Consider the following 288,358-nt stretch of genomic DNA (forward strand, 5'->3'; position numbering starts at 1 on the left):
ACCTCCTCCCCATCAAATTTTCTCTCCCCAAGTCTCCAACTAACCTCTGTCTCACATTATTGAAATGAAGCTTAGCACTGCTTCAAGGTTACCAGGCAATAAACTTTTTTTTCTTTTTAAGATTTGAAGTTTTTTTTTGTTTTTGTTTTTTTGGTTTTTTTTGGGGTTTTTTTTGGTTTTTTAGGGTTTTTTAAGCCATTGAATATTTACTGACAACACTATTTCTTTTTGTTCTACTGTTTATACAAATATGTGGCTTTCCACCAGTTATTACCCAGTTTGTCCTGATGAATAAATAGCTCAGTAGTAGAACATGCCACTGGGAGAATTGTAGCATAAAGAGACAAAGGCAAAAATGACCTGCATAGTGGATCTTGATGATAATGATGATGATTATGATGATGATAATGTCAGGCATAAAGGAACAAAACTCATTCATGGATACAAGAATATATTTTAGTGTAGCTTTTTTAAATGCTAATACACCTGCCATAATCTGAGAGGTGAATATTAATCATATGATAATGAGTTCCTGATGGAACAGAGTGCCACCAGCTTCCTACTCTTGCATACCTTCTCTCTCTAGGTACCGTGGTGTCAGTGGAGAGGGTCTCGGTTTTCATGGGTAAACCTGGGGTTAAAGCTGACCTTTCTCTTTAAACCCAACTACTGTTATAGGTACATATTGCATACAAGTATTTATTTGAGGCTTTGTAATTGTGTGTACAATCCTTACTGGCTCCTAAAGTCATGATGAAAGACAGGGGACTGAAGAAGTTAACAGCAGCATTTGGCATGCACATTGGTTGGGACACACTGGTGCTGGCTAGGGAAAAAATGTCTTGACGGCCAGATTTTTCTCTAGATCAGAATATTCTGTTAAGGAAGATTTTTATGAAGTGTGGAAAAGCAATTTTCCTTCCTGCTGGGGTTGTGTTGCTGCAGTCAGGTCTCAGAGGTTTGGGTCATGGGTGAATGACTTTCAAAGAGCTAATCATTGTTCATAGGTAGGAGAAAGAGATATAGATTGACACTTTGTTCTCTCACAAGAGGTCCTGCACAAACACTTTTTACTGACTTTAGTCCACCACAGAGAACGAGACAGGGTAGACAGGGGAAGATGGGTTATAATAAGTTATATAACTGTAACAGCTAAGGATATACAAAGAAGCAAACACCATTACCCCACAGTACTCCATTTGGTTCTGCTCTAGGTATGTTGCCCATATTAAAATAAGCAGGATTGCTTTATTACTTAAATGCTTTGTGGGAAATGCTGTGGGTAACACTAGACAGAAAACAAAGGCAAAAAAAAGAGTGGTCCAAAATAAAGCAATACCCTGCAACCATCATTTGGTGCTTCTGTTGGTAACAGATCTACTCACACTGAGGCTGCAGTTTCTTTTGAAGAAATGAGGGGTTTGAATGACAAACACTCGTGAGGATCAACTGAAATCATAACTGTATGGACAAAACAACATAACATTTGACATTAAAATGTCTTCTAAGGTTTGAGGATGTTTTGTTTTTGTAGGTTAGCTTGCTGCTAACATCCTGATGTTTACTTGAATGGTTGAAACAGATCTGTCACCAGCAAAAGCTGTAAGTGGCATGAAAATGGTAAAGAGATATGGAAAGACAGCTGAACTGCTGCAGATGTGAACTTCAAACATGACAAGATTTTTGACTGACAGAAAAGTGGAACAGAGGCAGAATTCTCCAAGGTCTGTTATCTTTGCACTTCTCTCTCTCTTTGTGTTCCTCTGTATCTTGGTACCTTTTATCATTCTATTGCTTTGCAACTGTACTGTAGTGTCCAGTTTTACAGCTTTTCATTCCCACAATTTCATCTGGTTTTCTGTCCTTTCAGAATATTTTCTCTCAGTTTTATTGGAGAAATCAGAATAAAAAGATATTATATTGTTATTTTATATTTATAGACAGATACAATAGGCATGGTAAGAACTAGAGATTGTATTGAGAAAGAGGAAGCAAAAAACCAGTATGTTGAAAAAGACTGTTTTAATGGATGTTCCATGGTTCTTTTAGTTTATTTTGTGTAATTCAAATATTTAAAAATTTAAGAGCATTTGAAAAATTAAATACTGTGACCAAATTTCTTTCAATCTGATCTATTTAAATCAATGGAAATAGAGTGCGGCATTTGTCATGATTGTAAATAATAAATGTAAAATGCTGGAATATTACTGAAAAAAATAATTAAATTATTATGTCACAAATTTTAATGTAATCAGTATGTTCCCAGAAAGTTTTTCACTGTAGTTAAGCCAACAATTTCTAAAATAATAGGTTGGGAGGAGACCTAATAAAAACTTTCAAAATGCTTTAGTACAAAGCAGTTTTATAGAAATTTCATGAGACAAATTAGATTGAAGTAATTGTTTACCAGGAAATAAGCACAAATCTGAACAGAGTTTCTCAAATGACAGTTTTCTGTACAGATGCTATAGAGAAAATGAAATTGCAGACATGGAGCCTACGCAACATGCAGTCACATTCCTGCTTTTTATAGGAATCCCAACATTTTTGTGTTGGAAACTAGATGTAGACTGTTGCAGAATATTCTCTGAGTTCCTGTTATATACATTTAGATAAAGCTACGCATTTCTGGCTTTCCTAGTTTAATTTCTACACGTCCTGTTACATCTCCATCAGATATTCTGGCTGCTGCCCCAGTCAGCAAAGGAAATAAACACACACAGATACAGATACTCCTGGTCAGCTTAGGCCAGCTAAGAAATGAGGCTAACCCTAGGCCTCTCTTTTTTATCTTTTTTTTAAAAGAGGTCTAGAAACACAGAAATTCTAGAAATAGGAGGAAAATAGTGCTATGCATAAAATGGGAGCTTAATGTGCACACCATATTTTATCTGATTGCCTGTAGACTGAACAACCACATATTACCCAGCTGCAAACCCATTTTAATTCTGTTATTTTTATATAATTTGTCAGACTGTGCATTATTTGATAGTAAAGAGGCTTAGGTCTTAGTGGATGGTCTTCTGGAGTCAACTGGAGTACTTACTAGTGAGCTAGGAATGAGGGAGTCTGCAGTTGCCATAATTCTTTTGCAAAAAATGTTTTAATGTGTCTGCCTTAGTACTGGCTTATTGTAACTTATCTGTTGCCTCATGAAAACTCACTTGGACTTTTTTTTTATTCCTGAAATCTTACACCAAAATACAATTTAAGTTTAGAATTACCAGATATTTCAACTAAGTATTTATTTTCTTCAGTTCAGCCTTCAGCACAGATTTTAATAAGATTTACACTTTCTTCTTTTAATTTGTATTGTATTCTACCAGCTTATTGCTCTCTGCTTCCTGATTGCGCTGCTGTTTGCTGGACAGTCAGTTTACAGTTTGGGATAACTGAGTTTTAACCCTGGAGTGGCTGTCTTCTTATGGGCCAGTGGAATTTAATGTTGCTAGCTTTTGTTAGAGACAATAACACTAACACTGATTGTTCAGGATTCCAAGGATTGCATTTCTCTCTAATTGATACTGAAGTCCATAAGTCATAAGAAGTCTGCAATTTCAAAGGAATAGATTCCTAGAATGCTAAGGATAGGATCTTGGTGAAAACCTAGAAAAAAAGCCCAAGATTTTTATTTTCCCCTGATCTTCAGCATGAAGAAAACCTATAATTCCCTCCACACTTCCAGGAAATCTAAGCAAAAATCGGGCTTTTAGAAGCATCTCAATGTGTTCTTCAAAAGGAGTCAGTTCAGATCCAGAGGTGATTTTCCTTGCTATTTTATTCACACCCCCCTGCCCTTTCTCAGAATAACACCAGGATCTAGGACACTAGCAGCTTCTATTGGTCTGCAAGGTTGTCTGTTCCCTCCTGTGACAAGACGTGGAGTCGAATACAGCTTTGATGTGAAATGCTTCAGGCTTTCATCTTATAATGAGCTCCCCCAAAAGATCCAAATAATTCTAGGCTAAAAGAAGCTAAACTTTATTTAAATAAATAGTTGAATTTCAACTTTTTTTATAAAAAGAAAACTTAAGGCAACTTGAGGTGACACACACAGGAAAAGGATTTATGCATTGTTCTCTTCTTGTCCACTATCACTGCAGACAGACCCTAGGTTTCAGCTGCTGGGTACCCAAAATTCCTGTGTAGTCCTGTTTGCAATTTCTTTCCAGACTGTTCTTTCTTGTGAATGTCTTGTCTATTCTTTCTTGTGGTGCCCTCTGGTTTTCTCTCCCTTGGCCATGCTGAGTTATCTCCTGTTACATGGAGCAGGCTTCCTTCTCAACCAGTCTTTTCAAAGGAACAGAACACATAACTGAGAACACACAAATTAAACAAACACTGCATTATTGTATAGCTATGGACAATGGCAGAGAGAATGATAATCCAAAGATATTAATATGTATTAAATTAATTTCTAATAGTTTGTGTGTCCTGTGTGTGTACATCCATGGGCATTGGTTTATGATTCTTACCAATAGTTGCCAACTCCTTGCATTGGTTTTCCTGTTAAGAATTAATCAAAGTAAAACTCTGAGTTTGCTCAGCCTTTCCATAGTCTTCCTTACCAAAAATAACAACTGCAAGTAACAATGATGATAAAGGAAATTCTCCTGTTTATGGTAAAATTTATAATTGATTACAAGTGATATTTAAAACCTATCAACTGCATCATGGTAGTTTCAAATTTCAGCAGAGCTACTTTTTCATGCCTCTGTGAGCTTGCAAAATCTAAGTCCAGGGTCTTTGGGTGGGTTCACAAAGTCAATGCAGGCAGCATCCAAAGCAATTCCAGTTTCACCATCAGGCTTTTCATAGTCTATTCCTGGCCACCTGAAGTGCTTAAAAAACGTCCCTTTCAGAATGTGCCATTGTTCAAAATTAGTTTTGCAGAAAACATTTTATATTAATCTTCTTTACACCTGTGATTTTCATCCACTTTGTTTTTATCTGTCCAGAGCACGTTCTCTTAGACCTTACATTAAGGACAGTGTAGCAAGTCATTCATACACATTCCTGATATTCCAGCAGGCTTTCTTTCATTATCTATCTGCACCTCTAATATGTGGAATGAATGTCAGGAAAATAATTTAATCTCCTTCCTCCCTCCTATCTTCCTACAATTATTCTCACAGGTGTTATTGGTGGAGTTACTAATAGTAATCCAGTGGGTACTTTTGTAAAACAAAATTTCATCATCATCCAATGGGACAAGTAAGTTGCTTCAGTGTCTTCACTTACCATCTACACTTCAAGATAATCTATTTAAAATGTATGATATAGTAAAGTTCAAAGCTATCCAGCAAAACCCCATGTTACCAAATTAGGTGTTTTCTTAGGATCAGGTGTCGACTAGCAATCACAGCAATTGTCACTTGGTGGAGCCAGATTACTCTGCAAGAGAATGTGCTTTACAAATAGTTTGCAGAAAAGCTACCAAAGACAGAATTTATAAATAGTACTTTGGAGGAAGATAATAAAAAAACTGTGGGATTTCCATACATCCTTTTTAGGAATTAGAAGCTTTTTGACTTTGTTTTTAATTACTCTAGCACAGAAAAAGTATCAGACTTGCTGGCCAAAGCAAAGGCTATCTCCTTTTGCTGGAATAAAATGGAAATACAGTATATTGGTATATTTGATAACATACGTGTAAACCTGCAAGGATGAAGCCATAGCTGTCAATCTTGGTACAATTTTTAAAAGATTCAGGATGTTAATGTTTTTAGATGTTTTTACATTATTTTCCCATGAATATCTTAAATTTATTCCATACTTGTGTCTCTCTTCTAAATGTTCTTCATAAAATCTGGAAAGACACCTAATTTCTTTCTTGTGTAGAGAACAGATTATACTTGGAGGAAAAAAGGAGGGGATACCACACTGTAAACACCTTCCCTATACTCTGCTACGTATGAAGAACTCTCAGTAACTTTTCCTCACAACTTGTTTCTTTTCTATCCATATGAACGGGACACTATTTAAAGAAATGTCAACAGCAGGAGCACCTACTCATTGTTATTTTGCACTGTGCTGTGCACACTGTAACAAAGAACTTGGGGAATTTATGGCTCTCTCTGCCATTGTGATACTCAGTGATCAGAGGTTATTACTGGGAGTGTCTGTATTTTCTTGTGGTTTTGTGTGTGTTATTTTTTCCCCCTATTATTCTCATTTTTTTAGTGTTTTTAGCATGCACTGAATTCCTCTGAGATAGATAAGGATAGGTATTTTTGAGGAGTTGTTCTGACTACCATGTGAATAAAATCTTACACTTTCAATACATTCTTTAGACTTGTCAGATCTCATTTACCAGGAATAGACTGTCATTTCAGCTCAAGCTCCACATTTTATTGTGTGTTACATTGAGCACAGGGCACTTTCCTGTTTGGTGACCCCCTGTGCCAAAAAGAGCCTGTTCTTCCAATCAGCCATCTGCTGGCAGATATATCTGGCAACCAGGGGTATAGAACAGGAGAGAAGCCACAACACTGGGGAGAGGAGCTTAAGATTGGCCAGCTAGAGGGGTTTATGCTCTGAAATCCAAGTTAAAAGACAAAATTCTCAGTGACATGATGGCATCACAGTCCCACACATTGTATGTCTTTGCTCCCAGCTCCCGTGTGTGTTTTTAGAAGTACATCTGCTTCTGTGACCTGTCGAGTCAGATGACGGTTGAGATTTTCAAGCCTTCGAGATACTGGCAAACCTGGCACAGAGTGTTCTCATGACTCTCCTATCCTAGTATAAAAATGTGAGAAACTTCTGTACATGCAAAGTCATACCAGGGACATTATTCAGAACTACTTCGATTTTCTAAATAATTCTATTTCCTCAATTATTTTTGCATACAACACATTCTTTCTCAGTGAATAAAAATATGCATCACGGAAACAAGCTATATTTCTAGAACATCTTAATTTATAACTGTGGGCAGCAACAAGATATATGTTAAAGAGAATTAAAAATGACTGTATTTCTCCCCTGCAAGAGAGGAGGAAAAAAAAGGATATTAAACCTTCATGTAAAGAACAGATCACATTTTATAGAAAGACAGCAATGACATTACTGGTGAAAAAGAGGAAAGGTCAAACAGAAGAAAAACTTGAAATACAGAAGTGACTTTCCCATCTACAGAAGGGCAGGATGTGCTCTGTTAATGCTGGAAGATGGAATGGGGGCAGGATAGATGTGGGGCATTGGTTTTGCACATCCAGAATATCTGGAAAGAGCCCTTGTGGTGGCCTCTTTCTGGATCACTGTCCAGAGCTTCTATTCAGGCAAAATGATGACAAGTGTTAAATTTTGCAGTGCTTTTCCAGATGAGGAAGTCTGTGGAGGTTTGGGGAATTTTTTTTTTTTTGTTTGTTTCTAACTGGATAGCTCTATTTCTCTTTTATACTTTTGGTTGCACCTTGGCAATTTGCATTTGGTTTCTCTGCCTTTTCTTAGGATATGTAGTACTTATTACAAGTTAGACAGGGTTTTTGACATCCTTGAGCATTGAAGAACATTTTTGAAATTTCTTTCTTTTTCTGATTTTCTGCTTTTCTTCTGTGATACCATTTGAACAGCTGTATCGAGCTCTGCCAACAAGGGAGAGATGTTCTCAGCTGAAGGGTTTTAAAAGTTCATTAATTTAATTTATTCTGCCTCTCCAAAGGAGATTTGCATTGTCATAGGAATAGTAGCTCTTATCTGTTTTTTTTCCCCTCTTCCTTCCTCCCCAGTTGAATTCAAGATTTACAAACAAAATCCCTGATTTCATGCATTTTCTAACTGGTATGTCTAGTTTCATTCCTTTTATATAAACTACTTGATTTTATGCTCTTATTTTCATTCAGTTTATTGCTCTTTTCTTTTTTTTTATTCTCCCTGTGGTTTTGTATCATCAGGAAATTTCACTTCTTCCTGAACACATCTTCATCCAGGTTAAAAGGGAGAGACAGTCAATCAGTCAGTAAATCCCTACTCTCTGAAAACACAGTCAGCACCAGCTGTAGCTCAATTAAAATCAACACTTGAATAGTTCACAAGAGAACCCACACTTGTATACACACATTAATCAAATAAATCCATTTTAACCTGTAGTCATATTCCAAACTTTCAGTTAATAGCTTGGACAGTAAAGTGTGGGCTGGAGATACATGATGCAAGTAGCAGATAATTAAACCTTCTCAGCATAATGTTTAAACTTACGATGTCCTGCATGCACACTAAACAAGGTATGTTAAGGGAACCTAAAATATATGGAGTTTACATCCTAAATGTTGATGAACATTTCTCCTGAGCAATACAAGCAACTCAGCTGTTCAGAACAGCTTGACATCTTTCTAGTTTGAAAATAGAGAAAAATATTTTAGGTTTTACTTTTTGTTTCCTAGGATTGTGGCTGCAACAGTTTGTAGAAAGACTATTTCTATACATGCTCTGAAGTCAACTTAAAAAACGTTGTGAATAAAGTTATGCTTGTGTTATTGAGACAGAATGTCTGTCTGCATTTCTTAATTCTGCAGATATTAAGAATAATTCCCAAGGATTAATGATTTCATAATCCATATTTAGAACAACTTGTATGTAACAATATGTGCTTAAATCATGCTGACTCCATGTTGATGACCCATACTGCCTTGACCATGGGACTGTGCTTTTCAGCCAGAAGACCCCTAGCAAAGGGCACTCCAGCTAAAAAGCACCCCAGTCTGTGGAGAATACAGGCCACGTCAGACTCTATTCTAGCTTTCTAGTCTCATTAATTAAATGTCTTCTGAACAGATTTCAGACAAGGTCAGGCTGGCCGTGCTGATTGCTATTTAGAATGTGTTCCAAAAGGAGCATTACTGCCACTGGTTGGGAATATTTTACTGAAATGACTTTTGTCATTAAATGACTGGTTGTCAAACTGAAGTATATTTAGCTTAGTTTGGAACAGCTATCTCGACCTCATGCTGGAAAGAGATAAAAATGGACAAGCAGTTGTCCCAAACCACAACAATCAAGTTCACAAACTCTATTGGGAACAAATCCTGGCTGCAGTAAAATGTTTGAGTGTTTATAGATAACATATATATGCAACAGTTCCACCACAAGAAAACCTGGTCCTCAGCCTGTGTTAGAAAAAGGCTTAACCTTACACCCCTTGTTTCGACCAGGTTGTACACCATGGTGAATCTGATCTGGAATTGTCAGGGAAAGCATGCTTTCTCTTGGTGAAAACCTTCAAGAAGCTTATTTGCATACTGATGTGGAGTGAAAAATGTTTGAAATGTGGAATTACATGAAAAAAATACTTTTTTTCACAGCTGTATTTAAAATCCCCTTTTCTTTATAGTGATGGGGAACATTTTTTGGTGATAGACTAGTAGACATAGCTGTGAAAATGTTTTGCTTGTCACAGACCATCAGCAGTGATCCTCCCTTGGGCTGACAGCAGTGATACAGACAGATCACTTCCCACACCCTCTGCAGTAATTGAGTTGGATTGCTTGAAATGAAGTCATGTGTTCTTTGGCTGGCTGTTTCACCTTGCACCCAAACATTCCCAGTTCCAAGCAGAAAAAGCCCTAACCTGGAAACCTGGGAAGTTATTAGAGACACCCTGTGAAAATTGTACCACTGTTCCTTCTTTTGCCTCGTGGTCTGTGTTCTGACACTGAGAGACACTGAAGTTAGCTCCAGAGCTTGCTTAAATCAGTGGGATCCTTTGGATTGTCTTTGGTGTTTATGGATCAAGTCCCGGCAGAACTCTGAAAATAAAACTCCAGCACTTTACAAAATATTATTAATTTAGTGGTGAAAAGATTTGCTATATAATTTATAAGCAATAGGAAATTTTCCAACCTTATCTTAAAATCTTTACCTCACTGACACTTTCTAGCTCCAAAATAGTTTTTATAGAGGATTATAGTAGTGCCCTAGGTTCTGAAATCACTGGTGTATTCTTTCAGACGCTCCTAGGTATCTGCTTGCATTTGAAAGGCACAGACAATTCTGAACTTTGATTAAGGCATGGTTTATGGTATGAAAAACTTGAACCTCTTTTGGTAAAAGGAAAAAAGAAACCCTGGCTTCAAAAGCTGCTCCAGTTCTGAAATTTTAATAGATATTTTACCCATTTTAATTCAGTATAATTTTAAATAGAAACTCTGAAAACAGTGCCATAGGCTGGCTACATGGTGGCACAGCTTTAAGGTGGCAAGTGAAGTAACTTGTGCATATTTAGAAGTGCTCAACAAAGCAGAAATTACAACAAGAATTGGAAGACAGGAACTCATATGCCTACAAATAACTGAATGTTTCCCTAGGGCATAAACATTAATGACTTTAATTAGATTATAATTGCTCGTGGAAGCATAGTCTTGCACAAGATAAAAATACCTGACATTGCATTTGCAGCTAGGCAACTGCATGAGAAGTAGAAGGAGGTTTAATGTTAAACAGAAGTTATTTACTAAGTATAAGGTGGTGCACAGTATATGCCTTATTCTCAGGATATACTCATATGTTTTTCAGATGGCAGCACTGCTTCATATATTTGGCACTGAGTTGTAGCTGTTGGAGTTAGAGATTGTATTAACTGAAAGGATAACAGATGGCAACAGTGTTTGTTTAACTGAGGGTCTTTAGGGCCCTGTTTATTTTACTTTCATCAGTACACTTGCAAAAATATGCCTCAGTGACAATGCTTGGAATACCCTATCCTGTGTTGAGTGAAGATCTAGATATTCCCCCAATATTTATAACTCCACAAATTAAAATCCTGATGTAGGTCCATCAATGCTGAACTGCATTTCAGCTAAAATAGTCCTGTAGTCCTGTCATATTTCAGGAGATTTGTTACACCAGGTTATCAGACATGTGTACAACATGGCCACATGATGACTAAGTCCTTTTGCCCATTCTGGAAGTCTGCTGGTTGCCAGCCTGTAAAAGTCACAATAGGGAAGTACAGTTGATTTTAAAAAGTGAATTTAATCTCAGTATGGGAACTGAGAAGCTTTAACCCAGCTACAATCTTGCTGAAACATTGCCTCTCATGGAATCTTTGTTCTCTTGGCTATATGGCAGTGTAACCACACCAGGAAGAGTGCAGATAATCTTCTGCCCTCTTAGAATCAAGTGATTAAGTTTCCTGTCAAAATAAGTTTCAAATCACTGAGGTAAAAGAAAAATGAGTTCTACTCTCTTCCACACTTTTTAAATCTACTGGCCACTAAGCAATTATGGATAGAAGAAAAGGGCCACAACGAAAACACTTAGACTGAAAAGATGCAGCTGCTGCAGATTGGTTCAAAATCCCGTGCAAATCAGAGAATCCCTGCTGTCTTAGCATGGGGCAGATGCGTATCAGGTGTCCTACTGCTAGTTTCTCATATGGATGGATCATCTGTCCAGTAATGTCTGCTCTGTCAGAGGTAGAAGGATCACCGTTACTGGCATCTGTTCACACTATTAACAAGATGAAAGCTTTTTTTTTTTTGTTATTGCTTTTCACAGGAAGTGGTTACATGAGGACTTAACAATTATGAAATGTGAGAGAATCAAAATGGTTAAAATATAGGAATCTCTCAATTATGTTTTTATGTTGGTGTTAAAAACTTTCAAGAAGAGTTTAAAAATGTAATACAAATATATAAGACATAAAACCTAACACTGGATCTGACTTCAATCTGAAACATAGCCTGAGGTAGCAGGCATTTTCTCATTGAGAGCGTTTGATCATTGACTAACATCAAGGTGTTAGCTCTGCCACAGACTCAATTCATGACTGAGATCAACTATTACATGGACTGTTTCAAAAGCATTTAGTCACTGTCTGGGGAAGAGAGCCTGTGCTCTGATCAGATCCAGCAGACCTGTGAACAAACCTGTGTGGACACTGCCTGCAGTGTAAACTTGGAACAGTGTACACTTGTATATTTGGCATAGTTGAACATATGCAACCCCACTAAAATGAAATTTAAAGGAATAAATGTAGATGAAAAAGCACCACGGAAGGTAGTGATCCCATTATGTTGATTTTACAGCTGAATCATTATTTAAAAGGTATTAGGTATGCTAAAATATTGTAGGGTGGTGGGAGGGGGGTGGTGGTGGTGGTTTTTTTTTTTTTTTTTTTTTTTTTTTTTTTTTTTTTTTTTTTTTTTTTAATTCCTTATCTTTAAAACCAGCACGATTATTTAACTGACAAGGTCATTACTTTCATATCATTGCTTCCCAGGTTAGGTTAGTGTCATTGACCATGGGGTCTCAGGAATAGCTGCAGGTATTCTCAACTAGCACAAACACTGCTACAATTAATTTACTTCTGCAAGACTTTGACCTTGCTCCTATAGCAAATAAAGTGTTTCAAACAATTGTAAGAACATTAGTTACTCCTAATGAGAACACTATTGACTAAGATTACACAGATGCTTTACCTTTCTAACATAAAGCTGTAGCTTGTTAGTGATGAAAAATAGGTCAGGTGAAAATACTAGAGGCCTAACTCTGAAATCCTTATTTTCTTTTTATGCACTTTTTTCTCCTTTTTATTCTAGATGGATCAAACTTTTGACAGAGAGATCAATGAGGAAATTGGGAGAGAAAAATAGTCTTTAGCTCAATACTCTTCACTGATTTACATTTAGGTGGTGGTATTTCCTTAAAGGATTGTAGGTCTTTTAATCTTCTCATATGCTCTGCACTATAGCTCCTTTCATTTGCTTCATCTCAGTATTTTTACCCTACTTTCTTCTTTTATACTTCTTTGACTGTTTTAACCCTATATCTGCCATAATTCTGGACTTTACATCCATGGCCATCAAATACAATAAATGCAAGATGACAGTTACTGTCATACCTGTAATGATCACTGACATATTATCTCACTTTCCCTAGCCCTCAATTAACTTCAAAGCTGAAAGCTTTTAAGTATGATTTGTCTCCCTCCATTTGACTCTATGGAGTCCCAAGGGAATTTTGGCTCCTGCACTGTATGCGCGAATGCCAGTGTAGTGGGGTGGGGTCCAAAAGCTCAAAGCTTCTTCCCCTTTTCTCTGTAAGCAGTGACTCACAAGCTTGGTGTACCCCTACTTGTAGGTAATATGATTGTGTTGACTGCACAGCCTATTATTCCTCCCTCCCTCCCTACTGGCTGGAGCTGTCCCTATCCCAACCCGTGACACATGACCACTGGCATAATTTTGTTGTTTTAGCCACTGTATTCTTTCTGTATATTGTATGCAAGACAACAGTTTAAATAACGAAAAAATAGGTCATCAAGATTCACACAGTGCAGAAAAGTCACTGTAAGTACTGAGTGTTTTGAATATGGTAGAGTCGATTCTGGAGGAATCACATATTTCCGGGAATATCTTAGAATCCTAGATCTTGATTCATGAATGTCATATCTTTGTCATTTATTGTATTTTTTTTTTTTTAAAAAAAAGATACTTAAAAATATGATACAGTCACACTTATTGTTTACTAAAACAGACTTAAAGCAAGGGACGAAATTGATAATTGATTAGATTTAAAGTTGAGCATCATCCCTTATTTCAGGGAAAATTTAAACAAATGTGTGACTTTAAATGCTTGTAAGTTTACAATTACTGAACCATTTTTCATTAGCCATGAATAATTTTTCCTTCCTCTGTGAGGATTTATAAAACAACCTGGAATGACGTGTGGAGAATTAGCCATTTTTAAGATTTCCATGCTTGAAAATTTCAATCAGCACATATGGCGAAAGCGCAGCTTATTTTTCATGCTGGCTTAATTCAAGTGACTGAATTGATTTTACTCATGCTTTCCAAAATAATTCATCACTGGACTGAGAACAGGCGCAGACATTTTTGGCTTGACAGAATTTGCATGAGAAAGTTAGGAGCCACTGATGCAGGGAAGGGCTAAGAAGTGGATGGAATTCCTCTTTAATGACAGGGGTCACTACCAGTTGCATCCGGAAGAAGCTTGATCTGCACACTCAAGTGAACAATAATGGAGGATTCCAGCAGAAAATTAATAGACTGACAAATACTTTTTGTGCTTGATGAACTGTAATTGCATAGGAAGGCCAAACACTAATGGTAAAACATAGCCTAACAAAAAAAGATTTATGCCATGGATATGGGGATCGTTATTTGACTGTCTTCTCAAAGCAGCAGTTATAATTGGGGAAAAAAACCTCTGTCAATCCCTTTAAAAAAATAACCATTATGAAAAATGAACCACTGGTCATGTTCTCTTTTGCCATCTAGTAAACTACAAAGAGAAAATTACAACTAGTAAAAGTAAAGCAAGTAAAACCTTGGGAATTTAATTTCTGGACAGACTGACATATATAAATAACACTGACATGACATTAATGAATCAAGATCTAGGATTCTGGTGCAACTCTACCTTGAAAGTGTGCACAGTTCAATCATCAGTACCTCAAGTGGTAAAAGGTATTGGCTTATCTATGCTTAATATCTGCTTCCATTCTGTCCTTTATGCAGTTTCACAGAGATGTGCTGCTTTTCCTGATGGATTGGTTAGCCAAATGAGACTTTTGGCAAACTCTATGGAAATTACATCATACAAAAGAAAAGTAGGGACTTGTTGGCAGATCCCAGAAACATCCAAAACAAAAAAGTCTATCACCAAGAGTGGCCCTGACCCCAGAAGCAGTGCCCAATTATAATAGCCTGTCTGGGGCAGCATGGGTGTGCCAACTGAATCCCTGGGCTAAGAGGTGTTGTTTCTCAGCAGGACTATTTGCTTCAGCTGTACAACCACCTTGATGCACTTACATTGTTTGTGGGCAGCTCTTGCCAAGGTAATGATTTTGGAGAACTTAGCATTCTTGCTTAGTAAAACAAACAAGAAGTGGAGACAAAGCTTCTGAGTCCAGATACACCACAGAGAAGAGGGGAAATAAAAAAACCAAAACCAGAAAAAGAATGGTAAGTGCTGGCCTTGGTATAAAGGGAAATAAGTAAAATCTGATCATGATGAAAAATAGGCTTCTAGCTAGATTTGCAAACAGTTTTTAGAACAGAGTGCTTATGATAGTAGGGCAAAACACCTACAGGTGCCTTGAAGTGGATCTCCTTAGATCTAAAAAAAAAAATAAAAAATTTATGATGCTGTTAGTCAGTTTGAGCATCTAGACTTTAAGGATACAGTCCTGAAAACCTCCCTAAATTTTTGTGATATTTCTCTAGAAGTAGGTAAGGCAACCAATTATAATTCAGACAAATTTGTTGCTTGCTATTCCTTAGAGCTTTTCCCTAGCTGATAACTATTCAGAGCCTTGCTTAGTTCTTTCCTTTCTTCCTGAAGAGTAGTTAATTCAGATTCATACCTTCTGCTTGTTTGTACAGGAAATAAAGCAAAACTCTTGATGGTTTGCACTGCAAAAAAATCTCCCTGAATTTCAATTAATGAACAGCTTCATTGAAAACTCTTCACTAGCTAGTGAAGCATAATTATCCCTGGAATAGTTAGGGCCAGTTCACCTTGCCCCTGAAAAGAGTAGTCTCTCTCTTCTGAAGCCTTCTGAATTTAGCCCTTAGCTATATCATTGTTACAGGATAGATAAATTAGAGGAGAAGTGAGCAATATAGGTGAAGTTTATTGCCATTTTTGGGTTATGGATTGTTCTTCTGTTTCCTGTCTTTTTCTTTCCTAATCTACCTTAACTGTGCCAAAGTATATGAAATGGTGTTTTTTTCCTTGTCTGAGAACAGTAAAGCCTGCTGGAATTAATAAGTGAATCAGGGGTAAATGAACTCTGAAAGCGAATAATGAGGAAAATCTCTGGATAACAAACCTTTTTATATGCCCATCAAAAAGACCTGAAACTTTAAAATTAGTTGCCTTTAAATGCATACAATGTATCAAAGAAATTTTAATACCTTCTTTATGCCTTAAAACATTTTAGTGCCTCATTAATACACTTGATCAGCCAGGTTGTTAAATGTCCATCACCAAACAGCGATAGAGTGCAAGAAATTGCCTTCTGTACCAATAAAGTGTCCCTTGAATCCAGTTTGGAACTGGTGTTTTAAGGTTAGCAAGATAGAAATTGCCAAAGAAATTTTGCTTTTATTAAATGCCATTAATTTTTATTCTTCCTGAGCCCTCAAAGTTGTTCAAGTGTGTAGTATGACTCAGATTAGATGTGCAAAACAGTGCTTTAAAACTTCTTTCTGTCTTCTGGAAGAAAACTTGGCATTTTAAGGGGCATTCTTAAAACTTCAATTTGTTCATATTTTCCCTACAGATATAGAACATGCAGATTGTAGTTGCTTCCAAGTACCATGATCAATGTTTTGATCTTGTCTGTGCAAACAGGATCAAAACAAGTTATACTGCCACATGGACAGCCATGTCAACAAGAGTTTCTTCTGAGCTGATGAAAAAACTTGCAAACTTTGAGCTGCCCAACAAATGGTTTGTGCCAACTCAAAGCAAGAGTGCAATTGAATCAGTGCAAAGGCGTGTTTCAGTCCCAGGGCTGTTGACCAAGGGTATTTTGGCATCATATTAATAACTGGATCTTAAATGTGAAATTCCAGCTGAATTGCATGCTGCAAAATTTAGGCAGACCTTAGAGTTGGTAAAATTCATCACCTCCTAGAAAGAACGTGTTTAATGATGACTTCTAACTTGAAATAATTTCTGTGCTGTGTAAATTGTGTTCTAATTGCTGTGAAACAAGATATTTCAGTATTAGAATTGATTGCTGGCAATTTCCCTGTGGTTGAAAGTTCACCCTGGTGCTTGTCAAACATCATTCTCTTCTGACTGGTCTCCTTTGCTAAGTTTACTTTGCAGGTATTGAGTATGATATTCATGGTATAACGGTACTTCAGTCAAGAAATGGCTGTTTCAGTTCCAGCAGCTTGACAAGTCAGAATTTGTGTGTAGTTTTCATTCTGAGATTTGTTAATAATTTTTTACTTCTGTATGCCTCTACTTATATAGAGCTTCTTGAATAGTTCTTCAAGATTGAAGGACTATTCAATATTTACCACCATTAAAAGAATGTATGTTTTAGATGTTTGACTGACAGCTGGGTAGTTGACTTTTTAATGTGAGCTTTTTTAGTCAGTTTTTACTCACATTAATAGTCCATTGCTCTGCAAAGTGATCTGGGATCACTCTCCTCACTGCTTTTAAGAAACAGGACATAAATTAGGGACATTGGGATGATGTACATGGTTGATGCTTGAGGGATTGTGGGCAGAGCACAGTCTAAGAGTGTTGCAAATGGGTTATTTCATATTCTTATAGATGGGTGCCACCTGTCTTGCTGTAAAGTTGAATATGTGTTGGAACATGTGTAAGGAGACCAGGAAAAGGAAAAGATTTGTCTAATCTGTAGTCTCTGATGCTTGGTTACTCTTACAGAATCAGAAATCTATTTTATAGGTCTTTTTTGTTAAATTACTTTAGTTCTTGTTTTCCTTGAAGACTTGCATTGCTATCCATTTTAATAGACTTGATTAAATATTTAATATTGGTTGCATTGAACTGGGAGGCTTTTGATATTTCTGCTGTGTTCCCATTCTGTTTACTGTTAACAGACTGTTACTCCACAAGGAAAACCCTTAAAGTAGCAGCCTAAGCCCCTATAGTAACAGCCCCCAGACTCAGCTCATTGGCTGAGAGGACCAAACTATAATGTCTCCTTTATTTTGTGTCTTCTGCTTCCTTGATATAGCATAGAGAAAAAAAGTGACTTTCAGAGACTTCACTTGCTTCTCCTAGTTATCTCTATGCTCTGCATAAAAACTATCCTTTGCATGGCAGAGGAAACTGTTTGTTTGTTTGTTTGTTTGTTTGCATGTTTTTCCTATTACGCCAGGTCTATATTCACGTTTATAGATGGTTGCTACATCAATCCATAGAATACAAAAACCAGCACAATAGGTCTGGAACAAAGACAAGTAAATTAACCATACAGTGGAATTCTGGAGACTGCAGATTTAGCAGGGACAGTTTAATTCATCTAATTATGCGTTATGAAAAGCCTCCTGAAAGATAACTTTTCTCCTCAGACAGATACTGAACAAGTATCATCAGCATAGTGGTTACTGTTGAGCATGTGTGTAGATGGATATGTGGTACATATTACTATAGCAAAAAAATCAGTCTTTCTTGGATCTTCTCACTGTTTTCAAAATCCAGGATAGGGATCTAGGGACTAATTGGCCTATTACACACAAATCTCTTAGGAAGACTCCCTTGCGACTTGATGCACTCAGGACTTACATAACTATATATCTTAATTATAGCGTGATGAACTTGCTCTCATAAAAAGAGAGCAGCTTCAATTCCTCAATGTTTGCCTAGTTTTAAGGCCAAGTTTGAACTTCTAAAGTACCTTCTGTGGAGGTTATGTTCCTAAGGACTGGATACCTTAGCAGAACATGGTGCTGATCACTCATGTGACTAAATGTTTTGACAATTTGAGGACTAATTAAAGCTGAAGCCAGAGCAGGAGGTTAAATAGTGCTTTCCCAGTGCCCGATCCAAGCAAGGAGAGTGCAATCCAGCAGGAGTCTAGTGGCAGTATAATGCAGCATGTTCTTGGTCTGCTAACCCCTGCCACGAGTCTGTCCCAAACATTGCCTTGATGGAGTGTGAGCTGCTATTCAAATGGATAAGGGTAGAAATGTATTGAAACGAATAAACTCTCCAGAGGAGCTTCTTCACTGGCTTTTCCCCTATTTAGACCAGTTGGTGTAACCTCATCGGGGTACCCACGTGGCCCTCCAGCTAACCAAGAATTTTTTAAAATAAATTAATGAGTCAACTTGAAAAGAAGTATGAAAGCACCAGGTAAATTTGTGACAGGATGGGGGAGGGAAGTGGGAAGAAAGCAGCAGTCAAAACTTGTTTTGATACTTCCAAAAGTCATGCTCTGGCATGACAATTTCTGTCTAGACCTAACAGAGTGTCCTTCACATCAGAGTGATCCAGCCACTGCAGTCACAGGACAGAGAGCAAAAATATGAGGATCTGTGTGTACTAACTTGTGGTCTGATGTCTGAGCCACATAGGGATTGTAGAGGGATACAAACAAAGCAAAAGCATTTCCAGCAGGATAGGGGTGCAAGTAGGGGAAACTGCACCCCCAGAAGACAATGGTGAGGGCTCATTGCCCTCGAGCCCTGTGAGAGAGTGGTGTGTATGCAACTGTGAGTGTGGGGGATGCTGTAACTCTTGGGATTAGTTACAGTGTGCTTAGAAATTTATAGATATTAATTAACATTTTGTTCTAATATTGTGGTTTATGTGTTGTGATACTGATCCTGAATGTCTAGTTTACTGATTGCCAGCTAATCATATCAATATTAAATCACTGGTTTCTTTGTTCGTAGTTTGATTTAAAGCATGTAAATTGAGCAGTTTTTTCTTGTAATGTACCCCAAGAAGACATCTCTTGTGCATCAGCAAGATGATTGCTTCTCAGTCACTGCCTTCAGGTGGCTATCTTCAGCTTTGAGTAGGGAGTGGGCTGTCTTAAAATGTTCAGGTTCTGAGGGAAAAGACAAGCCTTCTTGCTGTCTCCCCATGGTAGTTTTTATTTATGCTGAATGGCATATCTTTAAGTGAACAGAAGATATGTCTTACAAATAGCTGCTTGGGGTCTTCGTGCAGTCATCTGTTTTGGATTTTAGTCTTCCAGACAAAAAAGGGGGAGACTTCATCTCCCTCAAGGAAAGACTAGCTTAGAGTAGCAAAGAAAGCAGTTTCTGAAAGTGACAGTCAAGTGGATTTAAAAACCCAAACCAACCAAACAAAAAAACCCCTAGTACACTTCCCTGTGTAAAATGGTTTCCTCTAAACTATATGGACCAGAAAAATAATTAATTAACCATTACATAAAATATTATTTTATTTTGAGCCTTGTTATTGCTTTTATAGTTTTTTGAAGGTGATTAAAATTGTGTGGGTTTTAAAATTATTTTTTAACCTCCTACAAAATCCTTTTCCACAATGAACAAGTGCAGGAAGTTAGTATTGCAGGAGGAGTATGCTGCAGGTTTAAGTACAGATGAAGAAAGCCGCTGAATAGGAACAAAATGTGATGCCAGGAAGAATGATGAATAATTGTTTTGTGCATTTCCAGTGGCATACTCTCCAGGCTAGTTCCTAGGTTTCCGGATGGTCTGTAGCAGAGCAATCAAAGATGTGGATCAGAGCTGTAATAGCAGGTGGAGGACATCTAATTAAAATAAGCCAGGCAGGCCGTGTGATGCTTGTCTCTATTTCCAGGCCTAATATTAGCATGAGATGAATCGTCTCATATAATTACATACTTCCTCATGTTCTTCCAAAGTAGTGCTTCATCCCACACAACATTGTAGTTGCAAGTACGTCCTCTTTAAAAGAGGCAAATGCAAATAATCTTTGTAAAAATTATCTTTGGAGGAATTACTTTGCTGTGACAGCTTGGTTGCCAGCTGCTGAATTCATCCAAATCCATGTGCCTAACATGGTAATAAGTCTCACCGGCAGGGAGGAGGTGTGTGAATGAAACTCTGATTTCTAATGGTAGCAGCACCCCATGTGCTGAAAAGGTAAAGCTTGTAGATATTTGCAAGGGAAAACCTGTATTGTGGTGCAGGTTTTTGTTCTTAGTTTCAAGCAACCTACTGATTAATCAACACATACTTAATGTTTACACCTCATTAAATGTAGCAGTAGTCAGTGCTTTTGTTTCATGTAGACCCTGACATATCATTTGGTGGAAGTCTAATGTAACTCACTTCATGGCTCTTTTCTTTTCCTTTTTAAATTTCCAATGAAATTTCTAGTGAATAAATTAGTAAATTTATCATTTTCTCTATAATAGTGTCACATGGACAGTTTGATGAAATAGCTCATTACAGTCAATGAAGTGAAATATGAGTTCCATCAGCACATTTTCATCAAAAGGAGTTACAGAAATTAGCTTGCTGTTATCAAGGACTGTGGAATACAAAAATAAAATTAAGCAAGCTATTAGAGGATAGATTTAGGGAGGGTCCCAATTGAGTTGGAACGCAACTGCCACTGTAGAAAACAGAAGACTGCTGCATGCTTAAATGAATTGTGAAGCATCAGTATTAATTGTAAATGATGTACTTTAGGGACAAAATTAAATTCAGAACCACCTGAGTGTACATGAATATCACACACTGTGCAGCCACTCAGCCAGGAATGAATGAAAAGCAAGTGCTTGCTGTTCTGCAATCACTGTCAAAGTTTGTAACTGAGCTAAACTGTCTTCACCAGCGTTGCTTCTGTGACACCATAACAGGCCAAATAGATGGAAATTCTTTACTGCTAAAGTTATCCTTTCCCCAAGTATTTTCCAAAGTCAGAATGGAGAAAGAATCTGACTCTGAAGAATCTGCTGTACTCAACCTGGGAGAATTAAGTACTGAAATAAACCCTTCCATAGTGGGGTGCAGCTCTCTCCTACCAAATGGAGAAGCTGTTGACTGACAATGAGTCGGTTCTTTAAGTGCTGATTTTTAAGTCAGCAACAGTCAATAATCTGTGATCAAATGTGATGTACTCAAGCCTTCTCATTCTTGGAATACTACTCCCAATATTTAACTTTAACCTTGGATCTTCAGCTGACATTTAATATTTTGTTTTAATAAATTATTATTAGACTTTATTTGCTGTGTGCAGAGGGAATTATTTCAGCTGTTTCCACTTATTAATGTTATTTTTGTATGTGGTCCCTTTCTAATTTTACTCCTTAACTAGACTGGGAATGAATTCTTAGTGTCTTGATAATGATGTTACACAGACTAAACATTCCAGGCAGCCAAATGCCAGTTTCATGTGACATTTTTTGCAGGTGTCGTATGTGGTAAAGTTCTTATATATGAAAGAAGAGGAGGCAGCCTAAATCCTGCCAGGCAGGAGCTTGAAGGGATTACCGCACTTAAGGAAGCTTGGTGGCTGCCTGACTTCTTGTTGGAATGAGAACTGGCTCACTGTCATACTTATTTTCTCTTGAAGGTTATTGTCCTAAGTAAATTCAGTTTCACAATTATGACTCAGTCTCTAATGAATTCTAATAGACTAAACTGCCCGCTCCATTTAGAAGCATGCATGTGTAACATTCTCTCCTCCACTGAGTCATAGGACTTGCCTAATTTTGGAGACTAAAATTAAGTTTAATTTTGGGATGGCATTTCCCAAAAGGGACATGAAGCTATAAATAATGGAAAGCCGTAACCAGTAAAAACTGTTTGCATTTTGATTGTCCTGTCATTTCTATTATGCAATAGTTTCAAACTGTAGAAACTTAGGCAGTTTTGTAGTTGGGGAATAGTGCATGGACCGCCAAATTTACAAATACCCAATTTATCTGTACATGCAGCATCACTTGCTTATAAAAGTAGGATGGTATTTTGTCATTTTCACAGGTCTGCTTCAGCTATCCAGAGAAAGCATTCCCACAGCCATTTCTCACGTATTTCTTTCCAACCTACCGATGGACTAGAAAAGCAAGAGAGGGTTTGGGAGATGTGATACCAGTTTTGCTCTTCCCCTGCCGACCTGCTCCCACATTAAAAGAAATGTTACTATCACTTTCAAAGGGGTCTGACTTCATCCAGGAAGAAGTCAAGATAAAGGAGGATTAAGGTATACAGTCATTAGGCTAAGGTGTAATACAGTAAGAGATCCATATACTTCCACTTGGAAACTTTTTTTCCATCCAATTTAATGCCAAATTTTTAGAATCAACTGAAGTAAGGTAAGACTTAGAAGCTGAGAACAAGATATTAGGAGTCTGTTGCAGATATACCGGCCTAGAAAATGGAGATTTCTGATAGGCCATAGGATTGGGCAAAAAGTGAAGATAGGCTCAGGCAGAGGAGAAATCGGTGGGAAAGTGTGACTGGTACTTGGTAGGTATGGATGACTGAGACTGAGACGCTGTCACGGTCATTGCCTCTTGAGAACCCTGTAGGAGACTTACACTCCAGCTGCTGCCCTCATGCCTGAAAAAACACTTATTTATATTTATATTTGTTACTTTCTCCCACTGACATGTGGCATGTGTCAAAGTTAATAACTTTCTGTGTAAGAGGATATAAAGAGTATGTACTTGTATATAGGCAAAATGAAATTTAGTGTTGAAAAATTTTGAGAATATCTGCCACCATGGAATCCTAGAGTGGTTTGGGTTGGAGATACCTTAAAGATCATTCAGTTCCAACACTCCTGCCATGGGCAGGGACACCTTCAACTAGAACACATTGCTCAAAGCCCCATCCAACCTGTCCTTAAACACTTCCAGGTATTATGCATCCACAACTCTGGGCAACTTGTTCCAGTGTCTCACCACCCTCACGGTAAAGAATTTCTTCCTAATAGCTAATCTAAATCTACCCACTTTCAGTTTGAAGCCATCATCCCTTGTCCTGTCACTGCATGTCCTTGTAAAAGGTCCCTCCCCAGCTCTCTTGTGAGCCCCCTTTAGCCACTGGAAGGTACTCTAAGGTCTCCCTGGAGCTGTCTCTTCTGCAGGCTGAACAACCCCAATTCTCTCCATCTGTCTTTATAGGAGAGTTGCTCCAGCCCCCTGATCAGCCTTATGGTGCTTTTCTGGACAAATTCACATTTTTGTTCCTATTAAAGCTGCTGATGTCATGGATCTGCATTATAGTTCCCTGAAGGTTATTCTAATGAACAAATCTAGATTCAATTATTCAAAAGTGCTGGAATTTTGCCTGTACAATTTTCACTTCACTAATGGGCTGGGCAGATTCTGATTTTTCTCAAACAGTTCACAAATGAAGCTTAACATCATGTTGTTAACTGCTTTTATTACATTTCCCATAACATGAAGCAAAACATAAATTTTAAATGCAGGAAAATGAAAAAGTCGAATGAATGCAAGTCTGAGGTTTTGTTCAAAATATTCTGGTGTCATTATTGGCTTTTTTCATTTTAGTTCACATCAGCTTAACACATTTGCATTCTGTCTGTTTATATGACTGACAGTTTAGGAGAATGCAGGGTAGGAGTTAACCTGGTTGACTTCCATTTACCTTCAAATAGCCAAGCTCTGATGAGTCATATGTGATCATGCAGAATTTCTGGTTCTCAGCTAATTTGTATCTCACAGTGCTAGCTCTGTCAAAGCAGCATAGTATGCACAAAGACACTATTATATCAGTATAATTTTTTTGCTTCCACTTCATGGGTATCATTATATTTGCAGTTTGGCCCAAGTGGCTTGTTCTGTGTGTCACAGACTTCTACACTCTGCTCCATCATCCTTTTGTTCCACCTCACACTCTCCAACAGATCAGGGGAACTTTAAAGAAGGATGCCTGAACCTCCTTCTCCTCAGTTTGCATAGCCTCAATTTACAATTTCATTCTCACATGTTTCAAGCCAAACATTCCACTCTTGTCCTCTTTGACAGAGAATCTTTCACAACCTGGAAATCACAGCTGAAGTTGTAACACACCTTCAAGCTTGAGCCTGCAAACACTGCAGCCTGAGACTTGAATTCCATAATATCTCTTTTGGATAAATCCACTTGCCCACTGTGGTAATGTGTCAGGACCAGAGGCAAACTTTAGAAGTAGGCTGCTCTGTCAAGTGAGTAAGCTGCTAGTAAAAGTGGAAAGAAACCTTTTTAAGACCTGTGGTAAATTGTTTAAATTCCACCGGCTTAATCCCTCAAGTATTAAGCAAACAGTCATGAATTGGGATTTAGGAGGAATCTGAACAAGATGAGGGTTAGGGTAAATGTTCGTAAAATTAGAGTGGTGAAATTAGAATAATAAAACAAATCCAAACTGTTAAGTGGGCTGATTAAACAGCAAGAGCTCATTTTCCCCTTCTGCTATTCTAGTAATGTTATGTTCATTTTAATGACATTCCTATATCTTTCAGGGCTGTAAAAAGTTCTGTACATCTTTCTGACAGCAATAAGAAGCAAAGGTCATGCAGCAGAGGCCTAAATGACCATATGATAAATCAAAGCAAATCTGGATCTGCTGGCTGGTGAGGCATGACTTGGGACTGGGATGGGAAGCTGGTGCCACTGCTGGAAAATGACATCCAGGACAGATACCTCACTGCTCTTCCTTTGTGCTCTCTGCATCTGGAAAAAAGGGTGATAACAGCATTGTACAAAAAAACAATTCAAATTGTGAGTTAATTTTGGATGTTGTGGGTTTCTCCCCTTGTAGGAGCTTTTCTGTCTCCATTTACTCATAGAAAGCCTATGATATTAATTGATTAAAAGTGGTGCCAAGGACTGATTAATGCAAATGCTTTTGTTGAGTGGCATAGAACCATAATTTCATGGGAGAATTTGAAGGTTTGGAGAACTCAGGCACTATTCTGATTTACCTTTATCTGAATAAAATTTAAAGGTCATTACACTAAACAACCACACACAGTAATCTCTGTGGAGAGTGTGTTTGTATTGTGCAAGTTTAAAGCAGGCCATGGTATTTGGTATTTCCATCATGAGAAATCTGTAATACTGCCTCAGGAATCTGATTTACAACTTTCCTGGGGTTTCCATGGGTTTGAGGCACTGTCCTTAAACACTTACAGGCATCATGCCTCTCTGGATAACCTGTTCAATTGCCTCACCACCTTAACAGTAAAGAATTTCTTCCAAATATCAGATTTAAACCTATCTACTTTCAGTCTGAAACCATTCTCTATTTTCCTGTCACTACAGGTCTTTGTAAAAAGCTCCTCTCCATTTTTCTTGTGGGCTTTCTTTAGGTATTGGAAGGCTGCAATCAGGCCACCCTGGAGTGTTCTCTTCTCCAGGCTGAACAATCCCAGTTCTCTCAGAATTCCCTTGTAGAAGAGGTGCTCCAGCCCTCTAATCATTTTTAGTGGCCCTGCTCTGGACTTGCTCCAGCTGGTTCTTGTCCTTCCTGTGCTGGGGATACCAGAGTTGGATGCAGCACTGCAGGTGGGGTCTCAGCAGAGCAGAGCAGAGGGGCAGAATTGCCCTTGCCCTGCTGGCCACACTCCTTTTGATGCAGCCCAGGACAAGTTTGGCTTTCTGGGCTGTGAGTGCTGGGTCATATCTGGCCTCCCACCCAGCAGCATCCCCAAGTCCTTCTCTCTGGGGCTGCTTTTGATCTGTTCATCCTCCAGCCTGTGCTGATACCATGAGTTGTTCTGACCCAGATGTAACAATTGCATTTGGTCTTGTTAAACTCCTTGAGATTCCCATGGGTTCTTGATCTTGTCCAGGTCCCTCTGGATGGCTTCCCAGCCTTCAGGTGTTCCAACTGCACCACTCAACTGGTGTCATCTGGAAATTTGCTGAGGGTGCACTTAATTTCTTCATCACAATATCTTCTTTGCAAAACTATTGAAGACATTTCCTGTGGTGTCCTTAAATCTCAGCTGTTCTTTAAATTATGTTATGTGTCTGTTCATCTTATAGAAAGGATAAAGTGATTCTGGTATGGAAATAGCTCAGTTTTTTCTTCTTTAACTTCAGGAACTAATTGAAATTTCCTTTCCTTTAAATCCTCCTTGAACACTTGAATTGGTCTATTTATACACATTTGTAACAATATATTTAATAAATGTAACATGTTAATTAATTCAACAGCATGGTTATTCAGCTTGTTAATTTCGTAGCGCAATTGTTCAAAGAAAGACTTATGGTCAGGGAAAGAGCCAATGACTAATCCAACATCCTGAATGGGATTCTTATTTACTTCTTGAGAGTTAGGGTGAATCATCTTACCCCCCCAAAAAACCTACCAATTCTCCACCTAACTTTAAGTGGTGTAGTAATTTTTGCTTACAGAAGTCTTGTTATTTTTTCAGAGAATTTTCTTTAACATAACCACAAAAATATATGGTAAAAAAATTAAAAATAGTTAAAAGCATTCAGTAATGAGACTATTGAATTAGAGATGGGTAAGTGTGAGTGAGAGGAACCTAAAAAGAATAAAAAAGAAATGAAAGATACATACATTCTACCTTAAAAACTATAACAAGCAAAAGGGATATATTCTTTTTTTCCCCCTGAAAGTAAAATAAGTGTTTGAGAAGAATGATGAAAAAATCTGGAGGACATATGGAAAACCTGCTTGATTTCATTAGCAGGCTGGGATCCTATGATTGTAACTTCTTCAATATCTTTAAAATGAAACATAAGAAATTGTAAATAATAAATGTAAAAAATTGTTTGAACCAAGGTTGTTGAAGTCAACCAATTTTGCTTTTTAGAAACTACTGATTACTCCAAGAAAACTCCTTATTTATACCTGAGATTATTCTGTCTTGTGGGTCTGATGCAGAAATGCATGCCATTCCAGCAAGAGATGCCCTTGAGTTTTCCAAATGTTGACTTCTTGGCAAAACAGAAGAGCTTTCCTAAAACCTGAAACCAAACAGATATGGTTGTCTGATCTGGTGTTTCCTTAAGAAAGGTCTTTGAACTTCTAAGCAGCCAGGTAGGGCTTTGACCCAGAGGGAACACAACTAGGTATTTATCCATAGTCTGCTTGTGGTCTTTCTTGCAGGTTAGGAGGTAGCAAATTCCAGGTTTCCAACAGAAACAGAGTTAAAACCACAGCAGATCATTTGATGCAAATTTGGTCAATACAAAAATATGCAGATATTGAACTGGTCTGTTTAGGAATAAAATTATCTTATGGCCTCTTTTCTGATTCTTCCACTCTGCTCTGCATTTAGATGGTCTTACTTTTGAAATTCATGCAGAAATAAATGACAAATTCAGAAAAGAGAGAAAAAACTGGTTATGTGTGTTACTTGGGATTGATTCTTAAATTTCTTTGGGACATAAATAATTGAGCACTTGCAGTGTCAGGGAGGGTGGGGATGATGGGTAGTATCATCTTTCAGTGGAGACAGGAGTATTGCTGTCCCATTTGCATATGATATTAAATGTAACACAACAGGAGAGAATGGATATCATTGGATAGACTGTTCTAATGGTCTGGTATTTAGGGCATTCCTGTGGTAAATATGAGTGTCTTGATAAAGATACCTGATACTATATGGGCAGCTGGAAAAAGAGAATTTAATTTCATCTCTCAAGAAACAGTTATTCAGGAAACTGAATTACTGGATCTCCCAGAAAGTACAAGGGAAGAGGAAGGGGATAGAAATGGATAGATGTATTTTCTATTTAAATATTTTTTAACTTAACTGGGAGCATTTGCTAGTTTATAAGCATTTCTATCAATAATGTCAACTGAATAAGCACTTTGGGGAAATAAATTAGTTGCTAAAAAATCCAGTTACTCTGGTATACAAAACAAGTCAAGTTTGCTGACAGCCTTGTCAGTGAACTGGTCCCATTCTCTATAAAAATTTCCTTTTCAGAAAACCTTAAACAGTTTTATTGCTTCAATCTCATGTGATGTCCCTGGTTTCTACTAATCAATTAATTATTTTTATTAAAAAGAAATATTTTTAAGCTTCTCATTATGTGGGTCTAGAACTGAATACCAAGTGTTTTGGCTTTTAGCTAAGTGTCAGTAAGCAAATCAGAAAGCATCAGGAAAGGCTGGATTAATTAAACACAAGCTTTGATCTCTTTCTCTTTTCTCTGCTATGTTTTTAAGTAGTCCTTTGGGTTTTGGTTCATTACTAGGTTTTGTTTGTAGATAAGGTTAAGGGCTAATGTGCAAGGTATTTATGCAAAAAACCAGTTGTGCTCTCGCCAAGTGCATTAAGTGCTTTGGAGGATTTACAAAACGTTTAGTTACGGTGCCCATAGCTACACACATTTTAACAGCAATGAGTAAGTGCCATACAGACAATTTGTGAATGGTAGTTCTTGCCTCAGCTCACAACCAAGTGTGACTTTTGAGCTTCATCGTTATTTTTAAAGGTGTCTGAGACATGCTAGTATGCATTGCTGTGTTATATGTGAAAAAACAACACATAAAGATAGTAGTAGCATACAGTGATTTTTTTTTGTTTGCTTTTAAACAATATTTCCCCCCAGAAATAATTGTTTAGAATCTTGGAGTTATGGAAAACCTTTAGGCTGGAAAGGCTCTCTGGAGGTCATCTGGTACAAGCTCCAGCTTAAAGCAGGGCATTGGACTGGGTTAAACAGGGCACTGTCCAACCAAGTCTTTAATATCTCCAGCAAAGGAGATCCCACCACTTCTCTGGAAACCTCTTCCAATGTTTAACTACTCTCACAGTAAATAATTTTATGTAATACCCCAGGTTCTGCATGTTGCTTTTTGCTCTGTCACTTTCCTTCCTTTCCGAGAGGATGCTTACATTCTCTCTGTGACTGCCTCTCTTAGGTACTGGAAGGATAATTTATACTGCTCCAGTCCCATTTCAGCTGTTGGCTTTTTAACATTTTGTTTTAACATCTGGCATAGTTTAGTTTAATCTTAATCAAGTAGATTATTAATGATTATGAGGCTCACTAAAACCAAAATGATTAAATGGAGGGAAGAGCCAGTATCCCCTTTGCCATTTATGGGAATAATTCATTTCCTGTGCTAGGGAATAAAACTGCAGGGGATATCAGAAAGGTGTTCTACACTATATCATCTGCTTTCTGGAAAGAAAAGAGAAAGTTCATTGTAAGGCGCCCTCACTTCACCTCTGAAATGAAGCAAATTCTAGCTCATAGAAATTCTTCTTGCAGACACAACAGTGTGACAGGTGACTCTTAGTGCTGCCCATGTCACTTTGCATTAGAAAATACAATGTGACAGACATGAGTGATATAAAATGTCAAGTAAGACACTTGTCAAAAATGAAATTTGGACCTTTTCTGTTTAAATGTAGCAAAAGAAACTGTGTCTTAAAACCAAGTTAGGCAGCCTGGATTTTGTTTGATTCTCCTTTTCCCCTCATTAAAGGTGACCTAAGAATATTAACTTCTAAATAGTTACAAAGGTCTTTATCAATTTATGCTGACAAGTTCTCTCACCAATGATCAGAAGCAGTCTTCATCAGGAGGCAAGGGGACTTTCAGTCACATTTCTTGTTCTGTGTACACCTGAAATCACACTTTCCTGCTCTGGAGGTAACAATTCCTGCATTCCTGGTTCTGCCCTGTAGATTGCCTCCAGCTCATTCCCATGTGAAGAGTCATAGGAAGCAAACAGAACTGTGCAGCTGCCTTAATTTCTTACTTTTCTCATCCCTGCTGTTCCTATCAGCAGGAAAGCTTCCAACACTTGGATAAGATGCATAACAGTGTTTCTGTGCCTTACAGTGTGATTCTCTGTATAAACCCTTGGACCAGTTTCATCTCTAAGGAGATAAGGACAGCACTTGATCTTACGCAGTGTTATAGTCAGAGTTTACAATATCAGATCGTGGTCCTGTCAGGTGCACTTTTAGCCCTGTGGGAGAAAAAATTGTGTCCAAGAGTTTAGGGTATATAACAAGCAGATTATATAAAAATAATGTAAAGTCATAATTATAAAATACAAGTAAAAGAAAATATTTGAAGTTAGATTTTTATTGTCTGAAAAATATTTATTGGCTAAATAACTCTTAGAGAGTTTTATTGTTGACTTTGGGAGGCTGGACTATGGCAAAGGTGCATATCTACAAGGAAGTTTCCCTTTAGATATCCTGGAAAAGAACTTTCCATGGCTGCTCTTGTTGTGAGTGCAGCTTCATTCTTCAGTGCATCGTGCAGTTCTGCTCTAATTTGCTCTGAGAGATCTAGCCCAGACACAGAATTTCCTACATAAACTCTGGTTTTGATAGATTCATGGACAGACTTGTTGACTTCCAAATAAGGAGTAGAAATTGCTACTCTGTATTAGACTGCATACACTTGCACTCCTCTTTACATGAAAACATTCTTCATAACTTTCATTTATTAATAATTTTAATACTATATAAAATGAATTTTTGAAATATATATATTGTTTGGTAGCTGAGTACAAATAAAAACAGTGATTTAAAATAAAGCCACCTGCTTCTCCTGGTGTTTATGAACATGAATGCAATTAAATTAATTTCTGGGATGCTTTCTAGATAGTAATGCATTTGTGCAATGATATAGCTATATAGATTTAGATGTCAAATTTAGTGTGAGGGAAGGTGGTCTGTGACAATAAGGCTGTTATGTGGCACTTAAACTATTTTGGTTAATTCTGCAGCAGATGTAAAGTGATGACAAGGAATACATATAGATCTCAACTCCTCCTCTGGTTACTTCTTCTGCCTGCTAAGTACTCATCTCAAAAAAGAATAGGAAGCCAAAATCAGTAAATTAAGGCACTGTATGAATTATGCTGCCATCCCAAAGGTTATTACTAGTATGGCATAGGCTGGCTCATCCTGCTTAAAGATGAAATGGACAAGTACAAATTAGGGGGTGATGTAGCCAAGAGTGGTCTAGGTTAGGGCAGAACTCTTTCAACTATGAAATACAAACTGTGTACTATGAAAGGAATTTTGACTTCTGGCTCAAAAACCCAACCAAAATCTTGGGGGAAGGAGAAGATTTTGAAAACACAAACACTGCTACCTCCTTCATTTGGGTTGGTGCTGTTGACTGACATCAACATCCTGACCCATTTCATATACCAGATATTGAAGGCTGATTTTTCATTGCAGCTCCTTTCTTTCTTGTGTTCCTTATCTCTTGAATATTATAATTTTCATCAAGCATTCACATAGCTCTTTTTGCTCTTCCCTACTTCCTCTGTTCAAGGATTCTTTTACAGGTCAAACAACATAATGTATTGTGGTGCTTCAGCAATGCCAGCTGTGGCTCCATGTGTTCCATACCCTAATAAAACATGTAAGGCAAGTCCTCAGGTCACACAGTTGAATATCTGGGATCAATCTTTACCGTGCTGGGGTGTATCAGTCATGTACAGTGTTACAGACCATGGTAACAGCCAGCATCTTTCAGCTAGGATTATGCAGCAAGAATAGTAAAATATACAAATACATAATTTTTACACTTCTTGCCACAAACACATAAATCTTTTAAGGACACTAATGTATTACCACAACCTGATGTATGGAGTAATTTGTAAAGTATGATATCTAGAGAGGAAAAAATGCATTATTTTTCTCTTAACACATGAATGGATGCTGTTGCTAGCAATTTTAAAGAGATGACAAATCTTCTCAGATCTGGAGCAAAAAGACACAGTGTTATGGGCTGCAAAAATCTTCATTCTCTATAAATGCATTTTATTAGAAGAAATTGTGGGATGGTGAAGGGGATGGCACTGGAAAGGTTATTTAGAGAAAGGGGAGTAAAATGTAAGTAATTTACATTGTGTCATAAAATAGGCTTTACAAACAGGTTCAAGAAATTACATAGTGCTCATGCAATCAGTTTCATCAACTCCCAAAAACTGTTCACTAACCCTGAGTGAAAAAGGGGAAGATACTCAGTTGAAGGAAAATGCCAACACATTACTTAGTTGTTTCAGATGTTAAATAAGTACATGTTTTTGCAGCATATGTTCCCATGACCTTTATAGCATGGATTGAAGGATATTTTCCTAGGATGTCAGAATGCTTCTCATAAAGGAAGAAATGACATATTTTCAACCTGCCCACCTTCTGAATTGTGAAGCAGCATATAATTGGAGGGCTCACAGCACAGGCTGTACCCTGTATAACAGAAGTACAAATCGTATTTGTCATGAGCCTCTCCACTATGGAAAATAGGTTATCCTTAAGCATTAGGATTAGGGTTCTGTAGACCTGTTTTTATCCTTGATTCTGCACCTGATTTAGTCCTTAACTTTTCAGCAAGTCATTTTTACTCCTCTGTGTTCAGAAGTCTAAAGCCATGGTGCTTGGTCACCCCTTAATGTAGTTCAAACCTGAGTTCAAATCAAAACTTCTGCTGCTTGGAATCAGTGTGCCCCTGATTCTGTTTGGGTCACATGCAGCAACCATTGCCATGCAGTATTGTTTCTTGATCTGTCTTTGCTGAAAGGACAGGTATTGGCTTAAGGCACACATAGTAAGCTCCATGTATATAAAAAAGGGAGGAAGTTCTTCTGTGTATGTGGAAATAATTCAGCAATTATGTGTGAAAGATGAGGAAGATACAGGAGAGTGAATAAAGAAGGCAGGAACTTGAAGGCACAGGCGTAGGAGTCATTCTTACCCAGTATCCAAACACCAGCTGAGTTTCAGTAGCTGTTCACATGTATACCTGGAGAGGTAAATCCTTCTTTTGGCTGTTGGGATTCTCTCTAACAATACAACAGTTACATTTGATCCCGAACCACCAAATCAATTAAAAAAAAAAAAAGTAGCAATATTTAGATTAATATAAGTTGATGCAACAAGGAGGTATAGAAATACCCTCCTTTTTCTTAGGCTTTAGAATTCAGAACTGGAGACTCTCAAACTGAAACTGTGTTTTAAATGAACAACCATTGGGAAAGTTTTGTTAAACTCTAGCTTTTGGTGTATGCAGTCAGCACATGGAAGCATTGGTTATATATTTATACATTGAATAATTTACACATTTATCTTCTGTATCATGCCAGTAAAGGAAATGAAGAACACATATTCTGTGGAATAATCCAAAAATCAGTTTTGTCCAGGACTAGATGAAAATATATTTTTCTAATATAAACCCAAAGGAAAATAATACTCTTGTGGAAGTAGAAGGGGAAACAGGAGGTATTCAATGGTTTACTTCTGACAATAGCTTCTGCACATCCCACTCAAGGCAATATAAACTGTGCTTATGTCTTCAGAATCATGATGGCAATAAGCTGTGATTAATGCACCTTTAATGTCACCGGCAGGAAGTCAAGACTAATTCTTCACTTTGAAAACTAAGGGCCTACAGATGGGCTAACAGTCTGAAATGCAAATTTCCTCAAAATTCTCTGTTTTTCTTACCCTTATCTCTAACTTTTCTGATTAAAACCCTTTTTCTTCTTTTAATTACATGAGGCTTTCATTTAATTTGTAATCATATAAAAGTGGATGTGGTTTTCCCAGATAGGTTCTGAAGCCCAACTGTTTTCCATTTTAGAATGAGTAGTTGGTTATCTCTAGGGTTGTAGACCAGAATAAGTATCTTTTCTATATTACTTTCCAAAAAATATGGTTTCTGATCAGAACGATATGCATGTTCTCATAGTATTTTTCTTGATGCCTCTGAGTTTACAATGAGAATAAATTTACCACACGGGGTCCACGATTGTAGGTAATTCTTAGATTTAGTCAGAGAGTACTCACCACTGTACATGAGGTAGCACATACAGAGTACCCAAAGAGGAGAAATATTTTTTAGGGGGACAAACAAGCAAACAAGAAAAATCTCCCCAAACAAACTCCTCAGGCTAATTTTAAACTGGGTGTTTCACTAGAATGCAATATGTTTGGTCTCCTTGCTATTTTTGTCCAAGTCTAGGACACTGAGAGACAGTTTGTGGCAATATCAAGAGTAGATCTGTGAATGAGAGGGATTAATGCCCAGTATGGACTGACAAGTTTCTAGAGTCTTCCCAAGATTAATGTCACACCTCATAATGTCTTGTGGAAGAGTTGTCCAGAAAAAACTGAATCAATGCAGTAAGATAGGTTGCTTGGTTGAAGAGGAACTCCATTCTTACTCTGGACCAAAATGAACCAACATCTGCTTTGAGGTAGTCTTGCTGACTTTACAATGGTGTGTGTAACTTCTCATGAAATTATGTTGGGCTGAAGCTGGTCCTTAGAAAATTTAGAAGGTTTTCTCCTTCCCATATTTTTAAAAAAATGGCAGAAATCCATTTTCTTAACTCCTGACATTAACTGCTCAGTCATAATCGTATTTTAAAATGAAAAAATTAAAATAATTATTTTTAAAAAATAGTAATATCTCCTGCATCAATACAGGAAAATGTACTTTCAGTAGTAAAACTGAATAAAAGACATCTCTGCTCCTTTTCTTACCAGCTGTGACTGTTAGCACTTTGCCTTGGTTTTTACAGCTATCACATCTGGCTAAAGTTGTGACTTCTGTTAGAAGATCTGTCCTGGAGAGAGGTCAGGTAATAGTTGGCAAACAGGTATGATGCAGTTACTCTGGTGTCTCTTGACAACCATATTCAGCTTCCTCCAACAACAGATGGATCAACAGGCTGCTTCATGTGTGGAAATAGAGTAGGAGAGCAGTAAGTATCTAGTGGAGAGGGCATATTGAAGGATGTCAGCTTTCAGGACTGATGGAAGACCCTTTCAAGATCACTAGTGAAAGAAGATGTTGAACTTCTTCCTCAGTTTCTTTGTTCTGTATATTTTTTTTTTCCTTAGTGAGTACCGAAAATAACTCTTCAAAGCCCAGTGCAGTTATGCTGTGATTCCTAGTCTGGTTCTGCACAATCTAGCTTACACCTGAGGCACTGTAACTATATTAATGAAATGCTCTGTCCCAGCTAATTAACTCTGAGCTAGCTCACACTTCTCAAAATAGTGCTGTAAAGCATCTAAATATTTACTTGTGAGGAAGAAGGTGGTGTACTGGAGGGCCATGGCCCTGATTTCCACTTTTCCGATTAGTACCATCCAATTACTTACGTTTGCCTGGGCACCTGACAAGGTTGCAATACTTAGCTGGCTTTGTTCACTTGGAAATTGTGAGGAGGAGGTTTTGGGAAAGCACTATACAAACAGTGAGCTTAGAGATAATTTGCAATGTAGATAGACATGTACCATATGGATAGACAAAACAGATGGTGGGTGAGGGAGGACGAGAGTTAGGAACAGAAGCACAGAACAGGGAACAGATTTCCTCCCAGTTGTCCTAGAGTCTAGTACAGGGTCAAAATTAGAGCCCAAATTCCTTGGCCTGAAGGCTGGTTTCTTATCAATATTGCTCAAGTCAGGGAGCATTCTTTTTTTATTCCCTTAACTAATTTTCTCACTTTGAGTATTGCTATTACCTCCCAGAGAATTTAAACTGGAGTTTGTCTTTATGTCCGAAAAGTTTAGAGATTTTCTATTCACAGTGGTTCTCATCAGGAAAGGTCAGAATAAATGACATTTTTCATAGTCAGTCTAGTTTAAAACCTGGCCATGGTTCATGCATAACAACAGCAACAATTTGCATTTATATAGTACCTTTCCTCCCTTAGGACCCCACAGTGCTTTATAAACCATATGTGGGAATAACTTCACTGAAATAACAGTGGAAAATCCTCCTTGAAGTCCTGCAGCCTGGGGAATAGCTGAGGGGCAGCATACAGTCCAGCACTGCTGCACAGCCCACAGAGGAAAGCGTTGGGAAGGTGCTGGTTCTCACTACACGATGCTACTAGATGAAGGGAAAACACAGTTAAATTGCAGAGGAGAAAATTTGGCTTGAATGCACTTTGAGAGGGTATTATCCCCACAGAAAGAATTGTGATAAAATTTCATGATCACTAGTCATCAGGGCTTTGTTTTTCTGCTGCTGCTGTAGGATGATACCTCTGACAATACAAGACATCATTGTACTGGCTCAGGGTGAACATATTTCACTGTTCACACTGTCCTCAGTCAGTATAGTTATTTGGATTAGAAGATTCCTAGAAAACTATGTTTGGTAATATATATATCAGCTGAACCTCTCTCTGCTTTGGTCTGACAATATTTGCATGGATTTTTTGTTATGCAATGCCTTCTCCTTCAAGAAACCCCACCACAACCAAACTTGTATATTCATACACATTCTGCTTATTTAGAGAGCAGTGATGAAGGTACTGAGATGAAAGTATTATCTATCAGAAGATTTTCAATAAATGGAAAAAATTCTGTTAAGTAGGTTTGACTTAATCAGATAAAAACGTGCATGGTTCTCATTAGTAAATTAATCACTTCAGCTACTGTAAAATAAGTTACATACATCCCCACACTGTCCTTTGAAAGTGATAATGCAGTGAGGGAGCAAAGAAGACAATGACAGACAGGCTTTCTGCAATGTCAACTTGCCCCGGTTCTTTTCAAGGTGAGCATGAGGGTTTTTTGGGTTTTTTTGGGTGTTCTTTTCTGAGTCATAAGAAAAATTAGTTTAGAGATGAGTATAGCCTACCAAATATGCCATTAAGTTTGCCATTGTCCTAATCACTGGACATACAATTCCTATTAGGGAGCAAGCAGGATTTAGTGCATGGCTTGAATCAGAGGGAGGCTTGTACCCTGCAGCATTCAGTGAGACCAGCAGTGGTACAGCCCTTCTTTAACATCTCAGTCACCTCTGAGGACACTCCTCACACTGTCCTCAGGGGCTCCTGTGGCAGTGCCTGACTGGCTTTGGCAGGGGTTGGTGGTACTCACCCTCTCCTCTGAGAGAACCCCCAGCAGGGCTGACTCAGCGCTGCCACCTTTGTCACAGCACTCACAGAGGTGAGGGCCAGCGTTTCTGCAGGGAACTCTGGAGTTATTAAAACCCATAGTGATGATATAAAAACAATATCCCCCTGAGGACATAATTTGTTTTACGTGAGAGGAGGGCTGAAAAATGCCCCTGAGAAAGACTATTATTGTTACTGTTAGAGTGCAAAATGTTGTAATAACAGTCTGAGAGGAAACTGGGTGCTTAAATGACAGGTTATCAAGCCTTCCCCCAGTCATAAAGTGCCTTATTTTTTTCCTAGTATTTTATATTTTACTACTATGACCAGGGGAACTCTTTGTAATAAGGTGTTTAGTTCTTGTGACTAATTTTCTCAAAGAAAAACAAATGCCTGTAATATATTGTTATTCAGCACTGTTTTACTTAAACCATATTTCACTTAAGAAATACCTGAAAAGCATTTTTCCCTCCAACCCTGCCTTTAAATAAATATTTTTTTAGTACAGGTGTGCGTTTAGGTCACTAAGTTGTGTGGTACTGTTTCAGTTACTTGACTGGATGATTGAAAATGGGTAAAGTGTAAAAGGAGAAGGTTTCAGTATAGAAAGGAAGATAAGAGAGAAGATAGATGTCTATAAAGATAGATGTCTATAAAATTGTAAGTGGCACACAGAAAAATAGAGAATTAAGTAATGGAACTCTTTTCCATAAGGTGTTGCATAAAATGAAAATTCCCGTGGGTGCCTAAAGTGAAAGTGCAAACACATGGGAGTAAGAAAACAACAAAACAGGTATCCCCATACATGGTTGTGTTTCCTTCATTTCATGAGGTCCCTGAGCTACAAAACGCTGGGTGTGAGGGTGCAGTCTGAAGGGTTGTCTGTCACTTCAAACTTTTACTGTTCTTGTCCTCTTCCCTTGACTGCTGCTGGTCAGCTGGAGACAGGTTCCTGGGCCAGCTGGATCTTTGGCGTGGCCAAGTGCCTTGTTCTTCATTTACTGAATTTCAAGTTGTCCAGACAGATCATTCCTGCTTGTCAAATTTGCAGGTACATGTTGTATGAGGCATTGCTCAACTTATGCTTTCTAGAAATGTCAAAAGTAAATGGGAAAAACCAAGTTGTTTGTAAGCTTTACAGGGGAGACTAAAAGATGGGGGATTCTTGTATATCCTGGTCTAACTTTGTCATGGTCCCTTGGGCTGCCTTTAATGAGCTGAATTCAGGTGAGCTGAATCTGCTGTGAATTAAGGATGGCACAAGAGTCCTCCCACAATGAGCTGGCTTTGAGCAAAAGTCACAGTCAGAATGGGAGGAGTGGGTGTCCCCAGGCTGGATTCTGACCTGGAAAACACCTCTACTGCTATTTCTGGCTATGGAATAGAGGCAGAGCCCCAAGACAAACCAGTGCTTCAGAATATGATTAGGAAGGAAGTTCTTCCTTGATACCTACCCAAGGGTTCTAAATGCTTTGACTAGCTCAAGGGATACCTTGGGGCAAAGCATTGTTTGTGATTCTTGTACTTGCTGGGACACACATCTAGATTTCTCTGGGTTCAGAGGTTTTGAGTTGCCGTGTACAAAAGAATTCTCCCTATCAGCCTCTTGCTTTCTCCCTTTCCCCCCTTGCCTCTCTCTGCTTAACAGACTGAGCCAATGGGGATCATGGAGCTCTCTGTGGCTGTTTTATTCATAGATTTAGCCCCTTTCTTAGTGCAGCAGCTTCATAAAATATTTCTCAAGGACAACTTTTCTCCCTAAAGGTTTGCTCAGCAGCAATGACTGTCTCATCTAGGTAATCTATTCTGATTAATTTGACTTTAGCTTTCTTGCTGCTCCAGTGGAGTCCAAATTTGTCAAGGACTCAAATATATATATACACACATACACACCAGGGAAGTTTCACTAAAAAAAAAAAAAAACAGAAAAGAAAAAAGGAAAAAAAAAAGCCAAAATATGGAATACAATTAACTGCCTCCTGATTTTATTAAGAGGCTCACTCTTTGGGAAAGGCACTGCTGTTACCAGCCTGACCAGCATGCAACAAGCACTTAGCAGCTGAAGCTGCGAGCATTGAGTAGTTTCTGGCATAACCGCGAAGCGTCCCGGGTCACTCTGTGCGTGCGCGCACCATCTACTCCTGGATTTATTTTATTTTATTTTATTTTATTTTATTTTATTTTATTTTATTTTATTTTATTTTATTTTATTTTATTTTATTTTATTTTATTTTATTTTATTTTATTTTATTTTTTAATTTTTATTTTATTTTATCTTTATTTTATTTTAATTATTTTATTTTAATTATTTTATTTTATTTTAGGCGCGGGCCGCGGTGCAGGGCGGGCGCGCGGCCGGCAGGGGGCGCGGGCCGTGCGGGGCCCTCAGGGCGCGGCCGCGGCCCCCGCGCTGCGCTCGCCGGCAGCGACCGAGCCGGGCCGGGTTTCAGCTCCAGCCGCAGCCGGGATGTGCAGCCTCCAAGGTGCTGCAGGGGCTTGGGAGAACCCCCGGTGTCGACACAGGCTGGGGGTAAAGGGATCGAGAGCGGGACCGAGAGCGGCCCTGCCGACAAGGGCCGCGAGGGTGTCGGTGCGCGGGAAGCCGCCCGTGAGCCGGCGGTGTGCACTCGCAGCCCAGAGAGACGATTGCACCCCGGGCTGCAGGCAAAGCAGCGAGGCCAGCAGGGTCGGGAAGGGGATGCTGCCCCTCTGCTCCCCTCCGCTCGGACCCCACCTGCAGCATCCGGCCCTGGGGGCCCAGCATAGGAAGGAGATGGACGTGCTGGAGCGAGTCCAGAGGAGAGCCGTGAAGCTGGTCACACGGCCGGAGCCCCTCTCCCGCAGGCACAGGCTGAGAGTTTAGCCTGGAGAAGAGGTGGCTCCGGGGAGGCTTTATTTGAGGTACAGAAAAAGGCTTACAACACAGATGAGGGCAAACATGTTAGCTGATGTGATAGGACAAGGGGCAGTGGTTTTAAACCTTTGAAAGAGAGTTTGCTTTTGCAATGGGGCTGATAAAACAGGTTTCCCAGAGAAGTGGATGTCCCATCCCTGAAAACATTCAAGGTCAGTTTGGACAGGGATAACCTGAACTAGTTGAAGATGTCTCTGCACCTCAAAGGGGGAGTCAGACTAGGTGATCTTTAAAGGTCTCTTCCAACCCACCCTATTCTGTTATTCCATCATTCTATAATCTTGATGCTATCCCACACTCTTTTCCTTCTCTGTATTTGCTTGTTTAGCTAGAAACCTGTCTGTTTCTTGTAATCTATTCTGCTAGAGGAACCTACTTTTTATTAACCCTCCTACATAGGTCTTACCTGTACTCTTTGGTCATAAAACACACTTGTCCTTAACATTTGGCCACTTTGCTGTCTTAGTTTAGCTTATTTAAATGGGAATTAATAATAGAATTCATAAAGAAATGAGTTAAATCTTTTCTTCTATCATAAACCAATAGAAGCATCATTTTCTGGCAGAACTGAAAGAAAAACTGAGGTAAAATGCAAGAAGAGAGAAGACAGAGCACCCTTAAAGATGCTGATAGGGTTTTGGATGATACCAGAAACTGAAGGATAATGTGACTGGAAAATACCATTACTGACAGGCTGTGATGAATTTCTAGATCCTCAAGAAAATAAGTCAATCTTCTATTTAGCTGTGGCTTCTGCCTCTCCTTCAGTAGTGAATGCAAGTTTGAGTAGGAAAAGGAAACATGATAGGGGAAGTGAAGGTAAGCCTGGCTTTTGTCATACCCCAAGGGGTATTAATATTGGAATGGCTGTGAGTTAACTAGAGCACTTACAGGTGTCTTTGTGAGGTTCTTAAGCAGGCAGTGAAAAAAAGTTCTCTACCCATGCCTTCAGAGGAAGTGGTTGTGGAGCACATTGTACAACTTCAGAGAAGGTGGCTATAAATCAGTTTTTGTTCCCTTTTCCCCCATGTTGTCTGTCCCTACAGACACGTGTGTGCCTGACCCCACAGTGTATGTACCTCAGCTGGCCCCGTGATTCAGGTCCCATCTGTGGCGCGCTTTCACCTGGTCAGCTACCTTTGCCACAAAAGCTGTTGCTCAGCAGGTGAATACCTAACCCTGGTCCTGTTAAGTGCTTGATGCCCTGAGCTACCATTTAGTCCAGGGGGGACTGAAAACATCCTTTTACACAACCCCTAAGGGTGTCCAAGCTTAAAAATGTGAGCTGTGGTGGGTGACTCTCAAGAAGCATCTCAAAGTGGGATTAGAACATCTCACTGAAATAGGGCTGATTCCCCAGAGCTCAGGAGGGCTGAGCCCTTGTGGGTTTTTTTGTCCTGGTTAGCAAAGAAAGGCAGATAAATTTCCCAGCACCCTGATCTACAGCACTTTCCTTGTGTTCCATTTGGGTTGCTTTCCTCCTCTTTGTTCTAGGGTTGTCTGTAGCTTTGGAGGGTCTCCTCTCCAGGACTCTGACTCATTCCCAAGGGCATGCCAGAGGTGAGACTGCCGTGCCTTTTACGTCACTGGGTGCTTTTGGTATTGGCAATTCACTGCAAGCAAGAAGATCATGAGAATTGATTCCAGCTAGAATGGGATAAGCAGGCAGGGGCTGTTCAGAGAGGCAGACTCCAGATGCTTGTCTGTGTGGTGCATTACCTTTCCTTACTTGTTCAAGGGCACCATTGAAAGGTGAATGCATTTGGAAGCATTAGCATTCCTTCACACCTTCTGAATAATTTTACTATTTTATAGCAGTTAATTTTGTTTGAATTTCTTCCTGTTGTTTTCTTTCCCAATCCCCACCACTTAGGAGGTCAACAGAAAGCTCCAGCTTGCCTCATATTTATTCAGTGACTTATTCAGATCAGCATCTGTCTCTTCAGACTTCTTACATTTAACCCCTTACTTCGGGTAGACCTTTGCTTTTAGGTTTGCAGATAATTCACTAAATGTCCTCTGCAGTCTGATTATGACATTGAATTTGGAGAAAGATTTCTGCTTCTCAGGGCTTAAAATTATTCAAGGAATGTTGTGTACTTGTTTTCTTTTCTGCACTTCCCACAGAAGTATAACTTTAAAATATATAAAATATGTTCTGTGTTATCATATCTAAGTAAAGTCATTAAAAATATCTATACCATAGTATTGGTAGATTAAACCCAGGTTGTTCCCACAGGAATTAAATACTCAAATCCATACTTCTCTCCAAGCCAACTTTATTATTTTTAAGCAGCTTTTTATTGCTTGAAGAATGTGTATTTGACAGGAGTTACCAGCCAGAGCTGTGTCTTAGGTAATAAGGTAGTGTTCAACAGAAAGTTGCCCAACAATTTTACATCCTGATTTTTTTTTTTTTTGGGAGGGGGAGAGGGGTGGCAGGGTTTGATTTTACTTAATATTTGAACATAGTCTTTTAGGAAGACTTTCCTGCTGTTTACCATGTACTTTTGCCTTGCAAGTGTTTGTGAGTCTTATTCTGAGGTGCACTTAGGTCTGAATAGTTGCTCTGTGTTTAGGCTGTGAGTAAAACCCATTCCCTGTCCTTCATGGCTTCCCAAGGTGCTAAATAAAAGGGAAAGTGGTACAAGACATGTAGTTGAGGTGCCAGCTCTCATGGGACCCTTGTGAGCTGTGGGTTCATGCACTGTGGCACCAGGTCCGGTGGCTTCAGGATGAGCAGGAGGCAGCAGCCAGTCCCCACTGCAAACACAGGATCTGAAAGAAAATGCAATAGGAATTCTCTGCAACATCTTCCCCTTGGTCCCCTGTGTCGGAACAGACTTGATAAATCCCCTTTATGCACAGAGTATAGATTTTTACCCTTCTGTTGTGTGCTCAGGTATGCAGAGAGGACATATGTGGTAGAAACAGAATTGCAGATGCAGGTAATATTTTTAAACCAAAACATTTTTCTCACTGAAGAACAAGTCTGCATTTTTCAAAGATTTCAATGAAGGGGTTTCTGGTTTGTCTTCCATAAAAAAGGATTATGTGAATATTTAATATTTGTTCTGTGATTTTTTTAAAACAATGCCTCTGTTGGGAATTTGCTAAATTTTTTAAACACAGCAATCTATAAATATTGGAGTTACATCAAACACTTCTGTTACTCCCAAAAATGTTACTCTCTTCTTTCTAACAATTCAAAAAGGGCTTAGGAACAAAACTTCCCATACCTAAATTCCTTTAATTTTAAGAATTTACCTACAGTGACCCTGAATGAAGAATAAACTTATAAGTTGAGGAGTCAGCTTTTATTCCTTTTAGTGCTTCTGTAGAGTGATTGTCCACAGCTGAGACTAATTTCAAATATTATTTGTAAAATTATGAATTTGAAAATTTAATTAGGAATTTGAAATTGATACTTACTTGGAAATTTGTTCCCATTTGATTTATTTTATGAGAGTAAATGCAACAGCAGACTGTAGAGGGATCCCAATTTTTGATTAAAGAAAATTTTCATTTGCTTTAAGGTACAGGAAGAGTCTAGTGGTGAACAATATTTATTAGTACTGTCATTTGCAATTAGGGCCCATGTATAAGTGTGTCATCTAGGTAACTAAATGAGTGCTAGATTAAGAGTGCTGGAGAATTAGGGTCTTGATTTTCAGAGCAGTCTGTTGAATGAACAACTTTGTTTATTTTGCTTGTAAATTCAGCCTTTGTTTAACAAGAGTAAATATTTTTACAGATGTAAACACACGGCCCATTGTGTGATGATAGAATTCAGAAGAACACCTTCCCTGGACTATGCTCAAGTGTCTGTATTATTTTCCATGATCATTTCCTTCCAAGGATGACACAGCATGGAATGTGTTCGCTTGCAAACCATGCTGCTTTGGCCACGGAAACAGCAACTTCCTTTCACAGTTTCCATCTTCATTTGTAATGGGGTGCATACTTTGATTTAGGAATTATTGCAACTAAATGATGGGGAGGCAAAAGTTAATGACATTGTCACCATGTCTGGAATAGTCCGGAGAATAAATACACTGTGCCATAGTGTCCTTGTCCTTACTGTCTAGTGGAGGCCCAGGGAAGCAGTGCTGGCTCAGGACAAGAGTTGGGAGGGGCACAGCCAAGGCCTCTGTACAAAAAGAGCACAGAGAAGATGCTTTCCCGCATTTCCAGAAGGAGCATGCACTGCAGAAGGGAAAACTAATGGAGGGGTCTCTTAATAATTCTCAGCCTAAAAGTAGAGAGTATCTGGAAGTATCTTTTTATATGATTTGTGAAATTTCTCAGCCTGAATGGTCTTCTGTGAGGGTTTAAAGTTGTTTCTCCTGAAGCTGACTGCATCTGTAGAATTGCTTGAGATTTTGTCACCCTATGTTTTTGGTGTTGGAGATTTTTTGGTTGTTTTCCACCCCCAAGGGCCCCCCTGCCCAAGTGTTCCTTAAACCCTAATAACCTTGTTGGCTTTTGCAAAGAGAATTTCCTACCATTCAAATACAGATCAAGACAGGATTTTATTCCTGAAAATGTGACATTTGACATGAAGACAAGACCACATTTTTCTGAGGATAATACATTCTCAGGACTATATTGCTGGTGTGTGACTGGATGGTTTTTGCCAAAGAATTGCTCTTTTAGCTTTGAGAAAAAGAGTTAAAGCAACACTTTCTTGAGTGGGGATGGCGACTAATATGAATTATTTTTATTACAACATGAAACTATAAAGGAGTATAACTGATGGATAATTAGTAGATGTGAGATGGATATATGATCTTATGTCCTAAAGACAAATTCTTGCCCATTATCACTTGATCATATGAACTGTCTGGAGAGAAGCATTTGGGGCTCTCAGATTGCTGAAAGCCTCCATTGTGTTGTTCGTGTGTTTGATGCTTTGCAGAGCACCTTCTCCCACTCTGTGTCTTAAGCTCATCATGCAGGACACAGAGAGGAGAAATCCTCTTTTTTGCTACACCCATCCACCACTTATGAGTGGGAAGAAACTCCTTCATTCCCCTTGTCAGGGCAAGATTTATCCTGCAGAATGCAAGGCTTTATGGATCTTTTTTCTTTGCCTATTTTTTTAAATTGAATGCTAGGAGTGATTTCTCTAAGAATGCAGAGAGCAACCAGCCTGGAATATCAAAATATGGCACCTTCTTAATTAACCAAGCAATCATCAACTTGATCGAATCTCTTTGAAGTTTTCCAGCAACTACGTGCACACCATATGCAAAGAGATCAGTAATGTGGAATGGCAGTGCTGCCAGTAAGGTCAGCTTCTTGATCAATAATAACAGCCTGAGCAGACATTTAATCTGAAAGAACGAGGTCATCTCCAATCAGGTCCTTTAAAAGATCAACCAACAAAATCTAATCACTGATTACTGAATATTTAGTCATGCAGTGACCTTGGTTACTATTGTTTAATCATACATTATTAGCTAATTCCTTTTAACTCCAGCTTGTGAATTAGATTTTGTCCTAATTATTATTACAACTGTTAAAGAAGGAAGACATTACAGCTTATATGACACTGACTTCATAGGCCAGAGCCAGCAAAATCAAATCGAAAATGTTTCTGTGAGGCTGAGTCTTTCTCTCTCCATATCATTCCTAACAAATCTTTCTTCAGCCTTTCCTTAAGAACCTCTTGTGTTGGACAATCCCCAGCTTCTCAACACAGCAGAATGTTATGACATATCTTTATCTCATGCACAGGGGGAAAGTAAGGAATATGTCCTTTCATGGGTACACTGAAGCAGAGCATCTCACTATCAAATGCCATCAGTGTTAGCAGTGAACCAAATGCTAGAAGTTGCTTAAAATCAAAGAATTTGTGTGTTTACATAGGGTTGATATCACTGATAAGTCGGTTAATTTTTAAGAGCATGTTGTAAGGGGACCAGTTCATGGTGGGTAGCAGTAAAAGAGCCAGAAGCCTAAATAAAAGTGAGGGAGAATAATCTTCAGTTCCAGATTCACCTTGCTGTTATAAGGTGAATTATTTCCTTCAGTTCTGACTGACCAGGTGTGAATAGGAGATAGGAAATGACTTTGAATTTTCCAAACATTATATCCAGAAGAGACTATTGAGAATGCCCAGAGTTAATGAAGATGTAAGTCATTCAGATTGCTTCTGTATTTGAAAAAGAGCCAAATAACAAAACTAACAAGAAAAATAAAATAAACCCACACCTGACTTGGGATAACAATAATCTGCTGGCTCACAGGGAAACAGTATTTTAAGGCCAATATTAAACCCAGGATTATGAAAATAGGATTTTGATGTGATTGTTGAATTGTCAGCTCTAGCGTCCAGAATGTGCTGGGTGATAACCTGCAATAAATAACCTACTTTTTTATACTTTTTTTTTAAAGTTTAGGTTAGAACTGTGCTTTTTAGTTTCTATCCCATGTGTCTCAAAGTGCATAAAAGCATGATATGAAGGTAAAGAAATCGTAGCTTTGGTTCATCTTGGAGCCTATGAGAAGGTGAAAACACAGATCTCCACAGATCAGCCCTCCTGTTGGGCATCTTTTGGCCAACCCTTCTGCCCCATCTGCGCTCAACAAATGGCTTGTTTTTTATCAAGCACTAAAAGATACAAAGATGCTTTTTTTACTCTCTTACAATTTTTGGAAGGAGTTACTTTAGCAGAACCAAATCAGCTTCCCATAGCTGAGCAAGGACAATTGAGAACAAGCACCAAAATGTGGTGGTATCTCAGCAGGGGGTATTCCAGAGCTCCTGACTGTGCTTGTTCTTTCAGAAGAGCCCCTTGGTAAGGTGTAGCTGCCATGGTGCTCTTTCCAAACCCCTGGGTTTGAAACACACATGTGACAACTCTGTGCCAGGTGTGTCCAGAGGCTCATGTGCCAGGACCAGTGTCGGTGCTGGTCTGCAGCAGGACACTGTCTGCTTTTCATGTTCCTGAGGGAGAATCTGTGTGTCTGCCAGCTTCACCTGCACTTTCTTATTTCTTACACACTCTACTAACGCTTGCTTATGGGATTCTGAGCCCAAAAATGTGTCTGAGGTGCCACCTAACTCGGCGTGCTTTGCCTCTTTCTCCTTTGACCATAACTCAGTTACACAGACCTCTGTTATTTTACTCTTTAACCATAATTTCAGCAACAATAGAGCTCTACTGACAATGGCTTCCTCTTAAGGGCAGTACTGACCCATTTCATGTCTTAAAATTCAGCAGTGATCCATGACAGGCTGCACCAGGCATAAGTTAGAATTTTTTTGTGTCTTTTGAAGGAAAAAATAAGAGAGATAGTAAATAGATCTTGTTCAATTAAAGTCAGCAATTGGTAACTATTTTTGTTTGTTTGTTTTGCAATCTTGGCATCAGACTGCTTATGTATTACAGTGCTTTTTATGAGGGGAAATGTTAGTATTTTGCATCTTTTTGCATCAGCATTTTGGGTTTTGAATTGTTATTCTCAAACAAATTTAAGATGGGGCTCTGATGCCTCCCATATCAGAGTCACACAGTTTGTGATGGAGCTAAGGAAAGTGATTTCAAGTTCTTGGTAATCTTGAGAGATATCACTCTACTACTTTATGCCTCAGCCATCCAACTGGGAAAGCTATGTATAAATCAAGATCACAAGCAAAGTTAAATGATGCCTCAGTGGGTATATTCTGTACAAAAACTTATTTTCTGTATTTTATCTTTCCTTCAGATGGCTGTCCTAGTAGACAGTCACACTGGGATTTCATTTTACATGAAAAGAGAAAATAACTTTACTGAAGGACTCATTGTGACTTAGCCTTGCAAATCTGCAAATATTAGACCTCAAAAGTATTGAAATCTGGAAGATTGATCTTGCAGAAGCCAATGTTATAACCTCAAACAAATTGATATTCTGTTTGCTGTGTCCTCTGGCCAGGGACTAAAATGAGTCACGTGCTTGTTTTAGTGCATCTTTTAAATGTTTTATCATGGTTATTGAACCATGCATATGATGTTTTCATAAGCAAATATTTTAGGAGTACAATAAATACTGATTTCATAGCTGATAACTAATTTTAGTGATTTTAGTCAGAATTGGTTAAATTTATACAGGTTTTCAGCCATTTGTCTAAAGTCAGAACTAGGAGGAAAGGAAGGAGTCGACCCACAGCAAGCTCTGCAAAGTTTTGTTTTATTGTCAGATAAAATACCATAAACCTCATATAGTGTCTGATTCTGCAAAAAGATTTATATGGGAGAGGACTTTTTTTCTGTCATTTCATATTGTATGTTTTCTTTCTGTTGGGGTAATGTGTTTATTTCCTTATTGCGAGTGGAACTGAATCCTCTGTTCTCAGTATGGTTAAGGGTTGTGGGTGCTCAGAAGGATGAATGCTTTTGAGGTGCAGGACCTATCAGCCTCTGGGTACCCTTTCTCCTCTGATTCAGCACAGCTAAGTGTTAACAATGTCTCCTGGGAAAGGGAAAAAATAGCCTTTCTGCTTAGCTGCTGCTGTTGGAGCGTCTGTTTTCCTTTTATATTTATTGTATATTGTGACACCACTACATAGATATATAAAGAGTGGACATTACTAGGAACTGTGTATGTGTGTTTGCATGTCCTTGTGTGTGCCTTGAATAGGAATTTTTCCCCAGAAATACATTAATTTTCGTTAGATTGAAATATTGGCAGGGGAAAAAAACCAGCAGAGGCTTTAACCCTCTAAGGTGCTGTCTGTCTACATACGCGATCTCCCTCTGGTGCCCTGGGCTAAGCAGAGCACATCATAGGAGGGGAAGCTAGAAAAGGCAGCAGATCTTGTTCCTGTGCACAAACCTGACATTTTATATCCCAGATGGTAGTTTTATGGGCCATTATGATGCTTCAGACTGACTCAATAGGTGAAATGACAGAATGAAAATAGTCCTATGGCCAAAAAAAAAAAAGAAAAGAAGAAAAAGAAATAAGAAAGGTTGATTTGGGAGCTCAAGAACTGGCCCTCAATAGGGCTGAGTAAGTCACAGACCAACTGCTGTGATTTATGTGATGGTACAGTGTGATTAACTTTCCCCTGGATCATTAGAGAGTCTCTGTGGGTGGTGATGTGCCAGTTACTGTTCTCAGCTGGAAGGAGGATCAGCAATAAACAGCCAGATGGGGAGAAAAGAGGAGAAGGAAATTCTTAATCAGAGCTGAAATTTTGGATTAAATCTGCACAGATTTTAGGTCAAGTAAAAAAGTGCTTACTTTCTTAACCTCAGGAGCTTCAGTTTTCTTTCTCTGTAACAGCAGGACTTGGGAGATCTGTCACCCAGCTTTAAGTCCTTGTCTGCAGTTTGCAGAGCGAGCTACAGGAGTGCCAAGTACAGTTATACCCAGCCCAGTTCCAGACCCACCACGAGCATGTTTGCAGCAGCGGGTGGGTATGTGTGTGTCACAACTGTTCTGTGGGGTGGTGGAGAAAGTACCCAGGATGTGTGGGTAGCTAGGCACCTCACTGCTTGGCCTTTTCAGTGATGGAAGTTTAAAATTAAATCAGATGAATTTCACTGTGACAGGACTGCAACTTTTATTTGACACTAAGTCACGGCATCTGCTACTGGTTTACTGCTAAACTGGGCTTAGAAAGAAAAGCTTCCACAGTCACTATGGATGTCCTTGAGCTGTACCCTTTTTTCTATTGAGTATCTTCAAATGCAAAGACTTCAAAACTTCCCTGGGAAACTTGTGCTGGTGCTCATCATCCTCACAGAGGAGAAGTGTTTCCTCATATTCAGATTATGTTTCAGCATTTCAGTTTGTGCTGAAACACAGCCTGTTTCAGTTTGTGACTGTTGCTTTTTGTCTTGTCACTGGTTACTACTGAGAAGAGCCTGGTCCATCTTTATACCCTTTAGGTGTAAAAGGTGCACTTTTTGCACTCTCAGGTAATCATACACTTTCATCCTCCTGAGCCTTCTTTTCTGCAGGCTGAAAGCCCCATCATTCTCAGCCTTTCCATATAGGAGAGTTGCCACAGTCCCTTCATACCGTCGTGGCTCTTTGATGGACCCTATCCAATATGTCCATGTCTCTCTTGTAGTGGGAAGCTCAGAACTGAACACTGTACCAGGTGTGTCCTCACCAGTGCTGAGCAGAGTGAAGGAGTGCTTGCCCTCTGCTTGCCCAGGCAGCCCACACTTGCCTTCTCTTGTAAGGCCACATTGCAAGCTAAGTTGTGCTTTTTAGTTAATGTTGGTTTTGAAGTTCGCAGTCACATAGCAGTAATCTGTGCTCCAGAGGCCTGGGGTGTGCTGAGCTGGCTGAAAGCACATGCTGCAGCTTTTGAACACTTTTCATTGCTTCAATCTGCTCTCCTACTCCTCAGTTTACCCTCTGCTATTGCATTTTTTGCAAAGCCTGCCTGTATATTGTCTACCACTGACAGAAAGGCTGTGGCGCAGTGCAGCAGGTTTTTACATTCAGACAATCAGGATGAGTTTAGAGAATTAGAGAATCAATGCAGGGGCAGCAAACTGTGAAATCACTATTAAAAAGGACTAATTCTGTAAAAGAATAGAGCAATTCATGATAGAACATTTCCTCTTGAGAAAGCTCTGTCACCTCAGTTTTGCAAGTGGAGTGATCTTTCAAATCACATTGTAACATTTTACACTGTGGATGTAAACCTTCAGGCTGTATGCAGTAGTGAATGATAAATAGTCATGTTTAGCTGAGCCCTTTTTCCTAAAATCTTGTAATTACTTAACAGTATGTTTTATATTTTAATGTTTCTAAGTGCAGAGATAATGATTAAAAAATCATTGTTATAACAGTATATGGCATAATAGCCACTCATGTATGTCTTTATGATATCTATCCCATCCAATTAAACTTATAAAGCTCTTTACTAATTGATCTCCATTAGAGATAAATCTCTCTGAAGTAGACATCATTGTAATAAATCATGGTTAAAACACCAGACCACAAAAAAATGTTTCTTGTGTTTGTCTCAGTGTAGAATTTCAGTTTTACGTGGTTTGCTCTATAGCATCATTCGTAGGGATGTCTGCAAGTCCAGCTTTCCCTCCCAAGAGCCCAGAACTGAAAATACTTGCATCTGGATCAGTGACAGGTCTGAGATTTGCTGCCTTGTGAACCATCGGAGATAGACACTGCAGCTTGCTGTCATTCAAAATCGTGACTCACTATTTCCCAACAAGATAAGGTTTTCGTTTCAAAGTCCCTATTTTCAGGAAATGTGAGTCTTAGTATGCCTGAATTATTGCCTATGGAATGTAGAAAGCTTTAAAACTTGCTATTTGTCATTTCCCTCCATCTGATGCTTTTATGGTTATCTTTTACTATAGTTATAGTGCTTTAATTTATACATTGAGAATTTGAGGAGCATAAAGACCCTAGCCTTTCTGTAAGGCACACAGCTCTTCTGAATGCTGTCTTGTCCTTAGGTTGTGTTTCTCTCTCTGCCACAGATAATCATATAAATTTTCCATTTCTGGTTATTTTTATCTTTTCTTATATGTCACATCTTTGTTTTCTTCTGAATTTGATATGCTTCTCAAGTTGTGAGATTGATAAAACTTTTATATTTAGGGTTTGAAGCAACTCAAAAGTCACAAAGCCAGGTGTAGGAAATGGAAGAACTGCATGTATATTCTTAGTAGTTTAAAGGGAAAAGCCCATTAATTATAAAGTTTCTTAAATTAGGAGAGGAATAAAGCTCAGGGTGAGTGAGACTGGGGACACTGAATAGTCACTGCTACTCCAATCAGTATTAAATGACACACATGAAGCAGAACCAAGAATGGAGGACCAAGGCTTACTTCCCTTCCTTGCTTCCTCTTTCCTACCCTGTGCTAACTCACATTTGCATCAGCAGGAACTGTTACTCAAGTCTCCTCAGACAGGAGAAAAAAAATGAACCAAATCCTTCTTCACTGGGGGTAGAAAAAAAACCCACCAAACATTTTCTTGCTCTTCCTTTTAAAATATTGCTGTGTACTTCCTTTGCCTTTTACATTGTTTGTGCAAATCAGAACATTCCGTTTTGGACCTCTTGTATTGTTCCATCAGTTAATATACTGCTTTTTTTATCTGGACTTCAAATTTTAAAAAAGAAAACAAAACATGAACAAATTAAGTCTGATGATATGCATTAAAGTGTGTTGCTTGATTGTGTCTTTTTTGCCGTTGGACAGTGTTCTGGAAAATTGGTAATTTGCACAGCCCTCACAGTGGCAGACAAATCCTCACTACGGAAACAGACCTTGCTGAAGAGTCCTGCATCACTCTGAACTGAAAATTATCTCTGTTGCCTGAGCTACACTATCATTCAAATTTCTGACCTAAGTCAAGTAAAGTCTTACTTGAATAATGGATCTTATCAGTATTGTTTGCCTTATGCAGTGCAAACGGGTACATGGCATGAGAAAGAATTAAGATTATGTTTATCAATTACTATAAACCTTTATAAACCAACCTATACTATAAACTAGATTACTATAAACTTTTATAAACCAACATATGCTTAGGACCTGATCCTGACCTATCATTAGTTTTGCAGAGGGTCCTTACCTGGAACAGAAGTGCAGATGATGAATTTTAAATGGAGCTGCTTAATCCATTCCCCACTTACAGCTGAGCTATACAGAATGCTGCTTTTGGTTCTCATGAGCCTTAACAATTTGCTTAGATCTGCTTTTTAGCAGACCTTGTCACACTATCCGGACAGTTTTCAACCCCAAGTCTCATCATCTGTATTTGAAAAATCATTGTTCTATCTTTATAGTGACAGAGGTCTAGCAGGGAATGGGGACATTGTATCACTTTGCACAGTAATGGAGGAAAGGAAAAGAATCATCTATAATTTGTTTCTCCATCCAGGCAAGTCAAGCTAACTTATGATGAGAGCGGTGCAGCAGTCATGATCACCTACTGTTTTATAGCTGATGTGATTGTTTTTATGAAGCCTATAACATTTTTAACAGTGCTGTTGTGCTGATCATTGTTCTTGTCTCAGCAGAACAATATTACTACAGTCAAGTTAATTCAGCTTGCAGGCAGGGCGTGCTGCTGACAGAGTGTGAGAAGAAATCTCACAGAGAACTCTTTTCCTTTATTCAGATGTGGTCAGGGGACAAGAGAGTGCAGGGACACTGTTCAGTTGGTCAAACCCTTCAATGAATTATTCAAAGATTTTTTTCTTATCCTTTTGGCAAGGTGACGAACAGTTCTGCCACATTTCAGACAGATAGCAGCCTGCCATTTAGCTTGACTCCTCAGCTTTTGTTATTCACACAGTGTTTGGATGAAGGGCACAAACGTGGATAAAAATAAAGACTGGAAGTAAAGGTTTGGGGTTTTTTTCCCCCATTGATCATTCTGAATTCTTCAGAGTGCTGTTTTGCAGAAGGTCACAGAGGAGTCAGCATAGTGTTGGCTGCAGCAGCCCCCCAGCAGAAGGAAAAAGCAGGTGTGTGGCAAAGAGGGGGCAGACAGTACATCCCCCATTCTTCCAGCTCCCTAGCACATGGTTTTCCTGCTTGCATCCTACTGGCTCTCATTTGACTGCTCTCTTGATTACTCCTATTTCTCATCTGAATTGCAGCAGAACATGACTTGTAAACAAATGAGTAACATCTTCCTAGCATGTGGTGAGGTCAGGTGCTGTGCTTGCCTCTCTGCTGTGTTGGTGGCCCTGCTGAAAAACTTTCCTATCCTCTACAACTCCCCAGACAGCCCAGTGATCTTTATCACTGTGATAAGGGGAAAGATAAACTCAGCCTACTTCTCTGGTCCTCAGATATTGCTCATGTCATCTGACTGTCTCCCTGCCTATTCCTTCCTGTTGGGAGGAAAGAGGTAAAAGCAGATTTGGCAGGAATAGTTTTTGCTCAAAGTGACCTTGCAGTTTAGAATGCTAAAAATGTTGAGAAAACTCCATTTATTATGCCTAGTGTTGTTCATCCTCTGCTGCTTTGAGAAGTAGAATTCCTGTGTAGGGATAACACACTCTAAAAGACATGCTTGAGGTCATAAAAGCACAGCCTTGAGATGAACTGCATGTGTGAAGCCCTTTGATGTATTGGAGAAGTCATCGGACGCTGACCCCACTGTCCGCTAGGGCGAGCTGAGCCTAACAGAGCCTGTGTCCCTGTGTGGCTCTGCCTGCTGGGATGAGCTGAGCCTAACAGAGCCTGTGTCCCTGTGTGGCTCTGCCTGCTGGGATGAGCTGAGCCTAACGGAGCCTGTGTCCTGCAGTGGCTCTGCCTGCTGGGATGAGCTGAGCCTAATGTAGCCTAAGTCCCTGTGTGGCTTTGCCACCTGGCATTGCTAGTGGGATAATGACATAAACGTACTCTTTGCATTTCAGCTCTGTTTTGGTGGTCACCCTGCTTACCTGTAGCTGTTCATTTATACACCTCTCATTTGCTTTGATGATACTTTGGACCTTTTGGTTCAAAGTCAGTTCAGTTAGACTGGTTAAAAAACAATTCTTTTTTCCCTAATTTCTTTTTTCTGAAGTGTGACCTCCAACATTTTGCTTAGCACTATCTGCTTGCTGCTGACTTAAATAGAAATCCAGTGTATGCTTTGACAGTTGTCCTGGGGTTTTGGTCCCAGGAGACATTATAAATTTTTTTAAATCAGAGTGTTACTTAGTCTGATAAAGGATATTAATTCTAAAAAAGGGGAAAAAATAGACAAACCATATGGACCTTGATGTAGATGGAACTTGATGTTCTGGAGGAAGGTGAAGAGGAAGCTACTGTGTTTTTCTCTTGCCCTTCATCTTCTGCAAATTATTACTGGGAAAACTTGCCACTTTCTGAAATTCACCTGGGTTTAGTTTTTGCTGCTTCTGCTCTCTTTTCTGTGACTTTTGTTTGGAAATGTGTATTTAAACAAACTGAGAACTCTGGCCTACAAATAAAAGCACTAGGTTTTCAGCAGATATAGAAAACTATTTAGCTAAACAGCCAGAGTCCAGAACTGGTAATGCCTGTGGATTTACTGGGCTTTGCAAATAATTCCTGAAAGCAAAAGTGTTGATGTTAGTATTTCTTAATCTAGGCTAACACAGAAGGCAGAAGAAATCTAAGAGTCACCAATCTAAAAAATCACACAAAGTTTAGTGATTTTTGAATTGAAATGGGATTTCCAGTAGCTGCACATGCAGAGAGTAGAAAGTTTTCATGGGGATAGACAGAATCTTGCAGTCTTTTTCCCTATGTGAGGATTATGCTGTTGACAAGGACAGCAAATTGTCTTTCAGTGGAAGTTGAGGTGTGAAAATGTTTGCACTGATTTGCTTTTTAAGCATTTGCATGTATAGAAATGCCCGTGAGCATTTCTGGGCACTTGCTTTAAAGGAGTTTTAAAACCAGCAATGAGTAACTGGTAACATAAAATACCAGGCTGAACTCTTGATTACACTCCCTTTAAATGAGATCTAAATAGCTAATGGACGCTGTGGGAAGAATGAGGAGGAAACTTCTGGGTTTGGCTGGTACTTTCTTCATTTTACCAAAATAAGCTTTGACATCGATGCCTGAGTTTAAACTAACAACTGCTGCATGACTGTCCTACCAGTTTCCACCTCATTTATTTTAAAGTGCTCTAGAATACTTGGAGTATGAAAGGTGTCACAGAAAAGAAAATTTTGTTTCATTCTGTTTGACACTTTGTATTTGAGCTTACTATGCTATAACGGTAAATAGAGATTTTAAAGTTTACTGAAAGTCTTGTGTGTGTTTATGCAAAAAACCCACCCTATGTTATAGCTGGGAAAACTGAAAATAAATGCAATATGAATCTCCAAGCAACAAGTCCTTTCTACTAATTTTTAAGACTCAAAATTTCCTGGTTATCATCCCATTAGCTCCCGTTAAAGCATAACAACCTGTTTAAGGTTGAAGACTGTATGTGCATTTACATAATGTATTCCCCTATAAGGTTACTGCTTAATGATTTAATGAACACAGGCCATATTTGAGGATAAAATTGCTGCATCCATTATATGAGAACTTTACTTACTTTTTCCACTTACACAGTTGTATTCTGGAATATACTTTAAATGTGCCTACATAAAATACTTGTAGATATGTGTTGCACACGTTTGGACCTAGCTGTTGGACACACAGTAAGCATGCCTTGGCAAGAGTGCATTAATGGCACTAGAGATCTCACCCTCACACTTTTATTTTGCCAGGTCGTGGGGAGCCTGAAGCTATGGATTTAACATTCAGGCTCATGGTTCTAGGAAACTGTTCAGCCCTCTCACCGTTGGTTGGTTTTGCTGGCAATCTGTATCAGGAACATCTGGCCCTTAATTGGCTTTGATGTGGGTCTTCCTGAGCTTTGGAAAGACCATTGTTTATTAAAAGAACCTGGCTGAAACAAAGATTCATGTCTGCCACAAACTGAGAACAAAGAGAGAGAGAAAGAAAGGTTGTATCCAACCTGTGAGCCAGATGAGTAAGTGTTTTAACATGTCAAGGTTTGCAGAGTCCTGAGGAAGTCAGAGGTGAGCAGGGATTCTGGCTTCTAGCCCAGTGGAGCAGTGGGTGCCTCTGTGACCACAGGCATCTAGTAAAATCTCCCTGTCCCTTGCCTGGTCCAACAGGAAAACTGGATGAAAGACAAGACCTGGTTAGATACCAGATGCTGTTTCTGAATGGAATTTTCCAAGGAGATGTAAATGCAAACAACTGTGCTTTTACAAAAGGCCTCAGGCACTCTTATCAGAATGTTCAAAAGTGATGTGTGAGGCTGACAGCTATAGCTCTTGATTCATTAGTGGGCTGCCATTTGAAAATCTTCTATGATCTTGGAAGTGTGATGCTAGACAGGGTTTTTCATCGTGCTGTGTTTCTCCTGCAAGTGTTTCCAGAGTTCAGTACAGGGGAAGGGGCAGAATTTATTTGTGCGTCTCACAAAACAGATTTTGTATATATTTCCTTCTTTGTTTCTAAAGTGGAAGACATGCTTGACATCTGTAGAGGAAGAGATCTAGGTGATGTAAATACTGCTTTGTCTAAGGTTCTGTTTCTGATGACTGTGTGACAGAAAAGGGCAGCAGGAATGGGAAGATTCAGTGACACAATTAAGGTGCTAGAGCACAACTGCTCTCCCAAATGGGAGGAGGGAAAGTTTCTTTTTATGTGGCAATGTGACACATTGCTAGCAATTCCATCATTGAGGAGTAACATTTGTGCACCACCTGAGTAGATGAAATGTGCATGGCTACAAAAATGAGCTATTTGTGGCTCTGTGTCTAAAGCACATGGACCTGGTATGGGTGGCCTAATTGTTTTTATTGTGTCTAAGATTTTTATTGTTCACAGAATTTTCTTATAATATGTGGAAATCTATATTAAAGACAACTAACAGGTGGATGGTAATTAGTGATTAGAAGGATGTTGGAAATGGAAAGTATTATATAAAACATGTACCAAGGGATGGGAAAGCAGGGATGGGAAAGGAGGGCTGCTTTTGTGCAGAAGGGGGTCCGGTAGTCACATGTGAAAGCATGATTTCAGTGTTGGTGTGAATTTTATTTGAAACTCTTGTGGGCCTAATTTCCTTCTCTTTTAGAAGGAGTCCTGACATGATAAAGCTTGACATGGCACAAAGTGAATTGTGGTGGAACTAAGGCTGTGCAGTAGAGAATGATCATTCCTAAAAGAAAGGATAAAAAAAATAGTAAAATGATCTCTTTCCATGCTGAAGCTGACATCCCTCAAGAATTTGTGTGAATGAGGAGAGTTCTCCACTTTGGAAATATGAGGGGAAATTCTGGGGTTTTGTGGCAAATAGTTTAGAGAAAACACCAGGAGTCCTCTGCTGACAAAAAGCTTTCATTTATTTCTCAAAGTGGATCAGGATTCCTAATGCAGATCTTTCACAACACAGTTGAAACAGTGCGGGGCTTGGTAGTTTTGTTTGTTTGTTTGTGGGTTTTTAAATACAATCTGCATTTCTACTAAAACACAGCTTCTTTAACTTTCTTCATCACTGCAGCTTTTGTTAGGTTGCTTCCTGATGGTTTAAGTTTCACAGTCTCCCACCATGGTGCAAGCTAGCATTACAATTTCTTCTACAGCCACTTTTAAATTCTGGGCAACAGATCTGCCATCTGCAGTCCATCTGCTGGGTCTAATACCTAAGAAACAGACTTCAACCATGAACAGCTAAACACCAGAAATTGTCAGTAATGAAGAGTCCATCATAATCACTTAACATGTCAAACACCTGCGTGAGCAAGACAATGAGGGAATGACTTTTGCAGGAGAATGGATATAGGATTAGATGGAGCGTTACTTGAGGCCTGGGTGGGAATATTTGTTTACAATGAAAAGGGCAGTCATTGTGGCACATCTCATTGCAGCAAATAATCAACCCTGCAAATCATAGAGAAGCACACATCCCATTTGGCAGTAGTTTTCCTAAAGAACTGAGGGTGATACTTAAAACCTGGAGGGTTTTTTTATGGGCTTGTCCATGACCATGCCATAAATATATGCAGAATCACACAGAGGTCCTACTTTGATGAATGCCCCAGTTATTTATGGCCTGAACTGGAGGGATGGTGCAGCACAGCTGCTGTTGCACTGTCTATCCCTGATAACCATGACACACTTAAAGCATTGTGGGATTTTTTTAAGTAACCTGTTATATCTGATGTGCATATTTTCCTGTGCTTGAGCTACTCGAGAGGGCACATGGTCACAACACTTCATTGCTCTGCTAGAGAGGACTCCATTATTTCAGGATGTTGCAAAGAGAGGGAATGAACTGAGATCACAGGGTGCAGCATCTTTGCTATAAATCCTGAGGACCAGTGTTAAACTGTACCTCCTATTTCTGTCACAGAACTGGAATCCTGTGTTAATAAAACTAGAAGCATGTTTATTTAAGACCCTGTCATGTGCCATAGAATGTGTTTCCACAGAGTACTACTTCTAGCTGGCCATGGCAAACTGTGTCCAGAGCCTGTGGTAGTTCCTGCAACAGCTCCAGGTAAAATGTTACTAGAGATACATTGCTGGAAGCTTTAATGAAAAATACCTTGAGGATGGTACAGAAAGAAGAAGAAATTAATTGGCATTAAAAAAGTATGAAGATAACCAGGAAATATTGTACAGAAGAACTGTTTATTTTGTGGAAGGAAAGTAAGATACACAGAAAGTAGGAATGAGACTGGTTGTTAGCAGATTGGAGCTTGTGCCCTGGGGATGAAGTTTGTGAGCCTGATGCAGAAAGTGATGGGAAGTTATAGCAGGATGACAAAAAGAAGAATGACCTACAGTGAACTTCTGGCTTAGAAAAAAAGCTTCTTGAACAAATAGAAGGTGCTATGCCCTAGGGAAAAGATCAAAATGTTTAGCAGTTGAAGCAGTAATATTCAGAGTTGACATCAAGGAAAGAAACAGTTTGCCCTGTTATGGCTTTTCTTTTTACTTGTTGCAGCTTTTGTTTGTTCAGGGTTTTGATATTTAAATTCAAAAAGATACACACACACACACACACACACACACACACACACACACACACACATCATATTTATTGTATTAAAATATCTGTATAATATATTGTACATATATTGTACACATATTTACAAACCTAAATTTTCCCACAGACTAGGAGATATCTGGATTTGCTGAGAAAAAATTATATTCTGGTCTCCTTCAAAGTGGAGAGTGTAGTGAAATTTGATATAATGCCAAAGGCAATTAGGAGATGCTAAAGCCATCCATGTCTCTAATTCTGAACAAACCTGATGGAAATATAATCCTTGTACCAGGATGGCAGAAGCCATTGTTCCATGCAAGAGTTCAGTAGGATACCAAGTATGATTCCTTAATAAACATGCTGTGGATTCATCAACACTGTGCTAAAACCAAGATGTTTTGGATGGATTTTTAAAAAAATTATTATTTTTAAAAAAACCTATTATTTAGGTTTCCAAACAGGTTTGGAAACTTAAACAAATTCTCAGTGGAAAGAGATCAATTAATCTGTGAAAAGTGGAAATTTAAAAAATGCTTTCATTTTTCTTCTCTATCTCTGCAAGGTTATTGTTGGAAACAAGTTGATTTCAACTGGATGTCAGTTTTGAAAAGAGTCACCAGCTGTGTAGCATTTCAGCAGCAGTGGAGATGAGACACCAGTCAAGATTTTATATCTATATAAGCCTATATTAATATAATTCTCACACATCTGTTGTCAGTCTGTTTTCACCTGAAGACCTTTAGGCATTTCTTTGAAGCCGTTGTCAGCCCTTACAAAGAGGATTCAGTCCTAGTGACAGCGATTTTCCTTTTCTTGGTTGTCTTTCACTGTAAGAGTGGACAGAGGTCATCAGATTTTGTGGTTTATACACTGAGAGTGACTGATCTAACATAAAATGAACCAGATTTGTGTAGTGTGTCCCAAGAAATTCTTTTATAATCCTTTTCAAATGATCACAGATCAACCTTCAGCCTCATGATATGTAACAGTAGTAAGATTTCTGAAATTTTACATGAAACTGGTAAATTGAATGACATGAATTGCTGTGGTTTGCACTGCGTGTATTTCAGGTAGCCAAAGGTGATGAAAGAAGAATAAAAAAGTTGTAGTCTTAATTGCTATCTTCAACTCAGGATATTTGTGTGTACTTAGTAAAGAAGTTGATTTACCTACTGGTATTAGGATGGGTTATATCCTATATCCAGCAGTATCATTGCGGTTATGAGCCTGTCACTGCTTTAGTTGTTACCCTCCCATCTAGAGGTTTTAAACGTGGATAAAAGATGTAGTTTTGACTGGAAATTTGTAGACAAAGATGGTTGTCCTCTTTATAATGGCTTGATCAAGTTTCTGGGCCTCTCTTCTCACTTGTGACCTTGTTTTTTTTTTGTTTTTTTTTTTCAGACTGTAAGTCTGTGCTAGTTCTGCGTACATACGTTGTGGTCTTGTCACCTGTTGACAACAGCAAGCTGGCTGCCAATTCAAATTTTCTGGTCTCTCGAAAATACAAAACTGTGGTCTTCTTTTTGTTTTTGGTGAGCACCTGTGAGTGATGCCAACATCATACATAGGAAGATTTATTTTTCTCTCTACCTCTGTTGTTCTGTATACTTTTGTACTTTCTCTGTTGTTTTTTATACTTTTACCTCCAGAGGACCTCCAAATCGAGGCAAAGTTGTCAAATTTTGCATGGGAGTGAATGAAAACAATATATCCTTAATTACTACGTAAGCAAGTTGACTTTTAAATAAAGTGCACAGATGCCTGCCCAGGGTACTCTGCTGCCAAGTCTTTACCAAGCTGAGCTGAATTAAAACCAATAATGTAGCAATTTGGAGAGGAAGTGTTCATATAAAAGCCAGGAGCATTCATTTTCCTTAAACTTGTTTTTAAGGTAGAGATTAAAAACAGAGCCTTTAGAAATCACAAAATTGTGTCTTTAGCTTCAATAAGCCATTAATCAGGAATTATTGTGTTGGTATCTTTTTTGTTGTTGTTAGTGCCTCTATTTTATACATGACTTTGGTTCAGAGTAGAGGTTTTTACTCTTTTGGCTTTTGTCATACTTTAAAAAACTAATTCAAGAGTAACCCCTCCCTCCCTTTTCTGCTTTCAAATATTCTCTAACGAAAGTGTTACCCTGTAACATGACTACAGTATGAACTTGCAGCCCAGATTCATTAAGCCTCTGAAAGAATGTGCCAGAGTATAGGGATAAAAGTTGGAATCTTTGCGGCTGGAATATACGGATTGATTTATTTTTCTTTTGCTTTCTTTTTTTTTTTTTCTCCTTTCTTTTTTGCATTGGGAATAAGTGGAGGAAGGTAAGTACAGGAAATTTTAAAGAGGAAAGTCTATATAAATGATTGGGACTGAAGAATAATGAAGCGCACTTAAACTTGGTTTCTTTATGGCTGGAGCTTGGAACTTCTTGAATTATCTTGAAGATAATTCACAGTATTTGTGTTAACAGATTTTGATCAAGTTTTCTCTAAAGAACAGCACTACTCATGGAAAATTTTCAAGTGTAAAAAATGCACACAAAAGTAATCCCTGTTTTGTAGAATGAGTAGATGGTCAAACAGTCTTCTGGGTTACCTTTCTTTTCCTGAAGGCGCTAGTAGGGTGCTATAGAAAACTTTTTTTTGTCCCCTACTTATCTCTGGCACTCTTCCTGATGTAAAATCTGTAACATTCCCAGGGGATGAACTACCTTCAGGTACAGAACAAGAGAAAATGCAACTTTCTAAACTACCCATTAAAAGGAACAGAAAAAAGTCAACAGGTCCTGCACTACTCTTGACACAAAGAGAGGTCGAGGTGGCAAAGCCTTGTCATTCAGAGCTCCATCCTGAAGAGTGGGAAGGAAATAGAGCACTGTAATTCACAAAAATTAGTTACCACCTTTTTTGTCAGCAGAGCAGTTACTAATGCTAATATTTAATCCACCAACTGTGTTATGCAAGTTAATGCTCCAGAGAAGGAGTCAGAGTTGCTGTTTTAGGCTTTCTGCTGCAAGCATTATGTTAGTCACAGCTGATTTTGAAGATTTCAATGGCAGCTTGTGAAATGTAAAGACTTTTTATAGGAAAGAGAAGACCTTATCTACGTATGAGCATGGCACTGAATTCACTAAATCAGCTCTCCTGGCTACAACGTAGCAGAAAATAGGGCATCAGCCTTACTTCCTGTCACAGGATAATGGAAACCCATGTCCAAGCAGGCTCAGAGATGTATGAAGGAAAGATGATAATCAGTGTTTCATCTAGGATAGAAACATATTGGATTTTCTACCTTCCCAAGCTTTGTGTGTCTGAGTATGTGTATGATATGATCTCTGACTCAATTTGTTTACCTTCCAGCACTGCTCCCATAACATCTGGTACATTTAATACAGAGATCCCTTCATGCCAATGGACTGTACAGTAGAATATAAATATTAACCAGACTACTAAAATGTATTTTCCACTCCCATTCTCAGTAATGCAGTTGAATTAAAAAAGACAGTCTTAAGTGACATATTCTTACTAACTTACTGCTGCTCTGCTTTGTATTCATAAGTCTTCTGCAATTGCACCTGCTCTGATGCAGTGTTGTGTCAAGAAAGCAATATTAACCAACTGCTTCTTCTCTCTGCATATTAAGTACAGTTAAAAGAGCAGTACCATGGTAATGAGATAAGGAATTCCTATTCTGGGAACTGGCAAGGTATTTATAAGGTAGTAGGCAGAAATAACTGTTTCTGAAAATACAGTACTTATCCATTGTAACTCCAGTGTTCTGTTTGTGCTGCAAGATTTGGAAGATGTAAAACTCTGGAGCTTCAGTGGATTAAACTAAAATATGTCAGTTTTAGGCCAGTGACAGCACAGAGACATGAATTAGAATATGCATTATTGTTGAGTCAATAATAAAAATTCCTTCCACTTTGTAGAGGATTATTGCAGGTATTAAGGAAATTCAAGTCTTGGTGAATTCTGCCATCGGGGCCATTTGTCTTTGTTAGCCACTTTTACTAGCTATGCTAGGGCCTTTCCTCAGCTTTATCATGGTGTCAGCTGTAAGATACATCACTAGGATTGAGCTGCAACAAAGCTGTCAAACCTGAGGAGATGCTAGACTGTCTGTTATGTTTCAAGCACAGAGATGTCTTCAGCTGTGATTCCAAAGCCTGGAGGTTTTACATGCTTCATATACTGTCCTGTTACACCTGGCATGGAGGGTGAACAAACAGGAAGAGGACTGGAAAGCCATCATGGCCCTTCCTTTGTTTTGGTGTCTTCAGCCTTTTGGCCTTAACTCCCAAAATGCAATAGATTGTCAGAAAGGAAAAATAAATCTATTTCCTCTGATGGGTCTCTCATTTATTTAAAATTGTGTTTCCAAGGAAGACCCTTTCATTGCTTGTTTGAATGTATCTTGTGTCAAGAATAAATTTTTTGGCATGTGTAAGATACTCATTTAAAGGACAGACCAGTTCATAATGTACAGTTATTTATAGCTATTTTATTTTTTCTCCAATGAGATGACACAGACAAGACAAAAAACCTTTGGGGTAAGCAGCTCTTGCAAAGACTGGAAGAATCTGAAATATCTTTTCTAGTTGTTTGAACAAGTTTACTGCATCCAAATTTCCAAAACAGTGGCATAGTCTATTGTTTAAAAGAAACTTGTCATCCTTTGAACTTTCTGACCTTCAAAAGGCAGACAAGTCTTGACCAGTAGAATCTCAGTTTCTCTTTTTTAATTTCCAGACACCACAAAGAATGTCTCACACTGTTTCAGCCTCTGGTTTTCTCTCTTATACTATCAGACTTAACCTGTGAGGTTAATAAGGCTATAAGAATGGCAAAAATGTATATCAAATAGGTAATTTCTATTTCCTTTTGCAGAATCAGTTTCTTGATGACTGTTTTTTAATATTGATTCTAATTTTTAGGCAAATAATCTCTAAAAAGTAAATGAGTTTCAATTACAGACTCTTAAGTAAAGCACAAAATATATTGGGTAAACTCTCAGTACATGCTTCTGAATAAATTCCCCCTAGGCTTCTTTCTGTACTTGCAATGTTACTTTATTTTTATTACAGATTATAAATATATCTACTTCACCTGAAATGGAAAATAGCTACACTTCTTCTGATGCAATGAAATAAGTCACAATCAATCTCATTAATTGTTTCATTCAAGCCCTTGAACTACCCAGATATTACTTTTATACTTCATTGCATTATTGTCTTGGTAGGATTAGAATAATCAATGTCACTTAAAAATGATATGATTTAAATATAATTCCAACAGTATTTCTGAATAAAAACTTACTTTTTTCTTTTTGGTGAGAACCAGTCAGACATCTGGACTTTTTGAAAATGTTTTATACTTATCTAGACACATTAATCCAGAATTATCTTGAAGGACCTTTTAAGGTAAATTGTTGCCTTATGCGTAAGTCTGTACGTAAATCAGGGAATATGATTATAACATTCATTATTCATTTTGGGAAGTAATTGGGAAACTTCAGTGATTTCCATAGTATTGCATATGATCAGATTTTGTGTAATAATTAAAAAAAATGCCCTTCCATAGAATTGTGAGAATTTTAATGAATTCAAGTAGATGAGAATTTTTTTTAGTACCACTTATATCCTTAGCCTCATGCCCTAATAGCAGTTCAGCTCTGACCTGATAATAAATCCACACCAAAGCCCTTCATCCCAGCATGCCAAGTTCTTGGAAGTTCTGAAGGACTTTGTTGCAGACCCACCTTAAATAGCAGCTCATGGGAAGGATCCTGACTGTAGTGGCCTCGATTTCACATGTAACCAATGACCCAAGCTAACCTCAGTTAGCTTGTAAAATCTTGCAAGATCATAACCCAAGATAAAGGATTAAGAAAGCAGGAGAGGTAAGTTGAAAAAGGTAGCTTGTTCTCTTGGGGGTCAACCTCAGTATAAAAGGTTAACTCTCCTGGTCTGCCTGTAGTATTGATAACCTTGATAGAAATGCTGATGGAGTAAAACTTCTGTGTGAAGAGATCTTTATTGTTACACTGCACCTGGGCTGTATTTAAGACTAATTCCAGCCTGACAGAATTTTTTGTGAAGATTTCATGTGAACTGTACTGGCTGCCTGCCACCCACTGTGGTTATTAAGCTGAGCTGTGCCATTTGTTTCTTTATCTCGGGTTGCATGTGCTCGAGCTTTCCCTGAGCTATTGTCAGTTTGCCTACATTAATATATCACAGCCTCAAGACCACTAATACACAACACTATGATATAAGTTTTTGTCTTGTTGAATACTTCATAATTCACCAGTGCTTGTGTCTAGCTAGTGAATTTCAAAGACAATACATCATGTTGTGCTTTCAAAGACTGAATCCTTCCTTTGGGGTTATAAGCAGATACTACTCTTATGTCATACAGATGCTGAAATATCTCTTGGGTTCAGGCCTCGTTCATCTCCCTTAATGTTATCTCTGTGCAGCCCTGTGCATAAAAAAAAGAAATGGCATAATTGCACTTGATGCCGACCGCTTGTGAAAGAGCATCCAGCCTTCAGATGGAAAAGTCTTCGTGCAGAAAATCAGCAGGCTCAGACAGAGGACAGGCATCTCACCTCCAGGCAGAAAAGCTGCAGGGCTTCCTTATGCCCAGCACTGTTGGGATCCAGGCCTGCTGTCATCCAGTAGCTGCTGCTAAATGCTGAGCGGTTAGAAGGCAGCAGGTGGTTTCTAACATTTTGAAAAAAAAATTCTTTCTGTTGGCTATTTTAGTTTCTGAAGTTAATTCTCCTTTGGATTATCTTTTTAAAGGGTTCTTTTCTGGTCACTAGATCGAAAGGCATTTGCTGACTTACATGACTGTTCTAATTCTTTCTCCTAACCATCACATGATGCTGCCATGTCATGTTCAAAGGCAAAGAATTGCTGTCAGAAAAAGCTGTAACTGCAAGAAGCTGTAACCTCAAAGACAAATGCCTGCTGACAAGGATAACTTAGTAGTACCATGATCAGGACAAGCAACTCCCTCAGATGAAATAAAAGCCACAGAAATGAGGCTTTTTTTCTTGCTGTCAGTACAATGCCAACAGCACCAGCCTTTCCAGAGCATTGCTCTGCAAGAACATGAAAGGAGAAATCAAATGTCTGTCTTGAAATTCTGAAATAGTTTTTAAAAGTACTTGGGAGCAAGCTAAGACTGAGCAGCTCCAGTTGGAGCTTTGCTGCTCTCCAGATGACCTGAGAAAAAGATACATGGTTGGATGAATGAGTACTAGTGAGAATTTTTGAAGGGCTTGGGAATTGTATAGTCTCATAACTAGAGACACAGCTGATTTTTAACATTTTTGTGAGGCAAATTTATCTACTTCAAGGTAACACATAATCTGTGCTAATTAAGCAATATCAGATCTCCAGATCTGCAGGCAGTTGACTACAGCAATTCTGCTGCTCTTGCTGTTTGGAGGGAAGATAACAATTTATCCATTAACTTGTACCTGGGAATGACATTGAAACTTTAGAAAACTTTTTTTTAAATCTTTTTTTTCTTTCCTGACACTAAGTAAAAATGCACTTTCTAACATTAATAAAAAAAGGCTGGTAGAGATACATCTGTGGCAGACATCCCAGAAATCAGCAACTGAGTAAAAGATTAAAGGTGTTTATTTGGTTCAGACACATCCCAGATGATGGAGGAAAAAAGCTTGGGATCTAGTTTTGACAGATGCTAAGTGTATTTCAGCTTTCAGTGAAGGCCAAAGGAGCCACAGAAGCTGAGCCCCAATGGTCTTGATATCTGGGAATTTTGGTCATTGGCCCATGCTTAAAGGATTATTATAGGCTTTGCCATCCCATTCCAGCACCTTTTCCCATCCTATTCTTAAGCTTCAATTTTCTAGCCTAGCTCATTCAGAAAGCCAGTCCTAGCAGCAAGAAAAAATGGAAATTTTGTTAGCTCTGAGCAGTGACACCAGGAATTTTATTGAGGGGAATGTGTTAACTCTTGAATGAACAAGAACTTGTCATCTGTTTTGCAGCCAAGGTCACCTATCGTGAGTGACTCCTCTAAGTCACGGTGCCCTCTTTAAAAGTGTGGGTTGCTAGAAGGATAGTAATAAATTAAACATAAATAGAAAGAACAAATACTGCCTTGAGAAAAAAATGACACCACCCTCTGTCATGTTCTGCAAATACCTTACATAGTCTATGAGCTACTCAAATAGGATGTTAAAGCAGAAATGCCTAAGTAGTACAAAGAAATTTTAATGGCTTTCTGTGAAAATTTAGTTTCATATTTCTTCATTTTCTGTCTTATAAAATACCATTTCAGGAACAGAGAGGATGGTTTACATTTATAGAAGTTGCCAAAGGCAGAGAAAAAATATGGTGTTTAGTACAGTAGAGGAAAAGAAGAGAAAGCAAGAAAAATAGACTCTATTGCTCCAGCTATAAGACACTATGTATTTCAATTCAAGCCTCTGTCGTCTCATGTGCTGAATTCTCCCTGATGGGCTGTTCTGTAATCTTCTCCTCCCTAACAGGCATTTTTCTTATCGATATATCATTTCAGAATGAAGGCAGCAGAGATTTTAGCTAAAGTCGTAGTTGCATGAAAACGTAAATCTGCCTTTGCAGGTCCCAGCACTAGACTTCAAACACTGTGGTCCTGTGGCACAGAGCCCCTCTTCTGGTTCAAGTGCATTTAAAAATCACTGGCAGGTGAACCTGGAGGCTTTGTGACTGATCAGCCTCACTTGTGCCACTCCTGTTTCCCACCAGACTGGCACCATCTGCTCCCATCCAAATCCAGTGTGAAGGTCATATAAACTGTACATTGTGTGAGCTGGATTATTTGGCAGAATTTGGCAGTTATTAGGAATGCCATTTAGGCAGTCCTGCTAAAAAACAAGACTAAACGTGTAGTGCTTTGTTAGCACAAAGATCTGACACTGACTGGCATGTAGAAAGGAGAAGAACCATGGGACTTGTATCCATTCACAATGGCCTCTGCTTCTTGCACTGGCTTATCAAAGCTTTCTTACTCCCTGTGCAGGACTGCTAGCCATGTAAGGTGTTTGTCTTTTGGTGAATTATTTTTCTTTTTCAGTTCACACTTTCAATGTCAGACATGAGAGACATGAGCTCAACTGATGTAATTGATTTAAAAGACAACAAAACCATGCTTATTGGTGAGGCCTGATATATAGATAGGTTTAAATGATGTATAGTGAAACATAAGTTTAACAGCTAAAGGGCTTTAATCTGACGTGATAGAGTAAAGGTTATAATTCAGGAATTTATTCAAGTAGATAAAATTAGACTTTAATTCCTTTTCTTTTTCCTTCCTTTTTTTTTTTTGTTTGATATAAGCTATCAATAAATGCCACTGTGTGCTGGGGACTTCTCATAAGAGTGCTGCAAATTTCTGTCCTTTGCTTACTAATGTGTGGGCATCCATTTTTAGTCCAATATTAATTTAATCTGTGTGATATTTGTCAATAACACGTATTTAACAATGCTAATGGAGACGTATCAGTGTAATTGCAAGAAAGCAGAGTCAAAAGGAACCATAACTCATGGCTTCCAAATAAGAGTTATGACAGGAAACCAGAAGCAAAGTCTGAACACACTGGTTTGTAGTTGGAGGTGGTATACTGCCTTCTTCACACACTTGTGAGGAGCAGTGCCTATCCTTGATAGCAGGTTATTAAAATTAGTAACTCTCTATGAGTTGACTTCTGTCACTTGCCCATTCTCTCCTTGGGAAAACAAGGAATGAAGCTGACTCTCAGCTACATATTCTAATCTCTTGCATTCTAACATCTACCTAGTCTGAGGCCACACGTGACAATTGTAAAGTCAGTTCATGAGATCACTGCCACTTACCCAGGAAGTCACAGGACTTTTCAAAGCATGTGTGAAAAGTCCTCCTGGAGGTAATTTAACCTTTTAGTTGTGTTTTAATTTCCTGATTGTATGCAAGTCTGCGCCAGTCTCTTCACTGTGTGATGCAGTTTGTAGTATGAGAATTTTTCAGTGGCAGAGGCATGTTAAATCACTTCCTTTCAAACTTGTGAGATGCAAAAAAGCAGCCTGAGCTTCTCAGTTTTGGTTTTATAGGGGCCAGAGGCTTGTTTTTATGGGGCCAGGTGGCAGCTTTTTCTTTGCTGAATAATTTATCTTCTGCAGTCTGAATTGTATTTTCCTGTTACATTTAGAGAAGAACATCATACACTTGTTTCATAATTTGAAGTTGCATTTCTTATTTTAATCTGTCTTTACCATATAAAGCTTTTATTTCATACCTTTTTGCCCTTCACTCCAAAAGTCATTATATGAAAATTATTTTATTTTTATTTGCAGCTGTTTCTCTAATAAGCATTTGAAACATTAGTGAAGAAAAAAGGCAACCACTAGCCCACACAATCAAATAAACCTTTCTGCTTGAAAGCTGTTAATTTTGTCCTGATTTCAGCATAAAACTCATAACTGATAAATAAATGTTTCAAGATAATTTTCCAGATAGCTCAGGCTCTGGATGGACTACAAAAAAATTACAAATTAAGACTAAGTGAAAGTTTATTTTAGTTTTGTATATATTTCACAGAGCTTGTAGAGTTAAATAAATAATAAGGGCTAACTAGTATGCAGTGTAATCCAGATGAGGTCATTGTTTTCCATTTTTATTACACTTTAATACTTTGCAAAGCTTCCTTCTTGATGGTCTATGTGCTCTTCTCTCACTTGACTAGTCAAGAAATTTGAACAGGCTAGATGGAAGGGTATGGTTTTTGGAGCTTGTTTCATAAATATTTTTAAATCTTCAAAGGTTTACTTTTGTAGTCTGTCTGAAAACTGACACCATTTTTTAAACAGTGCTTTAGCTCTTCTTTTTAGCACTTTGTGCTGGGATTGCAATGTATTAATTTTTGTTTTTCCTAACCTCCTGCAACATAATGGTGAGAACATTATCTGTGCCTATGGATATGTGGTGTAAACAAGTGAACTAATATTTTCAATTTTTTCTTAGTTCCAGGTGAAGATAAGGGAACTTCAAATCTTATGGTTTTGCTTGTAAAGCTCAGTAGGAAATTTACATTTACCTAAGGGAACTGTAGTGGTTTCATAATATTTTGTATTAGGAGGAAAAAATGTATTTTGCACTGAATTTTGACCTCCAGACGTGTCCAGATGCACTGAAATCTTGAATGACTCACCAAGCCAAAAGTGGGTGTGAGTTTGCCAAGCAGATGAGGGTGGTGAGATGCAGGAACAGATTGCCCAGAGAAGTTGTGGATGCTCCATCCCTGGAACTGTTCAAGGCCAGGCTGGATGGGGCTTTGAAAGGTGTCCCTGCACTGGATGATCTTTAGAGTCTGTTCCAGCTTCTCTGCTATGATTCTATGGATGCTGCTTTAAAGATTATTCTAACTGGTTCCCTCTAACACTCAAGTGACATTAAATAGAACAAATACAATTTTATTCTATTCACTTTTCTTTGCCTTTTGGAAGTAAAATACAGAAAATTAGTTACGGAAATGAGACAACCTGTAGAAAATGATAGCATGGTGTGGTAAGTAGGAAGTATCTATCAGAGCTTCGCTGACATGCTGGTTTTTGGGATAAGAAATACAGTTTTTAAAATCAAGGATAAGATTTGGTGAAGAGAGTAGTCATGTTATGCCCCATTTAAGAGCATAATGTAGACTGTCACTGCTCCAAGTTATGTGCAACAGGATCCCAGCTCAGGACTGTTCTTTATCTCCAGCAGTTGCTTGTTGCCTACAGTTTGCTGTGTTCTGTCCTCATGTGTTTTCTGTCTGTAATGTTGTATGTGAAATGTACAAGACGTGGAGGAAGTGCTGGTGAAGACAAAAGCAGGAAGTCCCATTAGATGTACATGATGTCTGTGCAACTTTCCTGAATCCAGGTAACACCCTGAATTTGAAAAAAAAAAAATTATATTTTGGCAGAAAGAAATATGCAAAGATACTAAACAAAGATAGCAGTTTCCTTTTATATACTCTTTTAATCTGTATATTTGTGCTTTAACTTGTTTCACTATTTTGTATTCAGACATGGAGAAATTCAAGACTACCTGCATTGAAAGTTGTATCCTGATCTCTGCTGTAAACATTTACAGTGCAGTAATCCAATTATTTATCAAAAAAATAAAGTAACTGATGATAAACTAGATTTCTGTTATGATAATGCAATGGAATTTTCCATTCAAAAAATGTTGAATGATTAAAAAGGCACCCAAAACTGGTTATGATAATGAGCTATTAAAATATTATCCTGAAATATGCTTTTACTTTTCATCCCAGTAATTTACGAATCATTAATTGCAAGCTGCATAAATATTTCCAGTCATAAGTTTTAAGAAAGAACTATGACTGTTCAGCACACAAGATGTCAATGCTTTTAAAATCAATATTTTTTTTTCCATAGCTCTTGTGTGTGATAAAAGTCAGAATAAGATTTCTGGGTCCTGTCAGAAAAGAAGGTGCAGATTTTTGGAGGGAATGTGGTTCTTTGGCTACATCAAGCTCATGAAAAGTAAGCTGGAATCTCTAAAACTGTGAGCATGGATGGAATTTTATGAAACCATAAAACCTGAAACCTGAGGCTCAGCTTCAGACTGCTTGATGTGCTTCAGACATTCCTGCTTAATTATTTTGGAAGAATGCATCAACGTTTCTGTTCCTTACCAACCAAAATGCCTCAAACCTTTGAACAAATTATTCCCCTATGCATTGAAGATCTGCCAATACTGCTTTTTCTGTCCTGCAGAAAATACATTTTAGAAGACAAATATGACATTGTTATGAACAGATTGGAAGGTAGCCTGCTGTCTTTATAAAACCTGTTCTCAGTCTGCAGAATCACTGGCACGTTTGTAGGCTGACAGTGCACTGGCATTCACTTTGAGCCATTTATTAGGTCACGCAATTCCCACAACTTCTCTCTGTTCACCTCCCACAAAAGAACTTTGACAGAGAAGACAAAGTGGTTAAGACTCTGTTCCTAATTTTAGCTTCTTAACTCCTTAGTCCATTTCCATTGGCACAACGGTTACTATGCAGAACATTTTTTATGCAGATATATCCCCTGCCTTTGGAATGTGTGCATTTTCACTGCTTCCCATTAAAGTGGCAGGTATGCTGCTATCTGATGTCACCTCAGACAAATATTCTGTGTCATTGCTATGCTGCCTGTCTTACACCAGAGATGGATGCTTCTCTGCTCATAATAAATTGTGAGTCAGGGAAGAAAAAGTGATGTGGTCAGGCACAGGTTGGCTGGTATGCAGCTGAGTTAGCCAACAGATTACTGTTGTTTAAATAGCTGTACATTTCTCCTGACTCAAGCAGGGCTCACCTCTTTCTTCAAAGGTAAACCAGGTATCCCATATGTTTTTCTTGCTGTTTCTAACAGCATGCAACACAAGTCATGTTGTTCAGTCTGACTGTTGCAAAATTCTCAGGACTGTGAAATCCAAAGCATCAATTCAAGAGCCACGTGTTTTTTAATCTCTGTGATATATCAGTTTTAATAGTTTGAATAATTAAATTCAAAGTAAGATTCAGCAAGGTTTCTTACCATAGATTACAGTATGAACATTTTACTTTTATATCAACTTGAAATCAAGAGAATTCTACCAATGCAAAAAAAATTAGGATGAACTGGCTTTTACTTTATTGAAGTTTAAAATTTGTCTCAGCAGAGAATTAAGTCTGGATGAGATCACTTGTATAGGAAATTTTTTATAATCTGTATTTTAGGCATCAAGCCTAGTTATTCTGAATCACCTTCTCTGGAGACTGCTTACCTCTTTCCCCTGATACAGAAAAGTTAGATTTCCACTGTGCCTGAGATGTCTATCCTCTTTTGGATATTTGGTTCAGTGAAGGCCACACAATACTAAAAATTAGGCTTCCATTGGAAAATTTCATAAGCTTTCAATAAAGGAGAGTTGTTAACAACATATTACTGATAATATTTAAATCAAGCTGTAAGTGAACTTGCAAAACTTTGTGGAAGTGTAACAATATTTTTGATATTTCATAGTTATAAGAGAAATGGCTGATGCTGATGTTTTGCTCTTTTATTTGATATAATCAATGCAAATAGATTTAAGAATATTTAGGTAGGGAAATCACTCTGGATTTAATAATTAACATAGTGCAATGGTGTTTTTTTGCTTCCTGTTGAATGTAGTTCACAGATATAGGGATGGCAAAAAATAATAGTATCATTATTGCCTGTTAACGTAGCTCATTAACATGTTATAGTAGTTATTAACTTTGCAAGGAAATATTGATTCCTATGGAAACAAAGCTTTCAATTTAAAAATAAATAAATTAAGAAATGTCTCCAGGAACAATCTGTGCACTGCATATGCATTTAATTCTTATAATCATTGTACTTTCACGCTGTTCACTAGACTGCTTTCTCATAATACAAGTCCTAATGGCATAATGAAAATGCATTGTATTCCACTCTCATTTGATATTTGTTGCTTTTATAATTGTAATGCTATTATACAAGGAAAAAATTTCCCCATGATCAGAATCTCCTTGCAGTAAGATGGAGAAATTATTTTTGTTTATCTGTGGCATACCTGGGTATAATTCTTCCAGTTTTGAGGCCTGCAGAATAGGCCTATATTTAGGTGTAAATAAGGTTACATCATTTTGTTCTGTAGCTACGTTGAGTTAGTATACAAATCAAGTATGTCGTGGCTATGCTTTCTTTTCAGTATTCAGGTGAACGTGTTGATTGACAACAACGTGGGCATTTTTAGACTCATCTCAGGGCTTTCATCAATTGTGAATACAAAAGAAGTTTCTGCAGACTTGGAGTCTGGCTGTTACTCTCCTTCAACAGCAAGATGTGTCTGCTTCTCTCTTCTGGTTCTATTAACATTCATCAGTGATGATGAGTTCCTAAGATCTGCAATGTTATGGAAGTTTTCTCTGAGCTATTTGAACTCTCATTTTCTTACCGTGTGGCTTTGATTTGGAGACATTTAAGCCAGTAAAATTTACTTTTTAATTTCTGCATAATTTTTATTTTCTGGAAATCCTTAAGTCAATAATCTTTATGTGTATTTGCAGATTTTCCAAGTAAAGTAAGCTGCTACTCAGGTGCCTTTCTAGGTGTCTGATAACTTCAGGTATTATTTCTCCTCATTGCCTTTAATACATGCTTTTAGAAATTATAGATTGCTAGAAATTCCTCTGAAAGCTTAAATTTCACTTGTATGTGGAGTTAAAACTAATCTCATGGTTGGTCCAAAATATGGTCTAAAATGCAGCAGTAATTTACGCAAGCTAATATGGCCTACCTGGGATGGTCCAAAAAGTTTGATTTGCTCACAGCATCCTGAATGGTTTTTGTGATTTATGACATGATCTTTGTTGTTCTGTCTATGACTTGTTATCCTCAGTATTTACAATTCCCTTTATCTTTGTTTCAGTTTGATTCCTTTCTAAAGCATGATTTATAAAAATATTAAATAGCTAGGCACCAACAACTCTTCTCTGTGGCAATGCCCTTGGAAATACATCCACAGCCTGGTGCTTTCCAGTGAGATCAGCAAGACCTATCCTTGACCAGTTTTAATTCTTTTATGTATGCAATGCTGATTTTGTGTCCTTTTTTATTAATTAGGATATTGTGCAGTGTGCAGTTAGTTGTGCCTTACAGGAATCTAATTGTATTGTATAACACTATTAACCTTTATCAATCAAAAATGTAATCTCATAAAAATATTGAACTATATTGAGATCTATTATCTATAAGAGCATTACATTAGTACTTCAATGTATTGCTGTCCTTTAATTGAGTCCCCTGTCATCTATTCCGTTATTTTCATTGGGATCAACACAGGATAACAAAGTCTGTAATTACTTCAGGTATGCCCCATTTACCCTTTCTGTCTTGGCAGAAGATCATTTTCTTAGCTTGCTCCTCTGAAAATTACTATTAGGAATTGAAAATGAGTCTCTGGTCTCACTGGAAATCCACAACAATTCAGTCTTCTCCTATAGCAGTTCTTGTCTAGCTATTAGTTGAGAGTTATCTGGATGTGCTGAGTTAGAACTGCTTTTGAATTAAATGAATTTAAAATAGCTTCTATTGTAATATTTTGTCTCGGTACTAGCAGAATGGGTTCATTATAACCACATAATTTACTTTCTACAAGCAGAGTACGTAGTAGAAATATTTATGGAAAATCTCTGTGCCTGTGTTATTAACACTTGCCCCTTGCTTACTGAACAATATCCCAATATAATTAAGATACTGATCATTATTAGTGTAATAAAAAGTCTCTTCCTTTGGTATTAATTGTAGTGGTCAGAGACTCTTCTTATGACTTTCAACTTTCCTCATTAGTGGTTTGCTTTCCAGTGGCTAATTTATATTCATTGCTATTATCATCCCATTTTCGTAATGACATTTTCCAAGAGATTTGTTTGTTTTTCCTGTGCTTCATCTGGGTTATTAATTAATTTCTCCTCTTGTCTTGATCATAGGTTTGGAAATTTTGTGGCCTCTAAGGAAATGTTCCAAATCACAATTTCCTTCTTTTTTGTAAGCATTATTTATTTTAAATTATTTTTCAAAGAAGATCCACCTTATGTTTGTTCCATTTCTTTCTTAAGAGCAGTCTTTGAAAGCCCCAAACATATGCCCTTGATATGGACTCCACTGTTTTTGAACACAACGATTATGGCGATGTCATGTACTCAAGCAACTGCTTTTTACTCCTGGAACCTGTTTCTATCTAGATAATGTAAACTTCACATTTCTTCTTTTTTATTTGGATGCAATGTTTATTAGTCAGGAAAGTGTCATCTGTAGTTTGTGTGTTCTGTGGTGCCTGTAATGATGGCAGTATGACACTTCCCTTCCCCACATGTTCCTGTGTGACAATTTTACAGTCTTTGCAGTCAAGACAGAAAGGAAAGGAGCTGAAAACAGTATTCGTAGATGAGCAGTGTGAGTACCACCCAGTCACTGGTGATTCTGTGTGAACTGATGCCTCCAAAAGTACCAGTTAAACTTTGAACAGAGGATGAGTGGGACTTGAGAGGGAACTGAAGAGGTTAGAAATCTGTCTCACTCTCTTTTAGTGCATTCCGGTTTAATTTGTTTTAGCTCTTCCCTCTTTGTCTCTTTAAAATATTGTGTAAGAGAATTGTGTTTCACTCTAGAGTTTGGACACTGTGACCAGAATATGGATATTGTTCTATAGAATATTGGAATAACAAGAATACTCTGGAAAAACTTCTGCTTTAGTGTTTTGTGGCACGGCTTTTGGAATATTTTCTCTCCTTACCCCCTTCAGTCATGTCTCCAGTGAATTTTCTAAATAGTTGCAGCAGCCATAAAAATATAATGTTTTTTTTTAATTAGGTGGGCACAAAAGCAGAATTAAGGTTTAAAAGTCACATCAAATCTTTCTCCTTCTACCATTTATAATCGTGCAGTTAAAAATGTTTCTTTGTGCTTGAATAAATTGTTCCCCTCTTCTATGAATTTCAGTACAATCCCACCAAGTTCAGACATTTCAACAGCAGTACTTGCAACTGTAACTACTTCTTATGGGAAATGTTCTTGTAAACTAAACCCTCATATTAGATTAGTGACTTTTTATTGTGTTAGATATGGAAATATTCAATAAATAACCAGTCACTGCAAGAGCCTTTTCAGCAGCAATGAAAAGGAGAATGATGTGGTTGGATTAGCAATGGCCGTACCAAAAGAAGTATTGACCCACTTCCACTAAAAATCCATCAGTTACTACAGGAAGATGAATCTAACAATATCAGTAATATTTCCAGCTGAAAACATTTCATATCAAGCCATGCAGCCTATGTGTTATTGTTTGAGAAATTGTAGCTTTGCATTTCTCTTTGCCAGCAACTGGCTGCTGTACTACAAAAGCACAATTATTCATTTCAGTGGAAGTGACTTCTGATAACACCCTGACCCTGAATTCCCTCTCCTCCTCTTTGTGTTCTGGCTGAAGCATCATTTTATCCCTGATTTATAACAGGAAAGAAAAATGGTTTTAATCACTTTATGATTTTACATTTTATAGTGGTTATATATATATTTTTTAAAAAATATCTTTTTAGTTTGTTCTACAGCCTGCATGGCTTTGTTCAAATCTAGATTGGGTAAAACTAGTTTAGGTTTTGCTGATTTTGTTAATTGTCCCATTGATATTGCATAGTTTCAGACCAGAAACAGGTTCTATCTGTTAACAGCCACTGTCCCCTCTCAAAGCATGTTGGCAACAAGCCCGAGGATCTTTGTGAATGTGCCCATTTCCGAATCACTTATAAATTAAAGGCTGTATAGAAACTCTGATTTAGTAAGTATATTAAAGAAAGTGCTTTCCAGAATGTTACTTTGGCTCTTAATAAACAGCGGTTTTGCATTAAAAAAAAAATTAAAAAATAGGCAGCTCAAATATTTAAAAGTAAAACGGCAAAAGATGAAACAGAACAAAAAAAGGATTCCAAAGTTGCCCATTTTAACCACTTCTGTTTTTCAGTGACTATGTATTTTCTGTACTCAGACCTTATATGGTACTTATCCCATAGGTTTTAAAAGAACACATAAGGAAGGGTAACATCATACAGATTTTCTGTAGGAGACATATTGAAAGAATAAGAACTTTGCATGGCCTTGTAAAAGTATAAAAGAAGTATATGCTAACAATTATTTTGAAGAGCAGATATGCATATGATTAAAAAATGTTGATTCCAAAAATATTGTAGTGCAAATCCAGATCATAAATCTTACCTGATTTCTCTTGATATAAACTATTTGCCTTACTTTCTGATTTTTAAATCTTACTGTGGGAAGTTTTCATTTTTGTCTGTGGGAAGCTTGGCAACACAGATTTGAATGTTTGCAGTCTAGTTACATGATGTGTCAGCCTGGCTGATATATCAACTCCAGACACAGTTGGATCAAACTGTAGATTTATTTGGCAAGTCGTAGATAGAATTTCTACTCACCTACAGCCCCATCCCTTCTATTTAAGATTTTCTGTCAAATATCATTTATACTTTGAAAACCTTTATGAGAACAAATGAATTCTGTCCAGTAGAAAAGGCTAATATGAAAGTTTCCACATGCGTTGACCAAAGCCCATCATGACAATGCATTGTTCATGCAAAAGTGGTTGCATTTATTTTCCTTTGAAGGATGATTAATGTATAATTTGACAGTCTCAGGCTCTGACCTAAAAATACACATTTTTAAAGATTTCTTCTTTGCAAAGATTTTGGGTTTTATTCCTTTTTGGAAATGCATTTCTCCAAGTGAACCCAAATCTGAATTTCTATTCAATTTGATTGTGTTTGAAAAAAAAAACTAACTGCTTATTTAAAATAATCTACTTACACTAATCAAATACATGACAAAGACCTTAATCCTCAGAAGAATCATTGATTATTGCAGGGAAAAAGTAAAAGTGAAAAAATAGGAAAAAGCAAATGGAGAGAAAATTATCAGGAGGACCTGGGAAGGGGGAGCAGATGGGAAGAAAAGGAAAAGCAACCAATTTGGCACCTGTGAGAGCCTACATCTGGAACTGGTAAAGAATAAATTGTTTTAAAAGCTTGTGATATCACATAAAAGCAGGCAAACTCATTCTAAGGGAATGATGGAAGCTTTTAACTGGAAAAAAGAGACAAAAGAGACCTTCTTCCTGATTTGTAGTTTTCCAGTAGACTGGTGTGACTACTGCAGATGCCTCAAATACAAATTATTCATATACATGTATAAACACAGACAGACAGATATGTATATATATAAAATGCATGTTTTCTTTGTCATTTTTTTGGTTAATGAAGTGTTTTTCTATGCTTATTGAAAGAAAAAACTAAAAAAAAAAAGAAAAAAAAACAAACAAAAACCAAGCCAATTATGTAATTTATAAGATTTACACATCCAGCATACCAAATGAATCTCCTCTGGGGACAACACTTTTTAATTTTTGATTAAATCCAGAATACCAAAGCTAAAACCCAATGTTCCAGGGCCTGTGTAAAAATTCCCATTATCTCAGGAAGAGCAATTATTCTCTGATGTAAGTTACAGTACTGTCTTGGAATGGCAATAAGGCTAAACTAAGATCAAAATGGTATTCTAAACTAATTCAGCTGAGAAGAGGCATTAGCAAATAATTACCATAAACAATGTTCAATTATTATATTTGAATAGTACTTTTTATTACAGTTTCAAGCAAATACATTTGTTTATACCAGTAACACATCTATGTGCTAGGAGTTTTCCTATTATGCTTCACATATTTGGAACCATTAAAAAGCAAACAAACTACTAGAGATTTCATGCATATAACTAAAAATATGAATATTCATGACTGCAAGTGTGATATTTCACCCTGAATTCTGTTGACAGTGGATGGTGCCATAGGAGAGTTTGATGCTCTTTCTGAATCTCATGTCTTTAATTCAAGGTCCTACAGCATATATGGTACTTTAGTTTAGTATCCATAATCTAACAACACAAATTTTGGCTTCTCTGTTTTGATAACAACATTTTTCTCTTTTTAATGAAACCTGTTTTAAGAGACAGGTATAGCTCATGGGAAAAAAAAAATCCAGGTTTAAAACTGAATTCCAGTAGCAGCATCTTGCTTTGTCTGGATTGCTAAAAAGGATCAGTAGAGCACATGCTTTAATGAGAATGAGGTGAAATGCGTATGTAATGTGTGTCATCATGAAGCCTGATCAGGGAAGAGAGATTATTCATCTGAATCCAGAATGCATCCTTTGATTTGAGACAGAAAAATAATTTAAAACTATTAAAATTTTAAATCTTTTTTCCTTCCTTTGGCTAAAAATAAAATAACACAGGACAAAATTTATAATTCCCTGATACTTCAGGGAAGACTTTTTTTTTCCCAATAAATAAGATTCTGGTTCAGATCATGCAGCTGAAGGGCTTTACACTAAGTCCTAAAAAAGACTCTATCTAACTTTTCTCCAGTAAAGGTCTATATAAATGTAGCTGCTCTCAGCCCAAAAATCTCAGATATCTGGAGATAGAATCCTATACTTTAGATGTGTTTGATATAAAGGAACATCTTCTTTATCTGAGTCTTTCAAAAGAAAAACATTTCTGCTGTCTGATGATCAGTTGACATTAGGGAAGGGAGGATGTAGACTTTGATGAGCCAATTTAAGAAAACCTCTTTATGTCCTATATTTTGTATTTGTTTCCATTATACTTTTAATGTAGCAAGCTCTTATTTCTTTAATTAAATTTATAGTCCTGCATACAAGACTTCACATTAGTGAATAGAAATGCTTAAGTAACTGTACTTCTGGAGTGGGAAGAATGAGACAACAGTACATTTTATGACGAGAGAAACTTAATACAATTCTCCTGAAGGTAAAAGAGATACTTCCTGTGTCTGATTGAGCTGTTATGCCTAGCAAGATGCATGGTATTAAGGAAAAAATTGTAGGGAAATAATGTTTTGACTTAGTCAATATTACAATGCCCCAGGTTATCAGATATTCTTGACCCTTCATTCCTAGACTGACCGCTCAAGCTGTTTGAAAGGCAGGTTTTCCATGCCATAGACTCAAGGTAACACTTCTAGAGAACACCAAGAGCACACACAGGAAGTCTTCTATCTAGGTAGGGGGAGGGAGAGCTGGGTTAGTCTGTTTTTTCACTGTAATTTGGTCGTGCATACATAAAATGTTATGTCTATGATAATATCTAATACCATTTGAGGTATCCTCATTATTTTTCAGAGTTACAGTTGAGTTATTTGTTTTTTTAGAAAAAATGTTATCCAGAAGGTTTATGTAAGTGATAAGGCTTGGCTCGGTCTCTCTTTATTATTTATAGATAAACAAATAAAAAAGAACATAAACAGCTGCAGAATTTTTTTTAAGCTTTATCAATAAATTATGGCCTTGCTATGAAAAGCGTGCTGTGTAAATGCATTTTCTGCTAGCTATATGTTAAAATCTTACAAGGGCATGAGGAATTGAAAGTGTCTTTCTAATGGATCATCCATCTTAGAAATTATTTGAAGTCATGGATTAAATGTCACCTTTGAAAGCTTTTGGTGATTTATTTTGGATCTTAGAAGAAATAACATCTCTACTGCAAATAAAATTATTACATTTTCATATTCTGCATTAGTTATTTCTGGAAAAATATTTTTTAGGAAAAAAAACCTGGGGATGTTTCCACCCCCACCTTTGAAAGTTTCTGGCATTCCATGTTGCATTGGTAGAGGAGTTGCCAAGACAAAGAAGAGTGATTAAAGGGAATAGTGTGCATCATGCACTGGAAAGATGACACTGGCTAAATGTGCTGATATGGTTACTCAGTTGCCAGTACACAGAACTTGGACAGAGTTTAGCATAGAACTTCAAAGAGAATTGAAGTATTGTAGCAAACCCTTCAGTTCTTGCAATAGAAGTGAAGGGAAATATCAAAAGTATTTATCAATTTGACACAATCATTTAAGATTGGGATAGAGAGAAGGCTCTGTGTCCCTTCCCCTGCCCCAGGCAAAGTGAAAAGTATTGATGGAGAGATGATTGACAGTCAGTTAAAGCAATAGAAAGATCCTTTGGCCTTTTCATGGATTTAAATCAGGTTTGGAAACACATTAAATAGAATTAACTTCAGACATTTAATTGCAATGCCTGAGCTAAGAGCTGAGTTACTTTAAGCACCTCTGTAATTGAAGAAGATTGATAGACATGTCCAAAGGCAATTCAGCCTCCTTAGTATCTGGACTGTCCCTCTGGTACTAACCCATTTTCTCCTCTGTGATAGTTTCCAGACTGAAATTTTTCAAGTGGCTAAAATGAGACAAATTGAATCAGGTTTAAGAAGCCAAAATAATTTTCTACAGATGAGGAGAAGCAGGGACAAAATTATTGATGGATCTAGCTTACAGGCACTGAACACAGTGGAGCTCTGTTTGCCTTAGTTTACCTGTATTATGAAGTGTCCAAGGAATTGTCTCTCAACTGATTTCTTAATAAAAAACCAAAAGGGACTGATCTGTTCATCAAGTGCCTGAAAAACTATTCTGGCAGAGGAGCTTATAGGTAAAGATGCAGTCTCGCTATTTTAATAATCAGGAAAAGTATAAATAAAGCAATATGCAGTTATCCCTTATCTTTTTGAATATGAAAGTACTGGATCTTACATGTTCTTTAAATGTACCTCTGAGAAAGTGCTGGGGACACTCTAAGATTTAATAAGTTTTTTTAAGAGTTAAGAGAGTTAAATTTGTGTTGTTGGAAAATGTAGATGAAAAAATTGAAACCTTTGTTACAAAGAGAAGATAGAACTTCAAGATCTTCATGCAACTGTGAGGAAATGAAGGACTAAATTTTAATGAGTTAAGGCTTGTGAACATTTTCAGAAAAGCTCTGCCTAACAAGAAAGGAAATCTGTTTTAAGTGAGTAAACAGCTTTAGGTAATCAGAATTGCAGATTTTCTATTATGAGCTATGAGAAAGGCTTGATGTTCTAGTAATCTTTGCCTAAAGATTCAGTAAAAGCCTCTTTCAGGAGTACAGTACTGAAAATAGGAAAAAACCATACTGTTGGTAGCATGAACAGGGTAGGGTGCTCTATTGTCATTATGCATGGTTCAGAAACAAGTTTATTTTGAACACTCTGGTCATGTCTGGTTATTTCTCTTATAAAGTATTATGGAAAGAGAATTGATCTAAATATAGGAGATAAAAGTGATTGAGACATAGGGCAATAGGTTTGTATTAAAATAGACTATAAATGTTGGGATTATAATGAAGCAAGAGAATGAAAATGAAAGGACGTAAAACTGGAAAAATAAGATAATTTTTGTGTTCCATTTACAGGAATTCCATTATATGAGGGAATCCCATTAAACAAGGTCAAAAGGAATTCAGATGTATTGAAAGTAATGCATATAAATATGAGAGGATGTTTGTAGTTGTTATGCTTTCAGTTGCTGTCCACTTCATCACATGCTTTCACACTACTGGCAGAAGTCCTATTCAGACCTTGTAGGACATGTTTTTTCAATAGTAGAGAACAAAATCTTGGTTCCATTTATAACATGAGTGTTAGCTGATATCTATGGCTTAGATTGTGTCACATGAGTTATTGCTTTCCTGCCATGTTTCCATGGTACAGAGGACTGCCCCACAACTCTTACCTTTCTTCATAGTCTCTGGGGACAGCTAAACACTGCTGACATTCCTGAGGTGCCAGACTTTTTCTTTTACCTGGGGATGTCATTTCTTTGCTGTAGAAAGAAATCCTCTAGTAGATACTGATTTCCAGAGTAGCAGATAACTAAATTCATGATTTCTGTATCAAATGGGAGAAGAAAATAAAGTTAAAAACCAAATGAAAATAAAGATATGCTAGCCAGAACATCTGACTCCAATTTTTTTAAATTTTGTTGGAACTTAACCTTCATTTGGTGATATTGAACAGAATGAACTTGTTAAGCAGAATGGAAACAGGCTGAAAGTATGTGGCAGTTACCTGGCCCAAAATATCAGTGCTGGTTTGTTGCCTTTAAATTAGTCAAAAGTGTATTCTGGGAAAGGGCATATGGTCTGACAAAGAAGTTTGCCATTAGAAACATGGGAAACATAAGGACATGGTAAAACAGAACATAATTTAAAAGCACTTACATTCTCTTAAAATGCACTACAGAATGTTAAAAAGGCTGCTATAAACATTCCTGCAACCTGGGGCCATGGGCTGCTGTTCTCTAGCAGATACATACTCATGGCTGAATAGGACGTGGCTTTCTTAGGCACACAGGTGAAAAAATCCTTTCAAGTTTGTGACCAGTAGATGAAAAAGGTTTCATACATGGTCAAAATAAGTGTTTATACATGCTGGCCTGTTGTCTTGATGTATAGTTATTGTTCCAAACATAGCACTGCTACAGAAGATAAATACCTGAAATCAAAATATTATTCATGGCCAGTTCAAAAGCAACAATTAAACATCCTTAAAACAATAATTTTATAACTCTGTATTTATATAACTACCTTGAAAGACATAGACATTTTTTCCTGGGGGAAAATGAAATTTCAAAAATTGATTCAAGTTATTCTGAAAATATAGTTAACCCAAAGATAAATATGCTGAACTGTTGTTGGAATAGTCTATGTGAGTAAAAATGCACTAAAGATTCATTGCCTTTGCTTTGGCTAGGATGGATGAGGGAGAAAGAAATAATTTGGTTCTGTGTGAAAAAGAGAGACAGGAATTTTATTGAATCACTTTTAAAAATGCTTTTATGGCTAAAAGACATAATTTTAAGTACAAAATAAATCTCACAATTTAAGTGAGATAAGTATTAGTTATAGCTATTTTATGATGAATCAATGCAGTCCAGAGATTTTGGAACGAGACAGGACTGCTGTTTGCATGTTGCTTTGTAAAAAGGCAGGAACATGAAAGGAAGGTTCAGTGTCTGTCTCAGTGAGCAATGCTTAGGACCATGCTGAGTTTGAACACTCTGTCTTCCCCATTTTTGTCTGAAAGCCAAGTGCATGTTTTAGTCTGAATCAGATGACTGCAGGAGGTACAGAAATGTGTGGCTGCTGGTGAGTGATGTTCTTCCTGAAGCGAGGTGGAAGGTCAGTTGTACATGTTTTTCTCTGCCAGTCTGCACCTACCAGAGACTACTAAATCAACAAGGCATTCACCTTCCGTGTAAGCCTACTAGTTCAAACAGTTTTATCCAAACTGACCTCTCAGTAGTTCATGTGGGATGTTGATGCTGGAAGTCCTCTCAAAGCAAATTCTGAGGGGAAAATGAAGATTTGTGTCTTGATTCTTTAAGTAATTTTATCCATTACTTTTTTCATTAGTTTGATTTTTAACTCTCTTGAGTTTGTTCTTCCATTCAGAAAAATAATTATATTGAACTATGAAATCAGGATTGGAATATGTCATGGGAAGTAACTGAACCATGTTATAGGAGTGGATGATCTAATTAAAACACAAACTTCTCATGCAAACTATCATCTGATCATGGTGCCTGACATTTAAAATGAAGTATGCAAAAAAACTACTTCACCTACCAAGTATATGAGGTATCATGTCTCACCTTTTAAATGAGCACTGGCACTTTAGACAGCTGTTACCCTGTTTCACCTCTGTGTAGAATGTGCACTCATGCCACATTTAAAGCTAAGGATCTCTGGAGGAACAAATACTTTACTGTGGGATTATATCTGATTCTTTGTACAGACTACTACCCTGGGAAAGGTGGCTAGGAAAGGGTGGGTTGAACAGCTTGGTCCCCTGTTTTCACAACTGCATTAATTATCTTAACAGCTTTGGTTCATTGCAGTCCTTCATTTGTGCTTATATTGACTTTTAAGATAATTAAATATATTATTTTACAAACTCCAGAAGACTTTAAGACAGAATAACGAATGGGTCATTGACTAAACTGCAGTCAATAGGCTATTATAATTTTCCTTAATACAGCGATACTGAAAGGTTCTACTTGATTTCAAAGATTACAGTTACTGAGCAGTAACTGGAAAAATAGAGAAAAACCCACTCAGAGTGTTGGATAATAAGGAGATGACATGAAAAATTATGGTTGTGAAAGTAATTTTCAAATTTAGTTTAAGTTGAAAGGTGGCTGTCTTTTTCATTCAAAAGATCCTGCTGCCATCTAGTTAGGATGGGTGAACTCCTCTTGCCTAATTTTGAATACTCTCAAACTCTGTGAATTCAGTTTACTTTTGAGGCCAGTCAGGCCATCACTGTATCAACGTTTCAGTTAACATCGCCTGTGACAGAGTAAGAGGTGAAGACACTGTGTCTGACATGGACACTCCTATAGTTATTAAAATGGAACTCCGAGGAGCTGCTCTTCTCCAAAATGTCTTTCCAAATAACCCCACTGAGTCATCCTTTGACATATGATGTGGACTTTTCAGTACATTTGAACAGGTTCTGAAATTCTTGGCAGAAAAAAGGAAAAACTATTGGGGCCGACTGGAATGATGCAAAAAAACTTATGTTAGTGTAGCTATTGTAGAATAGATAAAATCTGATCTCATCTTAGAAAGATTCCTTTTGGACAAACTGAGTAGTCATGGAGAAATGATACATGAAATAGAGGAAATTATTAAAGAGCTTTCACATACAGACCAACCTGTTAAAAGAAAGTGATTATTGATTTTGTGATTAGTGGGGAACAGTCAGACTAAATGACTCCTGTGAGTGTAGTCAGATAAATTAATGTCTTTATGCCATCAGTTTTACCTGCCATTAAATGAGTTCACAATTAATGGAAGGCCACTTTTTAAGACCAGTGCTGAAGAGGATTGTGTGGGAACATAAAAAACAGGAACATTATTGTTATTTGATAAAGTAAAAATATTTACAAAGTATGTAGTTGTGTGTGGGAATTTTTTTTGCTTTATACAACATTCAGACTTTTTAATGCTCTTTTCTGGGTAATAGAGTAGAAGGGAGATGGGTACAAAGACAAGTATAACGTCTAATAAAAGATAAAGTTGATAAATAATGTGAGCAGGTGAGAAAAAATGGAAATGATCTAGAAATGGAAATATAGAAATATAATTAATCTGCATCAGGTAAATAGGTCAGGAAGCCCTGCCATGTAGTGGGACTGCTCCCCAAGCTGGTTTTGGGGCTACCTCAGAGAGCTGTTCCAGCCAGGGAAAAGTCAGATCTGGTGGAAACAGCCAACGGTGGAAGTGCTGTGGGCACACTCAAGAAGATGTATGATGTGCTCAGTGAGCGGGAAGCAGTAGGCTTTACATTAGTAGATACATTGCTTCCAGCTTGTGATGGATGGCTTCACACTATGCATCAAAATGGTACCAGAAAAAAACCCCAAAGTACTCAGGAAGGATAATCTAAAGATGGTGTTAAGAAAAAGAACCAAGGGATATGTTAAATTAAGCACATCAGTGGGAAAACCTATCAAAGCTCAGTAAGCTATTTGGCAGCACTTTTCTCCCACCATGTGGTAAATGACAAGATAGTGGCAAAAGATGAGATTTATTTTAATGAAGTGTTCTCTGAGACAACCTTAGTGCTGTAGATTATAGAATGTAAGGAGGAAGGGCCAAGTTCCTCACCATTTAACCAGGACTCTAGGGTCATGTTGAACAGATATTCCTGGTGTAGAATTTAACCAAACTCCTAAAACATTAGATATCAAATGATGGCACATATGTTTTGTGCAGTATTTACACCATTTTAGTGCAAATAATTATAAAATGTGAATTCCTCTGAAAGCAGCTGCAAAACTTGTGTTTCAACAAGCCTGTCAAATTTCCACTTCAGAGTACTTTCAGGGTAGGAATAAGCACAATCGATAATGACTTTGAAGATTGCAATATGAGCCTTCAGAGGATAATATTTTCTTCAAACATTAAGATTTTAAGACTAGTTATTATAGAGGGGCTAAAGAATTAGTCTTCCACTTGCTATTGAGTGAAACTCAGGCACTTCATTTCCTCTAAGTGGCTTGCAACTCATAGCATAGAAGAATCACCTTCAGGGGTTTGTGTTCCCTTTAAAAGAAATACAAATGGATGCAGACAGCATCTGCAGAAAAGTTCCTTTTTTTTAATCTGTGGTCTTGGTTTATACTGTTTGAAAAATAAATGCCTCCAGATGACCCACCTGATTTTATATATGTTAGTAAACTTGTTATTGCACCAAAAGAGAATATTTTTTAATGCATGCATTTTGCTGAATCTCAGTAGTTCTTCTGTCAGGTTTTTGCTTGTCTTGCATTTCAGGAAATTTCATCTTTGGCTATTGGGAGTAAAAATAGCCACATTCCTTTGCCTTGCAATGCTGACTTATTTCTTCTTTACTTTCCTTGTCTTATTATTGTGTTTACATGAAGTAAATGCTAGTCTGAGACACATTTTATACTAGCACTAAATCTTCAGGGTTAAGGTGTATCATTTGGTATTCAACCGTAGGTGGAAAAAGTTGCAAACAAATATATCTGTCTGCATATGTACTACTTGAATACTGTACTTTAGGCACAATTTTGACTATTTCCCTTTAATTACATTAAGACATATGCACACATTTACATGCATATATTCCTACAGCTGCATACATAAAACCTTTAGCATCTCACTTGTGAATCTTCATAGCTTCAGCACTAGAATTGTTTTGGTCAGCAGAACAGAGTAGGAAATTATGAGAGCAATAGTCTGTAGCTGTAAGCAGCTACCCTTTGAAGAGACAGATTGAATCTACTGTTGTAAAGAACTTTTTTAGTATCTTTCTGTAAAATAATCTTTTGAGTAATCTTCTGAAGTCAGAATTGAGTTAATGATGGAGGTTTGTTCCCATATAAGGCGCAGAAGTCAGCTCTGACTAGACCTATGCCCCACAACGTTTTACTTGTAATCTAGATGTGCATGCAAATCAGGCTGGATTTCAGAACCTGAAAAGTTTAGAACAAGAAAGGAGAAGGAGAAGGAGAAGGAGAAGGAGAAGGAGAAGGAGAAGGAGAAGGAGAAGGAGAAGGAGAAGGAGAAGGAGAAGGAGAAGGAGAAGGAGAAGGAGAAGGAGAAGGAGGAGAAGGAGAAGAGAAGGAGAAGGAGTAGTCTTGTAGTTCCATGCATTTTTTTAGTGCCAAAGCTAAGGGTATTTTTGATGCTGCTCCGGTGCATAACCACAGAAAGGAAAGCATGTCTCATTCAGAGGACAGTTTCATTTGAAGAGTGTTTCTCTTGTTTCTGTCAGCAATAGCAGAGGAAGGCTGCAAGAGTCCAACTTATTAACTAATACCATAATAAGTAGGGAGCCTGGATAGAGCTTCAGAAACTAATGATTGCTATTAATGAGGTGCCTACAATCCATTCCTTGTTTTGAATCAATGAGTAGTTTCTAATCCAGAACATGTGCTGCCTTGAAGGTAATTCTGGTATAACAAAGAAACAAGGTACAAATTCAAAAAAGTTTTGTTTTTTTTTTCTCCCCAAGTCAAATTATTCTTGAAGTGAACTAAAGAACTTAGAAACTTAATATAATTTTTGAGTAATGCAGCATGTTTTTCATTCTCCTTCTTTCTTTTCATCTGTTGCTATTCACCCACTGAAATTTAATTATCATTTTTATTTTCTTTCTTCTCTTCAGCCCATGGGTCATCTATTAATTGTTTCCGTGTTCAACTCTCTTGTTAATGGACTACGTATGGGAAGAAAAACTGTAACGTCACCACTTACTTGTGTCTAGCAACCATGCCTCAGCTGTTCTGTAAACCAAAAAGGCTGCCCAATCACTTTGAGGCAGACTTCATCTCTCATTGCAGTGGACAAGACTGAAGAAACTTGATTGCAGCACTTAAACATTAAGGTATCTATGAGACAAAGCCTGGCTGACTTCTCAGTTCTTTCTTTATATACTAGAGAAAGGGTTAAAAATAAGTATATGGCTAGTATTTAAAGCCAAACAAGTTCCCAATGGAAAAGTCACAATATTTTTACAGTGAAGATGACTAATCACCAGGAGAAAAAATATCCAATAGTGAATTCTTTGTGTACTTTCTCCTGTTCAACTTTGGATCTTTTTCTAGGAGATAAGTAAGAAAGTTTTCATCTTAGTATGTGGGTTCTAAGCAAAATATAAAACCATGAGGCATAAAAGTAGTTTCAGCAAATGGCTTAATCATGGCATCTGATCCTAAACTCTTTAGTAGCTATTAAAGTCTATGAATTCTGAATTAATCACCAGGGTTTTATGTGTCTTCATTAGCTTTTGCTGTATCTTAACCTACATCTTCCAATAAGCTATATAGCCTTTTTCTCTTTTCTTAGAATTCAGTTATAGTAAATGGCTGTATTCACAGTATAAATATTAAGTTCTCTCATCACCTTGTATGAACACCCACACTCTTGCCAATAACCTCCTGCTGGGGCGTGCAACAGCACAAAGTTTAAGGGAAGATTTTATGGCAACATCTTCTAATACTGCTGTTGTCCTCTGAGAAACCTCTTTGAGGAAACCCAGTTGTTTGATATTGGTGAAGCAAGAGATATCCAAGGTACTCATTCTGTTTCCTTGAGGAATTTTACAACCGTGAAATGAAGGAAAATTTGTGAAGATCTTAACAGTCAAGAAGAGTACCAGTCAAGAGTACTTCAAATTGTCGAGACTCGGTAAGTAATTTATTCTTTTTCATGCAGTTTTCTAAAGGACCATGTACACAGCACTTCTGCCTCCTGTCATTTTCAGATGCTGATTTATTAGGACTTCCTGGATGTGACACAGGGGCCCTTTCTCAAGAGCTGATTCTGGAACACCGCCTGCAAAGAATTAGCCAGCTCATTTGCCAGGAAAGAAAAGCAGGCAATGATCAAACAGACTGGACAGAAAATTGCAAACTTTTCCCCAACTGTTCATCCATTTTTTATCAGAATATTTTAAGCTGTGGTGTATGAAAACCACAGGGAAAACCATAGAATGATATAAATAGCATTCATGACTAATAAAACAAACCCACATAAATCCCTGTGTAGATATTCAGGCATTGGAAGAAGGAAGCTAAAAATATAGACTCATACCTTCATAGTCAAAACAACTCAGTGTATATTCCTGCATAGCAATAATAGAAAAGCGAGCTGTAAAGAAGCCAGGGGAGGGATCCCACACTGTGAATGAGGATATTTATGCACAGGCTAAATGTGGTAAAGGAAGTAGTTGGGGAACAAGGTATGAACTCCAGTGATCTATTTGAAGAGTCACAATAAGGTCTCTTCAGACAGGATGTACCTGTGGTTTGGATACCTCTGAATTTTTGGAATGACTGTTGCTGTGTATTTTCTAAGGCATCCCAGAAGATTCTGCAGCAGCTCTTCCTTGCCTTTTGTATTTAATATGATAATGTTGCAAGGAGACTTCTTTTAGCAAGTCCTGTAGCATGCTTATTACAGTAACGGAAATTACTCCTGAGATGTAGTCAGTGGTGGAGTATAAATGGCTGTGTGAGAATGAGTTAATCTGCTGCCTTTGTTAGATGTTTTTCCATGTGTGGGAGGCCTTGGTAATTAATGCACTTTCTCCTGATCTGCAGATACTGTCAGCATTCCTATATGTGAATGATATCTCCAGCTTCATAGGTTTGGAACCTGACACTGACACTAGTAAACAGATTAAAGTCACTAATATTAATATCAGAAGAGACTCAAGAAATTTTAGATGGAGCCACCTGTGTTTCCCTTCATGCCATTGCCTCTTGTTCTGTCACTGGGCGCAACTGAAAGCAGCCTGGCTCCACGTTCTTTGCTCCCTTTAGGTATCTGTGCACACTGATGGGATCTCCCTGAGATCTGCTGCTGCTTTTGTATTTCATCTACACAAGAATATCACTGTACCCTATTCAGTTGTATGTTTACTCTCACAAGCCATAATATAGAGTGTATGTTTCCATGTTTCCACTTCTTAGCAAAGTGTGAAGTGAGATGATATTACAATATTGTTGACATAAATATATAGGTTCCTGAAAGCTGTTAAAAAAATTATCTTCACTAGGCAGAAGTTTATAATGTTCTGTTATTTTAAAGCCTTTTAACTTTCTCTATTTTATCTTTACTAATATACTTGAAAATGTCAGTATCTTATGTTAAGAGACAACCAAAAGGTATTTGCCCATAGATTCTGAGCTTTTAAAAGACCACAGTCCATTGTTTTCTGTATTGTAAGTAGTTAATATATACAAAGCTTCTTCTTGTATATATAAGCATAATCTAGAATTTAATAAGATATCCAGATACCACTGTAGGCTATAGCATAAAATGAACTGCCCCAAAGAACACAGGTGAGCATTATTGAACTCAGGATGGAAATATATGTTTAGAAAAGAAAAAAATCATCCTGAGTTAAATAAAAACAGAGTTACAATCAATGCCTAGTAAATCAGGCCAATGCCTCTTTGCTTTCATAGAGAATGTAGGATTCTCCTTTACCTTCATTTTGTAAAGATTTGAATATTTATAACAAATGAAGAAAGAACTTGTTTGACTTTGACAACTGATATTTTCTACAGTTTTTGGTCTAAAAGAAATAATTTTGTTATCTATGTGTGCATTTCTTCAGACTGAACTGGATAAGAACATGATTTTTCTGGGATGTGCCACAGCTATTCAGCACATCTCTTCTAAGATGTAACTACTATGTCTTTTAGCACCAAATAGAGTTCATAAATATCACATATATTGTTATAAAATATTTCTTTATACACTGCAGCCCTATTCTCAAGGAAAAAAAAAAATTTAAAAGATACAGAAATTATTTTTTTTTAGTTCCTGCTACCTGAAAGACAAATTATTTCTAAATCAGAACTTTCCAAGGGCAGCTGCCATTTTATAAGATGTAGGCTTTGATGACTGTGTATTTGACTAGAGAGAGAGAGGAGGAGGGGGTGATGGAACTAATAATCTATTGGATTATTGTTTTATCTTTAAATAAAAATATGTTGTCACTACAAAGAACTGTACAGCATACTCATGTGTGAATTGTCCTTTTGATGCTTTTCTAATATTATATTGATAAACTAATTGCATTTCCTTATCTTGCAGCTATTATAAATTGTTATTCATTGAATTTGGAAAATGTACTCAGCACTCTATGGGCAAAAATGTGGATTAAAAAAATACATGAGTTATTTACTTAATTGCTGAGTAAACTCTGTTTGAGGGAAAGGTCTTTTGATGAGGCAATTCCATTAAGAGAGAGATGAAGTGGTGGCCTCCACCTTTATAATTTTAACGAGACCGTTTTTTCATTCATTGATAATGCATTCTCTAGAGATAACCTCTCTTCCTCCCTCTTCCTTCCAAACCAACAATATTGCATTCAACATACTTCTCAAACTTTTCAACACCCACCTCTCTACGCTGTGATTTTGCCTTCTGCAACATTTAAAGAAGTTTGTTGAGGCAGTTTCTTTGTCCAAATGCTTGTTCTTACAGTTGTAATTATGAGAAGAGTTTCCAGGGGTGTTCAGACTTCCATAAGTTGCGTCCCTTCAAGTCTGATAAGGATGTCCACTAGTGGTTACATGACATCTGTTAGCGGTGGACTCAGTTGTCAACTGGACATTACTTTCCTTGAACTTGGGAGGATTTTACTGTCTTCATCTTTCTTCTAGGTAATATAGTCATCTTTTGAGGGAAGAGCTCTGTCCTGACTGTGCCAGTGGATTTTTCACCTTCAGTAAGGCAGTAGAGTGAGTTAAGATAAGGTGAGTAAGGTTAGGCTTTTCTCTTTGACATACTTCACCACTTGTGTAGGGCATCAAGTGCTATCAGAAAGGCAAAGGGACAGCAGAACTTGGTTAGTATGTATTGTAATTATATATGTGAATGCAAGATACCTATATTGAACTTCTTGGAATATCATTCTATATGCATGCACGTATCTTTCAACTGACTAAATTTGAACTTTAAAATTAGCACTTATTAATGTAGCCTGCTGTGTAGGTATTTCAAGTTATCTAAAAAGCTCTATTGTACTGGTAAATTGTTAAAAGCTTAGCAAATAGCAAAAAAAAAAAAAATTCTCTCCAATAGACAGGTAGTTATTTTTTAGCGGAATTATCCATGCAATCAGCTTTTCAACGTATCCAGGAGATTTCTTTATGCTAACATCTTTCCATTAGTGCCAGGTGAATACTGTCACTACCAAAAGCAAATTGTCTCAAACAATAGGCACAGATATGCCTTATTAGCAATTACAACAGGAAAAGTGACATATGTCTTATTTTATTGTTATAATATCATTAAAAAGTACCTATACTTTCTGACTGAGAACACTTATGTCATGAGGGCAATAAAACAGGGTTTTTATTCTTCCATTCCAATGTGATTGTGCCTGGAAATGCATGAGAGATTTGAAAAATGGAAACATTTAGTTGAATAGAACCACCTAAATTTTCAAACATTCTATTATATGAATAATTGCTGAGGTTGGGATGAAACTGTGAAGTCATTTCAAAATGTGCGAATGTAGTGGTACAGTTTCATAAAAAAGTGTGTGTTATTGCTTAATTTTTAAAGTGATATGGTTCTGCATTACATGTCTTTTTCGTTGCATCCATGATGAAATTTACCCCAGAAATTTGTATATATCTTTAATGTATTTTTTATGTGTGCAACGGTTATAGCAGAGGTTAAATAATACAATTGAGGAAGGTTTACAATTATGAACCCAATTTTGAGCTGAGTTAGGTCAGTACAGTTTTGAAGTCTAGCAGCAGATAGAAGATAATGCCATTTAAGTCAGTGCAAAGTTTCGCTGGGCTATTCTTAGACACCAAGTGCAGTAAAAAGGTCACTTTTCTCAATGTGGGGTGTCTTAAACTGGGTTGTCTCAAGTATTTTACTTCATATTCATTTCAATGAATTAAGAAAATTTCCATTCATTGTGATGAATAGCTCCTAGCTGGCACTTCCTGACTAATTGGTGGACTGGACTTACAAACTATCCCCTCTTACTGCTTGAGAAGTACTATATTAACTGTTTGATTAGTCTTTCAATGGAAATGCTAGAAATGCAGTTAATGTTATGAAACTTCCTATTTAAAGTACTTGCAGATGTTAGAAATGCCAGTCTTTCTCTGACAGAAGATAAACAATGATCCTCTACATTTTCCATACTGTATCCTTTGTTTTACTATCTAAATGACCTAAGACTGTACTGCCCTTTCCTCTGTTTAGGATAGAGAATGTCTGACTTGTTGTACTTCCATATTTCAAGGAAAATGAAGAGGCTAAAAGAGAGCTATAGGTGACATTTCTATTTTTATCACGATTTGTGTATGTGTCCACATCTTGGCTTGACTCTTGGGAAACATATCTCTAAGAAATTGCGGAAATTTATAACATCTATTCATAAAACCAAATTATAAGACTGTATGGCTTTGGCCATAGAACAGCTCCTTCCACAATTCTCTGCCAGTGAATATCAGCCCTGACTGACCTCTAACACCACCGATTTTCATGTCTTAGGCTACTTACAAACTGAGGCTGCCAATTAAATTATCACTTAATAAAATTAATCTCATTTGAAACACACACTTTCAATAAAAATAGAAGGCTTTAATGATGGTGCAATAATGATGGCATAAACCAAATGCTTTTACTTATGTCTATGCACAGATACTCAGCTCAATGCAACAGAGTGAAACTTGATGGAGTTACAACAGAGGGGAATCTTATTTTCTGTGAGGTAAAATTTTTGGAGGCATATGGTGCATACACAGTTAAGTCATCCATAAATTCTCCTTTGCTGTGGTGATTATGCAACAGTTCAGGCATGTGCTCTGTTTTAGCCATTTCTTGTGTCTGATATGTACGATTTTTTTATATTTTCTTCTTCATAATTTTAAAATGTTTAAATGACAGACTACCATGCAGCTACCAGGCAAAATGAGATGCTGTAAGAACAACTTTGAAAAGAGAGTTTCTTTGTCAGACCAAAATCCTATAATTCATTTTTGATACTTCCAGGAATCAACAACCAAACAATATTTCTTTTCCTGTATGCTTAAACTCATAAAAAATTTAGTCAATTCATGGTAAGAAAAAGAAATTATGGACATTTCAGCTTTGGGGAAGAAATGGATTTTGAGTTCCTTTTACAATTCAAGCTGATGCTGTTTACATGATTCAAATTGCAGGTAAATTTTGAAAGGGTGCCATAATTAAGGTATTATAAAGAAATTCTGTCTTTGCACAGGCAGAGTCTATTTGTTTGGTCTTTATCAGGCATGTAGTATAACCAGCATAATATAATAAAATTGCATAATAGATCATGTAATCTGGCTCCTGATGAGACTTCTCAGGAACCACAATAACACAGGACCATACATATACATACACATAACTCAGTGTTTCATTTCCAAGAAGCCTATAGCTGTACTCCAGAATATAAAAAATATCTTCTGAATAATTCTTCCTGTAGGCTTAGGCTAAGAAGATTGTAGATACCTTCTTTTATGTGGTTTGTCACACTCCACACATTAGAGTGGATGCTACATGCTAGCATATTTGCTCACAATATTGGAAGAAGAGCAAATAAATGTTAGTTAGGTCACTTTCTAGGTGTCATATCTTTGCAAAACCAAAACATTGCTTATGCTTTGAATCTGTACAAAGTGGAAAGGAAAGCTGGTGTTATTCTAGATGGAGTCCTTTCCATTGCCTGCTTTGCTCATTTCAATTGCCCAAGGGTTCAGCCCCTACAATGAAGTTGTAGCAGTTACAGAGCACTTCTGGAATACCATCAGTACAAGTCTGGCCAAGACACTATTTCTTGCAAACAGCTGTATTGCAAATAAACTGATTAGGAATGTGTTAGGATCAGTGAGAGGCATGTCTTGCCTCTCTGGACCATGGGCTTAGTGATGAGTGGAGCAGCAGCAAGTGTATTGCAACTCTGATCCCAGCAATAGCATCCTTTGTCACAGTCCTAGACTGATGAACTTTTCCAACAAGCATTGCTTTTCTTTAAAGATTTTTAACTAGATGCTTTGGTAGTGTGGGAAATAAGAATGACAGAAGGTCATTCGGTAATTGATATGACTTACGCAGATCTCAGCTCTTCAATTACCATTGTTATTGTACAAATCAAATGAAGATGATCTGTTCAGCCACACAAACAACCAGCATGCAGACAATGCCTTAGATTTATACAATGTTGAAATGAGAAGAAAGTGAGTCAGAACACTGGGATCTTTTGAACGCATTATTAGTCAATTCACTAGTCGGATTGTATTCAATCTAGATGAAAGGAATCAATGGTACATTTAATTAGGAGGGTTATTGCTTTTGTAAGAGGACTTGCAGAAGGAATTACAATTCTCAAAAGGTGTGTTCAAAGTGTTCTTCAGAGGGCACAACATGCCTCTTTTATACCAAAGTCATACAAATGAAAGCATTTCCTTCAAATGTGTGTAACTGCATATCTGTGCAGCTAAGAGACTTGATTTTCAGAAGTTCTGGGTGTTGACTTATTTTTAATTTTACAGGTCCTCACTGCCTGTATAAAGTAGGCCATTTATATGAGTGCCTAAATATAGATTTTGGTGCTTGAACTTATGCTGCCAAGCTTAATAATTTTGGCTTTGATAAATAAAATAGACTTTCTAAGCAGAAAGTATGGCAGTAAACTTGGCTCTAGCTAGACAAAAATTGACTGTATTACAGCAACAAAATTTATATCTTTTGCACCCATTCCACAAATTCTAAGTGCCATGAAAAAAATCCCAGCAGAAATGGGAGACTGAATTCTGAAACTAAACTCTAGGCATAAGTAAACCCTGACATTTGTATGTTTCCTTTACCACATTGACCATTCTACTGAAAAATGTTTTGATGGACTATCAAATAGAAATTTGTTCATATATTTATGTATACGTACCTCAAAAGCATAACAATCAGAGATAGGCATGCAGTCGAATTCATCACTTTAGGAACTATATTCTTGCCAATTTTATCACTCTTTGTACCTGGTAGGTTACTCAATGTTAAAAGCTCAAACAATTCAAGACTAGAGCTACAGCTGTTGTAAATCCATGTGCCACATGGACTTCAAAGAAGGGAATGTGCTGATATAATCCAGCTGAGCCTTTGGCCTCTAGACATGAGTTTATTTTACATTCAGCACTGACAGTGAGATCTACAGTTGGTATAAGTCAAAGCACATCAAATGCAAATTAGTAGAGCAGAACTGATTTGTGGCAGTTGAGGAGCAAGAAGTAGATTGTGATGACAAAGATGTCTCTCATTACCTTTCTTAAGCACTTTCTTATTTTAAACAGGCAAACAAATCCACATAGTCAAGTAGAAGAGTATAGATTGGCAGTTTCTGTTTTAGTGATGGTTTCTTTAGCACTACTGCATGGCAGTGACTTTACAGTTGTAGGTGAGAGATTTGGCTCTGCTGAAGAAAGAGTTTTTTTCTTGTGCAGAGCAGAGTGTTGGAGCACTGCAGACTTTTTTTGATCCTGAAGGAAAAAGGGTGTTGGAATTTCTTCCCATAATGTAGATGCAAGAAGCTTCCAGAGGGACATTGTTCATGCTTTTTGTTGGTGAGGAATTATGGTTTCAAAGTAATGGATTTCTGACTGATGTAAATTAGGCTCAATCTGTTGAAAATTGAAGTGTTCTGTGGATTCAAGCTCACTGTAAAGTTGATTTCAAATGTGCTTGTTATAGTGCTTCATGTAAGACTCATATAAAGGTGGAGTATATAGTCTTAAAAGGAATAAGATAACTTACAAGGAGGTAAGAAAAAGGGACTTAAAATTTTGGATTAGACTTTTTTTCTTTTATAATAAAAAAGAATGGAATTGGGTGCTTTAATACCTGAGCATTTTGTTAGTCTAGATGAAAGTCCAGGATTTATAGCTCTGTACAGGGGAATTAGCTTTGAGGCTAATGAACAAGGTAAACTGTGAGAAACTACATAGCTTTCTGGGAAGGGTAATAATTTGGGAAATTAAATGTGATCTAGTGGTGCATAATTTACATGTAGAATTACATTTGATTTGTCTGAAACTACAATACTGATGGGTGTGTTTGCGTGTCACAGTGCTTGGCAAACTGTGAGCAGTTGTACTGTGAGGTGTTCAGGAGAACAGCATGTTGGATTGGAGGCCCAGTTCCCAAGATGTAGAGCCCTGAACTTGCCTTGAGAAATATTTTTAGATTTTATTAAAGATTATGTTACAGTGGAAAGTGTGTGAAAAAGTAGTGTGAAAGTGTGAAAAGTATTTACAAACTACCGAAACAACACAATTGAAAAATATGCTGAAAAATGTGGGATCTTTGCCACTGCCTCATCTGTTTATTACAATATGTGCATGAGGGAGTACTCAGGAATTTCCACAGCTGTATCCTCTAGCCCTGTGAGCAAGGCAGTACCTGCTATCAGTGTACAGGCCATGGTGATCCTGAGCACTGGAAGGCTTGGTAAAGCATGGGAGCCCTCACACAAAAAGGGGAGTCTCTGCTCTTCCTGATCATGGGCCTCACGTTAATTTAAAAAAACCCCATTGAATATGAAGTTTGAGTCTGGCCTGATACAGAGCTTTTTAGTGTGAGACCAAGGAACAAAGGGAGATGTGATTCTTCAGGACTTGGTGGCTTTATGTACAGAATCCCAAGTGCAAATACTTAGTTTGCTTGAAAGGCTTTATTACTTTATAATTCAGTGCAAATACTTGGTTTTATGGCTACAAACGTTCTCATATTTGATCCTATTGTTTAGGCTGATGGCTGCTGCATTTACAGCCAAAGTGATTAAGTGACTGCCTGTTAATCCCAAATCCATGTGCACATATTTATTTATTTATTAAATGTGTATGAACAATTTCAAGAGAGGTTTGAAAGATTTTAAAAATCTGGCTTTAAGGTAAGTGTTAAAGAGGTTTGATTCTTTCTTAAATATAAAACTTTTTAATATACTTTTGCAATTTAGATTATTTTACTGTTCAAAATCCATTTGCTTCTCTGAGTGGTAGAGCCCATTGTGCAGGGAGAAGGTTGGTCATGCCTCCTGCCACCAGAACAGTAAATGTCACAACCACTCAGCTGTGACGTTTCACCTAAAGTTTCTTTATCAGGATTAATTTTTTGACTTAGGGGAAGAAATTGACTTCTCTACATGTTTGAGGGGTAAGGAAGCAAAACAACATCTCTGCTGTGTTTTGCAGTCATCCTTTCTCACTCTTTAGGGGAACATATTTAAGTATTTGTCTTTTCACTGCCTCTCAGATAGAGAGGCCTTAAATTTAAGCTCTTCTGTTTGTTATGGCTCAGTAGTTCTTAAATCTGATATCTGAGAATGAAGTCTTCATTCCAATACCTGCCCACCTAGTTTTCATACACAAGTTTTGTCTTTTTTTTCTCATTCTGCATTAAACTATTTTGATCATTTCTAGAGAGAAGAGATGTGCTATTGGTTCAACTATCTATTTATGCTGTGTAAAAGTGCCAAATTTGTCTGATATAGCTATATTTTTCTCTTTATAAAATATTTAAGTGTGGATAAGCTATTCATTCAACTCTTTTGAATTAAGAGTATATTGCAGGTCCTAACTATGATTGCTACTTTTTTTCCCAAAAATGCATATTTTCCATCTCTTTTGATCTAAGCCAATGTAACTTTACAATTGGTTTTCAATGAAACCACAGATGAGGGTAGGCTACTTTGCCTTTTGTGAAGTGAGCCTCTTTTCTGTAATTGTCAGTCTCAAGTAGGATAAATATTCTATTTTTGTTGATCACTAAAAGACCTGAAATTATTTGGTACCAGCAAGGAGAAATAAATGTGCTGGGGACAGGAATAGCAAGAGCTCCTTTCCTGAGTAACAGTCTGAGAAGAAATCATATTTGGACCTACCACCGTTCTTGATCATTGAAAACCAGAAGAAAGTCTATTCTTTGTCATTTGTGTCACTTAATACAAATCTCAACAAAGTCAAACCCAATAACGTACAGCAACAAAAGAGAAATATAGTGTCCATTAAATACTGATATACCTTAAAACAAGCAAAAGCCCAACAGCCCAACCTTATCACAGATCCAAAAGAATTTGTAGCCTACTGGATTTCTACCAAGGAAAAAATGTTTCAACTAAAGGTGCTCTGAGTTGATCTCACTCTTAGTTATCTTGCTGACAGTGTTGCAATATAGATTAAATATTGAATGGTTTATTCTCATTCTGCCTCATCTGTTCTTTTTGGCCTCTTGAGAAAACAAAAATTCTGTGATTGGGAAATATTTTTTAATTCTTTAACATGATCTGTTAAGTTTAGGCTATCAACTAATGACATTTTTAATTAACCATTCCCCCCAAATTCTCAAGTTAGTTGAGATTTGTGAGATGAAAAGATGGAAAGCTTTGAGCTTCTCTGAGTTCATATAAGCCATATAAGCCATTTCTTGTCTTTAGCATGAGTAGCTTCTCTGGTTTTATGGGAGCTGATGGTGACTTACAGTGGGAAGAGAAGGTACCCTTGTTTTAAGAAGTTTAAAATACTTGTAAGGAATTGAGGACCTGTGTATTAATTCTGGGTCACAGGACTAGTTGTGCTTGTGTCTTAGTACATACAAAATAACTTTGTCTTGCTCGTGCCAAACCACAGTATCTTTCATGAGCTGGGGGGAAAAGATAGGAACAGGTAGGTGTAATGATTCAATGGATACAAAGCAATTTAAGAAACAATAACTTGATTCAACACATACATAACAAGGTTCTTGTTTAATACAGAAATGCTCTTTTTGGGACGAAGGGGAAGGGATTTCCTCATCATTTTAGAATAACACACCATGGCGGGCATGAATTTTCTAGTTTGTATTAATGCACTGCTCTTCCCCTTTTACACCAGACAGATTGGGTTGTGCAGAGCAGAGAAGGGTGAGGCCTTCCACCTCTCTTCTCTGAAACCAGAGCAGCAACAACTTTCTGCCTTTTCTTAAATTCTTAGAGCATTTGGACACTTGGGATTTTCACTCACTTTGTCAGAATTATCTCATAAAAGCTTTTCCCCAGAAGTATAGCTAACACAATTATCTCCCTTAATTTTTGCATTAGTCATGGAACACTAATTAGGAAAACTCTTCCAGGGTCAGCCTTTTGTTCCATGTAAGTCAACAGGCTGGGACAGGGACACAGAGACAGTAGGAGCTTTCATATGAGCCACAACTAATTTGAGTGTGTACAAGTGTTCTCATTACAGATGAGTTAATTGTATTTTCCTGGGGGAGTAGCTGAGAAATTGTCAACCTTTCCTTTAAAAAAATCTTTCTTATGAGTTCCAAATTTTTTGGTGTTCTCCCATCCACCATGCTCCAGAGGCAGCAGCAGCTCATGTATCAAGGGCCGACTTCTAAAAAGTTGGACGTGATTCCACTACAAACCTGGCAGCAGTGGCATGGAGAGGTCTGTTCCTCTGGAGAAGGAGGGGTTTGAATCTTGAGAAGGCAGAGAGGAGATGGTCCTCTACCTGTAGAAGAATTTATTTTCTTGAAAGAAGGTCATGTGGCTATAGGTCTTGCTTTGATTTCAGAAACATCAAGGGCAGCCTGTATTACTTTTCCAGTGGTTCTTTGATATATGTCAGGTACTGTATCCAGAGCTAGTTTTAACGGAACTCCAAACAAATGGACACCAAGTTAAACTTTACAATAAAATAACCTCCATGTCTGGGATGAGGAAAGGAAGGACCTTAGCCCAGGAGCTGAAGGCTTTCTTTGGAAAAATACATTTTGACATAGCATCTTCCTTTCATAACATGTCATGTTTCATCTTTGTAGGTACTACAGTAGGGGTTATAACCATGCTTTCAAACTCATGTATCAGTGTGGTTGTAGTCAGGTGGGGGTTGGTCTCTTTCTCCAGGCAGCAACTGACAGAATGAGAGGACATAGTCTTAAGCTGTGCCAAAGGAAATATAGGTTGGGTATTAGGAAAAAGTTTTTTTATGGAAAGAGTGAAAAATTACTGGAATTGTCTGCGTGGGAAAGTGGTGGAGTCACCAGCCCTGGATGTGTTTAAAAAAAGACTGCATGTGGCACTCAGTACCATTGTTTAGTTGAGATGTTATGGCATGGATTGGACTTGATGGTCTTGAAGGTCTCTTCCAACGTGATTCTGAGATTCTAATGTCTATAAGAAATGTATTTAATTCTGGTCCTGCCCTTCCCCTACTGTCATCAAGCAAAATTCAAACTAAAATAAACTATTTTGGTAATGAAAACTAAGGTAATGAAAATCTTGAGTACCTTTGCTGTAATTTTCTGATTTCAGAAGCAAAATAAACCTATAGTTTATTGTGACCTGATTTCAGGAATGACATATTCCAGCTTTCTCCAGGTTGAACAGGTGATGATCAGGGGGTCCCACAGGAGCACTTGTGGGGCTCCAGGGGCTGAGGTGGGTTCTTGTGGCTCAGCAGTGAGGTCACAGCCTGCACTTTGGGGCTGCAGTCCTTGTAGGTAATCTGGAAGCTTGTTCTGAAAACCTGCAAATTTGAGAGTATTTATGTGGTGTTACTTATTCACCTATTGCAATTAAAAAAGAAAAAAAGCAATTGAGATTAAAATCCATTTTTTCAGACAGTTTACAACTGAATTAATTCATTGAGGGGTCAGTAATGTGGTACTACATGTGATTTTCTAGTCACAAGTCTCATGTTAATTGCTTAGTCAAACTGTCTAAAAATTCTCATTGCCTGAGCTGTTCATCATATCAATCTCTCAAAGTGATTCTCACCTGCTTATGTGTTCCCAGAGTGCTCATTTATTGCTTCTCTGATTGCACACATTGTTTTGCTGAGACTTAATTTCTACTGGGTCTATTAAAATAGACTCACAGAGAATGTGCAACTCAATTTGTAGTGTAAAAATCTTAAATAGAAACCCTGAAAATCTTAGGCCTTAGCCAAATTTGGCGTAATAAAACACATTTTTACTGTATAGGAAGTAATTTGGCTTTATTCTGGATCTAAAGAAGTAACTTTTTTTCTTTTTTTCTTTTTTTTAAGTGTAAGTATAAATATTTGACTTAGAAGTTGCCATGTGGGAAGGGACATTTATATATGTATATATTTTGCTACAATCTTTCATTCTCTAAGTAATATAATGATTTTATCTTTATGATTCTATAGCAGTGATAAATTAAGGCTGCTATAGTAGGATGAAAGGTATTTTTACTAAAGTCTTTGAATCCAAAACTATGTAAGTCTGATTAAAAAAACACCAACAAATCCAACAAAATACAAAAAAGTCCTAAATTGTTTTGAAACTGTCTTCTGATGAGCTACTTCTGTTTTTGATGAGCCATACCAGATGAGCATTTCTAGAATTTATAGGACACCACCTTGTAAATTACATTTTTCTTCTTCTAAAAGTATTACTGTAAAATTAGAAAAACAAAATAAAATCAATTAAGCTGAGTTAAAAGGTCTCATGAGATTGTAACTAGGGCCAAAGTGTAAAACCATCCAGGTATTTTCTGTAGAGATTTTTATGTACTCTACATGTGTGTGGTTTGTTGTGAGTGGTTATTTTGTTTGTTTGGGATTTGCATTTTCCCTTTTTTCTTAAATCCAGAAGGTTTAGACCCCACATTTTTATTCTACCATGGGTGTTCTTATTCGTAGAAAATCTCAGGCAACATATTGGTTACAATGACTTGTAGTGCATCTGTCTTTTAAGGGCTTTAATTTATGTTCATTTCCTACAATTATTGTGCTGTAAACTCTCCATACAAGACACTATTTTTGATTGCAGTCACCTTACACTGAGCAGGATGATAGGAAATTTTGCATCACACTAGTCATTCACGATACACTACCTGCCAGTCTCTTAATCAAGCTTCAGCCACCTTGTAGTTTCATAGTTTAAAAACAGACACTAAAAGTATTTCATCCCTGTTTTTAATCATTAAGATAGCTAAACCATCAAATCCAACTGGCTGAGAAAGTTTGATCATATTCCTTAAAATATTGTGACATGCTGCCTGGGTCAGCAGCATCAACCACTGTACCTTTTAGAGTGTATTGACATCCAGTGAGAGACATTTCCTTTGCAGTTGCTTTGACTAAGTGGCAAGTGCCTGCTTTAAATGGTGGATATTTGTACCACCCATCTCTTGGTCTCATATAGCATGAAAAATTACTGCATTTTGCTTTCATTTTTTTTTCTTTAATAGAAAATAGTTATTTTGTAATTGCTTTCCATTGTTGGAGGACCACAACATTTTCTGAAGTACTGATGGTGCTATTTGTGTTGCTCTTCAGCAATACCATGTCAAGCTGCCCAGCCTCAGTGACTTGTCCATGTTCTGTGGGATTTCTCAAAGAAGTGAGTGCTTCTGGCTAATGGGCTGAGAAGAGGAGATGGGTTTCAGCTTCCCTAGGCATCTCCTTGGTAGATCTGCTTCCTTAGTTGTGGTATAAATGCAAAATGAAATGGCATTCCCTGCCCCAGACAGCTTCAATAATGAATTGTGGCATCATATAGGTTTGTAAACTGCTACTAGCTGAATTTGCAGTTGGGGCAAATGGAGGCCTGGATAAACTTTTAATTTGCTGTGGTTACAAATGAAAGTTACAGATTCAGGAGGCAAAACAAAGTCTTTTACAGGACTGTATAAATACTCTGTAAAAGAAGGCCAGTGGCCCGTGCAATATCCTAAGGAATTAAAAGTGGCTAATTTAAGAAATACCTCTGGTAAACACAGCATAATTATTTTCAACATTGTCTGCTTTGTTTCAATTAAGGAATTATTGTGTCTCTAGAATCATAATATTGGGCACATTTTGTAAAACATATGATAGCCATTGGTTCTATATAGTTTAACAAGTGCAAAATTTATTTATTTGAGATACAGTTACTTGTAAATGTATCCTCAGACATCCTGAACATAGCAAGAAGAAGATCCAGAGACCCTATGAGGGAAGAAACCACCTGTAGGTCAGACATAGAGACTTTGTCTGTATATACTTACAACTCACTCCGATGCTTGAACATAGAATTCATTTATTTAATTTTAAGTCATGAGTTACATATATACTTGTGAATTTCAGAGAAAACAGCACTAAAGAGAGCAGTGTTCAGAGTAACAGTCCCAAATTAGGATCAAAATCATGCTGTTCTGGGTGTTATACAAACACCCAGTCTACATGATGGAGATCACATTTGCTGGTAATAAATGGCAGGAGGGTTGGACGGAAAGGAAAAAGAAATAAATGAGGAAATTTAGCACCATTGTGTATTTGATGGTGAGGATCATTAACTGAAAACAAATAGCTTGTTTGAACAGCGTGAGTGCCGTGCTTGTGAACTTTATAGAGAATGACTCCAAGAGTATTGAAGAGCAGTGGAGATGCACTGGGTGTCTGTGAAATATAGCCTGCCCACAGTCATCTTGAGTTTTCATCACAGTCTATAAGCACCCTGCCTAAAGTTCAGGATACTCATCAAGATGACTTCCAGGAATCTCAGTGATATTTGCCTCAAGTCTGACACAGAGGAACATCAGGAACAGTTGGTCGATGCTATGGGAGTAAAACCAGTAGGATGAGTATGTGTATCTTGTTATCAAAGCTGTAAGGAGTAGCACCATGCAAGGATGGCAAAATACATGTATGTGTGCACTTAGCATGTGACTTTGGCATCTGTTTCATATTTCAGCATTTCTGTTATGGTTTTTCATTTTTAAAAGGTTTCTCCACATCTTTATGTGATCCGTGAACTCTACTCGCCTGCTGGGAGGTTTTAATGTGTTTTTAAAGGGTTTAAAAAAATGAGAGGTTGGATTACATATGAGAGTATTAGGTGCCACTTTTGTTAATTATTATAAGGTCTGTAAAATCTTCTTAATGGATGTGAAAAGACAGATGGCATTGCTAATACTGCACAACTGTAACTGTAACACAGCAAGCAGTTGACCATAAGGAAAAAAAGCCCAGTATCCTTAATGCCAAAGTCGGTGGAATAACTTGTGCTTTACAGTGTCCAGACACGTGCAATCACTTGGGACTTGTCTAACTTCATGAATTTTCTCACATCTGTCAGATGAATCAGGAATCCAAATGCAAAAATATGTCATTCATATCCACCATGTGTGTCTTGGAATGAATCATGCTTCTCTTGTGGGGGTATGCTTTCAAAATCATTGTGTAGTTGCTGAAGCAGAGAGATAAATTCTTTTTCTAAGGTTGCCTCAGTAGGGAAACTAATCTAATATGGCAGGGTTATTATTATACTAATAATAGTAATAATGCTATTTCTACTCAGATTGTAACAGCCAGCCATTCCCACTTGTGGAGCATGACACATCTGCTTCCAGCCCAAGTATAACAAAGGCATGCAGATGAAGGACATATGAAAACTGAGTGGCATTAGGTGACATGAAAAGATCTTTGGGTAAGGACATTGACAGCACAGACTTTTCAACTTGTTAGTAGCTGTTGTAACATAATGCACTTCAAGGAGAGACTTGAAGGAGTGCAATGTGGTACTGTTCAGATGTTTTCAGAGGACAAATGTTTCACACAGCACAGGAAAAAGCACAAGAATGCTTATTTCCATATTTAACAGTAGGTCTTTACCTGTTGTAATCACATTATTCATACCTGTTGCGTGCTTATAATTTTCATGAATCCTCCACATAATCTTGATGTTTAAAAGATTGGGATCTTTAGTGAGGGCCTATGCATTTTCACAAGAGTACAGCTCTGAAATGCTCATATAAAGGCTTAAAACACTATTATTTCTTGTTGTACTGCCTGCCTATTGTCTGTCAAAATGTCATCTACTGCTCCTTGGTGTTCTCTTGACACATATATTTCACCAGCCAGGAGGATTAGTAAATCAATATTTCTTATATTCTATACAATCCATTACTGATTCTATATGACAATGTTCTTATTGTAAATTGCTTATTTTAGGGAAGGGATAATAATACCAATATTTCAGATAGGCTATGGTTAGTGATACTAGCCACTAGACAGTGTCTGTTTACCAACATAATTTTCAGTAGTTCCTTATTGAATATTCTTTATTTGCACTGTAATCAGCAGGGACTAGTTTGTATTAAACACCTGGTACCTCTAGTGGTGTCAGCTGCATTTAGTGTAATGTAGTGAACTATGAGTGAATTTATAGTAATAACTATAAAGTTAAAAATTCCTCAGAGGACATTTGATCAGTCAGGCAGGTGCACAGTGAAATTTGGTGAATTTTTTCAAGATAAGCTAAGATAGAGTTGTTTTTTTTTTTTTTCTTTTAATTTGTCTTTTTCCTCAGAAACCCACATTTTCTATGGCTATTTTCTGTGGTGTGAGGTTGAGTACCCAGTTTGGGGCTGATCCAGGAGTGCGGACAGGAGAGTAGGAGGGGATTAGGGAAGATAAAGGTTGTCTGCAAGCATGGTTGCCTTTCCATGACCCAACCATGAACAGGGACACACCCTGTGCAGTTTTCTGGCAAACTAGGATTCAGAGATCAAACAGATAAACTTTTTGAAAGCCCAGATATCTCAAACAGCAACATATATCCCTGTCCTCTTTTGAACACATAGGCCACAGGTCTGGCTTATGTTTGGTGAGATAATGTTTCCCTGAGCCCTTAATTCTGAGCAACATAATTTCGCATGTAGACCTTGTTTTCCCATTTTCCCATCTCAATGATAATTCTAGCAGCTGGACTGTCTCTATTGTTTTTCCTTCATGAATATTCATGTCTATTCATTTAAATATTTTCAGTGCTTTTATAGAAACAGAAATCTTAATATAGTTCTGAAAGAATTTTAACAATGCCCAATGGAGACTTGCTCTCCTGCAGAAGCAAAGCTTCCCATTTCTCATTTAGATGCTTTAGGGAAGTAGCTCAGGAATGATGGAAAATGCTGCATTTCAGCCAGTGGAATGGAAGTCTGCACGTGAGCCTGCTGAGAACAGCTTCATTGCAAGTTATCTATAACTCATATAACTGTTGTACATTGATATGTATATATCATAACTCGTATAATTGTTGAGAATTACAACAATTAGAAAAAAACAATCTAATGTGGACTTCATGGAATCTGGCTTTCTTGTGCATCAGGTGATATAAAAAACCTGAAACATTAGCTCTGGAGATCATGAACTGTTTAAAATCCCTAAGATAGAGGAAACAAAATGAACAAAAATCCTCCTAAGAAAACCTTCTCAAGTGTGAACTTTTCATCAAGTTTAGAAAGGTACATGTACAAAGTTCAAGAACGAGTTTCTTTCTTTCTTTTTTTTATCTAACTCTGTATCTCTCTACCTACATACAAGTACAACCTTGCACTTCTACCCTGTAAATTCAGAATAACAACACAGTCTGCCATGGCAGGGTATTAAAAAAGTGTTGCCTGCCAGAAGCTGCCATCCCTTAGGGTGTGCTGTATGTGATGCAGAAGCCCTGATGAGCCAGACAGTGGCATAGCTTTTGGATTTAAATTGGAGTCCCATCTGGAAATGACTTCCTGCATTAAGTTAATCAGGCACAACTGAGTGAGCTGAACTCTGGCATTACTTAGAGGTTGGGGCTCTGTCTGGCCGGAAACAGATGGGGGCTATCTACTTAGAAGATGGACAATGTGTCCTGATCATATTGTTTTCCTTGATTTTTACAGATTTTTTTTTTTTTTGTGGGAGCTTAGGATTTTAGCGTATGTCTGAAAAACAGATGAGGACTCCAGTCAAGTTGTGTACTGTAGCTTAGAAAATGTGTACTTTTTGCTTCGTTGCACAGGCTTTGATTCTGCTGTGACCCCTCAAAGCCAAATGCATGGCATCTTGTCTATAATTTCTTTTTATTAACCCAGACATAAACCCGCATCTCCCCCTCCAAAGAAAGAAACAAAATTGCAAAAAATGAAGTTTCTCAATTTTAAAGTAGGTGGCTAAGGATGTACCCTGAATTTCAGTAGTATCAGACTGAAAAGCCATCTCTCTGACTTAATTTTTAAATTGTGAAGTAGTACAAGGATGAAACATCTCAGAAAAGCTCTGAGATGTCCACCAGAAATGCATCAGAGGCTTCATAAATTTCTGAGTATCATTGTATGCAGTTATTTTATTTGTTGGTTGTTTTTTGGTTTGGTTTGTTTGTTTTCCCCAAGCTTTTTCTGTGAAAGTATATTTCCATCCAGGACATAAGGTTGCATTCTAAGGCCAAACCATTAGTCATCCTTACTGGATGTATTAAGCTTAGCCTCTATTCCTCACCTGAGCTGCATTATGCTTTCCACAGTGCATGTCATCTTGTCACTTGTTAAGCTTTTCAAAGTGGCTTGAATTGAAATAATTTTTACTAACACTGCACATAATGAATATAAGATTCTTAATGGAGCAGGGATACTTCAGACCAGATGAAATTCCACCCAGACACTCAGATAACACCTGACAATCAACTGTACCTCAAAGAGGGAAAGACAAGTAAGCAAGATCTCTTAGGGATCCAACTGAACAAAAAAAAAAAATACCACCAGTTTCATGGAAATTTCATCATCCAACTTTAAAAAAGTGAAATTTCTGTCACACATAGCAAACAGTGAGAGATTCCTTATCCTTCAGATTTAGTCACTAATGGATTTCTCAGATAGGACTATTTTTTGAATACCAGCAGAAAGGTTGTTTCCTTAAGAATACGAAAACAAAAACAGTGTGGATTCAGTTTGACTCTTGCTGGTAGTTGCTGCCATATGGGGAACTGTTTCAGCAACATAACATGATTGCATGACAGTAATGTAGAGGAGGTCCAGTTGTCCTGCTGCAGTCTTGACAAATGTTTCCCTGCCTGTAGCCAAGTTTTTACTGACATCTCTGCCTTGTAAATTGCTTGGTGTTTCTTTCTGTCAAATCTGATTTCCTTCCCATCCTACTTCTCAGGCAATACATGGCTGGAATTTCTTCAGCAATAAGCGCATGATTTGGGAGGTTAATAATTGATTCTGAGACTTCCTCCAAGGATCATCCTGGTTATTTTGTTGGAATCATCTTGCACTTTGTGAATATCCAGGTGCTCCCTGTCTGTTTGTTATGCTGTGTGTGTTAGTGGCAGTGAGAGCAAACATTAGAAGCTCCTTGCTGAAGGTAGTGTTGTCACCTGCTGTCTCCAGCTGGGTCTGTCAGTTTGTTTCATGAGACTTTTGTTCTACTTAAGTCTAGCTGACATCTAGACAGGTTGAGATCAGCCCCAGGCTGTATGGCTTCATCTTCTCTGCCTCCAAACAGTTTTGCATTTTTCTCTTGTTCTTTGTAAATCTGGTTCATTTCTCAGAAACATATTTGAGACCAATCAGCCAGTCAAGCTTAAGGTCAGCTTCTCTCAGTGCAGCAGTGACAAGCAATGGGTATGCTAGAGGCAATAGCATCTTTGTGTCTCAGAGCCATGCTAAGCAGAGCATAAACAGTCTTGTATGAATGTACAAGGTAGAGGAAAAACTTCACACTTGGTCTGTGCTAAACCAGACACAAGTAGGTCCCCCATTTGTGTTTAGATGAGAAATCCAGCTAGTAAAGTGTCTAGCAGTTGTCAAACTTGCATGAATGTTTTTTTCAAAATAAATTCAGTTGCCAGGAAGTCTGAGTAATTTTTATTTCTCTCTTTCTTTAGTTGATATCACTTATGACCTAGATGATTTTCTTTTATGTTTTATTATACTTTCAAGACAGTTAAAAGAAAAAGAATTACAAGTACATTAAAAGCTGTTAATCAATTAGTCATGCTGTCATATCACTGAATAGAATATGCAATATACCCAAATAAGCATGTTAAAATGTCCAAAATTATATTAATTATTAATTTTGTAAGGCAAACATTTAAGAGTTAGGAAATTTGGGAGTTCAGCTCATGCATCTTCATTCATACCCATGTTGTGCTTGTATTAAAATGAAGTCTTCAATTGCTGGGCCTTGTGCTTTTCTTTCCCAAGGACCTGTAACTCATTTGGTGCACAGCACTAACAGAATTTGCCCATTGACTTCAGTGAATTCAGGGAGAAATATAACTTGGTTCTCTAAATCTTAGTTTTCTCTGTATTCAATGTGTTTTTTAAGGTTTTGATATATTCTGGTAAACAGAGAATGAGCAAAATACTACCCCACACTGGAGGCTGTGTGACTGGAATGGAGAGAGGATGAGACGATTATTGATGGAGATTCATGGGGTCTGACTTCTTCATATTCACCTGCCATACACACGCTCTGCAGCTCCAGTGACTACTTACAGAGGTTCCTCAAATGAGAGCTGTGCTGTGTCAAAGTAAGAAATGCCTCTTTTTGGAGAATAGCATGATGTAGAATGGCTGTGTCAGAGTCATGGACAGAGGCTGGTGAAGGAGTTCTCATCTCAGTCAGTGGTGCAACCATTTGGTGTCCTTCCACAACACGCTGCCTCCTCTGCCTCACACCTTTCAAATTCTGCACCAGACAGGTAGGGTCCTTCCCACACTCTGAAATGTCTGTTCACCCCTTATACCCCAACACGTTGTTCCTAGTACAGAAGATGGTAAAGATACCATGGGATTATGTCAAGATCAAAAATTAAAGATTTTCTAGTGATTTGTATATATCTGTATATTTTAATATATATATTTGTAATAGGAACAGGGATGGGACTTTTAAGATTGTTATTGACTAGCTGGGCTTTGTGCATCTGGCAAATGCTGGGTATGCAGGCTTTCAGGTAGGCAAGACTTACTCCCCTTTGCATACTTTTTGTAGAATTTCCTTTTGTGGCACATTCTAGTTTTGCATATCAATAAATTATATTTGGATAGAATAATTCTCAATTACGTTGAATAAGTTTTGTGCACAAACTTCACACTCGTGTACAGTATTCTTTTAGGTGGGGGAAAAAATATCCCAGAGACATATATTAGGGAAAAATATTTTAACAATTTTTAAAAAAATGTATAATCCTTAGAAATGGAAACAGCTAAATCCTAAAACTAGGAAATGAGAATGTTCTAGGAATGTTCTGAGTAGAACATTCATTTTAATCATCCAGATGGAGCAGGATGAGAAGGACAATTTGTCTATTAAAAATAATTTTCATTTTCTGAAGTATTTTATGCTAATTATTCTCGGACAGAATCATAGTCCTAAAATGCAAATGAATGCAAAGAAATTTGAAGCCTTTCCTACTCCACAACTGAATTTTGGTTGAAGCTGAATCCCCTGAGGATTAGAGATTTTTATTCTCATTATAGCTTCTGTTTTTGTTTTTATTTAGGGACTGACTTGCCAGGCTAGTTCTTGCCAAATTTCTGCCAGGCTTGCATTGTATAGGTTGCAGGGTGTAATAGTCTTACATTTTGTAATGTAAAAATAAGGGTCAAAAAGACCTTAATGATTTCTTAAGAACTTAGAAGATTTGGTTCAAAAATTTGTCCTCCCTCACTACCCTGCCCAGATGATTCTATCTACTCTGTTAGGTGATCTTAACAGGAAGATAATTATGTGGATCTCTGAAGGATCCACTGGACTGAAATTTGGGGAATGAGTGTTGGCAAGAGTTTCTACTCTCTTCCTTTGAAAGAGAAAACTCATCCCTGTTTTTACAGCTGTTGCCAGGTTTTAATCCAGGTATTATAAATAGATTTTTCTTATTTATGTATTTTTGAGATTTCTGGAATGATAATTTTGTCCTACCTGTCTCAGCATTAGGAATGAAATAGATCTGCTGTCAAAGCCTTTGTGAGGGTGAATAAGGGGGAGTCTTTGTCAGCATATCCCAGTATGCTTTCTCTGGCGTTGCTTGCATCTGGGTTCAGGTTATTCAAGGGGTGTGAATAAAGGTTCTTACATGACCACTACAGGGTTTGAGAAGGGACCACGAACTTACTTTTTTCAGCCAAGTAAGATTAATACCCAAGGGTCCCATGAAGGATTGATGTGCTCTGTGAAAATTCTGAGCTGAGCTGAATAATGTTTCAAAATATTTCCCATTCTAAGAAGCACACAATCTGGTCATTCTAGGATTGGAAAAATTAAAAGAATGTATTAAAAACTCTCTGTAGGTTTAACTGAACACTGGACCTCAGCCTCCCTTTAGATCAAACCTTCCTTAATATAGTAGTCTGCTGGGATCATTAGTGGCCATCAATGCAGTGTCTCTTTCTGAATTATATAAAGTCCTCAGCCAAATCCTGGGATACAGACTATGTTTTCTGACATGGAATTTAGAAAGCTCACTTGGAACTGAGCTGTAAGGAAGACTCAGTTATTTTCTAGCTGTTTAATAACAGTTTCATGCTTTCCAAGCAGAACAGTGATTAATGAGAATTTTATTATAAGCATTAATGGAGTAAACTTCTCTTTGTACAACACTTTGAAGGCTACTTCTGACCTATGAACCACACACAAATACAGAGACAGTCTTTTATGTGGTTTCTTCAAAGCTTGCTGTGCAACATTTCAAGTACTATCCTTAAAATGTAGTCCAGAAGCCTGAATATTTTCATGTTTAAAATTCCATTCGGACCCTCCACTGGGAATATTTTCCATTGTGACAACTTAGAGGTTGTCCTTAAGTCTCCCAGGGTTAGTTTTAAACTAATTGTTCTTGCTTGCAATATGTGTGCACAGAGCAAGATGGAGGAGGAAGGATCATTACTTTTTCATTAGTAAAGCTAGATGGTGCAATATTTAGTAAGGGTGTTCTAATCTGCCGCTTCAAATGTACAGTTATCATTTTCTGATTTTTCACAACACCCCTTTCTTATCGTTTTTTGCACTCTTTCGTGTAGGTGGAGTTTTAAGAAGCAAGCAAAAGGGTTATAATATAGAATGTAAAAGTTATGATTAAGCTGTGTAAGGTGTGAAGCAGAGTGCATGGGTTAGCACAAGCATACAAGACAGGGAGTCTATTTACAGAGAGACTGAACTGCAGAAAAAAGCAGAAAGATAATGTAATTCCATCACACATAGTACTGTTCAAATAAAAATAATTTTCTAAATGAGATAACTGAAGGAAAGACATTGAGGAATTTAGACCCAAGTTCTGAAGCAGAGAAGAATTAAGCCAAAGCTTTCACCAAGTTGACCTCATTGAGATCTTGCCTAAATTTTAGCCCTGTTCTCCTTCATGTCCACTCAGAAATTTAGACATTGGTCTAGAAGAAATAAAAATATTACATGGAACCTGAATATTGCCTTGTCTTGTCTGTCATGAGTTGATTTAAAATCAGATTTAATATTCTCAGCCTCTCTCAGAAGATCCTTCTTATCTCTAGAATATCCTTTACTTGTAAATCTGAGCTCAAAAGAGCAAGGCTATTTCATGAAAGAATTTAATGCCTTTATTTCTACAAGAATATTGCCTTATTGCTCTCCTGTATGCATAATGCACATTGACTGAAATATGGCTGTTGATATTTGCTCTTCAGCTGTACTATTTCTGTTATTGGTATTAACATTAATTTTCTGTATTAAAATTCTGAGCTGCAGAATTTACTACATATGATTCTCAGAAATCAAATCTTAACAATTGCCTGCAAGAGGTGACTTTATGACTGAGTTATAATCTTGTGTTATGAAAAATGTGAATTTAAACCTTTTACCTTACTCACATATTTTTGTTTGCTATGGTTCAAGGGCTTTGATCTTTGTAGTAACACTTGAGTAAAGAAGTGAAAGTAAATAACTTTTCTGGGGGTTTTTTGGGTGGAGAGGGCTAGTATGTGTGTTCATGAGGACCCCAGATACCTTAGAAATACCAGCCATGCACCTTTCTACAGAAAGAGGTTAACCAACATGTCAAAACATCTGACCAGGTGACCAGTCAGATACATTTTGAATATTAATAAGCTACCCAGAAAATAAAGCATTTTGCACTACTTTTCATCTATTATTTTTGAACAGTGGTAGGGTTAGAATCGAAAACAACAGTTTACTGTGTGTTCTGCAAGTAATTGAGGAGCAGAAAAGGGGTAAAAGGGAAGCTGAATTCAGTGAACAATTAAATTCCTATGCTTTATTTGCCCCAGATGATATTATATCATAACTCCATTGGATTACCTCTTGGCAATTCATACAGGAAGGAAGGGGGTGCTGTCTCACAGAGAATTGATGCAATTTGTGGAGTTGTCATCTCCAGCATGTACATTACAGCAGGAATTCCTCTGTCATGACCTCAATGTTCCTCCTTTCTGTTCCAGATCTGTATGTCTTCTCACCACTGCCTAATTAGGTGATATGATAAAACACAAATGTCCACTAGGGACCAGGCTGAAATTACCAGAGTTACTTTATTTGCAACCTACTTTGAATTCAGGTCTCGATAATTGGGAAGTGGGCAATTGTATTAATCCATATTTTAATAAACCCTTGATAATTTATTATTAAATTGGGTGTCCTTCTCACCTCTGTCCCCAGCCACTCCCCACAACTCCTTACCCTTCACTGTAAAATATTCTGGGACTTCTTTTGCATCCCAGGAAGTTCTAATGAAAATTAATTGGTAGCACCACAAGCTTTCCTTTTCAGGCTATTGCAATTTGGATATTTTTGCAGACAGAAGCAGCCCATAGTTTATCCATTATGTAGCACTTTCTAGTACTTGAAACTGACATCAGGCATTTGCCCTCCAGGTGCCCCATCAGCTTGGTTACCCTTATAAAAAGGTAACCAAGAAAGTCTAATTTGATTTACCAAACTGGATGCTGGCGTGCATAACATCACAGACTTACCACTATTATCTCTGGCTGCAATGGAATTCAGCCGCTAACAAGAGTAGTTAAGCATCTACCATTAAGAGTGAAGAGAAATCCCTTCACAATTTTAAATAGCTTTGCATTTCTAAAATGCTTAGGGATCACTTAAAATCCACAGATGCTTTTGAAAGAGGCACGGTTCACTTCACAGTCAGTCATAATGTTGCCTGGTCTGAGCACAGAAGAGATATGCAGCTGACGTAGCTTTGGAAGGTCACACTTGCCATATTTACTGGAGCTTATTATTAGCCGGAAACTCTATTTTTGCTATCTGGTGCTCTTGTCAAATCCAGGCTTGCTGTCAGAGGGCAGTGAAGAAGTGATATTCCCTGAGAAGCTGTCCTTCTTATGACCGTTCAATAGTATCCCTAAATGAAGATTTAATGTATTTTGAATGGAAAACAGAATCTGTGTTCCATCCATTCTGAGTCAGGAAAAAACAAAAGCATAAGCAGCACTCAGCCTTTTCTCCATGGATATATTTCTGCAGAGCAGCAGGACTTTGGCAGCAGAGCTCTCTTCATAAAGCAAGCCATTTTCAGGAGGGTTGGTGGGGTTATTTTTTTTTTTCTTTCTCTTTTTGGAAGAAGAAGTAACCCAAACAGTGTGTTCTGGGAGGTACTTTAGTGATTCCTGAAATTCTCTCCTTTACTTTCCAGCTTTAATTTTATTATCTAAGTATAATTTTCTTTCCTTTCCATGTGTTGTGCATCTGCTGTACAGGCTCCAGCCAGGAGAATAACCATATGGAGACATGAAAATCTCCACTGCATTGATGCCAGAAGACAAGTTTATGTTCATTCCAAATGGAATAAAAGGCTGCTTGTATATTTTCCCTTTACATCCCTTCCAGTGACTTAAATCTGTGGTGTTGTCTAAAACACACAAGAAAAGAAAAGGCTTGTCAGATTATGAACTGAAAAATACTCCTCATAGTGCTGGAATTTGGATGATCAATGAGTTTTACTTTAAAGCACTTATACCATTGAGCGTTTTCTGCTTCTTTCTTTGTCAGGTAGCAATTACTGCACAAGGACGAGCTCTCCTTCTGACTGATCCCAGTACTTTTCTTCATTTTGCTCATGACAGATTCCTTCCCCAACCCTGCATAGAGGCAATATTCTCTGTAGGAGTGAAAATCATTCTGTTAAAATTTCTCCAGTGTCTGGTGCTCTCATTAGGTAAATACCTCACCTGCTGCACTATCTTCATCATTCAGTGCTGGTTAGAACTGGTATGAAAATACTGTGTAGGCATTGCTAAAAAAGACAGTCAACATCAACACAGCTTGATCCAAGCTGATGCTGAGTTACTGACTTGTCCTGGGAAGGGGTAGTTACCTCATGTTGGACAAGCAATTGTTGTGCACAATTGCTTGTCATAAAATGAAAGGTTAAAGAAAATTGTGCCATTGCGGACAGAATGGCATTTAGAAAAAGTAATAGTAATCAAAAGTCCTGGCTGTACTTGAGCAAAAGTAGCCAAGTACTGATTGCTTTCTAAAGAACTCAAACTGTGTGATATATCCTTGTTTTTATAAATAGCTATTTGAAAACACACGCAAATGTCTGGCAGACACAGTCCTCACCTATAAGTCTGACCTGAAAGAAATTTGGTGTATGGAATTCATTTTCACACAATAAAATCTATTTTTATTGGAATGAATTCATTCCTAGAGGGGAAAGAAGCAATACCTACCATTGTTTTCTCTGACACAGGGCCAGGAACACTACTTGGTCTAGCATGGCTGAAAATCTCATGGCCATAGTGCAGTTCCACACCATGGTTCTGGTTCCTGTGTCAGCTAGGACTACTGAACCTTGGTGCTGGTGTTGCTTTCTGAATGATGATGGCTTTGAGAGATATCTGCAAATAGAAACTTCACCCTAGAAATTTATTTAGATCAGGCTGGAATTGTCACTTATTAGGTCCCTGGCACTGAGCTTCCTTGTAGTATTTTTCCAAGGCTTGATCTGTCCTGCTCACCAGGCATGCAGAACTTTGACTCTCTGAGAGGAAGAATCAGTGTTCCAAAGTCACTTTGAAGAGTCAGTTTCTTTCCCATTGCTTTACATATTCCTATGTCATATTCCCACTGTTTTTGTCCTTCTGGAGTTCTGTTTCCAAATCCCACTGACTTGCATATTTCTTAGTGCCATTTCTTATTTGCCAGGTGTGAGATACAGACATTATGGTCCAGTAACACTGAGTAGCCTCAAAATCTGTGCAAATAAACACTTGTTCTGAAAGTCAATGCTCTTCTGCAGCTGAGAAAGCTCAGGAGACACCAAAAGGAACAAATGGCTACCCACAGTGTCAGCTCCTCGTTGTGTGCTGGTGTTGCCCTCTGCAAGAGGCAGCAGCCAGGATGACTTCTCATGGAGTTACCAGCAGGGCTCTGTGGTTGTGATGGGCCATATGTCCAGGGTATCAGTAGAGATACAGCTTAATCTTTGTCCATGTAATATCAGGCAAGTGGCAATCTGTAAAATGTTCAATTCATTCAACCTTAGAAATATATATAACCATAATCTATTTCTGTGGAAAACCTGCTATTTTAACTTTTGTTCATCTATGATACAGCTCAGTCCAGAACTGGGAACATATGTTGCTTGTGAATCATAAATATTCTCTTCAGGAATGGATGTGGTCTCAGCAGCAGGAAACTTGTGTTGGTCAATGGCTCTGAAAGGATGAGTGTTCTCCTACTTTTGTGTGTTCCTTCCTTCTCCTGTGCTGCATGTCAGCTGAGGCTGGGCAGTGAGTTGTTGAAGTGTGGTTATTTATGAAGAATGAGGAAGACATTCTAGATCAGATGTGCACAGCTGTCCATAATCCTTACATTTGTTGTGTTCTCTATGAACTTGCACAATGACACTTGGCATTTCCTTAATTGTTAAAGATGTTTTAAATTGATCTTTCTGAACTGATTTTCTCTGCTGTCACACCTGCCACTTCATGTCAGACTTCAAACATTCCTGTTCTGGCTCAACTTTAGTATCCTTACAGTGCTTGATATGTTTTTCTGGGAAACATCTGCCAGATTCCAGAATAATTTCCTGTTATTTCTAAATGCCAAAGTTAATACTGGATGTGGCTGGGTTTAATACTGGCCTCATTATTGTAGCCATTCCTTAGAGGCTCCATTTTCTTTTTCCTTAACTTTTGGTTATTTACACTTGTGAACATATATCTCATTCTTTATGGTGTTGAATTAGCAGTATAAATATAATCTTTGATTCTTTTAGGTATTGTCTGTCTATTTTCCTGTTCACTTAGGAATGATTCCTTAGCTCTACCCTCCCTTTGATCTTGAATGCTACTTTTCTCATTACCATTATCTGAAATTTAATTATAAAGCACCACTTGCTATGTCTGTGAGTGGCAGAACCTGGCCTTAAAGCAATACATTTTGTCTTTTATCTTTTTATTTCTTTTTTTGTACAGCTTTACTTAGAATTGGTTTCAGAAAGATTATATTCAAAGAAATTCACATTGAATTATAGTTTGATCAATATTCCAAATGCCAGGTATTAGAATTTAAGCAGACTGTATTTGTGGACTGCATTCATCAAATAGGCTGTGTATACCTGTGCTGAAGAAGACAGGGAGAGAACAATCAGTTATATTAATCTGTTAGTTAAATTTGACGAAAATAATATTTAATATTCTTCCTTTATGTACATTTCCTCCTGGTTATCTTGACTAGAGAAAACAGTTTGTAGCACAGAAGAATTTTCATAAGCTGATTTTCAATAGTTGGAAAAGATTAGCGATAAGTTGACATAAGCTGTGGGCAAAAATGCTGATAAAGAAATTATATGTTGCTGAATATCACCTTGTTTTGAATTAAATAAGGTCTGTGCTCCAGCAGATATCTAGGCTGGAGATTTTGCTGCCTACAGTACTGTTTCCACTCTGCAGAACTGAACCATTATGGGGGGAATAGCATGGCATATACTAATGTCACGTGAAATTCCTTTAAAACTGGTGAGAACTTAGCCTTTGTAAGGACTGATTCAGATATGTAAGCCAGTTGAAATAGATGTGTATATGTGACTTTTTACATAATTGCTTAAGAGGTACAAGTAATAACAATTTCATGAGTTATAATTTCTACAGCTTTACAAAGAGTATTTAAATCAAACAGCCAGTAGTGCTGGAAATGCAATTATATCTAAATAACAGCTGCTGTTTTACATTAACCTCTGCTTCCAGTCAATGCATAAAACTGCAGTATGAAAAAAGTGTAAATTCAGTGGAAGTATCCTAAAGTCAACAGCAAACAAAAAAAATCCACTTTGTTAAAAGATTATTTTTGAAAATGAAAAGAAACAATTCAGAAGAGCTTTTAAATCTCTCTACTATCATAAATTATTTGCATTTGTTTACTTGCAAAACATTTGCTGTACTGCTTTCCCATGTGCACATGCCTATTGAATATAACTTTAAGATAGGATTTTTAATGGACTTTAACTTTTATTTATCTTCATTTCAAATGGATGCTTCAGAATAGGTGCTTGACAGATGTTTTGTTGGGCTAAAGCTGAACCTTGATATATGCCTCATCTTCTTTGAATGTTCCTCTTGTTTTAGTTTTCATTTTTCTCAGAGAAGCAAAATGAAAGATCTTGGCAAGGTAATTCAGCTTGATGCTCTGAGGCATTGCATGAGTCATTGGAGGAGACTGGAAGATATTCTCATTCTTGCCAGCAATTCAACCTTTTTACAAGGTTCTTGTTTAGAAGTAATGGGCAACCTTTCCATTGCAGTCTCTTCCTCATGCTTTAGTTCACCAGTAGTGCCAGGATGATGGGCTTCTCCATTATAAATGCAGCAGCAAGTGTAATTATTTTGTATATTTTTTAGGTATTTTTTTTAACCTGTTCTGTTTTCTTATCATAATTAATCAATTATTTTCATGGATGAAAAAAAAAAAAGTGCTGTTTCATGGGGGGAACACTGTTAATCAAACTAATTAATGTAACTAATGGTGTTGGAAGTTAATGGTATTTCTTACTGAGTTCCCCCTGGACAGGACAACTGAAAAAAATGCATTGAACAAAAATGTTTCAGGTATTTTCTAACTCTATATTCCATTCCTAATTCTATTTTCTAATTCTAATTTCTAGATTCCATTTCTTCTCAGCTCTTCCATCTCAGCCTTCTATCGCTATTATGTTCTCTACAGATCTCTCTGTACTTAGGGCTAGCTTGCAGTTTGCAAGATGTAATAGCAATTTGGGTTTATGATTTCTCCATCATCTTGAAATAGGATTGAAACTGTTGTGAGTTAACCTCAAATTTAAACCTTCCAAAACTTCAAGCCAGATCCCACTAATCTTCAGAAAACCATCTGTTTATTTTAAAGAGTCCTAATTGTCTTTCTCCCACTACTATGCCTTTAGCCACTGCAGTGAAACAATAATGTATGTAGGGATCCAAAATGAAACAAAAACTAATAACACAAATACCAAATGCAATACAAATACCTAATAAAAAACTCAAATTGACATATCAGCCTTGTGGAGAATCTGTGAGGTGGTAAAGACAATGTAATGGTCTTTGGACTACCAAAGAGTGAGGTGTAATATGACAATTCCTGTGAAATACATTAATGTTTTTCCTTTACCAGTGTTCTTTTTTCAAAGGATATTGAGACTGAAGCTTTCAGTTAGGTGATGCCCAGAGGGAAGTTTTGTTTCTTTTGAATTTTAGATTAGTTACCAAAAGTAAATACCCCTCTTCTGCTGTCTACTATGTCAAGATAAGTATATATCATGGGTATCGTGTCCAATATATTTCCTGTGGCTGTTCTTCCACTGAGGCCGTCATCAATTTTGTTACTTCTAGTTGATACTTATTATATACTTTTAATTCAGTCACTTTATGTAGTGTGTGAGAAACCAGATGGTTATTTTTATCTATTTCTGGAGACATGGTTTCTAGAGCAGCTTTTTGTGCTACATATCAACTCAGAAGCACAGTCACCCATGAACAGCCAGCAGTCTCTGTGAGAGTGTGCAGGTTTTGGCGTGGGTAGAGTTAATTTTCTACATAATAGCTGCTACATTTTGGACAGAGCCATTTTCCAAGCTGTGCTGCTGAGCACTGCTTGCACAGGGCCAAGGTCTTTTCTGCTTCTCACACTTTGCCCCCAGTGAGTGTATTGGGGGCTGCAGGAGGAGGAGATGAGACACAGCCAGGACAGCTGACCCCAAATGACCAAAGGGATATTCCATACCGTATGGCATCAGGCTCAATATATAAGGAGTGTGGAAGGAGGGGGAAGGGGAAGGTGTTCGGAATGATGGTATTTGTCTTCCCAAGGTGCTGTTACATTGAAGGAACTGTTCCTGTTGCAGGAAGCTGTGCTCTCCCTGGGATGGCTGAACACCTGCCTCCTCCATGGGAACGGGTGAATTAATTTTTTGTTTTGCTTTGCTCTTATGTGCTGCCTTTGCTTTCCCTAATAATCTCTCTTTATCTCAACTCACAAGTTTTCCCATTTTTAGTTCTCCAATCCTCTCCTTCAACTGACTGTGAAGGGAGTGAGCAAATGGCTGTTTGGGACTTGGTTGCCAGTTTGGGTTAAACCATATAGGGATCCTGGGTCTGAGAGTCTAAAAAGAGATTCCTCAGAGGTCATTTCAACTGTCCCTGAGCCCACATGTGGAAGTTCACTGGTTTCATGAGCCAACAGCCTGGTCTCTTATCAGCTATATGCTGGTACCAAGCCATGTGGGTGGACACACCTAATGCAATTTATTTTAAATCACAACCCTGAGATTGTTCTGTGGATCGATGTCTCAAAATATTAGAGGCTGACATGAATCCAAATAGCTGGATATAGAGGTCTGTGGTATGGATGTTATTGCTGCCGACCATTATAAACAGTCTGTTTTATTGCTTTCTTGGGAGAGCAAAGCCCACATTCACTCAAGAAATAAGGGGTGTTGGCCATTTCTAATAAATGTTAAATAGATTTTTACCATGTGCAGTTTTACTAGAGCAAATTGATACAATGTTCCTGCCAATTTGTTACCACTTCTTTAGCTGTGAAAAACAGATGAGCGAATATAGCAGGCATGTGACAGAGTGAAAAACAGGTTCTACTTCAACAATTTTGCTGGAGTTTTATGCCTTATAACTTGCTTGGTAAGCTGCATGCTTGATTGAAAAGGAAATGGTGTGTTCAGTCGATGTCAGGCCAGTGTCAACATGCTGTTTCTGTTAGTGCAGATTTAGATGCAGAAATCAAACATTGGTTTGGGGAGGCAGACATCACTGCTTAGAGGTACTGCCAAGCATGGGAACTTACACAGCTTGTCATTAGTTGAGTGGCAGTAGATATCTACACCAGTGAACTGAAAGACAGTCAAGATCTGCTGGATGTACTAATATACCATCTTTGTTTTGGTAATTTAACTGAAAACTAGAGAAGAGAGTTAATGTAACTTAGGGTGAAATACTTCTTAACATTCAGAAAGAAATGCCATTCTTTAGAAAAGTTCAGCTAAACTTAGTGAGTTAAGCTGCTTCCTTTCTCTATTGAAACTAGTGTAAAAAAAGATGGAGCTTCTGATAATGTACCACTTGAGTCACTTCTTTTCCCATTATAATTAAGCTGCAGGAAAAACAGCTGACATTAATGGTGTGAGGTAATGAGAACACACAAAGAGACAAGGTCTGACTAAAGCTCAGCCTAAGTACTATTCTTCCTTTAGTGGCGACAAATGGTGAAGGACTGAGGAAAGGTGCAACAAATTAAATGCATGAACATGTTTCTGCTCTACACCTCCTCAGGTTCTGCTGATCTGAGGCTCAAGGGCAGAGACAATGTCAATCCAGCAGTGGTTTCTCACATTCAGAAGTCTGTTTTTTCTCATTCCAAAAGCTCTTTCAAATTTTTTGTTAGGACTTACTTTTCTTCTTCAGTAAATTTTGAGAGTTTTCCTCTAATGTGTAAGTAAATGCTACATCATGGAAGATGCTTTCATGGTTTTACCATATTTCTTTTTTATCTGTTTGGCTCAAGGAGTAATTTTTCTCAGTCTACCATTCCTGTATTGTGGATTATTGATGAAATGTGTTGGTATTATATAGGCTATTGGCAGTTATGTTAGTTCCTGCTGCTCAGTTTCCTTTACCATGTTTTCAGTTTGTTAAACAGTGTAAAAACACAGCCAAAACCATTCAAATAAAAACTTGTTATTTCATTCCTCCTTTATGAAGTTTCTTTTAGGGGAAAACACAACAATAATTCCTGTTGAATAGAACTTATTTCTCAAATGGCATTCTTCAAACAAGAATTTGTTGCACACTGGTAGATCCATTTTTAAAGTCCAGAAGAAATTGTTATTGACATCCAGTTGTAACTGTTGTGTAGTGCAGGGCACATATTTCTGTGAGTTTTTCCTTCAGCAAGACCCCTGATGTGTCTTCCAGAAGAACACCTAATTAAAATTAAAAAAAAAAAAGCAATCAAAGAAGAATAAAGCTATAAGAATATAAAGCTGTAAGAATAAAGCTATCAAAATGATCAAAGTACATACCACTGGCCATTCATTTGGCAAGCTATTGCCTAAGTTCATGTAACGTGTCCCAGCAAATGATCTCTCAATGGCGTCAGCGACAAAATTCTAGACAAATTAAATAGCCAGTACTGAACCCATTGTTATAAGTCCAGTTTAAAAGAAATAAGAAGAGGCTTTTTCCATTCAAGATGGCAAAGTATAATCTGGAATGATTATTATTCTTATTTTAAACTGTGTCAGTAGTTTTCTACCTTTGTAGTTCAGAGTCATATGACATTGTGCTGTCTGCTGGAGTTTTCATCATACTGCAAATTTTCCTATGCTGCTGTCTTTCAAAATTTCTTTCAAAAATCCCATTTAGAAGAAAAACCCAATATATATGAAATTGGATGTTAAAAATGGTAAATTCTAGTATAGAAATATTTAGAATACCTCAACAGACCTGTATATCAATAATGTCTGTGTATTAACAAGTAAAGAAATACATTAAGAGAAAATTTGAGGAGTGAAATTGTCGTGGCTAAGGAACTGATGTTTGAACTGTGTTTATGGTCCTCAATTTACCTGAGACTTGCTGAATTCTGCCCACTCAACAGACATTAGCAACCAAACAGAGTGCATATACTGGGTTTATTTCTCCTGAGAGATTGTCAGTTTTCCTACTCTGACACCAGTTCGCAGGAAGGGAAAGTCGATAAACTATTGAAAACCACACTCCAGAACCAAAGTAATAATGATATCAGCAATTTCTGTATTTCTGACTTTTCCATAACAGATACCACAGCTGCTGGGTTTACTTATTCTCCTACAACCTCCTTATAGCAGGAGCTGGTTAGTTGCAACAGAGAATAATTTTGCATCTTGACTTAGGTTCTTCGCTGAAGAGTAATAGTGCCATTTGAATTTTCTAGATTGTTTCATATGGGTATTTAAAAATCTAATCTAACCCTGTATGTATTTTTAGTAGTGCTCATCAGGAAAGCCTGAAATGAAAAACTGGCGGACAGTTTTCCTGATGATTCAGGAGGCTGATAATTCTATTCCTCTTCATTCTTGATTGCAATAAAGCAATGTGACTTTGCAGAAACAGAAGGAAGTCTTTTCAGACAACGTCCCCAGTAAAGGCTGTCATGTGGACCATGACATTACCATTGCATAACGATAACTTCTCACCAACACCCTACCTGATACTTGCCCCCTCACACTGCAGATACAAAACTCTCACGGGTGTGACGTGATTTGCAGTTGGGGAGGGGCAAAGGGTTTCTCTAAATAGTAAATCTTTAGTACTTCTAGAACTCTTCAATCATTTATGTTTAATATGGCATCAGTATCAGTTGTAGAAGGGAAAATATCATGGTGGTATGTCCAGTAGATAGGAGATGTGAAACCCCATTTAAATTCTCTATGCATCCTAGCACGAATGTGGATCTTAATTTTCCAGCTTGCAGGCTAGCAAGCACACAGAGAAAGCTCTGAGAATTTGCTGTGAACTCTGTCTTACTTCTGTGAAGGCACATTCCCAGGGGCAAAGAAGAGAACTGAGGTATGTTTGGTTCCAAGAAATATGCCCTAACTGTGAGGTTAGAGTGTTGCTTTCTTGCTCTTGTGCTATTTTTAGAAACAGTCTTTTGGAAGAAGTAGAATGGCTCCTGAAGAGTAGGTCAGATGGGTACATTTTAGGATGTTCAGAGTCACATCAAAATACTCTGTAAATATTAAACATGCCTTAGAAAACCCAGCTTTTTTTGATATTTAGCTGGAAGAGAGAGACAGTCCCAGACTGTTGGTGTGATCTGAACCTAGATTGCACCTGCACTTGGCTTCTTTAATTAACTCCTGAACTTGCTCAGAAAAGGAACTCTGTGTGAATTTTGTCTCAATCAAAAGTATTTGCTGTCTTTTATTTTAAGGGACTGTTGTCAATGTTGGGTGGGATTTTTTGTACCCTGGAGTGAAAGGTGTTTCAAATTTTAAAGTACTGTCCTATATTTCCTTGATTTTCAGCATGCATCAAGCTGAATCCACTGAATGTTCTGTCAATATAAATCAATTTTGTTTTCAGTGCAACAATCATTTGAAACCTCAGAATTTGAAGAAAAACTGATCATACAAAAAGTCCCTTTGTGGGTTAAGAAGATAGTATAAGGATTCTGTCTGAAGTTTAATTCATAGCTGTAACTTTATGTTTCAGACTTTGACTATTAAATAAAAATTCTTTAAGAAACCATTTTTACATTTGTAGCCCAATAAGAAAATACTATGCAAAGAAAAAGTATTCTGGACAAATTAATTACTGACTATGTAGACATGCTGTTCTTCCCACATGTTTTATTAGAAAGACTTAGGTCACACTGTATTTACTAGCTAAACACTGCCCTTTGGAAGACCTCAGCATTTATGGATGTAGGCCTTCCTGGAGCAGTGTGGAAAGTAACCAAACCCAGCAGAAATTTCAGAGGTTATTACATTCTGTTATGCTGAGAAATTTGTGTAAGAGAGGGGTTTGGAATCAAATGGTGATGAACAAGAAGTAGTGATTATGTCTCTGAGCTCCTCTTGAATGTCTCTGAGAAAGAACATCTCAGAATCTCAAGACTGCCTTGAAGAAGCATAGCTAGGACTAACTTGTGCTCATCCCCTCATATCTAACAGTTATTTTCTGGTGTGAGTATACAGCATTAAGGAATAAAAAAGTTTTTGATTCCTGTACATATTTTATATGTGTGTGTTTTCTGGTTAATTTAACTATCTCCCATGTGGATTGTGACTGTGCAATGACTTTGAGGGAAATGTTCATAGAATGACAGAATAAGTTGGGCTGAAGGGGACTACTAGAACACTCCTCTGCAGCAGTTTCAGCTTGGGGTTGTGAGAAGTTCCTTTTTCAGCAAAGAAATTTCTTCCACACCTGCATGACTTTCCACATGTTGAAAAGGATTGTTCTCATATTTGAGAAGGCTGTCATAACCACACACCAAAAATAGTTCTGTGCATTCTGAGTAGAGAAATGATTTTGTCTGGATCAGTGAACATAGCAATAATAGCTATAAAGCTTACTGCAGTTTTTGCAGAAGAAGTTTCTTAAATAGCCAGAGTGGTCTGTCAGATGCAACAAAGCATGAAAATGAACGGGGTTATAAAAATAATTCTAACATATAATTTTATGAATGCCATCCTGGAAACTCTTTTTTGTCACTGTGAAGATACAGAAAATGACAAAGCACAATTGTTTACTGCTACAGAAGTAACAGAAGCACACTAAACCATCATCCAGAACAATTCCCATAGGTCACTTGTTTGAGATAACAAATTATTCTGTTCTTTGCAATAAATGAAGCATTTTGGTACAGCAAAAGTTTCATGGATTGCTGGTATTATTTCCTTTTGCAACCACATTAAAAAAGGGCAAAATGGAGAAAGGCCAAATTATTTTCTGTAACTCTGGATGCCTCAGTAAAAAAAAAAGAAAAACAAAAACCAAACATGTTGCTGATGCATACAGCTTGAATGAAACAATCAGTTGTCATCAATAGTAGTTTTCAAGAACACTTGAAAAGTGAAAAGCCTACTGTAGGCAAGAGTTTTAAACTTGGAGATGTATTTTAATTTATGAGTGGAAATGAGTGTGCAACTCTAGAGATATTGCTTTATTAACTAATAGTTTAAAATGAGAACAAATATATATTTCCATCCATTGTCCATTTCATAAACTGTGTTATATAGCAGAGAATCCTACAGGTGCTCATTATTCATCTTCTTTTGCTGAGAGTTCTAGATGTTTAATTCTCTAAAGTTTGAATGAATGCAAATTTTGAACTTAGTGTCCACAAGATGATGATTTCCATAGTGTTCAGCTGCATGAATCCTAAAATAATCTCCATTTTATTAGAAATAAACTGAAGATATAGTACATTAGATAAGATGTGTTTTTAAAGCTCTTAAAAAAATATAAAGATCTATATATGTTTTTCAGTCAGACATTTCCTTCATCATACTGTGTTGTATGCTTTAAACTACATTTATAAAATTAAAACCACATTGTGTAATATGTTGAGCTTTATTATTCAATGATTTTTCATTGGACATTTAGTGATATTAAAATATGATTACTGTTTAAAAATTATGAATGTAATCTTAATTTTAAAACTACCATAGTAAAATAAACCCATAAATAAATAAATATACATTTTGCTAGAAGATTTCACAGTGCATTAAACTAAACAGTCACTGTGATTCTGTGAAACACATGGTTTAAGAAGATGATTTATGAGGAAATTAAGATGTGTCACAGAAATATATCTGTCATTTCTTTGCATGACAAGTACGATCCACTGAGAGATTCATACATTTTTGTTTGCACAAACTTGAGGTGTTTTAAGAAAAATTATATTTTCTCTGTTACTCAGTCTTAGTGAGGTGAATTTCTTAATACTTGTGGAAGGAAAATTTAAATGCTTTTCTTCTAATGTAAACAGTCTTGGATAGGTGGAAAAACTTTTGAATGATAGTTATCCTTATGCTAAAATCTAAAGTTAATGTTAATTGCACTTTTAGAAATGGTTATGAGCAATTGGTTTAAAAGTAACAACAAAACAAAAACTAGATTATATTTCTGCATTTTAAAGAGGGTCAGGTAAAGGTATTTTAAACACTGCATTTAAATTTATGATGATTTTTACCATGAGGAATTAAAAATGGAAGAAAAGTATATGGTATACCAAGGGCTTCTTCCTCGTCAATGCTGGAAATGCATCTGTCTTAGTGTTGCTCTTATTTTATGTGACTTCACGTTCAAATCTTCCCAAGAAAGATGATTGCTCTGTCTCAGCCATTTCTGGCAGAACTGTCTGTGGTTATAAAGGCCCTTCTGTTTGAAATGCAGTGGACTTTGTTTGGCTAATAAAAGCCTTATATAAAGTCCAATTTTTACATTTTGTCTCCCTAATCCTTCTGTGATCCTAAGCTCCTCTGGCAGCATGAGGACTGACTGAACTACACTCAGGGGAACACTACAGGTGTCTTAAGCAATTTATCTCAATGGGCAGTACATGCAGATTATTGCCCAACATAACGTGGTGGTGATTAGTTTGGTCATCTAATGACCTTGCAGATCTCAAGAAGATAGTATTGCATAGGCAAAACTGCTACTTTGACATAGTATATCTAATAATCATAAACTGTGAGATATTTTAGGGACTGTGCTCTCCAAATAGCACTTGTCACTGACAGTTCTGGCTGGCAAGAGAGATAAAAATGAAATTAAGTGGTACAAATAATGTCTCATCAAAGAGGGCAGAAAATATTTCTCATTTTTTTCCATTGTTTCTTTGCTGTTTGGGGAAGATGCCTTATTCTTTATGGAGTCTCCAATTATTTGAAGAGCTCTAAATCTCACCCAGATGGAGTTCCATGTGATGCTGAGTAAACAAAGTTGGCTGTGGCAGCTGTGCTTTGCAGCGCTGTGTAACTGCAGGCCAGGTTCAATGACACATAGGGCTGCTGTGTGCAGCACTGAGCACATACACTTAGGGTGCTAGACCTAAGTGTATGTGTAGACATCCTACACAGAAATGCCTGCCTGCTCTGTTCTCTGGTCTTTTGTTTGTGCCCTACTGATAACCTCTTTGAAAAATATTAATTAAAGGGGCTAACATGCCTCTGTCACTACAAAATATAAACCAACATTCAGTACTGCATGTAGACAAGCTTCAGTCTGCTTATACTCATAGCAAACAAAATTAAGCATTTTTATGTAAAGATATAAAAATTGTGGGGTGGGGGAATCCACTCAGACTTGCAAAACGTTAAGAAAAAAAGAGAATCTTAATGGCCGATATTATTCCCTTTCATGTTAGTTTAGAGTGTTTCTATAGAGACCAGTTATCTTTTTACTTTGCTTTTAGAAAATCTTGTCTGACAGTCTTTTAGAGGATACTGAGGGTGATAACTATTGCAGAAAGACTGAAGAAAGAAGGTACTAGGGATGTGAGCTATTGTGGTTGCTTTTGCTGATGACAAAGGAACATGCACACAGAAGGAGAGAGGGGGAAAAAATAACAGGAAAAACGGAAAATGTAGTTTCTGCTTCTGCTTCAGATCTTACAGTTAAAGACAGACACAGCACCTGGTCTCCTCACCCATTGTTAATTCTGTCAAATATCAACATGCTTAGGACTGGGCTTTTAGCTGCCTTTCTGGCATGAGAGGCGCTCAGCAGTATCTCAGAAACAAATAAGAAAAGCAGCTGTAGTAGACTAAATGGAAGGATAGGAGGGTCAAAAGGAGAGAGGGAGAAAAAAAATATATAAGAGGAAAGAAAAGCTTTGTGGCATAGTAAAGCCTTCTGTTTAGCTGGTTCATATAACTTATGTACCTAAAGAAACCAGAAGTATTTTTTCAATCTCTAGTCAGGCCATTTCTCATCAAGGAGGTGATTAAAAAAAGGATACTTATCCTGGATGCTCCTTCTAGCCTACCCACCTTCCCAAAAACCTCTGATTAGAAAAAATGTCTAAAATTAGTGGAGTAGCTCTTCGTCAATTTATTTACCTGTGTGAACTAAGTTCCAGGATAAAAATTTTAGTTAATTCACTTCCATATCTATACATCTTATGTTCACTAGTTATGAGCATAAGGTAGTTTTATTTGATTTGAGTGCCCTTTTTTGGGTTTTGCTAAATGTTTTCTCTACCATGATTTTTTGATGACATTTCTAACCAATATAATCTAACAAGTGAATCTGGATTTTCATTATTTCATTATTAAGACCTTGTTCTAGGGAACATAATTACATTACGAGAGTACCTTCATTTTGGGATTCTAAATAAAATTAAAAACCACTAAGTGAACCACAAGCATCTCAGTAGCTTTCTGAGAGCATGCCAGTGCTGTTCCCCAACCCCCCGCTTTTTTTTTTAATATGAAAAAATAGTACTCAAGGAGATGATGCAACTTTCTGAAAATCATTCAAGATGTTGAATGGTGGCAGAGCCTGGAGTCTTGGCTCATGTACTTGTAATCCAGGCAATGAATTAATCTCCTTTAGGGTATTGTAACTAAAAGATAAATGTTTGAAGGCAATGTAAGACTTAATTTTAGTAAAATAATCCTAAATTTTTAAAATTTTCTCCTGGGGTCAGAAGCATAACTATATAATCTTTCACTATTTCACTTTAAAAGCCTAACTTATTTTAAAATTACATAATCTTGTTTCATGGTTGCAATTCTAAGTAAGCAAATCTAAAATAGTCATGAGGCAACATAACCAGCTGCTTGGTATTTCTGTTGAGCACTGTGCTGTTGTACTAGATGCCATTAACATTTTGCAAGTGTGACTGAATACGAAATGAAGAGTTTCTGTGTAGCGAGTGCTTGTATTTTTATAAAGACTTGCGAAACCAATATTTTCCTTCTTTTTCCCCTAACAGCTGACTAAGAGGTGGTTGGGGATCCATGGCGGTGATCATGACAATAGCGCTTTCAATTATATATCTTGATAGAAGTTAGAACCTCTATGGATTAGATTTTTGTAAATACAGAGGTGGAGATTGTTCCTTAATAATATGCGATGCACTGACTAAAAAATACAAGCAAATAAGAGAGAAAAATTCTTTCATATTCATATTATCTTATTAAAATTGTTTGTTGTATGGCTACACAATGAAGAGCAAGAAATTACTTTACTAAAATTAATGGCAGGTATTTCAGTTTAAAAAAAACCCAACAACCAAACACCAGAAAATCATCAAGAATAAGATGACTTCATAGAAAACCAAGTTAGTCTGTCATCATTCAAGATATTTTCTTTCTTTCTGCTCCCTGTCCTGGAATATAACGTAGAAATAGGTGGGATATATTGCTAGTTAAGAAAACTGATAAAGTACCATTTTGAGAAAAAATCTGAAGGTTTTTTCTTGTTGTTCTTCCCTGAGTGGAGAGTGTGAAGAGTGCAGAAACTTGTGCTTATTCACTGGCATTTATTTTAACTGGATGAGGATGTAATGTCACCACTTGTATGAACAGTAAGGTGTCACAATAAGAAGTAGTACAATTAAAAAAGAAATCAATATTTTCTTAGATGCTTAGTGTATAAGTCATTAGGAGAACAGTCATTTGAGTCCAGTGCTCCACTGAAGGCATTTTTTTTTACCCATGTTCTTGCCCAGTAGTGCTGAAGGGATGTCTGAGACACTCTGTTATTTAATACTGACATCCTGATAAGGAAAAAAAAGTTCTGATGAGTCTGATCTGATCTTCAATATATGGGAAGATCTTGGGACAAGCTGGAAGGAATTGCTGTATACCAAGAATAACTTTTAGTTTTTAATTTTTTGCAAAGAAATCACATTTCTTTCATGGATAGTTTGCTGTTACCATAATTTCTGTGTTTCACAGAGACTTCTGTAGGCATATATGGAACAGAATCCTACTGTATTAGTTTCACAAACTCAGATACTCAGAGAAGTTAAAGGTCTCGATACATTCCCAAATGAAACTTAAAAACCATAGTAGATTTCCAAGTTCAGCACTCTCCCCCCATTCACCTGTTGTCATTGAAGGTGTGAAAAACAGACACTTCTCTACAGGTCTCACAGTATTTAAATGTCTTTGCAGATATTTCCAGAACTATATAAATTTTTATTTCGGCATGCTTCTCTGTCAACCTTGCTTGCAGATACTGACAACCAGGATGTATCTCATGGAAATCTTCCTGGCATTAGTAATATAAATAAAAATCCTCTCCCTGTCTTCATGGTTCCATACACAGAAAACTCCTCAAGAATTTGGTAGCACTGCCTATGATGTATAAAATGAATCAAAGATATTTCAGAAGTGAAGAATCAGATCCACTGTGTCCTTCACCTGCCTTGCCAACTGGTCTACATGTGTTCCTGAAAACATGCCTACTTTAAAAAACAGACTCATGCGAGAAGTTTGAAATTATGCCATTTCCACATGTTCATTTCCCATCTGAGTAGCAACAACCAGGTTTAACACAGCAGAATTTCAAAGACTTCTGAGGAAATCTCATTTTTTATACGGAACCCAGTGGCACCCCCTCCCAAACGGTGGTCTAACAATAAGGATGACAATTAATTTCCCTCTGTGAGAGATATGGAAGGTAACTGCAAGTAATGTGAAGTGTTGTGTAGACATTATATTTTCAGTTCTGGTTTTTTTTTTGGTATGTTTGTATGTAGTGGATACGTACAATACATATATGCACTGTATGTAGCTCACTAGTGTAACCTTGACTTCCACTCATGGCTTTCCTTTCCATGCTGATGTTGCTGATTCTGGCACTGTGTGGGCATGTGTATGAATATTCATGAGCAAAGGACATGTATGAAAAGCTCAAATAACTTGCCTAAGAGATTCTATTGTATGAAACATAAGTTTCAGACAATCCTCTATTCATTATGAAACTGGAATAATTATTAGGATAAAAACCAGGCAAAACTATGGTCAAATATTTAATGGAGTTTTGGATTTTTTTTTCAGACTTGCAATGTTAACAGAAATTTCTAGTTGAATCTGCCATCATTTAACCTTTTTTTTTTTTCCCCAGTGATTTTACTAGTTTCAAATGAAACCAAGTCTCAGTCTGTAGATTTTAGTGTAACGTACTATAAATGGAAGGCAAAACAATGAAAATCTTTGCAAAAATTCACACTATATTGCTTTAACCAGAGCTTTAATGGGCACTGTTATACAATATTGCTTCTTACTAAGACTTGCAAAATGAATACTGCCACTTTTAATCAATACTGCTCCAACAAAATGGGTTCTATGGATATGTTTGTCCCAACCACTAGGTTATCTGTTCATTATGTCTAATGTATTTATGGAAGATGAGGAGTTTAAGACATAAGGGTGAAGCTAAGGTTAAAATTTCAACCATTATTGCACTTCCTGTTTTTCACAATTATTTCATTTCAAAACCATATCTGTTATTTAACCTTCTGCTTCATATTCTGCTTTCCTGTAATGGCTTAACTGGTGATATGAACTCAGCAGAAACGATTTTTCTCTTCTTGTGTCTGTAATCCAGGTGTAATTTTGTGAACTTGGAATGTTGCTTTATAAAAACTGCTTTATAGTCTAAACCTTATGTCAGAGTTTTTTTCCTATCTTACAAAACAGATTTAGTAATTAAGAAAGTTCCTCCAATTACTTTAGGATCATTTTGTCTTCTCCAAGTTCCTTCTGTCTCCATGAAGTATACATCAGTTTTAGTTTATGTTTGTTGTCTGTATAAAACGCACCTGCTCCCTATTGATGACCTACCACTTGTATTTCATGCCCAAAGGCCATATATTTACCTTTATCTTAGATGGGGTGTCAATCCAATATCTAAGACAAGAAGACTCCTTCAATCAGAAGGCTGAAAAAGATTAATGGAAAATGTAGCTGTGATCATTACAATTTGAATATTTCAGTTTTATCAGGTGCACATTATTATAACACTGAATCTCAACTTTAGCTCTTCATCAGACAGGATTTTGTACAGTAGTGGGAAGGGACTCAAAACCCTGGATCTCTCTGCAGCAACATTTTAAGAGCTGCTGAACTTTTCCTTTTGTCTTTCATTTCTCACAAGCTTCCTCCCTCCATTCCTACTGACAATGCCTGGTTCTTAAATACCTTTTTGAAATAAAATGTATAAGGAAAAAGTAATTATTAATTCCATACCTATTCTCCAGTTTAAATAAATGTCAATGCAAATATATAATACTATTCTGCACTGGAGTAGTTAAAAAGGAGGAGGTTTGAGTGCTTTGTTTTCTTTATACCAGCAATTCCATCTATATTACAGGAAGAGCAATGTCATTTCAAAATTCAATATGAAGACCTACTTCATTTTGGATAATAAAAAACCAAATTTGCAGAATAACATTTTCTAACAGATAATTTACAGAGTAAATTTTATTTTGCATTACAGTATGTTTCTCATAAAAATTCCAAAATTGCTATCTAGGATGTATTGTACATCCCATTTTGTAGAATGGCATCTCAGAACATTTATTTTTAATGCGCGGTAACTTCTGAGAGTTCAGGGTTATTGCTATGGTAGTATAGTTTATCAAAAGGAATATTAAAAGTAGAGGAAAGGAGTGCAATCACTCTGCAGTAGGAACAGAAAATCATATGGTTCAGTTTAGAAAAACATGTTAAACATTGACATTCTGGCAGTAATGGAGTTTAACAGCCATCGTGGTGAGTCAGTGCTCAGTAAATTGAAACAATGAGAAATACAGCTGAAAACTTATGACCTACATTTCTAGTGACTGGTGATTCAGAGCCCTGAGCCCTTGTATATTCAAGGCAAGGCACAGTGGAGGGGACTAGGTCTCAAAAACAAGAACTCTGGAATATCTCCAAGACTAAGTTACTGAAAATCAAGCATCACTTTTTAAAAAGTGCATCACAGTCACATCTAATTAAAAAGTAGGGAGTAAATAATATAATTAGAATGCATATGCTGCTACTTTTACTGAACTCTTTGACCTCATACAGTTAATTCATTTGTATGGCAAAGTCCTGCAAAGTTGATGAAAGAAAAGCTAAAAGAAAAGCTTTTGATCAACTTTCATTGATCTATATGAATTTACTTCATGTGGGGACTTGGCTCTCAATGCATGTGAAACCTGGAGCATTCACTGTAGTCGATTACCTGCCTGTAACTTCTACATATATATCATATATATTCTTATATACACAAACTATACAATCATAGAATGGCATGAGTTGGAAGGATTCCTAAAGATAATCTAGCCCCAGCCCCTGTCCCACAGACAGGAACACCTCCTCTGGGACCAGGTTCCTCAATACCCCATCCAACCTGACCTTGAACACTGCTGGCTTCCTTGCCCTCTCTGGCCTCCTTGCAGGCCTCCTCCAGGTACTGGGAGGCTGCTATGAGGTCTCCAGACAACCTTTTCTTCTCCAGGTTGAACAGCCCCAACTTTCTCAGCCAGCCAGCATCATCTGTATTTACTTTATAATCATCATTATTTATCTACTTTATAATCAATATTTACTATATAATCATCTTGTTAACAGGCTTGCAAAACAGTCAGACTGATGTAAAGGAGTATTTCATAGGAGGGATTGCACTCCAACCCATGCAATGAACCAGCAGCGAGCCTAGTTTCCATTTGAGACAGGCCGTCCCTACCCCTGGAGATGCTTCTGCCAGAGGACATCAAATCTGGTTTTGTTCTAATGGATGCAAAAATGTGTGTCCATGCACATAAAATGTAATAATGCACAGGGACATTGTGCATAAGTTGAATGCGCTGAAAAATGAGGTAAACTTAAATATCAGAAAGCAGGTATAAGAGCAAACAGAATACATTTTAAACTAGTTAGACTCCCAGGGCTGAAGGAGTGGTTGCAGTTGACCTGATGTAGCCATGATATTTTATGAAAAATCCTTTGCTAGGATTTTTCTCCTGAGGACCTGAGGAGCCTCAGGAAATAAATGTAAACAATTAACTATCTGCTGCTGTGGAATGCAACAGGTGCATCTGTGATTGGTGCATGTTGGTTTTTTCTAATTAATGGCCAATCACAGTCAGCTTGGCTTGGACTCTCTGGGAGTCAGGAGCCTTTGTTGTCCATTCCATTCTTGTTCTTTCTAGCCTTCTGATGAATCCTTTTCTCTCTATTATTTTAGTATAGTTTTTGTATATAATTTTAATATAATTTATTATATATCATAATATAATAAAACAGCCTTCTGAAATATGGAGTCAAGATTCTCATCTCTTCATTTGTCCTGGGAGCCCCCATTGGGTCGACCATAACACGAGACTAGGAATTATAGTTCTCATCATATTCACGTACATTTTGCATCTGAGCCTGGAGAACCCAGTTTATGTTTAAGCTTCTCTCTACACCTCTTGTATGATAATGGGGAGATAATCTATGGATTATGTCTATAACAATCTTAACTGTTCTTGTAATGGTTGTAGATAATAACTATGTCATTTTGAGTGGAAATATCTGGGTGATTCTAATCTAGATACTTCTAGGAAGACCAATATGTTTCATTATTTCTCTTTCTTCTACAACATTTAGACATGTTTTCTCCTCACTTCTAAACTTTGGTATGTTTCCTAGTAAAGCACAAACCACACTTAGCTCCTAGAGTGGTAGTTGACACCAAAATTCTCAGTGCTGGCAAGACTGACTGCAAAGATCTTTCCTTTAATTTGTTTTTCCATCTCTCCTCTCTCATGTGAGTTTCATGGTCATTCATTTAAGGATTTCTACCATGTTGTGTGTTGACCTTTTGTGTTCACAGGTTCTCTCTCTTTTGACTCTGCTTTGTTTTTTCACGTCTCTTGGGAGAGATCCTTTTTATAGGAAGTCCTGATTAAGGCCCCCTGGCCATGTGCTGGTTTAGACGTCAGATCCCTTTCCCATTATGCATGCAATGTTTTTGATGAAATGAGCCTTATGATTGCAAAGCCTAAATATTTGGAAAATGTGAAATGTAAGGATATTTATGGACATTAGTGAAATGAGCAGTTTCATTTCTAAATCATCCATGTATAGGAAGGAGAATCTTGAGTTTGTGCAATAACCATATGATTATGATCAGTGTATAATGATTGCTTTTTTATTATTTGTGATTTGAAGTTTGATTTAACTGCTTTTTTTCCCAAGTGGCTGCTACCAAGGAAATCCCACACATACAAAAAAGAAGTAATGTCTTCAATGCATTTTTCTACCTTGACATGTTGAAATTAACTTTGTCTCTAAGTTTCCAGGCTTTGTATCACTGAACAATTCTGTGTTCCCTGAAGGGCTGTTATTTTTTTTGTTTGTTTTTAATTTAAGTTGTTTACGTTACTGGTTTTGACTCTGGCAACTTTATTTTAATATATTTTCATTTAGTTTTCCAGTATTCTTCTGTTCATTAAAAATACCCAAGCATCCATTTGCTCAGTAGCAGGCAATTAAAAGATCAGGCATATGATCAAATTATATGGCGCAGTTGGGCAATCTGATAAAATGTAAAATATGTATTTATGTCTTTGTTCTGACTTTTAAATCAATAGCATCTTGTCTTCCTCATTAGGTTAATGAGTACCGAGTAATGTTAACTCATGAAACTTACATATTCTGTATTTTCTAAAACCATGTTTAATACCAACTAATCATTACATATTTGTTACTGTTTATCTCAGTTATATAACTGAGCTACAAGTGAAAGATTGAGTATTTAAATCTCTGAGCTATTTTGTGTTTCATGCTTAAACATTTGGTTTAAAAGTTCAACTGGAACAAGATTAAAGAAAAAATAAATTAAAAAAATATAAAAATAATATGATGTTTCATCTGCTCCTTGAAGTAAATTTATAATAATAGATGATGGCAGTTGTTGAAGAATTTATTTAGTGTTTCAGTGAATTCCTGAAAGCTGTTAGCTCAGCCTCAAAGTAAATAAATTCCCTTTTCATCTTCTCCATATTTTAGTTATCTGAAAAGCACCATAGAGTGCCTGTGTTATATTATAAGTCATCTTCAAGTTATTCTCCTTCAGTTCTTCAGGCCTTCATCAAAAACAATTATCTGCTTTTTTTCTTAAGAGATCCAGTCTCTGTGGAAGCAAGGTATCGTTGAGCACATTGCCACATCAAAAGGCTGATTATGATCATGAATGATGGTGCTGAGTCATTTTCTTTCCTTTCTTGTTGGGTGGTGGTCAAAGAGCCCAATATAGGTTTCCAAAATGCTGCTGTATAGTTCCAATGTAAGTAAGAGTCTTTAGTTAAATCCAAAAGTGAGTACTTGGGAGAGAAGTTCTGTATTAGAAAAGGATTGCAAGAGTTAGATTTTTCTGCTTAGGGCTGTCATTTGTTCACAATTTCATCTTGAGCAAGAACTTTAAAATACACTCTGCTGCATGTGAACTATCTGAACTGTTGTTGAGGTTCTCAGTAGGTAGAAATCTTCCTTATGTCCCTGTTAAAAAAACCCCACAAAACAACCAAACAACAAAGTCCCAACATCCTATAGAGTCTTAATTTATTTTCCACTTCACACCCCTGCCCCCCACCGCTAGCAAAAGTGAGAATATATTGTCTTTTGGCCAAATTCTATGCCAAGGCAAAACTGAACGCCAGAGGGAAATGAGTTGGAACCTTTGATTGTTTCTGACACTTAAAGCAATGAGTTTTTACTCAGAACAGATGAGAGACTCTCTGGAGATGAACAACCATTCTTCCTGGCAATTCCCAGCTTTAGCTTCTTAGTCCTTCTACTTATTTACATGTTGTTAAACAGAAGTGTTGTAAGATCATTGGAGAGCCCAGAGTGCTCAAGTAGTCCTTCACTACTGGGTTATTGGTGTAAATCTGGCTGATTAAATAATCCACTGGGAACTGATAATAACTAAAAACTGTGCAGAAGAGAAGCTTCATCAAGAATTTTCTACAACCTTTCCCATGATTGCCATGACAATTTCTCCAGCAAGATGATGTTACAGGGACAAAATCTCCAGGGTGTAGGACTTTCTCTAAGCCAGAATTTGATGCTGCAGACAGGGAAGAGACGATACTGATTCAATGGTTGGAATTTCACTACCAATTAATTGGCATCCAAGTAGCATGGCACTTAACCTGCCAAAAGGCTGTTGAATATCGACTGAATTTAACATCTCTTGATTTTACACTAGCTATACTTATTAAGGAATTAAAACATTTTTTTTTCTCTTTTTAAATTTCTGAGAATAAAAGTAAATACCATACTGCCTTCCATTATGGGCAGAAAAAATCATTCATTGAGTGCTCCATAATAGCACTTAGGCCATAAGACACACTTTCCTGACAAATTGTGATGTCATGCTTGGGTGGCAAAAGTGACAGAACAGTTGAAAGAAAGAAATTAGTCATTGTCAGACTTCTCCAAAGTAATTTCTTTTTGGGTAAAATAGGTGTGCAATATTTTTACATCCTGTTTTTCCAGAATATGAGTGGAAGTCACCCAGAAATGGAAGAGTTTTTCACTATTATTCTAGAAAATGAAATTAAAATATTGCATTTTTCACTAGTCTTATTTAAACACTCTAATTGCATCCAAATGCAACTTCTGTTTGAAGAAAAACATTGTAAATCCAAGTGACAGTGACTTGTAGAAAATGAGAATAAAGTTTGGAAATGGTGAAGGGATGAGCAATGTCTATGAGTTAGCCAGCATATACAAACAGAAATTGCCTCCTTTCACCTGTTGAATCCAAACAGACACTTGGGAATTTAACTTTACATAACTTCCCATACTGGCAACAAAAGTATATCAGCGGGAAGCAAATTCAGGAGTACCCCCAAAACTGTAAGTGGCCAATTTGAATGTATTAGATATTTGAAGGGATTGTTTGCTGGTTCTCTATCTAGAAAATTTTCCTTCAGCCACAGTAACAGAGAAAAGTGCTGATTCTTAGCATCTCTTGGAGCACGGCTGTAATTATTCAAGGACATGCATTGAAAAATGGAGAAAAGTGAAATCAGCAGACTCTGACATTTTGACCTGTTTATCTAGATTGTTCTATTCTCTGCACTGAAGCCTACAATCTTTAACAGAGCATCTTGGTAAAATACCTAATATTTATTCTTTAAATGTATTTATTGCCTCTACTGCATTATGATTGCCAGGCCAATTTAAAAAGAAATCGTTATTCAATGGAATAACAGATTCTTCAATTACCTCCAGAGTTTTTATCTGATTGGCCTTCTTGAGGAATACAGTATGCCAGACAGATTGCATTGGGAGTTTTAAAAACCCATTTATTCCTTAGCACCTTCATAGCATTTTAAAAGTAATAAAAAAAGTTTCGCTTACTTGCATTCCATCCCATCTAAGCATGCTTCACAAGTTTTCTTAAATTTGTTCTGGCTGCTATTACATTGATTTCTACTTTGCCCTCTGACCCCTTTCCAGCATTCAAGAGAGGCAGCTGGTTGCCTGTTGATTATGAGAGTGACTTCCACTTCTCATTTCTGGTCTTTACCAAATGTTTCAAACTTCTTGTTGATTGCTGTAGGATGGCTTGTATGGCACCCAGCTGGAGTCAGTGCTTTAACTATGGAAATCTGGTTGTATTTAATGTGAATAGAGTTATGACCGTTTACAATAGTTTCCAAAGTTTGGTAAGAATGATATTGTTGGGGGGCAAATACTTTGAAGTTGGATGCAAGATGGATGCAAGAAGTAGAGAGAGTTGGAGAAATAATTTCATCAATTCCTTTCATGACATAAATTTTTAATTGGCATCTGTGGGAAGATGAGATTGTTGTTTTCTAATCTGGTGTTCTGTGACTGTGTTAAATTTCCTGTCCACTTTTAAAGTTAAGGAACATCTTTTTTCCTCTGTTGAGAAAGGTAAGGAAGCAATCAGCTATATTGTCAGGGAACTATTTGTTTCCTGAAATATATCATTGGTATGATTGTTTGCTACATCAAAATTACAGCAGTGAAGTTATAACAGAGAGGAAAGAGACTTTAAACAGAACCAAAAAAAAGTGAATACATCAACTCAGAATTTGAGTATTACATGTTATATGATGTAGGAGTCTTTTGACCTTAAAGATGAAAATAAATAATAAAAACATAATTAAGTAGCATGTTGACATTTGACATCAGAGAAAAATGATCTCATCAAAGATGAAATCGTTAATTTGGGTTTCTAAGGTAAGAAGTGAACCACAGACAAAAAACCAGCCTATTTTCATATTTTCCCACAATGCTACTCATGAAAAAGGTTGATTTGCATTAAAATTTAAGCAATATCCTTCCTAACTTGATGTTTTTTTACACTTCATTCATAGAATGTGACTTGAAATTAAAAGCAGAGTGCTTTCCACAGAAAAATAAAAAGTGGGTCATGCTGTAAACTGCAATTATCTGGTTATGAGTTTGTACAATCTTTCTCTCCCTCCCTGGATACTGGCTACTATTCTACAAGCACTCCAGTTAAGTATAAATTTGCCAGCATTGATTGAGTATGTATGCATTTTACCATTAGCCTGTTCAGATGCCTCCTCTCTCAAGAACTGGTTCAGAGAGCAGTTCTTGTCCCTCGTGCTCATTAGGTGAGGGTTTGGAAGTCTTCATCTGGTTGATTGCTCTCTGCAATTGGTCTCTTCTTCCTGCCTTCAGGTGGCTACTTCTCTGCCTCTGCTCAAATTATTTTCACACCTAAATGGTCACCAGTTCATCTTATTCCTATACTCGCTGTCCCCACCACAGACTTGTTCCTTATTCTAAGGGCAATATATCCATAATTATTTTTCCATTTCTACTGGGCTTTGTTGTAATTAGTCAAATCCTACCCAAATCTAGATTGCACCCAGAGTATCCATTTCATAATCCCCTCTTTTTTGGAAGGTGTCTTCAGGTTCCCTGTGTCTTTAAAGCCCGTGTCCTGATAGGATCCCACCCGGCTAAGACCTGTAGCTCCTCCCACAATAAAATCCTCTGAGTGTGGTGATGCACAGCAAGATTGGATTTTCAGTTTCAAAGAAATAGATTAATGTTTATATTAGTTTCTCCAGTAGTTTTGCAAACTGGTTCAACATCTACTTTGGAGAGACTGTTGTTCTGCAAATACTGCCACTGTCCCATGGAAGATATTAGGGGCTGGTATCATGGAATTGTGCTCATTTACTTTTGCTGAACATCTATCCCATGGATGAAATTCTGGCATGTATTAAGTACAGGGTTTTTTTGTTTCTCAGATCAGTGGGTTTTCTTTATAAAAGTCTTTTTAGTGCGGTTGGTAGGAAATATCAATATGGCCATACTCTGAATTAATTCATTTCTGTGTAAATCTGGAGTCAGTTCTGAAGATGTCAGTAAAGTTGTCCTGCATTAACTTCAGTGTCACACTGATGAGGATACTGCCTGCTGTCTGTCTTGGTGCTACATCTGGTCTGTCACCAGTCATGTGCATTTTCAGTTGATAGGATTGCCCTTTCCCCAACTGCTTCCCTGACAGGTAGATTCTGTAGTTACTTTAAAATACTCCAAATCCCAGTGGATAGAATAATTAGTCTGGTCATTGCAACAAGCTTTCCATTGACTGCTGGACCAGTCTGTGTTTAAACTGCCATCCATCTCCTAGGCCTTTCTTGCTGCCAGCATGTCAGCTGACATTATCCCTCCTGCTCAACAGAATGAAACTGGACAATACTGGCCTCCTGCCAGCTCAGCATTTCATCACCAACTCACCTCCTAGAATCTAATTTTTTGTGGGTAACCATTTTATTCTGCCTCAGCCACTTTCATTTAAAACTCCTCAATCTTCTAAGCAATAACCTTTTTCATCTGTGTGCTATAATGTTTTCTTAAGAATTTATGATTTTTTCATTCCTCTCTCCTTTCCTAGTTGTGAATTGCCATATTAGCCTATTTATAGAATTAGACTGCACGTGTTCTTCGGAAGGTCCTTTTCTTGACCCCCTTCCTCTTCTATAGATAAAAAAACCAAAACCAAAACATAGAAAAAAAGGACTTAACCTTTGATGAACTTGCTGCTAAAGTAGATTAGCCATTTTCAGTTGGCAAGATTGATGCTGCTATCAGTATTATTAAGTAACTAGGTATGAATTCCTCCTTGTGTAAACCCAAAGTAATAAGTGCCATTAGAGCTCCAGGAAATCCATCTCACTCTTGCCTTCCCAGGGTTCTTTCCTAAGTGAAAAATAAACAATAAAACTGTGAGACTGTTGGCTTCTTGTTTACCAAGTTTTGTTGCTTGGTTTAGGTTGGAGAACCAAGAATTGCAAACTGCTCTGAGTTGTGGCTGTGTTTCACAGTTTTGGAAACAATGTTGTATTATGGGTTATTGTCTTTTTCAGTATTTCTCCTTGTTTGGGAGTGTTGGTAAGGTTTCCAGTGAAAAGGGATTCTGAAAGCAGACAAAAGATAGACAAAATGAGCTGACTTTCAAGGAAAAAATCATGGGAATGGGTCAAAGTATTGGGGAAGGAGAATTCTTTTTTTGATGTGGTTTAGTTCATCTTTTGTTTCTTCTTAGAGAAACATATTATGGGTACCAGCAGCTCAGTCTTCAGTTCTCTGTGCCCCCAAATTGTCTGTCACACCAGCAACAGTGGTCCCCATTCTAAACTTGGACACCCCATCCACTTCCTATGAAATTAATGCAAAGATCTCTGCTGACAGTGATTTTTTCAGTAATATCTAGAAATCTTATAGGTGTTATTTTGAGTCCCTGCGTCTCCTGCCTGGATGAGAAAGTTCAGTACCTTGAGTGACCTTGGGAAAAGCAGAAAGATGAAAAATACATGAAGTGAGGAGGTTATGTAATTGCAAATATGGAGAAGTATTTTTTATTTCTTGTTGTTTGGTTAATTTTTTTTTGTTAAGTTTAAGTATAGTTTTGATTAATTGACAGACATGAGATGCAGTTGAGTTTTCCAAGGCAAATAATGTAATTTGCTCCTCTACTTCTTTGGAATAATGCGGGTTTCTTTTCCTTCTAGGAGAAGACATTAAGTCAGAGTTATGTTTTGCTCCTTTAAGAAAACATTTTTTTCTGAGATATTCAAAATCAAGAGCACTTGCTTCCCTGTCACTGTCCAGATAAGTAATCTTTTCTATTAGGAGAAAAAATAATTGAGACATATGACCAAATAATGTCAGCCATAATGCAGTTGCATTGAGATGCAGGAAGTGAAAAGTTTCCCTCGCTGAACCTCCAGTGCTCCCACATTGCAGGGAGGAGTTATTGTGTCTTTGCTGTGTGCTTCAAGGCTGCTGGCTGTGTGCCTCAAAGAAGGGAGTCAGAGTTGACAAAAAGTCTAAATGTTTCAGAAGGGCTGGAGAGTGTCCAAGGGTATCCATGACCCTTTGACTGAGCACTAAACTGTTCTGTACAAGGAAGTGAAAGAATAGATATGGCATTATTTTGGCAACCAGTGCAGTACTGCCTGTGCCTGTCAGCATTTTCAGGGCCACCATGACTTTTGGTCTAAACAGAGCTTAGAACTTGGTGAAACACTTTTCTTCATTCCTTCCTCATTAGGAGATTTTCAGAGATTTTTAGTTTTGTCTTCTGATATAACTTTTATATCAGGAAAAGATCAGGAAAATAAGCCTTCCTCTACCTGAATTTTGAAGGTGCAATTGTGAACTTCAAGTCAGCTTTTATGCCATTTAATTGTGGGCATAAATGAGAGGATCTAGTCAAGTAATGATTTAATTAACAAATTGGTGGGAGCCAGGTCTTTCTACCTTTCCATATCTGTATCTGCCATACTAGATTGTTGGCTGAGTTGTCCTGTTTACCAAATGAACTACTATTTTTATCATACTTTTCTTCCTTTGTTATATATAAAGAAGGAATGTAAGAAAAACATTTACTTATTACATTTAGATCAGCTGCACTATTCTGCTTTTTACTGTCAAATGTCATAACTCTCCATATCCAATGTAATGTTGGGTTAGACCTGCTGATGTGGCAATTCTTTGTGTTTTGCTTGTGTTTGATCTTCAGACCAAACACAAGCAGACCAACTTTAGCTGTGCAAAGCTTGAAAAAGAATTTAAAAGATGTGCAGGAGTCTCACACAACCCTTGATGTGTCTTAAAATCTTTGGCCTGTGAGAATGAACTAAGTGATGGTGAATTTGCTGCTAGCTGTGGCAAGGTATTCTGCATATGATGAAGCTGAAGAGATTTGTTTGGAAGTTCTTGCTTAATTACTTCATTGCGGTCTCCATCAGTTACAGAAAAGTAGCTTGATTTTGTGAAAGCCCAGAAGAGGTTTTTTATCTTCAATAGGAGGCTGATCATTTTTCTACTCAATACACTATTTTGAAGCCCTGTGTATGACCCACGATAGTCACAGCACTTCTTTGGTTTATCCTACTGGTATATAACACTACTGGTTCAGCCCTTTCCCTTTCATACCATTCAGAACACTGCAGAAAGCAATTTCTGGAGGCATCAAAAGTTTTTCTAGGATGGCATTTCACACTCTATATAAGCATTTCTGGAAAAGTAGGGAATGTGCTGTATGAAAATTAAAATAACCAATTAAAACTAATGTAATTTGTTAATAAACTAATATTCTATAGCAATGTTTCTTGTAGTTTATATTTTTTCCAGGTTATTCCTATGAGGAAGCCATCTTTTCTAACCTTCTTTTTCTCCTTTCCACTCAAATATGAAAATATTCTACAAAATGTCCTGTAGGCTCCAGGTTAACCTCAGAAGTTCTGTTTCAGATTGCAGCCAATTTGTTACCAACAAGAAGCAGTCTGGCACAAAGGTTCTGTTAGCCTGTAAATCAGATTCTCAGGAACAGACCCATACCTCTGTAAGGACTGAATGAGAAGCCATGTAGTGGAAAGCAAAATCTGAATTAATAAAAAACTTTTTTACATGTTAGAGCATTAGCTGGTCCTCAGAGAACAGTATTAAATTTTTTACTAAGTTCTGTCAGTTTCTATCTGAGAGCAGGGAAAGGTAAAAATATTTTGGTCTCAGAAAATCTTGACATAAGCTGGAAATCAGACTTTTGGCATGAGTGAGCAATCATGAAAATCTATGTGGGAAGAATGTTGCTAGTGGTAAGGAGGCATTGAGGGAGAGCACAGTAATGCATGACAGGAAATCAACCAAGAAAACCATCAAATGGGCTGTGCATGGAAAAAACCCCAGAATATTGTGAAGCTGTTGTAACCAAAGCACTGTTTTAAATCCTAAATGTCAGAATTAAGTATCCAGGGAAATGGATTTCTCTAGCATTATTTTAGTCATGATGTAATTCAGTGGTGCACAATTATTCAAATCTTTCTGCACCTCTCTGACTCCTACTGATGTAGGATTAGGGCCACAAAGGCCTGTTCTGCTTCTTGTGTCACTGTTAAAATTTGACTGGAAAGGTAGATTTCAGTGATGAGATATGGTGAGCAGAAATAGTAAGAATAGAGTACAGTAGCATTTTCTGAGCTTTATTCTAACAGTTGCACTTTTCTAAGCTAGTTTATGAAGAATGACAGTGGTAAGCCTGGACTACTCTGGAGAAAATAATGAATCTTAATCTCACTCTTTCTGCTAATGGCAATGGGTCAGGTTTCTAAGAGAATTTCTATTACAGTGAATGTATTCCAGGAGAAATGCATAATTGGAAAACAGGAAAATTAGAGAACAGACAAATTTTATTTTATGTGAAGAAGCATTTTAATTTGAAGACATGCAAGGATCCATAGTTTTCAAAATCATGTGCTTTTTTAGGACTCACTACTAGACTTCTGCACTGGTTCAATATTTTTGGAAGGAAGGAAATATAATTTTCTTATTTCTTTCTAAATTTTTTTAGATTTTTTTTACTCCTTTGTTTTTTCCTCCTACATGTCCTTTACTAGTCTCTTCAGACATGAGTACAATAAACTTTTCTCAACTGAAAATGTGACTGTTCTATTTTGCTTGTGCTATTTCATTAATCTTTTTATTAACACTCTTGCTGATCTCTCAGTAGTGCATTTTAACTATGTGAAGCATTTGAGAAACTGGGATATCAAATTCTGGGGTTTGTTGTGGTTTGTTTGTTTGTTTGTTTCCCCATAAAAACAGTTAATGAATTTTAGCAGACAGATCTGCTTTCTAAGAGAACCACAAGTTTGCTTCTGCAAGATCTCAGAACAGATTTAATAGAAATATAACCACAAGGGAGAGGGTTTCTTAAGTTCTGTTCCTGTAATCAGAAGAGAGGTTTTTTTTTATTTCTGGGATAAGCATAGGTTGACTGTGAACATGTTGGAAGCCCATGGTACTTTAAATTCTGCCTCTTCCTCTTCCAGTAACTCATTCCTACATCTATAAAAATACTTGTTCATTTTTTCCCCCCAACAAGTTTTCTCTATTGTTAATATCTCATGCATGTATTTTAAGTTCCAGGTGGAGAAGAATTACTACTCCTTATAGCATTTCTCTGTGCTGCTTCAATGAAACAAGTCCAACAATTTCTGCTTACATTTTTGCTGCTTGGCAGGAGGTGTCCTCTTGGGGATTTGCTACAGACCTGGTCTACAGGCAGCAAATATTCTAGAGCTCCTGACAGTATATGTATATGTATTTTGGGACTTGGGGCCAATGAAAAAGGAGAAAGGTCATGCTGTAATCAGTTTAATGGTCTTGTGAGGGCTCATAAATTCATGAACTTTCATAAAACTCATGAACTCAAAAATTCATGAACTTTTCATAAAACTTTTGTTTTCCTTCAGTATTAGAATACTGCAGCTGGAGGGAGAGGGCTTTGAAGCTTCAGGGAACAGGGAGTATTAATTATAGAATTGTAGAATATCCTGAGTTGGAAGGATTATTGAATCCAACTCCTGTCCCCTCTGAGCCCCCATCCCCAAGAGTCACACCATGTACCTGAGAGTGCTGTCCAAACACTTCTTGAGCTCTCTCAGGCTGGTGTTGTGACCCCTTTCCTGGGGAAGCCTATTCTGATGCCCAAGCACCCTCTAGATGAAGAACCTTTTTCTGATATTCAACCTAAACCTCCCCTGATTCAGCTTGATGCTGCATCCTTGAATCCTGTTGGAGGTCCCCACAGAGAAGAGACCAGTGCTGCCTCTCTGCATTGCCTCACCTGTAAAAATTTGTGAGGTCTCCCCTTAGTCTTCTCTAGGCTAAGCAAACCAAGTCGTCTCAGATTCTCCTCATATGATTTCCTCATCACCATCTTTGTAGCCCTCCTTTGGGTGCCCTCTAACAGCTTTATTTCTCATATTCTGGTGCCCAAAACTGCACACAGGACTCAAGATTAGGTTGTACCAGCACAGAGTAGAGTGGGACAATCACCTTCCTTTACTGGCAGTTCTTGCTGTCCCTGACGCACCCCAGTACTTCATTTTTGTTGGTAACTTTTAAAAACTTCATTAAAATGAAGATCTTATGCAACATTATACCTTATAATGGTAGTGCTGTTCTTTTCCCTGTTTCAGAGTGAATGAAGTACCCCAGTACTTCATTTTTGTTGGTAACTTCTAAAAGCTTCATTAACATGAAGACCTTATACAACATTATGCCTTATACTGGTAGTGCTGTTCTTTTCTCTATTTCACATTCATCAAAGTAACAAAAATGTTATTCTGAAGTAGCATCGGCAATTTGCTAATAATTCCAGATTTTGCACTGTGCTACCATATTAGCTGGTTACATGCAGAAACATGAGGCAATCAAAACCCAGCAAGTGAAACCCTGCTGCTAATAAGTGTTTCCATCTATGTATTTAGATATGGGCAGCTAGAGAGCCTGAGACTGCTATTCACATTCTTTCCATGAGTCCTGTTTTCTGTTTCTTCAGATTCGGACCCACATGTCCTTTAGGTGTCACCTTAGACACTAACTGTACTATGTTGCTTATACACTTAGAATATAACCCACCCCTCCCCCACCCCCTTTATTTCTACTCTATTCTCAACAACTTTTTAAATAAGTAGCTAAGACAGTAATTTTTCATTCGAGTTCTAATCAGGATGATATGTCCTATTAAAAAAAATTAGGAATATGCCCTGTCCTGATAAAGTTTGGTTGTTTTTTTTTTTTTCATAGAATCAGAAAAAACTCATGTTGGCAGGGACCTTGAAAAGCCTTTTGTTCCAACCTTTGCAGCTACAAAAGTCAGAGTTATAATTTCTCATGTCACCTAGAAATGTAAGGAAATTTATGCATGCATTTTAATTCATCAGTAGTCAATATTTTGCCAGACTAGCCAGTTTAACATTCTCTATATTGCTTAATAATGACAGTAGTTATAAGATGCAGATCCACAGATTAATTGCTCTGCAAATGTAACAAAAATTCCAAAGAAATTTAAAAGGCAGGGTTGTCTGTCTTGATAGTAATAATAGAGCAAAAGGTAATATGGTATATATAGCAGAATATTTAGTTTAAGATTGTCAGTCTGGGAGTGAGAGACCATATTCTTGCATGGAAGATGTCTGCTGATTCAGAATTAGAACATAATATCTTAATATTTGTTTGTTTTTTGTTTTTTTGATTGTCTGGTTTTTTGTTAATATTATTATCACCATTTTTGCTGCCTAGTGCTTCTGTAAATATTTTTGCAAATACATTGGGAATTATATTTAAAAATAATATTTTACTCTTTCAAAGAAGTATTTTGCCTTTAATTTCCATCACTTTCTCCTGTACTCACTTTTGCTAATCTCATCCTGTGAAGTGTGTTATAGAAGTGTTTCTAACGAGATTCAAAAGGAGTATTGTCTCAGTTATATATATGTGTATATAATTACTTACAGAATGAACTGCAAACTTACCTTTTGAAAGCTGTGGAATGGTGAAATTAAGTGTTAGTTAATTTCCTAGCATTATTACTGTCTGATCATGATATTAAAGGCTACATTGTAATAGAGATAATTATTTCATTAATTTCATGATCACATACTTTTTTTTAAGTGGTCCCCACTCATCAAAGTGTAAATGATCTCTAAGCAAAGAGGGATTCACCATTCCATCTTACCCTTAGTGCTAAACATTTGTCTCACACTCTCTGTATGACATGTCATTCTGACTGCCCTCCAGAGAAAAAGGCATTAATTTCTGTATGAATTGAAGGCTTAGCTGTTACTGAGTAGACTTTTATAGTATGCTACAAAAAGGGGTTGTGACATTTTTGTATTACAGACGGAGATACCAAAGTGTGAGCAGCTCAAGATTTAAGTGTTTCATTTTTGGGGGAGTGTCCTAATGTTAAATTAATGAGATTCAGTTGATGCTTTGCTTTATTTCCAGAGTACTATTTAGCTTTTTATATCTCATCATCCCCTGACTGCTGCAGCATTTTTTTGGGGCGGATTGACAACTTGAAGGCTGACATGGTAATGGATAAAGAAACTGCCATCACTGGTGCAGCTGCGGTTACTGCAGTAAAAAACATTTACCTGGCATTGTTTTGATAACATGTGAGAGAAAGCACGTGTAGAGTCATACGTGGTGTTCATGCACTCTTTCTGCAGTACTCCCTCTTTCATTTTCCTGCAAACTCTAGAGGTTAAGGGTCCTGTGCTTAATATCTTGTTCAGTGTAGAGTTCTACTAATGCCCAAGAGACCAGGGAAGAGTATGTTCTTGTCAGTAAAGGTTTCTTCTGTCTATGTAAAGAAGGCTTCAGAGTGACTTAATTGCCACCTTTCAGGACCTGGAAGGAGCCTACAAGAAAGATGGAGAGTGACAATTTACAAGGACATGCAGTGACAGGACAAGGGGGTGTGGCTTCAATCTGAACGAGTAGGTTTAGATTTGGTATTAGGAAGAATATCTGTACTGTGAGCGGGCTGAGTCACTTGAACAGTGCCCAGAACATTTCTGGGTGCTCCAACCCTAGCAGTGTTTTAGGCCAGTTTGGATGTGGCTCTGAGCAACCTGGTCCAGTGAAAGGTGTCCCTGCCTATGGCAGGGGACTTGGAACAAGATGATCTTTAGGGCTTCCAACCCAAGTCATTCTATGATTCTGTGAAGTAACTGGGTTGTATGTGAAGATGTTTTGTATCTCATGTATCATCTAGATAATTAATTTCTCTGCAGAAGTAGAAAACTAAGAGCGTGCCTTCCAAATAGACAGAAAATGGATATTGTATGAACTCATTATAGACAAGAGTTCAGTTTTCACTTCATTTTTTTCCTCTTTAAGCACTGATTTATTCAAGAAATCTAAAGACACATTAGCTTTAGCCTTCAGGATTGCCCTGTATGTAGCTGGGTGACACAGTGTGGAAACAGTAGTGGAAGGGCATCAGCTTGAATGTAAGTACTGCTGCACCAGGGCTCTTTCTGTTTTAAGAGAACTGTTTCTTGTGATGCACACTGGCTGGTTTGCTACTGAATCAATGTCCCTTTCCTTCAGCTTTGGTTTAGGAGGTGTTCATTAGTGTGATTTTGTTTTGAGCAGTCCTAGATCTATGTCTAGCATGCACATTATAGTTATCCTGATAAAGTCACATTGATGGCATTAAATAAACATGCTAAGTTTGCTTCCAGGAGAGTGTAAATGTAATTTTTAGTGAGGTAAAAAAGCGGTTAATTAGAAAATTATGTAAGAAAGATACTAATAATTTTGTTTTGAAGCTATAATCTGTTAAACAGGCAGGAACATAACAGCAAAAAGAAGGACCTCTACCAGAAGAGCTGAAACTGTAAAGGAGATTCAGTGCCTTTTGCAGCAATTAGGAAATCATATGCTTCAAGTCCTGTTAAACGTCAAACTGCAGGTGTTTGTTAATAAAATGCTAACCTCCACAACAAAGGATTTCACACTCATTTCTTATCTCTCATTTTGGGATCAGCTGAAGTGACACATTCTAGCAGTTTCCAGGGAGACAGCATTTTGCTCACAGACCAGACTCATGTTATGCTTCTAACTCCACAGATACTTTGATTATGGGAGAGAACTTTTTTCATATGTTTTTAGCCTTTACCATCAGTAATGAAGCTTTCAGAAAACACCCTCAAGTGCTTTATGACACTGTTTTCTCATGCAATTAATTAATAATGCTTTCTTTTTCAGTGTTATGTGATCATTTCTCATAAATCCACATTAGCTAGTGCTTTATTCCCATATTCAAACTAGTGGGGCTTGCTGTAGAATACAAACTACAGTAGTTTAACTAAAATTCTTTCAGAAATTGTCTTGAGTAAGTGTTTCTATTTATGTGCATTTTTTAACCATTGAATCTGTGTTCAAAATGTTTTAGCTCCCAAAATATTTCTAACCATTACAGTGCTTTCAACAGGAAATGCATCACTTTTAAATAGCAGCAGTTTCAAAGCTTCTCTCAACTCTGCATTGTAAAAGAGGTCATCATTAATCAGCATCTTGTTTTTTTCACCAGAAATCATGCAATTCTTAGAACTCCTGGTTGTTATTCAATTCCTGTGGGGAAAGTAAATGTCCTTTGAAGTTATAAATTAAGAAAAGCCAAAGACCATCCAGCACATAAATTTCAACTGAACTACAATGGGGTTTCACACATCTACCTAGTAAATTAATCTACATAGTAAATTACTGTGGATAAATAATGTGCCATGAAGAATTACTTCGATTTTATTAACCTATACTCTACTATACTCCTCACACTAAAATATTTCACTGCATTATTTTATTGCCTATATACTCTTACAAAATAAACTACTGTCTATGGAATGATGTACTAGTTTTGGACAGATTGATGGATCTAGATTATGTGGAAAAGGCATGTCTTCTTAGGACATTGCAACACCAAAGCCATTCTGATATTCATAAAAGACAGCAGAAAATCTTAGCAGGGTTAGGACATGGAATAGAGGCTGACAGCTGCACAGGCAATAGGGAAGGTTTTAGTTTGCTGTTAAAGAAGACTTTCAGAACCCTTATATTTACGAGGTTTGTTTCTGCAAACACTCAGAGGAAACTTCTTAAATTCCATACCTAAGTAAAACTTAAGTACAAATAGGTGTTGAGCCTAGGGACATCATAAGTATCTAAGCCATGGTCTATATCTGTTAAAACAGTGGGCCAGGGTCAGCAAAGTCTCTGTGTAGCTCAGCATCCTAACTCTGGCACTGACCAAAAGTAGGAAATGTCATAAAAAACAAGAGTACATATGCCATGCATCTCCCTGTCTGCTGGAAGCTTAGGGAAATTCTGAATGAGATGTTATTTCTGTTGAGTGAAATAAATGCCAGTGAACTTGTCCTTTCTGTGTAGCCATTTGAAGGTACCCAGGCACAGAGTTTGTCTAGGTAGAGCTTTTTGACTGGGCTGTTAAACCAGCCTGTAAATATTTGTATGTCTGAGTAATGTATATGCACATTGTTATTTCTGTAATTTGGAGCACGCAGTGGCAAAGTAACATGATTTCTTTTTGTTCAAGTTATTTTATCTCAAATCAAATTTTTTGGGAAGCTGGTTAGCAGTTTTGCTCTGCATGGGAACCCCTGTTTAACAAGAATGGCAGTGGTTACTTATAAGCCTTAGACAAGTCTCAGTGACTTAATGATGTATGTTTTCACTTTATTGCAGTCTGAAGAGCTGCTCAAAATACTTAAAACTTCAATTTAATTTTTGTGTTAAATTTAATAGATATATAAAAAAGCAAAGCACTTAAATGGAAATTATTTTGATTTAAGCATTAGAATTGGATGAAATGTTTTAAACTTCATGTTAAAATAATAGTTCTCTCTTTATATTTGTCCCAGAAAATAAGTAATTTATTAACCTGCTTTAGTAAAAATGTTATATTTATAGAAGAAATTTGTTTTTTTAGAATTGGTTCACCACAAGGTAGATTTTGTAAGCTTCCCATCACCTTTTTTCCTAAAAAAAAAAAAAAATTTTACTGCTAACCTGTCTTTTCATGTCAGCATATGGAAGGCTTAAATAAAGTAACAAATAATGACTTTTTTATATATACTTTAAACAAAGATACCAAGGGAACCTGCAGTGCAAAGAGTACATTTTAAGCTTAACAATGTATGTAACATAAACTGAACATTTCTGCTCTAAAATGAATCTTTATATCTAGAAGAAGAGCAGTCATCTCATTACCAGCCAAACTCACAGACCAGTCTGGAAAAGTTACAGCTTTGCTTCAAGGCAAATCAAGAAATAATGCTGTCATTTTGGCGAGGTGGTGCAGGAATCCTATGGATACTTCACCCTTGAGTTAGCTGTGAGCAAATAGGCTGTAGGTGGGGAAACCTTGTTGTTGTGGAGATGAGACAAGACAGAGTTAGCAGGACTAGGCATATGTTCCTAGAATTGCTGCTCCTGATGATTAAATGTGGCTAATCAGGTGCTGACTGCTGAATTTCTGAATTCCCAGCTGTACTGCAGGAACAATGATCACTGAACATCAGTCATTGCCAGGTAATTTCAGCAGCACACACTATTTTATACAATGCCTACAGGGCTTGAAAAGAAACCAAGATACCTTTGCAACATGACATTTAAAAATATGAACAGTATAATTTTTTCTTTTGGCAGTGGATTGTGGAATTTACGTTCTGGGTTTTCTCAAATATCATTGTTAGTGTTTCTTAAAATGAACCGTATCTCATTAGTGGCATGATTTTCATGCTAATGTAACAGAAATGCAGTCAGCACAAACATAGATGTACAGTAAATGCACACTGCCATAAAGCATTCTATGATTTTTTTTCCCCTGAATTATTAATTGCGAAAGGTTCTGAGTTGCAACGTTTCCAAATGCCATACCACATTTAACCCTAATAGCCATTATTCAGCATGACACTTACAAATGTACTTTACAAAAATGTTCTGTAAACAGCAGTAGGGACTTGCCCAAGGATCCTGAAATACAAACACTGAATTGCCCATCCATCCTAAAACAGGAATGCCATCCACACAGCAATCCAGGATACTGTAAGCAGTGGTTGTATTCCATTCCTAAAGGCTGAGGAAAAAATCAGGCAGAGGTCCTAGTAGAAATGAGAGGAAAGTTTGCTAGGATCTGAAAGAGTTAATACATTTACAAATGAGCCTTATAGTTGTACATATCTTATTACTGTATATATAGATTCCATCCAGTACCTGAAGGGAGCCTACAAGGAAGCTGAAGGGGGAGTCTTTGTCAGGAAATGCAGTGATAGGAAAAGGGGGAATGGCTTTTAAGTGAAAAAGAATAGGTTTAGATTAGATGTTACAAAGAATTTCTTTACTGTGATGGTGGTGAGACACAGGAACAAGTTGCCCAGAGGAATTGTGAGTGCTTCATCTCTGGCAGTGTTCAAGGCCAGGCTGGATGGGGCTCTGAGCAACCTGGTCTAGTGGAAGGTGTGCCTGCCCACAGCAGGGAAGTTGGAATGAGATGATCTTTAAGGTCCATTCCAACCCAAAACCTTCCATGATGTGATGATGCTTCAGGCATAAAAATGTTGCTTTAAAGAATGAAGCATTGCTAAATTTGATCTATAGTGAACAACGTCTGTTGGCTTTTCTTGTACAAGGGAATAATTTTGACAGGTATTGAAAAACTCTAGGGTCAATTTGCAGATGAAAATGTAGTGTGCAGTATCTTTTCAGTGATCCTGACATCGTAAGTAAAGAAGAATGAGGAAATTAACACCATAAAGTGCTGCTTCATTGAAACCAGAGCAGTGCTGCAGGTGGCTCAGTCCAGCTGGCTCTTAGAACTATAGCTGGTTCCCAAAGTGTTTGTTGATCTTATCTCTCAGTTCTGCTTTCCATCATGAGACTTGGCAGACGCTTCCCACTACTCCTCTTGAACTTGCTCCTTCTCATCACAGTCCCACAGGCACAGAATAGGGCTGGGTCCTGCTGGGGCAGGCAGGGGAGAAGGAGTCTTCCAAATGCATATTTAATCCCTGAAACAGTGTTTTCCAGCAGAATACTACTCTACTGGAAACTTCTCAGCTGGCCCTGACTACTAAGGATGGTGAATCTAAATACATTAAGCAGTAATACCTTTGAGTATCAGTTTTAAATATGGAGTTCTCTTTATCAAATGGAAAGAATAAAGCTTCACTGCCAAAACCATGGAAGCTATTTACTTTTATTATCATATGCAATGGGATAATAGTTAGAAGGAAATAGTTTTGGCTTTTGCAGCATCTGAAAGATCAGGGAAAGATTTTTTATTAACATTATTTTTCTATTAAATGAAATATGTTGCCTTTCTGAAAATATCTGGACTACCGGTCTTTTGAAGTGAAAAGGAGATGGAATGTCACACCTTTTGGTGTTAGCTTCAGATTGTGGAGTCATATTTGCATATTTATGTACTTCACTGAGGATTAAACCTGTGCTTAAATGCTTTTGCTGAACTGGGCCATGAAAGAGATTGCTTAAAAGAAGACAAGTTACCTGGGGAGTTTGAAGAAGAAAATCAAGTCACTCTCAGAACTTAGAAATGTCATATAAACCCTCATCTCAACATCAGTGGGAAAATCCAAATCTGCATGTTGCAAAGCTTTGCAGAAAATAAGAAAATGAGGTTTCACTTTGAAAAATTCAAGCTGGTACTTATGCATAAGATAATCAGAAATATAGATTATCAGAGCAGAATGATTTAAAAAGACCTATCAACTTGAAATACATTAATTTATTTTAAAAAACCATTAAGAGTAGTATCAGATAAAACTCCTACTCTGTGGTTGCTTTGGAAATTCTAAAGGCTTTACAGTCACGATTTTCATTCTGCTGTTACAGTGTGAGAGTCACAGAAACATGAAAAACAATGAAATGGAAGATACACAGAGGGCATGCAAATGTAGAAGTAAGCAGACCAAAAAGAACCAGAAACAATTTTTAATTTTTTCCAGTTTTTGTAGTTATAACAAGCCTTGGAGTTATGCCAAACAATAAAAAGCACATTACTTTCAGGCAACAGACTGACTTTTAAGTAGTGTTGCTTAAAGGCAAAAGGCATTGATCCTCAATTAAATGAAAATTAATTTACTATCCTTTCCTTTACTCCTTCATAAAGGTTGTTCAATGGCCTTAGATTTTTTTAAATCAGAATCCAAAAATTATTTCAGGCAAGTCTTGTTGGCAGTAGGAAAGTACTGTGCCCATATGAGAATTAGGTCACTTAATTTTGGCACCTCAATTATTTTCATCTTTAGCAGGATTAGGGATAAAGACTACCTCAAAATCTTGTTGCAGGATGTCAAACTATTTGCAAATGCATCTAAACAAGGAAGTCACAAGTGCTAAAACATGATGTTAATTCCACATTTATGCCCCATGGCCAGATGGCAAACTTCATGTGATCCTACCACTTTATAGACACAGATCCAGTCTAGTTCTCAGGCTAGTGCACCTACACTGAAATAAATTTGACTTTTGATGTCAAATCAAAGTAGGGAAATTATAAGAAGTGAAAATTTAAATTAGAAATAGATTTCCCCCCCTAAATATCAGAATGTTTTGATAACAGAATATATTGATGCACACAGAGCTAGGTGACCTATTCTATGCAAGACTGGATCTTCAGTTTGATGGGATTTATATTTCATTTGGTTTTGTGTGCAGAAAGAGGAGAAAACAGAACTGCTATCCTTACCTATATTTTTTAACAAGAGATCTAGATTTGGTTTGAGTTGCTTTTGGGAGGACTCACATGTTAACAATACTTCTGGTTTTCTGCAGTGCTATACGTCACCATGATATCACTATAATCACATATCTATGGTCTTGAAGCTATGTGTTATATCCTCTAAATTTTTTCCAAGCTAGTTATAGCAAATGAGATGAAAAAAACAGGAGGTAGGAGAAGGTTATGCATCTGAAGAAGTATTCAAATACTAATAAAATATTTCTCAAGGTGGCTTCTAGTTCAATTCAATGATGAAAATGTATCTATACTCTTAGCTTCTAGTTTCAGGACTTCCTTGCTTTTATTTTCTTTGTATTATTTTGTTTGTTCATTTTTGTTAACACAAATCCTAGCAAGATTTGGGCAAGATATGAGACTCAACTGTAAGTTTTAACAGGGAACCTGTTGAAAAAGTTGGGTAACACTATATTGAAAAGTATTAGGATAGGATCAGGCAGTTCTTCTTTCCCAGTTTGTCTCCTGGTCTCACATTGCCCTTGAGTTGTGCACTGCAGTGGCTGTTGGAATAATTGATTTTTTTCAGTTCACTGACTGAAAAAATTCCATTCACACTGACCTTAAATGATTTCTTTAGGAGGGGCATTGCTCATCATTTTAAAGATCTGAAGGCTTAAAATATTTTATTGGAGATAATTTGAGAAATACAAAAATCAAAACCAAAAAAATACCAAAACTAAAGATAAATGCTGAGGCAACCGTCAGTCTGAACTCAAAATTCTTCTGTTTCAATAATGGCAGAGAAACTGTTGTGACCTTTAACAATTGTTTTTCTCCACTGGAATATGCCATGTCTTCAAATGAATTCTCAAATTGTTTTGATGATACTTTATTGTCCTAGAGATATGTTGGCCACAGGAATTTTTTTCAGTATTACTCCAAGGCTGTACAAGATTTTACCAATTTTTTTCAAGATAGGGCAAATTAGGGACAGGATTCACGTTTTCTTTGAGTGGTGTGTTTTCAAGGTTTTTCAGACCATACTTTCATGTTTCTGCCTTGTCAGCCCTGGGCAAGCTAGGTTCAAGTTCAGAGCATGGATCCAGACTGTATTCCTTTCTCAGAGGAAAGGTACCACACCTTTCCAAAGGTATTTTGGGGTCCCTGAAAAACAAAGAACACATTCATAGGAGATGACTGAGATCTAGAAATAATTACAGGGGCCAGTCCTTATTTAAATTAAGAAAATGTTTCCTTGTTTCCATTCCTTCCTTCCTTCAGATCCAGCTGGCAAAATTGTCATGCTTCCTGTGTGCCTGTAAATAGTGACTTCTCAAAGGAACTGATTCACTTCAAAAGCTTTAAGGGGCCTTGTACTAAAATAGCCTTTAAGAACACATGCACAACTGTTAAAATCAATACCAGAGATGTGTTAACAAAACCAGGGTAGAAAGGCAGTGAGATGTGAATATATAGCAACTAAAATAGTGCCAGCCAACCATGCCATGAATAACCTTCTCACATGCTACTGTAATGCTACATATTTATATCACAAAGAAAGGAACTCATGAGAGGAGGAACATTGGGATGAAATATCACAAACATCACAAATCCAGGCCTGAAAGGAATGCTATCTTGACCATGAATTTTGGTTGGATTTGTGGTGTGTTGAAGACATTGTTTTTTTAATAGTCATAGAAAAGTTGAAGGTTTGGAATGGAAGGGACTGTTAAAGTTCATCTGTTTCTACTCACCCTGCTATGGCCAGGGGCACTTCCATTAAATTGAGTTGTTCAAAGTCCCATTCAACGTGACCTTGAACATTTCCAATTATGAAGTATCCACAACTTCACTGGGAAACCTGGTCTAATGTGTCACCACCAATGTAAAGAACATCTTCCTTATATATTCTCCCTGAATCTGTCTTCTTCAACTTAAAACTGTTGCCCCTTGTCATGTCATTAGAGGCTTTGGAAAAAGATATCTTTGTATAATTTTTATTAGCCTCTTTTAGGTACTGGAAGGTTTCTATAAGGGTCTCTCCAAAGCCTTTGCTTCTCCAGGCTGGACAACCCCAGCTCTCTGCCTGACAACTCTTTGCCTGTCTTCATGGGAGAGGTACTGCAGCCTTCTGATCATCTTTATGGCCCTCCTCCAAACCTTCTCTAAGAGCTCAGCGTCCTCCTTTCATCTACATGTTACTATAGTGGGAGTGACACATGACTAACAAATGCACTACTTGCTATAAAAGCCTGAAGAAGAGGCTGGGCCATTATTTGTTTCGCTGAGTTTACACCTGCTCAGCTAAGCAAGCTGCCAAGAAGTCTTTTTCTGCTTAATGGAGAGAAAGAAAAGCAATTTCAGGATGGGCTTTTGTGGCCATATGTGAGACATCTAGTTTGGATGAGTTCGTTTTCTCTCAATAAACTTTGCAGTGACTAGCTGACATGTAGGTATTGGTGTTAAGGCAGGGGAGCCAAGTCCAGAACAGAAGGTCACACAGCCCCACTACTCTGTGGCCAGAGCCTGGGTTTCCTCTCTTCCAGGTCAGTGAAGCCTTTAATACTGCACTTTCTGGGAATGCCAATGGATAGCACTCAGACAATTTTCTGTCTGCTGCCAAAACAATAAGTTGGTTTTTTAACCAGCTGTACTTTAAGGTTAGTGCTTTACAGGTTTCCTGGGCTGCTTATTTCTTTCCCCTCTCTGCTGTCTACTTGAATGCTGAATTTCAGCTGGACCATGTATTGAATAAGAAAGAAGTTCTGTCTTTGCCCTGTTAATGAAGAAAATGTTGGGAATGTGTAAAAGTTGCCAGCTTGCAAATTTACTAAGAAAAATATTAGGTGAAACGGAGTTGTTTAATATGTGTACAGATCATCCAGTTTTTCATTTTTCAAAATGATTGAGGTGGACTATTCTGATATCACAGTTAAGACTCATTCCTTCTGGGAATATAATTTACAGTAAGGTCATTACTTTGACTTTGAACGTTTTTACTCAAGAGGTATTAAGGGGTAAAATTACCCTTATAATAAACAGGATCCTTGAATAATATGCACATTCACACTAACTCAAGGCTTACGTTTGGTTTAATATTTAATTCAGCAGCAGATTGCTTTACACAGTAACACTATCAATTATAAAAATGATCTACTTAAAAGAACTGGGGAAGCTATGTGTGTGGTCAAAGTTGTGTGTTCTTACAATGAAGACAGCAGACAAGTCAGTATGCACCCTGAAGAAAGTGCAAATCTCTTGCTTTGCTTGCTTTTTTCTTCAAGAAATTCTTGACACCTGCCTTCCCTCCATTTTTTTATTTCTGTGAGGCAGCTGCCACCATAATATTTAAGTGAAATGAAAAGAATTAAAGGAAAAAAAAAGTTACTATTAAGGTAATGGAACTGTGTTTTAGAACATTTGGGTTCAATTACCAGCTTTCCTTTGTCCCTGCTTTCCTTTGTAATCTTGGGCAAGTTCTTTCTTTGTATTGTTTTCCTTCATATACATGTTGTGTTTAACAATAGTTCCTTTCTCCCACTTATCATAGTTGTGTAAACTTTTGGGGATGCCACCAGTCTTTCACTGAAAGCATAAAATTCAGTCTCAAATGTACACATCCTCACTTAGTGGTGCACAATTTAGCTGCAGCCATGACATTCTTGATTACTACTCTATCAGGATTCCTGTAGACTAGTCAGTATGAAATGAATTATAACACAGTTTTTAAAAAGCTAAAATATTCTACTAAAATGCTTTTTTAAAATGACCACTCATGACTAAAGGTAGCAGCACAATAAGTAAAGTGTACAGTCTGATTAAGTATGGATAATGTTTCTGTATTTTCAAATTCTTTTGTTCATGTACACATGAATAAAGACAGATTCATGAAAATAAAAGCTCTTTCCTCAACAGGTACTTGAGAGTAAAAAATCCATCAGAGATGAAGAAGGAAAAAACCATTAGAATTACAATGGTCTGAACAGATGGCAACTAAGATTTAATGCGAAAGTGGATTTTTTTTCTTTAACCTAAATTAGCATGTGTTTCTAGTGAGCCTGATAGTGCCAAATAAAAATTCTTATGAGGTCTGAACAAACAATATACCTTGTCTGAAAGTTGATGTCCTGTATTGCTTGTGGAGTGAAAGCAGTTGTGATGCTGCACTTATTTTGTGTCTTCTTTCACAGTAATATCAGACATTGGCTCTTCTGGAACTAATAATCACACAAGAAACACTCTGGAAAGAGAGAAACTTAAGGCCAGCTCTTAAGAAATTACCCATTTGACAGAAGAACAAATGGACAGATTGAACCTAATGCATGCCCACCAAGGAGGGCCACCTTGTGTGTTCTGCAGTCTTAGAGAGCAGCACACAGTGGAAACACACAATGTTTGTATGACAGTGTGCTTGGTCACCTCGACTCATACTGGATTTGCACTGGAAAGCTTCCCTGTTTTGCACATCCACCTTTTGAAGTTTGGACTGTAAAAGTGCACATCTGTCACCTGTGGAGATTGTCCCCATCATGGGCTGGCACTGCAGGGTGCCAGACTCCAAATTGCACACAGCAGGGCTGATGCACAGAAGGGATATTGATGCTTTGCAGTTTCACAGGAGTGAACTCGGCATGAAGTAGAAATTGCTGCCTCCTGGAGATGCTGAGCATCACTGACAGATGGCATTTTGCCTGCTTTAGTGGTAGTGTCTCTTGGTTCTTGCTCACTTGATACTTATATGCTTCACTTCTAACCTGTAAAGTGAAATGTCATTTTGGGCTGCCTTTGAAAGGCTCCAGACACCAAGTCTACTTCAAAAATTTCTGAAGCAGCCAGGATAGCAGCCATCTTTCAAGTCTGTAATATCAGCTCCAAAAAAGGTGAACATTTGCTTTGCTACTAGTAGCATAATTCTCCAGAGGAATGAGAGGATTATATATATGATCCTGATCTCTCAGCCTCCCTTCCAGCATTGGAGATGAGTGAAGACAATAAGGTTTTATCTGCTGTAAGGCCTTGAGAGAGTATTGCAAAAGTAAGGAAGGGGAAGTAGAGCTAGTGTCCTAACTCTGTGACTGTAGTGGCTAACAGCTGTTCAGAAAACTAATTAAAGTAAATGACATTAAAATTCCCCTCCAAGATAAGCCAAAATATTAACCCTCAGAGATACTTAGCTGAGACAGTTTAAAGGCTAAATACCTTAAAGAAACTTGTCTTAATATAGAAGTTTTATGTGTTGCTTCTGATGAGATACTTGAAAAGAATATCAACTCTGAACCTAACCCAAAAGCAATCCACTGTGTCCTTTCCAGTTCTGGAAGAGTGAATGAACTCCACTCCAATGATTTCTCTGCTCATATCTGTAAGCTTGTCCTCTGCAAATGCTGGGCAAATTTCTCAAATATCTGTCAATCTGCACCACAAACCCAGACTCCCTAATGTGATAACTTGAATATGAAGAGGACCTTATGTAAATTGTATTGAAATTAAATTAAGGAGGATAAACTGCAGACATCTGCTCCTTGCTTTAGTACTGTTTAGGTGTTTCCCCTTGACCTGCATAAAAATGCCTACTTTGCTTGAATAAATGCCAACCCAACATTTCAGCTAAATAACCATGTGATTGGCTAAATAACCATGTGAGCAATGGCAGTGAGAAGGTAAATGGGAAGGTGAAGGCATCACAGGATATGGATTAGCTGGCTACAGTTCCTCATTCAAAAATTGCTGATTAGTGATCTCCTTTAAAATCTGATTAGAAAGGAACATTGTTTTCATTCATTTAAGTAGGGGCCAGTCACCTTTTATGCCTCTAAATATATGAGATAGCATTTATAGGAGTATGACTCTCGTGGGTGAAAAAAATTTATTAATGAATGGCTTAGGAAAAATAACATTTAGACTGTCCTTTAAGCAATAAACACATTCTCCTTTGCTTCCCTTAGTCCTGATTCTCCTTGAATCATAACTCCTATGTGGTGAAACTTTATTAGTCGTGACAGAGTTTACACTAGAGATTTGTCTGGGATGTTATAAAGTATCTACCTCCTCATACCCAACCACGTAACCTCAATGCTACAAGGTAGCCATGATAGGCAACAATCCACTCTGCAATTTTGCAGTTGGAGGGAAGAGCTGGTGGCTCTCTAAGGCTGCAGCAGGCAGTGTCTGTATTCCTTTGCTTTCATCCAGGCACAGGTTCTTATTGTCCCAAAGCTTCTGAAATTCAGAAACCACCTCACTGGTACTCTCAATTCTTCCAAAATTTGGATTGGTAGTCTTGCTTCATAGTGCCTCACACTGGTGATAGCTCAAGGGCACATGTGCAGAATGCTGTCACAATGGAGCTCCCTCTGGGACTGAGATCTGTGCTGGCTTCCAAAATTGTTTAGCTTCCCTCTGTGACTGATTGGTAAGCATGCTGCAGTGTTGCTTTTTGAATTGGGCTTCATATGGAGCATCCCTGGAAGTGCTTGCCCCATCTCATTCCTCCTTTAATTGTTCAGCTACTAATTATAGCTCAGACTTCATAGTGATGATGGGACGGATTTAACTTTTCTCATCTTTCTGAAGTGATTTGAACCTGGGATTAACTACTGTGGGCAGACTGAAGATGTTCTCATTCCCCCTGTTAAAGCTTCTGTTTTATGTGGAATAAATAAATGTGCACCATGCCAGATAATAAACACGATACAGGAGTGCTTGAGGCTTCTCAGTTCTGTTCCTGCTACTCTATTTATATTCAATAAACCCCACAGAGGGGTGGGATTTGAGGCATACTTCTGCTTTAATGTTGCCTCTTAGCTGGCTGCTATCTTTGCAGTGTTTTCCTACTCTTTTATTCCTTAGGCTGTGGCTGCAAGGAATAGAAAATATGGTTTTAGAACTAGGATTTAAATGTAGGATTTAAAATGTCACAGCCATATGGTATGGCACGGAACTGGTTCAAAGTAACCCTGACTTTTCCAGTGTGCTCAAGGGATTTTCAAGGCAGGCAATAATGCGCTAGATTTTATGCCAGCTCAGATATTATCTGACTCTCAGTTCTGATGTTACTCACAGCCAGATACTTTCTCCTCTACTGAGAGTGACATAAGCAATCTTTGCCTACCTTCCTAATCCAAGTCAGGGTTGTGTGGCTGAATGATCTCAGGAAGTCCAAGTCTGTCCCTGGTTAGCACAGAACTGTGGCCTTATGTTTCTCACAGACAGTTTAGTAGTCTTAGACATAAGCCTAAATGTGATACATCTCTGCCTTTTGTAGGCCTAGCATTTGGCAAAAACTTAAGTTTCCCTTATTGGGGTGAAATCTTTAGGTAGAAGACAATACTACATTGATTTAATAAAACATATTTGTTAATGTTAATAGAAGTTTGTGTCCCCAGATCAGTAGAAATCAAAAAGCGGAATGCTTTTTCTCTTATAATTCCTGCCCATACTCCTTTATTTTCCAGTATGCATTCCCCTCACAAAGCCCTCCTGGGTTTCTTTCTGGTCAGGGTCATACAATGACTAGCTGCCTTTGACTTTCTGTTGTGTTGTCTGTGATTTCTGTGTGTCGGTTTATGCATACACATGCCTGCATGCATCTCCAATGGAAAAAACCCAGCTATATCCATTTGCTTTCTTTCTCTACTGGACCTCGCCCTACAGATACTGCTCAGCTCTTGATTTGACCTGCATTTGTGGTGGTGGCTCTTGTTTTTTTCTCTCAGACAGAATAAGGAATTTATTTACTTTATACATATCAAAACTTGGGCTTGACTCTTTAGGAAGCAGAAAAATCTTCAAGTATTTATCTTAATCCAGATGTGATGCTGTGAGATTATTTTTAGTGTAAGTAAGTAATTTGATTTCATAGGAAAGAGCTTGGAGTTGTGAACAAGTTCTGTTTTCTACTACAAATGTGTTAGCAAAGAGCTGGCAGGGGGAGAAGGCAGACACACATGTTGCTGAAACCTGGTTTTTCATAGGCGGTGAAGACATACAGTCTGACACTGGAAAATCAAATTTTCTGAATCCATTTGCTCTAAGATCTGAATAGCTGCATCAGTATATTGCTGGGCATGTTTGAATATTTCCTTCTCTACACAGCCATATGTGTCTACATGCACACTGACAGATATGCCCTTAGCCTGGGCATGTCAGTGGGTGTTTGTGTAAAGCGAAATTTTGTTGTGTCTCCCCTTTCCTTTCCTCCTGTATGACTCAGGAACTTTGAGTAGAAAGTTATGGCACTGAGTATTGAAGAGCTAAAACTGACTCAGTGATGACTCAAGGTTAGGTGACACACTGTTCTATTGGGTAATGAGTGCACAGAGTGTAATCTCTGGGAAGAACTGCGCTGAGTTTAGCATGTCCTTCAGATGCTCTGGAAGAAAGCATGTGACAGTGCAAATCAGAGACAGCAGAGCTATTCCAGTAGGATCTCTTCTATAACCAAGCAAGAAAATGTAGGATGGCACAGCAGATATTAGCATTAGGTTGCTATCATTCACCTTTTAACCTCTGTTGGGTCTAATTTTTATTGGCTAGGTATATATGTAGTGAGATAACAATATGCAAACTGTTGGTACTTCCTCAAATGAAAAAGCAATGGGTCTAATGGCTAAATTGCTTTGTATTTAATGAGCATTGCTACACCTGGAATGAACACACAGTGCTACAAGTTGAAGACCTGATCCAGTGATGTAAGACAGCTGTGATTTAGTTTGTCCCAGTCTGCCCACAGTATGGCACTGGGGAAATTCCCCTGCAGCAATTTCTACATGTGCCTTGCACTCAAAATTTCCCCAGGCATGCTGGTAGTTTCCAGGGTCAGGGAAATACCCTGGAGAAGCAGTTATTTCCCTTGTTATGTCCTCAACCTGCCACAAGATGACAATGTTTCAGAACATTGATGGCTAATAATAACAACCAGACAGTTGTATCCTTTCAGCTGACTGCCTAGGCTTGGGTGGTGTCCGTAAATTACTGCGTATTTGGAGTGCTAAATGGGATGTGACGTTATAATCGAGAGAGCAGAGATATAAAAAAGACTGTCAGCCCACTGAGGTGCTGTTCTGCTGGGTCAGCCAGCAAATGAAGGCATTCTAAATCTAGCATTTGCTTTGTGTCAGTCATTGAGGCAGCCTGCCACATACACACGGTCTCTGTTTCTTGCCAGAGGTCTAAACACAAGGTGTGTTGAATTTTATCATTCGTATCCGGTTTGGAGTTGCTGAATGAAATATCATTGCCTGACATACAAAACAAAATTTAACTGGAGATCATACAGCTGCAACATCAGTTTCACAACTCTTATTTTTATTTAAATGATAGTTCTTTCATTGCTAATATCCCTTGACTATTAAATGACAGTTCTTGTGCTCCCTTTCAAAGAGAAAGGTTGACAGCTTAGACATGGAAGATGAACATAAAGTAGCACTCCTACTTTTGACTTGGCTTTGCTTTTTAGATGCTTGATTTATCCAACAGAGGTTGTTTTTCTCCCGTTATGTTGGTGGATAGACAAGGAAGGAGAAAACCAGTTTTGCATTGATTAAGAATTATGTTACTTGTTTTGACATAATCTGCTACATAAATATGTTTAACAAGCGTGCATATTTAAGAGATCACTCATAATCAGAAAATAATCAGGACTTAAAAAAGAATTCATGAACTTCACAGTTAAGAGTCTTTATATAACTACATGGGGAGATATCTTTTGAGCTACTATTTAATTTTAGTTTCTGTTTCTAATAACAGTTTACCAAAAATCTGGTATTCTATCAATAATTTTTCAAAGGTTTGGAAGACGTGGAGTGCCATTTCATCTATATATGCCTTCATGTCTTCTTCCATGAAGTGAGGGCAACAATATTCTCCTCTTTTTTTTTTTCTCATAGAGTCCTGTGATGACAGTGCGACAGTTCAACCATGTTTGCTGGGTGATGCCAAGTTCAAACAATAAAGTCAAATGATTTAGGAAAACAAAAGCTTTCTTTTGATAGTGAGAAATTTTGTCAAAAATATAAGGCAGAAAAAAATCCCTAAAATTGTTTAGAAATTAAAAAAAAAAACTTAACTGAAAATCTGTTAAGAAATTCTCTTTGTTTTCACTAATTTCACTGAGAAGGAGAGAAGGCATTAGTCTCTTATAACTTTAGATCTTTAGATATCTCAGAGTTGTTCATCTAGTCTGACCTATTTACCTGGCATGTTCTTTAGTCAACCTGTAGGCAAGCCTTCAAGATAATTAATCTCATATATTTTAGACATTGTTTTTGAACCAGCACTGTGCTTGAACCAACACCTTGTACAGCTGATATTAATTTTCCATTAACTAAAGAAACAGCCTAAAATCTTGCTTAGATCAGGCTTGTTTTTAGACAGCCTAAACATCTGGCTGCCTGCATGACTAGATCACCCACTTTTAGCTTTAAAAACCTGAAACAGGTTTTTTTTAGAATTCAGCTATATGACAGGAATAAGATATGCCTTTAGGATAGATAGGAATGGATTCAAAGAAAAACTGGTGAAAGAGCCATTATGCAAAGGAGCCTATATGATGCTGCAGATTTTTTTTTCTTACCTTGTTAAAATTTTCCACTGACTAAATGTATAATATTGTTTTATTTTAAGCCAGGAAGTTATTTTAAAAAAATAAGTGACTTTTAAGAAATTTGTTGTTTATCTATCAAAATACTTTATGTAGACTTTTAACATTAAAAATAGTTGCAGTGGTTAATAGTCAGCTTAATAAAACAGTAACAATAGCATCAAATTAAAACACCAAAACCTTGTTTTGATGAAGAAAACAATCCCACATTTCCTACTCCTGGGAAATATTTTTATAATTTCTAAATACGTTTATAAATATTTTTCTAATTTCTAGGGAGAGAGAAAACTAAACTTAAGGCTTTATGTTAGAAAAAACATTGGATTTTTGGATGAAAGAATATCTTGGGAGGGGAAAGAAATTTCTCACTATAAAATTTCCCACTGTCTTCTTTCCAGACATACTTGGGAAGTTGAGGTGTTTCATGAGCATTTAGGTGTTGAGTGGAGCAATTGTGCCCCCAGAGGGAATGCGCTGAAAGAGAAACTGACTGGTAAATCATTGACACCTGGAGAAAATGTTAATGGAACAGAGACTTTCCTCATATCTTGTTCTTAAACTCTTCTCTGGGTGTGTGCTGCTGACTATTTGCAAGCACCAACTCTCTCTTGACCCAATATATAGTAGTACTGGGAAGCAAAAAAGAATTCTTTGGCTTCTCTCCATCTCCTGAAGAGTCTGTGGAAAGACCAAAGATTTCTCAGTCCATAGGGCTTTCCAGGATTTATCCAAGGATGTCTTCAACCAAAACAATTTACTAGCTGCTATCCTCTTTCCAAACCCCAAATTAGGAAAGTAATCCCTTATGCAAAACAGAGGGACAGCATCACACTCCTGCCATCAAGAACTGTCTTGGAATGAGATGTATCCACCTAAGACAGCTCTAAATTAAGAGGTCAGAGACTGTAGGCAAATAAAATCTGAGCCATAAATCTTGGGAAGCCAGTCTACAAGTGTCAAAGACAGAAGTAACTCTTATCAACCCAAATCCCTTCTCTTGGCATGACAAACAGTGATGACCATAATTCTCTGGAGTGTCCATTGTGATGTACAGTAAGGGGGCTTTTTTCTCATGCTAACGTGCATCAGCAGTGCATCAGCAGTGACTTCTGCATCTGCTGGGCTTATTTCAAATATGTTTTGAATATGTTTTTGGGAGGCAGTGATATTAAAAGTTTCAGGAGACTGTATCCTCCTTCAGCTGCCCTGCTGTGTGCTGTGGAAGAGTGGCCATGCAGCTGCGTGTCCCACCTGACCAAATAGCAGCTCTTCCCACTTCTGTGCATAGGAATACAGAAACTGAAATATCAAAGGAAAAAAAAAAGCTTCACGAAATTAACAAAACGAAGAATCAACAAACACACTGATTATGAATTTCTGAATTACTTTAAAAACATTCAGGTCTGAGACTAAGTTGATGTATAAGTTATACTCTGGCCTTTTTATAAACCTTAAATTCTTAAATAATTTGATTCAGTTAGATGTTCTGATATCACTTAATTCCTACTAGTGGGAAATGGAATCTACATAGTAACTTGCCTGTTAAGAAACTATTTAAAGTAACTAAGATTAGCTGTCTTAATTTACACCTTTCAATAGACTCCCATTAATTGATTCTCTTGTGGCACTCTTCTACGAAATCTTCAACATACACATTACGCCAGCTTTAACATACATGAACCACTTAATTTATTGAAGTTTCTGCATGCTAAAAGTAAGTTTACAGAGTCTAGAAAATGTAGTTCTCACTGTCCCTTTGTGTGATGTGTTTTGGGATTTCTACCATTACAGCATAGAAAGTTTTGATAATACTTCAATAACATTGAAGTTAGATTTTGAAATTGAATGAAAAGTGTTTTTTAATTCGTTTTAGGAAGCTGCAATTAACTTGTTAGAAGACATCACTCTAGATTTGTTTCAGAAAACAGAATCAGTCCCAAATACGTCTTTTGATAGTAAGGTCAGTGACATACATTGCTTCTTGCAGCTTATGTCCCAGAACTCACATCTAGAAAAAAATGTTTCACATGGCCAAGAACTGCCACTATGCAGTCAAACACTAGCTTTAAAATGCCTTCAATTATGATGTGACTAATTTTCATATGTAAGAGAAGGTAATTCAGCTCTGAGAAACTATTACCCATGGTGTTGTGACTTTCACCAAAAGCAACAGATGGGCTGTCACCTCAGCAAATTGATTTTGTGGAGATATGACATCTTCCATTAGTGGAGGATTACTCTCTCTGGTCTTTGTTCCTGCTGCCTACTCTGTCAATGCAGTTAATGGATCTGGTGTCTAAACACAAATGCCACATTCTAAAGAGCAGATATTCTCCTCAAATCCAAAGTCAAGTCAATTATTAAAGATGGAAAATAAAATGAGATGCTCTGGAGTGTTAGCTTTTGACAATAGTTCCCAAAATTTGAAGACTGGTTTTATTTCTCAAACCATTTATCTTACACAGGGGCTGTCTCCATGTTCCTGGCATGAAGGACATGGGGATGTCCTTGATACATATTTCTATTAATAGCTAGGAACAATAACAGAGCAGCTCAACCTTTGTCTTGGGGGGATGAAAACCTGATAATATCGTAGGAGGGCTCATCTTCTTCCAAATGATACTAAAGACTGTGAGGCAGCAGGAAAAGCAAGAACAAGGGCAAGAGATGTCAATATCAACTGCAGATTTTGGAGGACAAGGTGAGGAACTACTTAAAACTGTGCAATATCACAATCAGAGGGTCCTATTTAAAAGTGGAAGCAGAGAAATACAACTTAGATCATGAAGAAAGGGTCCCCAGGTGGAGGAATGACTTTCTGAGTTTCCAAAGAGCTCTGCCCTTGGCCCAAACAGGTTTTTGAAGCAGTGGAGAAAGAGATCAAGTCTTTTTAGAACTATGTCTAAATCTGGGTATTTCTTTTGCAAACCATAACTGAATTTGTTTTATTTTCCTGTTCAAAGTCTTTCAGGGTATCCATTTTACTTATTGTCATACATTTGATCAAATTTATCAATAAATCTCATGTCTTTGCATGGCTAATGTTCTGGAAGGTGACATGCTCAGATTATTCAAATCCTGGGATTACTGCATGTGAATGTGACCACATCCATGCCAAGAGATTTCAGGTCTTGAGCTGAGTTGTCCCCTTTTCCTCTAGTACAACTCCTCTGCAAAAATATATGCCGTGGACAAAGAGGTGGGATACAATTGCTCTCCCTGGAAGTTTAGAACGTATGGTCTCCTTGTGCTGGGGCCAAAGAGATTGCTCAGGAAGAGAACAGAAACAGGATTATTTGTTGTGGTTTCTGTGTGTAAGTGTGAGTTTCTAGTTATTGGAAAGATGTGCTACAGTTTCACTCTGTTACTTCTAGTGCTCTTCGAATCAACTATATATTTTTTTGTAAATTCTAAGATAGATTTTATACACTTCTCAATATTCTAACTTGTAAACTGGAGAAGAATATTGGACATGAGGAGGTATTTTTTCAGAAAAATAGAGTAATAACATCATAATAATTTCTCGCTAACTGAAGAAGGAAGAAAAAAAATGCAATCTAATACATGACTGTCATTTGTTATGAGTCACATCTTTCATTTTAGATCCAGATTCTCTCCATCCCACATAAATGTGGCTTTCCTTAACTTTCTAGTGATACAAATTATTGCCTTAAAAAAATGTGTAGCACTTGTAAGAGACTATTTTACTACAGGAATGAGTCATTGCAGATTTCATCATCCAGACTTCACTGTTACTTGTCCTTATGTCTCAGTGTAAGTTTTTTCTTAAATCAGGATTTAGGAAGGATTAAATTTGCTATACCTTGAAGCTGTTTATCTTGGGTTTTTATAAAATGCGGGCTTCAGGATTTTTGCCTTTTGCAGTAAAACTCAGACATAAAATATTTCAGCTGTGAAATTATATGCAGCTATTTGAAGAAATGTAAGTGGGGAGATGGACACTTCTACCAAAGGAAAGGAAGATGGTAAATCTAAAATAGGAGCAAAAAAATTTGGGACTAGCTCTATATAAGGTATCTTAGGATTCTCTTACACCATGGTTTTCTCAAAGTTTCAGTATTTCTAGGGTACCAGTATCTCCTGGGTAGCAAATGGGGGAGATTTACATTGGCAGCTGTGTACTAATATTCCATGAGATTAAAAATTCAAATGTGATCTTGACACAGAAAGGGTAAAAGTGGAAGCCTTCCACAATTACTGGTGGGTTGCTTAATATCCTGAAATTACTTGAAGATCTGGACTAAGAACAGCTGTGTGAACCTGTTTGGCCATTCTTGAGGGCTCAGCTGGAAAATAAACAGCAAATAACAGAGAAAAGATGGTATCTTCCGGTTGCTGATTTTACCTTTCTCTCTTTTTCTGGGCTACCAGTTCAACTCAAGAAAATGGAGAAGTATCACATTATAGTGTTCAATATAGAAAAATTGGTGGAAAACAGCATCAGCAAGGTACAAAAATATTTTCCTTTAAACTTTTGTTTCTAAACCCAGTGGCACTTCAGAGCTGATGGTTGCAGTCAAGTACAGAAGAACATAAACAAAGAATCCCATAATCCTGTGAGTATTAACAGGTCAGAATGCAATTAATCTTGAGTAATAGACACATTTCACCTTTTTAAGTGAAAAAAAACACATTAAAACTTAATTTAAAATCTTCCTTCTCCTTTCTCATAAGCAGTGAATAAACTAGGCAAAACTTCACTGAAGCCAGTAACATAAGAAAGAAAGAGATCAAAATATTTTTCAATCTTTCTGCTATCTGCCCCTTCCCTTGTGAATATATTTCAGATAGTGAAGTCTCAACTATCAAATAGTTCCTTATCTCCAAATCTTTATTAAAATCTAAAATTTTTAAAGTTTGGTTTAACATCCCTTGTTTTCACATAAAAACTAACACTTCCAGGGAGACACTACCTGCAAATTTGCCCTCCCACAAATACTAGCAAGTGTTTTTCATATACACCCTTTCCTTGTGACGTACCAGTATTGATTGAATAATTTCTGTCCTCCATTTATTTGGTTTTGAAAAGATGTAAGTTTATTTTGCATCTGCACTCTGTGCTTTCATTCTGCTCTATTGTGTAGCCTTTCTGTCATCAGTTTCTCAGTAGGACTGGTTTACATTTTGCTTCCTGCTGTGGCTTTTTTTTTTTTTCATTACATTGAGCCAGATTTCCAGTTAATTCATAGTCCTGGCTCATAAATGAGCATTCGGATAGTTCCTGAGCACACATTTCTCCAATGTGGAACATTACTTTCCATCCGGGTTCATTAAGTGCCTCTGGGTCAAAGATGAAAGCGTTTTTTTAAATTTTCTCCCCAAGATTATTTACATGTTAAGATCTCTACCATGATTGACCTTCCTGGGTGCCCTTACTTCAGTAGGGCTGAGTTCTCTTTTTCATGACTCATCTGACACAAAACTAGAAGTGGAAGTTGGCTGAGTCGAAAAAGAGGGGTTTGGATTTTTCAGGGTCTAATGTAAAGCCCAGTACAATCTGTGGGAAGCCTCCCAGCAGTTCCCTATTAAGTTCTGTCCTGACTTTGTGGCACATTCTGGTACAGATAGACGTGAAATTCACTTTTACATTTTTCCATGTTTTATGAGTTCATGCAGGAAGAACTAGTCCAGGAGAAATAAAAAAAAAAAGCTTTTCAAAAGTATCTTCAAATGAAATGCAAAGCTATCTAAGGTTCAGATAATTCAGTTAACTGCACTCTTCAGTTGCAGAAGAGTAGAAGTGCTAAAAGCACAGTTTTGCTGTACTTCTGTGCTAGTTCAAAGACTGGACAGTGCAGGAACTTCTCACAGCCCTTACAAGATTTCTGAAAGTGAGAGATTTAGGAGCCCAAGCACTTCCCAGGCTTTGGAAAGTCTCCTGCCATAAATCCTGGTGCTGTGGTCACTGGCATACACAGAGTCACTGAGTGCTTGTCATTTCGAAAACAATATAACTTCACTTTATGAATTAAAAGTCTGATACAGGTAAGTAACCTCCTGAAAAGTTTATCTAGATAACAGTCCAGTTAGGTCCTGAGAAGCAATCAGTGTTAAAATGGTGGATTTTATTGCATTTAAGAAAACAGTTACATGTTGCAGAAATGATGTCTCAGTTTTTCAAATAGCTAGAAATTGCTGAGCTTAATGGGCACTAGAGTGATGGAATAATCATATTTTTCTCTGGGGTATAGCCGCTATCATTTATTATTTCAACTGCTGTACATTGGAATCCGCTTACTCTGACAGCCCTGCCTCACCACAGGTCAGCTTGATAGCATCAGCTGGGAATGGGTAATAACCAAACTGCTCTGACAGCAGGTTTGGCAGAGATAACTTTAAAGGTAGAAATGTGCTTAAAAATACATAAAGGTGTGACAAAAATGGGAATTGAAGCAGTCCTCACTTGAGTTTTATATGGCTCCCTGGATTTTTGATTTCCAGATGTTTTACCTATCAGATATTCCCTGATGGGTTTCATTAAAATTCCAAAATATGTCAGACACTCTCAGCTGCTCAGAGACATGGTATTGATGATATGGTGTGTAGTCATGTAGCCATGGATACAGAGTAATCTTCCTTTCCCTCTTTTTTTTTTCTTTTTTTTTTTTTTTTTTAATAATGGAAAAGCACTGTTTACAATCCCCAACAGAGTTGCTGAGGATGCTTAGCAGTTCTGGCCCTCAGATTCAAACATCATTTTAAGGGATATGTAGAAACCATTGTCTTTACTTGTAGGGCTAAGTACAAACCACTTGTTTGAGACTGTGTAGATAAGTCAAGCCTGTATGGCAAGTGACTCACAAATGACCTACTTCCACCCCTTGGACAGTCTGCAGGAAGCCAGTTCAGTGGACTATTGCATGTAGAGATGATGATGCCCACACTGCCATGGCAGCAGCCATGACTGTGCCCAAAATATCTCAGTTCCTCTTCCCCACAGTGTACTATCAGCTAAGGGGGAGCTGCATTCAGCCCAGGGAGTCAGAGTCAGGAGAAGACAACCTGCAGCAGCTCCTTGTGCAAAGCTGAATCCCAGGAAAATAAAGCTGAAGTGCTTTCAGTTCATCACAGTCCAGTGTGGTCATGGTGCATTTCAGGGCTGCATTTCAGTCCAAACGGGAGCCAGGGACTTTGGGCCAGAGGCTGAGGCATGCAGATGGCACAGTACAACTGCTGATGGTGAGCTGGTTCTCTGCAGCCTCATTCAAACTCCAAGAGATGTGTCTGCGGTTCTTGAAGAGACAAGTGGGGCCACCTCCTGTGGGACACAGCTTGAGGAGGTTCAGCAAATACCTTCCTGACTGAGTGTTCGTGGGTAAAAATACTGAGCTCTTTGTATTTATTTGTTTCTATGGCCCTCCTCCACCCTAAACCTACTCCTTTCCTTGGAAAAGTATGTTGGGGTTTTCTTGATATCTCCAAATTACTGGCGGTGGGGAAGAACTGCTTGCCAAGAGAGATTATGGAGAATTTAGTGTTTTTAGTGGAGATGAAATAAGAACCAGATTGAGGGCCACAAGCAGAGTTGTGTTGCTGTCTGTACAGCATTCAGGTAATTTTCTTAACATTTAGATATCTGGATTCTGCTGCTATCATTTTATGAGGACATTTTTTTGCTGCTAGTGTTTGCACCAGTTTGTATCTGTTTACTTCAGTTCCCCCAAAACTTTCTGTACCTATTTAATCTTTTCTGCTAAGTCCATCACACTCAGTCCCATAAACCAGCCCAAATTAACCCAAGTAATGTGGAGTATTTTAGTTTTATTTTTCTTTTCCCCATTTCCCCATTCCCCCATTCAGATTGTATATATATATATTTTGGCCATAAGTAACCCTTAATTAATGAAATAATCCAGAGACAGCTGTAGCAGAGCCATGTAGATTGTAGATAAGGAACTGTTTTCTCTCTACTTTGTGATTAGCTGCCAGAGTTCATTACTTGAATTTTATGTTCCCCCTCTATCATATTACACTGCAAATTCATGGCTAGTGAAATGTCCAGTTCCTCCAAAGTACATACTTCTATTACTGCTTCCCTGGTTGAATGCCTGTGTTTCTCATTAATTTTCCTGAAATATTCTGGCTTGCAATTTTTTAAGATTAACTTGATTTTTGGTAAGACCCTCAGTCTGCATATTTCTGTTTTCTCTTCAGTCACGTATTATTTTTTTTCTTCTCTACTAGAGCCTCATCTGCTTTATCAGAAACATACAGTCTCTGGGTATTAGGGTTTTCAGGCTCAGCTATTTTTACAACACCTACTGCCATGTTCCTTTGTCTTCTTTCATTCTCCATCTGCCTCTTATCTGGTCTCTCACCTTGTTTTCTTTCAGTTGACAAATAAATGTTGCCAGTGTATTTTTTTCTTGTCTCCCATTGTAAGTTCTGCTCTAACTGCATTTTTTTTTCTGAAACACAAGGTAACCTGTCACCTATATGTTACAAATATGTAAACTCCAAAATTCCTTTTGGAATAAATGGGAGCAGCCTGTTTGATATTAGTTCATCAGAATCTGGTTTTAAAAACATCCTGAAAGAAAAAAAAAGGCTGTCAAAACAAGAAAAAAAAATTTAACAAATAACCTTTTCTTTGAAGGGATTTGCCTTCTGGCTTGGTAGAGTGTAAGTTAGATATTGCTCTGATAATTACTTTCCTTTAAAAACTGTATTTTATTCTATTTCACTTAATCTTTAAAATAGTTTGTTCCATCCTTTAACCACTGATATAAAGTTTGGTCATAAAGACTTGTGACAAGAAGACATATTGCAAAAGAAATCCTACAGGCAAGCTGTTAAATATAGAAATCAGTAGACCTATTAGCATTAACTTACAGAAAAAGAAAAAACCCACCTTTTAGTAAAATGTTCCAAAATGTTCTGACCTTTCTAAAATAAAATTCTGTTTAAACTTTAAAGTTTAGTACCAGAATCTCTGTCCTAGTCCACAGTAACTATGAAATAGGAGTTTGTAACCTCTGAGAGCTGACGCAGCTTTTATATATTTTTTCTTCTACTGCTCTATGTTTGTAACATTCATTTCAATAACTCCTTTCTTTTTTTTTCATGAGAAATGAATATGTAATGAAACCTATTGAAGGATGATTCTCCAGTATTTCATGTCTCATACTTGATTATTTAATTTCCTCAAGCAAAATTTGTGTGAAAATTTAAGTAACAGCTCAGAGTTACCTGTATAATGGGGAGTGAGCAGGTCATAATTTGAACAACTCACCTGGGAATTTCAGCAAGAATGCAATTTTTTAGGAATTTCATGACTCGTTCAGAGAAGAAAGGAAATTGAAATGGTTTCAAACCTTGGATTGTGAAAAAAAATGGCAATAGAATAAATCCTACAGCAAAACAAAATTATTGTTACATTAGAGTTATATTTATTTAATATAGATAAGTAAACCACACCAAATTAAAAAAAAAATACCATCCTGCCTGAAGCTGTTGGATCCATATGTGTGAGTAACTGCTGAATACTATGCTGAGTATGGGGCAGGCATTGGTAGCAGTTTTCTACTAAAAAACAGCATCACTCTGGAAACAAGATAGGGGGAAAAATAAAAAGAAAAAAGTCAAAGCAAAGCAAACAAAATAAAATTGAATAGACTACAAGTGATTTTACCAGGTTTTTAATTAATGAGAACACAGGAGATTGCTAAAATGAGTACATTACCTAATTGTGAATTAATATTATATGCTGAAACATCCCACAAGGGAAGAATTGGATATGCTAATATTGTATGAAAGAGATTGCCACTGGCAAATATTTCACTTTAGAGAATTCTACATTAGGCATAAACTCAGAAAAAAACCAACCCTCTTAATATATGTCATGAAATATTAATTGCCTAGAAGTTGCTAAGGCAAGATAAAAGCTTGATTATACACCTTTGCGTACTTTTGATGGTCTTTATTGACCATTGATCCAGAATTGTTTTTAGAAATGCAATACATTATTGCATGAGTAATAGAACAGACATTTTGTGGTATGAAGTTATAATTCCTAAGCAATAATATCTGAAACTGTAATTGGCCAAGGCCTAGTGGGACATTACTTAGAACATCCTAAGGGGAAGATGTTTGGCTTTAGAATTTGCTTTCTTCTCCTTGGTTCAAAAATACTGCCTGCCCTCTAGTACCATTTTAGCAAGCTGCTCTGAAAAATGCACCAGTTATTTTTCTTAATGTGAAGAGTGAATGGAAATGCAGGCAGTACTGAATCTGAAGTTCATTGTGTGATACTACAGCACTTTTTTGGTAAAATACTCTGCAGTACCCCAGGAGTAAGTGAATACATTTTTACAAATGAGCAAAAAAAGAAGAAGGAATTTCTTAACTTTTACATTTAGGATTGAGGTAAACGGTTACCCAAACGAAACAGCACACAAGTCATTGGGTTTTGGTCTATGAATGTTCAAGGTACCTAAACCTGAAGGAAACAGCCAACTTTTATGTTGTTCCATTAAAAGCAATGAATCTACCTTTATTTACTTTAACATTCACTGACTTCAGTAAACTCTGGGGAATGAGATTCAGTTTTCATACTTATGAGGAAAACATAAAATAATTACTGTTTTCCTGAACTGAAGTTAAAAAAGTGCCCAAATGCAAAGCAATGCTCCCCCCAACTGTATAGAAAGTGACTGTAACAGAGAGACATAAATGTTCAGGTTAACACAAAGTAGACTGTATACCTTGGAGTGGCTTATTTGCATCAGACACAAATGTCACAGTTTAATTGTTGCTAGTAAGTGAACTAATTTATGTTTGGTTCAAATTTTTAGTTCCATTGGAGCCATTGTGGTGATTGTTATAATTCCTACTGAATGACTTGCTCCTGCTTTTCTCGGGCTAACCTGTTGCCAAATGAAAGGTTGATTTCAGACTTTTATTTCCCTTTAAATATGAACTTAAATTGGTAAATTATTTGTCAATGCTTTTTCCTTAACATATGATGAAATCTCTTTTGATCTTAATGTTCAAGATATATGAAATGGCAGAGAAAGGCCTTCAGCTGTTGCAAACAGGCACAGATCCACTTATTTCTGCAAAGAATTTGTAGAGTTTTCAGTGGTATGCATCTTAGCTACAGCTCATCAATTCCATCTGTGGTCTACTTCTCAGTTGCCTTATACTCAAAATCAAGAGTGCTCCTGAACAGTTGCTCATTCTGGAATATCAAGTGCGTGAGTGAGAGGTTTATCTTGCATTTTGAGTGGGAATTTCTGAATAATGATTTCGGCCTTGTGTTTGGTCACTGCACATTTTTATTACTGGCTCAGTGCTGTTTAGCATATTTTCTTCCATGATAGTATTTCTTCTGAGATGCTGCTGCTGCTCCCATTCTCCTGGCTTCTGCCATTCTCTTGAAGATGGTATATGACAGTTTACTGCATGTTACTGCTTTGTCCATCAATTCCATCTTCCAGGCATGAATAGTAGCAATCACTATAATCTTCACAGTGACTTATTAAATAATAAGTAAACCTGTTTGACAGTGCCTTCAGAGATTTGATTCTGAGCAGTTTACTAAGCATTTTGCAAGGCATTATAAATAACCACTTTATCTTCCAACTTTCTGATTAAATGCTTTTAAAATAACTTTCTCAAGAAGTCCAGTTAAATGTAGAAGGCAGTGTTCTGCATTTCTGATTGCATGCTCAGTGAAGCCTGATGATGCAATGTAAATATGGTCAGTGCAGGAAGTCTGGCACCGTTGAATGGTTACCTAGAACTGAGTATGGAATAAGATTGGGTGAAAAACAAAGCAAGGACATATAAATGGCTGCGACTTCCTTGTTTGTACTCAAGATAGAATATAGTTCTAATGTCCCTGTTTGTGAAAGAAATGCATGTAAAGGAAGCCTGAATATAAGAGTCACTGTCAGATGCAGCCAGGGCATTACCTGGGAAAGTACAGGGTAATTTCAGTTTTCTAACACAATTGTCTGTGCCAGCTGGGACTTTGTGTTTCTTAGTGCTGCACCATGGCAGGAAAATGTGAACCCAATCCATAGCACCTAAAATCACCTCCAGGGACTACTGTGCCAGCCTGCCTGAAGCACTTCAGATGTACCTTTTTTTTCTGGAATGTTCATAGTCATTAACATAATTGGGACAAATGAAAGAGGGGAAAATGCTGAAATTACTAGATTAATTCTACATAAGAATTTTAGAACTAATTTGGAACAGAACAGAGCATCTTTAAGGGATTTCAATAGTAGAAAGAAAAGTGAAGGTTGCTGCAGTTCAGAGGAGATTAATGCCTTGGATTAATTAATGAATGTTCAGGAGATACTAAAAGGTAAGAAAAGAGGAAGAAGGAATGTATTCTTGATTCTCATCTCATGCTGCTCAGTGATGCTTTTTCTCAGGTTTTTAGGTGCACTGTTCTTACTAAACCTGGTCTAACTTTCCAATGACCACAATTTTCTGGGGTCACACTGACCTACAGCCGCCCTGAAGCCACGAAAGATGAGTAAGTTGCTGTTTTTTTCCTTAGCCTGGGTCTGTGCCAGCAAAGGTTTTGTGAGACCTAAAAACCTGTTCCTCACTGAACCTGAACTAAATGTGCCTGTGTCACTCTGACATACAGTAATATACTGACAAACAGCAATTATTATATATGTGATAAGCTATGTCATAGACTAAACCAGAAATTAATATCTACCATCACTTTGTGCAACAAGGAATTTGTTTAACCTTATGATTTTTAATTTAAATCAAGGTGTTGGAGACTTTCCTGGATGAAATGATACTATCTTTCAGGACGGACTCTCAGACACTATCAAGTAGAAGTCCAAGTTGATTCTAGCCATCCCTTATGGCAGGGTATCATCATATGAATCCACATGCAAGACGGAAGCCTAATTTGAAGCTTGCTTGCTAGCTGAGTAGCTATAGGGGGTTCATTGAAATTGATTGTGGAAATGAATTCCAGCATAAAGGATCTGTGTCTTCTTACAGGTCTTGCATATACTTGTGCTTCTTATAGCCTGATCCAAGTGCAGCTACTCTGGCATGTTGTAATCTCCTGAGCTACAAGCATAACTAAACAGAGAAAGGGGATTATCCTATTGTTTTGAGGGGTGAAGATTGTAGCTATGCTGGGGAGAATGGGAGAACCCAAATAAAAAACGTGCTACAGAATATCAAGGGTCTTACTCAGTGCAACAGTATAATTATCCACCTTAAATGGGAAAATCTGTGCAAAGATGGGATTTGCATTGAATCACATCACAGGTGGCAGTATTTTTCTGAGTAGATGTTGCTGGCACAAATACCCTAGGATTTGGCAAACAAGCAGCTGAAAAAAATTAGTATTTATATGGTGTCTGTAAGGATGTTGACTGCAGGGGGATTATTATGGCTGTAGATTGTCACGGGTAGTGAATTGAGACCATGTGTTCCCTTAGAGTTCCCCTACAGCAATGTCCCTCACCTTTTATTCCTGTGTAGATACATAATGTCACTGGCATAAGTAGTGTTCCTGCAGGTGCAGGCCAGGCTGGCAGCTAAAATGTGTCTCTGTTTTCTGCCTGCACAGCAGCCACTCAGACGGGTGTGCAGCTCATCACATTCGTTACCCTGGTATGGGTTGTAAGCACAAAAATATGCCAGAGCAAATTGTTCAGGTGTTGCCTGTGCCTGTAAAATGATGGTCAACCTTTGAAAATAAACTCATGGAAAGCAGGCTATGTATAGAAAGCCATTTCTTTGATGGGTGTTAGCTGCAGGGGGAGGATAAAACAGGCCTTTACCTGTAACTGCACAGGGTAATCATTCCTGTAAGTGAAACTTACTTCTGTAATCTCACAAAGACCTGAACACTGTGAAGGCAAAATCAAAATGCTAGCAGACAAGCTGTCCTCCAGTTTATTAGGGTTCCTTCCCAGGAGGGCTACATTCAATTATGTTTTCCGGTGGTTTGCCAAAAGAGCTTCACAGTTAAGCCAGCTGAGTTTGCATCCAGATTTTCTACTTTAAGTTACAAATGTCTTGCTTTTCAAAGCTTTTCAGCTGACCTGAAGTGTCATCCCAACAGTACTACAGCTAATTGAATATATATCTAATTTTTCATTTTTGCAGCTTTACGGACCACTTCTTCATTATAAAGGTGTTTGCACAGGAGCAGACAGGAGAATTAAGCAGCAGAAAAATCTTTACAACATGACATTGTCTTTTTCTTTTGTTTTTGAGCTTGGCAGCTGGATACTTCTGTTAACTCATATTTATCTTGCACTAACATAATAATTGGGAAATGACTACTTTGCTTCATCAGAAGTGCCCTGCAGTTCAGTGTAAGAAGCTCTATTTGCCTCAAGGCTGTGCTCTATTCTGTGTTTATAGTGTTGTTTGTATATATATCCTTATAAAATCTGAAGAGACCATTTGCAATGATTATCAGCAAAGCACAATTCTGCAAGGATTGAGGAGGATAAAAATATCAGATATTTCACAGATAATCAGTGCATGTGCCTTTGATTCTGGAGCTTGGTGCTATTTGGGTTCTCAACAAGGGGTCCCATTTTCCATTGCAGTTTCTTTCCACTAAAGAAAATTATTACTTAAACACATTTTAAAGAGAACTTGAGAGCTTTTGTTGTGCATTGCAGAAATCAGTGCAGACACCAAATATTAGCATTAAGCTCCATGTTGCTTTGCAATTTATAATCCCTTGAACAATTCTGCTCATACAAACAGCTGTAGGAAAAGTGTACATAAAGCTAGGTACGCATTGGAGCTGGGCAGAGGTAGTGCATGGGCCTGAACATTAAACAAGCTTATTGAGATAGAGCAATATTGATGTTCAATAAAGATTATTGAAGTAGAAAATAACTTAAGTCTCAGCACTTTTTCAAAACGACCCTGAATGCAAGCTAATTCCCACACAACACATGCAATATTGACTCCCATCTCTCATTTCCTAGATTTCATAGATTTAATATGCTCCAAGTGGTGTTTTAAGCATTTTCTTTCTGAAAAGTAAAAATGTTTTAACAAAAAAGGGTGACAAAATTAAGTAATCCTGTAATATAAATGCTGTTTATTAGGAACCTAACTTTTTGTTGCCTTGGCATATGAAAATGACCCCAAAGAGTCAGTGTCCCCTATATTGAATGGTCTTATTGTATTTGTCAAGAGAAATGCTTTGATCCATGAAGAACTTTTCTGACTGTGCCCCTCTGACTCAGTATTGATCTGGTATGCAGATATTTGAAGACACTGAGTGAACAGAAGCATGATCAAAGAGGAAGGAATGGCCTCAGACTGCCTTCAGTAGCACATCAGGTCTTTGAAGAGGCTTAGAGGGCTAAAAGGTGTTGCTGGTATGTTCAAAGGAGCAGGTGTTCCTAGTGTCTGAGAGGAGAGGGAAGAGACTAGTTTTGATTCTGCAACTGCCTTGCATTTTTGGGCTGTGAAGAAATTGAGCAAAATAGACGGACAGAATTCCCTGCCCCAGTACCCAAAACCAGCCAGATACCTCTGGTTTTGACAAAAACCCCTCCAGAAGTTCTGAGCTCCTCCAGGTCTACAGCTCTTGCTCTTGCTGGCCTCAATGCAGCTGTGACAGATGAACTGGGTAGGGCTGCCCAAAGCGTCAGTCTTCTGCCTCTTGGAAATCACTGTCAGCATTACAGTTTTAGGCCAGAAAAATGTTGAATCTTTGTGAGTAAACAGCATAATTTGAAAAATATGCCAATTATTTCATTGGTTCTTTAATTTCTTGTGGGTGCAGACACGCTATTTTCAGTGATCCTTTGGTCAAGCCTGCCATCCAAGGGGCAGATTTGCAGACAGAAATACTCACATTTTATGAGGTATATTGAGTGAAGGCCTGTATAAGCTGATCAGGATATGTCACAGAGTATGTATTGAAGACTATCTGCTAGCTACGGAAGAAAATATTTTTGTAGTTATTGCAGTACTATTTCCAAAGGAGATAAAAGGCTCATATCAGATTCCAAGTCTCTTCTGGGCAGGCTCAGCACCCAACTGAGACTTCACCCTGTTTGAAGCAGTAAACATGGGGTGGGACTTTCTGGAAATAAGATGCACTTTGGAAATAGTTGTGTTATTTAAGTATTTGCAAGCAGACTCTGAGTCCACAGCTGGGAGGTGTTCCTGTCAGCTCATACAGATGACTTGCAGATCCTACTTTTCTTCACCTGTTTCACTCCTTGCAACATACAAAGCTCCCCAAGGCAGAGGCTGAACTCTGGATTTTTTCACATTCACCTTCTTTGCAGATCTTTTATAAAGCAAAGAGCTGCATTGCTGGAAATGTAGAGGTGTTTTGATCTCTTATCCAGTGTTCAGGAGGTATTGTAGCAACAGAAAGAAATTCTCACCTCTCAAAAGAGAAGTCTCAAGTTGTCTAGTGAGGCTTTTTGGGTCCTTAAGTGGGCTTTGATTTTGAAAAACCAATAACCTGACTGTGGGTTGCCATTATGGATCTAGCAGTGGAAATATTTACTGAGTATTTCTACAGTAATGTAAACATCAGATAAGACTGAAGTGTTGGTGTAGATAAGGCTGGGTTAGGAATGAGAAGCCTGGACAGTTTAATTTCTTTAAGCCATTCTGCTGAGGGCTGTCAAGCCCTACTGATCACTTCATATTGAGGATACTCAGCAAATCAGCACTGGTAATCTGGAAAGAGAATATTCTAGTGGCAGTAGTGGCAGGTTTAAGGTGGGCTGTGCCTTGGATTTATGTGTCCAGGTGAGCATGGGGACAAAGGAAGACAGTTCACTAGGCACCAGCAGTGGGGCATGCAGGAGAGAAATCTTCAAAAGTGCAGGGTGAAATTTTGTTGGAGATTGTTTTTAAGAAGCATTTTTTATCAATACTTTACTGTTAATAGTAAGTTCTAGCAATAGATCATCAATATTTGTTTTATCAGTTGCCTTTGATAGCAGCACAGAAAAAAAAGACAATGGAGAATTTTTTCCATGTGCAGATACACAATTGCTGAGGTCTGTGTAAGATAACATTTTCTAAAGCATTGGGCTTTATTTCAGTGTCCAGATACAACATTAACAAGGTGCATGAGTACTGGGGACCTTGCCATCTAATGTCACCTAGGTACAGAGGCTTTCCCATGAACATCAGGAGCATGCCATCAAGAAAAAACCCTCACACAGAGCTGTAACTTTTCTGGCAGTTACACCAGTGGTCTCCTAACTCAGGTATGCTCAGTTGCTGTACAACAGCTATCTGTAGGCAAACTTTCTACTGAATAAATGTTACCTATCAGAAAGTATCAATCCCTTGCTTGTATGAATATGAAGTCTTCTAACACTATACTTTTTCCAGACAGTCCTGAACATATTCTTCTGTCAGAGATTACAGGAAGCAGATCTGTGTGTCCTGCTTCTAACAGAAGAAGCACACCATTGCTCCTGTAAGAAGCATTCTAGAAGTTTTGGGGTAATATATGCTGGATTTCTCTGAGCACAGATTCATACAGTAGATGTCGGAATGTGTTCTTTCCATCCAGTACTTCCCAGAGGGATGTAAAACACCCAAAGATGCTTGTGAAACAACAGTGGCTTTCAGCATTTGTCCAGCAAACCAGAGCAGTGGTCACAATGCCAGTTCCTAAAGTGCACAAAGACATTCTTCTGCACCTATTTCTGTGTGACAGATCAGTGATGTCAGTGACAGTTACCTTACGACTATGTTACCTGCCTTTTATATGTTGGAGTATTCTGCATCTTACATCTATGTTTCCTGGTTTGGAGAAGTGTGGATTTCATTCAGCAGATACACTGAAGTAGCACAAGCTGTCAGTGGCCCCTCTTTTCTCTTTGAGCTACCTGAGTATTCAGAAAGCAGGAGCAAGTGGACTTCCCTACAAATGTTCACGTACATATATAATGCAGGAGGTTTGCTAATTCACTTGGTTAATTTCAATATATTTCTGAATTTATGGATTGGGATATGAATATTCTGTCCTTTCTGTAATGCTACTAAGGCTGGAAATGGGTACATTTTCCCTTATTGTTATTTTTCAGAGAGAAGAATAAACACTGAAATACTGTAGCCATGGAAAGAACATAGGTTCTTGTCTGTATCTGGTCTCTTCTAGTTATCCCTCTACCAGGGAGGAAGAAGCAATTCATTTCACATCCACACCCCCCGCCTCCAACACATTTTTTTCCCATCCTTTAAAGGGATAAATCTTCATCACTGAGTCTGCAGTAAAGTTAGAGTCAATTACAATCTGTCTATTCATGTGAGTGCAACCCTTTGAAAATATGAAGTACTGTAAGTGCCGAGTGATTTCACATTCCTTTTTGTGAACACAGTATTTTCTGCTGATCTATAAAAATCATGTTTCTGTTGGTCATAGTGAATGAAAAACAACATTTTGCAGCAGCAGCAGTAGGTGAAAAAAGATACATGCTGCCACAAAAATCTTAATGCTTAAAAATAATTTAACAAATTTATAATATAGGGTAAATATGTGGTTTTGTGGGCTTTTTTTGATGTTTTAGGATGAGCCTTCCCCTGAAATAATTGAAATTCTGTTCTGAATTGAATTTGTGGACACAGCAGTTGTAAAATTTATTCTATTTTGTGTATTAAATTTGTTGAAAAAAGATTACTTAGCTCACCTTATCTTTGATTTGTGACCTTGACTATCATATGTCTTTACAAGACCATACTCTGATAGTCTTATTTATGGACAGACTTAACCTCCACGAGGATGGCAGGGACAACAAGTCCAGTCTGATTATCTGTCCTGTCCAATTTAACCTCAGCCTATTATCCTGGGCTCCCTCTGTTTTTTATTTCCCCTGGATCCTCACCTCTGTTCTAATTGTGTGAAATGCTATAAGGCTGCTGTGTCATTTTCAACCAGGAGACTTAAAGTATAATCTGAAAAAATTATCACCTCTCCTTGTTTCCTACCTGTGGGGAATTCAGTTGAAACTGGATCTGGAAACAAGCCAAGTATGCTTTTATTTTTACTGAACTACAAGGCTCTTCAAAAATATAAACACTTATCTTTAGTTGCTGATAAATAAGTTTAGCATGGCAGGTCTGCTTAATATGTGCCAGAACACAGCTAAGGAATAGAAAGGCTTTGAGTTTTAAATCAATAATGTTTTTTTCCTAGCCAGTAATCACAAGACAAGATGAAACATTAAGTATCTCTTTCAGGACCAAATAGGATCCATTCTGTGCATCATCCATCTTTTACCTCACATAAAAAAAAAGGATAGTGGCACAAGACAGACACAGAATGGTTATGGGCACTGCAGCCTACAAAAATTAAATTGAAATAACATCTCAAAATAACATCTCTAATCAAAATAAGTAATTTTGAACTTATTTAAACAATCAGGATAAAAATGAGACATGTACAGAGGCAAATTTGTGTGTATGGTAGTGGACAGAGAGGGTGGAATAAAATATGTGTCTGTGGATGTGGATGGGAGGAATCAGATTATTGATGAATCTAGATCAATCCTGGTGAGTTGTGAGTAGGTTTTTGGAGAGGACTGCTTTATAGAAGTAGACTTTTGTCTTCAACTCTAAATTTTTCATCTTTGAAAAAGTTTTACTTTGCTCTAACAAGTGTTAACAGGCTGGCAGCTAAAAAGGTCTAGTATCACTTTAGATCTCTAAGGGCTTTTTTTGCATGATTCTCCCTGGATTACTGGAGATCGAAAATGGAACAAACTTGAAAACTGGAATCAGGTAAATACAAGGCAAATTCTAGGTAGAGGCTTCTTCAGTAACATTAAAACCCCCATTTGTCAATTTGAATTTTTGTTATTAAAGACTGACAGAGATTTTTATATGAAGCTGACTTGGTATCTTGATTTGCTGAGGTTGAACACATGTAATTTAAAGACAGTCTTGTAAGAACTTATTTATTACAGGGAAAGCCACTTGAAAATCTCAGTGGTTGTTTGTAGAAGTAGATATCCACCTTTTCGTACCATCTGTGCTCACACTGGAACCTGCAATGTCTGAATTGTTTGAGGTAGTGGCACAGATAAGGCTGGTTATGTGAGTCTGTATCTGAACATCAAGGAGCTCAGTGTGGGTTAATTTGCCCATTTAGAACCAGGACGAGTGAAACTGCTCGGAAGTTTGTGCTGTTTCTGAGACCCATGTAGGACATAATGAGCTGTTCAAGGCATCTCTGCACACTCACCAGTTGTAGTGCAAATACAATGACATTAATGACACACAAAACTGCAGCTTAAAAGATAGATTAACTTAAAAATTATCTGCAAAACTGAGAAGAGTCTTTGTATCTCAGTTTTTCCACCTGTACAGAATCAGTAATATAAAACTATTATGTAAAGTAGTGATGGACACACAAATGTATGAAATTTAAGACCCTCATGGAGCCTCGTGAGTTTGAAGATGTGTATGGGTTTAGAACTCTCATTCTCTGTTGTGCCATTTTTGTATCACTTTTGCTTAAGTGCAATAGCAATGATGACCTGAGAAAAATAATAGGTGAATATGTTGGTGTCCTGGCTTGTAAAATAAGCATGTATTCTATTTTTGCCATCTGTTGGGGGTTAGGCAGTTTTTCTTATCTCTTTCAAGAACAATGACACTGCCAGGAAGATAATCTCCTGCTAATGGGCTATTGAATTACTCACTGTGTCTGGTAAGATTAGTTACATCATCCCATTGGGAGATGCTCCGCCCAGAGGGAGGAGCCAAGCATCCCTGCCACCATAAAACAAGCATTTCTGAGACCACAGACAGCCTTCTTTGCTGGATTTCCCAGAGGAATCAGGAACCAAGGCCCAGCTACTCCTTCGCCGCATTTTCAGAAAGGATCTACACCCTTCTGCAGATCGCCACTCCAGGAGGAGCAGCCACCATCTGGCTGGACTGCTATCAGCACCCTGACTTCTCAGGGTGTCAGGTTTTTCTCACTCTGCCAGTGGTTTTTTGCTTGTGCTAAATTACATTGTTATTTAGTTTTTTTTCTTCCTAGTAAAAACTGTTATTCCCATTCCCATATCTTTGCCTGAGAGCCCTTTTAATTCTGAAGTTGTGATAATTCGGAAGGAGGGGGTTTACCTTTTCCATTTCACAGGAGGCTTTTGCCTTCCTTCACAGACTCCTGTCTTTTCAAACCAAGACAGTTGGTAAAGAGGTTTTCTTTAATTTGTTTTCTAAACACTGCAACAAGCCATAATTTATTCCCCAACATATGCTAAAGCCATCCAAATTAACATAAATACATTTGGAGCTGCAAAATATAAGGACAAAGTCAAGCAAAGATCCAGATGCAAAACAAAACAAAACCTCTTTGGGCAGGAAAACCAAATCGGTATGGTGAATCTACACTACAAAGAATTTAGTATCCCAAAGAAATGTGACAAAGTGACATTTGTATTCCACTGACCACAACAGGGAGGAAATAGAATAAGAGGACAAAATTCAGCATGTGCTACACTTGACTTTAAAATAAACCCTTATTTTTCCCAGCATCAGAGCTTGAAATGTGCTACTCTTAATTGTTATTCCAACAAGTCAGGAGAATAAAAAACATCTAAAGCAAGTGCTCAGTTCTTCCAGGGGAATGTGTGCTTGAGTCTGCCTCTGTCCACTTTCTTGGTAAATATTTTAGGAGAAAATCCCAAGCTGACATCCAGGCACTGAGCTCAGATAGCTGTTTTCAGAACTCTGATTTCCATTTCTATTATTAAATGTTTAATCCTCTAGCTCTCCATAGGTTGTTACCCAAAGTGTACTGCAGGGCTTTCAAGTCCTTGGATACAGCCTGAGAGTAGAAAATTTCTAACCATTGCTAGTCTGCCTCTTGAAAAATGGAGCTTATAACTCTGAAAGCAGTAATATCTGGATCAGAAATCTTTTCCCAGCCAACAGCCCCATGAAATAAAGAGAACTGCTTTCAGAAAGGCACACTAGCTGCTCATGTCTGAACCACTACCAGTCTCACCTTTCTGTCCCTACTACAATTCATGAACCAAGCTAGAGTCTGGTGCAAAGACCAGTCAGACCCTGGCCCCAGATGTGCCATGGGTCAGGGACCATCAATCAATGGACCAACATCAACCAATACTACTGTCATTCAATCATAAGACTGTTGTCTATTCCAATGACTTCTGTTATCATTTTCCCCCAAAGTGACAGTATACTTTAATAATAACTTGGTATCTAAAAAAGACAGGGTTATTATCCCAGAATGTATGTAAATGAATTATAATTTACAGTGGAATTGAAGTCTGGAATGCAATGGACTTGCTAGTTCTGTCCCAACTCATCTATTAGATATTCAAGATTCAGGAAAAAAAAGTAGACCATATTGATTCTGCAGAAAACAGTTGCTTGACTTAAATCAGTATGTAACTTTTTTGACCTCTTCTTTTCTTCACCAAAGTACGTGGAAGTTTTGCCATTGATTTCAGCAGCAGCCAGATCAAGCCTTTTGAGATGAAATTTGTCATTACATGCACACTCTGCCACTAAGGTTAAGTGCACTTTCATCCTTTGATTGTTAAAAATCCATATTTTATTTGATGATTGTCTTTTAACACAATCACTCTTGCTGTGATGCATTTATATTTCTAATGTTATTAAGAACCTCAAAGAGTAGGTAAATTGGCTGTGTTTTTTCCAAACTCACTTCCATTTCAATCTGAAACCTGACTGCATTTTGCAATACAGCAGACAGCATAAGCTGACATGAAAAAGATAAGCTTTTTAACAGAACAAATTTTAACTCTACATAGAATATAGTAAGAAGGGAAAAAAGGAAAAAAGGAGCTCAAAATGAATGTGTATGAATCTTTCTGAAAAGACAGAAACTTTTCCTTTCTCTCTGTCTCAGCATTTTAAAGGAAGGCAATAGCAATATTATTCTGTTTTAGCAATTTCTTTCAGATAGTGTTTTGATTTTTTAAAAAAGAGAAAAGCAAACATTTTTAAACAAAGTCAGTACAGTTGCAAACATGGCTTGTACTAGAATGCATAAAATGTTTTTACCTATAGATTTGTGCTTGCAAAGTGCAATTCCTGAATAAAAGAAGCTGGAAGTGCTTTGTAAAAGCTAAGCAAAGGAAAAATTTGTTTATGTGCACAGATGTTGCTGATTATATCACTGTCTTTTTTCTTTATTTGTTATCTGGATATATCTATGGTATGATCTTAATCTGAAATAGCAAATGTAAACACAACAACAAAGCCAATGTCTGGAGGGTAATGTAAAGGAATATTTTTCTAGTGACCTTCCCTTGTGTGCCCTTTTTCTTCAAACAGAATTTCTATAAATTGTATAATTGCCTCATGTGTTAAAAATATTAATCTCACTGACTTGTGTGTATTTTGTAACTCCCTTTTGCAACTACAATTTTTTATAACCTATACCCCCCTCCATTTTAATCACATCCACCAGTAACCCTAAAACATAACCCACAATCAGCAATTTTATTCACTCACTTTTCTCTTATTCACTTTGTGCAAATATTCACAAACTCACAAGGGAATAACTTGTAAACTGCTTGTAAAAGTCTGACAATCTTCATCTGGTAATAATTCATGAAAGTCCAAACTGCCTCTGTGTTTGAGAGCAAAACAAAAATCAAAACCCAGGATGGTCCATGTCTTTTCTATCACAGCATGGGGCAGCTGGAAAGAGAAGGTGCAATTATATTTTAAGATATTATTTCAGTATCAAGATAACTCAGATTTACTACCTGTGATAAATGGTATAGTCTTTGGTGTGGGCATACCAGGGCATTTTATGACTATCCCTGCCCCTAGGCGATACTCCTCTGTGTCTTATTGAGGACTCTGATGGACCATCTTTGTCAAGTGGTGCTGGGCTAAGACCTCCTGCCCAATGTCTCTTGCTGTCGTCCAGCTGGAGGTACAACCCTCACATCCTGCTCTGCACAGCACGGTAGGAGTGCTTCCAAATAGATCTTGGACAATGTCATCTGCTCTGGCTCATACTCCATTTAAGTTAGTCAACCCAGACTGGTTTTGCCTGGAGCAGATTAGAGACTTCTCTTGTGATCCCTTCTTTGCTGGCAATGCTGGGAGGATAACCCTTGGCAGAGGTCAAAAACAAACAGCAAAGGAGCAGTAGTGTTTTCAGCTGGCAAATGGTTTGGAAAATGAATGTCTGCCTGTGGCTTTACAGATACTCTGGGAGCCTTTAGATCAAGAGTGGGAGGACATTGGAGAGCGATTGTAGACAAATAGTGCAAAATTAGGCCCAGTACTGAGGAGGTATGTGAAGAATTCTAACTTTTGTAAAGCATTATGTGCCCTTGAAATAGAATATCCTATAGAGGCCATTAAACAAGATGTGAGCCATAAATCTCTTTGTACTCATTCAACAAAATAATAGTGCATTCATAAAGGAAGGGACAGGGGATTTTGAGTACTCTGAAATGTCTTAAATTGTGGTATTCTTTTCACATGTCTTGCATTTCACATTGACAGGGAAAAAATTTGATTGCTGTCAAGAACCCTCCATGCCCCATCTCTCATTCCAATGGAGGACAAATGTTTGTTTTGCTGCTCAGAGTGCAGAAATGTCTGAGTTGTTCCCACATGTTTCCCCCATAAAGAACTACTCTGTACTAGGTGGTACCACTACAAGGCAAAACACATCTCAGGACTACTCTGTGTTACAAGAAATGGAGCAAAATTTGCATCACATGCAACAGGATTGAATTATGAATGCAATCTGCAATGCACATTGTAACAACAATAACCTCCCACTCTGTATTGGTCTCACTGTAAAATGAATGTGAAAAAAATATAAACTTGATCAATTTTCAGATAAATATATATGTAGCAATTTATAAATCTATTTTGAAATAAAGGTGAGTTGCATTTTTATGGTTGTGTTTGAGGGTGCCAGGATGAGTGAAGAGAGGAGAATCTTTACTCCATGTTTCAGAAGGCTGATTTATTATATGATAATGTATATTATATTAAAATTATATACTAAAATTATACTGAAAGGAATAGAAAGAAAAGATCAATCAGAAGGCTAGAAAGAACAAGAGAGGAATGATAACAAAAGCTCGTAACTCTCACAGAGTCCGAGCCAGCCGACTGTGATTGGCCATTAATTAGAAGCAACCAACATGCACCAATCACAGATGGACCTGTTGCATTCCACAGCAGCAGATAGTTAATTGTTTACATTTCTTTCCTGAGACTACTCAGCTCCTCAGGATAAAAATCCTGGCAAAAGGATTTTTCAGAAAATATGGCTACAAACTTTCATTCCACCAAGACACACTGGGTGGTTTCACTGTGTTTCTCTTTTATTTTTCCTGTTATAAGTTAGCAAATTCAAAATAATAGAGTTAGAAAAGCACATTTTTCAAATGCACTGACAAATATGCAAACAAGTCTATACATGCCTTTTGCAGACCGTGTCACCTTCTCTTTATCAAAATACACAAGGAAAATTAAACAGCTTTCAGATTTGTTTTAGGCTGAATAATTAGTGTTGGGGTGCTCGCCTGTGCTTTCAGAAGCTTCGTAACACATCACCAGCTCAATTTGACTTGCTGTTACTGAAATATTTCAACAATCTATCAGACCTTGGTATCTGTTTCACAAATAACAAATAACTCTGCCTTTGAAAATAAAAAATCCATATTTCCTTCAGTATGCAAGCTATGATACTTTCAAAAACTAGACAAATATTTACCTGCTTTATCATTTAAACTTTGACATTTGTTTAAAGGATGGAACTGTCATTGCTTTTGCACAAACTTGGACCTTTCTGAAATTATTTAACTAATTATTAAAATCACTCAGAAGTTTTGATCAACACCTAGCTGAATGTTTTTCCAGCACCAAATCAGGTGGTATTAGCAGCTGTGCAGGATTTCCCTACAGTTTTGCACATATTTTAATCAGATATTTTCCTTCTGCCCAAAGGGATCAATAAAGGAAGAAAGCAACAGAAGAGCCAGACCCAAAACCAACTAATTTCTGGGGAAATTGCATGTTAAATCTTCATTTTGTGAAGTAATCTCTCGGTCACAAACTGCTTTACAGATGCTAATAGTTTTTCAGGTTGCTGACACCATATCTTGTGCACATTATAGATTACAGGAACCAATAAAAACACATTTGTGCCAATACATCCCGAAATTGCATTTCGTAGCTTAAAGGCAGGGGGAGGTGTACAGAAAAACAATGAAGTTTTTTTTCATTGCTTCTAAATATTTTCCATGAAGCCATAAATGAGATGGACCAGTCTGAATCAAAGAACTGGCTATGTTCCTTGGTTCTCCCTAAATCTTTCTGCAGTTGTAATATAGGTAATAAAAATTATATTCTGCAATTTATTGCACATCCATGTTTACTACATTAAAGACCCTTCTGCTACAGGGGTATTTTTAGACTAATATTCTGACCTAGAACCTGGATACAATTAGTGTTGTGCATTGTTCAGCTTTTGATAGAGTGCTGCACTTCAGTGATACAGTCTGAAGTGAAACTGCATCTTGAGGAGCTAAGGTAAGAAAAAACATGGTGCACAGAAACAAAATATAGTTTGAAAACCTTGAAGGTGACTTTTTCCAACCCACTGATTATCAGGTTCATGCCCTGAAATGAAGTTCAGTGAGATTCATTACGGTTCTTTCTGTCACTAGAGTATTAAAACCCCAAATGCATCATTAACTCACAAGTGGGCTTTGCCATTTGGCAATAGGGGTTTGACACGATTCCAGTGACAAAACCATCTGCAGGAACACCATGGACTTCTGCTGCATGAAGAAGTAATTACTTTTATATTAGAGATAAAAGAACTCATTTTGGTGCATTTAGTAGCTGTTGTACATTTTATAATGAAAAAAGAGCTTCCTATATAAAGGACCTAGTCTGGATTTCCTTAGGGAATAGAGGGCACAATATGCTTCTCCTTAGAAGGCTTAAAATACAGAAGCACTGAACTGTACCCACTCTTGCTAACAGAAGAGCAGCTACTGAATATGTAGCATCTCAAAGAGTATAGGTGTTGGCTAACATTCACCTTAGCTTTCAGCCATACATCAGGAAGTGATGAAAACCACTAGTACAACGAGGCAATTATTCTTCAAGGACATACCTTGGCCATAGTGATCCTTCCCTAAGTTACCAAACCCCCAAAATACCCCTAGAATAACTTCAGATGTCTCCAGCCTATTAATTTTGTGAACAAGAAACAAGAGGATTTTGGAAGGTGTGGATAATTGGTGAATTCTTTCTTTCTCTCCCATCTAAATCCCTTTTTCCAGCCTCCCCAGTTTACCTGACCTCATTACTTGATGACTGACAGTGTGGCTGTTTGAGGTTACTTTTGAAGTGAACCACAGTGAGTCGCAAGAGCCAAAGGCTACTTTGTCTCCTCAAGGTATTGTCTTTGTCAGTGCAAAGTTACTAGTAAATTTTGACAACCTCACAAGAGGGGCTGGGGACTCCTAGGCATTTCAGCTTGAATAATATTTCTACCCACACTTCATTTACCTCAGACATTGCCTCTGCAGTGAGGAGAGGCCAGGGCAGATCCCTTCAGGACTGTGCCAAACAATGAAGGCTCTGGCTTATATTCTGCAATGGGTGCTGCTTCTCCCTCTAACTTTTTCAGAAAAATCCATTACTTTCTCCACCCACCATTAGGGACCAACTCCTGTTAACAGTCCACAGCTCCTCCCTTCAAAACGTCTTGCTGCTATTTTGTTGAAGCAAAGAAAATAAGCATGTAACACCAAGCCAGTCTGGGAAGCAAGAGGATGGATGCTGGGAAGGATGGGAGCTTGATTAAGTTTGGGTCAGAGAGGAAAGGCCAGCTAACATGTTAGTAATTTTGGTACTGAAAGACCACAGGAAATTTTCTGAAGCTTTTGTTACAGAGTGTGTAAATGGATGTGTGTGTGATGGTGTGTACCATTGTCTCATTAATCCAATGTGATAAAGTTGTGGTTCATAATACATAGGCAAATCTTCTTTGGTGAAGCAAAAGGGCTGATGGCACAGAGCTTTGGTTTTTGACTGCCCTTTTACATTCCCTGGGCTGTATTCTCCTTGCTTTAGCATGGTCCCAAATTGCAGTGAGTGAAGTGTGACTATTTTGGTGATACAGCTTTACTGAAATCTTAAGTTAGTCAGAGAGCTCCCTTATCACCACCCAATTACCAGAAAGCTTTCTAACAGCCTCAGTAGGAATTCCACAGTTAAACTTGGGCTACCCTTCTGCTCAGGGCCAGGATCTCTCCAGCAGTTATGGCTGTGGCAGCAAGAACACCTCCTGCAGATGTCTGGGATGCATTGTGTGATTAAAAGGAAAACTTACAACTTTACTGCCATTCATTTATCACCTGTATGGTCACGGATACAATAACAACTGCAGCATCAGTAGTAATTGCGACACATTTATTACACCATTTGGGCACTCTAGTTACAGACCAGGACTGAATTGCTCTAGGCACTTTACAAAGAACAAAGCAATGATCGTGATTCAAGGACTTTACAATCCAAGTGGAAAACTAAGAGCAAAAGATGAAAATAGAAGAAGGGAATAGAAAAAGAGAGCAGCGAGACAGTATTGATCAGAGGACTCAGCACAGCAGCAGCCTAAATTGTTGTCAAACTGAATAATTTAAATCAGAATACTGATATGGAGGAACTGATTCTCTTGTTCACTGCAATGTCTTTGAGCTGTAAGCCTACCAAATTTAATAGCATTCTTCTTAAAAGACACCAGTACAACAATACAATCAATTCTGCTTTGTAACAGGATGTGAACTTGAGCATTGTGAATGACAGCAGGACTTAATAAACTAGACTAGGCTATTCTGTACCATAGAAATGCCCATCCAGCAAACAGGGAGAAGTGAAATTAGCAAAGATATTGAAGGTCACCTGCTCCTCTTTGTTTTAGGAAGTCATTCTCCCTGTAAAGGGGGAGGATGTGGTCTGCCTGTGAACCTGTTGTTTCCAACAGAAATTTGCACCAAATACATAGGAACTAGCTGATGAATATAGTTTCTCTAGAGCCCTGCATGCTCAAGCCTGGAGAAAAGGGATTAAAACAAATAAACAAAAAAAAAAAAAACAGAGAAAAAATTATAACAGAAACCTGAGGAAGTATTACCTTGCCCAAACCTGCAATACTGAGAATGGCCACAATACTTGGGCCCCCTGATCCTTCCCAGACCTCTTGCTGGTATCTTCTGGTTGTCTGCTGCTTCATTTGCACAGAGTTTGAAGCAACTGCACAGAGAGCATTTCCCAAGGGCAACTAGGCAGCTTTTGTATTGAGGGCACTCTGATATAATTCTTTAGAGAGTTGGGAACTCCAACATGTCCAGAATGTGGATGCACTGCTTGAGCTGTGAATTCAAAGACGTGCACCTGGAACACAATGTTGCATTTATTTTAACAGCTTTGCTTTCATACTTGGCTTGCAGAAATGTTCTGCTATATCAGCAGACACAAGGAATTTATTTTCTTTTTGCAAAAATGATACATGTTTAGTGATAAGTACCTTAATCATCAGCTATTACATTGTCCCTATGGAACCTTACTCTAATCTAGCCATGCATTTTTGAAAGGTCACTGGTGATTTCTTTTAAAGTCCTCTCAAAGACATTGCTGTTGTTGTTGTCTTCAAGAAATTTTTTAGCTTACAGAAAGATAATTAGTTTCTACCTTCATATACTCAGCTTTTTTTTTTTTTCTTAAACAGTAAGAGAACATTTTTAAGAAAGAAAAAAAGAGGTAATAACTTTATTGAGTCAAGGACAGCATGCAATATACAGCTTCTGGAGGAGATCAGCCTGCTTTTTATTATCAATTATTTATCCATTTTGTTATTAACTCACAGTCTCCTTTTTTTCCTCCTAGTTTTTCTGTCTCTTCATCCTGTAATAAGGTCTTTCATTTTTTTTTTTTTTAAATATAAGAAGTGGAAGTAAAAGACTCTGGTTCTGTATACTGTTTTGTCTTTTTTCTCCACCAGCGCTTTTCCCTTTCTTAATTCAGGAAAAAAATTAAAGAAACTGTAGCATCCAGCCACCCACTGACTTCAGGGTACTTGAATAAAATCTTTGGAAAGTCAGGGGAGGTGGTAACTAGAGTCAGAAAGGCAGAAATCACCAGGAACTGTGTTAGACCTTTTAGTGTTTGACACATATCTAAGCAATCTAAATTGATGATAAATAGATGACTATTGATGTGTTCAATGTCATCAAAATCTTGTTCATAATGAAGAGACATCCTTAAGCCAATATTTTTAAGATTGAAATCTTCCTCACTGTCTGCTTTACCTGTGTTTAACTATCTGGTCAGATGGTTCATTAAACACTGGGCAATAACAAAATGGATATATGTTGAAAAAATCTTACACTGTTACACTGTGTTCAAAACTATAATTTAAATGGACACCAAGGTAAGAATTTAGACCAAGCATTAGTGGTTTTATAAAAGGCAATAAGAACAAATCTTGGCTTAATTTTTTCTGCTGTTCTGGGAAGCATAAATAGAAGCAGACCCTTGGGTGCACAAAAATATGATGGAAATATTTACTCAGAACTAATAAGACATCTAAAATAGTCTTTTTCTATTTATAAAATAGACTTGCAGCCAGTCTGTATAAGACTGCCTTAGGTATACTCAGGTGCAGCTCAAGGACACAGACTCCATCCTCATTTGCACCCTGCTGCATTTGAAGAAATGGAAATTACTGTATATGTTGCTGTTAGTGATCACAAACATTTGAGTAGTAAACAATAATAAAATGCTGCAACACCTCAAATGTGGAACATACACTTGAAAGATACATAAGAAGGCTTGTTTTTAACCTAGCGCCAGAAGAGCAAACACTGTGACAAGGCTTAATAATGACCACACATACAGGTGGATGGCAGGCTTTCCCAAGGAAAGGATATATAAGAACACAATGCAGCCAGAAATTGGAAAAAACCACTTCAGCAAACATAGTTTAGGAAAGAAAATGGTGTTTTAAAACAGACAAACATTGAATTAATTTCTCCACACAAGAACAGGAGCTGTCTGCAGCAGCCACTGCTTGCAAGAGCTTGAACAGCGTGGATCTGGGCACAGGCACACTCTGTACAACCAAATGTGACAGAAAAAGCTTCAGCTCCTTCTCCCAGTTTAGCCTGGGTCTCAGGGGACAGAGCTGCCTCACAAAGGACACTGCCTAGTACCAGTTGCTGAGATTTTGTGGACACATTCTGTGGCAGCCAGTATAAACTGAGTTGACCCAAAGTCCTGTGTAAGAGAATGTGTGTCCCATTTTCCAGCACACACTGGTAAGGACAGAGGTCTGTGGGGAGGCACTGGAAAACAGCAGCAACAGAATTTTCATGAAGCAGGGCTGTATTTGGATTATCAAGAGGAGCTGCCTTTCTCAAAAGCAACAGTGCGCACAATTAAGGGGTCTTCTTAGTATGGATTATACAGGGTTAGAATCTGAGCACTACTAATTCCCAAATGAATCTTGCTATGAAGACAGAACCTGCAAGAGATGACCCAGAATTTTATGTGAACTGACTTTAGCTATTTTGTAACTTGTGGGTTTTGAGTCTACTTTATGAAGCAAGACAGAATTGGGAGAAATATTCCAATTTTCAACCTCAAAAATGTTTCTATATCTTTAGTCACAGATTTTTAATTGAATTAGAGCCTGCAGATATTAGTGTGTTCCTCTGCCTGTGTAGTCTTTGTGTAATGAGCAGAGATATTTCACTTTCTTGCATGTTAGTAAAATCAGAGTCTAGGAACTTGCAAAGACAACACTCATTCTTCAGTCAGTGAAAACAAATGCAATAAACAGTATTCAAAAGTTGCAATATGTTGTGGTTTATGCTGTTTCCATTTTGGAAGTAGAGTGCCAAGCTCAGGATGCCACTTCCATCATAACACATCTCACAAACTGCACCAATAGAAAACTTGATGTTCTTCAAGATAAAAAGTATTTTAAAAGGTTTAGGAAACCACTGGGTTTTTTCTGTGAATATTTTTCCCTTCATTCTGTATCCTTGGCACATGTAGGCTTGTGCTGAAATTAGGGTAATACTCAAGAGCAAATTTCATAGGCTCAGATTCTTGTATGAACATGAAAAATGACAGAGTAATTAAAAAATCATTTAACTGAAGATGCTGCAGAGGTGTCTGGAATTATTGCAGAAAATGACCAAAACTGGTCTTGCTCTAACCATTTTCTGGGCATATGAATGACACAAAGGGATCTGATCCTTCCTCCCTTATGAAGGAGCAGAAAAAATATGGAGACCTTGGTATAACTTGTCAGTGACAGGACAATAAATTATCAAGATTTAATAGACCTTAAATTTCAAAAAGCTATTTTTAAATGTAGAGGTGAACCTACCCCTAAAAATTTCATTCTAGATTTTAACATGAAACTGTGTAAAGAATCAAGTGCAGACTTGATTCTTTACATCAGGATAAATTTTGCCTTCAGATATGGATTTGCCAAGATGTGCTGGTGCAGTGGGTGTAACCTGTCTTGTACAGGTTATAGGCAATTTACTGTTGCCTGCAAAAGTTTCAAGCAAGTTGTGACTGTTCTCTGCAACTTTTTCAAGCAAGTTGACATACAAAATGGGAAGGCATGGTATCATGCAGATCCTACTTCAATTATTCTATGGGGGATCATCATACCAGGCTGTACCTGAGTGTGTGGAGTATTGTAGTCAATTCCATGGGCTATTAACAAGACAGACGGGGGAAAATAATAACAATTTTGATAAATTTTATATAAACGTTAGGCAGACTGAAATATTCCACTCTGCACCTTAGAAAGATAATGTGACATAACACTGTGCATGTTCTACTTTGTGCATTTTCCTACATAAAAATAAAGCTGAAATGGAGCTGAAGTGAAGTCTTTGAGATAGGGCAATAGATGTAAAACATGAGAATAGGAAGGGATTCTTAAAAAAAAAGAAGGAAAGAAACAAAAATCTACACTGATACTTGATATTGGCTGTGAGTGCATGTTTTAGCTGCAAATATTAGCAATTTGCAAGATGGACTAACCCAGGATCTGTCTTCATGCTGCAAGACAAAATAGTTGCTTCTTTGTTTGAAGGTCTATGAGCATAAAGCATGGTGACAACAAAATCTGAAAGAGTAGTTAACTCAGTAGTGAAAAGCACAACTCATGAAACTCAGCCAAATAAAAGAGACAGAAGTTTAGGGGTTTAATGCACGGGAGGATAAATTTACTTTTCTGAGTGTTGCCTTATTTGTTCTTTTCTTGACTTGGAGAAGCTATTTTTCACCACTTTTTCATTTTTTAATACAAAAACTATTTTTGTTGCTAGAAAATTATACAGAAAGACATGGCAAACTGCCTTGAAATCATCATACCCACACGGAACTGGCAATGGGCCCAAATCCTCCACTTTACTTTGCAACTGGAAATTTTCTCACAGCTCCCCTTCCAGCTCTCTTCTAAGACAAGGCCTTGACCCCCTGAGGCCTCTGAGACTGCTCACTGAAAAATGAAACAATGAGAAAACAGGATATCTTACAGAACCACATTTTTGAAAGGGATAAAAAATATTTGTGAGGATTCTCTCTCTTTTTGTCTTTGCTTTGTTTGCTTTATAATTGCAGTAAAACAGGTAAGACAATGCACAGCATGTGGGCACACTAATCCAAGGACAGCACTGCTGCTGCTTTGGCAGGCAAGACAGCCTCAATATGGGTAAAAGATTGTCTGGCTCCTCTCAAACAGGGAGGCAGCAACCTTGACATAACCTTGATTTTTAGCAAAGTATTTAACATGTTCTCCCACAATATCTTTTTTGACAAGATAGTAAGGTATGAGCTGGAGAGATGAACCTGTCCAGTGGGTGGAATGCTGCTAAACTTCAAAATTTCAATGGTGTAATTACTGTGACAAAGGTGAATTGACAGCTGGATACAAGCAGAGTTCCTTGGAGGATGATGTTTTGTCCAGTACTATGCAGCATCTTTCATAAAAGACCTAGATGATGGAAGGTAACTTATCCTCACCAAGCTGTTAGATGGAAACTTAACTGAAAGGCAGATACTTTTGAAGAGACAAACATTATTCAAACAAAAATCAGTAGCTGGAATATTGAGTCAAAAAGAACTGCATTGTGTATGGCAAAGATAAATATGGTACAGATTCATTCCAAACAGGTGAACAGGCTGGGAGTCTGGGTGCTTGGGGCAGCTCTGCTGGAAGGGCCCTGGGGGTCCTGGAGGGCATCAATCTGAGCAAAACGTGTTCTGGACTGCATTAGCAAGAGAACAGACAGTGGATCAAAGGATGTGTTTATTTCAACCTCCTCAACACTTGCTAGGCTACACCAGGACTATAGTTTCCTGCTCTGCTCCCTCCAGCTCAGGAAAGATGTTGAAAACAGGGGTGGGTCCAATGGAAAGCTACTGAGATAATTAGATGATTATAGAACTTGAAACACAAAGAAAGCTTAAAGGAACTTTCATTATTCTGGGAGTCTATTATTAAAATATTCTATTTGCTTTCTTTTCACTTGAAATACAGATTATTTAAAAGAAAGGTATATGAATCAGTGACACATTGCCATCCCACAAATATTGTCTTTAAATGACACACTTACATTGCCCCACTGATTTCAGCATTTCCTCCTATAGACTTTTCTGCCTCTTCTGTATCACCTCAACCTTCTGAAGAAAAAACCCCATTGTTCTGTTGGACACTAGAGATTCTTGCTATAAAAATGATTTTGATACAGCAGTTGTGCCTAGACTTCACATTGGGATCAAGGAAGCAAGTGCAGATTTCAAGGAAAGAAACACATTTTTGATTTATCAAGATGGTATGAAATCTCTTTAAACACAGAATTATTCTCTAAGTAAAGATGCACGGAAAAATAAAAAGATGGAGATAAACTAAACACAGCTCTTAATGTGTGTGCAGCTGCACTCTTTCTAGATTGATTAAAAAAAAATTATTTGAGGCACACAAACTTCAGGTGAGCAAGAAAGAGTCAGATTCCTTTCAGAGACTTCCAAAATACAGTCAAAAGAAGTTTGAAAGGCAAGTTAAAATACAAAGGAGAAAGAAGTAGTGTGTCTTATTTTAAAATTGAATTAAAGTTCCTTGTGGTGTTGACTTTCCAACAGTCTGTCTGTGTCCTGTTCTTGCAAGGACTTCTGCTGGCAATGGGATCACTCACATTCACAAAAAGCAAGTAGTGCATAAAACATATGCAAAGTCACTAACCATTAGTTTCATTTGTTCTTCCTTTTTATTTTAAGACCCTGTGTCTGGGATGCTGTTGACCATGGCACCTTAGCCTAACAGAAGAGAAAAAGCTTTCCCTGCTTCCTAAAATGTCACAGATACTCTCATTATATTTTCTCAATGTTTTGTTCCAAACATAACTTTGACACAAGCATAGAAATTCCTGCATTTACAAAATTCAGCAGGTCCTTAATTTAGCAACTTAAATTGCTATACTTGAAATGTAAGATCCATAGTACTCAATATTTTTCAGCTATTTTAATAATGCTGTGCAAAAGCGTATTAGTTAGAACTGACAATGTTTCTAGTCACTTAATTCTCCAGGCTTCATCACTTCTTCAGACATGTCTACTGTGCAGGAGGGATAGAGGATTTTGTCTCATATTGGCATTTAACTTTCAGAGGTGTCAAGTAAAATGCCCAAGAGGAAATGTGTTTGACATTGCCAGTAATAGTGTCCTGATGATAATTCCTTCTTTTAAGTCTCCAAGTTCCATTTGGGGGAAAAAAGGAAACCATTTATGCATTTGTGATGAGTGATTTTTTTTTTTTAATATACATCTCTATAATTTCAAACCTTCATACTTTTATTTAGCCAGATGTTTTCAAAAGCATCACACTCTATGACTTCAGATGAATTGATGCAAAACCATATATTATTTATTTGTTACCTTTTTATCTTTCTTTTTCCTTTCTGAATTTTCATTGCCGCTGTAAAGCAGTAAAAAATGTGTGTAAGTGCACAACCAAATTGTATTTTTATATCTTGCCTTTGGCAGAGCTGAGCAAAACAAAATCTTAGCGACACGTATATAATATTTTGTCTGATGCTCTGGCACATTAAGAGACTTTTAGACCCAGCTCACCTAGAGATCAGATGAGTAAAATGTTTTGTCATGACCCTTGGGCATGATTTGTCTGGGTGCACTTGGATGAATTCACATTATACACGTCAAAGAGTGAGTCAAATAATTACCTCTCTGCTTTACCATACTGAAGTTGAAAGTGGGGTAAGCTGATGAGCATTATGCCATTTTTGCATTGGATATGGTACAGCTCAAATGATTTTAATTTGCTTTGCGGTGGAGGTAGGTTGAACGTATGCAACCAAATGCAGTTAGCGACAAAATTACTTTTTGTCTGACTACAGAGGGTTTCACCTGAACATACCCATCATGCTCCAGTAGTGGTGAATCATTTCTCAATTCTGGTCAAATAGCTTGAGAAAATGCCACAACTGAAGTGTTTCTGTTGAATATCTAATTATCATGAGAAAATGTAATAATTTCTCACGATTTTCTCTCCTTCGCTTCAAGAGTCAGAAAAGCACTGAGTCACCACTTGACCAAGTAATTTGTTAATTTTTTTCCAAGCAGTTGCCTCCCCTACAATCATAAATTAAGCAGTAATAAAAATGGTCTCCAGCCTGATTAATTTACCAGTTTGGCTGTCTAAGCAGACTGTCAACAGAAAGTCCTACAGGGTTCATGATTCATAGCCAGTTAAGAATAATATTTGCTTTTTATATACTTTCTTTGACATAGTCAAATTTAAAGAAGTTCAACAATTTATCTGGTTTGACTCATCATGAAGTTTCATTTCCCTCCTCATTTAGACCCTGGTTATCATTAAGGAAATGACTTAGTTACAAAGTGGTAATATGACTTGGCCCAAAAAACTGGAGGTAGAATGCAGAGCTGTGGGAGCAATTTGGGAAGGTTGAATCAGGCCCATGCTCAGTCCACAAAAGTGATCTATTGCTCTGTGACTATTTTCCTTCCAGCTGTAGCCAGCAATCTCTGCTATACTGAGGTATGTTCCTAAATTGTGGCTGTATTATGCCTTGGATAGCAATCAGACACTTTTCTGAAGGGGTTCCAGTAAGGCTTTAGATGCTGATCATGCCAGGAAATATTGTCTAAAAAAAGCTAAATTTAAATCCCATCACTTAAAATCAGCTTTGCAGCAGAGAGACTGAAGAGAGGACCTCAGAGACACTCTTCAGAGACTTTCTGGAATTTTAATCCCCTTGGTAATCAGTCCTGCTCCACAACAGTGCTGGGGAACAATTATCAATCACATGCTGAGTAAGTTTTACTGATGCAGGAATTTAAATAAAGCAAGCTGTTGGAGCCTTTTCTCACTGTTACCACTGCCAACTCAGCAACATTGGTAATAGCAAGGGTGGGAATTTTTTTCTTGGAAGACTTTTCTTAGAAGAGGGCTTATAGACAGCTGTAATTTCTTTTGATCTCTGTAGAAACGTAATCACAGTAGCATAGATAAAATCTTACATTTAAGCATTTATTTCCATTTTCCTTCATGAAATTCTTGCTCTGTTTCAGTCATCTGTTCAGTCTGAGGAAATTGGATAAGTATTTAAGGAAAAAAATCTTTTAGAAGTTTAATGGATAAACTTTATAAAAATTATAAGTACTGACTTTACAATGTTCTTTCAGTATATGTTTAGAAAACAAAATAGTTTCAAAGGAAGGCTTAACACAACTGCTTAAGATGTTTTGGGAAATATGACAGTTGGAATATGTTCCTGAGGAAAGTTAATATTCATGACTAAATATTTACATAATCCCATATGATTGTGTGTTTTAATGGAGTTTAACATTAGCCATTGTTTGCAGTATGCTTAGCTACGTGAGAATTTAAAGAAAACTTGAGAATTTAAATTATTGATGTGAAAGAAAGAACAGTGACATCCTCAGAGCTGTATGGTTACATCCTGTTTTTCTCTAAAGGCAGCATTTACTCCTTAGATCTGTGGGTTGATCTGTGTTGGAGAAAAAAGAACAAAACTCCATGAATAACTAAAACTAAATATCAGGCAAAAAATCTGTGTGATTAAATGTGGAGTCAGGCAGTAGGGAGGTACACAGTGTCCATAAATGATTTTTTAAAAAGTGCTAAGCATTTACTAGGACCTTTTCAAGCCTTTTAAGGCACTTTTGAAAGGTACATGAGACACATCACAGCCAAAAGGCAGAAAAGGAGAAAAACCTAGAGAACCTGGCAAAGTTTCTTTCACTGAAATTTTTAAGCTCTCAAAATTATTTGAGATAAACATTTCATGGATTTGGACCAGCAAAGTTAAATAACGGAACTTAGATGACCAACAATATCAGCTTTTATTATTTGGCTTGGGTTTGCTGTACATTTTGGGTATTCTCTTTGATATTATGTCCTTACCTCTCTCCATCAGACTTCTATAATTGTCTTCAGTTCCATCATTTCATTGGTCTCATCAGCTTGTTATGTCTGGGTTTTCTGTAACGTGCTAAAACTAGGGCAGATGCATACTTGAACAGATGTTTTCCAGACAAATGAACCAACAGGTGAGGGAAATACTAACTATGCCAAACATACTCTTCCAGAAATTGCAGCACTATCGGAAACATTGCCAAGACCAGATAGATTTGGTTTTCATTGGTTGATTTTTGGGTTTTGTTTGCTTGTTTTGGTTTTGGTTGGGTTTTTTCTTTTTTAGGTTTACATCCTAGGTTTGAGTCTACCATCTGATTTCTGAAGTCCTCTTTATCATGATCAGGTAGATGTGTCTATAGTGTTGCTCTGAACCTCCTAATAAAAAAAGGTTCTCATGAAGTTCATGATCCAGCCATGAAGTTCTACCTCCAAATAACTGCCTATCACCCTATCCATTATGGGATACTCATGAGATTGCCATCTGTCTTACTCAGAGGTAGAGACAAGTGGCATCAACAGAAACACTTCAATTTCTCTTCCTCATTTTCCCCTCCTCTGCTCTTAGATCCAGGGGAAAAATCAAGGGAGTTGATACAAATAAGTACCCCTTGTTCATCCCTGCTTCCTTGTGAGGACTGACTGGGGCCCGTAGGGGAAAATCTGCTGTGTCCCTATGTTTTGGCAGGATTGGGGAGAAGGGCTGGCAGGCAATTACCAGGATAAATTCAGAGAAGGCTTCTGCCACTGGGAGACTGGCTGAAGGGTTCTGTAACCTGCAGCCCCCCACCCATTCTGGGCATGTCAGGATTTATGCATGCTGTCATTGTTCTAGTTCACAGAGGACAGGGAGCCCTGGTGAAGAAATTCTAAGTACTCAGAGTGATGGTCAACTCCTAGGCTTTACTTGCTTCCTCCCATTTATCATAAAAGAACAAACAGAACATAAGAGCTTTACAGAAAAATAGATAATAATTTATGTGCACAATACTATTTACAAAAGATGAGACATACTAATGACATCATTCTTACAGAGATGGCTTTTAGTCTACGCAATATTTGAAACACAGCATACGCTTTCTAGGGTAATTTTGTTAGCAACATTTTCTGCCTTGTAATTTTAGGATACTTGTAGCAGAAATGGTGGGTTTTCAAGAGTCATTTTGCTCAGGCTGAATGTCTGACTGCTAATTACATTCAATATATGTTCTTGTTCTAGTGCATCAAGTTGGATACATGCACAGAAATTGTTTAAATAACTTTTCTCTGAATGGCTATTTCTGGTTATTATTATCTCTATGCATTTATTTCAGGTTGCAGTGAATTCCTTTTAATGAATGTGCAATGTCCCCAGTATGACTTCTGCCAACACTCACAGCCACTGTACCGACCAATAAAAAATTTGCAATCTAGTGTTTAAGATGTCCTTTGCTGAATTCACAGCACATGCCTCTTCTTTGAAAGGCCAAATAAATCTCTCTACTAATCCCTTTTTGAAGAATAGAAAGGAGGGAATATGACAGGTTTGAAATTTTTTTCCTTCTGGAAAATGGCCAATCTGTAAGTTGGATGGAGTTTCGTACTTTGCACAGTTTGTTCAGAGTCTCACATCCTTAAAAGCAAGCCATAATAGATTCACCATCTGAGCAGAAAAAAACCCAGAACTGGTAAAGTCCTTTAATCAAGGTTATTAAAATATCTTATTAGGTTTTAAAATATCTTATTTTAAGATCCGCCATAATCATGAGCCCCATTAGACTTAGTATATGTCACACTTATAGGTTATTGGGCTGTTGAGTATTTAAAAGTGGTCAAACAGAGCATATCAGGGATGCATTGTGTTAACTGATGTGGCTTCCAGGTCCTCTGTTGGTGTAAAGGTGCAAAAATACTTTTGCAGCACAAAAAAAAAAAAGCACAAAAAAAAAAAAAAGGTGTGTTGGGATAGAATTTAAATTTTACAGTTCCATACTAGCTTTTGTCTCCTTTTCAGACTATGCGTAGCCTGAATGACATGGGAAAAATCATTCCAGTGCCAGACATGATGATGCCTGTGGCTGTTATTTTTATGCAAAGACCAAAACAGATGTTGTTACATGCATATCTATTCATTTCTGATTTCTTTTTAGCTTTTTTGAATTTAATTTGTTTTTGTGATGCAATTGCTTGTCACCTACTTGGTTTCGTATTCGTAATATTTCTATCGGGAATTCTGACAGGAGATATGTCTTTATTTTATCTCAGTTGTTATTCTGTCCTTAAATTCAAAGAGTTGGACAAGGCACCATAATCTGGGAACTGTGGGCTTGGGCTGATGTTCTAAATTCTCAGACTATAATCTGTGTAATGAAGAAGCAATGGAACAGGCTACCCAAGGGAGATGGTGAGGATGCCCCAGCCCTGGAAGCATTCAAGGAGAGGTTGGATGGCACCCTGAGCAACCTGATTTAGTGAGTTACATCCCTGTCCATGGCAGGGTGTTTGGAGCTATAGCATCTTTAAGGTCCCTTGCAACCCTAACCATTCTATGATTCAATTATTCTATAAATTATTTTCCATATTTATCAATGATAAGGATGCATATTAATATGTCAGGGACAAATATGTATGTTCTGATTCATTTTAATATGACTCTTTGAGAACTGTGTAAATACTCCGGAGAGGTGCTCAAATAGACAAATAATGACTATGGCTTAGGTAGAAACCCCATTATATATATATATGTGTGTGTGTGTGTGTGTGTGTGTGTGTGTGTGTGTGTGTGTGTATAGCTATAATATAAGGCAACCCAAAATACTTTACATAACCCAGCCCATGTGGTTTGCCAAACAGCACCTGCAGGTGATATTTGACATACTGGCATCTTACTCTATTGAAAGTCTTTTTCTGTGTGTTCTCTCTCACATTCTTCTGACTGTTTCTAGGCTGAGTAAGGTAAAGTCCATGTTCTACATTTACTAGTAAAGTACGTATATATGCTGAGCTATTAAAAGAAATAGTGACCAGAATCCAAGTCTGGGTTAATTTTAAAATCACCAGAAATAAGGACAGCATCATTAAAATGCAGGCATGAAAACAATCTTATTCATTCCACATAACCATGGTGAAAATTCCTGAGTCATCACCGTGCTGAACTCTCCCTCAGTTTATGACAGCCACAGAACATGCTGACAAGGTTTGTAAAAAGGGTAGCTGTGTCCCCTCTTCTGGCACATTATTATTTTCACATAGCAAGATGGTAATATCATCCTTTTGCAAAACTGCTGGGGGCGGGGGAAATGTGGAGTTCAAAATTAAACATATGCTTGGACAGATCAACCAAATGCTTCTTGGCTGTTCTCTATGAGAAAATATAAGCAATTTCATGACATAAAGATTTAGCACATGTTATTTAATTTTACTCTCTTTCATAGTGCTTTAGTACACCAGGGAGAAAAACTTTTCCTGTGTATGCTTTTGGAACACTAAACCTTTCTGTAGGTCTACAGTTTTTGTAGTCTGGGATGACACTGTTATGAAATCACAGAAACAGGAGTCTCTGTTTTCATGCTGCTCTCAAGTTATTTCCCCAGCCATCTTTTAAAGGATCCCCAAAATTCTTTGTTTATTATCCTCTAAATTATACAGCTGTAAAGATGCTAGATCATTCTCAGTGTATTCCATGTTGTCATATAAGGTTATGGATGTAGTGCTCTCTTCTTGGTCTCATTTTACTTATTGTAAAGTTTTCATGATTCTGTTACAGTTTCCCATCATGTTTAATATCTGTTTCTGTTGAAAAGGCTATTCATGGGAATCACTTGGGATCAGCTGTGGCTTAGACAATAACCATTCACAAAATAGTTTATTTTACATTTGGCACGTGCACCAGATCCTTAATGCAGCTCTTAAAGCCCTTGTAAAACTGGGAGGTCCCTTTGATTTCATTAATCCAGCTGCATGTTGAGGGGTGATTTAATTTGGTTTTCACTTTTACCCGTACAATTAAAATGCTCTACAATCACCCAAGGGTGTTGATGAGGATGACTCTATAGAAATTTTACAATCTGAGCAAACATCTTGTTGGTTAATTTGCAGGACAATGACAGGCTTCACATTGGAATATAACTCCACTCCCATCACACCTTGTAAAACTAGTACCTTTTAATTATCACTGAAATTATTTCTTTCTATACAGTCTTTCAGTGTTTCTCTTCAAAACTGTCTTCCATAGAGCATTTGACACTTTTGCTCTGAATAATTCCTCTTTTTTTAAACAGACAACATTCTAACAGCAGAATTGGCTAAAAATAATTTTTTTTACTTTTGTTTTGTTGGATATATCAGTTCAATAAACCAAATGCATGAAACTGTATCTGAGAAAAGTTTCTTGGGACTGGAAAATAATTTCTGTTTGGAAAAAAAGGTAATGACTCTGGTCCCAGAAGCAGCAATTACTTTGGTGTATAATGCACTTGTATGGAAAATCAGGCTCAAATCTCTGTTTTGCCTAAATCAGACCAACACCTTCAACCAGCCACTCCACATTCCAGCTTCACACTTGCCAAACAAGTTACTGATTATTCTGCAAAGAAGGACATCAATCCTTCTTTCATTTGTCATGAGAGAAGGAAAAAAAAGAGTAAGGCAAGGAGAGATCACCTCGTCATCTTGATGTGAAACTGGAATTTTTCAAAATCTTGCGCTTGTCTGACCAAGATTCAAATCTGACGGTGTGTTTAGTATTGGATGCTGCAGATTTTAGACTTTGGGCACATAAACAGATTAGATTGAGTTATGCTATGTTAATGAAGTACCATTCAGGAATGGAGCTGCCACAGCACATTTTAGCGCAATTTCATTAACGTCTCTTATCAATTGTATTTGTTTGCCTGTAGCAGTACCTTCACAATTTCTTTGTGTCTACAGTTTGTTTGCCCACTTCACATCATTTGTAGAGGACTCTCTGTCCCTGTGAATTTTAGGATCACTTAATTAAAATTGAAATTGCTGAAAAATCAGATGAGATTAAAAAGCCCCTGTAACAGGGCTTGAAGCATTTCTTGATCCTCTTGGATTTGGATGAGTCTCAACTCCTGAAAAGCATACCATCCAGCTCTTTCACTCTGCAGTCTGCTTTACATTGTTCTTACATCTCAATATAATTTTCAATATGAAGACTCAGATCTTCAAACTGTGCTTGGAACTGCAGATGTCACATTGAATTCAGTGGCAACTTTGACACACTACTGCTTTTTGCTCCATCAGAACAGACATTTGTCAGCATCTCCAAAAGTGTGAGGGTAGATACGTGGCATGAGTTTTTTTGTAAACTGCATTGCATGTTACATGAAGTCGGAATATCTCCAATACGTTTTGCCAAAAGTGATATTCCACCATGTCTTGACTAATCGAACATCCTCCTTTAACTGAGTATAAATTCAAATCTTTATATAACAAGTGTTATAATATTATATGTAATAACTCATCCAAGAGATTGGCAGTTAATTTTATGCCTTTCCTGGCATAAAATTGAAAGAAAGAAGAAAAGAGTATTGTGTTTTTTATACTATGCAGTAAGATTTATTTTACAAGTTATGATTAATGTAAACACACAGCATTGTATCTGCCTAACAATTACTATGACCTTAATAAAGTAGTTAAGGGGTTCAGCCAAAAGTATCCCTTGAAGTTTACTTGTTCTCTTTTCCACATAGCAACAACTAGTCCTACAGACATTCTTTGCCTACACGTAGTAATATGATAATGAAAACAGCAACAGCTTTGTTCACAACCTATCTTTGATTTCTTGACCTTGACATTCCTCCTCCTCCGGCTAGTCTGTTTCTGTTCCAGACCTAAATGATTTATCATCTTGTCAGTGGATTTCTTCTACACCTTGTATTTATTTGCCCCACCCTATGCCTCCCAGTAATTTTTATCTGTTTTTTGCATTGTTTGTCAATGTCTTGACAGTTCTCAGAATCTGACATAAAGTACAGTGTGTGGCCAGGAGGAGAACTTTCCACAGTAAAACAGGATTTTAAGCCATGGCTTTAAAATTTATCATAGAAATCCACATATAAATGGAATAACTTGTTTTTCACAAACACATTGGTAAGACATGAAATATATGTCGGATCTTCCTATGTTGTCTGGACAGGTCTGAACTCAACTCGAAATGCTCTATACAGTTTCCTCTAAAAATATTTTATTGTTAATTAAAACCTGGCTATGGTGGGTCAAGGCTTTAAATGATGTGACAAGCTGAACTAAAAATAGAATGAAGAGACTGATGTGTGACAGACAGTTCTTGTAGCAGAAGGATTAGAATTAATTAGAGAAGTTAAATTTAAGTTCAAAGCTACAGATGGTTCATGTTATTATAAAAAAATTAATTAACATTTTAAAAGCTCTCCCCATGTTAGCAATCAAGTCACAAGTTAAAACACTCTTGGACTTGTGCAATAAGCTCCAGTTCTTCCAGTTACCTGGTGCTCAGCCAATTTCCCAACTGTGCCTATAATAGTGCATTAACAGCCATCCAGTCTGCTCCCCAAGCACAATATTGGATCTGTCACTACAACAAATTGCAGATCAGTGACCTCAGTGGTAAATGTTTAGTATTGTGTTTGGCCTGGGTGTTGTGTTTTTGATCCAAAATAAAGGCAGAGATTCAAGACAAACACCAATGTTCTCTATAGCCTTACACCTCATGTTTTAAAATTAAAGTGACATAGAGGAAATGGCATTTCAAACAGTGAAAAGATGAGCTGTTTTGCTCTCCTTCATTGTTTGTCTTTTTGGTGGTATGTTCATGGAAAAATATGGCAGGAAAAAAGAAAAATAAACGTAACGAGTAACAGCTTGCCTCTATTTGGCGTCAAATGTAGGGAAGCAGTGTCCTTCCTGAGGCAAAGAAGTTTCCCAGCAATGGGCTGGGACCAGTGAGCCGGGTCAGCTGTGCGAGCGACGTATGAATGAGAATTGGTGCAGTGTGCTGGGAGGGGTCTGCAGAGCTGTGCTGAGTGGGGTAGAAAGAGTCCTCAGCACCCAGCACAAATACTTTGTTCATGCGTTGTCATGTGTTGGGAGTTGCTTTAGTATACTAGATGCAAGGACTGCATGTCTGTCTGTTATGGGAGCAGATTAAGTGTGCTCCTGGAACAGCTCCTCTGATTTAGTGACATCCCAGTGCAATCCAGCTTGGATATGCCAGAGCTGCTCTGCAATGTGAACAATAAGAGAGTAAAAAGAGGTGAACACAAGTCTTACTTCCAAACTCACTGCCAGTATAAAGGACTTAGGAAGGCAGACAACACAGACTTGTGTCTAGGAAGAGAAATAATAATTCAGCAAGGAGCATTTTGGTGTCAAGAGGCATGAATAACTAATATGCAAAAGCATCTTGATATTCATGGATATAAATTTGATATAGTTTTATAACATTGTCATCATTACATTGCCATGCACTCACCGTCATTTCTACCTTCAAGAAACAATAATGTGACCTATGGAGGCTGTCAGGTACGTGAGGATGACTTTTCAATGACGTTTAAATCAAAATATGCTTAGGCATACTGGAATTTAACTTTGAACAAACGTGGATGTTACTTTTTCCATTATAATGTAGATTTGATGCCCTCACTAGCTGACCATCTAGCTGTAAGTGTGCTCTGCTCTTGGGATAGATGCAATGGCACTGCACAAGGAATTATTTATTGTTACTCTAAGTCCACTCCACAAATTGGACTCCACCAATCAAAGGAGGTTTATCTCTTCACTGTGTGACCTAAGCATGTTATTTAAGCTGATAGGTATTCCAGATCTTAAAAAACACAGTAAGACTGTGGATGTACAGTTAATATGGACTGGGGCCTGAGCAAATAGAACAGCTGGCTGTAATTTTGGCCAGGTATTAAGCTATTCCAGGGTCTATGAAACGAGACAAGGTGGTCCTTCAGAGACCTCCAAAGAGGACTTCGGTAGCAAAATCTTAGGCCTGGCTCCTAGTACCATGTTATTAAATGTGAAGTTCAGCTTTATTTTTGTGTAAAATAAAGTACTACATTTAAATTTTATTTTTTTTAATTATTCAGTTCTGTAAAATCATAGAATCATACAAATATTTAATTTGGAAGAAACCTCTAAGATCATTGAGTCCAACTGCTAGCCCTAAACTGCCAAGTCCACCACTGACCTGTGTCCTCAAGTCCACATCCACACCTCTTAAATACCTCCAGGGATGGTGACTCAACCAGTTTCCTGGGCAGCCTCTTCCATGGCTTGATCAGCCTTTCAGTGGAGAAATTTTTCCTAACACCCAATCTAAACATCCCCTGGCACAACTGAACAACATTTCTGCTCATTACTTCTTGCCTGCGGGAGGAGACCAATTCCCCACATTACTACAACCTCTTTTCAGGTAGTTGTAAAGAGCAATAAGGTCTCCCCTGAGCATCCTTTTTTCCAGGATGAACATCAGCCGCTTCTCAAAGGACTTTTGATGCAGACCCTCCACCAGCTTCATTCTCTTATCTGGACACACTCCAGCACATCCATGTCCTATTTGTAGCAAGGGCCCCACAACTGAACACAGGATTTGAGGTGCAGCCTCACCGGTGCAGAGCACAGGGGATGATCATGGATTACTACAAGCCTCTGTACTCATACAAGCAGATGTTGTTCGTAGGTGGAGATAAAACAATACTGAGCTCTAATGTGTCATCTCTTGCCACATCGTTCCCCAGAAATCTGAGTGAAAACAGGCAAATGCAGAGTCTGTGCCTCAACAGAGCAAGTTTGGATACACATGTATGCAGAGGTAGGTACTCCTCTGACAAATGTCTGAGGAGGAAAAAAGAACTTCAAACTGCTTCAAAGGCCCAAGATGAGCAGAGAGCTTTGTTTTCTTAAGGACAGACCCTGGCTGATATCTGCACCAGCCTGCATTAAGTGTATTTCCATGGTTACTTCTCTCAAGTGTCAGGAAAGAAAGTTTTGCAGTACTGCCACTTATCTGTTACAGTGATAATCTAACATTAAACTTTTTTTTCTTCTGCTTACACCATTTGAAGATCAACAAATTCCGCATCAGCAAATTCCCTATGTGTTTCTATCTTCCCCTTCCATTTGTTGTCAAATGAACTTTCTCAAGAAAAATGAAAGTCACTAAGATTAAATTACCTTATATTATTGAATTACATTATAAAAATTTTTGGTTTAGTATTTTGCTTCAACTTCAGTCTAGAAAATGCCTACTCAAAAGTGAATGCCTAAATACAGATTTATTAATTTTTGTTTAGATATGCTTGAATAATAGCATTACAGCAAACAGAATTTGTCTTACAATTTTGAATCTAGTATTTTAACACTTAAAAAAACTAAGGTTATGCATGTCAGGCACACTTAGAAATTTTTGCTTCTTGAGATGAACACAATGAAATCAACAGAAATCTATATCAGTATTTTTATCTGTAACTCTATTGGTTTTTACTTTTTCCCCCCCTCTGTATACTTTTAGAAATGTGTCATTAATGGGTACAAAATCTTCATTCAGCTGAGAATAACCCATGCTTCTGTGCACTGATTAAAGGTATCCCAAAAGTGGAATTACAAAACAATACTCAGAAATGTAATACATTAATTGTCTTCTATTCTATTATTCTGAGTTATGGTAAAAAAAAAAGTATATCTAAAGACCTATGCATTACTGATGGGCTTCTCTTTAACATTTTTTGTGATTTGTCTATTATTCTTCTACTCTTTTTCTCTTTAATAGTGTCGTGTCTTAGGCATTCAGGAAAACCTCTTCTCAGGGTTCTCCTGCTGCCTTCCAGACCATCATTCCAACATCTGTACTGATGGAGAAAATGTTTTGGTACACAAATGCTTCCCACATTCCCTTCTTTGCTTGTCATGTAATTTTATGTCAGTTTTCATTTCACACACAATTATCTTACAATAATATCAGTCTCATGGAAATCAACGGGACTCACATTAATTCTAGTGACTCAAATATTCTCTTTTGTATTTTAAAGCAAAAATTTATCCAGTAATTTTAGTATGTGATTACTGCTGCCTCTAGAATTGCAGGGTCCTTTCTTTGCAAAAAAATGAGACCTTTCTATCTTTTATTTAATTATTGTGTGTTTAGATTAAAGCCACATTTTTGCACCATTATATTATACAGTATTATTTCCTGAAGATCTCTAAAATGGATATTTTCTTTTGAACTGATTTTGTTTCTCAATTGTATATCTCCTCCTTCTTATGACTCATTTATGAAGAGAATTGGAGAAACATTTCAGCATTCTCAGAAATGTCTGTTTTGCTACCATCCCACTCATACCCTATGATAGAGATAAATATCTTGGGGTTTAGTACTCTTTGATGAATATTTGTTTTTTAGGGTTTTTTGTATTTTTATTTCTGTAGTGTCTTCCAGATAGATAATACAGGAGTGCCATTATGAAGCACAGGGTACAAATACAAAGAAAATTAGTATTTCTATCAAAGGTCTCATTTAAAGTATGGCAACAGATTGCAAAATAAGATGCCATTGTGGTTAACAAAGATGCTATAATACATATTTGTGCAGTAGATGCAGTGCACCCACTGCAAGTTGTGAGTCACAGGTAAACTTGGTCTTGTTCCAGGTGTGATTCAACCCTACAGAGAACAGGTGGAGACACAATCATAAGATACTGAACTGAGTTATTTTGCCCTGAGCTTCCTCAGAGCAACTGCACCATTTTCACTTCAGTACTGGCTTATAACAGCCTTGCTGCAATGTTATCAAAGCAAGTTTTAGAAACTGACAGTCTTACATGTAAAAATAAACCCAATTACAAGCACCCTTCAGTCCAGTATTCTCTCCAGATTTTCCCCACTGTATGCAGAGCTGCCCCTCCAAGTTTGCATGCTTTTTAAATGAAAGCCTCCAGCTCACATCAAGGACTGAATTCCTCTAAAGTATCTGGACTTTAAACTCCTACTGGAAATGACACCTTGGTGAAAGTGAGAAACCTGAGTACTTCTTGGTACTTTGAGCTAAATCTTTGGGGACTTATTCTCATCTTGTTTAATCAATTTAAAGCTTACAAAGATGCTTGGTTTTTGGTTTGGTTTTGGGGTTTTTTGGGCAGATTTTACTTCCATGGTCAGTATTGATCTTAATGGAATATATTCTACTTATTGCTTTGACTGCAAGTATAGAAGTGTCAGTGTTCAAAGTGCCACAGGAGGACTTTTAAATTTAGATCTCTACAAGAGCAAAAGAGAAAATTTCATGTCTCCTGTGATTCTATAATTTATCTGGTGTGATATCAGCTTGGTCAGATCTGCTCTGTGAAAAATGGTTCAAGTTGATTTCATGGCTCAGAAAACCTAGGGAAAAAGTTGTACATTTGAGGTAAAATCTTCAACTGCAAATTGCAATGAAAATGGAATAGGAAGATTTATTTGATGATTAGGTGGATTGGTCTCTGTTAATTATCTCATACACATGCAGAGGAAGGGATCTGACATGTATGCAGCGCACACTCTGAGTTTCTTTTTTTGGATTTCCTGTCAGATTTGGTTATCAAAAATGTAAGTTAGAGATGGGGTAGATTCAGTTCCTGTATTAGATGTTCTGCTTGAGGATTTGGATGTGATTCCTCTCTAAGCAAAGCTTCTTTGTAGATATTAACCTAGGAAATGTTGCTAAAAATACTTTCAATATTTGAGTCTGCAATGGGAGGTTTAACTTCCTCCTCAAAAATTTATACAGTATCTGTGATCATCTAATGGAAAAAAATGTTTCCTCATTCTCATGTGTCCCAGACATCATGCACTTTATTAGTTCAGAGTTCAGACTGCTAAAAGGAAGTTTTGCTCCACATATAAATTGTATAGTAGTACAATAATTTAAAATCATCCTTGAACCAGCATGTCTACAGACATGCTTGATACTAAATAACAGCATGGAATTACAGAGTGCAAGCAGTGGCCAGTTTTAAATTCATCACCTTGTTTGGGGAACTTGACCAATCTCATTTTCTATGAGTTACCAATCTGAAAGCAGTGGTCTGTAGAATGAATTTAGAAATAATTTTTAATTTCTGTTCTTAAAAAAAAACCAAAAACACCCCATCTACCAGCAGCCAAGTTTTTAAAGGCTGTAAGATATTAATAGCTAGCTGTCTAATAGGGACTTTCTACTATTGTAGTTCTGGCTGTGGCTTATAACCTGCAGAAATTAGTTACTTTGCCTTGTGTTTGGCATTTTTCCAAGAGAAAGTCTGCAACAGGTATAGTTCTCTTGCCAGTCCCACTTAGATCTGTTTGTGTTGGCTGCCCCATGCCCTGGAGCAGGTTGTGTGTTGGAGCTGCTCCATGCCCACGATGGGAATGTCCTTTAGGTACTCCATGAAGTATTTCAGCTCAGGGTATTACTGCAGAGCAGGTGGAAGTCAATTGGCACTCTGTAGGAATACTTTCTGGAGAAATTAGTTAATTATAAATGCTATAGTTCAAATCTGGTTGAAAGATGTTTGTTAGAAAAAACAATATGCTTTTTTTGAACTGGCTGAAATAGTTCAAATTGCTGACAATGTTCTTTTTCCAATTAAGCAGGGAAAAAATACAAAAAACAGGGGAAAAAAGACAAAAAGAGGGAAAAAACCAGGGAAAAAAGGGACAAAACAGAAAGAAAACAAGGAGAATCTTTGCTCAAGAAAGCACTCAAGAAACCATAACAAAGAAAACACATTTGTAGAAAAGGAACTGAAATATATGTATTTTTAATAATGCTCTTTAGTTATAGTGAGTCCTTCTTTCAAGATTAAATATCTATCTCCATAACACACAGAATAGGACATAAAAATACCAGTTCTTTTGAATTACCAGTATCTTAAAAATTGTAAAAAAGTGTTGTGAATTTTACATTAATGTCTTTCTGCTGCTTTAATATCCTTCTTATAAATAAGATATTTGAACTTCTATAGGAATTGAAATTACTTTTTCAATTCTCCATACAATATGTTCCTCAGCATATAAAACACATATAAATTAGTTTAAATGTTCATAATACCTTCTCATGAGTTTCATTAACTTGCATAATTATGCAGACAAGATCCACAGTAGATGATGGAACTAAGGTTGACAGTGCATATCAATAATTTAAGACAAAATGCATCAGAAGGAACCTCTAACCCTAAAACCCAAATGTTATAAATGAGGAAATTCAGAGTTAAAATTACATTTTAAGGATATATTAACCTGTGAAATTATAACAATATTTTAAGATGGACACCTAAATAGATATAATTGTACACAAAATTACTTTTCCCATGATCATTTTAAAGTAATAACCCTTATCCTGAAGAATTAAGAACACTCTTGAATTTCTTTGTTATAAATAGCCACACTGGCATCAGTGGGAGTACTCACAGTGCTTAATAATTAAACAGCTGCATGATCCTTGGAAGAATCTCGAGGGCAAGTAATTTACTTTTAGATACATCTTCCTCATTACATAACTACAGGGATTTATGCCAGAACGGTGTCTCCAACATCTGAGGTTTACATTGACCTTCTCCTTATCCTGCCATTAGGACAGTTTGTCATGGGTTGTGCACGATGCCACAGCCTTTTGTGGGAGTGAAGCAGAAACAGGTTTGTGGCCCATCATAAGGCTGAGAAATAGAAGTAAGAAAAAGGATAATGTAAGGTTGCCCTTTGGAGCAGATGCACAAATCTATGTTTTGGTGATATTTAAGTCAGATTTTGAATTATAATCTGGAAGTGAACTCTATTTCTTGACAGACTTTTATAAGATTATTTTTAAAATAAATGAATATATATAATTGGAACATTTAATTATTTCTGGGGTAATTACTGATCAACACATATGGATAGCTGTGATATTTGATAAAACTGCAGCTGAGCTTATAAATTTGTTTTAGTAACTACAACATCAGTTGATAATGATCTTGAAGAACATAAAAAAACCCCTAGAAAATCTTGTGGCATCAGCAGAGCTGCCTTTTATTTCCCGTCCCTGTTATTCATGTTATCTTGACAAGGAACCAATTTGCCTAATTTCTCAAGTTATTTTACATTTGCTGTCCTAAAAAAATGTTCCTCTGGTATCACCAACATTTCTGTATATTGGATAAATTTTATATAACAAGGTAATGTGCTAGCACAGCAACAACAGGGAGTATCTCCTTTCCAGGGTCCAACAACAAAGGTTGCAATGAAAGAAAAGACATCTGCAAGAGAAAATGCATTTTGTAAGACAGACTTGCAATGAGGATATTAGGTATAAAATCAAAGTGCATCTATTCTCTGGACTGATTTACTACTGTGAGGATTTGCTAGCATAGCCAAAGACAGTACTGCAATTGTCAGTAATTGGCCTTCCTGTGTATTCCCAGTAAAAAGACTACAATCTGGAGGGAAGAAAACTGTATAAAAGAAAAGATACCTCCTCACATATGAAGGCTGCTTTGCCAGGAGCTTCAGGGTGCTGAAAGTGTAATGTGTGAAGCTTGAATTAGATTTGACTGTTCTGGTGATAAAGATGGGACTTCTTTCTTTTAGGTTGGAAATAGTTTGTGAGCATACAGTTCTCTTGAAATGAAGATGGAAACTTGGTATTGTCATGTATCTTATGTGGGGAAGCAAGAGCAGAGAGCAGCTTTTGGGGAAAGACTATTTTTTATTCATGCTCTGGGCATGTATATGAGATTGTAGATTTATAGACTTATTTTTCTTTAGATGGTATCTATCATGCTGTGCAGTTCATTGCCCACAGGGAAGTGTTTTGAGGCTGAGCTTGAGCATACGTTATTGGTGATAGATGAAAAAGCTTTGATTTTCAGAGTCAAATAGCAGTTGAATTGGGTACTCCTTTTCCTAAAAATATTTGTATACTCTTATATATAATGATCTGTGACAGATGTGACCCAGATATACCTTTTTACTGGTCAGTTGTGGCCTGCAACTAATGAATTATGTGAATTTATAGCTGGCAATAACAGCAAAATTTTAGCTGAATGGCAGAAATTTATATGTACTTAGGAAGATTGTGTAACGTCATTAATGACTGCTGACATGACCAGTAGATAACAAAAGATACAGCCCTTGGGTAATGCTGTCCAGCTGTCTTGTGCCAGCATGAGGGGATGTGCTGATACAGGACTGTATTGCAGGACTGTCACTCTGTAAAGCTGCAAGGTAATCAGAAAGTGGGGTTGCCAGCTTTCACTCAGGAGGAGCTCTTTTCTAATGACAAAGTCTTAAAAATTGCACAATCTGGGTTTGTTTGTTTTTTTTTTTTTTTTAATAGATGAGATTCATGGAAACAGCCACCATTAGGTCAACCACAGAGCACGAGGTGCAAGATGTTGCAGTGCAGCCTGGTGGCTGAGGCTGTTCATCCCAGAACACTGTCAGGGACCAGCATGTGACAGTCCTCACACAGTACCCAGAAGATGACTCTGATAGCTGGCACTTAGTTGGTGAGGTGCAGGGCAGGTAAAAAACAGCCAGGGCAGAAAAAAAACCCCAACAACATTTTTCAGACCCTATGGAGTTATATGTACATGTAGTCACAGCAAAGTCAGGAGTGTTACTCATAGAGTAAAAGGTGTTGTTTAAATAACTGATCAAAGTAAGAACATTTTCTGTTAAAAAAAAAACCAAAACCAAAACCAAACTCTAATTTTTCCTCAAAGTTTACAGGGATGATCACAGGATGAATTATGGATTAAACATTAGATTATTTTTCTTTCCTCTCTTATGTCCAAGTAATGAAGAAAACCAATAAATATGTGTCAGTAACAATAGCACATCTTCAGTAAATATTATGCACTAGTACTGAGCACAAAATTACCTGAGGAAAAAGAAAACAAGAAAATGAAAGTTGACTCTTTTTTCATCTGTTCTCTCTTTTCATCTCATCATCTCCATCTCATTATCCATTCCTTCAATACTAACAACAAATAACAGTAACAATAAATAAATAAATAAAGATGACAGCCATTCCTGCACAATAGATCAGAAACCCATTTATTATTTAGTATTTCAGTCAGTTCACTCCTTTCAATATAAATAGACCACTGAAAGGGATGGTTTTTCTAGTCAAAATTGTTTGTTAGAAACTTCTCCACAATCCCCATAAAACCTGAAGAGTGTCTTTGCCTGACCTCTGAAGGGTGGGAATCTACTCTAATACTTCTGGAAGATTAAGGATACACAGACAATATACCTATACCTATACCTACACCTATACCTATACCTATACCTATATATAATCTGTTTTAACTTTTTAACAAGGAATGAATTTTTACCTTATCTTATGAAGGATACTGAGGAACTGACCATACATTTGGAAAACCATGGGCCAGTGAGATTCAGTATCAAGATCAAGGGCACTGGAAGTTTCTAACCAACACCTGATCTCTAATGTTCTGTATATATAATTTTCTCTTCTCACAGAGACATTGCCTGTGCCCCAGTCCAACAAAGGCAGAATGCCTTCAGGCTACCAGAGTTGCACACTAATCCTCAATTCACTGTTTACTCCTCGCCTGCCATCGGATAGACTAATACAGTCATTTAAGTGGCTAACCCTAATATCTCCAAAGAATAGCTGTCTGAAACAGTCACATCAGCCCTCAGGCACAAGGGCAGAGAGCACTTGGTCTGAATGGAGACTTCAGCTGAAGAGTTTCCACAGTGAGGGTTTCTGGGAGCTGGGCAAAGAGCTATGTAGCTGCACAACAGTGACCTTACCTTCCAATTTTTCCCCAGAGCCTGATTTCTGCAGCTTTTTGAAGTGTGTTACAGAGAAAATATGTAGAAAGCCCACTGAACTCACCATCTTGATCAGTCCTGAGCTGCCCTCTCTAGAAGTGAAGTAGCCATTCCCAGTGACCTTCTCTTCCTGTGAATATATTCTCAGAAAAAGGACTTTATGATCTTTCTAGGGACTGATAAGATGCTGACCAACCCATGTTTGGTTACCTTTGTCTTCCTTCTTTTCTTTTTTAAAGGTAGGTGAAAGCTTAGTCTGTGTCTAGGCTGTCAGTGACCTTCTCCAGTCACACAATGGTTTGTCCACAGTCACTTTAAACGTTGCCTTGTTGCAACACTTAGAGCAACCTCTACTGACTTCTTTTCTCTCTATAAATTAGATTATATTAGATTATATCCAGCTTCTCTAAATATTCCCAAACCTGTTTCTGGGCGCCTTTCCTTCCACAGTGTGTTAGTGGCTGAGATTTGAGAGCAAATTTTTTTTCCACAGATGAAGGCAAGAAAGGTCGAGTGCTTCAATCATTTCTCTGCTACCTTAGACAATGAAAAAGAAAACTTAAATTTAAAAGAGTAATTAGTATTTTGACCTCCATCTTCTTTCTTTCCCCTCTGTTCCATATCCCTCTTTCTCCCAGCAACTTGATTCACAGGTCAAACAAAAAAAATATAGAAGATATTTTGAAAAGGGAAAAAAAAATTAAAAGAAGTAACATGTCTGTCGCTCTCAAAGTTTTACAGGGCTTCACATCCAGTGAAGGGATAAGTAATTTGTCTTGACAACCAACAATCTCTTATGTACTGTTGTGTCTTTCATAGAGCTATTCTCCATGACGATGTTCAGTTCAAGGAGAATGCCTCTGGCTGTAGTCAAGTAGTCTGAACTGCTCCCTCATCATCTAAATCCTTTTTTCACCTGATGTGGACTGACACAACCATTGATATGGTTAAATTAAATATCTGCAAACTTCAGCTGTCTGAGATACACTCTGCTGAGGAGAATTTGAGGCTCAAGTGAATCTCAGTCACAGCTAGGGAAGGACTTCTAAGTTATTAATTTCACATAGCTGTGAAATTATGAATCAGAGTTTCCTAATTTCTGCCTGTTTCATGTCCAATTTGTGGTCTTCTTGTCAGTTTGAGAAACTTCCATAAAGCATTTGGTTAGTGGCTTATAATACGTAGTCATTTTTTGAGTCTGTGTTGGCAAATTGGAGTCAAGCTGGTTTTCAGCTTCTCCTTTATGCAAGAGAGTGCAGAGCTTCTGGAGGACAAAACTTGTTGTCTACCTTAATTTTCTAACTATGACTCAGTAACAAGACTCCATCAATTCAAAAGGTTGCTGAATAAAAAGAAAACATTTGTCACGATGCTGGAGGAAGGATGAATAAATTTGTATGAATTTATTGTAGAATGTGATGTAATGGCATGTCCACTTTGTAAGCTATGAGAAAATTTAGTTTACCACTAAATTTCCTCATAGTTTACAACTAAACTATAGTTTAGTTGTAAACTATGAGGAAATTTCCCCGTGCAGTTGAGGATTGTGTGACCCTTCCTTCTCTGAACCTTCGTCTTCCAAGGAGCTGAGAGAGCCTCTTGTTCTACTTAAGCAAGATGCTTGTGTCCTCAATCCAAAGCACTCAAAAATAGGTAGTATGTATACTTGGGAGTTAATTTTGTGGGTATATAATGAGAGCTTCAAGTGAAAAAAAAAATCAGCCGGCACTTGAGATCTCATTCAAGTCTTTCTGTTGTCTGAGTTACCTCAGAAATATCACAAGCTGTAAGAAAAAGCACATTCTTTGCACTGATAACATGAAATTAATTTTTTTTAACAAAAGGAAATATAATTTTACTAGGTGGTCTTTGGTTAGATCATTGTCATGTTGATCCAGAGATGTGCAGAAATGTGCCCACAATGACTTTAATTGCAACAGCTGCTATTGCCCCATTCTGTTTAACATCTGTTTCAGAGTAATAATTCCATTGACGCCTCTGATGTATCTGCCAGCTGTTTCTAATAAACCAGGAAAAGTTACAACCCTTTTAAGTGACAATCATTCAAGATACTCCATAATTGCATAACTGCATAGAAGAATGAGGCTTTTTCTATATGCAGTCAACTGAATATTTTGATTATTGACGTAGAAGGCTTTTATTTCTGGATGACTGCTCAAGTAAGGGAGGAATTTTAAAAAAAACCAGAAAGAACAATTGCACACCAAAGTTTATCATGCCAACTGAAAGAAATCATAAGGGAAACTTAAAGGAATTTCTGTACTATAAAAGCAACTAGAAATTTCAAAGACTCATAAAGTGTGTAGCTCAACTGGGCATTCATCTAGCAATTTATATTAAACTCCTGAAGGCATTTTTTCTGTACTTCAGCAATAGAAGATGGGTTAAATGTATTGTAAAGTATAAAAAAGTATAAAAACCACAGAAGAATAACAAAAGGGAGGTATTCTCACTGTTTTTTTAGGAAAAAAAATCTTCATAGAAACTTTCACCTTGAAAAATATTCAGCAAAATATTCCCTCATAACCAATAATATCTGTGGTAATCATCTGTTATAGCCAAAGCTTTGTTAGAAAAATTGAATAACTCAATTGCTTTAGAGGAAAAGCATACTTTTTTCAGTCAAAGTACTCATGTATTGTATTTGCTTTGTCTGGTTCAGTGAGATATCTTGTTTTTCATTCCATTGTGAGTACATCAGGGAAGAGTATAAATTCTGAATATAGTTTCGAAATGTTATTTTTTTCTTTTCTGTCATCTGTAAATGTCTTAGATACCAGAGTTTGGCCCAATCAGCCCAGGTTTCAGGGGTTTTCTCCTATACTTTGGGCAGGTTGTATCCCAAAACCTTGAGAAGGTATGTAGGTTGCTCTGTGAGTCCCAGTCAGTGGCCTTGTAGATCATAAGTCATGTTTCCATAAAATCAAGGACATCTTAGGGAACACCACAAGCTTCACATTTTCTGCACATAGACTATCTCACTTTAGGGGGCAGGTTCCTACATGTGCATGCCAAAAGACAGTTCGGGGGTAACTAGGAATGCACAAGCATCTAAGAATTTGAAAACACTCCTTTGCCTTCAAGTTGAGATGTAATCATACAGCCCTGCTCTCAGGAGCTGTACTGTGATGTGCTTGCAGCTGGATTTTCCTGTTCTACTAACAGGCTAAGTGAATCAATCCGAGTACACTCCCTCTGGAGTGCAGAGGGAAGGTTTCTCTCTCTGTGCAGTGTTTTGCCCTTTATGGTAGTAACTTTTTCAAGATCACTATGGTATGGATGTCTTCCTGTGGGGCCAGAAGGTCTGGAAAATCAGCTCATGACGAAAAAAAAGCTTTTTGCTTTGGCAATTAAGCTGTGCTCTCTAGAATACAATCAGTCTGCTGAAGACAGTATAGAAAAGAGGGGTATTGTCAGCAGGTACATACTTTTTTGCACACTGATTGAGATATCATTTGATCTAAAGGTGTGCAAAGAAAAATATCCAATGTGACATTTTCTTCAAATCAGTTGTATGCTTTTGGGAAGATGTTTCCAACTTGGCCAAACTACTTGTTTGAAGCCTGCATGTCAAACTTTACATAAAAGCCAGTGTTGCCTTGTGTGTGGTATTGACCTTTGTTTCAACCTTTCCATGATTGGGCTTGTTCGTTTCCCAACAAACCAAATGTGGAACAAGGTAGGAAGCACAACATGATGTTGGATGTGTGCACCATCTGTGTGAAGCAAGGAAAGGGTTTTTTTCTGAGATATGAGTACATGAAGTACAAGAGAATGAGGCCAATGTAAAAGCAACCAAGCAAGAGAACAATTTTTCTTACACATGGAGAGCTTCAAGCCAACCCCACTTTATCTTAGTAGTACTGCTGAGAACTGATAGTGGAAGCAACACTTTCACAGTTATAGAAGAGTCTTAGGAGAAGATAAAAAAGAAAGGGCTCAAAAATAGCTATTTACACACTGTGGGACAGGAGATCCTGAAACATTGATAGAATAACAAACTGAAAATGGATTGAGTCTTAAAAATGCTAAGGAAATAATGTAATGTTGTAAAAACAACCACTGCATTTGAATGTTATATTCTGCTGTCATTTATATCTAGACAGAAAATAAATATATTACAGATCTGAGACAAAAGGATTATATCCAGCATTTTTTGTAATACTGAGGAATACAGAGGCAAACTGTGTTTAATGTGGGAGATACAAAACTAAATAAGGCATATTAATTTGGGCTTTCAGGAAAGCAAAACACATTTCCTTCCCAAACAGAGATAATATGCAGACCATAGACTAAAATTTTTCAGAAGGTCTGAGAAAAAGAAGTCTGACAATAGCTTAGCCAGAAAGTCTGTCTGTCCTGTTGTGTGACAGCACATCCTCACCTAGGACCTGTCAGCTTAGAGAGTAGTGCTCAAGAAAAATAAAACACTGTTATTTGTGTACAAAATCACCAGTGACCAGTGACCAAGCCTATCCAACAACAAAAATAAAAAAGTCACAAATTCCTTGTTCAACTAACAAGAGTGATTTGAGCAGTGAATTTGGGAGTGAAGGATAACAGAAATTATCTACCACACTCCTCAGAGACTTTGCAGTCTGTATTCCATTGAAACTTCAGTCTGAAAGGAATTATTTCACCATATCAATTATTAAACAAGAAAAGCAAAAGAGCCATAGTACATGCTGAAGCACATTATACCAAACCAGCACAAAGAGCACAACACTCGCAAGCACCTCCCGAGACAAAAAAAAAATCCCAAATAAAGCAGTATACATCACTCATCTGTCACACTTAGCTATCACAACATAACTGCCACAAAAGGAACTGAGCTTACACATGCATGAGGTTTTCTATTACTTGTGTGTTTATTCTGGTCAAATCTAGAGATAAGTGGCAGACTTATCCTCTTCTATATTTAGTGGATATATTTAGATGACTAAGGAATATTTAAAAGTGACTTGCTGATGAAAATATGTTGACTGGTTTAGAAGAGAAGCAAATCAGAGGAAAGCAAGGCATTGGGAGAGCATACAATTTACTATGCAAAAAAGATTCTTAATTTTCTCATTTTGGAATTATGCCAGCTAGTAAAATGCTTCAACAAAAGAACACTAGAAATTTTGGAAAGATTGTTGAGATAGCAGCTTGCAATGTGATAGAAACAACATGATCTTGGAAAGGAACCTGATAACAAGAGCTCATATAAAGCTATCAGGTTCAAGAAAAGTAAAATTCCGTTTGTGGTTAGAAGTACTAAAATACACCAAATCTGTATTCCTATGAAGAATCCAGCAAATGACAAACTGAAGCCAAGTGACAAAAGCTGAAGTCACAGCCAACAAAAGACCAAAAGGCACTTGATAGTCCATAAAAGGACTACAAGATGACTGAGAGATGCATGCTGTGGCAAAGGGGTGAGAGAAGAAGGGTGCTTTTGTCTGCTCTTACAGGAACATGACTTATTTGATTGAATTATGCCTTGGGAAAAGAAGTTTCTGTTGAGGCCTGAGAGAACACTAGGGGCAATGTGAACATATAAGTTTTAAGAGGGCAAGGCTGACTAAGAACAGCAACAAGTAAACACTCCAGCACTTGGATCCTACTTGTTTGTAGGTCAGTAATTTCTCAACAACAGTGGCAGGCTCTGTGAGGTTTTATCTGATGCAAGACAATGGCAACTTCTGATGGCATCTGGGAGACAGATCTGCTCCAGCTCCCTCTATCAGGTTTCTGATATATAGGAGCTACAGAATAAGAAAAACCCATAAAGTGAGTCTAAATGGAAGAATCAGATTTTTAAGCTAGAATTGAAAAGCTACTAGATTTAACTTATTCCATAATAATCAACTGCAGTAGTTAATATTATGTAAATATATGGAGCTCTTGCAATTTCTGTAGTTCCAGGCAGGTATTTTGTCTCTCTTCAGAAGCTGGAAACATCACACATGCTTGTGAGAATTGACTGCACATTCTGAGTGTGAGTGTCCCTGCACACTCATCACTGGGCTGAAAGAGACATTTTCCTGATACTTTTAAAGTTTGTTGGAAGTTCAGACACAGTGTTAATGTGTTTTTGAGATATATTTACTGATGGAGAGTATTAAAACATAAAGTCATGGAAGAGGAAGGAAGGAAGGAAGGAAGGAAGGAAGGAAGGAAGGAAGGAAGGAAGGAAGGAAGGAAGGAAGGAAGGAAGGAAGGAAGGAAGGAAGGAAGGAAGGAAGGAAGGAAGGAAGGAAGGAAGGAAGGAAGGAAGGAAGGAAGGAAGGAAGGAAGGAAGGAAGGAAGGAAGGAAGGAAGGAAGGAAGGAAGGAAGGAAGGAAGGAAGGAAGGAAGGAAGGAAGGAAGGAAGGAAGGAAGGAAGGAAGGAAGGAAGGAAGGAAGGAAGGAAGGAAGGAAGGAAACCATTGAATGATGAAGACTTTTGTTATATTCTTCTAACAAATGTTTTTATTCCTGTTTCAGGAAGCTGTTATTTTCAGCAGCTTCTTGGATTTCAGAACTCCAAATATAGAACATACTTCCACATGGTATTTTTATCTGAGTTTAAATTCAGCTCACTCTGTGTGTATGTCACTTGACAAGGTCCAATTCCTCCATCAAGCAGACTTCCAGGCTAAGCTTCCCTGTACATGTCCCTAGCACCCATTGCAAGTGTCTTCTTGGGGAATCCTGTGCTCCACAGATCACCCCTTTACCTGGTTAATACTTTGTACCAAAGAGGAGTACAAAGTAGCATATATAGATCTACATTTCCCCATGATTCTAAGACTTGCATATTTCCCCATGCCCACTATTAATATTATCCAATAAGAGCCTCCTTTTCTAGAGTAGTGCTATGACAGGCTGCCAATCTGGAAAAATCAGTTATGGCTCTGAGCATAATAAATGAGCAGTATTACTTTTCTTTCAGATCCTCCTTAAACAAAAACAAAATTTCATTTCATAAGGATGAAAAATGACAAATACATTTTACCTGTATTCAATGTTTATGTCCAAACTGATGGTCAAGAAAGTCTTGAAATGTACTTCCAGAGTCCCCATCACTGCATGGATCTCACTATAAAATTAGCAGGAATATATATAATTTTATATATATGTATGTGTGTGCATATACACTGTAATCAGTCTTTCCTTAACTGCAGGCAATAACAGAAACATTAAGAAACATTAAGGTTCAGAAGGAGAGTATCTGTTCACGGAATCAAAGGTTTTCCCGAGTTAGCAGGGACCCCTAATTGAAATGCATTCTCCTATTTAGCAAGATGGTGAACAAGAAAGAATAATATTGATTAATTTCCTGCAAGTGATAATCTAACCAACAAACAGCAAGATCTGAAGGTTAGAAGCCTCTGTTGGGTGCACAATCCAATTCCAAATCATTGTGTTCCTCATTTCTAGTGCAAGGATGCTGAAAGCAAAACACTGATCACGCCAGTGAAATTTGTCTCTGGACTAATTTTATTGGTAATTTTCTTCCTTACTATTGCCTTTCCATTGTAACACATTACTAAAACAAAATGATGTTTTCACTTATGAAATGAAAAATGAAATGATTAATATAAAATAACTCTCATGTTGTGGTGGTGAACACAAAAACACTAGATAAGATTTAGGAAAATGGAAAATTACCAGTGGTGAAAGACTTTGTGAGTTTCTGTAAAGTCATAAGTAAAGATCCTTCTTTTTTTTTTTTTTTTTTTTTTTTTTTTTCCAACAAACATAATCAAATGCTCCTAAGAAAAGTATACTACCTTAGAACAGACAAGGCATCCAAACTTTTGTCAGTATGGTTCCTGTACATCTAAAATTTCAAATCAGAATAAAATAATAGTCCCTGTCCCTTAAACAGGGAGAGGCAAACTCACCCTTAGAGTTATGTTTTTGTACAGGGGCTTGTCCATTTTGTGTTTAGTTCACGCCCACACTCGAGCTGAACATATGAATCCAGGATAACAATTCTAAATACTTGATTGCAGGGAAGAAGCTGGTAGTTAGAGATCTGGATAACCAGCTGTTCACCTAAATCATACTTCAAATGCAGAAAGGATTACAAGACCCAGCCTCTTCAAATGTTTACCCTTGCCTGTTTTTTATAAAAGCAAATGCCAGCTAAGAGTCATTCTTCTTCATAAGTCCTTCTAAGTTTGAACTCCCACTCTCATGAGATCCCTTGATCTCCCAGGAATATATACATGTACTCCAGCTGAAAATTTTTGCCCAGTGAGGAGTAATGCAAAGATTTACATTATATGGTAATAATAGTGCTCATTGTCCAGCATTTCATATCACCAATGTATCATTCCACACGCCCATTAAAGCCAGTTTTATTACTGTAATGTGCAGCTGATATGGCAAAAGTACTAGCTAAAATAGAGAAAGCTTATGGGATATAATTTTGGTGCAATCAGTGCTGTAGCAAGTCTTTGTCTGAACAGTTTTCAGTGGATGCACCTGCACTGAGTGCATATCAAATGCTTTTACTGTACTTTAGAGGTTTGTTCTGCCTGCAAATTTCCTTTAGAAGTGCAGTGTTTGGTGGCCAAAATGATTACCTGGTTGCAGACTGGTCTTGCTCATCAGCATTCTGTACCATTGCCACAAGCTGAAAGAGAAAAAGACAAGGAGGAGGGGGGGAAATACCCTCAAAAACTAGATACACAAATGGGAGAAATGATTAAAGAAGATCACTGAGGTGGAAAATAAGCTCACTGCCAAGTTGTTTAGAAACAAAATTCCACATACTCTAAAAGTAGAACATTCCAGCAGAGTATTTGTCCTTGTGGTTCTTTGTAAATTTCCCTTAGGACTGAACTACAATGCAGAAATTAATAATTTGGTGGGACCAAAAAAGGAAGCTGTGGTAAAATTTAGTGGAAGGTCCATATATAAACTTGGTACTGATGTGAAAGAAGATAATAAAGTGTCCATACAGCTGAGGGAAGGAACAGGGTGAACAGGTACACTGGAAAAAACCTATCATGCCAACAATCAATGAACCCAACTTGGCTTTGTTCCTCCTGTTCTGTTTAACATCATAAAGACTGTTAAAAATTGATGTTCCCACTTACTTTTTCCAACATTTATTATTTCTTAGCCTCAGTTTTCAGTTTTGTCCTTTGACCTGTTGGCAGCAATGTTAGCAGTCAGAAGCCTATCTGTATTTTGAGGGTTACAAATTCCATTCTTTACATTATGTTATTATTACAACTTAGGGTTCATGTACTAATATTCATTAAAAAAATAAAAAGATTACTCATTAGGCATTCCATTTAAGTCACCTGAGTTACTCCTGGAAGCTATTACATATTTGCATTGACTAAAAGGGTCCTAAATTCTAGACATTTTGACTTGCAGTCATCAAATACCCACAGTACTTGAAACAACTCCTGATAGAACACTGAGAAAGTAAAATATTTTATTTCTTTTTACATTAAAACTTTAAACCAGGCTGGTTGGACTGTGATCAATTGTACATAAATGGGGCATCAACAGAAGTAGGGGAAATGAGTCACAGCTGTTTTATCTCTGCTCCAGACACTCTGTCCACTGTGAGAGGGAAGTTAATAGTATGATTTGGGGATGAGAAGAAAGTATTTCTGGTTGCTTTAAGTATACCACCCCTCTAATACTGAGGAGTGTATTGAGAATGTATTTACATCAGTGTTAGATTAGGAATTAATTTTTAAAGCAGATCTCCCATGTGTCCCCAGTTACCATATTTTGGTTAACATTGCATGGCACGCAAATTGTATTCTCAGAAGAAAGGAAGCCAAAGATACTCCAGGAGCCCACCTAATGTCACCCAGTGGGCTAGAATGGTCAGGGGAACACTTCATTCCACCTCATCTCACACCACTGCTTCGTAAGCAAAGGCATCCAGTCCAATCCTTTTCACTGTCTAGATCTTCTACTGCTCTTGCTCATTCTATAAATGTAGATATGACCTGAAATCCCCATTTCAAGCTAGGCTGACCAATTTCTTGAAAGGATGCTGACTCCCTAATTCTGGGCCCTCATGTATCTGAAGCTGACAAGCCAAATTACTGAACTGAGTGTTGCCTGAAATCAGCCCTATGGACAGAAAAAGTCACAAGGTAAAGCACAAAATTCAGTGCCTTTAAAATATGGACCAAATCCAGGCTTAAAACTTTATCAGACAAAATTATGAAATGGAAAAACAAACCAAAATTGTTTATGCTGGTGGAGACTTTACCTCCTAAAATTCCAGATTTTTCAAGAGCTACTTCCAAAATGTCTTCAGAACTGATTGTAGTTTTCAGAGGCATCCTCAGTGTTCCAAAGATATCACATTTATGTTTTGCAGCAACCCAAATTAGTGTGCCACCTATGGCAACAGGCCAAATCACATATAATCCCATTCTCTTCAGCAGTTGTTTTCTCAGAACAGATGCTTTAAGCCCACATTGGATTCCATTGAGTGAAACCATCTGCAAACCCTTTTCTAGGGTTTCTTCTTTTTCTTGAACATAAATATATCTTCTCAAAAAATGAACTTTACATCAATACAATAACAGCATGTGTCAGCAAAAATTATGATCGCTCCTCTAGCATGGAGGAAGGGTGAGTAAGTTTTGATACCTCTGCTGCTATAAGCACATAACTTCAGTGGAATCATATTTTTGTCACTTTCAATTTTAAACATATCTCAATGCAATATCTCACTTTTGTAGCATAAAACCTTAATGTTACCTGTCTGACAAGATGACCTTCTCTAGTTCCTTCACAGTCTACAATACTCAAAATCTGACAAGAGAAACAGACAGTTTTACAGTTGGTCACTCAGGATCACATCTCAGTGCCAGTTTCAGATGCTATCAGCTTTATCATTACTTCTTTTTGATCAGAGAGAGTACGACCAGCTATTTATATGTCTTCTCAGAAAACTGGGAACGCCAAGATCTGTCACAAACCAGACTAAATGTGTTGATTAGTTCTAGTAAATTCCATCACTGTTTGTTTCAGCATTTATTTAATTTTAGAAAGGGAGATATGTGTTTCTAACCTCACATAATAGCCCTGAGGAATGTGAGCTTTGGTATTTGATACAAATTGATTTGATGCCCTTCACTTATATTGTAAAAATTCCTACATAAATACACTGAATAAGTACTTAGAATTTCACTAATGGTTTTGGGGCTATTGTTTGATTGAGGGGGTTGTTTGTTTTCTTCTTCTTCCTCTTCTTCTTCTTTTTCTTCTTCTTCTTCTTGATACAGCTGGTGGTATGCACTAGCATAATATTTATCTCTTTGATGCTTAATGGTTCTGGCACTAATTTCTTGATCATCTACTGTGATGCTGGACAGATAATTCTACCTTATCATCCCAAATGACAGAAAGAACATTAGCATCATACAGTCCCACACAGTGAAGCTTTAAGTATCCTGCCAGCTTCAAGCATGAAAGCATAGTGGAACTGTTTATACATTTCATGAATTACAAATATTTATGAGCATAAGAAGGACCTAGATTCTAGCTGATTTAACATCTGTATGTGAGGATCCTTTGACCAACTATGGTAATCATTTCCAAAAGAGAAAGATGGCTACAATTAGTATAGAAATTAAGTGCTTTCCAAGGAATAGTTTTAAAGGCATTTATCAACATAAAATATGGATAATAAAAAGATATTTATCTGACACTGTACTGAGACGTCTTCAATTTACTCTGAAAACTATTTAATCAAGAAACATAGCAAAGCCTTAGTTTCATATATCATTCATGGAATGGAAAATATCACACTATCCTCAGAGTGCAATTATCTGTTATGATTTGAAAATGGTGCTTCCTAAATCATCTTCAGTGTCATTTTTTGCAGTACACACAAGATTTTGGGAAAAGAAAATGCAGATTTTAAAGTGGCTCAGGAGAGCTGATTGGCACACATCCGAAGATGGTTTGACTAGAGGTTGCACCTAAAAATCAACCATTAATATCAAAAATAAAATCAATTTTTTACACAATAAATATATTTTGAAGTATCTTTCTACTTGTTAGGGCCTCCATAAATAATATAGAATTCTTATATTTAAAAAATTATTTTCAAAAATTACTATTTATTTGGTAAATAAAAATCAAACTCTGCAATGGCCACCTAGAAATTTCTTATGATAGAACCTTGTAAATGACTACATTTTTATATATTTCCTTTTTAGTCTACTCTCATATGGGTTAAATATATAAAAACAAACACACACACACACACACCAAACACATGAGAATTGTTTGAAATGAAAATTTCTAATGTCACAAATGAGAAGCTGCAATCTGGAAAATAATTAATCAGTCAGAGAAAATGCTATGGTCCAAGTCCTCAAAATACCTCAAGCTCTTGAGTACTTTATTCATTCCCCTGCCTTCTTTCTGACTTCAAGTTTGAATAATTTCATTGACCTTGGGGATGTGTCTTTGACACTGGTCCAAGAAGTTTCGTGTTTTAATGGGCTATGATGTCATGTGCAACAAAAAGCTTATGTTTGAAAAAAAAGCCATCAACAGTAAAACATTGAAATCTTGAGTAACTGAATATAGATTTTGCTTGCACTCAGCAATGCATATTAATATGGCAGTGAATCACTGCAGCCTGCTACTGTAAGCAATACTGTTTTAAGGGAAGGCAATTGGAATAAATCTTGACAGTATATGAAAAATGTTTCCATTTTGCTTTGCATTAAATTGCTAATCAACTGCTTTCTCTTGATTGCTGTTTCCCAGTTATTTCAAGAAATAACTGTATGTTCAAATGAAAATAAACAGAATCAATGTGCTTTTAAAGCTGTTTAGGATTGTACATGAATGACACATTAGCTACACTTCACAATAGATGCATTGTAGGGCCTTTTCTGTCTAACTGAAATGTACTTTTCACAGAATAGATTACCTGCTGGGAACTGAGCAGGCTGCATATGTAAGCTAACCTATGTGCAGGTGGCTTTCAATTAAAGGCATTTCATCTAATTAAAGGCAGAGTTGTGACCTGGCTGACATTACGTTTTCTGGGTATTAAAAATGCAACTTTTCTTGTTTTGCACATTCTGCCAGGGCTCCTTAGCTGAGGCAAGGAGAGATGATGCCTCCACTCATTATCCTTTTGGTTGCTTTGTCATTATGTCTGTTCTTCACAGACATAATGATATCCTGCCTTAAAATGGGATTTTAACTGTCCAGAAACTCAGTTACGTACCTTGCCCCTTGCCTTTTGATGGGTCAGAAAATGAGGCATTACTCATAATGGTTGCTGAGAGAACTCAGTTCTCTGTTCTCCTGGTAACTCTCAAACAAAAGCCATTTATATCATGCCAAGAAACAACAAGCCATGGTACTTTTAGGTGTTTAATATATGCTACAACATGATTTTAACCCAAAATTTAAGAACTTTGCAAGATAACTTTTTAGTTTTGTCAGCTGATGCTTTACAAACTTACTGTATAAGAAGAGCTCTATGTTTTATGGGTAAAACATCTTTAAACTGTAGCAAGGGGAAAACTGAGCAGAGGGAGATTTTTTAATAGAATGGCTGACATAAAACATTTATTTAGGAGGGATATTTATGCAATATCATTAAAATTTAATTTCTTGAAAAATTGTTGTGGGGCAAAAGTACGAGGTTTTTTATTCAGACTTCCAGTTTCTCTTCTGATCTACCCTTGCAAAAGCTCCAGGGTTAACAAGTCCTACACTCTTGGGGAGGAAGGTTGTGGCTTACACCTTGAGCTTGCACACCTTGAGCTTGCCCACCTCATAGAGTCCAGATCCTTCACTACCAGAAACTCACTGACCAAGTTCTTCAGGACGCTTGAGTACAAGAGCACCTATCTGGCTGGCATTATGTGGTGACTGGTCTGCATGTTTTCCTTCCAAACATCCATTGGAGGCCCAAATTTGGTCAATGTGCCCTTTTAAATAACTATGTTGTATGCATTGTGCATGAAAACTACCCACCCTTGTGATTTTCACATAATGGAAGAAGTTTTACTGCTCTGATTTCTTAAAAATTATTAGAAAACAAAGAAAATTTCCCTTATTTGTAATCAGCTGCCTCTCAACTTGTTACAGCATTTATGTGCTAAAGGTTATAGGTAAAAATACTCTCCAAAATTAAACTAATTTCTTCTTAATGACTTTTTATTTAACACATCTTAAAACTCTATAAATATTCGATTCTCACACACTGCATAGACATCTGAAATAGAAAGCTGTTATTATTTGCTCTTTGTTCACAACAGTTTTACAAAGAGGCAGCTGTAGATTAATTAAGTTAATTCCTCTGGTGGTGTTCAGATGATTCAGTTGCTCATAAATGTAACTTTTATTCCTAAGAAAGTACCCTAAAATACTGCATTTTACAATTACAGAATGGATTCATGTGTATCTAGGATTATAGCTGAAGAATTTACTACATATGATGTTTAGCCTGAATTAATTTCTTGCTGTTTATCCTGGTCATGATTCAAAGGAACAGAAGTTAATGAAAGGTATTTGCAAGGTTATTAGTTAAAAGAAAAAAAAAATTCACCTTGCTTATAAGATACTATTCTTTGGAGATAATAAATCTTACTAAATCCTTCCTTATTCAAGTTAAACCTTCCCTAAACTGCTGTAATTAAAATAAAAGCATCAAATACATCATGTGCACAAGTTAGGGACCTTCTTCTTTTGACCTCAATTTTTGGAATATTCGGTGATGTTTTGTGTTTTCCTGTGGATTTTCAGGAGCTGCTGCAATGGTGGAATAATTTTTAGAAGTCCAGAAACTTCTCGAAAGTATGCTCTGGGTCAAGCCATCTTCTGGCCTCTCTGTGGAACAGGAAATAATACAGTGGATACATTAACAGTGACAATGATGAGGCAGGGAGGGAGGGAAGGAGAGAACACAAAGATCAGCCATAGAGCTGCCGCATCAAGTGTCCAAGATTCTTCCCATTTTCAGATCTTGAGGTTTTGGACTACCACTAACATTACTGAAAGAACTGAAGCCCTGAGAACAGAAAAGTCAGCTCAATAGGAATGAATATTGTTGTTCATTGTTCTTCACATAAATAAAAGTTCATGAAACAAGCAAACCTAGATGATGATCCAAGTGCCGTACTTGCAAACCAAAATATACCAAATTTTCCCATTTTTAAAGGAGATATTATCTGCTCATTTTAGGAGGCAATTGAAACTCGGTAGCAACTTCAACAAGCAATCTCTTTGTAATCAAAATTATTAATTCATCTAATAAGTAATCTAATTTTGTGCCAAGCTGTATCCCAGATGTTGCTGATCCAAACTGACTTTTTGACAGATGTGCAAGTATTGGCTACGAGCAAAGCCCTGACTTCTAATGTACAGAAGAGTTCCTTAACTTTCAAGAGATTTTACATGGATTTGAAACATTGATAACTATGGATTTTAATATTTTTTATGTTGCAGATATTTTTGGGTTTTTTTCAGATTTCCTTTCTAATCCCCAAACAACTGATATTATCACTTACAAGTTTCTGACTTGCTTAGCCCCATGGGAAGTTTTTGGCTGTGGTGTAGTAACAAAAAACCCTCAAGTTCAGATGTGGTCTATCTCATTCCACTGTTGACAAGCAGTTTTACACCCAAAGGACTTATTAATTTACTTACTATGAACCTTTTTCAGTTTTAATTCCTACCATAAGTTTGTAATTGTGCCTGAGCATCACCTTCAGTATTCAAAGATACCAAGGAGAAGAAGAATGTCACTCAGAGCAGAAGCATTTTTTATGTGAGCTCTTTACTAGATTTTGCAAACATGTGCTTGGAAACTTTCATGTGGTAATTAATTGTGTTTTCACAGGTTAAAGAAATGGATTTCACTCCAAAGGAAGGTGATGCTTCAGAACATTTAGCTTTTCTGTTTCACTTTTTTCTTATGCAATATGCAATATGCACTTAGGCATATATCTGAAAAGCACAAAAACCTTCCATCTGAAAACAGTTCTTGAGCTATTAGTTCAAATGGATCTGTTCATCACAGCTCTAATAACAGGTGCTAGTGGTACTATTGAGCCAAAATTCAACTAATATGGAAAGGTTCTGCTAGAAGGGTTGTCCACACTGTGGGATCCCAGTCATAACAGTGGAGAAAACTCTTCTTTCAACATCTATTTCCATCATGTTTATCTGGACTTTATTTCTGATACAGCAGACATCTGAATATTGTGAATATTTTTTATTCTCAATAATTTTTCATATTTCCTATGTAAACCTATATATATCTGTTAAAACTGTAAAATACTTTCTGTTCATATATTTAAGTTTCTTTTACTAAAATCATGGTCAGTAAAGATAAAAATTTCCATCATATCAATACAGCACAATTCCACTGTAATCACAGTGTAGCCAAAAGGTAATAGCTGTATATAGATAGATATTAAAGTAATTCTATGGACAGAGTGCTGTTTTAAAATAGAAAAACAATGAGTTCATCTTTTTTTGAAATTCCTTTTCACAGACTGATCAGTGTAAAGTAATAGGAAAGTGAACAACAGAAATATAATAAAAATATTGAACCTTTAAGAAATAAGTAGGAAGAAGTTAAGAAAGAGATGTTACACAGACAATAGCAGTGGTTCTTGCTGTAAAGAACTTCAAAAGAAAAAAGAAATCTAGTTTCACTCAAATCAAAATACAAATATGAAATCATATGTTAAGAGAAACTACACTGTTAGATAATGCACTGTAGACACCCCCTTCATCACTACAATGATCCATATCCAGCCTATGTTATCAGAAGGCATTGTCATCTGAAGGATTTCTGCAGAACTGAGAGAAATGGATGGTCTTCTCATGTGGATATATTCTCTTTCATGATTCTCAGAGGTGCAAGGAGCTGAACTGGTACTCAGAATTTACTATCTCCATTACAAGAGATGTCACAAGGCACATTAGGAAAACAGATTACTTGCTTATGCAGCACAGTTTCCTTTTGTAGCTATTGGTGAAAAAATAGGCTAAATGTTTAAGATCTTTTTAACAGTATGTGAAAGTGCAACATGGGAGGATCCAGTGCAGTCATATTATTATACCTTCAGCTATAATCTTTCGTTCATTAACCCAGAGGGCTTTGTATACACATATAAGTAATACCACAGCTTAATCTTTTCACTGGGCAGGAATTTAAGCCATATGGTTTTTAACATTTAGGAATGTGGGAGCAGTTTATGCACAGTTACTATGCCTCAGAATGGAAGAATTAATTGTTGATTGATGCTAATTGTGGCTGTGTCTGAGCATCAGTTTTGATCTACATTAGCCCTTTTCCCGTTTGCAAGTAATGTAGATTTGCCAAGTGCATGTCACCCTTCCACTCGCAGCAGCAATCACAGAGATATCAAAGGCAGTTTTCAATTAACTTGTTCAGGTACTAGTGAACACTTCATTGCAGAATCCTGAATCATGGAACAGAAATGAGGTTTTTTCCCAAAGCAAAAATACCTAACAATGTTTTTATTTTTATTTGTCTCTACTGTTCCTATTTTTCACCTCAGATAATCAAGGCTAATATTGAAATCAGTAAATCTATCAAGTGCATTATAGTCTCTGTATCTCATTGGGAAAATAAATTTAGTTAGCATTTCCATTTGCAGCATAAGGATTTAAGTCTGGAGACAGGAGGTTAATGACATTTTCATGCACTATAGCGTTTTGTTAAAATCTGGTTTGGTAGAAGGAAATAGAACTTTATGATGCTTACTGCATAAAAACTTAATATTCTCCCTCACCCTCAGCCCAATCTGTGCCAGTCAAATATACAGTCCTGTAGTAAGCCAGCTTGACATTAAGAACTCTCTTAGCTCTGATGCTTCAAGCAACATTTTCTTGATGATAGGAAGGAAAACCAATAAGGAAATGCTTACATTTTTTTCCTTTCTGAAAAGTTCTACCTCAAATTTGCTGTGTTAAAATCACATAAGCACCATGTCTGCTTATAAAACAATGTCATTGACATGCACCTGAGCAGAAAAAACAAGAGGATATGTTCTGGAAAGTTTTTATTTTTAAAGATTGTTCTGTTTTTAAATTTATTGAGATGCTAAAACTATGAAATTCCAGTTTGCCCCTCAGGTCAGGAGTTATGTCGGCACAGTGGCAACCAAATCTCTGTTGAATTTGCTCTCCTGTTTTTCTGAGAAAAGCAATATAAACAGAAGATCTAATGCTTGTTGCTTTCTTCTTTAATTTGTCAGCACCTTCTGTCTAGAGGGTCTGTGGTGCCAGACATCATGCTGCATAAAGACTGCAGCAGACAAATTGCATTACATATTGTGGCATCTATACTGACATACAAGTGCCTTGAAAATTCTAAATTATAACTTCTGTCTGAATCTCAGCCACCACACTGAAAATAGGCTGAAATGGATGGTGTCATGCATGGTTTAGGTGTGACAATCCCAAATGTAGTGGCCCCTTCTCCTCCCACCCACAAGAGTCTCCCAAACCAGACAATGCTCACTTGTTCACCCTATTTGCCTTCCCTCTTTTGGGGATGGAGAACTGGAGGTACAAAAGGGTGAAAATTGCAGCTTGAGATGAGAACAATTTTCTGTAAACAGCAATGAGATAAGAAAAGAAACACTAACAACAATTATATTGATGCAAAAAAGTATAAAAAAGAGAGAATTATTCACATGCAAAAATGCTTATTGCAGAGCCTGACTGACCCAACCACAACCACCTTTTCGCTGACTGGAAAAAAGAACACCTTTCTTCCCAGAAGGGAGAGAAAAAAGTCCCTTTTCCCACCCCCTGGCAATGACATAAGATAGTATTTTTCTGTCCTTTTTGTGCCAGTGACAAATACCTGTGATGATATGGGTTACAAAGCTTCTGTTTTTTTTAAATTAACTTTACCTATATATTTATGCCATTATATTCACAAGCTCTGGAATGCTATAAATGAGATGACACATTTCTATCATGGCTGTTATTTTAAAAGCCATTGGGTTTTTATGGGTTTTCAGAAAGAACTGATTATGTCAGAGCACAGATAACAATAATGCAATAACACAGTCTTTTTGGTGTTTTCCAGATGAACACTAAAAATGTATTTGGAACATTATAATGTAGATTTGGGGGGAAAATGTTAAGGAATTCTTTTAAAGAATTTGGACATTGGTATCAAATTGATGTTTGAGGAAAATTCATTAATATATGAATGACTGTCAGCAGGAGATAGCTGAGAAAGGAAATTTTGCATTTTTGATTTTACATATAAACTGCTACAGCATAAGCAGGTCAGTAAAAATCAAACTGGAGTTTCTTACTTTAAGAACTCAGTGAACTTTTGTTGAATGACTCCATAAAACCATTCCAGAGTTTTGGAAAATCTTGATATTGAGTTTACCAGAGCTATCTTCCTAGGCTGGCATTAACCTTTTTGCTTACATAATAAAAAGAAGAAAACATTTCATATTCAGTTTAACCAGCAGAAAGACAAGATTCTGTTACCTATGTTCATCTTTTCATTGACAGCTTGGAGCATCTGGGGAGGCGTTGACTGCCTCTTCATCAACTTTTTCCCTGTAATTCTATTTTATGACATCTTTATGATATCTAGACTACTGTAGAGGAAAATATGGTCAGTAAAACTTATTAATTTGTCAGTGTTTCTGATCATTACCATGTTTTAAATGCAATTTACCAGGGAAAACCAAAGTCTTATATAATACATTGGGAATTAAATTCATCTTCTTAATTGCACGATTCTTAATCTTTTTGAATAGACAATGAAATCCACAGTTGCATGACTAAGTGCAAGATTTGACAACTTTTTCAATTTATTACAGTAAATTACAATTTCACTGAAGCACTCAATTTAGGTTAATTAAAATGCAAGTTTCCAGTAAATGAATTATGCAAATAAGATATTGCACAAGTCATGCAGTAGTTACCAATTCTACATTTATAACCTTATTGATTTTCAATAACTTGCCTCAAATCTTAAATGTGTAATGTGTAATTAAAGAAAAAATTAAGCACGAAGTGATATGTGAGGGACTTTGAAAATAAACTAATATTCAATCATTACTTTTAATTCTTTTTGTAGTAAATAATTTCAGAGATACAAATTTTGATCATAGCTTGGCCAATCTCAGTTTTCAGCAGAGTTAGGCAGATTGCCTAGAAACCAGAGAATCCCTCATTTGTTACACGGTTTTAGAAGAAGTCAGAATGTCAGTTCTTCATATGGATCAGGTTAGCTTTATAACTGTACAAGGAATAAGTCTTAGTAAATTGACAGGCTCTGGAAGGAATAAAAGATCATCTTGTTTGCTTCTTTGCTTCATCTTTCTCTTCAGAAGTTGTGACCTAGGGAGATTCTTGTGAGACATTCCAGCCTAAAAGCAATCTCTCACTTCCATATTTTACAATTTCAAAGGACTGTTGTAAATTTCACTGGAGTTTCCTCGTGATGCAAATAATCACATCTATGAAAGGGGCATCTCTACTGGAATCCTAAACAACAGTGTGGAGGTCTCGCTCCCAATGCCGGGTGCAGGAGCTCACACAGGACTGTCTAACTCTCTCGCCACCCAGAAACTCAGTTGTATCACAGCTGGAAAGTATGAGCATGATTTAATAGGCAAAAATTTTGAATATTATTAACTAAAATTAACTCTGTATTATCAGACTGCTTCCGAACTGTTTCACTGTGTCACTGTCTCAGAAAATAATTGCTGTTTTCCTCCAGAAGCTCCCCAAATTTTTGCCAGTAATAAGATTTTCTAAAATGAGGATTGATATGGAGGTATCATTGCTGAAACATTTATAACTAGGAGCGACAGCAAAAGTTATAAATCTGCACACAAAGGTAAGAAACAACTGTCTCTTTGGTTAATTAGAATTTAATTACTGTATCACTTCATTAATGACTTTAAAAAGGTTTTCACTTTCATTTTATTGTAACTTCAGGGCATTGGAAAGGTATTACCTTTTTGTGGTTTGTATTCCTCAGCCTTCCCAAAGAAACTGCTGCAGAGCAGTGGTACAAAAGGTCAAAAGTCTGCTGGACTTCACACACTTAACACATGTAGAGGTAATTGCCAGATAGCAGTGCGATTTCAGCTGCTGCTGGCTATTAGCTAAGGTTCAGACAATTATCTGTGCCTGAAAAGCACAGCCTAGTCCTGGAAATGTTTTGGATACAAGAGGCAACAGCACTAGATGGTCCAGTCCAGCCAATCAGGTTTGCCCCTGACCCGCCACCCAACAGTGCTTTCTCTCTGGCCCCAGCAACGCCCCAGAGGCCGTGGTGGCAGCAGGAATCAGAGCTTGCTTCTTCTGGGTTTGTTTTAAAATGGGCAAAGCTGCCAAAGGAGTCATTTGTCAATTGTCTTTATGCTCCCTGGAGAAATAAGGCAGCATTACACTTTGCTGCTATGTTGTGCTATAATAAGCAAGAAAGGAAGAAAATTACTTGACTTTATACTCATGTATAGGTGTAGATATAACATCAAAAGGAATATACAGGTGGGATTCAAATATCGATTATTTAATTTCTTGCTGATAATAGCTTTTAGTCCGAACTGTGCATTTGTAAACCTCCCTTAAAATAAACATATACTGCATCCAATTTTAGAAATACTTTGATGAAAGTAACATCAGCTATGTTCAGTAACATTTAATGATTTCTTGAAATGTCCACAAAGGATACCAAAATACTGCAATACTCATGCCTAGCTTGCAGCACAAACACAGAACAATATGGGTGGTTTGTGCATGTGAGAAAGTTCCAAGGGGAAGATCCCAGCTTAAGGCAATTGTCACTGCCTCTCCTCACAGTTACAGAGATCTCTTTGACTAAAAAGAGACAAACTAACCTTTGGATACCCAGATATTCTAGAACCTTGTCTCCCCTCATCCAAGCAGCCAGGTTAAGAGAGATCTATAGACTGTCTGAGGAAATCATTCCTTGCTCAATCCTTTCCAGACCTTCATGTTCTGTTTTAAAATGGTCTGTGAATGCCATAGTCTCATGTATTGTGTTATTTACCATAATATTTCAGACAGCAAACATCAAGGTCACGTGAAGGTTTCAGCAATAAACAGAGTCTTTTCAGAGCCAAGATATGAAAGTTGTTCAGTTTTAAATAAAAAGAGTATGAACTGCTTAGAAGGGGCTACGAAAGGAGTTGTAAGACCAGGTAGCAAAAAAAGGTGTGAATTGCAGCCCCAAGTGGCACAAAGAAACTGCAGAAGGTCTGTGAAGAGTCACTATGAAGTACTGGGCTATGTGGAAGCTCTAGGAAATGCTGAGCATGTGTACTACTCTGGCAGATCTGGTGGCAAAACTGATTTCAGTGCATCAAATTAATACTCTAAGACAACCTAAACAATCACTGTGATGAAGATTCAGTCTTAATGACTATATACAAGTGATTAAGTGCTCCAAATTGAGAAGATGTCTAAAGTGTATTGCTTGTTCACATTAAGTGAGCAAAAGTAACTTCAGACAAAATCCTGGGCCAGCGTTTCAGAAAGGAAAATGTTTTAACAACATTTGAGAAAGCAAAACTAAACCCAGACTCTCTAACTAAACCCCTAACTAAAAGTAAAGAGATAACTAAAGTTTGTAATATTCACTTCTTCCATATCTGAATTTTGACCTAGTACTTCAGTGACTATTCAAAACAATTTGCATATATAAGTTTAAAAATTACGTCATTTTTGCTTTCTTCCATTGTCTGAAAACAAGCAAACATGTCCCTTAAACATACTTCCAAACAAAGAAAATCTCCCAACCCTCAAACCCCAAAGGTTATTGAAAATCCCCTACGGGATCTGGAGTTCATTGACTTTAAAATTTACTTGGTGCAGGGAGTGATCTGGGCTGATCCAGTGTAAGAACATTTGAACTGCACACAAGGTAAAAGCTTGCTAACAATGAAATGTAACAGACTGTGGAATGATCTCCCCAGGGAAATAGCAATACTTGATGCCTAAAACCAGACTAGATAAAGTAACAGGAAACACACTGTTGTGCGCAACACCACAATATAATGTGGCCAAGAAGTGACTCACTTGCTATTTCTTTTCTCCCTGAAAATCTATATTTCTGTGATTTTGTTGTGGTATCAAGCAGCTCTACAGCTCTTTTGATGATATCCATTAGGCAATGGAACAGCAATCACTATGTAGAAAATGTACAGGGATGTTTTGTCCTATTTGATTTCAGAATGGAAGTCTTTTGGCAGAAGGGAGGAGATTTTTATCCAAAATCATTTAATGAGCTGAGGAAGTTCCGCATAAACCACAGCCCATCACGATGTGCTAAAAGCTCACAAGGAGGTGGCTTCAATGCACACCAAGGTTCAAAAGAACATTCTGCAGAAATAAGAGCCATGCACCATCATTAGAGGTATAAGAAGTCATTGTCACTGACTATTTTGGTCTGAGTACAGCAAAGGTCTCTACTGATTCTGAGGTATTTCTGTTCCTGGACATTACTGCTCATCTTCTTTGGTCTGAGAATGGAATATTTCTATCTTCTTTTTACTGTTCTATAGAACTGAAACAATAGCATCAGCAAAACTGGAGGTAATACAAAGGAAACAAAGAAAATTCTTGCTTTGAAAACTAAATGAAAAAGCTTCGTAAAACACCATGAAAGGAAAGAAATTTACAACAGAGAATGGTTGGAAATGTCAATTTACTTTAAACTGAACAGTAAAAGTTATTTCTTGCAGGAACAAGAAAATTGCACTGGGACTAAAATAGTACCACTTGGTTTAAACCTGTTGTTAATAGCTAGAAGGGTAGCTACAAAGAAATGCTTGTGACAAAGGTACATTTGTTCTGTTGAGTGTTGCAGTTGTCTGTATGACAATGTGCTTTTCATATTAGACCAAATAAATAGAAACCTATTTTCTAAGCAAATGGGAATTGAAAATGGGAAAAAGGGAGACATTACCTCATCCTGAGCTTTAGGAAAAGTTAATTATTCTTTTGTTGTAAATTTTTTTATCTCGAGAATCTTTATCAAATGCAACACTATGTATACAGCAATGTCCTGAGGCAATAGCAGAAGAAATTCACTCAGTGCCACAGCAAATGATCAGATTGTACAGGGGCAATCAATTCAAAGCACAAACAATAATGTTTAAACAAATAATAATAAATTATCCAAACCAAACTAACTCTTTAATTAAAATGCCTCCTTCAGAGAGATGAAGGACCTAGGGAGGGAGAGAGATCAAATCTTTGTCAGGAAGGCTAGTGTGAGGAAAAGCAGTTCAGGAGAAAAAAATGCTTTCTGAGGAATATTTTTTTTTTTTTTACAAAATATGTTGAATCAGATCATCAAACCTAAGGATCACATAAAAGAAAATTGGTGGGAAAGACTGATTTGGTAGATAGCTGCAAAGGATTATTCAGCTCCAATTCCCTTGTTTTTTTTCAAAAGAGTGGTACAGAATTAAATAAATAATAAATAATAACAGTTAAATAAAATCTGTCTTCTCCCTACTAGAGATGTCCATATAAGAAAAGAGTTTTTATAATGAAATAACAAGCCATGGACTTTTCAGGAGAGGTGACCCAGCCAGGATGATGTGACAATTCTGACTGAGGATCCTGTTGCAGTCAATTAGGCACAACTCCTGCATGTACTAACGTTTAATTTAATTAGGATCTCGAGAAAGGTACTTATTACTTCAGATCAAATACATCTTAATGGTATTCAACAGTAAAAAAAAATGCTAACAGACTATAGAAAAAAACAAACCATCCCACCCAAAAAAACCAAACAACTAAACCCAAACATTGATCATCCAGAAAAAAGAGAATCTGGAAGAGTATTTTGTTTGAATTACCCTCAAGCATTTTTCTGAAAAGAAGTTTGAACTTCTGTTGGTCTTTTCTTCATCCTCTCAGAGTTTTAATAAGTAACCAATTCTCCAGTTGTTGAGGCCTGGCCGACTGTAAAGCTGAGTTTATCTAGATTTTAGCAAGACTAGCAAGTAATGGAATATTCAAAAGTGACACATAGTGGGGAAAATCCCAGTATTAGTGATGGTTACTGGAACTCATATACCCTTAAAAGTACAAAAAAAAAAAAAAAAAAAATGAAGAAAAAAAAAAAAAGCTTATAGGGAAAGGTGATAAGTTTCATAGAAGTAGATAATCTGTTGGGAAAAAAGAAAACACATCCCACAACCAGATTCGTGGTTTTATCAGTACTTTTTTGAGTCTGAAGCACCAGACATTGCATATGGTCCTTCTTTATTGCCTTTTCCAAGAAAATGGAGAGCATTCCCACAGTTTGCCATTCCCACAGTTTGCCTTTCCTGATATATCTGCAGATCTGTGTTTCAGTAGGGCTTTGTTGGCAAAAAGGCATTTCTTGTTTTCCCTAAGAGGCCAAATTCAGTGAAATGCACATTAATTATATTGATACCTGATCATTTTTCCACCCACTTTTTGTATCATAACTGTGAATCTTACCAAGAACTGGCAAACAAAAGCTTTATTGAAATTTCAATATATATATTGCAATTTTGAGAAATTATATACAAAAGGCCATGTACAAGTGACTTCCTTGTGTTTCTGACAAGCAGTAAGGGATGAAAATGGCAATTTTCAGCCCACTAGATCTTGGAAAAATTGGATGAAATTTCACAGGATGAAGGAATTTGGTCAGTTTTTTCTCTGCTGAATTTCAAAAATTTCATGTAAGTGATAGAGTTGTTTGAATTTGTTTGATTTCATTTTTTGTCAGTTTCGTGAATCTTTAATAACAAAACTATTAGACAACACGAATGTGAGTTTCACTACAGCTGTTCAGGCACATCACTACAATACACACTTCAAATTCAAAGGGAGCTCTTGGCTGCTTAGTCCTTTCCAAAATGATGGCATTTATTCCAGAGACCCACTTCTGGCCTTTTTTTCCCCCTCAAAATAAAGCACTCCATCACATACACGTGTAACTTCACTTTCACATCTTGAGGCCAATCCTGAAATCCTTTTCAATATTCATCTTGGCAGGAATTTTTATTTTCAGAGGAAATAAAAGTAGAGTAAGGATTTCAGGAATGGCCACTATGGTCTATGTTAATTTAATTCATTTTCTTTAGTTTTAGGGGGTATATTTATTGCTTCTTTCCTGGCCCATCTCTCTTCAATCCAAACTTACTTTTCTCACTAGTTTAATGTTTCCAATCTTCCAAAGAATACCATTTTTAGAACAGTTTAAGGAAAACACTATTACCATGTCCAACAGCCTGGGGCATATAGCACTTTGCAGAAGAGAAAAACAAAGTGTGTTTTTTGCTGACAGAACTAGAGAAGTTGGATTTTCAGCAGTTTGTGCCCATAGGCAAAGTGTACAATTGTCTTAAGTCCAGTCTTTGGAGCTACAAGAAATCAATGTGCTAATATTGTGCTTAGGTCTTTCCACAGCACTGGAGCCAAACTTGATCATGCTGTGAATAGAACAGTAATAGCCATAATTATGTGGTATTGAGTAATCTGAGACCAAGTTCTCTCCCTGCCTCATATTATACGAATCTTAATTTGGATTGTAGATTCACCCTAGTTTCCTGGTTCATAGCAAGTGAACAGGTTTCAAGGTTTTGGAAGTTGACAGTCTTGTTTAGCACCACTGGTCAGTACTTCTGCAGAAGGGACAGAGTAACAAGTTGCTTTTTAGCAACAACAAAACCTCACACATCTCCAAGACTAGTAGTCTTGCTACAGTGTTTCATGCTAAAGTCTATTAGCTATAAAATAAAGCACTTCACTTTTTTTTTTTTTTTTTTTTTTTTTTTTTAGGTATACGTTTTGTTGGCAAACAAGGATACAGTTAATGATCTCTGTCTCCCCAGTCTAATACATCTGGTAAATTTTAACTAGTGATTAAAAAATAAGTTTAAGCATCATTTATAAGAAAACTCATTCTGTCCCTTAGAGTAGTGGTTTTGCTATTTCAAGTTTTCCTTACTGACAGAAAGAAAATTATCTTAGTGAAAAATATCATGGTATTCAAACCACATTTTTGAAAAAGAAAATAAAATTACTTAAATATCACAAATCTAGTACACAAAAGTTTTTAAAAAACACTTTATTGTGCTAGCTATTTTTGATCTTGTGTGAGAACACAGCACATCTGTCAACAGACAACAGGCAAGTACTGTGCTGAGATATAGTCTAACAAGAGAATATACCATTTTGTTACATTTTATTCTACTCTTACTACTATCTAGATTTATGTCCCAGCTACCAGGGCTACAAATGAGAACGTAGAACCAGTTGAGGGAGTGATAGACAAGTACAGACATAGCTACTAGTGACCTCTAACTTTGGTTCTTAATATATTATTAAAAGCTGTTCTACAAATAGGCATTGTTTTTGTATGAGGTCAGGGATTTTGGTACTTTCTAATTACATGGATTGAGCTTGATGAGCAAACCATTTAATTTAAAGAATCTCATTCAAGAAACAATCTGAAAGTAACAACCTTCATTAAGTTTGGAAGTTCTGTCCTAACTTTCTTTAATGTTTTCAGCTGTTAATACTCACCTTTGAGTCATCTGTACATACTGAGGGTTGTACAATCAATTCATTGATCTAGCCCTCTGAATTTAGGACTTACATCATAGCTGCGCTCTTGTGGTGCACAATATCTATCACAATTATGATCAAGGGATAAAATTAAATTTGAGTGACTTGAACATGGAGAAATATGCTCTTACAGTAAATGTGTCCCTTCAGATTAGGACATGTGACACGCAATAAACCTATTCAGCTGTCATATAATCTCCATATTTCTCTACTTTTCATTTCACACTGTGCTGATTTGGTGACACTGCCCAGTAGAATACCTGCATGAGGACTGAACAGAGCTTATAGGCACACTTGTTGAATAAAGTATCTCAGAGTGAAAGATCCAGTGCAAAAGTGTTCATTGCTGAGCAGAAGAGCCAGAGATGCACTGACATTGTTTTGTTGTTTCTTAAATGTCTCACCTTCTTCAAGCCCCGATTGTAAGACCCAAGTCTTATACTAAGATTATCTTTATCTGAATTTAAGTGAATATACATACACATACACATAAATTGAGCTTGATGAGCTCAGTATAAACACCCATACACAAGACCAAAGGAGGAAGAATGTAGTAGAATTTATTATTGAATAACCCTACAAGCAAGGCTTATTCATTTTATTAATCATAGTCTGTCAGCTGGCATGTCTGAAGTCTTCTAATTACCTTGCTGAATTAGCAGTCAAGTGGCATTATTTGTTCTTTGAATTTATGGGGTCCACTTTTATTTAAATGATTAATGATGCACATTAATCAAGAACTGAATTTCTGCAGAAAACTACCAGCTTGGGAAATAAAGCCAGAAATTTAATTAGCTCGTTTGAGGTGTGATTGAACTTTTTTCCCTCTGAAAACATGCACTTTACAGTTTCAGATAAATGAAAAGAACCTTAATATCTTTGGGTCTTGTTTGTAGTGTGAAAACCTTCAAAATAAATTCAGGCTCAAAGTATTATGGCAACTTGTCCCACAGGTTATATATGTATGCCAGTATATGCATGAAGTAGATCAGAACATAATTAAGTGCTTACTTATTGATTTTCCTTCACAGGAAAGGCTGCAATGATGAGCTTGTGCCATATGCAAGAGCTTTGCTGGAAGGATACTCTCCCCATCCATGTGAGCAAAAGGTTCACTCCCTTGAAAGGCAATGTGGATCTCAAGTTTTTGCCTTCTCCCTTTCACAGTCCTTTGCTCAGTGTGGAACTTGTCATTGGTGCAGACAACAGGAGCATGGCCTTTGAGATTGTTTGTAGGTATCAAAAGACACTGATGATATCCAAATTTCTAGTTTCTGTGTTAAAAGCATTTAAATCCACACACACAGATATTTCATATCCATAGTTAGTTGCTTGTCCCTGTTTTTAGCTAGCATTGACTGCCTGTAAATTAGAGTTACCCATAGTAGTAGACCATCAGAAACAGCAAAATAACTTTGCTTGACTATGTCAGGACTTTGAGTGGTCCCAGTGGTGACTGCTCCATCCCTAGAACAGATGGATGAACTGAGTAGACCATCATTACCACAGGAGACCAGGGCCAGGCTCCATCAAGAACAGCTGACATGCAATCCTCCTATTTCTCAGGCAGCAGCAGCCTGAGTCAAATTTTTTTGATTTTTGGTATTTTCCACAAGTTTCCTTTACTTTTTTTCCTTAACAGTCTCTGTTCAAGACTGTGTTTGTGTAACAAAGTACAAGGTTGTCTGTACCTGGCTGGACCTGAAAGCTGGCTGATAACAATTTAGCTGATGTCACAAGATCACATCCTGAAATCAGCTGAACAAGGAGATTGGCTTTCATTCCCTCAGTGGCTGGTTCAGCAAACCCAAAGTGCAGCTGAGTGTGGTGAGGAGCACATAGGGATACCAGAGGGCTTTTGTATCAACTGCAGACAGAAAACAATGGGAAAACTGTGCCTGCTGCTGGATGGGTTTGGGGCCTTTATCACATAGAACAGGGGAAAGGCTGAGCTACTTAGCAACTTCTTTGCCTGAAACTTTGCCATTAAGGCTGGCCCTCAGGAATCCCAGGCCCCTGACACCAAGGGAAGTCCTGAGCTAGGAACACTTACCTTCCATGGAGGAGGTCTTGGACTAGACAATACCCAGCACAGGGAGTTGACACTCCCTGTCAGCCTCTTTGGTGTTCTTTGGTTCTGTAAAAGGTGAGAAAATTTCAGTCTCCAATGTCTGGAGAAGAGCTGAAATAAAAATAATATTGAACTTACAAATGTCTAATTGTTGAAAGCTTGTCAGTATGTATAGATTTATTTTGCTGGATCTCACACCATTTTAGCAAACTTCTTTCAGCTTGCCTGACATTTATCACAAGATGTGGAGACATTTGCCTTGAATGATCTTCAAAAATTTTAGGGGTAATATGGTCAACACAACATAACTCTTAAACAAAAAGGAGTTTCAGAGTGGAGAGGATCAATTTAATGATTTCTGTTTATCTCCCACTGTACTAAATTTGTCAAACACTGGAAAGGTCCATTTCCATAAAGCTTTCATAATAAAAGTTAAGAACACCAACGTCTGACCCACATCTTCCTTACTTATATGAGGAACTGAATGAGCCTGTATGTAGTTACAAAATAAAGGATCCAAAAACAAAATAAGAGAGAGGAATAAGTCCTGCTGTGGAGTTAAACCCTTCAACTAGATTCAAAATGCAAGCTATCTTGAAGTGGATTCAGCCTGATAACACAGCTATCTTACAGGATTTACTTTGAGGATTACTTTGCTGATTCAGCATATGGCTCTTGTCTCTCTGGTAAAATAAGAAATAAATTCTCTATCAAGATTTGAAACCTTGGCTTTTCTAGAAATAGAAGCCTTTAAGTGGGAAGTATATTTTTGCTAGTTACTGTAGTTAATGGATTAATAGCATTTAGGTTTTCCTGTCCTAGTCAAATTATATCTTGGATAATTAATATATGCCTCTAATGTTCTCAGATAAATTCGACTGGTAAATTTATTTTCCACTTTCCAATCTTCATCATGATGTAATGACATTAGTACATAATCTTATCATGGTTGTTTGGTTTTAACACAGGAGAATTCAGCTTCAGGGGTGGAAAAGAACAGCCATTCTGTGCAGTAAATATGTCAGCTCAGAATTGCTCTGGGGCCGAACCGTACTCCACATTTGTGAGTTTCAGTTGGTTTTCCACAAGGGGTTGCACAGGTCTCCATGCACAAATGGCAGACATACCTTTTCAGACAGTTTGTCTATCCTTAAACTTTTGAAGTTTCCCTTTTACATTCACCTGAACAGATACAGAGACAAGAGTGCACACACACACGTCCAAATGCTGTTTCTCCCTTAAGGGTTGTCTGAAACCTCTGTATTTTCCCTTCTGATTTTTATAAGTTTATATTTTCAAAATTGAGTTTGTCTGATGACTCACTGAAAAAAGCAAATACAAAAGATCTATTTTGGTTTCTCCTTCACAGTTTGTGGAGAGAAATAACAATTTACTGTCTAAGAAATGGTCAAGATGTAGGTTTATGGCTTGTTCAGTGAAGATAGTCTATTCATATTTCAAAGAAGAAAATTAAAATGAAGACAACAGGGTTCACTTTCAGTTTTAATAAACCAAATTTAATAATTTTTACTGTATTTTCCTCTCACAACCAATTTCCTTTAAAGGAGAAGATTTTCTGTGTCATTTTTATATTAACTATTCTGATTATTTCACTAAAAACCTATAGGACTTATCAGTTCACTTGCAAAACTTCACTTGTAAAATTGTCTTTTGAAACTATTTCTAGATAGAAGAAGATACAAAAGTTGCCTGAAGAGTGCTGATTCAAAACAGTGGGCTAGTTTTATGTGGCTGCTTTTCATATCACATCACAAGTCACTAAAACTGAAGAATGTCAGCACATCTCAGATTTTCTTTTTATTTGTAAAACTCCTGGGTCAGCTTTACCTCCTCCCTGATCATTTGTCTGGGCATGCAGATGTTGATGACTGCGAAGCAGGTGACCAGCTATGATGTAGCTGGCATAACGGGGCAATTTCCTACTAAACATCAGAAGATCCTTTAGCAATGCATTTACTAAAAGTACAGGAGTAATTTTCTTTGCAATTCCTCTACAGCAACAAGGTTTATTTGGGAAGAAGCATTTCCTGCCACTCATTTGTAGCAGAGTGAGTCAGGACCAACACCATTGCAATCAGTGACTCTGATGCTTAGTACAACTGGTTTACTCTTTTCCATTGTTGGTAAATTATCTGACTTAGATCCAGTTCTCTGGTTATTTTAAATAACCTTCACTTTGACCAGTTCCAAGGGTTGAATTTTAATTATCCATATCCTTTAACCATAGATTTTTGGATTTCAGAGTTCACTTCAATCATCGTCTTATTTTTATTGTTACGACAATTTTATGTTAAAATTAGGCAGATCCTCCTGTCAGTATTTTTTCCTTCAAAATTATTAAAAAATTGATCGAAACATTTTTTTTTCAAAATATAATTCAATTATGATGAAATTAAAATTTTCCATGGGAATCTTGCTAATAAATTTATGTATGAAAATTTTCTAAAAATATGCAGAATCAAATGACATTTTAGTACTTTAAATTTTTATTTGGCAAACTAAATTTAATTTTGATTTAGTTTGAATTCAATGTTTATGAACACAAATATTCCCTTCTGTGTTGCATCGAGCCCCCTTTCCCTTCTACAGCAAGCTTTTCCTTGACTACATCTTCCATGCAAAAATGTGGTTTCCCTTCTGGTTTAAGAGTTTGTTTATGGTGGTTAGAGGGTCTGGCTGAATCTGTAACACTAAATTACATAGGAAAGACAGCGACATGAATGCTCTTTATCTGACTTAAAATGAAACTTTCCAACATTTTTCCAAATACTTCTGTTTCTGATCTTTGTGTCTGAGAAAACATTCAATAATGCAGAAAATAAATGTTTTTTCACTCATTTATTTTGGCAAAAATTGTAAATTACAACTTTTTGTTTGATTTTGGATGCACTTCCACATAAACCACACAGAATCAATGGATAATTCTCCTAAACTGCACAAAACCAATGTGCATTTCTCCTTGTTTCCCAGGCTAACCATAATTTCCTTGTTGATTTGAAATGCTTAAATAATATATCAGTGTCCTTATCTAGTACATTTCACTGCAAGAAGTGATGATTTTTTGGACAATGCAGTTCTATAACAAAATTAGTGAGTTAAGTTTTCTGTGTAGGCATTAAGTCTGAATTCTTCAATGACAAGTGAGTCAGCTGTCATGAATGTGCATGATAAGAAAAGAAAGCTCAGAAAATTTTAAGTCATTGCAGAGTTGAGCTTGACAGACATGTAGATGCTGATTGCAAAGACTGATGCACTAGTCTAACTAAATATGAGTATTGTGTATTGAACATGAAAAAAGAGAGACTTTATACTTGCTATAACAATAATTAATATACTGAAGTGCTTGCTAAGTGATAAAAATAATTTTATTGGGAAATTAGGATTCATCTTTTGAAGAAGCAAAAGAACTACTGTCATTTCCAATTTTGACAGGCCTCAGAGTGAATTTATCTTTGAATTTTTGTATGGTTAATTCATATGTGGCAAAGGAACCTGCGAGTTCCCATCAAATTTGCTTATTTCAAAGGAAAGACCTGTCTTAAAACCATTACTGAATGCTGAAAACATTTATTCTACTATTAATAAAAAATGCTCAAATGACAAGTTGGATTATGAACTGTTCATGTTTTCCCTGCTTGCAGATAATTTTACTGCTAAATGGGGTAAGGAGAGTAGGTTTTTTACACGTAAAATACAGTTGCCTAAGTTAAAAACTGTGCTCTTTATGTAACTTTGTAATCACTGAGGACAATTCAAATGCTCTGAATTTTTTTTTGGATGATGCTGACTTTACTTTTCTGTGTGTCTGCCTTGGTGTATATACAATACATTTATGACATAGCCATACACACACAAAATATGTTATTGTACATAGAGGGTGTCTATTCACACACATCTAAGTACGTAGGTATTGATATGTCTATAATGTATGAATATGCACACATATGGGCTTGGATAATTCCTACTTGTATGTAGTGTGGAGATTTAATAACTTCGTCACCTGAGTCCTAGCTGACCAAAGTTCTATGTTATTTTCTGCTCTCACTGAGACAGGCTGTAATTACAATGGACATTTTTAGCACAACATCTAGGAATAAGTCATTGGTTTATATCTAGTGCTGTTTTGAGTCCAGACAAAAAGCTTTTGAAGCTTTAGTTTTCCTTGCACCTTGCACCAGCAGGGGTGAATGTGAAATATGAAATGTTCTTGTTGTGAAATCACAGAGAAAGAAAAATCAAGCTCAAGGCAACCACCAGTTCATCTGCTTAGAGGACAGCCAGTATCGGGGTCATTCCTTACTGTCTAACTAGTTCTTAAAAGAATTTCAGCACCAAAACTCTTCAAGTCTTCCATCAATCCATAACAGTACTGCACTACCCTGTTGCAGTGATGGTTTCTACTGTCTGGATTTGTGCTTTATGTTACACTTTAAATCCATTATTTCTTGTTCTGTTCACAAACATTGTTGAAAACAGATGTTGCCTTCTCCTTTGTAGTAGGTCTTTATATATTTAAAAAAATTAATCATTATTCTCTTCTTTATTATTGACATTTTTCAAATAAATTAAAACAGTACTTTCTCTAGGTATCATCTTTTTTATATCAGAGCATTCTATTAGTCTCTGAGGATCCTGTCCTAACCAGTGGACATCTTTTTGGGGAATGAATTCCCCAAAATTGCATACCTTTCTAACTGAAGTCTTCCCAAAGCAAAGTTAAACCTAAGATTTAGAGCTTTTTGTAGAGAAACTTCTTTTTTATAAGATCAATATATACTTTATTCACTTTGTGCTCTCTTCTAAATCTAGATGATTTTCAGAAATTTTCTCTAACTGGTTGTTCCCATGTCCTTTATTGTGCAACTTATTTTAATGTCACATTTTCTGATTGATTTTCAGACTATTTCTTGAGTATATCAAGAATTGTCCTTTGGCATTCTAATCTTGTCCTCCAACAGCCTTATTGTCCTGGTCTGATGTTTTGTAATTTAAAAATTTAACAAGGTCATTTTGTGCTACGTCATGTATATCATCAGTGAAAGCATTGGATAGAAGCAGAAGCAGTTTGATTCTGCAGAGCCGTATCTGGAAACTTTATTTTATTTTCATAGAAAATTGATGGATTATTCCTTGCATATGTTTGTCTAACCTGTGTTGCACAAATTTCAGAGGTTTTGCTGTCCCAGCTGTAAAGCTGTTTTCCTGGCTTGTCAGGGTGGTATCAAATCCCTTCTGATGGCAAGAAACCCCAGGAAATCTCCTGCTTGTTTCCCATCAGCAAGATCTGATGATGAAGAAAAGTCTATTATTTGACAGGATTATTCATGAAAAATCTATCCTAGTTCGTATTCATCTATTTTTTATTTTCCAAGTTTACAGGTAATCACTCTGCTTCAGGTCTTTGCTGGAGAAAGAATTGAAATGTGACTGACTTGAAATTCTCATGCTACTCTGTTTTCCATGTTAAAAGAAAATATTTCCTTTCTTTGTTTGCAGATGCATTTTTATTTTGCATTTTGTTTGTTTGATTAGGTTTGTTTATTTGAAGTTCATTCTTTCTCTGGCAGTTCTCATATTCCAGTGATTCTACAAAGGGAAGAAGGGCTGGCTGTGGGGCATCCAGGAGCAGCACCAAGTTCTTTCTCCCTGTGGGAGAGGGTTGCACTCAGAGATTTGATAACCCCCTAACCATCCCAATAATCTTTAAATTTGTCTTCCATGTTCTATTGGAGATCTTGCTCATTTTCCTCTACTGCCAGCTGCACTAGTCATAAACTGACCTTTTTAGGAAGGATTGTCTCAAAAAAGACCGTGACATTTTGCTGTTTTCAGTATCACCTGCAATTAGCTTCTTTGGTTCACAGAGGGAGTAGGCCAGCACTTACTTCAGACTTCTTACCTTATACTGTTAATGCATTTCTAAAACAGTGCTTTTAATTCCTGGCCTGGCTTGCTAAATGCCTCTATTTCTGAATTTGGCCTTTTTGAATTTGTCTCTACCAGCTTGAAATATTCCTTTACAATCATGTCAACAATGTGATCTGGTTTCTACTGTTTGCTCCCATCTTGCACAGAAGTCAGTGAAGAATTTGCAGCTGAAACAAGATGAACACCTATTGTGTTTCTCAATCTTTCCCTGTGCTGTGACATGTTGTGTTTATGTGATTAACAGGTCTTTTTAAGTACCAGCCTTCCTTAACAATTTTTCCTTTTAGAATTGCTTTTCAGATCAACAGCACAGCAATTACTTAATAAATAATTATAACAATTATTGCTTACTCAAAAGGACCAGTATCTCCACATAGTCTTCATGGCATTTTTTGCTCATCAATTTTGACAGTTATAATTACTAAGGGTAGATATTTTGAGAATGTGCAAAAATTATAAGTAGGAGACAAGTTCCAGAGAGACAGGCAGGCTGTCTCATATACACTGTCATGCTCCTAACTGGGACCAGTTACTTACAGCATCAGCCTAATTGTAACTAAATGAGTTTCATGTACACATGCTACCCATCAACACAGAAAGGATAGATTCCAGTTTACTCTGAAAATATATGTAAGCCCACAAAAACTTTAAGGTAAGAATTTTACCCCTTCACTCCAACCAAGCAGGACAATTTACTTACTAATTAATAATTTTCTTCTCTTATTTTTAGAGTTAAGTGGAGCAGATATATGGAAAATTTTCTATTTTTTTTTTCTTTATTTTACTAATTTCATTTTAAGAACATACTCCAAAAACAGCATAAAACCAGTTTGGAACAAAAGGGGAACATATGAAAACAGTTCAGTCAAAACAACTGCATTTTGCTTTCTTAAATCCAGTGGCATTTTGATTGTTAGAGGTCACATCTACTTATTATTTTTTTCTCTTTCCCTTTTGAAAAAAAAAAGATGAAAATCTGTTTATCGTAAATGTAAGCACTTGCTGGAGTCCGAAGTTCTCTGATCACCTGATAATCTCCAAGAGAAATAATAAAATAATGACTTCTATTTTTGTTTGTGGATTTAAAAAAGAAGAAGAAGAAGAAATAAAAGACTGAGAAACATGACATACTATGAGTCAAACATAAAACTGACTAAAGAAATGTGGGAAAGTAAATTTCATATCACTTATGAATGTTAGCTCCTCTTAATTAAGGGAGAGACAATGAAATGTCTTTAGTATTATCACTGGAAAATTTATGCTCAAAGGAGGTACAGTCACTGTTTATTCATTAGGACACATATGTTCATTCTTTGTATGTAATGAGGACCAAATTTCTTAGGCTTACCTAAGAAAAAATAAATGCATTTTTAAAATTCTTTCATTAAAAGCATGTTTAGCCCAAATAGGAACAGAGATGAGTAATTTGAAAAATATCTTTACAAACTGATTATACTTTGTGAAATCGTAGCTCACTTATGGACCGGGAACATATCTCTGCATCTGCCAGTCTTATTTATTTAATTGTTAACATCTTCCAGGAATTGCAGTGGAACACGCAAATCCAGCTCAGAGAGCACACTGAGACTGCAACATGTCGAGTTAGTTATGCTCACCTGAGGTAAAAAACCAAAGATAAACTGTCAACACATTAGTAAATTAAATGAAGACAGAGGAAATTGTATTTTGCTGATCTTAACAGAAATCTAAGCCACCTTTTGGCTTACTGCACAGGGTAATTTAAATATCCTGATGTGATTCTCTATTGCAGCTTCCACATGTTCTCTCATACTCTGAGCCGCCGCCACACCATGCCTTCATTTTTGGGTGAAATAGTGAAATCTCAGTAAATAGGATTTGATCACAAGAGGTCAACTGCACTTTTGGGACTGATTTAAGATTGTCTTGGACTAGGATTTTCTATATTTTGGGATGCTTCTGTCTCCCCTGTTCATTTACTCAGTTGTCTTCTTTATGACTTTTGTTTACCACTGTGGAAGGAAAACATGAATTCTCATGCTGGTTGTGCATGACTCATGAGTGTGTTCTACTTACTGGGGCATGGCTGCTTTCTGTTCCCCCATTGTGAAAAGCAAAATGAAAAATCCTTAGAGTGAACAGCCTTTGCGTAGGGGAAAAGATCCATCTGTGTCTACTAAAATAATATTCCTAAAGTCATCAATATGATGAGCATGACACTACTGTATTGAAATGCCCAGTCATGGTGTTTGGAAGACAAGGAGGATCCAGTCATCAGTCATGACTGTTGGACAGATCTTCATCCATAGCCTACATTAAAAGTTAGTTGGTTTAGGGCTGAGCCTGCTTTTCAAAAGGTCAAGCCTTTCTCCTAGTAAAATTAGCACTTATGCACATATGTCATGACTGTGAGCACAAATATTAACTGAAACATTGACTCATGTGACTTGTCTGCACAGAACTTTGGCAGAGTTTACTAGCACCCATTTATTTCTGTATGGAAATCAGTGCTACAGAGGAATTTAGGTCATGTGTGCCCATATAATCCCATAAATTTTTAGGTAGCAGCCATTTCATTTTGCAGTATATCTTAATCAGGTTTTCCGGATAAACTCCACAAGAATTATGTACAGCAATTTTACTATGCAGTAATACTGCAGATTTATAGTTTATGAGCTCACTTTTATCTTGTTTCTCACAACTCACAGTTACTTATATAAAAACACATAGCTGCAACAATTTTCTGTACAGGCCCTAAAAATAAAATTTGAGAATAATGCTATTGTTTATGTGTTTATAAGTTTTTCCTGGAAGATACAGAAATGCTTGAGATTTCTGTTGAAAGCAGAAAATAACCATCATGAGAAATTTCAGAAAATATATCCCTTCTAGTAGAAAAGTCATTCAGCTTTAGATGATTATTTTTATTTAACAGTTACTTTGGGACCATTTACATAATAATGCCTTTCATTAAACTAAAAAACCCTCAATATGTTTTCTTACTGAAAGCCTAAAAGTAAGCAGGCAACAAATAAAATTATGGAGCAATATTCCTGTTCATTAATTTCTTTTTTATATACATAGTCATAAATTAACTCTTGCTGGGAATACATTTGGAAGTATAAATTTTGGAGGTGCTATTGGGGGCAGGGAACAGACATCTGAAAAATTGGTAATGAATGATCCCTGATTCAAATTGGGATAGCTGCACTGAAATCCAAGCAGTTATATAAGTCAGAGGACCATGTACAGCTGTTACACGGTAATAGAACATCTTCTCTTGAGGAAAAACAAACACACAAAAGATAAGGTCTTCTAGTTTGTTTTTTTAAATGTCAATTGAATACAGTAATGACTGTGGAATATGAATTCTAGACCATACTTTTACTTGCAGTAATGTTCAGGATGTCTCTGAAAAAACTAATCACAAAAATATGAGGATCACCTCTACTGTGAGGCATGTGTTATAATGTAAGAATAGTACTACCACTAGAATTCCAAGAAAAGGTCAAATTTTGGCTGATGAGGTCTATCCATTTCTAATCTTGGAGCTACCCAAGCTCTGTCAAGTTTCAGTAAGACAGCAAAGTACTCGTAATCAGTCTCACAGTGGGAGGAGGAGGAAGTAACAATCACCTTATTACACAACTCTTGCTCGTTTAGCTTAACTCCTTAACATAAATTCATTATGAAGGTCATACATATGATACTTGACTATTTGAGTCACGTGTCTCATATGAAGGCCCCAGATGTTCAAATGATAACATGCTTCATGTCTTAAAACATTTCAACTGTCGGACAAGTACAGTACAATTATGCTCATTGATTCCTACAAAGTCTACAAGAAAAGATTTCTAGGAACAAGACATGCTATTACTGCCTGTGCCTCATTGGAGTACAAGCCTCTCTTTAATAATGAGAGATTCACCCCACCTGTAGCTGCAGATTTGATTGTCGCAAAATGTGGAACTAGATCAGCAAATTTCATCGTTTTCCCTCCAAGATAAGAAAGCCAACCAAATGTCATTCCTCCCTCACCAGCTATTTGCCTCCTTAAAAATGTCTAAAAGGTATGTAAATGTCTCTATGTACCGTGACAGTAAAATACAAAATTAACATTAAGTATAAAAGCATTTAATAATGAGTTTGTAATTAAATCAGAATTTGTATGTCAGCAATCAAATGATTTGCTAAAGGACAGCTCTTTGAATTGATGCTTAATGCTCATCTAAGGACAAAATAAGTTTTGCAATATAATTAAATGAACAGAAATGCATAATCATAATATTATTAATATGTTAACCTTGTAAAAATATTTTAGTATTGCAGGCACCTAACAAGATAGTTATGGCAAGCTAATTAGATTTCAAGTAAGTTTCTAACCATGCTAATTCATATTTTATAAGAATATTAATTAAAACCCAACATGTTAGAGCTTCACTGCATTATCTTGCTATCTTTTATACCAGCTCTGACTTAAAATTAAGCAAAGCAACTATAAAGGACTAGAAAAGCGCCAGTAACTATTTCTTGCTAATATAGTAAAAATTATTCTGCAAATGGTTTATCTTTTATTACATTTTGTGAAGATCTCTCTTTAGGAGTCAGTGTAACATACAAATTTTCTATGCAAACTTTAATATGGAGTTGACAATGCAAATATGTATATTAGGGCAATTTTATTGCTCTCTTTATTCAGAGGAGAGAATTAAATTCCCAAACACAAGAGTTATAGAAAATAATACAACAATGAACTGGTGAGTATTTTTCTCTTAGGTCCATGGCACAAGTCACCAAATAAAACATTATTTTAATTTATCAATGAATCTATTTTTTTAATCAATTATTAAATCACTCCTGATTCTGGGCTTAGCTCAGCAGCAGTAAATGTTGTGCAGGTATTTCAATTCATCTCTGTAGCACAGAAAAGCCTTATTAATGGCTGGATGCTATACTTACTGTTATTTTATCACATTCTTAGGTGATAAAGACTCAAGAAAGTAAGGAATTCATCATTAAAATTAAGAGCACAAGTTTTCTTTAGGAAAACTAAAGTAGCTCAGCTACATCCTTCAAGATGTCCATTTTGACCCATGAATCTAAAAATCACTTGATCTAGGTCAAGGAGGATTCTTGTTCTGTAGATAAGCATGAACCTGGAGAAGAGGAGGCTTAGAGGTGACCTTATTGCTCTCTACAACCTCTTGAGGGGAGGCTGTAGACAGGTGGGGGTCGGTCTCTTCCACCAGGCAGCAACTGGCAGAACCAGAGGACACAGTCTCAAACTATTAGGAAAAAAATTTTCACAGAAAGAATAATAAAGTACTGGAATGCTCTTCCCAGAGAAGTGCTGGAATCACCATCTTTGGATGTGTTTAAAGAAAGGCTGGACACGGCACTTGGTGCTACAGTCTAGATTCTGAGGTGAGGTGTTAGGACATAGGTTGGACTCGATGATCTTAGAGGTCTCTTCCAACCTTATTATTCTGTGATTCTGTGATTCTGTTTAAGACCAGAGAGCTGAGTGTCTTTTTTATCAAAATTATCAAAGGGTCCAGGTGATTCTTCTTGTTACTCTGAACTCCAAAGAACCTGGCCTACACAGATGCTCATTTATTTTCCAGGGCAGCATTAAGGTGTGTAAATCTAAGACACCAATGCTTCTCTTGCTGTCCTGGGTTCTGTCAGGACCATCCCACTTCCCAAGAAGATGCCAAATCCTTTTACAATTGCTTTTGCCTCAGACTTCCTCGACAGTTTCCTTCTTGACAAGACTTTCTGCAAATTCCAAGGTGAGATAGCTCAGCCCATTTTTCAAATGTTGGCATTGCTTTGACTTATCTTGCAAAGCGCAGTCCACATAACTCCTTGCTACTTTGTGAACTCTGATTTAGCATGCTTTGCTTGATTCCTTGTAGCATTTTTGTCCCCTGCTATGACCTCAGTGTCAGGATGGTATTTACCTTCTATAAGATTCAGATTGAAAGACTAGGTTATTGATCTGCTCCATTTTTCCCTTCAGGGTCCCATTTTCCTCCTGTTCAGAAATCAGTCTGAGGCACAGAAACTGATTTGATTCATTTTGTGTTTGAGATCTGGCCCAGATTTTGCCCAGTTTAGCCCTAGAAAAAGTTCCTATTATCCCATGCCTCTCCTTAGTTTAGTTTCCATGAACAGGCAGAAAGACAGAAACAAAATACATCACCTTCACTAATTTAATTTTTTTTTTACCTTGCACATCAGTGGGTTTTTTTGTTAAGAACCAAAGCTGACACTACTTTTCTCAATAAATTTCTCATACACATAATTTTTTCATTGCTTCTGTGCTTGCTGTCAGGCTTTACAGTCCCTCTCTTTGTTCTTTTTGCTCAAGATGAAAAGCAACCTTTAAATGAAATCATTTACTCAGCAAGGCGGTTCTTATCACTCAGTAAAGGGGCCTGTCCTACACATCCCTAAAGTTCATTAGATATTCTAGATACCTGGGAGTGTTACACACTCTCACACAGACAGCAATGCAGGGAAGAGCCAGGGCACAGGAAAAGTGAGGATTCCCCTTTGCTGATGCAGAAGAACCTTGTTTCTCTTTACCCCACTGCTGCTGTATTTTGTGCAGGACTTTGATTCATTCAGTTAATTGTTTATCTTGCTTTATAAAAATATCTATAATCAAAGCTTTAAATATTTACTTTTTCCACTTGCTGATTAGAAAGTAATACAGTGGTAATGTAATAATACAGTTATAATGTAAGATAGCAATGAAAAAAAAGCCTGAATGTTTTTAAGTCCTTTTATCCAATCTATATACTTTTATGCACAGTACATGAAAGCTTGTGCAACATGGGAAATTAATAATTCAGTTTGAAATGTCCCAGTGTTTACTCAATCACCCCTTTGCAAAATTATTCAGTGTAAGGTTGTAAGTAGCATAAGCAATTTTTTTACTAACTTGTGTTTAGAAATGGTGTCCCAAAATTTTGTTCAGAAAAATGATAGTGAATTATGCCTTGGCCATTAATTTTATTTCTTGCAGACAAACCATCCAGAAGATTAAAAGTTCAGCAAGATACTACACATAGGAAAAAAAAAATCAATGGAGGACATTTTACCTACAGCTAGAAACATATCTTCTAGTTTTCCCCTTAAGGTGCCTCAAACTAACTTCTAATGGCTATTAAAAGGTCATCAGGTCTGTAAAGAGAGAAAACTGAAGATTCAAAAAACTTATGCTGAGAGTAAGTTGGTCACAGAACTTTGTTTTTGTACATGACAGGAGTCCAGAGCAAACACCTCTAAGAAAAGCTAAAGTACCAGTAATAAAAGCTCCCTTTTATACAGGTTGATGTCCAAGGTATTATTGCCTTTCTTGACAGGCAAAAATGAGCTCTCTGATGCCATTCTACATCAATACCTTTTCTGCTCTCCCATGTGGTCTGTTTGAGAGATACAAGACAATAAGCTGCATCCTCCTGAGCCCTTACATCTTCTTTGGGCACCATGTGGTTTTTGAAATCTGCTGATAGAGTGTATCACAGTGAGTAGCAAAGTTCAGAGCCATAAGAAACAAATGCTACCTCTTGAAAATGCCTGGATGGGAAAAATATTCTGCTTTTTTACTATCATCTAATAGCAAGTGATTGTTCACAGCAGAAGCTAGGCTGTGAGCTTTGTTATTAATCATAGGGATTTTCTCAAATAAAAGCCCCTGTGAAACACATCATCTTCATCAGCCTTTGTTCCCTCTAGTCCACCATCATGGTGCTTGGATTATGTCCACTCTAACAAAGCTTCAGCCAAAACATTGCCAGACAGCTCCAGCTATAAGGAGAACAGTATGATGAGATACTCATTCTCTTGTTTTCTCATCTCTGCAATCCTTAAACCACAGAGGGCATTCACTCTTGTATATTACTGCTCTTAAAAAAAATACATTTCCTCTTATGGTAATACATAGAAACACAGAGTAGCAGATAGATGTCCAGCAAGAACAAATAATTGTTTAAAAGAGCAGTCAGTACCACTCACTCACCTCCAGCTTATTTTTGCTAACAAAAATGAACTGGCCTGAGGTCACAAGGTTCTACTGATAAAATGTGAATTTTCTGATAAAATTGAGAAGCCTTGTTTATTTCTTTGGAACTTGCTTTTAAATCATGAAGATTGTTGGTTACTGTGGTATATATTCTTGAACAAAAATATTTTATGTTGTGCATTAGTGCAGGGACTTTTCTCCCAAGGCAGAAGAACAAGCACGTGGAAGGTTACTGGTAAAATATATAGTGAAATATAGTGTTCTGAAAACCAAAGTGCAAGAGGGTTTACAAGTACTAAATATATCAAACTTTAAAGGTCTTCCTACACTTCTAATACTGTAGTGGTTTAAATTTTTTTTTTGAGCAGTTCCAAATGGTGGTGTCCCAGTGTTCATGTATTCTGAGAGTTACATTTGGTTTTGCTTAGGCTGGAACTTTTTATCAGATCATTGTATTGGCCTCAAAGATACTATTGTGATAACTTACAAGAAAGCATTCCTGTAGGTGAAATTGAGGAGAAATAGAAGTGAAAGGGTAATCTTCACATGGAGACCAGCCTTACCCTTTGTCATCTTGAACCAGCAAAAGCAAACAAGTAGAGAAAAAGGCTGGCTTTTAGCGGTTCTTTTTGTGGCTTGGGATTTTTTTAGTAGCAGTTTGGGGGAAAAAATTCCTGCAGTTTTATGTCTGAAACACCAAAAAAAAAAAAAAGTCAACAAGAAAACTGAGAATGGTTTGACCTAATTTATAACTTTTTAATATTGGTTTCACTGAAGTTTCTTTATTAGTATGGAAGCCAAGTTCTCTTTTCATTTTTACCCTGATGCTTCTGTTTTCATAAATCATATATCAAGTTGATAAAGAGAAATTCAGCACAGCCCTAGGAAAATTCAACAGGTTGTCAGCTATTTCTTATTCAATAATTTATGAGAACAAGATGTCTCCATTACATAAATAATTCCTTTGCATTTCATTCAATTATGCTGTTATTTTGATGTTTACTATTGAGAGAAAATGTGGCTTTTGAAGGGCAAAGTGGATGTGCTGGGTTGAAATATTTCTTGAATTCCAAGGATTAGTGATATGTTATTAATAACAATCTGTAACACAGAACATACACATGTGAAAAAATATATTCCTTATATATATTTTTATATTTATAGCAGTATATGATATGAACCCAAAAGCCAAACAGATTAAGTCAGAAATTTTTCAAATAAACACCCCCTCCCTGGAAAAATTTGATTTATTGGAACCCAAATTTGCCATTTATATTATGTGTTGCAATTAGTAGCAGTGGGGCATCTCTGACTTTAATTACAATTGCCAATTAATAAAAAGAATATTTCCCTCACTAGCTACATATGTAATCAGAGGACACTGGGACCTCTGAAGCTGATGAAACCTTTGCCTTTTTTTAACGTTCTCCTCATTTTTCTTCCTTGAAAGGGACAGCTGATACTTGGTGCAGTCCATCCCTCTAAACACTTTGTAAACCTACTGAAATATTTTTTATGATTTTTTTTATTGATGACAAAACATGCAGTCATCAAAGATTGCACAATATATGGAACAGTAAATCTCATATAAGCTCATTGAAATGGTCAAAATTTGTTACAACTTCTGACATGTTTTGGTAGATACATTTTTTGAACTGATGATGCAAATGCAGTTAAGGACATGTGTCCTTTATGCAGCCTGCAGTGGGAATTTCACTGGCAATCCCAAAACTTTCAGAGAAGGGCATTCAGTGACTCAGTCTATGAACAAAAGGGGTAAGTTGGGGGAAGTTAAAAAATCCTTTACAAGATAATGGTTATTTTGTCTGTAATCTGACATACAATCCCGTCACCTTGTACTGTCTTAATGGTGATTAATCTGTGCAAATTGTTGTTTTGATGCCTTAAGTTTTAGCTTTCATATTTTCCAGATTCTGTACTGCATTAGTATATAACTACTAATTATATATAGTATATAACTAATTGTATAGCTAATAAGTACTGATTCCCGTTTTATATTACTTTTGCTAAGTCTTGTGTTTTAAAACACAGGTCTTCATCTGTTCCCTTTAATTTTATGTTCTGTTTCTTACTGGATAATGCAGCAATGACTTTGACATTTTAGTACTCTAGGCATATGAATGTCACATCATGGCATTGCTACAGTGAGTTTTCCTGAATAACTGTAATCTCTAAATTATGATATCATATAGTATGCAATAGGAAATGCAAGAAACTACAGGTGAAATTTGCCTGGGATGCATATATATTATAGACAGCAAATGTGTTGTATACAACACATTTGTTTTTACAACAGCAAGATGTTTTTAAAATGTTTAGTTCAGTCTGAGGTTTGATTCTGATTTGCTTCTAAATCCAAAATATGCGCAAGCTCTGTTAATGTCGTCTGTCAGCTACTAGATGAATAATCATATTTCAAAAGTTTACCGTCAATAGAAAAAATGAGTTGATAGCTCCCACTAGTATGCTGTCAAATTGTCTTCTTGGTTCCTCTTTCAGCTTAGTATATGCAGCCTTGATTTGCTCTTCTGGCATCATGTTTTTTTGTGTGTCTTTTCCCCAAATTCACTAGTTTAGCCAATGGCATGTTTCTCCTTGTATGATCTTCTCAAAGTATTCCTCAGCATGTAGAAGATCATACCTAATGCTTTTCTTTTTCAACTTTTAAGTTCATCAGGTTTCCAGATAACTACAAGTGTATCTGCATTACAGAACTGAGATCTCATGTTCAGATCACATTGACAGGGCATCTCTGTTGAACTGTCACACAACTCTGTTTCATATCACAGCTAACAGGAGAAGCACACAAAAATATGTGTATGATGACCAAAAATACACATCATAAAAGCACTTTTTATGTCACTTTAATAGTAACATTTTGTCTACTAAGTCTGGTCAGTGAAGTTGAAAGACTATTCATCATATTGTGAAACTGGTATCTAGAGCACTTTAGGTAGACATCACTCTATCCCCCAATAACTATATTTATAGAATCATAGAATGTTAAGAGTTGGGAGGGTCCCTAAAGGTCATCTAGTCCTAACAACCCTCTGCCTTTTATGGAGGGATACCTCCCACTAGACCTCCCTTAGATGCTCAACCTGGCCTTGCACACCACCAGGGTTGGGGCATCCACAACCTCCCTGGTAACCTGTCCCAGTGCCTCACCACCTTCACAGTAAAGAGTCTTTTCCTACCATCCAGTCTAAATTTGCCATCTTTCAATTTGTACCCATTCCTGCTTGTCCTATCACTACAGCTCCTGATGAAAAGCCCCTCTTCAGCTTCGTGGCAGGCCTCCCTCAGATACTGGAAAATTGCTGTGAGTTCTCCACTCAATCTCCTCTCTTCTTCAAGAGGAACAGCTACACCTTTCTCAGCCTGTCATTATAAGGGAGATGCTTCAGTCCTCTTATCAATTTTGTGGCCCTCCTCTGGAATTGCTCCATGTTGACTGATTCTACACCATAAAGCTCTACATTTGGTCATATGAATGTAATTTTTGATTGATTTAGATTAGAGACTGGATTGGACCTACAGATTAGGTGACAATTGTGGGAACTCAGTACATCACTCCGGATGTCCAGAGCTACTGAGACAACCCTTGGGGGGTTCGGAGGCCCTGGAATGTTGCCAAAAGTACCTGGTGGCTTGACTTTGATCCTTTTAAAGAAATGACACCTGAAGGTGAGAAGATGAGAGAATTTCAGGTCTGAATGGTGAGGGGATGTTATTCACTTGTTAGAACTTAAGTTAGAATGCACTGTACAGGGGGGTTTTATGTATTGTACAGGGGGGTCTAGAATTCTGTGCATGGATCAGGAGTCCCAAGATGGAGAAATTTGGGCGTGCCCTGTCCTTCTTCTTTCTTCTCCTTGACATCCATGTTCAGGATGATGTTGGCATGTGTGGATTGGTTCATAGAAAGAGTACACTTGCCAACAAGGGCAGAAAGTATTGGGAATTAAAGGTAAATATCTAATACGTAATTTTCATTATAAAAGAGACAAAAGCCTCGTGGGCGGGGGAGAGTGCCTTTGGCTGTCTTGCTGATCAGACCTCGGCTGGACAGACAGAAAATCTTTGTAGATAAGAAATAATAAACTCGACTGAAGACCTAAAGCAAGAGTCCAGACTCCTTCTTCGAGAGCGTGGCCTACCCAGAACCACTTTTTCCCGTGCTGGGGCAGAGACAAGCAACAGCCGACCCCAGCAACAATAGCCGCACTCCACTTCTGACATCATTCAAGGGTTTCCCCCATATACTGAGAACAGTTTTAGGAGGAGTCCAGTGCTGTTTGCCCTGTGACTGCTAACTACAAACAGGACATCAGTTGTGCTTTATTTGTGCTTCAGATAGAACAAAGTTATTTTACAGCTGATGCAGTTGTGCAGCCAATGGTGAGATCTTATGTTTGCTCAGACTGCCAGACACCATGCATGCTGATGTGAGAGGTAACTGCCAAATCTGAATTGTTGCCTTTACTGATGTAGATGGTAATGAACTATAATTACCATTTGCCTTTCCATATGTTGCTAAAGAATTTGTATAATTAACTCCATATTTAAGTATGATTCATCTATGCAAAACTAAATGTGTCTACTGGATCCAGGAGCCTTAGGATTCCTCAGCATTTCAATTGCTTTGCTAATTTGTTCAAGGTAGGGGGTTATGTTAATTTTGCAATGCTTTGGATGACCTATTTCTTTATGATTTATTTATTCATGGTTTTCTGTTTATCGTCTGAGAGTGTACTTAGAAGATACATAAAAAAACCACAATTAAAAAAAGTCAAAAAAATGTTACGTTTACTCCAGTTTTGATACTTACAGATTTTAAGTCTTTAAGTCTGATATAAGTAATTTGGACAGCTGTTCCACATTATATATTCTTTTAAAATACAAAAAATCCCCCAAACAAACAAAAACCCAAAACCAAACAAAAACCCCAAACAAATAATAAAAACCTCCAACATTTTCTAATGTTTATTTGAAAAAAAAAAATATTTAAATTGTCCCAGATTTAAATTTGAGGTTTTGACCTTCTGAAAAATTCTTAGATCTTAAAAATTCTTACTGAATGGACAACTACTAATTTGACTAACGTCTCCATTCAGTTACTGAATTGTCCTCAATCCCAATGAGGGTGAAAAAACCATGAGGTGTTCAAAATGAGAAAATACTCTTTCTAAAGACTTCATAGCAAACTCTGATAAAACATGTTAGCTTCGTCTTTAACTGTGTAGTTACCATATGTGCCATCTTCCCCAGATCATAATATTTCCATTTTTCCTGATTCAGTTGCAGCTGTTGAATTTTACCTTGATTTGGTTCCACTCACACTCATACATCATACCCTGGATTCAAATATCATTGTAGCTTCTCCAATGAGCATACATAAAACTTGTTGCTTAACAGTGACATTTTTGATTTGTCTCTGTGATCATATCCCCTAGGAAGAATGAGAGCATAACCATATATTTATTATGTTACATGTAATCTATAGAGAACAAAAAATTACCAAAAGGACATCACTTGTCTCAGCTTAAAATAATTAATTATTTCTTTAGTGAGACTAGTGCACTCTTGGAACTTCATAACTGCATGTGCAGTTGCAGAAAATAGATTGCATTAATTTGGAGAGTTTTATATATTTATAAATTATATATATATGTATATATAAATATAAAAAATAAATGTTTACAGCAGTGTTTCATGGACTGGATATCCTATAGGACCAATGAAGACTACAGGACAGGTGAAGCAAAGCCACTTCCAAAACCCACAGTCGCTGCTTTACTGAGATATATCAAATCCTTGAAAAAACACTAAGTGTGAAGGTTAAATTAATGGTTCCACCAGAACCTATTTTTTATTTTATCAGAAATGATGGGCAGTTGTATGACTTATGAGTACTAATAAACAACTAATTTTTTACCAGTAAAGCAAAAGATCAAAGGAAACACATGAACAATTCTAGCTGTTGTGCAACTGATTGCTCACAGCTCTCATAAAGTTAGAATAACAACTTCACCATAACACAGATGTGGGATCCTAAAATTTCCAAATACCCTAGGAATTAAGATAAATTAAGCAAAGAAGAACAATACTCCAAAAATCCAGTCTGAATTACAGAAAAATGTGCAGAGTTTATAATTTTTTTCAAGCATTCCCAAAGGTAGGGTAAATCAAGTCATATTGAAAAGGCAGCCTCAGTAAATTGTGTGAGTAGATTAGTAGAAATTCTGACAAATGTGGAAATACTGTCAATGTTACACTGACAAGCACTGTAACTAAATGGTGATCAGATTGAATCACTGTAGTGTGGAGCAAATTAAATTGGGGAACTTGAAGGAGACCTACCCATGTGTATATAAAATACATTTTACAGGAGGAACTCTTACTGAGCTGTTACCTAGGCACTCAGTGAGGTCTTGCTGTAAACAAGAGGGCAGCATATGACTGGGTTTATTTAAATTAAAAATCAGAAAGAGTGAAATTCAAATGGCTGAAGCAAGGGCCAACAATGTACCTCTATTATCAGAAGCTGCTAGTAGAAACTTTGTGAATATTTGTAGAATATTTGTGATTAATTTGATAACATTGCCTAAAGGTATTTGGTTAGACTCTGAGGAAAGTGTTGCCAGGCACATCTACCCTGAAATACAGGCACCTCAGTCATTCAAAAACTGTGAATGTGTTATCCTAGTTGGGATGGATGACCATCTCTCTCTGGCCACTGAAGCTTTTGCCACCTCAGACACCCAGGCAAATGACACAAGTAATGGCAATTACATTCTTACTTACATTTGCAAGCGGGTCCATAACTTGTTTCTGCTAGGAGAGTCAACTTAAAATGTGTGAGATGTGTGAGTCACATCTTGCAACATCTCTGTTGTTTGTAAGCCGTATTTTCTATCCTTGATAAGCATTGCAACATTTTCTGGAGCTGAGTAGTACTTGAGACATCAAATTGCACCGACTTTCTTCATAGTTTGCTTTTCCTTTTCTGCCAGAAGCTTCTGATGATTCTGATATCAGTGTCCAGCAGTGCAGCATGTCTTTTGACTGGAGTACCAGGGGTACGTGCCAGCTGGGCACATATTTTAACTGAATGTTTTATTAGAATTGGATTGAAAAACCTTCTTCAGCTGCCATTTTCTGAAGCAGCAATAGTAAAAACCTGTACTTCATTGCAAACTGCTTCAATCCACTGAAAAAAATTCACTATTATGTAAAGACTGCCACTTTGGGAACAGTTAATATGCTGTACATAAGCATACATTAGGTTTGGGGTTTTTTTAAAAAAAAAGTAACATAGTGTAAAAAGCTTTAGAATCATTGTCCACAAAAATTTGTCACAGGCAAAATAAATTAATCTATTCCAAATACAATATCTAAATATGCTCCTTGTCTCAACTTGGCCTACAGCTTTGCATATGAAATAAAAGTTTTCATAATGTTCCTCTAAGGATAACCTAAAATATCTCTGGCCCTCCTCTCACATTTCTTTTACCTCCACCTAAGTTTCACATGCTCTTTTCCACTATTTTCCATTAAAACCTGTTTTTCTACCCAGAGATCTCACTCAGTTCCAAGAAATACCCCTTACAGTGATAGTAAGGTTTCAGAATGTACTGTCCCTGACATCTCTGACTAGTCACTTCATGTGTTTTCTGTCATGTCTGACATTCAACTTTATATTTATAAATCACTATCCAGATTTCATCTGAACACAAACAAGTTTTTTTCTGTACTGACATTGTTGTTCTATCTTTCAACTTTTATACCCTGCTCAGACACTGGAATGTGTATCTGAAGTCTCTGCATCTCTTCCAAAAATCTCTTTTCAAATGTTACTCTTGTCTGCAATATAGAAAACAAAAAAAATCAGATACATTATGTGTTTGATCAATTTTTTTTTAGGTTGAATTAGTTTCTCTTTTTGTTACCCATTGTTTTTCATATAATTTTAGGGCCCCAGTCTGTGAACTGTTCTACCTTGTAGGACCTGCAACTTAAAGGTATGAGCACATAAGTTCTATGCTGAGACATCAGTCATCAGTCCCTGCTACACTGCCTGCTTTGCTGTGGGTTATTCCTAAGGTAACGATGCCAGAGCCAATGTCTTTGTCTTGACTCAACCACTCCCTTATGCCAGCTAAGAAATTTAATTTTGCATTGTTTTCCAAATGTTAGGTTTCTGCTTGAAGCTATTTGGATAGGATTTTCTGGATGCCATCTCTGAACTGCCCAGATCCTTCTACCTCTGCTCTCTTGAGGTGTTTTACATTTGCTGTTGTGAGCAGCATATCAGAACAATATCAACCTACTTTAAAGAATCTGTGCTGACACACATATCAAAAATTTTTAACTGTTTTACCCAAGTCTATCTTTTAATCTTCAAAGAGTCTTTACTCAAGTTTTGGGTTCAGATCCTGCTTAGAGGTCCTGTCAGAGACAGCACCTGAAACCCTTAGAGACTTCTTCCTTTTGCTAGTAACTCTTCTATATATTTACATCTTCCTGAAGACTGCTTTAAAAACATGCCATTCATTTTTTGCTTTTGTGTGGTCTTTGGTATTTTTCCAAGGAATGAAGTAGCTGCATTGTGTCTTTTGCATTTTGGAAACAATGAAAAACCTCTATTACTTCAGAAATTGCTATTATGAGAAATCAATTTCAGGTTAATACTCTTTTTGATGGAAAACTCTCTTCATCATTACAGCTAATGTTGTCTTTAGCTCTGTTTTCTCGAGACTTTAATTCACAAAGTTCTCTTAACTGTTAGAATTGAACTAAAAAATATTATTGACCTGATCTTCATTTCTACTTCACTCCAGCTTATCTAGGTGTGAGCTCTGTGCAAGGTGAGCAGTCTGGTTCATGCTACAGCCTCATGCTGGCTCAGAACTCTGGCTGAATTTCTTGAGGTGAGAGAAGGCAGGGAAGGTGTCACCACCCTACTTGTCACTCAGCTATTCTTATCCATATGCACCTCTCTCTTTTCAGTATTTAATTCATCAGTTCTGATATAATCTTATTGCAGTCGAAGCCTGTTTTGCCACTCACATCAGCAGATGCTGAGTAGATCCAAGGGTACAAACCTTGGAAGGCAATTCCCTGGAGGATTGTACACACACTCAATCTGCACCAAGGGCAGGTTTTATTTGCAGGCATGAGTGGAAGAGCACAGTCAAGGACAGTGCTTGACAGGCCAGCCTGCACTTGGGAAGAACATGGTTTATCCGTAGTTTTCACTCCATGCCTATTTCTATTCAGACTCAGCTATCTTAAAGAAAAAGCTGGATAGCTTCTCAGATACTGTATGTGGCAAATTACAGTTTTGCAGAAGGTAATACTGTGTGTAGGGAAATTAGCCAATAAATCATTATTTATTGTTAAATAAATCTCACTTCTATGGGGCTAATAAAAAACCAAATGATGAAGTTCTGGAGATGACAAGATTCAGTTTTGTGGCAGTAACAACACGTCTAGATAAAATTCTGTCTTCTTACTTTAGACTTTCCAGGTGGCTTTTATAATTTTTCCATTAATCTCATTTTTCTGAAACATGCAACCTGATCTAAGCTTCAGAGCACCTAAGTGAGAAATTATTGGTCTGATTTTCATGACCACTGAGTACATCAGGGTTCTTACTTTTGAAAATTATCTCACATTGAGAAATAAAATAAAGATATAAAGAGCATCTAGCTTTAGATACACAATAAAACATGACTAACCTGTATGCTACCCTATTATTCATATGTTTTTATGGCATCAGGGTCACTTTAAGAGACAATAGCTGTGAATTTCAACACTTTAAAATCACCTAATTGGAGTAGACAAGTGATATGTTTGTCTCTTCTTCTGAAATAAAACCAAAAAATACAGAATGCACTCTTAAAGAATCACTTAAATGCCTATGTTCACTGCATTACATTAAACCTAAAACGACACATATTTAACAAAGGGTTGCAGGCAGGGCATTTCCCTATAAAAATCATGAATGTTTGCAAATTCTTGACTATTATAACATATTGACTGTCAAGATATGCTGTGACGGCTCATTTATTTCTATATCCATGAGGTAGTAGTGAAACATCTTATGTACATATTTTTCTGCAGTTTTTCCACCTTGTAGTGTATTTGCTGATTGCCATCAGGTGGAAGAGGCAACTTAGAAGTGTGATCTCTTTTATGGGTCTGTATTGTCAAGGGACACCAAGAAAGAAAGGCGGGAAGTCCAATATAACAGATAAATGTGAATGTGTTTATTCCATGGCTTCCCACCTCTTTTGTCAGAGAGAAAGACTGAAAATCTGTTCCTGCATATGTTTTGCATTGAATTCAAGATATAGTAATGCATAAACCATAGCAAAATTTTTCAAGTCATTATTGCTTATCACAAATTAATGAGAACAACTGTGTGTACTCTCCACATTTTAGTTGATGTATAAACAGAGCAGTGGGGTTAATTGTGAAAACTGTTTACTTTTGAGGGGGGAAAAAACCCACTCAGATGCTGACTTTTTTCAAGCTGTGATTTTCTTTTCCTCCATAGCACATATGCCTTGCTACAATCTGGCAAACATACCCATGCAAAATCAAACCCAGAATTTTTTTTTTTTTTACAGCTTGCAGTAGAAACTATGAATTCACGTAAATTACAGATAGTTTCTCCTCTCTATAAAAGCATCAAAATTGCACATTAAATATTGGCCCCAAGACTGTGCTGGCACATGTACTTACAGCTAGTCACAAGCAAGGAAAAGAAACATGCTCAGTTTGAGTGAACTTTACAGCCCGATAAAACAGAAATCTGGTTTAATAATATTTCACTTATGTGAGATGTAGTGTGCAGGGCCAATAGCCTAAAACTTATGTTTCTCTACTGAGAGTGTTGTTATTAAATATAATATCTGCCAAGAACTGTCCCAGTTGTATGCCCAGTGTTTCTCACCACTGTTTTCTCTGCAATAATGGCCTCTCATATTGATTTATGTACATTTACCTAGTTCCCCAAGGGCATCCATACCTTCGAACATGAAATAAATCTGGTATTTGGCTAACTACAAGGGTTTAAATGAGTCAGTTTCTTTTTTTGGTTTTTCTTTTTTTTTGGTATGTGTCTTGGCCTAAGTGGTAAATATTAAAATACATATTTTATAATACATTACTTTCATAAATTTTGAGCAAGTTCTGGAAATATTTCTCCAGCACTGTTTTATTTTTGCCTCCTCAGGACCTAAGTGATGCTGCAGAGCAGAGTTGGGTCACACACCTGAGAATGATACGGTTTGCTAGGACCTTTCTAGGCTACAGTGCCAAGCAGGGGGAGAAGAAAAAGCTCTTCTCAGAAGACAACTCCGGAAAATCCAATGAAAAAGAAGAATTAGACTGAGGCAAAGCTGCATCCTGACCTGCTGAAGTGTTTTGCTAGTTTGACTGAGAAGAAGCCCAGCAACAATCTGACCAACTATTACCTCCAGCCTCCTACCTCTCATTATAAATGAACTGATCATTCTCCCTGGATAGTGGAGGTACACAATATTACATGCATCCCTAAGCCTGTGGAGTCACAGTAAGTACATTTATAAATTCTTTGCAAAAATAAGGTTACTGGATTCAGTGGCAATCATAAAATCGTGGAATTGCAGAATGGTTTGGGTCACAATTTATCTTAAAGATCATCTTGCCATGGGCAGTGACACATTCTGCTAGATCAGGTTGCTCAAAGTCCCACCTAACCTGGCCTTGAACACTTGCAGGGATGGGGCATCCACAGCTTCTCTGGGCAAGCTTTCCTTGTGTCTCACTACCCTCACAGTAAATAATTTCTTCCTAATGTCAAATCTAACCCTACCCACTTCCAGTCTAATGCCATTACCACTTCTCCTTTCACTACCTTCCTGTGTAAAAAGTCCCTCACCAATGGTCATTTCCCAAAATGCAGTCAAAAATTAACAAAGTTGGTACCAGGACCAAGAGAATAATGTTAAGGAAAGAAAATTACAAATGCAGAAACATTTGAACAAAATATTATATTTCAACCTAAGAAAAGATCAATTCTTTATGTGACTGCAAAATATTTTTTTCCTCCTGCTTCCCTTCTGTATCTAGGGGCACCCTACCAGGAAGAAAGGGCTGACATTAGTCGTGATGTGAGTGGTATTTCAACAGCTCTTACTTTGCATTGTAACTTTGGGTCCCAGGTCACTTACTACATCAGTATATAGAGAACAGTCTCTCTTTTTGCTGTTCCTGCCTTCCACAACCTCTGCTGAAAGTCATGCCTTGCCCTGAGTTTTATATTCCTAACAAAACCCTTCATCCCACGCAGAGCTCAACATTTTAGCACCTCAAGCAATGGCAGACTTTTCTGACATAGCTTCTTTTTGCAGCAGCCTCAAAATGTTCATGATCTAAGAGATGTTTGGTCTTCTTGTTAGCCACATTTCTCAGTCAGTGGCTACAGCTCTCAGCTTTAGATTCCCCATGTTACCCGGGAGAGAGAAGGGGCATGCCTGATTTCTTCAGCAATATTTAATGAAACCGAAACTGAAGCTTCTTCATTTGCTGTTGCTTTTACAGCACTGACATTTTCTGGCTTAGTGGTCCAGTGGATAAGGTAATGAAATGGGAGTCACAATGAAAACCTATGCCTCTGAATCCTATTATTTCAAATTATCTTAATTTTTTTTTTTGTGGAGCAGTGGACACATGGTGAGGAATTCATTAGCTGTAATTAAATCATCTAGAATTTGGTGTCTCACTCTGAATAAGACTCCACAGGTTTCTTTAGCAAGCAATGGAGGCACATAAGCAACTATAGGGTAATTCATTTCCTAGTGACATATGTCTGCAATGGGTTCTGTAAACAGTTCTCTTCATTAGCCAAGGGAACTCATCACAGGAGTCCAGATTTAGACATGATTTTTAGAAATCTAAATTTCCTCAAGAGGACTTTGATACATTTTGATGGAAAATCAGAAAATATTTGGAATTGGTAAAGATGTCAGTATTTTCTATTTCCAGTTTTTCAATTCCCTCCTTTGAAAAGAAAAATTTAAAATGTTGTTAAGATTCCACATTATCACTGTAACTATATTCCCAGCTTTAACAAAATCAAAAAAAATCATCATGGTGCTCCTTGGTATGAAAAGTTTTTATTTATAAACCCAGTATTTTTAATCTGCAAATTACTCATATTGAAAAGACAAAAACTGGTGGAAACATAAACTAAACTGAGTAAACTCAGAAGGAGGTGTTTCACTGAAAGAGCTCTGAATATATGGAATAAATAATTGAAGAGAAGACTGCGGCTGAGAAGTGAAAATGACTTCAAGAGTCTCATATATCCTTCTTCAGCACAAAAGGGGTCAAGTCACAGAGTGGAAAGACAGGAAAGTGGGATTAAGATGCACCAAAAAAAGCAGACATGCTGGGCCAGATATCTTTTTCCTGTTTGTATATTCCATGTTTTCAACAGAAAACGAGGTGACTACACAGATGGTCTGTGTTATTCCCACATCCTTTGAAATTCAGTTTCCAAAAATGTCACCTTGTTCTGTATCCTCTCATGTAGTATAAAGTGCATACACTGGTTTCCAACATGTTCACATGCATTTTGCTGTCAAGAATGGTCTATTTCATTAAATATGTTAATGGAAAAAATTGTGTAAGAAGGGGGATATAAACATTAATAGGATCAGATTCTGCTGTTAAGATCTGTATGAGAGAAGGCTGCTGGTGTCTAAGTCACAGTGTCCACATTAGTATGCAATTTGGCCCCAAAAGAATAAAACATTTCGTGGTGAGGCTGCTGTAATTTTGGTCAGTGCTGTTCTGGAGTTCTATGTTGGTCTAGACAAAAAAAAAATCTCTCTACCTACATTACCAAAGCTGTCTGAATGCCCTAGCTTGGATACTAAATAAACTAAGTAACCTGTTATCATGGGAAAACATTACAAACAGAATGGAACACACAGTTTGGGTTCATTTAGAAGGAATCCATCTATTGCATACCACAACAGGTTTGCAAATGGATTCAACATGGAACATGTCTATCCTGCTAGTCCAGATCAAAACATGCATGAAAATGTAGTCTTCATTCCCAGGTTCTTGCTTGACTACATCTAGTGGTTTCTGATTTTCTCCATCTTACCAGATACTGTTTCACTATGGAAAGTACTTTTGGATATTGTCTGATTTTTCATTTAATGATGTTTGTCATAACAAAGCACTTAGGAAGTCCAAGTTATCCTACACAAAGTCCCGTGTTTAGGTTAGGCTGTGCTTCTGATCTTAGACTGATTACTGGCAACAGAAGCTGTCTTAGAGGTCAGAGAAATCTGTGTCAAATTTGTCCTACATTTTCTTCTCTGGAATCAGAGCCAGCAGCCACCAGATTTCCCCATCACTCACATCCATTCTTGTGGCATAAGTGAGAAGGAAGCATGTTCCTTCTGATAGCACAGACCTGAGGATTTATGCAGTTTATGACCACTAGGAAAATATCTCACACAACAAGAGCTTAAATCAAAAATTTTATATTGAGATTTTCCGTCAGATAAGATTCCTTGCAACTGCTTCTCTCTCTCCCAGTGTCAGCATTTCCTTTAGGTTTTCCTTCTAAATCATGAACCAATTTGTTTTCACCACCCCACAAGATATCCACAGGCAGACCACTACTTCACCCTTCCACACTGTTTAGAAAATGCTTTGCAGAAATTATGCACCTGGAAAGACTCAATCCTGTGTTCTGTCTGCATTTGGGCCCATTGTCTCCCAGTAATGGTGCCACATATTCTTGCAGCCTACAGCCTTTCCTTAAGAGGGGAAATCTTGGCAATACGAGCAAGATTTCCTGCTGTTCTCACAGCAGCAAAGAGTTGTAGTGAGGTGCGTTCCCAGTTCCAGGCAGTTATGGGCAAGGGATCAAAGCTCCAGTAATGCCCTGTGGAGAAGGAGGACATGGCTCCATCTTTGTTACTCTCAGATTTAACATGTGTGGTACATATTCAGAGATAAAAGAGCCTGAAGAAATCCATCATCTGACTTCCTCCACAACCCTCCTTCTCTGCCCTTTTGGAAGGAAGGGGCACAAAAACATATGTTTTTTGTGTTGAAACAAGTTCATGTTCAAAAGCGGTGAATGAACCAAACGCTAGGGAAACTCAGACTCTTTTGAAGGCTCTCATTTCCTTGACAGAGTAACTCTGGAGTCGGGGAGATTGCTCCTTAGCAAAGCTTGCATAACATGAAATAAGAATCAGGCCCTCATTATATTACCCTTTTCCCACAAAAGTCCTAAAAATAATAAAGTATTTGAGAGTAAAGGCAGTTCTACCAGTCTGTAAACTATAGCCTGTCAAAGTTCAGGAAAGACAAAATAATGCTAAAAAAAAAAAAATCCTACAAAACCCCCACCTCAGCCACTGAATTCCATAAAATAGGATTTCACCTTTGTTGCAATTCAGTCTGACTTCATACAATCTCCAGACACTTAAGGACACAATTTTTGGTTTTTGACCGTCCTGAGGGGTACGTCAGAATTCAGCTCTATGAAAAATTATGGGCACATGTTTCTGAGAGCAATTCTTGAAGATTTCTAAATAGAATTTTTTTAAGTTAAGAGCAATCAATACACCTTATGATGATACTATACTCAAACAATGGTTTTACTTCTGTTTTGGAAAGGAAAATTGCTATCAAAACCTCTCTACAATAAAGAAAATCAAATGCAACTGATGAAAATCAAATCTAGTTAAATTATCTAATTAAATATAGAGAGGCATTGCATACTCTCCTGTTCCACTCACAAAATACAGAACATTTTAGTTCTAAGAGGAACATTTGACTATGTCATCCTGCTATGAGGTGACTAAAAACATGACATTTGTTCTTTCTTTTACACTGTCACTTTCTTCTCTTTATTGTCTCTGCCACGGTGACTGCCCAGTGTTTGCTGGTGCACCACACAGTGCTCCACAGGATGCTGATCTGTCAGAAAGTGAGGCACACAGTGGCATCATGAATATTTGTACTAAAAATTGTAGTTTTCTTGTCCCCAGACAACAGTACTGCCAGGAAGGTGCCCTAGCTACTCCTGCAGCTTTCTGTTCCCTACATTTGAGTGCAGCTGGGAGCACAAGGGGTTAAGTGACATTGCTCATACCGTGTCTGTCTTGGTGGCAGGGCAGGAGGTTATGCAGCAGGGATCTCACAGGAAAGTGAATGCTTCTCCTAATGAGGTGAAGCTGATGGCTCTAATGCAGTGGAACAGCTGCAGCGTGCTCTTTCCCAGCTCGGAGTCACACTGAGATCGGTTTCAGCGCATAGCAGCTCTGTTTCCTTCACACATTGCAATTATGATTGATTTGCAAAACATGTAAAATGTTACCTTTTTGTAACAAGAGCTTTAAGGTCGTGAGGCATTGAGAAAGGAGTTTTGGTGCTGTTCCAGAGAGGACCAGCTCCCTTCTGCCTGCTCAGTCTTCTCCTTGGCTTACAAGGTTAGTTTCCCCTTTTGCTGCAGTGTTCTGAATGTGCTGGGGATCTGGGTGCTGGCAGGGACCAGAAATCCTAGTTCCAAATTTTACAATAGCTCAAGCACAACCTGCCTGTTTTGAATGCACATGATGTATAAAACACAGTCACGAGAGACTCGTGGCTTTTCTGCTTTGTTATTAACAATTCTACCAAGTTTCCATTCATGGCCCTATATCATAATTAGACATCACAGCAGGTATATGCACATGATTTGCTGCCTGCAATACTCAAACTGCTTCCCTCAAAGCTCAAAGTTAAACACAAAATTCCTGATTCCCCAGATTTCTCATCTGGCTCTGTCACAGGTGTGCATCCCTCTGCCTGGACATGTAGATCATCTCACTCTTCTGAGTTCCCAGGGGTCAGGTGTCCACAAGGCACATATTGCACCTGTGTGTGCAGGGAGATTCTGAACTAGTCTTGATAGCTGAGCAAAAGAGGGCTTAGCAGTATTCCCACACAGATGTTGGGTTTCTGGAGGAAAAGCAAGCTGGTTTCAGTCAGCCTGCAGGCTCTGTGGAATTGCTCAGGACACTACCTGTCCACAGAGACATAGAAAAGAATTCCTGGAAAATAGTCAGTACTTAGTACTGTTACTAGTTTTTCGTTTGTGCAAATATTACATCTATAGTGGGTTTTGTCATTTTAAGGTAGGAAGCTTTTAGATAAAAAAAACCAAAACGAAAAAAACCCCAAAAATACACCCCACCCCCCCCCAGAAAATAACAACAACAACAACAATTTAAAAAAAAAACACCAAGGAAAGGAATCAGCCTTGGCAAGTAACACAAGCAAAATGCAAGATACATCCATTATAAGAAAACAAATTATTATTCAGTCCTTTACTATTTGATCATGAAAAGTGTTCAGGGTACAGAACAAGCAGAGCAGAAAGCTTCAAGAAAAGAAATGATAATTTGCTTTCCGGTGTGTAAGCATCAGATTAGACCAGGAACATTCCCTGCCAAATCATTTCTTAGCTTGGACAGCTTAATTCTGGCAGCTCTTAACATTTTCCGATTAGACACCTCAATTTGAACACTCTTTTATTATAATTTCTATATGCACTTTTGCATGAAATGTATTGTCTGCATAAGGATACGTGCCTTGTGATTTAGCAAAGAGGCTAATTTGCCCTTTAAGTTATAAGACAAAATAATGACATTGGTGGTATATTAAAATCCGCAGGCAGCATACATCCAACTTATTATGACACAGTTTTGTCAATTGCTAGCTCAGTGGTGTTTCTAGATGTAATGGCAGAGTTCAAAAAATATTGTTAGGAATTTTTGAGGGAGATAATAAATAAATTATAACTAATAATAATGTTTTCAGCAAATTGCTGACACTTAAAGGAATAAAAGCTGTCGAGCCAAATTGAACCATATGCTTTTTGAAAAAGCAATTTCACAAGTGGAAACTCTATTAATATCTCTGTATGTTATTAGGACAGCAGGATTTGTTCTGCAACTAGACATATTTGTTATGTTAGTCTAGATTCAGTTATGTACAGAAATATGCACAGCTATCCAACATGCACTGTCAACTCTGTAGAAACTAAAACAATATCTTCAGCTGTTTTTAGTTATATTCAGTATTTCTTACTATGTGGGGTTTTTTCTTTACCATTTTTGTGTTGATGAAAAAACAATGGTGAAAAAGGGTAGAAAAGTACATTTGTATTATCTCCTTCTCATCTTCACACAGAATCAGAAATATGCAAAATGATATCAGAGACCAAATTCTGTGAGACTGTCACCATCTTTTAAGTTTCCTTATGCGTTGACAACTAAGTTGTAAATTGTCCCATAGCTAAAACCTTGTTCAGTTTTAAATGGCATATAAAGGTGATGGTAGCTGTAAAGAGTTTTCCTGAGAGAAGAAACAAATGAAGGTATTGTACCCTAGCTGCCAGCCTGGGCCTAGAGGAGGGCTCAGAAAATGTAGATCTCCTATTGCTGTGTAATGTACCTGGAGGCTGCAATTTGGGATAGCCCTGGCAACTAGATTTTAGGATATTTTCGCTGTTCCTTCACACCAACTGACAAGGACACAACCGGCAAGATAGGAACCAGGACTGAGTCCTTCATCTGAGAATACCAATTTTGGTTTTTCCTACCTCATACTTTATCTCTCCCTGCTATGTCGATGTTGATATCATGTGGCAACAAAGTCATTTTATCAGAATTTTGCTAGTATTTCAGATTGTAATCCAGAAGAGACGCCTGAGTCTCATCAGCTGCACAGACAACTCTGAAAATGATGTTTGGAAGAGCAGACCAAGACAGACTGAGTAAACCAGAAGACGTGATCATTCCCAAAAATATATATAGCTTCCTTTTCTGTTTGTGCTCGATACAAATCTTTCATGATGTTTTGTTATGTCCATAAAAAAACCAAACCCACCAACCAACAAAAAGCAGATAGAAGAGTAAAAACCATGTTTTGTTATAGGTAACTGAACAAAGCTACTGCATGCTCTCAAAAGAGAAAAAATAATTCCTGTAGCTTGTGGAATGTATAGCAAGAATGTAAAGCTATTTCTGATTTCTCTGCCGAAATCCTATCTCATCAAACTCCTTAAGGATAGACATGGTGATGCTAGT

At 37.2% G+C, this 288,358-nt stretch overlaps 1 long non-coding RNA gene across 3 annotated transcripts; it reads left to right on the forward strand.

Moving 5' to 3' along the window:
- Positions 1-40,021: 40,021 nt before the first annotated feature.
- On the forward strand, positions 40,022-179,336 carry LOC135287666 (uncharacterized). Of its 3 annotated transcripts, XR_010351231.1 has the most exons (7): positions 40,022-40,163; positions 89,876-90,094; positions 90,805-90,897; positions 93,888-93,980; positions 172,090-172,176; positions 174,728-174,793; positions 177,178-179,336. It is a non-coding gene; the product is annotated as an uncharacterized LOC135287666 (long non-coding RNA). The 3 variants fall into 3 exon arrangements; XR_010351237.1 differs by lacking the exons at positions 172,090-172,176; positions 177,178-179,336 and having other exon boundaries at positions 174,728-174,767; XR_010351243.1 differs by lacking the exons at positions 172,090-172,176; positions 174,728-174,793; positions 177,178-179,336 and adding an exon at positions 163,807-164,148.
- The last annotated feature ends 109,022 nt before the right edge of the window (positions 179,337-288,358 follow it).

Source organism: Passer domesticus, chromosome 1 (genome assembly GCF_036417665.1).
Source record: "Passer domesticus isolate bPasDom1 chromosome 1, bPasDom1.hap1, whole genome shotgun sequence".
Lineage (NCBI taxonomy): Eukaryota > Metazoa > Chordata > Aves > Passeriformes > Passeridae > Passer > Passer domesticus.